The 251,620-nt window shown below is 40.9% G+C and overlaps 2 protein-coding genes and 2 non-coding genes across 6 annotated transcripts; 2 read left to right on the top strand and 2 right to left on the bottom strand.

Annotated features, from left to right (window-relative positions):
* Positions 1-21,488: 21,488 nt before the first annotated feature.
* On the top strand, positions 21,489-156,503 carry LOC124621542. Of its 3 annotated transcripts, none has more exons than XM_047147148.1 (17): positions 21,489-21,612; positions 44,187-44,338; positions 44,656-44,914; positions 52,605-52,806; positions 57,525-57,773; positions 70,492-70,623; positions 85,508-85,707; positions 99,962-100,043; positions 101,307-101,413; positions 114,988-115,139; positions 123,681-123,836; positions 125,598-125,832; positions 128,086-128,611; positions 135,913-136,047; positions 146,472-146,668; positions 150,456-150,597; positions 153,639-156,503. In XM_047147148.1, the coding sequence occupies exons 1-17, from the start codon at positions 21,584-21,586 to the stop codon at positions 153,765-153,767; spliced, it is 3,084 nt and encodes a 1,027-aa protein (XP_047003104.1). In that variant the 5' UTR covers positions 21,489-21,583; the 3' UTR covers positions 153,768-156,503. The 3 variants fall into 3 exon arrangements, with proteins under 3 accessions (XP_047003104.1, XP_047003107.1, XP_047003106.1); XM_047147151.1 differs by lacking the exon at positions 21,489-21,612 and adding an exon at positions 42,439-42,574; XM_047147150.1 differs by lacking the exon at positions 21,489-21,612 and adding an exon at positions 42,498-42,598.
* Positions 24,302-24,375, top strand: Trnak-uuu. The gene has a single exon. It is a non-coding gene; the product is annotated as a tRNA-Lys (tRNA).
* A 17,377-nt stretch (positions 156,504-173,880) lies between the features above and the next one.
* On the bottom strand, positions 173,881-173,987 carry LOC124554832. The gene has a single exon (XR_006968466.1). It is a non-coding gene; the product is annotated as a U6 spliceosomal RNA (small nuclear RNA).
* A 24,257-nt stretch (positions 173,988-198,244) lies between these two features.
* LOC124620147 lies at positions 198,245-229,116 on the bottom strand. Its single transcript, XM_047146852.1, is given in 4 exon segments — positions 198,245-199,108; positions 199,111-199,209; positions 219,417-219,640; positions 229,062-229,116. Coding segments are annotated over 4 exon segments (582 nt in total). The 3' UTR covers positions 198,245-198,904.
* Between the last annotated feature and the right edge of the window lie 22,504 nt (positions 229,117-251,620).

Here is a 251,620-nt window from a genome sequence, read left to right as displayed (position 1 = left end):
GAAGTGTACTACTTTTCGACCTCATGCTTGAGAAACTGGAGCATATAAATGAAATGTGAAACTATTTCCTAACATGGTAGTACGCCTAATAGGCATTTGATATTGGTATTTCGTAAACTATGTTCTGACGTGTTATTTATGTAAATGAGATACATAAAAATGACCATCTGTACCAAACAGTTTGGCTATGGCGTGTGTTACAAGTGCTGCAATACTAGCAAGGCCTGCTTCATTTTATCTAACAGACAGTGACAAAATAGACGTAATCAAATCGAGAAATCACACCAGTCTTGAGTACTATTCGTATCAACAGCTTCAGTTTCATTCGGCTGGATGAAAAAATAGTGTTTACAAAAGAACTGGGAGACAGTAGCAGCGAACTGAATTACCTTGATCTTACATTACGAGTACACGACGACAAAATAGACTTCAGTATTTTCCGTAAGGAAACTTTGTCTGATAATATCGTTCTGACTCAGCACACACCCAAGCCCATAAACTGCCCTTCTTACATTCTAGTATCCACCGAGCATTGATAACTCCGTTAAAACCTGAGAGTTTGCGAGATGAGATTATATTAATTAAAACTATAGCAACCAATAACGGCTATAATCCCTCAGTAGTTGACAGCATTTAGGGTGAGGAATCCTCGATAAAATGTTCCACATTAGGTGATAGTAAACGGGAAGGTGTAGATGGGAGAAGATGTTTCACTTACATACCGTTTCTAGCTAATATTTCGTATAAAATTAGAGTTCCTTCTAAGAAATGCAGTTGCAATGTGTATTTTCAAACTGATAACAACTTGAGAGGAAAGTGAATACACTACTTAGAACGTAAAGAAGATACATTTTCAAAATGGTTTTTATGTAGATCAGACGGGGAGCCCAATTAAACCTAAGTACAAGGAACATTTACTGCTAAATGCAGTATTAATATTTATGGCTCCACAAATGCTGAACATCTCGTTCAAAGCGGACATTCCCCTAGTAATTTGAAAATGGAAATGGAAATGAAGTCCCGTGCTTCTTGACAGAGCGTAGAGGAACGATGCGGGAGACCCGCACCCTCTACTGTTATTTTGCGTAGAGAGGAGAAGGGATATAGGTTGGATATTTTGCAAGAACTTAGTATTATTAAACTTAATTTCAACAGTAACGATTTAATTTTGAATTACCAACGGCAACTGAAAAATAAATTTTTTTTAGATGGTTTACGTCTTGTGTTCGAATTAACATAATCATCACATTGGGCTACTACATTGTTTTCTGAATGCCAAACTCATCATAAACGTTCCCAATAAAATGTTGTAACTATGTGTATAATCACGTCATTTCTCATGTAATTTTTGTAAACCTAGTGGCCTTATTGTAACAATTGTTGATGCTTTCTGTCTCTCACTGTCTTCAGAATTTCTGTTGTAAAAATATTTTGGTTTCGGCATGTGGTACAGTTACATCAGCTGTTTGCTGTGGCTACAGACCACAGGGTGTATCAGCGCCATCTAGGCGCAGTTTTCCCAATTTCTGTTCACCCATGAATGTTATTAAGTCAGTTGTATGTTTATCCGTTACTGGTCACACACGCCAAGTCTAATATGTGTATTATTTTAAGTATGACAAAACCAGACGGCTGTTTTTACGATTGTCAATTTTATTTATGACTAAGCCTACTGGCGGCACATCATGATCAGCATGTATAACGTAAGTTGTGGCTTCTTTTAATAATTAATAACTTTTGGCCTTTTTGAAATGTATCAGTGTCCATGTTAGGCATTTGGCCAGTCGGCCACTCCGCTGTGTTTTGCACGTGGCCATTCAGCTTGCAGCACAAGTGGACGTATTTTTATTGCATATTGTAATAACCTCCACTTTGTATATGTTGTGTTTTCATAAAATCGTAATTTTCTGAACTTTGCGTTTATCTGTACATACTTATCTCTAGGTAATAAGAATTCTGCATAAGGCCCATTTATATAAGTTAAAACCTGTTCAAGAGCTTTTGACTACTATCTTCCTCAACTGCTAGCTGTTTGTATTCCATCTTCTTCTTCTTTGTCTGAGCCTTGTCCCACAGTTAAGTAGGGCCGGCCATGGTTAATCAGATGTGGCATGGTAAGTTTAAGGGGTGGCCGGATGCCCTTCCTGCCGCCACCCCGTACCCCCCGGGAAGGAATTAGTGTACCCCAGCTGTCTGTGTCTAATGTAATCCATGGAATAGTACAAATGTGTTGCAAATGTCTGCGAGTCGTGTAACTGAGGCGGAACGTGGGGACCAGCCTGGTATTCACCTAGGGGGATGTGGAAAACCGCCTAAAACCCACATCCAGGCTGGCCATCACACCGGCCCGTAGGTTAATCCGCCGGGCAGATTCGATCCGGGGCCGGCACGCCTACCCGAGTCCAGGAAGCAGTGCTTTAGTGCTGTCGGCTACCCTGGCGGGTAGCTTTCTTATTCCATACACGAGACGTATTCGGAAAGTAAGGTCCGATTAGGCGTGAAATGGAAACTACTGCGAAAATCAGATGGAACTTTCTACAGATGTGTTGGGCACTTTCTTCAGAGTGCCTGTCGAACGCTTCACGTCGCTCTTTTCAGTTCAGAGCGCAAAGTGATCATGTACAGATGCCTAAAACAACAGTGTCTACCGCCAAGTATGTGCATCCGGTGAGAGATTTCGCCTGAACCTATGCAGCCCCCATAACATAAATTTCATGCGCTTCTTTCTTCAAGACAATTTTCAGCCGCATTCTGCAAGGGCAATGAAGATGCTCTTGTGGGAAGTGTTTGATCACCCACAATACAGCCCTTAATTGGCCCCCTCCGTTGTTCATCTCTGCTCAGATGAACATCTGACAACGAAGACAACATGTTGGCACAAACAACGTAAGGCAGACCAGCGCAGAGAAAGGACAGGCGGCTGTTTTCTGTGACGAGGGTGCTGGAAAGTTTGTGCAACGCCACGACAGATGTCTTAAGTCGGAATGGCGACTATTTAGAGAGGTAGCTGGAAGGTTAACTGTTGCGAATAAAAAAATTTTTATTTTCACTGTGGTTTTCATTTCGCGACCGATCGGACCTTACTTTCCGAACAGCCTTTGTATACCTCCGGAAACCTACCAAAGATTACTGGAATCCATGGCACGTAGAATCGCTGCTGTGCTGCCCAGGTGGTCGTGAAATTTTGGCTCTTAAGTGTATGTCTATGTTTGCAAAAATGCCGCTAACTGCTAATAGCGCAGCCCCCTCTGATATAACTGAAAGAGACCAGTTAGCTCTCCCACGCAGCTGCAGACGAAAACACGGTGTGCTTGCAATTCAGGCGCAGTTCTGCGATCTTGCCATGAACACAGCTAACTGGCCGCTGCGAAGGTCGCATTCCAGAAGCTTTGGAGAGAGTGATTCCCCGGGACCTGCCAACAAACTTCGATGTCAAGGTTACCCGCCTCTGTATCAGACGCCGCGCATGTAGCTTGCTTGTGCGGTGGAGCTGGCACGCTGGTAGCCAATTCCGATCTACATCTCCCGAAGCCATCATAAGGTGCGTGGCGTAAGGTACCTTCTACCATTACGAGTCACTTCCTTTGCTGTTCCACTCGCAAACAGAACGAGGGAAAAGCGACTATCTATATACTTCCGTACGAGCGCTAATTTCGCGAAATGATCGTTGACCCAGTAGAACCGTTCTGCAGTCAGCCTCAAATATCGGTTCCCTAAATCTTATCGATCGCGGTCCTAGAAAAGAACGTCATCTGCCCTCTTTTGATTCCCATTTGAGTTCTTGAAGCATCTCCATAACACTTGCGTGTTGTTCTAACCTACACGTAACAAATCAAGCAGCCTGCGCCTGAACTGATTCGATGTTTTCCTTTAATCCGACCCGGTGATGATCCCAGTCACTCGAACAGCACTCAACAATGGGTCGCACTAGTGTCCTTATACTGTCTCCTTTACAGATGAACCACACTTTCCTAAAAGTAACCCAACAAACCAAAGTCGACCATTCGCCTTCCATGCTACAATCCTTACATGCTCATTTCCTTTCATATTGCACTGCAGAGTTATGCCAGGATATTTAATCGATGTGCCTGTGTAAAGCAGCACAGTACTAATGCCGTACTGGGTTTGTTTTCCCTATTCAGCTGCATCAAGTAACATTTTTATACGTGTAGAGAGCTAGCTGCCATTCATCACACCAACTAAGAATTTTGTGTGAGACATCTTGTATCCTCGTACAGGCACTCAATGACGACACCTTCCCCCATATCACAGCAATATCAGTAAACAGCCACAGACTGCTGCTTATCCTGTCCGCCAGATCATTTATGTACACAGAAAATAACAGCGCTCCTATCACACTTCCATGGGACACTCCGGACAATACCCTTCTCTCTGATGAACACTCGCCGTCAAGGGCAACAACTGGATTTTGTTGCTTAGAAAGTCTTCGAGATACTCGCATATCTGGGAACCTATTCCGTATGCTCGTAGCTTCTTTAACATTCGGCGGTGCGGCATGGTGTCAAATGCTTTACGGAGATCTAGGAATGTGGAATCTGCTTGTTGCCTTCACCCATAATTCTCCGGATATCATGTGACAAAAGAGTAAGCTGAGTTTCGTAAGAGCGATACTTTCTAAAATCGTGCTGATTTCTGGACAGAAGCTCTTTCCTCTCAAGGAAGTTCATTAAATTCGAACAAAGAATACGTTCAAGTACTCTGTACCAAACCGTTGCTAAGGTTATTGATCTGTAATTTTGTGGGTCCGTTCTGTTACTCTTCTTCAATACAGGAGTCACCTGCGCTTTCTCCCAGTCGTTTGGGACTTTTCTCCGGGCAAGAGATTCACGACAAATGCAAGCTAGGTAAGGGGCCAATATTGTAGAGTACTCTTTAAAAACCAAACTGGGATTCCGTCAGGACCTGGCGACTCATTTGCTTTCTGCTGTTTCTCTGCACCAGAGATGCTTTTTACTATGTCCTCTAGACGGGAGTCCGTGCAGTGGTCAATCGACGGTATGTTTTTACGATTCTCCTGTGTGAACGATTTCCTAGATGTGAAATTTAAAACATCGGCTTTCGTTTTGCTACCATCAACTGTCACACCAGATTGGTCTACGAGCGACTGGATGAAGCCTTAGCAATTTTACACAGGACCAGAATTTCCTCGCGTTCTCGGCAAGATGATGGCGGTAGTTGTTGTCTTTTTACAGATGCACGAATTTCTATTAACTTTTGACTGTCGTCATTTGTGCATCCACTCTGGAACCAAGAGTGCAACAGCCTTTGTTTCCTCAGCGTTTTTTAATTTGGTTATTAAACCACGGTGGGTCTTTTCCGTCCTTAATCCACTTACTCAGCCCATACTTCTCCAGAATTTGATGTACAATCCGCTTAAACTTTGCCCATAATTCCTCTACGTCCATCGTACTGGCACTAAATGACGTTAATTCACTGTCGAAGTCTAATGCTACAAACCGTCTATCTGCTCTTTCTAGCATAAATACTCTCCTAGCCTTCTTGATTGTTTTATTAACTTTAGTAACCAAAGTCGCTATGATGAAATCATTGTCACCAATCCCTGTCTCTGTATTGACGCCATCGTTTATATCAGGCCTGTTTGTAGTTACAAGGTCTAAAACATTTCCATTGCGTGTGGGCTGTCGGACTAGCTGCTCAAGACAGTTTTCAGAAAACGTGTTCAAAAGAACTTCGGAAGACTGTCCGTCTATAGCCCCTGCAATGAATCCACTTATGGTCCAGTCTATACTCGGCAGGTTAAAGTCGCCTCCAACTAATATTACATGATCCGGGTATTTCTGCGCTACTGACCGTAGATTTTCTTTCAATGATTCTAAAACAGTCATAGCGGAATCGGCTGACCAGTAAAAACATCCAACAATTAATTTGATTTCAGCTACACCTGTTATACGTGAGCAGATAACTTCACTGTCACACTCAAATTAGACCTCAGTAGAAACAATATTTTCGTCAGCTGCAATGAACACATGCCCTCCTATGATGTCTAATCTGTCTTTTAGACATACGTTCCATGAATCGCAATATATCTCAGAGCTTTCTACTTACAGTTTCAGCCAGCTCTCGTTCCAGAGAATAATCTGAATGCGAGAAGTTTCGTGGAGGGCAACAAATTCGGGAATTTCGTTACGAATACTTCGACTATTTACTGATAAAATATTGACAGCCGAAAAGTCTTTACTCTGAACATGATCTTACGTCGCAGTCTGCTAGTCGTCTGGCGAGTGTTCATCAGAGAACCTTAACCTACCTCCTAGCCTTAAAAAAAACCGTGTGCTCTCCATAAGTACTCTGCTACTCGAGTAGCTGATTCTTTTGTGTAGTGCAACTCACACCTGTCATGGAGAGTCTTACAGTTTCCCACCCGATAACGCAGATCCAGAAATCTGTAGTCGTCAGAGTCGACGAACCCTTTGCTTGAGACCCTGCAAACCAAAGGATCCCGACCGACTCTGAGAACAATGTTGCAAATTGCAAGCTTTGCTTGTATTCCGCACTCAAGTCGAGTAGCCTTCACAACCTCCGCCAGCCTCCTGTATGAAATGGGGACAGCCTCAGAACCCAAGCGACAGACGTCGTTGGTACCGACGTGAGCCACAACATGCAGACGGCTGCACCCTGCACACTCGATAGCTGCAGGCGGGACCCCCCCCCCCCCCCCCCCCCCGCAGACATACTGAAAATACACTCTTGGAAATGGAAAAAAGAACACATTGACACCGGTGTGTCAGACCCACCATACTTGCTCCGGACACTGCGAGAGGGCTGTACAAGCAATGATCACACGCACGGCACAGCGGACACACCAGGAACCGCGGTGTTGGCCGTCGAATGGCGCTAGCTGCGCAGCATTTGTGCACCGCCGCCGTCAGTGTCAGCCAGTTTGCCGTGGCATACGGAGCTCCATCGCAGTCTTTAACACTGGTAGCATGCCGCGACAGCGTGGACGTGAACCGTATGTGCAGTTGACGGACTTTGAGCGAGGGCGTATAGTGGGCATGCGGGAGGCCGGGTGGACGAACCGCCGAATTGCTCAACACGTGGGGCGTGAGGTTTCCACAGTACATCGATGTTGTCGCCAGTGGTCGGCGGAAGGTGCACGTGCCCGTCGACCTGGGACCGGACCGCAGCGACGCACGGATGCACGCCAAGACCGTAGGATCCTACGCAGTGCCGTAGGGGACCGCACCGCCACTTCCCAGCAAATTAGGGACACTGTTGCTCCTGGGGTATCGGCGAGGACCATTCGCAACCGTCTCCATGAAGCTGGGCTACGGTCCCGCACACCGTTAGGCCGTCTTCCGCTCACGCTCCAACATCGTGCAGCCCGCCTCCAGTGGTGTCGCGACAGGCGTGAATGGAGAGACGAATGGAGACGTGTCGTCTTCAGCGATGAGAGTCGCTTCTGCCGTGGTGCCAATGATGGTCGTATGCGTGTTTGGCGCCGTGCAGGCGAGCGCCACAATCAGGACTGCATACGACCGAGGCACACAGGGCCAACACCCGGCATCATGGTGTGGGGAGCGATCTCCTACACTGGCCGTACACCACTGGTGATCGTCGAGGGGACACTGAACAGTGCACGGTACATCCAAACCGTCATCGAACCCATCGTTCTACCATTCCTAGACCGGCAAGGGAACTTGCTGTTCCAACAGGACAATGCACGTCCGCATGTATCCCGTGCCACCCAACGTGCTCTAGAAGGTGTAAGTCAACAACCCTGGCCAGCAAGATCTCCGGATCTGTCCCCCATTGAGCATGTTTGGGACTGGATGAAGCATCGTCTCACGCGGTCTGCACGTCCAGCACGAACGCTGGTCCAACTGAGGCGCCAGGTGGAAATGGCATGGCAAGCCGTTCCACAGGACTACATCCAGCATCTCTACGATCGTCTCCATGGGAGAATAGCAGCCTGCATTGCTGCGAAAGGTGGATATACACTGTACTAGTGCCGACATTGTGCATGCTCTGTTGCCTGTGTCTATGTGCCTGTGGTTCTGTCAGTGTGATCATGTGATGTATCTGACCCCAGGAATGTGTCCATAAAGTTTCCCCTTCCTGGGACAATGAATTCACGGTGATCTTATTTCAATTTCCAGGAGTGTACATTGACTTTCTCTCCAGCCCTGAACACTATCTGCCCAAGGGGCTCCATGATGCGTGTAATGTTGGAGCTCCCAAAAACTCCTCTCCCCCCATGTGCCTGTTCGGACTCTGCTTAAGGAGCGGTCGCTTGACCACTGACAGGGAGAATGGGAGGCTAGACCTCCAGGTACTGTAAGAAATTTTCACCACCAGAATTTGGCCAGCAGAGGGAGGACGTGTACAGTTCCTGATTATCAGAATTTGGTCTAATGTTCTGAGTTCAATACAAAATCTCTCACAGTGTCTCATGGAATGAATACGTGTGGCGCCATTGATGGCTATCCATCCCTCATATCAGGACCAATTCAACGTTACACAGGACCGTTATATCACAGATGAACTGTCACACCCGGCTTTAGCAGTATATAGTCATACACATCCGTTTTAAACATGTTGCTTCATTCTCATACAGGGCGAATTGGACGCAGGCTATCCGGACTCTAGCCCAACCACCTGCACCACAAAAATATGAAATAAAAAAATTAACCCTGGAATTCAATGTTGGGGTACTGTATTCTCCACTCATGTTTTGGGTTCCGAACCTGGCTGACTGTGAAGACACCGTTTTCTCGGGAATGGGTGGACGTAACAAGTTGCAATTTATGTCACATACTAAGGTCTATGGTGAATGGTCTCTTGACGCTAAGAAAACTAAAGCTTCAAAGGCAATGCAATAAAAAGATATGCCATTTATGTCACATATTTCGATATTAGAAACTCATTCATCAAGAACTATAGGGTACATCCTGATGACCTAGAATCATAAAATTTGACAAGAAGCGAGGTTTATTAGTACAAGTAAAGGAATAACCCAAAAACTGAAGCTTCGTGGCAGATTAAAACTGTGTGCCGGACCGAGACTCGAATTTAGGAGCTTTGCCTTTCGCGGGCAAGTGCTCTACCATCTGAGCTACCCAAGCACGACTCACGCCCTGTCCTCACAGCTTTACTTCCGCCAGTACTTTCCAAACTTCACAGAAGCTCTCCTGCGAACCTAGCAGAACTAGCACTCCTGGAAGAAAGGATATTGGGGAGACATGGCTTAGCCGCAGCCTGAGGGATGTTTCCAGAATGAAGTTTGGAAAGTAGTAGTTGGCAAAGGGGGTCACGCATTGTTACAAATGGCCGTGACCTTAAACGTGATTTTCAATGTGATTTGGGGTGCTAAATTTTGTATTTTGCCGTATCCAAGCCTCTATTCCGAGTTAATCCCTATTAAAATCAAAATATATTTGCTTATTTGACCTTCATTGAACCTTGCCAAGACCTTCAACAATGTATCATTTTTCAATATTAAATCAAATATTAGGGTTCCCATTTTTAAAAAATCACTTTAACCTCCAAAGCACCTTGAAAAATCACATTCGTGGTCACGGCCATTAGTAGCACCTACTTATTTTATCTAAAACATTTTGCTGTATCTCATCTCAATACCGAGTTCTTCCCCATTATGGTTTTAATTGTGTCACCTTATATATATATTAAAAAGATATCGCCTATGTCTGTCCGAACGTTCATTAGAGTATCACGTAAAAATTTGCAGTAAATCAGTTAAGAACTTTCCGATATTTTTGCTAACAACATTTCCTCTTTATATATTATGCACACTCGTATATGAATATATTGTATCTATTAAAATATATAGTCTGCGTCCGGCTGAATGCTCTTTAGAGTATCATGCAAAAATTTTAAGTAAACTGGTTAACTACTAGGTCTACAACTTTGCTTCCATCGTTTTTTCCCGAAGTTTGGGGCTTTATTGTGATAAACTTACAAAAAACATGATTCATAATACTGCCCATCGCTTGCCACTACATTCTTTTAACTTTCGGATAGCATACGAATCCCGTGGCCTAAGAACTGGGCGTCTTTTGTGGGGATCCATGAATCGATTCTGTTTTGCACTTTTTCATATGATCGGAAGTGCTGGTCAGCCGGACTATATGCCACTGGTCGAAAAAGGTGGTACTCAGACAGAGTAACGTATGGAGAATACGGCGGGATAGGACTTCTCATTTCAACGTTTCCATGTATATTTTGACGGGTTTTGCGACATTGGGTCGAGCACTGACATACTGCAAAATTACCTTTACGTGTCTATCGCTGTATTGTGACCGACTGTGTTTCAGTGCTGGGCTCGAACGTATCAGTTGCTTTCGATAATGATGTCCTGTGACTGTCTTCGTCTGTTTCAGTAGCTAGGAAAACGTTCTGCCTTCGCCCGCCATGCCGGTCTTCGACATCAAAATCACCGTTCTTAAGGCGTTGAAAACATTCTCTGCACGTTCTTCCACTAATAGTTCTCTCACTATTGGTCCTACCCAGAATTTTAAGAGCCACAGCGGCAGATTTCTTCTTGTTAAAGCAGAAAATTAAAACTTCCCGCAAATGGCGAGAAATGGGTACGTAAGTTGATGTACTTAATCGAGAATAACCTTGTGATGCAATCACAAATCGACTAATATTTTTATGGCATTACTTTTACAGATGCCTAAGCTTATTGTAATACACCTATGACCAACCACCCGAACCCCACTTGCCGCTACTGCCGTCTATTGCAAAACGGCGGAAGCGAAGTTGTAGACCTAATACACTACAGGCCATTAAAATTGCTACACCAAAAAGAAATGCAGATGGTAAACGGCTATTCATTGGACAAATATATTATACTAGAACTGACATGTGATTACATTTTCAAGCAATTTGGGTGCATAGATCCTGAGAAATCAGTACCCAGAACAACCACCTCTGGCCGTAATAACGGCCTTGATACGCCTGGGCATTTTGTCAAACAGAGCTTGGATGGCGTGTACAGGTACAGCTGCCCATGCAGCTTCAACACGACACCACAGTTCATCAAGAGCAGTGACTGGCGTATTGTGACGAGCCAGTTGCTAGGACACCATTGACCAGACGTTTTCAATTGGTGAGAGATCTGGAGAATGTGCAGGTCAGGGCAGCAGTCGAACATTTTCTGTATCCAGAAAGGCTTGTACAGGACCTGCAACATGCGGTCGTGCATTATCCTGCTGAAATGTAGGGTTTCGCAGAGATCGAATGAAGGGTAGAGCCACGGGTCGTAACACATCTGAAATGTAACGTCCACTGTTCAAAGTGTCGTCAATGCGAACAAGACGTGACCGAGACGTGTAACCAGTGGCACCCCATACCATCACGCCGGGTGATACGCCATTATGGCGATGACGAATACACGCTTCCAACGTGCGTTCACCGCGATGTCGACAAACACGGATGCGACCATCATCATGCTGTAAACAGAACCTGAATTCATCCGAAAAAATGACGTTTTGCCATTCGTGCACCCAGGTTCGTCGTTGAGTACACCATCGCAGGCGCTCCTGTCTGTGATGCAGCGTCAAGGGTATCCGAAGCAATGGTCTCCGAGCTGATAGTCCATGCTGCTGCAAACGTCGTCGAACTGTTCGCGCCGGCCGGAGTGACAGAGCAGTTCTAGGCGCTACAGTCTGGAACCGCGCGACCGCTACGGTCGCAGGTTCGAATTCTGCCTAGGGTATGGATGTCAGTGCTGTCCTTAGGTTAGTTAGGTTTAAATAGTTCTAAAGTCTAGGGGACTGATGACCTTAGAAGTTAAGTCCCATAGTGCTCAGAGCCATTTGAACCATTTTTTGAACTGTTCGTGCAGATGGTTGTTGTCTTGCAAAAACGTCCCCATCTGTTGACTCAGGGATCGAGACGTGGCTGCACGATCCGTTACAGCCATGCGGATAAGATGTCTGTCATCTCGACTGCTAGTGATACAAGGCCGTTGGGATCCAGCACGGCTTTCCGTATTACCCTCCTGAACCCACTGATTCCATATTCTGCTAACAGTCATTGGACCTCGACCAACGCGAGCAGCAATGTCGCGATACGATAAACCGCAATCGCGATAGGCTACAATCCGACCTTTATCAAAGTCGGAAACGTGATGGTACGCATTTCTCCTCCTTACACGAGGCATCACAACAACGTTTCACCAGGCAACGCCGGTCAACTGCTGTTTGTGTACGAGAAATCGGTTGGAAACGTTCCTCATGTCAGCACGTTGTAGGTGTCGCCAACGGCGCCAACATTGTGTGAATGCTCTGAAAAGCTAATCATTTGCACACACAGCATCTTCTTCCTGTCGGTTAAATTTCGCGTCTGTAGCGCGTCATCTTCGTGGTGTACCAATTTTAATGGCCAGTAGTGTTGTTTTAAATAACGACAGTGTTTGTAATAAATGTAGTCTTGGATAAGGGTAGCTTTGGGAACGAAAACATCTTTAAAAATTAACTGAACGATGTGAAATAGTAATCATAAATCGATGATACATCCTTGTATATATATTTCTATGCGTATAATTTTGAACAAAATTCTTTACAGAGCATGATAATACCTCAGTGTAAGCGTCATTTGACTTATGACTATAATCTCCATGTATTATTTGTTTTTCATTTTCTTTAAGGGATACAAAAAAGTTAGTTGATTAGTTACCCTTGAAAAGGCTACATTTTATTGTCCATGAGGACGGACGGGATTTTGTAAATATAATCCTGGTCTTTGATGTGTTTGTCCCTGCGTCTTTTTTATAGTGATCACAGATGCAATCTTGCAATGTCTTCCTGGCAATTGAAAATGCGTGCTTCGATCGGACGGTGTTAAGTTTATGCGTGGTATTATAACAGTTTTCCCGGTGTCAATGAGCTGAGCATTAATTGTAAACAAGAGACCCTTGAGAAACTTCCGCGCTTTTATACACTGCCGGAAAAAATTAGTACACCCTTCTAGAGGTTTCCAGTTTACTCAAGATTTATTCTCGCAACAGTGCATATGGAGTGCATGAAGTAATTACATTTAGAGATCAGTAGCACATGCGGTTTTGAGGTTCCAGGTATCGCCTCATGCTGAAATACCTACATTATTTTTTTTATACGAGCATGTGGTAATGTCTGCACGGACGGCAATGTAGGCGCTGACTGGCATCTAGTCGATCGTACAGATGGCGAATGCTGTCCTGGGATACGTTATTTCACGCCTTCTCGACGTTTTCATGTAGTTCTGTAAGAGTTGTTGGTTGACGAATCGCATTAGTCCTTTCTCGCCCTATCGTATCCCGCACGTGCTCGATTGGAGAAAGGCGTCACAAAATTTGTTGTTTCCACTGCTAACGGTACAACAGAACGCGCGCGCTCACCAATGAACCGTCTCCGTTACCAGCACTGGCAGCAGCGATAAGATAATACCTTCTATTAAGTTGTAAACATATTGTCGTTTATCTTTCTCCGCTATCTGCAACAGTTTTTCTTGGATTGAACATTGTTAAGATGTTGTTGTTGTGGTCTTCAGTCCTGAGACTGGTTTGATGCAGCTCTCCATGCCACTCTATCCTGTGCAAGCTTCTTCATCTCCCAGTACATACTGCAGCCTACATCCTTCTGAATCTGCTTAGTGTATTCATCTATTGGTCTCCCTCTACGATTTTTACCCTCCACGCTGCCCTCCAGTACTAAATTGGTGATCCCTTGATGCCTCAGAACATGTCCTACCAACCGATCCCTTCTTATGTTCAAGTTGTGCCACAAACTCCTATTGTTAAGATAACCTGTCATAATAAGGGTCTCCTACAGGCTGTATAAATATTCAATAAGCAATCTCTTTCATTGAACATATTTTAGCTACCAAATGCCACTACCTACATAACTGACTGTCTGTGGAGCGCACATGTGCGTTTTGGCGACTCCCCATCGAACCTAGATAACTACAGCTGTAGGAGCTCCCAAAGTACTAGTGTTAAGACCCCAAGATGGCAACCACAGATGAAAAGAATTGCCAGAGCATTCACAAAAATCATAGAGTCTGAAGCAGTCATGAAAAAAGTGGATTCTTGGCGTAATTCTAAGTGTATATTGAAAGGAGCGACTAATGGAACATTTGAGGAGACTTTAATCATCCACCAATTGATTGGAAAAATTAGTTTTGTAAGTGGTGTGTGCTACAAACATCCTGCTAAACATCACCAAATGCCTTCTGTGAAATCTGCTTAGAAGAGATAGGTCATAAGCTCACTCACTATAGAAATATATTAGATCTAATCGCGATAAATAGACCTGACATCTTCGATGATGTCCATATCGAAACTGACATCAGTCATCAGCGGTAACTAGACACTAAATTACAGAGGTCAGCTGAAAAAAACAGGAAAATTTAGAGGTTCAAACAACTAGATAAAGGAACTCAAAGATTTACCTCTGGGAAGGATTGTACGGAAGAACTGTGGCTCAGTTTTAAAACGAAAGTTGACTATGCCTTGGATCCATATGTATCTAGTGGGACAATTCATGATAGCAGGGATCTCCATGATATACAGTCACTCTAAAGGAACAGTCATTAATGAATAACAGCTCTAACATAAAGTATAGGGCTATAGACAGAGATGCTGAATGAAAGGCTTTTGGTTGTCATGAGGGCAAATCTTAAATGACTACCGTAGCAGAATCTTTTCGCAAGAACTCTCACAGATTCCAAATATATTTTTGTCATGCCTAAAGGCTATCAGAATGTGTACAACAAGAAGTCAGTATCAATTAACGCAAAAATAAGGCACTACAACACTGTGATTAAGCCAGAGTGTCTGTATGCATCTGAATGTTTAGCAATGAACACTAACAAGGAAATGGAAGCTATAGCAAAAAAGGAGCGAAAAATCATTAGAAGAGTACTTGGGCCGAGGTTTGAGAATGGGACTTGGAAGCTTAGAAGTAATAGAGAAGTGTATGACAAAATTGAGAAAGTGGGAGATACTATGAGGAAGAGAAGAGTAAGCTTTTACGCCCATTTGAAAAGAATGAATGATGAAAGGCTGACAAAGAAAATATTCAGGTTTTTTGACAAGAACCCCAGAACCCAAATTACCTGGTTCAAAGAAGTCAAAGCAGACTTAGAGGAGATGGGTATAGGAGAAGATGATATAACCAACAGAGACTTAATGAGAGACAAAATTCAACATTTTGAAGGATTTGAAGTGAAGAAGAGAAGAACTGGAGGAACAGTGTGGACAGAAGACCGAAGGGAGCAGCACAGAGAGAGGATGAAGACATATTGGCAGAAGAGAAAAGAGGAGGAGCGCAATAGGAGAAATGTACATTGAAAAATAGTTGTTTAACGGGGTCCCTAGACGGCCAAAATCGGAAAAAAAGGCTATCAGAGGCACCAGAGTTAGTATCCAGAAACTCATGGATGACACAGGAACTGAAATTGAGGGTAGTAAAGTAAAAGCAGAAATATTGAATTACTACGTAATATACAGAAGTTTTGCCTCAGTTTACTTCTTACACCACTACAAGGAAGGGTGATATAGATGTCGGAATCTGTGGCGTTGAGAAACAGCTAAAATCGCTAAAATTACACGGGACTCCAGGCGCCGGAAGAAACCTATCAGATACTACACATCTGAGGAGACGCTCATTTTAGCCTTAATGTAGGGTGTAACTAAACTCGCTTTACAGGGTTTGACGACATGTTCCTTATACCAAAACAAGAAAAAAAGTCCAGTAAATATGGGATTTAAAATACATACCTTGAGAGGTATGAGCACTTTTTTATTTTCGAGACTGAGAAACATCTCTTGTACAACAAGCTCTTTGCTTTCCATGATTTGGTAAGGGGACGGTATGGGCCAAAACAAGATAAATAGTCTAGTAATCATGGGTTCTAAAACGCGTACTGTCAGAGCTATGAGCACTTGCTCATCTTCTCTACTATGAAACACATCTCTTCTATTGAACAAGTGCTCGTTGCGCTTAAGGTATTAATTTTAGAGCCCATGTTTACCGGAATTTTTTTCTTATTTTGGTCCATACTACCTCCTCCCAAAATATGGAAAGCAAAGAGCTTGCAGTAGACGACATGTGTTTCGCAGCAGTATTGAAGATGAACAAGTGCTCGTAGCTCTTAGGGTATACATGTTAGAGGCCATGTTTACTAGATAAGTTTTTCTTGTTTTATGTAAGAACCTGTTCCAACAGCTTGTAAAGGAAATTTAGTTACATACTGTAAAGCGTAGGTCCCTTGAACAAAAATCTGTTCCCAGGCATTAGAAGAAAGCACGGTCACAGCAGCCTACAACAGAGGCAGCATAAGTGTTCCACAAAACTCTCATCCTATGTCACGACGTCCATCTTTTGAAGAATCCTAGAGCATATCTGAACTCAAAAATAATAAACAAAAAGACCTCCACGATGCCAGCCATCATGGGTACCGAAAACATCGGTAATGAGAAAGGTGCCTTTGATTCGCATTAGAAAGCCACTGATGAAGACAATCACGTAGATGGAGTATTTTTGGACTTCCAAAAAGCATTTGATTCGGTAGCACGCCAATAATTGTTAATAAAAGTCGGATTGTATGGGATACCAAACAAAATTTATGTTTGCACGAGGATTTCTTGGTAGGTAGGAGATTGGCTACGTGCTTTAAATGTTTAAAATTGTACGCTTCATAAAACTCAGGAAAGTAGTATCCAACGAACAGCACATCAATAATCACTATAGCAATCAGCGACTCATTCCTATACCTAGGTGTAACAATATTTGGGGATACGATGTGGGATGATCACATAGGCTCAATTATAGGTAAGACATGTGGCATACTTCGTTCATTGACATGATGCTGGAAAAATGCAGTCATTCTACAAAGGAGGCTGCTAACAAATCACTTGCGTATTCTACAAAGGAGTCTGTTAACAAATCACTTGCGTACTTCATCTTCGACTATTCCTCAAGTTTGTGGGACACATATCAAATATGACTAACAGCGGATATTGAAAGTGTACAAAAAGTGCAGCAAGAATGGTCACGAAGATGCTCAAAAACGTGAACAGGTGGAATCTGAGGGCAGGCGCCAAATGTCCTGCGGAAGCTTACTTACCAGCATTGAGCGAGGTATATAAGAATATAGTGCTAACCTTCTAGCCACCGTTCCCACTGTGCTAGGTGGCGCAGTGGTTATCACACTGGATTCGCATTCGGGAGGACGCCGGTTCAAATCCCCGTCCGCTCATCCAGAGTAAGGTTTCTCGAGATTTCCCTACATCGCACCAGGCAAATGCCAGGACGGTTCCTTTGAAAAGGGCACTGCAAATTTTCTTCACCATCCTTTCGTAATCCAAGGATGTGTTCCGTCTCTAATAGCGTAGCTGTCGAGGGGATGGTAAACTCTTAATTTACCTTCCTTCCTTCCTTGCTTCTAGCGATGTTGTGAAGATCACAAAGAGAAGATTACACCGATTGTGTACGATCGAAGTGGCATTTATGTTAACATTCTTCTCGCACCCCATACGCGAATGGAACTGGTAGAAACCTTAACGTATGGTGCAATGGGAAGTATCGTTCACGATGGTTTGCAGAGTATTTGTATAGATGTAGAATAAGGCTCCCCCGCCGAATAAATAATCCCGACACGAACTCGCTCCTCTCCTTTGACAGCAGTGGTCGAAAGAGGATTTTTGTAAGCGATCTCCTTTCTTAGCATTCCTTGAATTTTTTGTGCGTAGATCTAATTTCCTAAAAGCAAATTTTTATGGAACAAATAATTTCAAACACAAAGTCTAAGGAACAGCACGGATTGATCATCAACAAATGATCTTAAAGCATTCCAAATTGTTTTTGAAAGTACTTAGTGACCAATTTCGATTATGAAACCATTCTCAGACCAAAACATGTACAGCAAGGTGACGGCGTTGGCAGCAGCGATGGGGTAACGCCTTCTATTAGATAATATCATAACAGTAAATTATATAAAGGAAACATTTTGTTGTTTAATTTCATTATTATCTGTGACACGTAGTAAGGGCTTCCTAGAGGTCACACAAATATTTAGTAAACAATCTCTTTCATTGACCGAATGTACACCCCAATTTTTTTAAATCCAGAATGTAACCTACGTGATGGCTTTGCTTCATGTCACGACACCGGGATTCTCCAACCAACCTACACTGAGCCGGCCGTGGAGGCCGAGCGGTTCTAGGCGCTACAGTCTGGAACCGCGCGACCGCTACGGTCGAAGGTTCGAACCCTCCTCGGGCATGGATGTGTGTGATGTCCTTAGGTTAGTTACGTTTAAGTAGTTCTAAGTTCTAGAGGACTGATGACCTTAGAAGTTAAGTCCCGTAGTGCTCAGAGCCATTTGAACAATTTTTTTTATTTACACTGAGGTGACAAAAGTCATTTTGCGATATGCACCTATACAGATCGCGGTAGTATCACGTACACAAGGTATAAAAGGACAGTGCGTTGGCGGAGCTGTTATTTGCACTCGGGTGATTTACTTGAAAAGGTTTCCGACGTGGTTGGGCCGCAGGACGGGAAGTAACAGACTCTGAACGCGCAGTGGTGGTTGGAGCTAGGCTCAAAGGACTTCCCATTTCGTAAATTGTTTGGGAATTCAATATTTAGATATCCACAGCGTCAAGAGTGTGCCGAGAATACCAAATTTCAGGCGTTACCTCTCACCACGCACAACACAGTGGCCGACAGCCTTCAGTTAATGACCGAGAGCATTGGTGATTGCGTAGAGTTGTCAGTGCTGACAGACAAGCAGCACTGCGTGAAATAACCGCAGAAGTCAATGTGGGACGTACGACGAACGTATCCGTTAGGTCAGTGCTGCGAAATGTGGCGATGAAGGGCGATGACAGCAGACGCCACGGGTGCCGTTGCTAACAGCACGACGTCGTTTCCAGTGTCTCCTGGGCTCGTGACAATTTCCGTTGGACTCGAAACGACTGGAAAATCTTGGCCTGGACTGAAGTTGTCAGCAAAGCTCTGTGCAAGCTGGCGGAGGCTTCGTGATGGTATGGCCTGTGTTTACATGGAATGGACTGGGTCCTCTGGACCAATTTACCGATCCTTGACTGGAAATGGTTAGTCATGTATTTCGTGTTCTCATTCGAGATTGATTTCAGGAACATTCTGGACAGTCTGAGCGAATGATTTGGCTACCCAGATCGTCCGACATAAATCCCATCGAACATTTATGGGACATAATCGAGAGATCAGTTCGTGCACAAAGCCCTGCACCTGCAACTCTTTCGCAGTTATGGTCGGCTGTAGAGGCAAGCAATATGACTCAATATTTCGGCAGGGGACTTCCAATGACCTGAGTCCATGCTACGTCCAGCTGCTTCACTACGAGGAATCCCAGAACAGTATATGTTTAGCTTCTAGTTGCGAGCAACTGTGAAACTGCTTGTTACACACACACACACACACACACACACACACACACACACACACACAAGCGCACACACACATGTACGTACACCACTGGCCATTAAAATTGCTACACCACAAAGATGTGCTACAGACGCGAAATTTAACCGACAGGAAGAAGATGCTGTGATATGCAAATTATTAGCTTTTCAGGCCATTCACACAAGGTTGGCGCCGTTGGTGACACCTACAACGTACTGACATGAGGAAAGTTTCCAACCGATTTCTCATACACAAACAGCAGTTGACCGGCGATGCTTGGTGAAACGTTGTGATTCCTCGTGTAAGGAGGTGAAATGCGTACCATCACGTTTCCGACATTGATAAAGGTCGGACTGTAGCCTATCGCGATTGCGGTTTATCGTATCGCGACATTGCTGCTCGCGTTGTTCGAGATCCAACGACTGTTAGCAGAATATGGAATCGATGGGTTCAGAAGGGTAATACGGAACGCCGTGCTGGATCCCAACGGCCACGTATCACTTGCAGTCGAGATGACAGGCATCTTATCCGCACGGCTGTAACGGATCGTGCAGGCACGTCTCGGTCCCTGAGTCAACAGATGGGGACGTTTGCAAGACAACAACCATCTGCTGGAACAGTTCGATGACGTTTGCAGCAGCACGGAACATTAGCTCGGAGACCATGGCTGCGGTTACCCTTGACGCTGCATCACAGGCAGGAGCGCCTGCGATGGTGTACTCAACGACGAACCTGGGTGCACGAATGGCAAAACGTCATTTTTTCGGGTGAATCCAGGTTCTGTTTGCAGCATCATGATGGTCGCATCCGTGTTGGCGACATCGCGGTGAACGCACATTGGAAGCGTGTATTCGTCATCGCCATACTGGCGTATCACCCGGCATGATGGTATGGGGTGCCATTGGTTACACGTCTCGGTCACCTCTCGTTCGCACTGACAGCACTTTGAACAGTGGACGTTACATTTAAGATGTTTTACGACCCGTGGCTCTACCCTTCAGCCGATCCCTGCGAAACCCTACATTTCAGCAGGATAATGTACGACCGCATGTTGCAGGTCCTGTACGGGCCTTTCTGGATACAGAACATGTTCGGCTGCTGCCCTGGCCAGCACATTCTCCAGATCTCTCACGAACTGAAAACGTCTGGTCAATGGTGGCCGAGCAACTGGCTCGTCACAATACGCCAGTCACTACTCTTGATGAACTGTGGTATCGTGTTGAAGCTGCATGGGCAGCTGTACCTGTACACGCCATCCAAGCTCTGTTTGACAAAATGCCTGGGCGTATCAAGGCCGTTATTACCGCCAGAGGTGGTTGTTCTGGGTACTGATTTCTCAGGATCTATGCACCCACATTGCGTGAAAATGTAATCACATGTCAGTTCTAGTATAATATATTTGTCCAATGAATACCCGTTTATTATCTGCATTTCTTCTTGGTGTAGCAATTTAAATGGCTAGTAGTGTACATAACGTGAAGCTGCAGTAAACCAGTCGTGGGAACGAAGGCCACAACAAAATACGAACTGCATGTAAGCAATCTTCACACTTCTTCCTACCTTTCACCTTGGTTTTTCTGTCACACATTACCAGCAGCACAAGAATTTAAAAAAATATATATATATTTTACTTGCATAATGTCTTCGCTATGTCAGTTTGTACAGATATTTTCGTAATTGACTAAAAGGAGTTCTCTTACAGTCTTCTGAACCTAATTTGTTTAAGAAAAATGTCATCTTCCACATAATTGTCTAACTGATAATTTTCACTCCAAATGTTGTTTGTGCCGCTGCGCCACTTAACATAAATAATGAAGTCGGCGTGGTTCTAGTGAGGTCGCACTTTGTGGTCGTTGTTACATCTATCCTTTCAGAGCCGGTTTCGTAACCACCACCACAAAGAGGCGACCTTTTTTTTCTATCTGGAACGAAGAAAGCTTGCTGTAACAGCTACATAGTAGCTTCCAGGAATAAGCACAACTCCACGCGCAGACTGCAAATGCATATATAGAAGCTCCCTGGCGTCTGAACGCCAGTTCAGCTGGATATGGCAATACTAGCAAGTGCCTCAGGCGCGACTGCTTTCCGAGAGAGCACTCACACCACCTAATCGGAAGTACGCAGTTGGCGCACACCACGCCAGCATGGCGGAAATGACCACGCAACACAACATGTATGCATTCAAACAGTTTTATTACTATTTATGAACCTATTCCTCTTGTTGTTATCATTGTCTTCTGTCTGGAAGCTGATTTGCTGCACGTCGCCACCGCAGACTAATCTGTGCAAGCCTGTTCATATCTTCCTAACTGCTAAAACGCACATCCATCTGGTTGGTTGGTTGGTTGGTTTGGGGAAGGAGACCAGACAGCGTGGTCATCGGTCTCATCGGATTAGGGAAGGATGGTGAAGGAAGTCGGCCGCGCCCTTTTAGAGGAACCATCCCGGCATTTGCCTGGAGTGATTTAGGGAAATCACGGAAAACCTAAATCTGGATGGCCGGACGCGGGATTGAACCGTCGTCCTCCCGAATGCGAGTCCACATCCATCTGAATCTGCCTACTGTACACAAAACTTTGTTATTCTTTACAATTTTTACTCCCTCGTCCCAAATACGTTCCTCCATTATGGTTGTCGCTTGATGACTCTGAATTTGTCCTATCAATCGAACCCATATTTTAGCAAAATAGTGGCCCTAAGCTCTTTTCTTCCTAATTCGATTCAGCACCTTTTCACTAGTTGTCTAATCAACCCGTTTAATCACCAGCATTCTTTTGTAACACCACATTTGAAAAGCTTATATTTTCGTCCTGTCTGTATTGTATGTCATTCACGTTTCTCTACCATACCAGGCTACACTCCAGATAAATTATTTCAGAAAAGACTCCTCATCACTTAAATTTATATTAGGTGTTAATGTATTTCCCTTTTTCAGAATTCCTTTTCTTGTCATCGTCAGTCTGCATTTTATATCATTTCTACTTAAACCATCGTCTGTTATTTGGTTGCCCAAACAGCAAAACTGATCTATTACTTTCAGTGTCTTATTCCCTAATCTAGTTCCTCAGCGTCACCAGGTCTGATTCAACTACATACTATAGCTCTGTTTGCTTTCTTTAATGCTCATCTTGCAGCCTATTTTCAAAACACTAACCATTCCTCATATTTTCGCGGCGTATTCACTGATGTATTAAATTTCGGGCGTGCAGACGCATAAACCTTATTTCTTGTCATGATATTTCCGCAGTAAGTTACACTTTTTGTGCATCTGCTGAGTGAGAGGACAAACTGAAACTACGAGGACACGAGCGTCAGTACCGGCAACTTTTAACTTCCACTTTAAGATGAAGTTTTAGCCCTTTGTGTTTTACCTTCATTCTTCTTGCATGGTTTTCGTCCATTCCTTACGTATAGCTGTCACTGCTTGAAACAGACTTGATGGAACCTACTGTTGCTATCTAAGTAACAGTATTTTATATTTTTTTTATTTATGATTGTCGCACCACATTACTTTCGAAGATGGTGTTGCGATCGTAGAGTGAGACGGTACACACCTTTGTTGTCAAGGTTTCTGAAATGTATATTTGCAAAGCTAGCAGTCTGTTGATAGAACTTCCTTGCAGTTTCCCGATACCGTTCTTTCAATTGCGGTGCATCAGCCAGTAGTCCCGAGGCAGATGTAAAGCTAGCCACAGAGTTCTGTTTGAATTCGTTGCAGCCGTCGGGTGTGAGTGTCGGCAGCATTCTACCAAGCAACTGCTGCAACTCTCATATTTTTCTAGGCGTCTGTATCACTGGTAAAAGTAGTTCATTGGCATCTTCGTCTCAGTGAAGTTAAAATTATTAAGATTTATTAAGTCTAAAAGCTAAATCTAGATTATTACCATATGTGAGGTCATGTCTGTGTACATCTTGTCTTTGTGATAATGATTCATCTAACTTTAGTTTGCTTTTGGAATAAGGTATTTTTTTAGCGTACATCGGTAATGTAATTAATGTTGTAAATCACTAAGAACGGTGGCCTATATGATCCAGTCAACTTTTCAATGTCCCTTTGATATCTCTGGTTGTTTTCTTTTGCCGCAGGAATACTGTTAGTGTACAGTACAAATTCCACAGATACTAATACAAAGAAGGAAGTGTATCACCTATTATAAGCGACTGTCTTTCACTGACAGTTGTTCCTAATTTGTGAAGTGTGGAACCACTTTTAATAGGCTGTTGTGTACCTGCTGAGTGTGTGCCTACAACGCCAGTTTGAGATCCCGCTTTACGGCTAACCGTCTAATTGTGCATACCTATTAACTCCGTCACTGCGCTTGTAATGGAAAATGTAAACAGCATCAGCTTCAATGTTATTTAGAACATATATGTCATCTGAAAAAAACAATTAAGAGTACCTATTACGCCTACTTTCTGCCTCACCTTAAATACGGGGTCATATTCTGGGGTAATTTGACAGTAGCTAAGCGAGTTTTCAGATTGCAAAAATATGTCGTTAAAATCATAAAGGATATGAAACCTTGGAACTCCTGCAAATCCCTTTTTAAAAGTTTAGATATGCCACCTCACCGTATATTTTCACGTATATGAAGATGGTGTCTGTTCTTTCGGACATGTCCGAAAAACAGATACCATTTTCATATACATATGTAGTTAAGGCTCGCCGGCCATTTGACCATCTTCTTCTCTGCGGATGCACAAGCAGTGCCCGAACTCTTACGGGAATCGGCAATAAGCCGCGAGTAATGAGTATAATGGGCAGGGGCACTATGAATATGGTGCGAGACAATAAGTTGAGAATATGGGTCTCACGGGAGGCGTGCCAGAGATAAGTCCTTGCAGTCGCACTGTTCTCTGTGACCTCGGTGGCCCAGATGAATAGAGCGTCTGCCTTTTAAGCAGGAGATCCCGGGTTCGAGTCCCGGTCGGGGCACACATTTTCAACTGTCCCCGTTGACTTATATCAACGCCTGTATGCAGCTAGAGGTATTCATTTCTTTGTATATTTACATTGCGGAGACACAACGTGTTCTAAAACTAAGGAAATGGGCATTGATTAGCAGACTATGTAAAGAGTAACAATCATCACCATAATAGTGTTGCTGTCGTTGTCTTGAGTCAGAAGACTGGTTTGTTGCAGATCTCCACGTTACACATTTCTGTGCAAGCCTCATCTACGAATAATGACTGTAACCTACAATCATTTTGAACCTCCTTGTTTTATTCATCTCTTTAATGGCATAAACTGTACAAAAAATAAGTAAATTTCATCAGCAAGTATAAAACAACAAACAAAAAATGAAAAAGAAAGCAAGCGAAATGAGAATAAGCAAGCGACGTGGGAGTAGTCAAGCGCAGCACACTTTAGCCAGGTGTTCTCTGAAGCCGGGTGAGTATGATCACGTCATGTCGATTTCCGGTCCGAAACTGCGCACGAGGCCAAACGAATGTCAGCTATTCAAAAGTTCGTTTGGCGAAGAATTTAATTAACAGAGACAGTGGTCCCAGCCTGGACGTGCACTGGAATCCGGCGCTTGCTTTAATAAACTTTGCACCGACATACCGTGCAGCTCCTAATGACACATTGATGTCCCAACTCCGACCGAATTGGCCACGCGGTTCTAGGTGCTAAAGTCTGGCACCGCGCGACCGCTACGGAAGCAGGTTCGAATTCTGCCTCGGGCATGGATGTGTGTGATGTCCTTAGGTTAGTTAGGTTTAACTAGTTCTAAGTTCTAGGGGACTGATGACCTCAGATCTTAAGTCCCAATGTGCTCACAGCCATTTTTGATGTCCCAACATAGATCGGCCGCGAAGCCAAAGTTTCAATTTATGCACGGTTTTTGGCCGCCGAACAACGTCTCTGGGATTCGTGTAGCTGTGGCCGTATGCGCGTGCTTTTAGTACAGAGCGAGCACTGCAGCTCCTGGGGAGAGGCCACTTTCACCCCGTTCTTACCGGGAAGTTACGGTCAACATGGCGTGGCATATTTGTCCACTAATGTCAAGCTCTAATTTCACTCCCAGCAATTTCAGCTCTACTGTTACGATTCTGCCTGCCCCCACGCTTGAAAATCGCGACGTATTCGGAAATAAAGAGCCAAATATTTGTAACAGGCATGAATATAAATGTAACTGCTACTCGTTTCACTCGCAGCAATTTAAAAAATGGTTCAAATGGCTCTGAGCACTATGGGACTTAACTTCTGAGGTCATCAGTCCCCTAGAACTCAGAACTACTTAAACGTAACAAACTAAAGGACATCACACACATCCATGCCCGAGGCAGGATTCGAACCTGCGACTGTAGTGGTCGTGCGGTTCCAGACTGTAGCGCCTAGAACCGCTCGGCCACCGCGGCCGGCGCAGCAATTTAACCTTTCGTTTTTTATTCAGAGTGAAGTCCCAAAAGCGAACAAATTCACTCTTGAGAGAGAGTGCTCCTATGTGCAAATAATATCGAATATTGCAGAACATACATCTATTACATTAACAAGAAAGTCGCAGAATCCTTTACAAACGCGAAGATGTATAGAACAGTATTGAACAAGGCAGGGCCCGAGCCTTCTTCTTTCAGGTCCGTAACTCCACGTTTCTAACAACTAAACTACAGTGAACACATACAACTTTCAACAACAGTCTATTTCATTTTAGGCTCTCCTGAAGGCTTTTACCGTCGATTTGTAATTACATGATATTTTTATAACAAATCGTACCAAGAACGTGTTTGTGAAAAATATTCAGTGCGCCGTTTCCATGAAACAGTGTTTAATCATAACACACTTTTCTTTACCCGTGACCTCCCCACTGAGAGTGTACATCACATGCCTGCTCTCTGCCAACCTCGGCGATCAAAAGTTATGTGAGCAATAACATTCTATAACCACTGTTTGCCAGCCACTGGTGGCCGAGCGGTTCTGGGAGCTTCAGTCTGGAACCGCGCGACCGCTACGGTCGTAGTTTCGAATCCTGCCTCGGGCATGGATGTGTGAGATGTCCTTAGGTTAGTTAGGTTTAAGTAGTTCTAAGTTCTAGGGGACTGATGACCTGAGATGTTAAGTCCCACAGTGCTCAGAGCCATTTGAACCATTTGAACCACTGTTTGATTGATGTTTTGGTACTGTTTTCGTGTTGTTTGTCCTACAATAAGTGATGAAACTGTTAGAGTGATGAAGCAGTTCATCACGACAGCTATCCAGGAGTCCTCTTCGTATAACAAAGATCATTGTCCCTGGTGAGATAGTTATAATGTGGAACGTGTCAAGTGCACAAGAAATACACATATGAAACAAGAATATATATATATATATATATATATATATATATATATATATATATATATATATATATATATTATTTACTCAATTCCCTAAAGAGGCACAAAATGCATATAGTATATTTATAGATTTATTTATTCCTATTCAAGAATTCATCTATGGTATAGAAGGAGTTGTTCAAATGGCTCTGAGCACTATGGGACTTAACTTCTAAGGTCATCAGTCCTCTAGAACTTAGAACTACTTAAAACCTAACTAACCTAAGGACATCACACACATCCATGCCCGAGGCAGGATTCGAACCTGCGACCGTAGCGGTCGCACGGTTCCAGACTGTAGCGCCTAGAACCGCTCGGCCACACTGGCCGGCGAGGAGTTGTCATGGAGATATGAGTTAAATTTATTTTTGAAGCTATTACTGCTGTCTGTCAGACATTTTATTTCATCTGGTAACTTGTAGAAAATTTTTATAGCACCATATTTTACCCCTTTCTGTGCCAAAGATAGGTTGAGTAAAGGATAGTGTAAGTCCTTTTTTTCTGGTATTATAATTATGAATGTCACTGTTGTTTTAAAACAGGGCCATGTTGTTGAGAACAAATTTCATTAGTGAGTAAATGTACTAAGAGGCTGTTGTAAGAATTCCCAATCTTTTAAAAAGATACCTACAAGATGTGCGACTATTAACCCCACACATTATTCTAACCACTTTTTTTTGAGCAGTGAATACTTTTTGTCTAAATGTTGAGTTACCCCAAAATATTATTCCTTATGACATCAGAGAGTGAAAGTATGCAAAGTATGTTAGCTTACTAATTTCTATAACCTCAAAATTGGCAATTATTCTGACTGCAAAAGTTGCTGAACCTAGACGCTTTAGAAGATCCAAAATATGACTTTTCCAATTAAGATTCTCATCTATATGTACACCCAAAAACAGACTGAAGATGCAACACAAAGAGTAAAGATAATGGCAGCAGTGCGCCTGATTACGGCTTCCTTCCTCTTTTCCCACCCATTGCTAAACAGCAGTCCTGTTCTGAGAAGAAATTGCGTCCTCCCCGTTTATGGCGTTGGCTGTCCCAGCCTAAAAGCGGTACAAAGAAGTTTACAGAACGTACATCTCTTCGTCATTTTAGTGTACAAGTGCTCCCATCTGTGAATCAAATAACGAACATTTCCTTCAGTGAGTACAATAAATTGTTCAGTGTAACTTAAAAATTAAAGACAATTAAATTTACAGAAAAATCGAATTTAACATTCATCAATGACTGCTGCAATTTCTCATCTGCTTTATGTTAGTAGCATTACCTCTAATTTTCCTTGTCAGCTCGTTATTTCTTCATCACAATTTCATAACGGCGAAGATGAACTATTCAGACACAATCATGCTCCAGTAACAGTGACAGATTCTTTGAGTGATTATGTTTGTTTTACTAAATTTTGAATTTCACGCGCTGTCCCAGTAGGACTGGGACGCAAACTCACGGCTGCTCATCCTGACATAGGTTTCCAGTAACTTACCTAAACCACTGCAGATGTATTCCCAGCTGATTTTTACTTTCTTCATGCTTCTCCATCTGAGCTAGTACTTCATCTCTGATGATGTCTCCGCCGTGTGCATATATATATATATATATATATATATATATATATATATATATATATATATATATATATATATAAATTATTAATCGAATTAATTACAGTATTGATATATTTGATTTTTATGAATTTTGCAGCTAATGAATTTTCTTTCACTTTTAATTCACAAATCTCGTAAATTGTAAGTCACTGGTGTAGTGTATTCTCTATGCTGTTGAGATTTACGCAATTTGGTTATATTCTTCTTCTTCCGCCATAATGACTTCTCATTTTTGACCGTGAATACAATGCTGATTTTTATCGGATTTCCTCTTCAGGTGCAGGCAGCTACAGTGACATGACATTAGCATAATGCGCGGAACAAAAGAAAACTTTCGTGGATTTGCACTAAAAAGAACTCTCACATTTCATACTTTCATAAAAAATTATTATTCAGGTAACACAATGTCTACTACACATTTCTCACAAGAATACGTCTTCTCCCTACGAGAACTAAAGACAGAGTCCTCTAAATAATTGACAAAAAACTTGAATGGAGTTTCCATCATTTGTCATTCGCATTCGGGCGTAGCAAAATACGTCTTTTCTGGCGCTTACAGCGGTCGCGCTAGTGATGATTATCATTGGTTTTAAATTTTTGCCGCAGCTTGTTGGGGCTTTTCCTTATGTACCCATACAGTCAACGACTCATTAAACATGAACTTTGAAAGGTGGTTGACGGAACATGTAGCCAAGCGAATGATTGGTACTAATAGGTGCATCAAGGATTCCAAGAGATAAAAAAGACCGAAATGACAACTTGAAATACCAAGCAAGTAGAAGCGGACTCCTTGAACGGTTTATTGTGTATATTCTTTGTTTTATTATAGTGTTTTCATAACATCCTGAACGAATGTTCGGTCGACTTCGGTTCAAGAGTGTTTGCATCTAGCCGCAGCCAACATTGGTGGTCTAACAATAAGTACTTGTGTATACCGTAATGCCTACGAAGTGACTGTCGTGTCAAACCGGTAAGTACACGTGTAGTTCTAGAACTGTATAAGGAAAGCACAGTTTGTTCCTCCCACATCTCCACTCTCCCTATGGCTGTCTATGTGTTGGACTTCAGTAGGTGTAGTTCGCTTCCTCCATTCCTCATACCACCTGAAAATTTGGCCAGTGCGTCGTGAAGAAACTATAAGTTAGTAGGTAAATTTATGTGGTTTTACAAAAGTGATATCTGTTAGGTTGTTGTTGTTGTGGTCTTCAGTCCTGAGACTGGTTTGATGCAGCTCTCCATGCTACTCTATCCTGTGCAAGCTTTTTCATCTCCCAGTACCTACTGCAACCTACATCCTTCTGAATCTGCTTAGTGTATTCATCTCTTGGTCTCCCTCTACGATTTTTACCCTCCACGCTGCCCTCCAATACTAAATTGGTGATCCCTTGATGCCTCAGGACATGTCCTACCAACCGATCCCTTCTTCTGGTCAAGTTGTGCCACAAACTTCTCTTCTCCCCAATCCTATTCAATACTTCCTCATTAGTTATGTGATCTACCCATCTAATCTTCAGCATTCTTCTGTAGCACCACATTTCGAAAGCTTCTATTCTCTTCTTGTCCAAACTATTTATCGTCCATGTTTCACTTCCATACGTGGCTACACTCCATACGAATACTTTCAGAAATGACTTCCTGACACTTAAATCAATACTGGATGTTAACAAATTTCTCTTCTTCAGAAACGCTTTCCTTGCCATTGCCAGCCTACATTTTATATCCTCTCTACTTCGACCATCATCAGTTATTTTGCTCCCCAAATAGCAAAACTCCTTTACTACTTTAAGTGTCTCATTTCCTAATCTAATTCCCTCAGCATCACCCGACTTAATTAGACTACATTCCATTATCCTTGTTTTGCTTTTGTTGATGTTCATCTTATATCCTCCTTTCAAGACACTGTCCATTCCATTCAACTGCTCTTCCAAGTCCTTTGCTGTCTCTGACAGAATTACAATGTCATCGGCGAACCTCAAAGTTTTTATTTCTTCTCCATGAATTTTAATACCTACACCGAATTTTTCTTTTGTTTCCCTTACTGCTTGCTCAATATACAGATTGAACAACATCGGGGAGAGGCTACAACCCTGTCTTACTCCCTTCCCAACAACTGCGTCCCTTTCATGTCCCTCGACTCTTATAACTGCCATCTGGTTTCTGTACAAATTGTAAATAGCCTTTCGCTCCCTGTATTTTACCCCTGCCACCTTTAGAATTTGAAAGAGAGTATTCCAGTCAGCATTGTCAAAAGCTTTCTCTAAGTCTACAAATGCTAGAAACGTAGGTTTGCCTTTCCTTAATCTTTCTTCTAAGATAAGTCGTAAAGTCAGTATTGCCTCACGTGTTCCAGTGTTTCTACGGAATCCAAACTGATCTTCCCCGAGGTTGGCTTCTACTAGTTTTTCCAATCGTCTGTAAAGAATTCGTGTTAGGTTTTTGCAGCTGTGGCTTATTAAACTGATAGTTCGGTAATTTTCACATCTGTCAACACCTGCTTTCTTTGGGATTGGAATTATTATATTCTTCTTGAAGTCTGAGGGTATTTCGCCTGTTTCATACATCTTGCTCACCAGATGGTAGAGTTTTGTCAGGACTGGCTCTCCCACGGCCGTCAGTAGTTCCAATGGAATATTGTCTACTCCGGGGGCCTTGTTTCGACTCAGGTCTTTCAGTGCTCTGTCAAACTCTTCACGCAGTATCGTATCTCCCATTTCATCTTCATCTACATCCTCTTCCATTTCCATAATATTGTCCTCAAGTACATCGCCCTTGTATAGACCCTCTATATACTCCTTCCATCTTTCTGCTTTCCCTTCTTTGCTTAGAACTGGGTTTCCATCTGAGCTCTTGATATTCATACAAGTCGTTCTCTTATCTCCAAAGGTCTCTTTAATTTTCCTGTAGGCGGTATCTATCTTACCCCTAGTGAGATAGGCCTCTACATCCTTACATTTGTCCTCTAGCCATCCCTGCTTAGCCATTTTGCACTTCCTGTCGATCTCATTTTTGAGACGTTTGTATTCCTTTTTGCCTGTTTCACTTACTGCATTTTTATATTTTCTCCTTTCATCAGTTAAATTCAGTATTTCTTCTGTTACCCAAAGATTTCTACTAGCCCTCGTCTTTTTACCTACTTGATCCTCTGCTGCCTTCACTACTTCATCCCTCAAAGCTACCCATTCTTCTTCTACTGTATTTATTTCCCCCATTCCTGTCAATTGCTCCCTTATGTTCTCCCTGAATCTCTATACAACCTCTGGTTCTTTTAGTTTATCCAGGTCCCATCTCCTTAAATTCCCACCTTTTTGCAGTTTGTTCAGTTTTAATCTACAGGTCATAACCAATAAATTGTGGTCAGAGTCCACATCTGCCCCTGGAAATATCTTACAATTTAAAACCTGGTTCCTAAATCTCTGTCTTACCATTATATAATCTATCTGATACCTTTTAGTATCTCCAGGATTCTTCCATGTATACAACCTTCTTTCATGATTCTTAAACCAAGTGTTAGTTATGATTATGTTGTGCTCTGTGCAAAATTCTACAAGGCGGCTTCCTCTTTCATTTCTGTCCCCTAATCCATATTCACCTACTATGTTTCCTTCTCTCCCTTTTCCTACACTCGAATTCCAGTCACCCATGACTATTAAATTTTCGTCTCCCTTCACAATCTGAATAATTTCTTTTATTTCATCATACATTTCTTCAATTTCTTCGTCATCTGCAGAGCTAGTTGGCTTATAAACTTGTACTACTGTAGTAGGTGTGGGCTTCGTATCTATCTTGGCCACAATAATGCGTTCACTATGCTGTTTGTAGTAGCTTACCCGCATTCCTATTTTCCTATTCATTATTAAACCTACTCCTGCATTACCCCTGTTTGATTTTGTGTTAAAACCCTGTAGTCACCTGACCAGAAGTCTTGTTCCTCCTGCCACCGAACTTCACTAATTCCCACTATATCTAACTTCAACCTATCCATTTCCCTTTTTAAATTTTCTAACTTACCTGCCCGATTAAGGGATCTGACATTCCACGCTCCGATCCGTAGAACGCCAGTTTTCTTTCTCCTGATAACGACATCCTCTTGAGTAGTCCCCGCCCGGAGATCCGAATGGGGGACTATTTTACCTCCGGAATATTTTACCCAAGAGGACGCCATCATCATGTAATCATACAGTAAAGCTGCATGCCCTCGGGAAAAATTACGGCTGTAGTTTCCCCTTGCTTTCAGCCGTTCGCAGTACCAGCACAGCAAGGCCGTTTTGGTTATTGTTACAAGGCCAGATCAGTCAATCATCCAGACTGTTGCCCTTGCAACTACTGAAAAGGCTGCTGCCCCTCTTCAGGAACCACACGTTTGTCTGGCCTCTCAACAGATACCCCTCCGTTGTGGTTGCACCTACGGTACGGCTATCTGTATCGCTGAGGCACGCAAGCCTCCCCACCAACGGCAAGGTCCATGGTTCATGGGGGGATCTGTTAGGTAATTAACATTAACGGTTTCTGGAAATTGTAAGATATAGTCATCGCGTAGAACGATATTACTTGGCTTTTTCGAAGAACCAATCTTTGCTATAAACTATTGATATGTATTTCCATTGCTCTCCTCGTTGTAAATGAAAGATTTAACATTATGCCCTTACACATGAAGAGCCCTCTGACAATGCTACCGCTAAGGTAGCGTTTACAATGAGTTTAAAAACCTGTTTCTGTGTGCAGTATTGTTTCACCAAAAGCCTACAATATGATGCAACAATGTTCATTGTTCTTGACCCCGTATACGCTAGCGACTAGAGATGGGTCGAACTCGTTCATTCCCGTGAACTACTTCATTCATTTCACTCTGTGCCGTGAAGCGTTCAAATGATGTAGTTCTTTCATGAAGTACGGAAGCCTGGCGAAGTTGCTCAGTTCGCCGCTCAGCCGCGGCTACGCTGGCATCGCCTCGCTCTTACAATAAAGCTTCGTAATACTTCATAAGTTTACCAACAGATGGCCGAACTATGCAGTAACGTGCACGCAACGTTTTACACATTTACAGCGTCTGAGTTAACTTGAACAGAGCATGGTCGAAGGGGACAAAGGAAAGATAAACAGAGAAGCCTGTCACATATAAAGAAGGTATTACGTTTAATGAAGCTCGACATTTTCTCACGAAGCGCCCAAAAAAGTCTTTATCTGCCAAGTGAAACCTTATTTGTGGTATTCATGGACTGAAAACTACAAAATAGAATGAGTATGTTTACCCCTGTCACAAAGTCTGTATACCTACGTGAAGTAATTATTCAGGAGTTTTCTTGTATATTTTATTTTTGTTGAGAGTAATAACCCTCAAAATTCAAAACGTAAACTGTTACCTGTAGTCATTGGTACCATTCCAGCTAAAATCCCTCTTTATTTTATTCGGAAAGCAGTTTTTGTGTTTATTCACGCTTATACAATGGCTAGCAACTCGCGATCGTGTAAAAGTAGTGAAATTTGGGGTTTCTTCGCCGATTTAGGTGATGGGAAAGCAAAGTGCAACTGTTGTTCTAAGAGTATTTCGCCGCGCGATTCGTCGACAGGCAGTAGAGGGAGGACTGAAGTGAAGGGAGAATGAGTGACGTAGCGCCGATGTAGTGGAGAGGGAGAGGGGAAGAGAGTGAGTGAATTAGAAAAAAGTGTGGAGTGTGCTATCTGTGAAGAGTTTGAAGTACCAGTTCATTGAAATTGAGTGGTTAGTTCACACTTCACTGGAGTGAAGCGTTTATTTGAACGACTCATTCACGAGCTCCCCATCACTTAGCGACAAACATTTCAACTTATGTATTCGTATCATACGTTACGCTGAATTGGCAGCAAATATTTCACATTGTACATTCGCATCGACAGCAATACTAAGTCAAGTGAAGAAGATGAATTCATGACGAGTTGCTGCATTAGTAACACTCGATGCAGTAAGTAGAGGAAGGAAAAGACTTAGCCGTCTTTGATGCACAAAGACATACCATAGACGATGTGGTGGAAATGACATGATGTGCGAGCTGAATTTGGAAGTCGGTTCTGGTTTTCATAACTGCACTAGGATGCCGGTGTCCGATTTTGAAATTCTAATGGATATGATGGAGCCAATTGTTTTAAAGAAAGGCCAAATACCAGAAACGCGTTTCCTGCGAAGCAAAGACTTGCTATTACTCTTAGGTTTTTGGCAACAGGAGATTCCTACCAAAGCCTTGAATACTTATTCCACATTTCAAAGCCAGCCGTATCTTAAATATTGTGAAGCTTTGGTTAAAGGGTTTAATGATTATGTAAAACTAGACTGACTGAGCACGACAGGCGATGGACTGAAAATGAAAGATTCCAGCTTTGCTGAACATGCTCTGAATGAATGTCAGTCATATGATGTGAAATTTCATATTGTCCACAAAGGAATGAAAAGCAGAAAACTAACGTTACTCGAAATTCTGACCTTTAGTAAACACCACTCAAAGAATCCTGACCTGGTTCTAAATGACCAAACAGTTCCATTACTCACCATCACTAAAGTATCAGCAGCCAGTAGATAATAAGCTGTTTCACACTCACATTTCTTAGACTACTTTGTCCCCCCCCCCCCCCTCCACACACTTTTTCGTCCTGTTCATCACATTCACCAGTTTGTCTATATGATATAGTAGCATGAGCCATTACTCACTTGTACAACATATTTGGCTCATACATTCATATGGTTTTAATATTTCAATATACCGTAATATAAGATTTATTTGTTCAGAGCATCTTTGGCTATTACGTTATGCTTGCGTTTTGTATCGATATAGTCATAGATTAGATTAGATTAGATTTACTTTCATTCCAATTGATCCTTAGTGAGGAGGTCCTCCAGGATGCAGTACATGTCATAAAAACAATAATACATGACAAATATTTACAACTGAAACAAATGTGTTAATGTACTTCCACGGGTCCCAAGTGGAATGTTCGTCATTTTTTTAATGCACACTATATGAAAGAATCATGTTACAAACACTCATTTACTAAGATCTGATTAATGCACTGAATTTAAAATTTAAAAAAAATATTTTATTTATTTATGAGGTAATAAACATATAATAGAACCACTACAATACTTATTTACAATGAACACATTACTGCACTGAAATGGTGCAGAAGTTAAAAAATGGTTCAAAAGGCTCTAGGCACTATGGGACTTAACATGTGAGGTCATCAGTCCCCTAGAACTTAGAACTACATAAACCTAACTAACCTAAAGAGATCACACACATCCATGCCCGAGACAGGATTCGAACCTGCGACCGTAGCAGCAGCGCAGTTCCGGAATAAAGCGCCTAGAACCGCTCGGTCACAGCAGGCGGTGGTGCAGAAGTTAGATTATATATCCCACACACAAATCAGTTGGTTCTACTGAGAAATTCATCAATGGAGTAGAAGGATTTGGCCACCAATAAATCCTTAAGGCTTCTCTTAAACTGAATTTCATTGGTTGTTAAGCTTCTTATGGCTGCTGGCAAGTTATTGAAAATGTGTGTTCCTGAATAATGCACACATTTTTGTACAAGAGTAAGTGACTTTAAGCCCCTGTGAAGATTCTTATTTCTAGTATTGATTCCATGAATTGGGCTGTTGATTTCAAAAAGTGATATATTTTTAATAACAATTTTCATTAAGGAATAAATATATTGGGAAGCAGTAGTTAGTATCCTTACTTCCCTAAACAGGCTTCTGCAGGATGTTCTTGAGTTCACTCCACATATAACTCTTATTACACGTTTTTGTACCCGGAAAACTTTAGCTTGTCTTGATGAATTATCCCCAAAAATAATCCCATATGATATTATGGAATGAAAGTAAGCATAGTATGCCAACTTTTTCATTTTCATATTCCCTATGTCTGACACAATTCGCATTGCAAATAGAGATTTGTTAAGACGTTTCAACAGTTCTGTGATGTGCTCCTCCCAGTTGAATTTATTATCAACCTGTAATCCTAATAATTTAACACTGCCTACTTCTTCTATCTACGTGTCCTTATATGTTAGGCATATAGTCTTGGGACACCCCTTACAAGTGCTGAACTGCATGTATTGTGCTTTTTCAAAGTTTAGTGACAAAGAATTGGCTAGGAACCAGCGATTAATGTCCACAAATATTTTTAGCCGATCTTTCTAAGACTGTATTTGATTTGCTATTTATTGCAATATTTGTATCATCAGCTAACAAAACAAACCTGGCATCTGGTAATGTTACTGATGAAAGGTCATTGATATACACAAGAAAAAGTAAGGGCCCTAAGATAGAACCTTGGACCCCACATGTAATTAGTTCCCAGTTGGATGATGCCTGATAGCTTGATACATGTCTCTTTCCTTATAACACCCTTTGCTTCCTGCCAGAGATATAAGATTTGAACCATTTTGCAGCATTTCCTCTTACACCATAATATTCTAATTTACTTAATAGGATATTTTGATTTACACAGTCAAATGTCTTTGACAGACCACAAAATATACCAGTTGCCTATAATTTTTGTCTAATAAATTAAGTACATTTTCACTGTAAGTGTAGATAGCCTTCTCAAAATCAGATACTCTTTAGAAATCCGAACTGCGACATTGACTGTATGTTATTTGTGATAAGATGGTTACAAAGCTGATTGTACATTACCTTTTCTAAAATTTTTGAGAATGATGGCTAAAGTGAAATTGGACGGAAATTTGATGCTATTTCTTTATCTCCCTTCTTAAACAGTGACTTAACTTCAGCGTATTTCAACCATTCAGGAAATATTCCACTGATAAATGACTGGCTACACAGATAGCTTAATATGTTACACTACTCGCCATTAAAATTTCTACACCACGAAGATGACGTGTTACAGACGCGAAGTTTAACCGACAGGAAGAAGATGCTGTGATACGCAAATAATTACCTTTTCAGAGCATTCACACAAGGTTGGCGCCGGTGGCGACACCTACAACGTGCTGACATGAGGAAAGTTTCCGACCGATTTCTCATACACAAACAGCAGTTGACCGGCGTTGCCCGGTGAAACGTTGTTGTGATACCTCGTGTAAGGAGGGGAAATACGTACCATCACGTTTCCGACTTTGATAAAGGTCGGATTGTAGCCTATCACGATTACGGTTCATCGTATCGCGACATTGCTGCTCGCGTTGGTCGAGATCCAATGACTGGTAGCAGAATATGGAATCGCTGGGTTCAGAAGGGTAATACGGAACGCCGTGCTGGATCCCAACGGCCTCGTACCACTAGCAATCGAGATGACAGGCATCTTATCCGCATGGCTGTAACGGATCGTGCAGCCACGTCTCGATCCCTGAGTCAACAGATGGGGACGTTTGCAAGACAACAACCATCTGCACGAACAGTTCGACGACGTTTGCAGCAGCATGGAGCATTAGCTCGGAGACCATGGCTGCGGTTACCCTTGTCGCTGCATCACAGACAGGAGCGCCTGCGATGGTGTACTCAACGACGAACCTGGGTGCACGAATGGCAAAACGTCATTTTTTCGGTTGAATCCAGGTTCTGTTCACAGCATCACGATTGTCGCATCCGTGTTTGGCGACATCGCGGTGAACGCACATTGGAAGCGTGTATTCGTCATCTCCAAACTGGCGTATCATCCGGCGTGATGGTGTGGGGTGCCATTGGTTACACGTCTCGGTCGCCTCTTGTTCGCACTGACGGCACTTTTTTGACAGCACATTCAACAGTGAACGTTACATTTCAGATGTGTTACGACCCGTGGCTCTACCCTTCATTCGATCCCTGCAAAACCCTACATTTTAGCACGATAATGCACGACCGCATGTTGCAGGTCCTGTATGGGCCTTTCTGGATACAGAAAATGTTCCACTGCTGCCCTGGCCAGCACATTCTCCAGATCTCTCACCAGTTGAAAACGTCTGGTCAACGGTGGCCTAGCAACTGGCTCGTCACAATACGCCAGTCACTACTCTTGATGATCTGTGGTATCGTGTTGAAGCCGCATGGGCAGGTGTACCTGTACACGCCATCCAAGCTCTGTTTGACTCAGGCGTATCAAGGCCGTTATCACGGCCAGAGGTGGTTGTTGTGGGTACTGATTTCTCAGGATCTATGTACCCAAATTGCGTGAAAATGTAATCACATGTCAGTTCTAGTATAATATATTTGTCCAATGCATACCCGTGTATCATCTGCATTTCTTCTTGGTGTAGCAATTTTAATGCCCAGCAGTGTACTTAACTCAGAATCACATTCTTTAATTAACTTTGTTGATATATCATCATACCCACCAGATGTTTTTGATTTTAAAGATTTTATGATGGACATTACTTCTGTTTGAGTACTGAGGGTCAAATTCATATTATGGAAGTTACTTGAAATGTCTGGTCTGAGGTATTCCATAGCAGCATCTACAGAACGTCACCTGTCTTTGTACAACAATGTTTGAACAGCTATGAACTCTTGCTGAATCTTTATATGCCATCTGGTACTATTAAGTTATCTGATGATGGTCTAAGATACAGAAAGCCTGTTCATAACAAACTACTAAATAAATATTGTTGCGGAACATCAGTACTGTGTATTTAAGTTTTTAATATGTGTGTGTTCCTCCAAGACCCGACGGAATATTCCGCAAAACGGTAATTTATTTACTGTTAATAACACTAAAACATGTATTTTATTGCTCATAGATTTGTATGCAGATTAAAATTACACCAAATCATCGTCATTTTCAACATATAGAGCCGTGCGGTCTAGGGCGGCTTGTCACGGTTCGCGTGGCTCCGCCCGTCGGAGGTTCGAGCATGTGTGTATGTGTTGTCCTTAGCGTAAGTTAGTTTAAGTTAGATTAAGTAGTGTGTAGGACTAGGGACCGATGACCTCAACAGTTTGGTCCCATAGAAGCTTACCCCAAAGATCCAATTTTTTCAACAAATATAACTTCTTACACTTCAGGGACACTGGCTGTTCCAACGAATGTGACAGTGGAATTTGCAGTTGAAGATCCCCTGCCACATTCACATTCTGTTGACACCTCTCTCTACACAAATTGATCTCTGCCTCAAACAAAATGACATATCCGTTTTTGTTGTAACTTCCTTGCCTCGAAGAAAATGAAATATCTGTTTTTGTTGTAACTTCCCGTAGGCACCGATTGAATTGTGTTCTCGTTGTTTTTGTTGCTGCTGCAGGAAATTCTGCCACATTACTATTCCGTCGTTTAATAGGTTTTCTTCTTCACACCCACTCTTCGCCCATTATTTTGGAGGAGGCGTTTTCGATGATTCATCGGGATCCGAAACATCCGTATCCTCAGCTGGCATCTCTTGTGGAACCTTAAGTCAGATCTAACAGAATTTTCAGCTACTGGTTGTCTAGGGCAAGTATGGTTGTAGAAAATCCATTCAGTGTTATGGTCGAAGTCTTTCATGTTTCCCGAAAACAAATGTTGCAGCCTGAGAAGGTGTGAACTATCACTATGACAGCAGCGTGCCTACTGATGTCTTGAGAAGAATTTCCGAGTCAAGGACCTATTACGGCTCACAAGGAAGCTTCGATTCTTACTGACTACAGACATGTGAAGTGATCCCAGTGGGATGAGGACGAGTTGCTGCTGCATCATTTATCGTTGCATTCCCAAATATACCTGTCACGGAGAAATTTAACACAAAGTAATTTGTGAGAACATATAAGTTACTTTGTACACCCAATTGTAGTTGCACCATGGCAAATATTGCTGAATATTGTTCTACAGTACGGGACAGAAATAAACATAACCATGCGTAACCTTCTTTAGGGTACGACTTTTTCGATTGTCTCTCTTGTATCGTTTGGGTCTTGAATATCACCCAAGAACCGTAAATTATCGAAACCGAATCACTGGGTTATGCGGGGTCCTGCAAAATGAATAGCAGGTTATGAAGAGGACAGAACTTCGTAACATATTGCCAAATTTATTGAAACACACATTGAAAACAAATAAAATATATGCTGATACATATAATATATGCCCTTTATTTGGTTTTCAATACAACACCATACAGCCGCGCGGGGTAGCTACCCGCGAGTTTTAGGGCGCCTTGCCACGGTTCGCGCGGCTTCCCCCTCCTCTGTCGGAGGTTAAGTCCTCCCTCGGGCATGGGTGTGTGTGTTGCCCTTAGCGTTAGTTAGTTTAAGTAAGATTAAGTAGTGTACAAGCCCAAGGACTGATGACCTGAGCAGTTTGGTCCCCTAGGAACTTACCACCTACCCCTACCAACACATACAGTATGTTGTTTAGCATCTGCGGGTGAGCTGCTAAATGTTTCAGTATGCACAAGGCGAAGGTTAGGTGGGCAATTTTATATTGTTCGTTTAGTTTCTGTAGGATTTGCAAGTTTGTTGGGGGGAAAGTGCATGTTATCACGGATGATTCGTCGCAGGGAATCATCTGACGTTGTCAGTACCAAGGCATATGTGGCAGCAAAACGGTGAGCACTTCGGATGAATGCTTGGGGCGCTCTCACCATTCGCTCCTCAGTCCGCTGTGTCCTTCGTCGCGCTGCACATCTCTTCCTTGGACAAGATGCAGTAAGCCTGCATCTACCGTCCAATCGCCCGACGATTCCAGATTATATCGTGTCGCCTGAATTGTGATGAGACACTCGTTTTTTAAATACCTCTCAACGGCGAATGCTCGATGCACAGAACTCCAATACAGCATAATTACAAAAGGCAGTCTTTTTCCAATGCAGAGCGCGCAAACTTCGCGCAGGCGCAACAGTGACGGCGTGCTATGTGACTCAAATCCTGCTTACCATTCTGCAGGGCTCTGTAAAAAAAAATTTCAAAACCACTACCATAAACCTTGCTGTCTCGATTTTTCATTTCTCGCGTCTAAATTGAGCTACGAGAGACCTAACGTTCTTAAACACGTCATTGCTGCTGGTACTAAGCAGCGCGGCAATTTTCTGTAACATCCTACTTTATTTTACTGTTGTTTGTAATTGGCGGTGCGTACGTTCCAGCAGCACTCCTCTGCCTCATGGTGTGTGACAAGTTCGAATATCCAGTTTCTCGTCCATTCCATTCTAGAGAAACGCAACACAACATGCAACAAGGCAGCATTATATTAGCAGGGCAGAACATAAACGAACACTGATACTGTATAGAGGCATTCATTAATAGCAGACCAGAAACAATGTTCCCTTTGATCTATTCCGAAACAGCCACAGAACAGTTTCTGTGTTTGCAACATTTTGCAGGCAGTAGTAGCAGCAAACATTGTTGCAGAAGATGTTTCAAACTCAATGAAAACGCGGCTTTATACAGTACGAAATAATTGGTATGTGTTTATCTATCCCTCCGATCAGTGTAATACAATGTATAAGATAATATTGCACTTGGCTTAAATCTAGTGTTTGTCAAAGAAATAAGCAATGCTATTTTCCGTAAACTGTAGGTATTCCAAAAGTTACTGGTTTCATTGGAAGAAACCTAAACAACAAAATCCCAAGAAAACGCTTCACTTAAACTTCTGCCTTCAGATGTTATCATCATAATAATCGATATATACTTAGAACCTAGAAGTGACAGATATGTACCAACTTTTGTGTGATGATTTCCCGCATTGTATTAAATGCGAAGAGATAAAATGCCTCATCTGGGTATTTTTTTAAGTACTAGGACCGCTTTTAAGCTGATAGATATAATTTTTTGTCAATATATTTCTTTCACAGGCTGAGAGTCTCATAGCAGGCAAAGAAAGGAAAGGCTCCCTCGCATATTTCTTTAAACAGAGAATAGATGCTGAAATGTCAGAAACAAGTATGTTGATAATTATTTAAAGAAAATCAGCTAACCACGGATAGTTGTGAATCTATGCGAGCATAGTTGATTCGCAAATAAATGAAATGCTTTGGAGAAACCAAAGCTTATAAAATTACATGCTGGCCGCAAAATTAAATCTTCGCCGACAAGCAGACGACGTTCACAACATTCTGTTTGGCAACAAAATTACTCAATAAATAAATTTTTCTCCATCCCATTTTCGACAAAATATGCAAATGAGCGTACGTAAAGGAGGCTGCTCTACCAAACTTACTTTCTACCACTTGAAGAAACAGATGTTTGTCTACGTGTGCACGATAGCCGGCAGCAAAATCAGTTTTCCTTCTTCAAAGCAATGGAAAGTTAATGAAACATAAACTGCACATGGTAGAGTACCTATGAACTTGTTAGGTATTAATTTTTATATTTCCTGTTTTTTCTCCGCTTGTAGCAGTACAATAACAATTCCAGACCTTTATTATAACCTCACACGAATTCACCGCGCAGCGAAACTTTGGTGAAGAAATAAACTGTATGGGTTTGTTGGTGCGAAGGAATATGTTGAGCAAATACAATTTGGTGCATTGTTATTTACATAGTATTACTTAAAATGTTATGTTTCTGAACTGGTGAAGCATAGCAAGGAATCCTGCCAGTAGTAATGTGCATACGACCACAATGAAAACAGTCAGTTTTAAAATATAACTATAATGAAAGAACAGATTTTCTGGCATGATAACTCACAAGAGTAACAGGTAACATTTAGTTCATTATGTATGATGTCAGTGCGGTATGGCGAATAAACATTTTTGATGAATAACAGTCTATAGCTTGGTATTTCATTGTTTTAAATGTAGCAATTGAACTTCGCTACAGTTAGTAAGGATAATTCGCTGGTGCTACTCTTGGTCAATTTATTGCCCACCAGGACGGCTACAATCTTGCATTAATAGAGTGCTAATATCCATTTTGTTAAGTCATTCAATTGCTGTTATGCTTTAAATACGATAAATCCTCCCCGAAATTAGCATGAAGTATTGTAGCGGGTGTCGTTTTTGCTATTAGCTGCTATTGTATTGTTAGTATTATATGTGTCACTATTTTGTTTGCCTCAAACACAAACACTCATTACAAGATACTGGGATGTTTAACAGATAAACATTTCGGAAAGAAGCAAAGAACGTAATGTTTGTTTATAATGCCTTTCTGCATGATCGTATGATATGGAGCTCAATGTATAGTGGAACTGAGCTGAATATAAATTGGGAGTCGACAATTTCTTACAATGGGAATTGTAATGTTTATTAAGACATTTAAATCGTTAGCATTTAGCCATTGGGGTTTGAGACAGCGCCCTGTTCCGTAATCAATCTGACCAACATTATCATTGCTTTAGGTCTCACTTTTCATTCCACTTCTATTCATTTTTTACTCATAATAACAAAATCACTTAACTAGGATGCATATTATGGAACCTATGCTTGGAAGAAAGGATAGTGTAGTGTAGGTTATTCCATCTTCCCAACTGCATTGTTTATGAACAAATGGTATTACTCCATTGCTCAGAAACTAAAAAACCAATAGGCAATACATGAAGCCAAGACAAGCCACAAGCACATAACAGATAGCATTTTTAAATTAATATAGGAGTGCCTGAAAAAGTCTGTTTGTGACTTTGACTACCAAAGGTTTTTTTAGAATGAGTTAAATATACAAGAGATGACAGCACAAACATTGAGGCTTTTCTCCAAATCACAGAGAATAATGTAACGCACTATCCATTCGCTTACCCCATGAAAAGCACTCAGTGGCTATAAAAGCAGCTGGAGCTACCTCATATAATCTACATAATTTACCAGGAGTACCGGTATATCTGTTTTGTGATTGTTTCACAAATGGTTACTGCCTTCTGTTACGTAAAGAATTATTATTTTCAAAATGAAATGTATTGCATGTAGTTTTTTATGTAACTTACCTGTTCTTCATTTTGTTGTTGCAGCCCAGAAATGTTTCACACAAAAATACTTATATTAGGTGCAAAAGCGCAAGGAATTGCAGTAGCATCTCACTTTTTGGAACACAACATGGAGGACTTCATTGTAATTAAGTTAGGAGACCAAACTCTTGAATCCTCTTGTGCTTCAAGTTCAAGTAAGTTTAGAAATATATTTTCTGCCTAAATAAAATTAAATCTAGTTTATCAGAATAATCGACACAATGTTCTGGACTAAATAAATGGTTCCCAATTTCATTTTTTACTTTGACTCATGAAAACATTTATTCTTCAATGTAACTTTGTTGTTAATGCATTATTGTATCATATAACTTGAGCAAGCAAAGTGTGTGCCTAGCTTACAGAAATATGATCTGTGAAACATCAATCAATAAATTAAGAACATCTTTTTTACTACATCACTGGATGCAACCATTATTTGACATTCAGGTTGCTATGTTCCTTTTTGTTCCAGATATATGCAGACCTGATGGAGACAACAAATGCTTTCAGAATGGGGATGAAAGTTTCAACCCAGAAAAGAATAGAACAAGCATATTAAACAGAAATGCTATTGTGAAGGATCTAGGATTAATATTCTTTAATTCTTCTGGTCACATTATTGCTCAAGAAGATGTGGCAGAAGCAGCTAACTTAGCAGCACAAATGAAGGAGAATGTTATGTATGATAAAGGGAATTTGTCATCGCTGTTGGCAGATTTACGTTTGGAACAGTAAGTAATCCACTTTGAATGATCCTGTTATAATAGTTTGCATACTCTTCGTTTTATTGTTGTTCTCAATGTTGTTATTATTGTTGTTCTTCTTTAGTTGTTTTTCCCTTAGTGTGTGTATTTTCATAATTGTATCTCCATTCCTGGCACAATTTTTAAAATGTAAGTAAATGAGCTTAATTGTCTTGTTTAATTTGTTTTACTGTTTACTTCACTGTGCCTGATTATCCTGTGCATCATCTGTCACCATCAGTATGTAAATTAAATGACAGAAAATCCAGGATGGATTAACAATATAAATCAGTATTGATTACAATTCACTACATAGTTGAGGCATTGCGTGGCAAACAGGCACATTTAACAGTACATTGTTGTTGGACAAAGTCCTACATCATATTTAGAAAAACACATGTATTCATACAAGCACAACTTTCACGCACATGGTCGTTGTGCCTGTGAGACTTGATTTCAGTGAGCATCGGTCTTGGCTGGGGTGGGTAGTTGTACTACAGAAGAGGCATGGGTGAGAGAGGGGAAGGGTGGTAGGTTACGGGTGGGCAAGATGCTGTAACGCTGTCTGCAGGAGTGTGCAGGAACTTGACTGGGACAGGTGATGGACTGCTAGATGCAGCATTGGAAGGCTGTGTTGGGGGGGGGGGGGGGAGGGGGGATTGGGGAGGAAAGAAACAGAGAAAGAGAAAGGACTAAGCAGATGGACAGAGTGAAGAGAGGCATTTATAAGGGTGAAGCTGGAGCATGGGAGGGCATAGAGGACAGGGCGTGGAAGACACAGACGAACGAAGTTTGCAGTCAGGGGAGTTACACAAGCTATGGTTATTCTACAAGGAGAGTTGCCACCTGCGCAGTTCAGAAAAGATAGTGTTAGTTTGAAGAAACCAGGTGTAATGGGCAATGAAACAGTGTTTGAAGTCAAGCACACTGTGTTGCATGGCATGCTGGGCAAGTGAGTGGTCCAGCTGTCTCTTGGCCACAGCTTGTCAGTTGCTGCTAATGCAGACAGACAGCTTGTTAGTGGTCATACCCATGGAAAATGCCACACAGAGGCTGCAGCTGAGTTAGTAGACCACATGATTGTTTTTACAGATGGTCCTGCCTTTGACAGGCAGGAGAGACCTGTGACAGGACTGGAGTTGGTAATGCTGGCAGGACATGCAGGACAGGTCCTACATCTATGTATTTTAAAGGTATATGAGCAATTGGGCAACAGGTTGGCAGAAATGATGGGATAAGAAAGAACAGAGCATATTACACAGGTTGGCTGGGTGGCAGAATACCACTACGGGAGTGGTGGTCAGGATTTTTCTTATTTCAAGGCACAATGAGAGGTAGTCAAAACCATTGTGGAAAATATGATTCAGTTGCTCCAGTCCTAGGTGATACTGAGTCGGGAAGATGATGGTCCATTGTGGCCATTCATTGGATATGCGAGGGATGGTGGGTGACTGTGGAGACAAGGCATGGGAGATCTGTTACTATACAATGTGTGGAAGATTATTTTGATCTGTGAAGGCCTCAGCAAAACCCTCAGCATATTTGGAGAGGGACTGCTCATCACTGCAAATGAGACTGACAAGAATGGATGGATAGGCTGTGTGAAGAGGCACTAAACTGTTATTTCTTCGTGAATGGTCACTGTCAAACTACAGCCAATAGACAGCTGGACCAATCATTTGCCAAGAATACTGTGCAGTATATTGTGCTTGACTTCAACAACTGCTTCACAGCCCATGCCTTCTGGAATCTTCCCACCAATAAAACATTTTCTGATTTGTGCCTGTGGGAACTATCCCTGCAACATACCCTTCTCTCCCATAAACACTGGCCTCAATCTTTTGTAGTCCATGTCCTGCACCTGCCTCTATCTCCTGTGCTTCCATTCGATCCTCACACATACCATCTTACCCTGCACCCCTCCATCCACAGCACACCTACCTTGTCATTTTCTCTTCTCTGATTGTATTCTCTTCCCCCCCCCCCCTCCCTCCCGACCACTCCACACCCCACCCCACCCCTCTCCTCCCTACTACACATCCCCACAGACAGCACTACATCATCTTCTTCCAACCCAACCTTACTAACCCTCCCCACCCCCACCACATGCCTGCTCTATACTCTGCTACCCACCCTAGCCAAGATCGCTAATCACTACAGTCAAACGTCGACAGTTCCCAGAGACAATAGCAGCCATGTGTGTGTGTGTTTTGCATGTATGAATGATTTGTGTGTGTGTGTGTTTTCTAAGACTAATAAAAACTTTGAGCAATATCATAATTCATATTGTCAGTGTAATTATAAAAGCACTGTGTGGTAATGTAATCAGCTGTACTAATACACTGAATATAAACATCTTCTGTGTCACCAATTCTGTGCTCTACTGAGCAGGGCGCGATTTTGTATGACCCTCTTCCATACGGTTCTGTCCACCTGCAGGTATTGTTCATATATTTCATACCATTTGGCATCTCTCAGCTGTCATGAGGTCATCCTCTTGTTTATTCAGAAGAAGTTTTTGGTTTATGTATTCCTGAGCAGTTGTGTGAATAGCCATTATCCTCATATGATGAGGATACTATAATTGTTTTACTTCAAGAAGCTCCTGTAGGATTTTTTGGAATGGACAGTGTCTTGAAAGGAGGATATAAGATGAACGTCAACAAAAGCAAAACGAGGATAATGGAATGTAGTGGAATTAAGTCGGGTGATGCTGAGGGAATTAGATTAGGAAATGAGACACTTAAAGTAGTGAAGGGGTTTTGCTATTTGGGGAGCAAAATAACTGATGATGGTTGAACTAGAGAGGATATAAAATGTAGACTGTCAATGACAAGGAAAGTGTTTCTGAAGAAGAGAAATTTGTTAACATCGAGTATAGTTTTAAATGTCAGGAAGTCGTTTCTGAAAGTATTTGTATGGAGTGTAGCCATGTATGGAAGTGAAACATGGACGACAAATAGTTTGGACAAGAAGAGAATAGAAGCTTTCGAAATGTGGTGCTACAGATGAATGCTGAAGATTAGATGGGTAGATCACATAACTAATGAGGAGGTATTGAATAGAATTGGGGAGAAGAGGAGTTTGTGGCACAACTTGACCATAAGAAGGGATCGGTTGTTAGGACATGTTCTGAGGCATCAAGGGATCACCAGTTTAGTACTGGAGGGCAGCGTGGAGGGTAAAAATCGTAGAGGGAGACCAAAAGATGAATACACCAAGCAGATTCAGAAGGATGTATGTTGCAGTAAGTACTGGGAGATGAAGAAGCTTGCACAGGATAGAGTAGCATGGAGAGCTGCATCAAACCAGTCTCAGGACTGAAGACCACAACAACAACAGGATAGAATGTTGCAAGATATTTTTTAAAGGATTTGCTCTGGAACTCAGAATGTGCAAATTGTGGAGTGGGTCATGGAGAGACATACAGGTGATTGGCTTGATTGAACTATTTTATTACTCACATATCACATATTCAAATTTGGTTCTAGCTCAGGCTCATCCAGTCCTGCCTACTTCACACTTAGAAGTCTCCCTCATTGTCTTGATCTGCAAACAGGATTGCTAGCATACTTTCACTTCACACTGTCGTGTGGCATAATCTTCTTTGGTAATGCAGCTAACGGCAAATAAATATTTATTCTGCTGAAGAGTATTGTGTAAAGATGAGAACTGACATCTAGCAGAAGTCTCTTCAAAGACATAGGGGTTCTTACAGTTCCTTACAAACATGTCTACTTCCTAAAGGTGCTTGTGGTTGAAAACAAGAGTGAATTTAGAATGTACTGTGCAATTCACAACCATAGTATGAGAAGTAAAAATAATTTCCATGTAGTCAATGTGCCTTTATCTAGTATTCATGGCTGGTTGGTGATGTTGCATATTAAACTGAACATAATTAGATGTTGCAGTTAGAACAGAGCTGGGAGCTTATAGGGATGCCACATCATAACACTCAAGGCATTTAGTTTACAATGCTCAGTAGCATTTGGTTACTGAGTGGGAAATTATTGTGCTAAATTCACTGGAGCATTTCCATTGTTTCTTATAAGGTATGTGCCACTGCCTTTGCTACCCATAAATATATATGAGTAAAGGAGACCACTCACTACTACACACACCTCTGTGCATTGTGTTGGCACTGGCACAATGTAATCTCTCTCTCTCTCTCTCTCTCTCTCTCTCTCTCTCTCTCTCTCTCTGTGTGTGTGTGTGTGTGTGTGTGTGTGTGTGTGTGTGTGTGTGTGGGAGTGCATGCTCATCTGTTCGCTCTAGCTCATCAAAGGATTTTTTCCAAAAGCTAGCAGAGTTCATTTGTATGTGCCTCACAGTGATTTAAAGCCTCTGCTTTTTTTTTGCATTTACACTCTACCAGGACTTTCTGACGTTTCCATATGGCTTCTAATACCTAATACTCCTTGTCTATAATACATACCTTCTTCAAGTCACAATCTGGTCAGACGTCACTTTCAGAGACAAGATAAAACCACAGTGTTATAAATTAAGGAATCCGTCTACAAATGTGGGATTTCTGGATAAGCCTAGAATGTATAACAGTTTCTCAGTTCTTCACCCACTGTCTGTTCATTTCCAGGTATTAATCTTGACTTGTATTTATTTGTTTTATAATGACTATCTGCACACTCCTAACACTGATATGTGTTCTGTTGTTTTGTCATACACATACCTCTTCCCTGCAGTCAAATAAATTCACCATACTTAACTGATTTACAGTTTACCTGATGTATTTCCAGCTCTGCTACAACTATCAGTGATATCTTACGTACTTCCAACTCTCTTACAACGGTCAGTGATACCTTTTTTGCTGTCTCTGTGCCACCTTTCATGTGTAATATCTTTTCAAGTTATTCTCCAATACTCTTGTCTAGTATTTTTTTTATTTTGTTGTGATTGTCAATTTATTTATATTGTTATACAAGCTATTCTGTTGTTTTACCACATGCATATCTCTCCTTCTATTGAGTGTAATTCTTTATACTTACATATATAAACCTGACATTTATATAGACCTTATACTGTTTACAAATTTACATTGAAGTGTACTACAATTTCATTTTGCTCATATTGTCCTCCACCTCTTCCATGCAGACACACACTGTTTTACCAATATTCAGATTTAATGTTTTCTGGTATGTTCACTTCACATTAATTTACAGTTCAGTTTAAATATTTTCAATGATGTTACAGTCACACTGTCAAAGATGAGATTTACTCTGCTTTCGCATGTCACTCTCCATGTGTAATATCTTTTCAAAGTTGTCTACTAGTGCAGAATAAATAATGATGTTAAACAGTGAAAAGCCCAGGGTGGAATAACAACTCCCATTTCCATCTACTCCAGATCTGTCACTGGCATCTCTTACCCCATCAAATGCAGGGCTACCTGTGAAAGTAGCCATGTGACCTACCAACTTAGCTGCAGCCACTGTGACACATTCTGTGTGTGTGTGTGTGACAATTAACAAGCTGTTTGCATGAATGACCACTGTCAAACTGTGACCAAGAGACATTTGGACCACTGAGATGCTGAATATGCCACCTGTCACAATGTGCTTCACATTAATGACCGCTCACAGCTTGTGCTATTAGATTCTTCCCACCAACACCAGATTTTCTGAACTGCACAGTTGAGGTTTCTCCCTATAACACATTCTTCATTCCCACAACCCCCTCTGGCTCCAACCTTCACTAGTCCCTGCGTATCCCCTTCTCTGCTCCCATTCTGGTACTGGACACAGCTTCTAGCCCACCATTGCACCTACGCAGCCCTTTCCTTTTCTCTGTCCACTTCTCTTGTCTTCCTGCCCCCCCCCCCCCACCCTGCCACCACCTACCCCACTGCCCCCTCACTGGTGTGCTGCACCTAGCAGCCATATCCTGTCCCCACCATGTTGCAGCATGCTTCCATAGGTAGCACGAGCATATTCCTCCACCTCTGTCCTGCTGTCTCTCCCCCTCCCTACCCCAGCCCTCTTCCTTACCCCTCACTTCCCATCCAAGCTACATGGATTGTTGCTTATGTTGGACACTGCCACAGTTGGGCATTTGCACCTGGGGACAGTGATCATGTGTTTGTTAGAGTTGCTCTTGTGTGAATGTGTATATCTGCCTCTGAAAAAGTCTGTGTCAAAAAGACTAAATATTTCAACATTAATTTTCTTTGCACCTGTCTGCAACTCAACACCCCCTCTCTTTGATGAGATTATTCATTCATAACCTGATGATTGTCTTGTAGGGCAAAAACTGCTTAATTAAATAAATTAATAGTGTAGAACATCCACATTGTTGTGATTTTTATTTGTAAAACCATATTTGTGTAATAATTCATAATAGAGAACCATTTTTTGACCGAAAACTGAACTGTTTTCAGCTAGGAGTATAAAATGATTGCATGAATTATTTGGATTTAACACAGAGTTATGAAAACTTTTGCCAAAACTACACTGGCATACAGTTGTCAATGTAATTAACATATGATCGTAAGCAGATTAAAACCCTTAAAACAATTGGACCATGAAATGTGCTTTTTGTGGGCAAAACTGGACAATCGAGCCACAAGACCATGCGTCAAGGAATGACTAATAACATTAGTCAGTATCCCTTCCCTACGTCTCCATACTTCACATAGACTTTCCTGAGACAGCCTGTGATGTGTGCTTATGCGACTGGGATGTTAGCATATGAAATCAGAAAATGAGGGTTATGAGTCCTTGTCTGATGCAAAGCTTTAACATATCTGGTGTGCTCATTTCAGTATGCACTTCTTCGAAGAATGGAAGTACCATTCCAAAACGCACACCAGAGCTGTGAGTAAGCCATCATAATCTTGTCCTTTTCCCAAATAACTGAACCCAATCTGGGTATGGAGCAGCTTCTGTAGTGTTTAGAAAACTAGGCTGAGTTACTGATAATTTGTGGTTTTTAATTAGGAAATGAGGCACAATTCGGAATTTCAGATGATTGCTCATGAAAGACCAAAATCTGACTGTGGCTTGTGGGTCAACACCCTTTCATTTTGATACACTTGAGCATGAAGAGTGAAAATTTTATTTTATAATACAATTATAATTTTATTAAGTAATACATGTCATTGATACAGTTGACCTGGAACATAAAATTAAATATGGTTATGACTTTGCTGTATTAGTGATATTCAGTATTATTATAATCTCTGAGTCACACATAATTTTCTCACAGCTAATTTTTACTTTTCTTTTACAATTCAGTGCCTAGCAGTGAACAGGAAACATTACTGAAGCTACCACGTCTTGCTGTCCATAAAATGAAGTATCAATGGTTTGACACGTGGAGTACCAGAATTGCATCCAGATCAGGAATAGAATAAAACAGTTCAATAACTTTGACATAAGTTTCAGATTGAGGCATAGGGTTACACGTTTGTTATTACTTTGCTACGAAAAATGTCTTCATATTTGTTTCAATGAAGATATGTGCTTTGAAAAGCTTCTTATAGAGATTCAAAAGTTTTGAGCGATAAAGCTTATGAGTATAGCATGTAAAACCATAAAATGCAACCAGTTTCATTTAACCATGACTTTCCTACCTTTCTGTACTTTAATTTTTTTCTCATAAATTGTATGAGATGTTTATGTTCTGTTCTGTTTTCTGTTCAATTAATTTACTCTGTCCATTACAGATTACAGAGAGGAGTGAATGAAGATACATTCCTGGGGAGAGATCCTGACACTGTCGAATTACTGTTAGAATGGAAACAGAAAATGGAAGATTTATTGTATGGTTCTTCTTCCAATACATGTAAATGTTATTGCAGCGATGATGAGTCCATCTACGTAAAGCACAAAGAAGAAAGTTATCAAACAGTACTGAATGTTTTATCAGTGAGTACTTGCATAATCTTTCTGCATTTTTGAAATATTTTGGAAAGTATGTACAAATGGGGTCACTAAAGTATGTATTTAAATGTTTACAGAAAAAGTTGTTTGCAAGGAAAAGAAATAATTCAGTTTTATTAATGCTATGCTGGTCAGATCTTGTAGCAAATGCATTTAAGATCTTAAAGGACACCTTTCAGAATATGGGCTTAAATTTTTCATTTCTGGTGATGTCTGAGGGGATTGTGTGCCAATCTGTTCTGCTCCAATATCTTTGCGTATCCCGATAGACTAATTTCTTCTTTTGAATTGTTATGTCTGTGTTTTTAATCTTCTCATGTAGTGCTCTATAGCACCTTAAGTGAAGTACAAATCCTTCCACAAAGTTATTAAGATCTTTCAGGGAAAATATCTTTCCTTTTCCCCAATTCAGGCATTTTTTAGTTTGACCATTCCCTTCAAGGCATAGAAAAGAAAAGAACCACACTTACAGCTGTTTAGTCTTTCACTTGTTCAAAGTATTCCCTTCAACTCATTCCTCTACAAACACTTATGTCAGAAGTGCTTCCACTTAGCCATGAATCCCTTGGTATTTTCTTTTGGATTGTCTTATAGTGCCCCTGATGATTTCTTTGTATGTCATTAATAGTATTGAAACACTGCCCTTTAGAACTAATTTTAATTTTTAAAATGAAAATTTTCTGCAACATCTTTTGCAGAAAATTCTCATGTAACTATTTCAAAGTGCTTGTATCAAAGTCATGACTGACTGTTTGTTCTTGAGGGAAGAAATTCATGATTTTATTTTGAATTTGAGCACCACCAGTTAAACGAAAAGACTGTTACACATTATAGCTTTTGGCCAAAGTCTTCTTCAACAAAGAGTTGGAGCTGCTTGTGGTAGCGATCATGTGTGTGTGTGTGTGTGTGTGTGTGTGTGTGTGTGAGTGCGCGCGCATTTTCTTCAATGAAGAAGGCTTTGTCCAAAAGCTATGATACAGAACAGTCTTTTTGGTGTGCCTGTCTGCAACTTAATAGGTCATCTTTACAGTGAGTAGCAATTTATTCTTTCACCTAATATTGTTACATTTATTTCCTAATTTCAAGCAAAATTTCACTTTGCATTGTTCCTAGCACAAAACAGACACTACAAAACATACATCAAACACATTTCAGTCAAATGACAATAGCTTTAGAAACTAAAGAGGATATCAATGATGTGAAACAATGTGATATTTGGAAATATTGTGAAGGATATGTTGCTGCAAACCAGTTTTTACCATAACTCTTTGTTGCCCCATGAAAAAAAATATTGTTCTTTTCCTGAATACATCTATTGTAATTTGTGCAACAGTATCTCATTATTGCTGAAATGAGATACATTATCTATTAGGGAATATCACATAAGAAGAAGAAAATGTGGTTAATGTTCATTCGTATCTTGACAAAAATCAAGTTGATGTACAGATTGCATCTAATTTTTAACAGAGATAAATACAAGGCTGTGCTGCCCATGAAACTTAAAAGTGTGGTATCTTTTGGTTAATGATTAATGAATCACAACTGGAGTCAGTCTTGTAAGCAAATACCTAGGAGAAACACTCTCTCGAATCATTAAGTGGTTCAACTATAAACTCAGTAGTAGTTGAAACAAATGAGAGGTTTCAGTGTATTTGTAGGATGATGGAAAACTGTAGTTTGTTTATGGAGAGGGTTGCTCTCAAAACACTTGGACATCTTATACTGGAATATCAGTATTTAAATTTTTGGATCCATATTGAACTGGTCAAACAGGAGACACTCACCAATATAAAGATAGTCAGTTACCCTGTACAGTTGGTCACTAGATTCTTTGCTTCAGCAGACGGCGGAGAGGGAGGGAGGGGGGGGGGGGGAGTGGCAGAAATTCTTAAAAATAACACCTACTTGGCAGTGAAAGAATGAATATATGAGGAGTAGTCATAAATTTTTCATTATAATGAGAAAAAGTCAAGCTATGACCCTGAAACTAGTTGATGGTGGAAGTCTTTTGCAGCTACACAAAATGACACAGTGGCTTGGTAATGTGGGAATTACTTATGATTAATTTCTGCATTGGAGTGACCCCTGACACAGATCCAACCATATACACTACTGAAATCTGTACACAGTGAACTCTGAACACTTATTAATGTTATCTTGCCCTATTAGTGAATACGAATTATGCAACTTAAAATAAAAGAATGACTCACATGAAATATCACCCTCTCCCTCCCTCACCCCCCCCCCCTCCCCCCCCAAAAAGGGAAAAAGAAAATAGCTAAATAAACAAGGGCTACTGAAATAAGAAAGGCTATTCATTGACACTGTTGATTTATTGCAATAGAAGCCTGCATGGAATATGATGTGCAATGTAAATAATATAGGAAAACAGATCCAACAAAACACTAAGCACAATTATGTCAAAGGTAATGGTCGGTCAGCAAAGTTGCATGAAGGTATAGAATTCTCTGTGTAACAGCTTCCTGTTTGTGTATCAACAGTAACACTATCTGACTGACTCTATCTTATCTGACAGTGAATGTGAACTACTAAACTGAAGGGTTGTGCAACATGCACTAATTGAACAGCTGCTTCTGCAAGTTGAAAGGACATGCCACTGAGGGTGTCTAGCAATGTGGAAAATTCTATACATGCTGGAGCTGCAAATACACTCACTATAGACAGCTGCCCATCTTGGGTAAACACTATGCTTGGTGCTGCCAAAAATCTGCACAATCTCAACCAGGCTGCCCATGCTTATGCTTGAACATTGGACTTCGCCTCGCTTGCCACCCATGGGCAAACTCTCCTGCTAAGCTTCCCTGAATTTATTTCCTTGCCCCAGCTCAGCTCTATGATGCATACACCACACTGTCCCCAACAAAACTCCAAATATTCTTCCAGGCCCCTCTTCATCCCCCCCCCCCCTCCAAAAAAAAAAAAAAAAAAAAAAAAAAAAAAAAAAAAAAAAAAAAAAAAAAAAAAACTCCACATGGAGCACCTACAAATAGCACACGATGAAATACCCCATGCCAACTCAATAATCAAAAATTGGTGCATAGCCTCTGTCCAGGAGATTGGCAAAAGTCACTCTTCAATAGAATGACTTGCTGCCAAAAGTCACTAACATCTCTGATGTCACAGTCTGCTTCCCAATCATGCTGCTTATTTTTAGCATGTGCAGGAAATCACTTTCCAAAAAAATACACCTGCTGTATTGACAACAAATGCTGAGGCATCCATCAGGGTGAGACTATCTCAGATTCAGAGGAGAAACGTTTTACAGTGCCAGGAGATACAGTTCTCTGACAAAAGGGTATTTGGCCATATTCTGAATGTCACGAAAGACATTGAAAAAGTGATCTATGATTGATTTTCTCTTTTTTCCACTGTCACTTTGATTTGCTAGTCTTTGAGCCCCAGCACCTGTACAATGCTTGTGTTTCCTACTTCTTCACAAAGAGATGGTATGTGACTTTGACCTTTGTTATTCAGGCTTTTTTGACCAAACTGGAAGTGTCTGTGTCACCTGGTCACTGTGTTAAATGATGGTGCATTGTTACACCATGTTCACATGGACTGTTGCATTATTATTCCCTTTCAAATGCAAAAACAAGTTACTGCACAATACTTTATCACTGGGTTGCACTGTTATTATTATTTTGTTCTTCTAGAGGACTGCTGTGGTATTGTGGAAAGGGGATTTCACTGTCAACCAGGATTGCAGACATGTGTTTGCAGACAAGCAAAATATTAATCTCATAACTTCATTTTTTTAAAGTGATAATTAAAACTTTATGACTACCCTCATAATATTTAAGTTAAATCAAGGACCAGTTTCTAATGCAAAATCTGTGCATATTGTTCAGTTGCCTTTGTATCACTGCCCAAATACCATCAAAATGAAAATAGCCCAATAACAACCCAAACACATGCATATAATCATTCATGCAATGCTCCATCTTCAAATGAATTTGTTAACATGTTACAATGAACATATACACACAAAGTTACTTTGTCCTGGCTGAGACAGTGTAGCTGTTTACATCTGTGTGAGTTGGCTCTGCAGGAGGACATCTTTCAAAAGCTCAGCAATATTTTCAGTCTTGTTTATATGCCTGTTGACCACGCAATGCCTCAGCTATAAAGGTAGTCATTCTCTTTATTCCATGATGCACTATATATATTGATTCTATCTTTTTGACACTTTCCTCTAGAAAATCCTGTCCCCTTAAGCTATTCTACTGATTGAACACTTGTTTTGTATCTAGGTTAATAAATACAAATATTGCATATATTTTAGCAGTATGGGCTGCTGAATAATTCATCTGTGAGACTGTTGGTATTGCTCAAGAGCACTTCTGCAACAAGTCTGCAACATTGTAAGTGTGAGTGGGGAACAATTTTCTTATTTCAAAATTACTGCTGTCCTAAGCACAGCAGCTTTATTGTGGTATTGGCAAGTGAATTTTTTTTAAATATTTACATAAAACTGTCTTGCTTATTGTTAATTTTTATTTTTTAGGATTTTGTGAAGGTGATGTTACATCACAAATATTTTACATTGTTCTGACCATTGTTGTATTTTTGTGGTTAGATTACATTTACTGTGGTTTGATTCTGATAATTTTTGCCTTTACCAGTGTTTGTAACAGGCACATTGTCAACACAATCAAGAGTAATGGCTTTTTTTATATTCCTAGGACAACACTTTTAATGAGACTCAAACCTTTCTGTGGACTGGGAAACTTCACTTGCATAACAGAGTGACGAAGATTAATTGGGAATCTCAAATAGAAGATGGAGATGGAAAAGTAGAAGTAGTGTGTGATGATGGCTCAGTGTACATTGCTGATTTACTTATAATTACTGTCCCATTAGCCACGATGAATTCCCAAGGAGATTCCACTTTTGTTCCTGCACTGCCGTGCCATACACCTGATACTATTAATGTAAGTCACACCTGTTATAACTAGCTTTTCAATTAGTTGTTTTATGGCAGTAATTATAAATAGAAATGTTTCATTTGTGGGTCAGAGTTGAAGTGTGATACACTGCTCATTTTTTTCAGTAATGCAGGGAAAATGATGTTTTTGTTTGCTTAAATAAATTTATATATGCTTTAATAATAAAAAAAGTGATCCATGTTCATATCCAGGCAACTAACTTCAAATCATTAGTTGTCTTAAAGGTAAATACTTGAAAACCTGAAACCTTTTGACTGTTTACAACCATATACCAGACTATAGATAGAATATTGACTTCTGTCGTTCATGGGCATTTTTACCAACTGGGTAATTCAGCTACCCCTTACAACCTAACTCAGAATATCGAGCTTTCACCAGTGCTTTCCAATTCCTTAAATTTCACAGATGTTTCCATGTCCTATCTATCTGACTTACACTTCTGCAAAAACAGATAGGGTAGAGAATAGCTTTGACATAATCTATAGATTTTTTACAGAATTAGTTTCTGAGTTTGCAGTAAAGTGAATACTTTTAATGTAACTTCAGTACAGAATGAAAGAGCATGACAGACCAGGAATCAGACTTGGATCTTGGCCTTTAGCAGATAACATTATTATCTATTGAGCAACATAAACATGATTCACAAACTGACACAAAACTGAACTGCCCTCAGCCTGCTGGAATGTGATTTTGAGGTCAATGTAGTATGAAAATAAATAATAGCCTGCAGTTTTTAATTTTACTGCTTCTTACGGTGTCATGGCATGATAAACTATTGCTTGAAATTCGTCTATTGGTGGTAATATCAATATCAGAAGTGTTGTCATAGCTTTTAAACAAAAGATATGCTACAGACCTGCAGCAGGCTTCTCCTTCACCTTTCCTTTCTGTTCGATTATCAGTTATCACAATAAGACACAGTGAAATCGTTATTTGTAACGAGACAAGTTTCATATCAGCACACACTCTGCTACAGAGTAAAAAATTCATTCTGGAGTTATTTGTATCTCGTAATCATATACTTTGGGACTGATGGCACTTGTAATGAAACAGCCTATATACACCCATAATAATTTCTTGTGGCTCAAAGATATGGTTCAAATCTTTCAAGTGGACACCATTCTCTGACTTGCATCTCCCTACCCTACTCCAGTAATCCTGCTGGGTAAGAGGGACCTACAGTTTTATATGGAATCCGAATCACGATTGGTTCCTGGCAGATCTTCACATCATTGAGAAGTGAAGGCCAGGTTAAAGGCAAAATTTCCTTGGTTTGGCTGGGATTTGATCCCAGAACCTCTGTTTCCAGCTAAGCACTTTACCACTAGACCACCAGGCCTGACCTATATACACCCATGACCAACTGAATTAAAGACCGCTGCATCGAAAGGAGATTGCTCCTGTCGTTATTGTGAATGGAATATAAAAAGATAGTAGTGCATTTAATCTTTAATGTTTTAGTCAAGTGAAATATAGTCTTAGCAATATTTTCACTTATATGTCAATAGCTGAAAGAGCTATTCACCCCTTTGTTGAAAAAATTAATTACTTCTGACACAGAATAAAATCACAAAATTGATATAATATCTAATACAGTTTGGTAAGACAAGATGGAAATGAAAAGATAATTTGGAAGATATACATTTTCTGTTGATAGTTTTACTAAACAAGATGACCATTTCTGACTTGTAGGACATAAGTAATTTTGTTGTATTGTTTTATAGCTTAGAAAAAGAACCAGCTTTTGGGGCAATCGCAAGTACTGTTAGGAACATCAGTAAATCTGTGCTTACTCCATGGTAATTGACTACAACTGAAATACCTTTAATTGGTAACTTCACTTCTTGTACAGCAGTAGTATTGATATTTGTACTTTAAATCAAATTCTTACTGCATGAACTATGCTGGGAACAGAGGAGAAATGCCATTAGAAAAATTTATCTGTAACTTAAGCACTTCATTTTTAACATCTTTGTCAAAGACAGTAGATATAAATAGAAATTGTATTGCTCCATAAGTGAGTGTAGCTTCTTCAATTCCTTGAAACCACATATTTAGTTGTGGTGGTGGCAATCTGTTCGTAAAAAGTTGTGACTGGTTCTCTCAGCCTCTCATCCTCACAAAGCTTATCAAAGTGCTGTTTTACTTGTTTTTATGGAATTTTTGCTTGATGCTCCATGATTAACAGTTGCAGAAAGCTTTATCAAGCAGTTTACTTGAACTATCCTAAGGTGCTATCTCTTTCTGACAGCACTGTTCCTAAGAGGTTACATGAAGCTGCAACATCTATATTCTGAGATTGGGATAACAGATGTCTAGGGTTCAATTTTCTTATTAACACCTATTGCTGGACTTCATTCTTTCATTTCTTACTTTTAATAACTATGTTAGGCAGAGTCTTGAGAATGTCAATGATTGTTTCTTTATTGCAGTCCATTGTATTCAGTGGCTTTAGCATTACCTTGAAGGTGCTCATTGTTCAAGTTTTTAAATCCTACCATAGTGACCAAAAAGTTTGTAGATGTTTTGGAAAGAAGAGCTTTCTCTCAGTTAGTCTTTACACCATCTTTAAGGACTAAATTGAAGTTGTTATTTGCAGAAAGGACAAAGTAGGAAGGACATGCTAATTTCTTGATGATTTTTTGTATGTCATGATCTGGGATTTAAGTATTATTAAGTCTACGTCTATGTTTTTTGGGTAATAATGGTGGCCACTACATGGTTGGTGTAAGTAAAATGTGAACTGTTGCAGTGTTAAAGAATGTAAGTAACATACCTAAAGTAGAAAAATTCAGTCATAATGTTTGTGAAATGGGTAAAGAAACAACACGTCACACAGAAGGAACCACCAACAGGAGTAGTGCTCACAAAACAGAAAACAGGTATCCAGTCCCAAATCCCCCCCCCCCCCCCCCCCCCAAAAAAAAAGACATGTTCACATTCACTTCAAACAAAAAAATTCTTTACAAAGGAATCAAGAAATAGAAAAAATAGGGACTTCAGATAGGATATTATGCAGACAACATGGTGACACAGAAAAAACTTAAAATGCATGCATGTCAGCCAAAGACAACTTTATTAGCTAACTAGCAATCTGTCCAGCTTTGCACAGGTCATACTAAGTATCTACAGCCAGAGGACTTGTCTAGTGCAGCAGTCATAAATCATATACGGAAACATAGACCATGAAATATGTATGCATTAGTGAAAACTGTAACAAAATCCCTACATTAGTTCTTAGAATTAGGTTTCAGATAAAGATAGAAAAATGTGATGGGAAACTTTAATTCAGCATAGTTGAGCCAGTCTGCACTTAATACAATGCAATTAATATGTTTACAACCAATGTAAATATTCTGTGTGAATCAAGAGCGTACATGTGTGTATGTGTAATTATATATATCTTTTAATTTGTAGCATATCATGTATCGGAGGCTGCCTGAGTGATCATGTCCGAAAAACACAAACAAAAAATGAAAAAGAAATAGACATGCCTGATCTAGATGTGTAGCCCATGACAGCATTCCTCTTGTAAACTTTAGTATACAGCGATTTATTGTGGAGACTCATTGCTTCAATTAGATCTTAGTGGCAGACATTTTTGTCCTAGATGCAAAGACTTGTTCCCAAATGTTGGTTTGAATGAAGGAAAGCAGCAGACTGGATGCTGAGTTGTCTGCAGTGCTGCTGAAAAAGGAAAACTGTATATAAATGAATGAAATTGCATCCCATGCTGAAGTAGTTTTTTAGAAAACATTTTAGTCTTTGTGTACACAATCAAAAAGCACAGATTTTGACTCTGAATGTTTTTTCACAATGCAGTTGTTCTCAGAGAATTGCTTAGAATACATCAATGTTAAGTAAGTTTATGCCTATTGTTCGAGGAATATACAGTGGATTATGAGTGCAAATTGTGATTGATAATCTGAGTAAAGCAAGAATTGAAATTCTGAAATAGACATCCTTTTTTGAAATACAGCCCCTAACCATTTGTAGAAATCTTTGAAAATCTTCTGTAGTCATCCTCAAGGAATTTCTGAATCTCATTCTATCCTGTACAGTTAAGATGTCAAGAAGATAGTGCCCATATCAAGAAGCTCACAAATCCACCAACATTTATGAACACATGAAAGTCAAGATTCTTCAAGATTCTTTTACCACTCTTATGTAATATTTCAAAATGTCCAAATCATTATTATGTGAATATGTTAAGTTGTTTCCACACTGACCATGCTAATCTGAACAAGTGCTGCATAATTTATCTACACCTACAACTACATCTATTCTCTGCAAACCACCATGAGGTGCATGGTAAAGGGTACATCTCATAGTACCAGTTATTAAGGATTCTTCTTGTTCCATTCACATATAGAGCCTGAGAAGAATGATTGTTTGAATGCCTCGGTGTGCACACTAATTATTCTAATGTTATTCTCATGATCCCTATGTGAGTGAAATGTAGGGGAGTGTAGTAGATTCCTAGAGTCACCATTTAAAGCAGGTTCTTGGAACTTTGTTAATAGACTTTCTCAGTATCTTCAAGAGTCCAGCTCAATTTCTTCTGTATCTCTGGGACACTCCCCTATGGATTAAAAACACCTTGGCAATTTGTGCTGCCCTTCTCTGTATACATTCAATATCCCCCTTTAGTCCTAATATCTCCAGTTAATCCTATTTGGTAAGGGTTCCAGACACTTCAACAATATTCTAGGATGGACCACATGAGTGATTTGTAAGCAGTCCACTTTGTAGACTGTAGAATGTTACACCCCGGTATTTGTATGAATTGGCCAGTTCCAACAGTGACTCTTTGGACACTTTGTAATCATACATAAGACTGGTAAAAGACTCCTTACTTCCATGTGCTCATAAATGTCAGAGGATGTTATGTTTTTTCATTTTGTGAAGTGCACAATTTTACATTTCTGAACATTTAAAGCAAGATGCCAATCTTTGCAGCACCTTGAAATCTTATGAAGATTTGACTGAATATTTATGCAGGTTCTTTCAGACAGTACTTCATTATAGATAACTGCATCATCTGCAAAAAGTCAGGTGGTACTATTAATATCATCTCCAAGGCATTAATGTACAACATGAATAGCAAGAGTCCCAACACACTTCCCTGGGGTACACTGAAAGTTACTTCTACATCTGACAATGATTCTCCATCCAAGAGAGCCTGCTGCATTCTCCCTACCAAAAAAGTCCTCAATCCAGTCACAAATTTCACTTGGTGCTCCATATGATCAAACTTCTGACAATAAGCATAGATGTGGTACCAAGCCAAATGCTTTTTGGAAGCCAAGCAATACTGCATCTACCTGATTGCCTTGATCCAAAGTTTTCAGTATGTCATGTGAGAAAAGTGCAAGTTGGGTTTCACATGATCAATGTTTTCAGAACCCATGCTGGTTGGCATTCAGAAGGTCATTGTGGTCAAGATACCTCATTATATTTGAGCTCAGAATAAGTTCTAAGATTGTACAACAAATTAATGTCAAGGGTAGGGGATGGTAATTTTATGGATCACTTCTACTACCCTTCTTGTAGAGGGGTGTGACGTACTTGTTTCCAAGAACCTGGCACAGCGTTTTGTTCATGGGAACTATAATAGATTATAGTTAGAAGAGGGGCTAACTTAGCCACAAATTCAGTACAGAATCTGACAGGTATTACATCGGACCCTGGAGATTATTTTATTCATCTTTTCAGTGGTATGTGGATTAAATTGGGGAAATCTTTCTTGCTTTTCCTTTGTAAAGGAACATATGAAAACGGAAGCATTTCAGGTTTTGCTTTGCTACCTTCAGCTTGCGTTCATGTCTGGACATTAATTTTGGTACCAATAACAGTTTTTACATATGATCAGAATTTCTTCGGTTTCTTTGAAAGATCATTTGACAGTATTCTGCTATGGTACTCAAATGGTTCAAATGGCTCTGAGCACTATGGGACTTAACATCTGTGGTCATCAGTCCCCTAGAACTCAGAATTATTTAAACCTAACTAACCAAAGGACATCACACACATCCATGCCCGAGGCAGGATTCGAACCTGCGACCATAGCAGTCGCGCGGTTCCGGACTGAGCGCCTAGAACCGCTAGACCACCGCGGCCGGCGCTATGGTAGTCATTGAAGGCATTACACATTGTTCTCTTGACCGCCAAACACATTTCGTTCAGCGTCTCTCTATCTATAGCCCTATGCCATCCTCAAAAAGGTCAGGTGTATTTGTTGCAATTAGATCCATTAGGATTTTAATACCCTGATCTGTGGGGGCATTTCTTTCAAGCTTACACTGATACTTTCAAGTTCCCTACAGACATTGTTATCTGGATTGGATGGAGAGTCACTTAATCTAAAAAACCGTCATGTGTGCCCCACACACAGCCAGCTGCCTGAGTAGCAGCCTCTGATGTGTAGTGCACACTCGACCCACTTAGGGGGCCCCTACAGTTCTCAATGCTATGGCACAAGTCCAGAAAGCCATAGCCTAGCTTGTCACAGAGCCTTCAACTCAGAACCAAAGGGTCAAGTTCAGTTCTGGGGACAATGTTGCAAATTGTGAGCTTCATTGAAACTCCATGCTGAAGGCTGGTCTTCTCTTCCTTCTCTACCAGTAGCTGGAATGATCCAAGTATGAACTCGGAGCGTAGATGACAGGCATCATTTGTTCCAACGTATGCCACAACGTGCAGACAATTGCACCTATTTGCCCCAGTGACTGCTGGAATAGCCTCTTCAACATGTTGAATGAGGCCGCTCGGCACACACAGTGAGTACACTTGGTGTCCTTGCCTGTCCTTTGCTGCCATTTTTCTAAGGGTTACCATCATTCACAATGTGTTTGAACTGCCAATGATTCATAGACCTCTACCCTTTTGTGCTTGTCTCCTCTTAACACTGGACAAAACAGGATTCCATAAAACAGTTGAAGTTAATCCCACTGGCTCTGTTTGAGTTTCAGTGAGAGGGAGCACCTCAAACTTGTTGGTTAGAGGGATCAGTACAACACCCTGAGTCCTCCATGGTCTCTGTCCACCCTGTACAGGCCATCTAGATTTACGATGGACATGCCACTTGCAGTCAAGTGGACAAGTAATGACAGATCCTGTACTTTCTGCAGAGTAGGCAGGATCCACAGATAGGATAATACTGGAGGTGCCTCTGGTACCAGTATGACAGCTACACGACTCTTGTAAGCTCTTCCAACACACTGATTTACAGCAGCTGCCAATCATTTGATGGTAGTCAGAGCAATTTCCAGCTGCTTATGAACATCAACTGATTCACCCTGCGTTCGAGAACAGCATTCAAAATGGAGCTGCATATTGGCAGTGAAAAAATAACTTTAAGTTAAGCCCGCTGATTATCTTTTAATCTGTTCAGCTAAATAGTTGCTGATTCCCCACAAGAATAGAAGCAAATACACAAAATGAGATGTCTATTAAGGCAACACAAAAACCTGTGGTAAAAATTACTAGTTTTGTGAAACATTTTGAGGTTAATTGTAGTTGTTTGTAAACTCGAAAACAGTGTTATTTATTATGGATGCAGACAATATATATGGCTACTCCTCTTTAAGGGAAAACTGGATGTAACACAATATTTTATTTAGAATGTCTGCTACAGTAACTAAATCACAAGTGCTGATTTACTACAGTTTGCTCATAGATTATGCAAAGCACAATGGTAACTTCTGAAAATACGCAAAACACACATTTATGTGCATTGATATACATTGAAATTCAGGAGTGATGTATCCTTGGCAGTACTGTGAAGCAGGAATAATGATTTGCTATGAAATAAATTACATATCCAAAACACTCATTCCAGTAACTTATGAAAGTATAGTTTTGTAAGTGTCTGAAAATTGTCAAAGATAACCTATTTCTCACATAATTGTACAGTGAAATTAGAGAACAATTGTTTTGAATGAGGATAGGCCTACTGTCCCCTAAAATTTCAAGTGAGCACAATGAAGTTTAAGTGTGAAATTGATGATAACAGTACAAGTTTTGCAGCACTCATGAACGTTCGAAATTTCACAGTATACGACAAAACAAATTGGTACTGATTCAGTCAATGAAGGATTATGCATAAGCAACATGAGCAGTAAAATAAGTGAATCTAGAGTTTTAAATCAGCACACAGTCCTTGTACATTTGGTCTCACACATGGGAAAATTCCAAAGTCAGCTTTCGTATATAAATAAATGTTTGTATTGTGAGGATTTCTCACTTAGCTGATTCTGTGCACACTTCTACAGCAGAGTGATGAAGAAAAACACTGCAGCATGAGTTTATTTCGGTGACAGTTGCTATGTCAAAACAAGCGGAGCATTCGCATGCAATTAGTTTGGCCTTGGCTGCATCACACCGTGCAGAGCTTGCTTGTAAGTTCTGCCATTCACCACTAGATGGCATTGTTTTCACAGTGGTGGTGGGCTTTATTCATTGTAGTTCAGTCAGTTCCCACAAAATATTTATAAATTATACACATGGATCTTCCTTGTGAGTCAGTTCATCTATTACTGAAAACTGGATCAAAATTCTTACTGTAGTTCCTGAGATTAGCCTGAATATACAGACAGAAGCAAGGAGGCAACTTCAGTTTATATAGGAGGAGAGAATATCTGAAACTGTTGTTGATTCGTGTAGATCAGACTTTTTGGAACTTTAAAACAAGATATTCTGAGCTTCAGAGCTCTAAAAGCAACAGTTTACATTTCAAACATGCTAATCACTTAATGGTTCACAACAATTAACTAACAAACATAGATACTAAGTTCCAGGGGCTCTTAGGACTGCAACTAGAAGGTGTTGACTTCTTGGGAAAGTGAGGTGGGTGGGGAAAGAGGTGGGAGAAAAAACACACACACACACACACACACAGATACTTGCACACAAAAAAGAATGTGTGTTTGTGTGCATGTGTGTGCGCGCGTACACACACCCACAAATGCAAATGCTAAGCTACTACCCAATGAAAACAAAATAATGTGTCATGAGTCATATAAACTGCTAATTAAGGTAAAAAATATCACAGTACAAATAACAAAAAAGCTTAAATGTAGTTTTTCATCCTCATTTTTATTTCTCAAATATTTATAAATATTTCAGTTTGTACTGATATGGTGAAACATGTCTGGGTGCAGGAATTGAGAAAAATGTATTTGTGAAAAGAGACTCATTGTGAATTGATTATTTACTAACGAAGTATCCAAATATTTGTCTAAACCATAAGATAAACAAAATGTCAGAATATCTGGAGATCACACTGGACCAACAGCTGGCACATTTTAATGGAATTAGTATAAACAGTATATGAACAAACTCCACTTACAATACAATTTCAACAGATTATGATAGTAAATTTTTCATTGTTGAATTAATTTCCATTCCTGAATTGATTCTCTGTTTATGCAATTCTAGTATACTTGTAACAACCTGTAGGGACTGGAAATGAAACTCCTAGTTTGAAAATTGAGTCAACATTAACACACACACACACACACACACACACACACACACACACACTATGAAATGCATATCAGCATATCATATGAATTACAAGGTATGTAAAGCTATAAGCTCAAACAAGGAGTACCAAAAGGAACTCACAGGCAACTTTCATTTTTATCTCAGATTAGTTTAACCCATTAAAATAAAAACCTTGGTAATTAAGGTAGGCCATTGTTATTTTCTTCTCTGTTTGATGTTACCAACATCCATAGTTTGTAGTTGCATAATGTTAAAAATAATCCTTACTTGTGGATGTAATAATGTCCATCTTTGAGTCTTCCTGTTTGTTGACTGGGCCATGTTTATAATGAGTAATAACTTTTCTTTTTATTTCTTTGCATTTTTGCACCATTTCAGTATGCTCTTTTCATATTTTAAAATTTTATGCAGTTAAAATGATGAGCTGTAATACAAGTCAGTAGTTTATCTTGCATTCAAAGTACTAGGTGTGGAAAACAGTTGTTGACCACCAACACAGTATGAACATTTACCAGCATATATTAATGCTTAATGCAGGTTATATTTCCTATTTTTCCATATTTTCTTTCCATTTTATTTTTTCCTTATTTTTTTCTCCTTTCTTTCATTTGGTGGCCAGACCATTGACTGGTTATTTCAGCCTACAGCTTAGTTGCATTCCTAGTGTACTGGTATTAAGAGAAAGTTGCAGTCATATGAACAGGAAATGTTGAAATTATTGCTATTTATGTGTCTGTTTTGCTATTATATTGTAGCAGAACTTCCAAGTAGCATCTTCATGATAAAAAAGTGCAATACTTTTTTAATGTGTTGTCTCTATGGGAATATTATGTTCTCAACACTAAGATATCAATTTTATTGCACTTTAAGTTTCTTTTTAATAAGACAGCCATCAATGAACATCAACTGATTTCATTATGAAGTTGATTTTACTGAGTGATAAGTTCTCACGTTTGACCTTTGATGTCTGTTTAAGGTTTCATGGGAAGCCCAAGAACAGTAATTGAAAAGAATGAATGACTGCCATATATTTTAGGGCTTTAGAATACTGTGTGTGTGTGTGTGTGTGTGTGTGTGTGTGTGTGTGTGTGTGTGCGCGCGTGTGCACGCGTGTGCGTCTGTATGCATGCGTGGAGGGGAGGGGGGGGGGGGGGGGAGAAGGGGGGGCATGCATACATCAAATATTAGAAACATTAAATATTATATGACTGTTTGAAGTTGGTGTCAACTGATGCTACTGTTGTGTGATTATATTTAGTGTTTTAATTGACTCAGATTCATCTTAACCCATTTTCTTTTTTTATTATTATGTTGTTTATTTTACCATATGTAATGCAAGGTATTACACAGATCGTAATGTGCTAATATTGTTACAGGTAAAATCAAATCATCATTATCTCCCGATGTTAGCAGGTACATTGAATTAGTATGTGTTTTTTTATGTTAACTGTAACCTATAGTTGATGTCACTGTTTGTTATGCATACAGTGCAATGTGAAATCATTTGCTTCAAATGTGATACATGTGTTTTAAATAGCCCTACCATATGTAAGGAAAGGTTCATCATAACTGAAGGAATACACAAGTTAATGCTTAATCTCAAGCTTCTGGAACAAAAAATGTCTTTCTCTTTTAAAAAAAAATGAAGAATTAATACTAGAATAGATATAATTCACTCAATTCAAAACAGACACAAATACATAACTGATAACCTATAAATAAATGATTATGTTGCCCAATGGTTAAAATAAAAGGCAGCATTTTTGTCAGCGAGCAGTCATTGTTAACAGAAATGTTGGAGCTTGAAAGTGAATACTGATTTAAATGGGAGTTTCTTAATAAATAATAACAGAAAGCATGAAAAATTTCAGTTGAGAACAACACAAGGAAAATCATTGAAAAAGATTGTCAGACTGTCATGAAGATCACACTGCTTTATGAGTGATATAGCTAGAGCTAAACGAAAGACCCATTTCTCAAAAATAGCATATAATAAAGAGAGAATGAGAGCTAAGGGTGAGAAAGAACAATCCTGGTAGTAGTATAATGATGAGTGCAAAAGTGGGGAAGACTGAGAAAGAGAAATATGGAATAAAGACTTAACTGGCTGGCAGGAGTAATGGTATTGTTGAATAGCAGTTTATTTGCTGCAGAATTCTGAATTTGTAAGGTTTAAGAGAAGATATGGGTGACTGGAAAGTGAAAGAAGCACATAATGTCCTGTGATTTTGTTGTAGAATATCCTTGTATTAGAATATAGTGTGCTATTATACAAGGTACCCATGTGTAAATCACTAAGTGCTACTAGAGAATTTTGTGTCAAATTTCCAAGTTCACCCTGCACTTATCACTGCATGATACAGAATAGAACTAAGCATATTTGTATACATAATATGTATACATATTCAAAATTGTCACTTTATTATTTATATAGAACTTGTTGTGTTATCATTCATAATGCACAAAATAAAACTACATTCAAACAGATATAAGAAAAAAGTCCACTTACCAATAGGCTGCTGATTAACAAACAGAATTGAAAACTAAAGCTCCACTAACTTCCAGACCTGGGCAGTGTTTCCATCACTCAGATCTGTTTTTGAAATCCACTCCAGGTGTGTAAGTTTAACTAGGAGTTCATCTGTTTGAGGTGTAGGATGTGAATGTATGAGGATTTGATTATTAATTTTATCTTGAAATTACCAAATTCCAACTGATTTCCTTACTGTAACTCTTGATGTACTGAAAGTGATAAGAAGATGGTTTAATTATGTCTTGCACATCCCGGTAATTCAGTGTGGACATTATCTATTAGTTATGTTTCTTTCTGTGAGTACACATTTTGATAAATGTCTATGCTTATCTTGTGTCATTGCTTGTAATTTGTGCAACAGTTATGCCTGCACTTTTATGGTAACAGAAGGCCTAACATAAATGGGTCAGCATGTAGCACTCTCCTTTGAAAGCAGATATGTGCACATCTTTAGCAATGAAAATTGTACAGTGAAGAAAATATTGTGATTTATCATAATTGCATGGTACCTAGTTATAAAATCGTATAAAATGTGAGACAGGAAACACATTTTTGTGAATTTTGTTCAGTTAAATTTTGTGTATGGGGACTTGTTTTATGTCAGCTTGTGAATACCTGAAAAATTATTTCATTTGTTATTTAAATTTTCTTTTGACATTACAGGGAATGATATACAGTCCTTTAGATATAATTTCTCTGAAGTTTGATCAGCGATGGTGGCCAGAAGAATGTCATGGTATCGGTCTCTTATGGAAAAGCCTTCCTAATTGTGAAAGCAAAGTCAATGAAAAAAAGGTAAGGGTGGTTTCTCTCTGCTAATAATAATTCTAAATTTGGAAAAAAACAATCACATGCATCTGTGATTCGGGTGAGAAAAGATTATGCACAGATGGGTATATGCCTTGGAATCCTAGACCGCCCCCCCCCCCCCCCTAAAAAAAAAAAAAAAAAAAAACAGCTGACACCTCTGAGAAAATGAAACTTTAGAATGTAATAGACGAGTGCTGAATTGCTAAGAATCTAATATAATGCTGATGCAGAGAGAGCTGTTGAGAATTCAGAAACAAGGAAAACAGTAGAAGGTAGGAGGGTATCACATTGGATGTGAACATACCAAATAATAGGAGAAAATTAGGGAACACCAGAGGAGAAAAGAAAGTGTAATGAAAAGAAATTAAATAATAAAGGTGAAAGTCTATAGGAAGAGGATGGTAAGTCTCCACTGGTGGACACTTCAAGAAATATATAAATATATTGTAAAATTCAACTTCAGCAGTACCACGAACTGATTCTGAGGAAAAAAGTCTATTGATATTCTCCACCTCTCCATGTATTGGTTTATGAATAGATTGTGAACATAAAATTAGAGTAAATGTGCACAAAAAAAAGCATAAACACTTGTACTCCATCTGTGAATTAAACTGGAGGACACTAGTAACAGATCGTATCAGAAAAATTACAATCTCCCATACACTTTTTTATGAATTCACAAAGTTTGAATATAGCTATAGGTGTACTCAATACTTCCTTACTTATTTATACAGTTGTAGTGGAACAGGTGAAGGAAGATCCATGACAGTTGCTATGGACTTGGCATGGCTGCTGTGCATATCTGCACCAACCAGTCACATAATGCAATTTTGTGTATGTCTCTATGACAACACGTCAGTGTTGTTGTAGCTCTGTAGTTGAATATTGTTTTCGCTACAGCGATTTGCACTTCACAGATAAAAGCTGGCAACTGTGCCACCAGCTTTCAGGAATTCTTTTTTACTGATGCTCCTATAGATTTTCCATTTTTGTCCAACTAGATTGTAAGTATATTACATTGTTATTTGACATTGTCAAATCAGGAGACAGGTGATGTGTTATGTTAAAATGTGTGGATAAAAATCCTATGTCAAGACTACAATAATTCCTTTGTTGATTACTAGTTTCAGCTCATTGAGAGCCATCTTTAGATCTAAAATACAGGAAATTGCATGAATGAGGTGAACAATAGCAAAATACATTTGATATTTAAACTTTCTTCTATGATATACACCAATAAAAATTATTACTTAATTCTATCAATATAATAGAAGGAAACATTCCACGTGGGAAAAATTATATATAAAAACAAAGATGAGGTGACTTACCGAACGAAAGCACTGGCAGGTCGATAGACACACAAACAAACACAAACATACACACAAAATTCAAGCTTTCGCAACAAACTGTTGCCTCATCAGGAAAGAGGGAAGGAGAGGGGAAGACGAAAGGAAGTGGGTTTTAAGGGAGAGGGTAAGGAGTCATTCCAATCCCGGGAGCGGAAAGACTTACCGTGGGAGGAAAAAAGGACAGGTATACACTCGCACACACGCACATATCCATCCACACATACAGACACAAGCAGACATATTTAAAGACTGCCAGCGCTTTCGTTCGGTAAGTCACCTCATCTTTGTTTTTATATATAATTATTACTTAATTCAGTATATATCAGCCACAATGCCTTACACATGATCATAATCTGTTGAGCTGAATTGCTCTAGTTGTCATGTAAACATTGAAAAAGTTTATAGATTGTGAAAAAAATAGAGAGATACGAAAGTGCATTTGATGAGCGGTTTAAAGCTGTAAATCTTACCTAAAGTAGGTTGTCATGGTTACATAATTTACAATATTAGCCTTATATAACTCCAGTGCTCACTTTGCCACTCTAGCATTTAAAAGCAAGATGACTGACAGAAGTAGCTATCTTATAGTCCATGTGTGGGTGTAAATACGACATATCACTTGCAACAGTAACTACAGGAACAAGGCAGTAGCTCTCTGACAGTTCTCTGACAGCCGTAACGCAGATACCTTGCATTTAAACACAAGTGTGACAGTATGAGCACTGGATACACGTTGTAAATTGTGTAACCCTGGCAGCCTATTTTAGGTAAGATTATAGCTTTACATCATTATCAAAATGTACTTTTGTATGTCTTTGCTTTCAAAATTTTTAAGTGGCTACATAACAAGAGCAATTCAGCTCAACAGATTATTATGATGTGTAATGCCTGGTGGCTGATACGCACTGAATTAAGTAATAACTTTTATTGGCGTGTATTATAGAATGGAAGTTTAAATATCAAATGTATTTTGCTATTCTTCATCTCCTTTATGCAATTATCTATATTTTAGATGTGAAGATGGCTTGTCAGTGAGCTGAAACTAGTAATCAATAAAGGAATTTTAGCAACCTTGACCTAGGATTTTTATCCACACATTATAAGTAGATTGATTTTGTGAGTCATCAGGTTGTGTTATTTATGAGTCAACAAAATATGACATGTAGCACCCCATACATTGCTGGATGCTTATGAGAAAGCAGAATTTTATTATGTTATAGCTTTGATTAGATAAGCTGTACTTTTCATTACAGTAGATCCATAGTGAGGAGATCCTCCAGAGCATAGAACATGTCTGAAAAAGAGAATAAACAATAAATATTTACAAATATCTTCCACACGGACCAAGTTAAGTGGTTCTCATGGATGTGGAATAACTAAAGAAAATGTGCATATGATGACCACCAATAAATCGTTGAAATTTATTAGTAAACTTTTTATGACTGCTGGCAAGTTATTGAAAATGTATGTTCTTGGATAATGGACAACTTTCTGGACCAAATTAAGTGACTTTAAATCATTGTGAAAGTTATCCTTATTTCAGGTACTGATTTCATGAATTGCCTGGCTCATTTGAAAAAGAGATATATTTTTAATGATGAAAATTCATTTAGGAATAAAGACATTGGGAAGCAGCGGTTAGTATCCTTAGTTCCCGCTGAGCAAGCCTCTGCAGGATGTTCTTGACTCCATATCACAAATAATCCATATTACATATTTTTGGACAGAGAAAAGATTTATCTTGGTTTGATGAATTACCCTAAAAAGTAATCCCATATGGCATTATGGAATGGAAGAAAGCGAAGTATAGTAACTTTTTTCATTGTACATAATCTACACCTGACAACATTTGCAATGCAAATAGAGATTTGTTTAGGCGCTTCAGCAGTTCTATGGTATGCATCTCCCAGTTGGATTTATTATCAAGCTTTTGGGAAGGCAAGGTATCGGCCATTCAAACAAGCTAATTTTGCATGTTGCAATGTTCAGCCAGGCTGGCACATGAAATATAATTTTATGTAACACACCACAGAAGGAAAGTATCTTGTTAGGAAAAGCAGCTTAAGAGAAGGTTTACATGTAGTTAGATCCATCCCTTTAGGAGAATAATGTGTAACTGTGTACTCTATTGACATCCAGGAAGGTTACACTTTAAAGTGCTGAAACACAGTGCCTCTGGTGGCTGGTGTGAAAATACTTTGAAAGCCATGATAAAGATACTCATAAACACACAACACAAACACAGTGGACAGCAATCTTGATTGCTACATCAGGTCCCTCAGGGGGAGCAAAGCATGGTCTAAAACACATTCAGGGAAGTGTTCACATCATCTGGATCTTGTTGTGTGTTCTGGAAGTGGATATGTGTGGGTGGTGGTGGTGCTTGCAGATGAGAGTGGTTCCATGGTGCATCAGTTGATAGTAAATCTTGGAACATGTATGCTGGTTTGATGTGGTTGATGAAAAAATGTAGTGAGTTTGCCACTTAGTGTTATGTCCAGTGTTTGTGGTCCTCTTCATAAGACATGGAGCAGACCTGTGTAATAAGGCTGCAGCTAGGATTTAACACTATCAACACAAAGCATTATATGCATGAATGTTTCACAGTTGTAATGCATGTTGCTGGGTGTTGTACCATGCCTTGAATCTTTGCAAGATTGAATACTTGTTATGAGGTCCCTCAACTGATGAATGAAGTCTAGCTGGTCTTGGTCAGAAGGCTGCAGGTGATTCACACCAATAAATGTCAATAAACTGTCCAGGATGCCATAGCACTTCACTGTAGACTAGTTCTGCAGATGAGGAACCTAAGTCTAGCTCGTACGTATTACAGAGGCCAAGTAGGACCATCGGTAGTTTCATGACATGTCAGTGCTGCTTTTAGGGAGCGATGCCAGTGTTCGATCATGCCATTGCTGATTGGGTGATAACTTGCAGTTTTGTAGTGAACAGTACCTCAGAATTTTGTTAAGTTGGGGAAAAACATCAAATTGAAATTGGCAGCTGCAGTCCACTGTGATGTGTAGTGGTTAACCAAAACAAGATATCCTACTTGATACAGAGATGTAGGCTAGAGTTACTGAAATTTGTCAGGTGGTGCTGCTTGTGACCAGTGAGTGAAGCGATCAGTCATTGATAAAAGGTAGCATTGACCATTCAACAGAGGTATTGGGCCTACAGTGTCGATATGTACATGTGCAAACCATGGAGTTGTGTCAAGGTAGTCTTCCACTTGTGCATGAATGCCCTGGGATACCTTGCTGTGTTGGTACTGATACATGCACGAATCCATTTGTGACAGTCTTTTTGTATTCTAGGTGGAACAAATTGTGTCAAGACCAGGCTAGATGATGGTCTGACACCAGAATGGCACAAGTTGTTCAAGTTATCAAAGGGAACTCTGTGGAAAGTAATTGGTAAAAAGGGATTAGGCCTTCAATGAGAGATATCACAGTATAGCTTAACATCTGTACCAGGAATGTCGACTAGCTGCACCTCAAAGGTTGATGATGCATTATTGAGGAGATTTTGGAGCTCTTAGTCTGTATGTTGTGCCTTGACTAGTTGTGTGAAATCAATGGTGCTTGACACACTGTCGATGCAAGAAAGACAATCAGCTACCATATTGTTAATGCCCAAAATATGCTTGATATCAGTACTGAACTGGGTGATAAATTCCACAGTGTTGTATTGATGTGGTGAGCAATTGTTATTGTTTTGTCAAAAGGCATGGGTGAGGGGCATATGATCTGTGAAGATGGTGAACTCTCTGACTCATAATCATGGACAACAGTACTTGATTGCCTTATAGACTGCGAGAAGTTCTTGATCATACACACTCCACATTTATTGCAATAGTGGCAGCTTATACAAATAGTAAGCGAGTGGCTGCCATGCACCATTATTTAATTGTTGCAACACTGACTGACAGCAGTCTGGCTCATGTCTGCAAGCATTGCATCCAGCGTGGGGTGTGCCAGTAGCAGGACATTCATTAGATCGTGTTTTTCCACTTCAAAGGCAGAGCTCATCATCTCTGTCTGCTGAGACTTTCCTTAGATTTTTGTACCAGCAAGTGATGCAGTCAGTGGTTCCTGTAATTCAGCTGAATGTTGCAGTTGGCAACAGTAAAAAATTCAACACGCCCAAGAAGTAGTGTAATTCTGTAACAGTGTTTGGTCCCTGCAAATCTTCAGAATGGCTACTACTTTTCATGGCAATGTTAGTGAGCCTGAAGAGTAAATCTGGTGGCCTAGAAAGTTAATTTGCAACTGGCCCAATGCTCACTTAACAGTATTCAAAACCACTCCATGCTGTTCTCAGCATTTAAAGGCTTTGATTAGGTGTCATTGGTTCTGTTGCACAGTGACCAAAAAGACAAGGATGTCATCCAGTTAGGTGAAAGAGAGTGTTGACTATGCAGTACTGAGTCAATAAGCCTTTGCCATGACTGTGTCATACTACATAGGTCAGTTGTCATAAATAAACCAAATACAATGATCATGGCTATTTAGGGATGCCCTCTTCGACCACCAGAATTTGAGTGAAGGCTGTAGCACATACAAGCTCACTGAACACAGTTGCACCATGTAAAGCATAACTGTAATCCCACAATGGGACTACTGGATACTGGTCTGTCATGTCCAAGCATTAAGTGTGCAACAGTTGCTGCAAGGGTGCCGCACACCACACTTGTTAGGCACAAGATGGAGAGGAGATCACTGTAAACAACTTGACGAATGAATAATGCCTTCCTTAAGTGGGGAATCAAATTCTGCCAGACTATCAGAAGTAAACATCTGGGTCTACATGAGATAGGTGGGTCATTGTTAGTCTTAATATGGTGAACAGTGCAATGACATACCATTTTAGGAGCTTCAGGAGGTCACATCAAGGTTGGAAACTGTTGCAGTAGATCTGCATAGTCACTACTTGGAAAAGCTTGGCACTCTGCACTGCACCAGCCATTCAGACCATTCTGTGTGAAAGAGCTGAGGAAATATGGAGTGAAACTGCCAGGATACTGCATAGAACAAAACCACCAGGTTGCAATCTGAAGAAAGAAGAGTTACAAACTATCAAGCATCTTAATGCTGAGAAGAATGTGTTGGGACTGCCTGCCGATAAGCGTACTGTGACCATTGTAATGAAGACCAAATATTATGAGCAGAAGATCCAGGATCTATAAGATCCAATGCCATACCAAAAACTAAGTGCAGATCCAATGCAGCAGGTCATATGGAGTACGAATTGGTTAATCAAGTTGTCTTCTGTCTGGATGGACATAGAGGGCTGTGCAACATGGAATCCCTACCTCCTTGATTACCAGATATTCACAAGAATTATGTTCCATTAAGACCAACTGTTATTGCTTCTGGCTCATGAATGTATAAACTGGTGAAACACTTGGCCTCTCTGCTCCAGCCACATGTGAGAAAGACTTACACATGCATAAAGGACTCAGAATGTTTCACTGAGAAGATGAAGAAAGTAAAACTTGAACCAAATGACATCCTTCTCAGCTTTGATGTTGTTTCTGTGTTCACCAAAGTGCCACTCAGTTATTCTCTTGAGTGTATTGGTTCCATTTTCCTGTAAGACATCAGCAAGCTGTGTTATACATGTCTCACCATGAGGTATTTCATGTGGAATGGCAACTTCTACAAACAACTGGAAGACGTCACCATGGGTAGCCCACTTAGTCCAGTGGTGGCCACCTTCTTCTGGGACATTTCAAAGGACTGGTACTTTGTAAACCTAAGGTGTTGTACAGATACATCGGCAGTATCTTGGTTGTGTGGAACCATGCTGAGGAACAGCTTGGTGACTTCCGAAGACACCTGAACAGCCTCCATGCAAACATAAAATTTACCATGAAGGTAGAAAAGGACCATCAGTTACCCTTTCTAAGTGTGCTGACATTGAGGGACAGTGAAAATCTGGGACACAGTGTGTATTGAAAACTGACACACATTGACTGATTCCAGTACAAACTGTCAAATCACTGTCTGAACCAGAAAAAGAGGCATGATTAATACTCCTGTAACATGAGCAAAATGAATGTGTGAGCCACAGCACCTCAGATGTGAGATGCAACACCTATAAAAGGTTTCTGAGGAGCAATGGACACTTTACCAGTTACATAAGAAGTGTCACAGAGTCAAACACTCAGTGAAGTAACACACTGGAAAAAGAAATGTTGAGTATGGCCATTCTGCCACCTGTTCCCAGAGTGATGGACAGAATTGGCTGTGTATTGTGCAAACAGAGTGTAAAGACTATTTATTAACTGACACAGAAGATGAAAGAGTGCCTCAGATCATCAAAGAAGAAAAGGTATCCACTTGCAATGCTGAGAATATACCACATACCATATACATGTGGAAATACTGGATCACTGAACATAAGCAGCATTGCAGGTTGGAGCTGGTGGAGAAGCTGACCACAGTGGAGCACACCCCCTGTGAGACTGACCACATAATAAAATTTGCTGACATGGAAGTTCTTGCTCTACAGAAGATCTATCACATCCACTTGTTCAGGGAAGCTTTAGAAAAATACAAGGATGATAATAGTTTCAACAAGAAAGAAGAAAGTCTGAAGGCGAATGGATCCTGGATTCCCATGCTAGAGTAAACGACTGTTACAGGTATCAAGGGGAGAACCAAAGTGGTAATGCCCACAGAAAAGCTCTTGGATGTTGACATGCCAAGTACATATTACCTGTGACTGTGAGTTTGACTCCAGTCCAATACCAGCAATGGAGAGTGAAGCTTTGACAATGCTAGCAAGTGAAATGTCAAAAAGTGATCAAACATATGTCAGCTGAAGAATACAAGACAGAAGCCAATAGGCCATTTGTCAGAGAGTTTGCAGTAGTGACTCATGTTTTTGCTAAAGTTACTAAAAGACAACAATTTGCTGATATGTTTTGTTTACACCTCAACCTTGGCTACAAGAGAATCACATGTGTAACCACTGATGCTGATATGCAGTTACATGGCACTGTCAGTGCGTTGATATTAGTGACTGTCATGGCACCTTGTATTTTGTCAGCCAGGTCTGTGACTGTATTTAAGGGCATCTCAGTCAGTACAATAGCTTTGATTTGCCGCGGGAGGTGGCTCTTCCACAAGGTATGTGGCTGGTTGTCTGATCCTGTGCTGGTATTGTACTGCAGTGTACCGTGAGCAGATTATTTTAGCTAGATTGTGTATTGGGCACTGTCTTTTTAGCCATCACCATTTGTTAAGTGGTGCTCCCCCACCACTTAGTGCTCATTGCCCTCAACCTTTGATGCTGTGCCATTTCTGGACAGAATGCCCTTTTTTAACCACTTATGTTCCAATTTATGCTTACCATCTGAGATATAGCCATTCAAGCGAATGGTGCACTGGCTGTCAACTGCATTTTACTTTTTATCCACCATAGAAATATGGCAAAGTACATTTAATCTCTAGTTCACGACCTCTGTTTCTCTGTGGCATATTTTATGGACCTTCCTCTAAGTGCCTGTTTTTAGCTGTCTTTCCTTCTGTCGATTGTGCCAAACCTGTAGTCACTTTTAACTCCTTTTTAATTAGCTGCAGATGGTACCATTATCATGTCCTCAGCTTCTGCAGCAAAATGGTGGTCCAGTTGGCTGACCATTAAGGTGAACTTCAGCCTATCTGTAGGTATTCCAGGGTAATGAAAGCTTGCCTCAACTTGTGCAAACCATAGTACGAGTTAGTACAGTCAGAAAGGTGGAAATCATGTGGCAAGCCTGGGCACTGAAAGTACTGTGCAGCTTGTGCATATGTCATTTTGAGAAATTGGCCGTATGGAAGTTATTGCGTTTTCTGTGCTCTTTACACTTGCTGATCAAATCAGAGTCACCAATTTTTGGAAGGCTGGGTACAGGCTGCCCAAACAACTTGATTTGCATGTTGTAGTATTCAGGCAGGCTGGTATCCAAAATACAAACAACATGTGCTATGGAAAAGTATTTTTATTTAACACAACACACAAGGAAAATATCTTGTTAGGAAAATCAGCTTAAGTGAAGCTTTACGTGTGAGTAGAACCATCTCTATGAAAGAATAATATGTACCTATGTTCTCTATTGACATCTAAGAAAAACAAACAGATAACACAAATGCAGTGGATGGCAAACTTGAACTGTAGAAAGCTATAATCCCAAGAAGGGGTAATGCTGTCAACTTCTTCTATGTGCTTGTCATCATATTTTGGGCATATACTGTTGGGAAACCTGTTACAAGTTCTGAACTGCTTATACTTTGTTTTTTTAATGGCTGGGTACTATTTATTAGTGGCCATAAAAATTTCATTAACTGATCTTTCCAAGACTATACTTGTTTTGCTATTTATTGCAATGTTTATATCATTGCAAAAAACAAACTTGGCATCAGGCAGTGTTACTGATGAAAGGTCATTGACATACACAGGAAAAAGCAGAGCCCTAATATTGAACCTTGATGGACACCATCTGTAGTTAATTCCCAGTTGGATGATGCACGATAGCTTAATACACATCCCTTTCCTGCTGATGTTCTTTATTTCTAGTCAGAGGTAGGATTTGAACTGTTATGCAGCACTCATTGTTAAATCATAATATTCTGTTTCACTTGTAAAGACATTGTGAGTTACACACTTAAATGCCTTTGACAGATCACAAAATATGCCAGTAGCCTGTAACTTATTCTCTATTAAATTAACTACATTTTTGCTGTATGTGTAGACAGCCTTTTCAATATCAGCACCTTTTAGAAATACAGACTGGGACTTTGACAGTATATTATTTGTTGTTAGATGGTTAAGAAGCCAATTGTGTATTCCCTGATCTAGAATTTTTGAGAATGCTGGCAAAGGTGAAATTGGATGGAATTTCTTTATCCCCTTTCTCAAACAGATGCTTAACTTCGGAAAATTTTACCCATTGAGTAAATGTTCTGCTGATAAATGACTGGTTACACAAATAACTTAATATGTCATTAAACTCAGAAGCATCTCTTTAATAAACTTTATTGATATTTTATTGTAACCATTAGATTTTGTGATTTTAGTGATCTTATGGTGGACATAACTTTTACTGGTCAAGTGAGGATCATATACATACTACTGAAATTATTTGTAATGATGAACCTGAGATATTCCATGGCAGCATATACTCAATCTGAGAACCTTGTTTTCCAGCAACAGTTATGAAATGCTTGTTCAAAAGTTTTGCAACACTACACTATCTATTATAATGTATCATTTACTTTTCATGCTACCTGCTCCTTATCACCTATGGTTCTACCATGTTTCTGCTTTTCTATATCGTATATTGGCTTTTTTTGTTGTCTTTTGTGATGTAATGTGATGTTTTTCTCATAATGTATTTGCTTTGATGTCATGTAACTATCTCTCATATTTTTTTTGCATTATGTCTTCTAATGAACTGTGGCGCCAAGATCAGCACTGTTTCTGACTGACAGATATAGTTTCTTTTTGTCTTACAAGATACCTTTATTGCTTGAGTAAGCCATAGCTTCTTTGTGGATTTCATATAATGAGATAAGGACATTACTAGTAGAAGGGCTGTATTTTTCATTCCTACCATTACCACTGTCTTACATTACTCCATTTCACATCTTTGAGGAGTTTCTTAAAGTAATCAATTTTTAGCTTGCTGACTATCCTCTTGAACGCAGATTTAGTAGATTTTATATCCTGTCTGGTATTACAATTTAACAAAAGGAACTGTATGTCATGTTCTGAGAGGCTGTTTAATATTGATTTTGTAATATCATTTGTTTCATTCAACCTTTCTATAAAAATATTATCTGTGGCTGTGTGTGAGCAATTAGGTGACCTAGTTGGGATGTTTTCAGTAGGAATTATGTTGAATGGTAGAATTACTGACTGTAATAAATTCTTATTGGAAGAGTTTTCAAGAAAATCTATGTTAAAATCACCTATAACTGATTTTTACGGAAGAATCCTGCTAATCCGAACCCCAGTAATCCAGTTAATCTGAACATGAAAAATGTTGGTCTAAGTATGGAAAACTGTGCAGTAAACTGCTGTACATACACACTATTTTAATTTACACAGTACAGTAAACATCTATTAGAAAAATTGGCAAGAAAACATTAGGTTTAAGCAATGCATAACAATGAAAGAAAAGCTGTCAAACTTACTAAAATACAGCAGACATTTTATCCCTACTTTTTAGATGACAAAAACTCAGTCATTGTTTTTTGGCATAATAAAGACAGTCTGTTAAATGACGCATAGTTCCACCATCATATTGTAAACATCAAATCAGCAAGTGTAGCTGTGGGCTGTTGCTCCAAATAACGTAGCACGAGGTCAAGGGCTTCTGCTGTGTCACTGTGTGGCACCAACTCTCCTTTGTTGCTTTCAGGCTCATTGTCACTTCCATCACAGCAGTCCACTTCTTCCTGGTCTTGAGTCACAGCAGCAACCAAATCAGCATCAGTAAGGTTCTCCACACATGCCCCATCCGCTGCCATCCGCTCATCTACGTCTCCTTCACTAGCTTCTTCACATACAGAGATTGTCTGTATCATTTGTAATAGATTTTCCTCTTCATTTTCAACTAGGTTGTCCTGAAATTCAAGAGATGTCCACAGTTTTCTCCATGATTTTCTCAGAGTATTTTCTGAAATATTCTGCTATGCCTCAGTGGCCCAATAAACAACATCCTTCACATTGGTCTTTTTCATTTTGTCCACTAAGGGAATGCTATCATCTTGGATCACCATTCTTAAAAATTGTTTTCTGTAAAGCAGTTTTAATGTTTGCAGTACGCCCAGGTCCATCAGTTGTAGAAGGGGTGTAACATTTGGTGGCAAAAACTTCACCATAATTTCTCCATCACATAATTACTCAATGCTGGGGGTGAGATGCTGCATTATCAATCAATAGGATTGCATGGGGAGACAAATGATTTTCCTTAGAAAACCACCAAACAAAGGGAACAAACTGGCCGTGAAACCATTCTTTGAACAGTTTACCATCCATCCATGCTTTTCTCTGGTTGCGATAATATACGGACAGGGACTTCATGTTGCAGTTTTTAAAAGCTCTGGACCTATCAAATTTGCCAGTCAGCATTAAAGGCAGCTTATGATTACCAGCAGCATTGCTGCACACTAATAAAGTCACATGATCTTTGCACATTTTAAAACTGGGAGCATGGTCTTCTGCTTTTGATGCCAGGTTTTTTGTTGGCAATGCCCTAAAATTAAGGCCAGTCTTGTCAGCATTATAAATTTATTGGGGTGAATACTTTCTCCCTTTTATCATTTTTTCAAACTCACCCAAGTATTCCTTCGCTGCATCATGGCCCGAAGAAAGCTTCTCTCCAGTACTTGTTAGCTGACAGTTTCCATGATGTTTTTTGAATCTGTCCAACCAACCTGTACTTGCACTAAAGGACTCATCTCCATTCATTAACTTGTTCAGGTAAATAGCCTTCTCCTGAACCATTGCTTCACTCAAAGGAATAACCCTTCCTCTTCCCTGCATTAACCAAAGAAAAAGAGCTTCATCAACTTTATCGTACTGGGACTGTTTCAAAGTCTGCCAAATTTCGAGTGTTTTTCCTGAAGAAGTTGCACAGTACTGTTCAAGCTTCACTCGGTTCTTCTTCCAATCACAAATGGTTGCTTTACTACACCCAATTCTGATGCCAGTTTAGATACATTCTCACCATTGTCTATCCACTATGAAGCATTCAGTTTTTCTATGAGAGTTAACGGTGTATGTTTCCATTTACTCATGACGAAAATATTTACATTGCTACACCTGAACAAATACAATACAACTATTACGTGTGCCAGCGATCGTTAACTAACATAACCAAGCGCTTTGCATGCCAACTGGCAGTGCATTGATCTCGGACACTACAAAGGTCTCAACAGTGCACAGCAACAAGGGCAGAGAGTGAGATTGAGCCATTGTTCCCATACTTGTTCCGACTTGTTACCATGGTGTACCTACTTATCTGCTTGGTATACTTCATTCTAGAAACTCGTCACCGTAATTCCGGCTAATCCGAACAAATTGATAATCCAAATAAGGTCCGGTCCCAATTAGTTTGGATTAACGGGACTCTGCTGTAATTTGTTTTTCTTTTTCTTTTCTTTTCTTTTCTTCTTCTTCTTCTTTTTTTTTTTTTTTTTTTTTTTTTTTTTTTTTTTTTTTTTTTTTTTAAGGCCAATAGAGCTAGAGCTTCAAGGTGATTTATGAACAGATTAAAATTATGTGCAAGTGCTTAGTATATATGCACTATTATGAAGGATTTATTATGAAATTCTACTTTTGTCGCATGTGCTTCCATGTGCTGCTCCAGTCAAAATTTATGAATGTGTCTGTTCTTAAATCCATGACAATTCCTGATGAATGTAGCAACTCCTCCTTTCTCTATTTTTGCTGTATGAAAGTGACATGCTAACCAAAATCCTGTGACAATTATCACATCTATACCAGTGGTCACATGATGTTCCAAGAGGTAGGTTATGTCAGCTGGGTTTGATGACTCTAATTCACCAGTGTAGATGAGTAGTTTATTAATTTTACTTCCTAGTCCTCAAATATTTTCATGCAGTAAAGACAGCTGCCATTTGACACAGAGATAAAACTGTGTGGAAATAAAATTTCTGCTGATTGCTGAACACTTTTTAATCAGCAGCTCTTTGTGTTGGTGCAATACACGAGAATTATGTTGTTTGGTTTCTTTCTCAAACTAAAGGTTTGTTTCAATCCTAACCTTTTTTAAAACTTTATTTCATTCTGCCCTTTCTGCTCTAAAAAAAAGGTGCTGAGCTGACACCTGTAACCATTGGTATTTTACCACCCATTACAGTGCCTCCCCACTCCCCTTTAAGTTTTCTCCTGTTAGTCCCTTGATATCAATAGCAGATGGATAGATAGATGTTGAATACTTGTCAAATTGCCATCAAAGAGAAGGTCTCAAATAAATCTAAACATTTGAGCAGTGGTAAGAAATAATTGCAAAGAATACCATAAGTGACCTTCTTTGCATATGGTCTTAATTTCCCAAGAGCTTTCATTCCCATTTATGCAATTTAATGGAAAAGATAACTGTGGAAGTACTGAGTTTAGGTGAGATGCAATGGTAAAAAAGCAGTAAGGTGTTGCTTAGTGAGAAGGCCATGAAAGATGATGACAAAGATTATACAATGAAGTAATCATTTACCTAAAATTTGTGACAGAGAAAATATGTATCACATGATTGTCTGATTTCATATGTGGGGTGTGAAAATGCAATTTTAAAAATATTCCAGACAGTACTGGGCAGCAGAATTGATGCTTTTAAGTGAATTAATTGCTATTGTGTCATGATCCTACTATGTATTATCATTTATGGCAAAATTTCTCAAAAAGGAGCACTATAAAGGAAATAAAATCTACTGATGTTTTCACGAATGCGACACTGCCCTGAATAATTATGAACTGAAAGACAGAACTGTACTTTATTGTTTCAGAATGAAGAATGGCTTCAAGAAATACGCTGTTTTTTTGAGGCACAAGATAATCCCAATTGTCTTTGCTGCCTAATATCTGAGAAATTGGCAGAGAAAATACAACAACTGTCTGATGATGAAATTCATAGAAACATTATGAACTTGCTGAATTTGTTTACGGGCAAAACTTTTGATGTACCACACAATGTTGCTGTCAAAAGGTAAATTACAAAAGCAATTAATGACTTTTGCTATTACAGTCATTACTAAAAGCTGTGTCCTACATTTTCAGTAAGAAGAAAAGATTTGTGACAAATACAGGAACAGCATAATTCACAACAACATCTACAGAAAATGTTTTTAGATCATGTTATTTATGTTGCTGATTAACTCAAAGATAAAATGTTATGCTAGCATAAAAAATACAGCCACTGATATGCCATAATTCTCATTCAGCTCCAGTCATAATGCAAATGGAACAGCAAATGGAACAATTTCTATTTTATTTATTTTTAATTTGTGGACTTTGCTTTTTTTTAAACTCTGGCAAAAAAAAAAAAAAAAAAAAAAAAAAAGGGCATTTCACTGAGGGATAGAATGTTCCATCATGACACACCACACCCTCACAATAGCTGTACATTTATAAATTATGCACCAATTATTCTGTTTAATTGATCGAAGACAAAAGAATCTGTGGACATAATTCCTCTCAAATTATTTGATATGTAACAGAGCAAATAATTGACTTTGGTTGCATCCCAGTTACAGAAAAGTGATGTTGACGTTGACCTTTGATGTATGTTACATATGGGTTATCTTACTATGAATGAATATGGCTTCATCAGTGATTAATACTGACAAGAGTGATAGGTGATGACAAAAAGTTCATTGACAGGATTCCAGTAATATCAGTTTCATAGTGACGTTAGTTTTACCACCGATGAAACTGCTGCGAGGCATGCCAATTTGTCAGCTGCTGGATTTATTATCTGAGAGATAAATTCAGATTAGGAAATGGTCACTGGAGAGTTACAGATCATTTCCTGCTTAGCAGTGGCTTAGGGTCAAGAGCATATCATGAGGGCAGCAGTGATGAAGTGCATGCTTTTCCCCCATCTTCTTCAAAAAACCTATAGCTCCTGATTACGAGGGACACTCTACAACTCTACCCTTCAGACAAGAAGGTATAGAGATTCATAATACATTGCATGAATTGAAGTTTCCAAAAGAGAGTACCAAGTTGAGAGTACTGACCTGTAGACAAAATAAAAACATTGCAACTACCGGTAAAGACAAAAAAATTTATGGGTGTATTGATCATATTGCCTTAGACATGGCAGTGCTTTTTCTTCAAAACACCAATGCATTACAGGGCCTGGCTCCCCACCAATATCTAGTGATTGCTAAAAGGGTCTTTTGGAACTTCAGTTTCACCAATAATAAAGTTCACTGCTGCCCTTTCTCCATTCAGGATCTGAATCTGGCATTGTCTGTGTACATGAGATGGCAAAAATTTGTTGTAGCATGCTGCAATGCCTTACTAAGAATGCAATGAAAATCTTTCTTGAATTTTTTAATGTAATATAAAATATGGACAATTTACCAGTCCACTGAGGGAAGCTGTATTAATTTCTCTTCTAAACTTGGGAAGCACTGAACATGCATGAGTAGCCACTGCAGTGATGCCCTAATAGTGTAGGAAAGGTGTCAGTGTGAATGGTTTCCTGCTGCACAGTTCAGAAACGATAGAGTTGGTGGGAAGGATCCAGATGGCACAGACTGTGAACCAGTCATTGAAAAGAAGGTGCTTGCTCAGCAACAGGGTGATCCAGTGTTCCTTGGCCACAGTTTGTCTGTGGCCATTCATGTGGACAGATAGCTTGTTGGTTGTCATGCCCATATGGAACGCAACACAATGGTTGCAGCTTACTTTGTAGATCACATGACTGGTTCCGCAGGCAGCCCTGCCTTTGGTGGGATAGGTGATGTTTGTGACAGGACTGGAATAGGTGGTGGTGGGAAGATGTATGGGACAGGTCTTGCATCTAGGTCTATTACAGGGATAAGAGCCATGAGGCAAGGGGCTGGGAGTAAGGGCATCCTTCATTTCAGTGATAGCTTCACAGCCTGTACCATCTACATGCTTCCCACCAACACCATCTTTTCTGACTTGCACAGGTGATAACTCTCCCTGCAATATATCCTACATTCCTGTAACCTTCCTGGCTTCCACTTCGTTAGTCATTGTCCTTACCCATCTAGCCCCTTCCATGTTTCCATTCCAACACTATACAAACCTCTATTCCACCAATGCAGCCACTCTTTTTAAATCTATCCTTTTCTGCACCCCCACCCCCATTCCTCTCTTCCCAGCCCTCCATCTAACCTCCTGACTGCACCTAGTTGCCCCACTCTCCATCTTGTCTTTGCATGCTCCCAACGGCATTTTACCATCATTGACCGCCTCCCTGCCATCCCACCTCCTTCCCACCCCAGCCTCGTTCTTACCCTCACAAGGTTGCCTCTGCCATAATGCACTGCTGCTCGCAGTCTGGCTCTAGCTGTCAGAAACTGAGGTCATGTGTGTGTGAGTTGTGTTTGCATTGAGTGTATGCACATGTTATGTTGTCTACATTTGACAAAGGCCTTGTTGGCTGAAAGCTAACTTTTGGACAGTCTTTTTATTGTATTTTTCTGGGTCTCAGCATCTCCTCTATATGGTGAGTAGCAACTATCCTTTTCATAACATTCTTACATTACATCCTAGATTTTCTAATTTTTGATTTTGCCTGATGGCTTTTCTTCTATCCTAACCCAGTATCTTTTCCTTTATTACTATTTCCTGATACATTACTATACTTAGAGTCTTTCCATCTTTCTCTTATTTCCTGTGATTCTCTTGTTGCCTAACAAACTGCATGACATTCTCTACTTACGAGCCGTGTTGTATCAACTGTCTTGGCCACACACAATTGACAGCTATAAGACCACACTGCTTGTTGGTGCAGTATCTTATGTCTCACATAATACCCGCTGATATCATTAATCGTATCTCTTCATGTTGATCATTCTCCCTGTGTCAACCTCATGTACTTTTGCGTGTTATTTCCCGTGCCTTCCTGTCCCACCCCACATGCTGTCCCCTTTCTATTCCAGTTTGCACCTATTAATTCCTCCTAATCTAGTCACTTCTGACATCCCCCTCCTGACACATATCCTCCCACAGACCTGCAACCCACTTTACAGGTATTTTTTTTTCATATTATCTCATGGTGACTTCACACCAATTTCAGTTGGATTCAGTTTTCTGCCCCTCACCATCTGCCCACTCGCTCATATTTCATCTTGTTTCCCCTTATTTCATCTGTTTCTTCCTTTTTGTAAATTTTTGCATGTGTTTGAATGTATTTTTGTAAATTTTTTTGGACATAATTCTATGTTATTTACATATTTTTACATGTTTTTTTCCACTGCCATAGATCCTTGCTCCTTCTGTCTGTGTCAATACAGAAAAGTTTCCTCATCCCTAGCCAGAACCCAGTCCCACATACTCTTCCTGCATTGCTGCTTGGCTAATGGAATCCCCCCAAATGTCCTTACCATCAAATTACCCATCTCTGGCTGCCAGCCTTCCAGCCAATCCTTATTCCTCACCAACATAGTTCTACAAAACCATCTTGCAATACCTTCTCTGCATCTGCAAACTTCTCCTGTTATGCAATCCCAAATTCCTGGATCCTATAACACGCCCTGCCCTCCAGGAACTAGAACAACATGCACACCACCTCAAAAAACTCTCCGAGCTGTTCACTTCCTACCCCCGCCTTCGACTACCACTGTCCACCACCTCTACAACGACCTCTAAACCTCCCCCACATCTGCTCATAGCTGACAAACCCTGTCTTTCAGACCAACTACACTTATCCCACCCTCCAAAACTCCCTCCCACCACCACACAGAATCCAGAACCTAAACAGACCTGAAACACAGTCATGTACCTTTCTTCCAAAAGCCTTAGCGCTGCAGAAATATCAGTCCTTTCCAAAGGCCTCTCCTTTTGCCTCACCCCTAAATTCAATCATGCAAGATTTGTTAAAGACCTTCTCTCCTTCTTCCATTCCCTACACACGTTTTCACCACCAACCCTACCAATCGGCTCAACCAAAAGACCAATGTTGAATCTCGCCTGACTCATTTCATTCCTCTATCCAAACGTGATCCATCCTTGCTGCCCCCAACCCGCTCTCTGTTAACTTTTCAGAATTTCTTATCCTCGAACCTTGCCTCATCATCATTCCCAAAATCACTCAACATAGAAACTAACCTTACATTTGCAGAAAGATACACAATCCACCATCTAAAAACTGACCCTCACCTTGCAATCCTACCTGCTGACAAAGGGTCCACCACTGTTTATTGAACCACAAGGATTACGTGGCAGAAGATATCCACCAGCTGTCAGATTCATCCATCTACGAGTCCTGCCACAGTGACCCCATTCCAGAAATCCAGCAGGATCATCAGTGTCTCCTCAGATCTTTAGTGCCATCCCAGAATCTCTCCCGTGAGTCCATCTCTCCCTTCGGCCCTACCATTTACTGTACTCTTACCTTCTCCATGCTTCCTAAAATCCATGAACCCAACCACCCAGGACGTCCCATTGTGGCTGTTAGTGCACCCCCATTGAGAGAATCTCTCCTCTCGTAGACCAACACCTTCAGCCCATTACCTGTAACCTATCCTCCTACATAAAAGATACCAACCATTCTCTCCACCAACCCTTGACAGTTCCTGCCCTTTACCACATGGTGCTCTGCTTGTCACTATTGATGCCACCTCCCTTTATGCTAACATTCCTAATGCCCACTATTAAATATTACCTTTCCCAACACCTTATGGATTCCAAATCAGTCACCTCCTTCCTAGTCACCATGAACAACTATATCGTCACCCACAGTTACTTCTCCTTTGAAAGCATTATCTATGAACAAATCCAGAGTATGGCAATGGACATCCGCATGGCACCATTCTATGCCAACCCATTCATGGGCCATATAGAGGAATCATTCCTAAACACCCAGGACCCCAAACCCTCACCTGGTTCAGATTGATTGATGACATCTTCATAATCTGGATCGAGGGTGAGGACACCCTATCCACATTCCTCCAGAACTTCAACACTATCTCTTCCATTCACTTCACCTGGTCCTAATCAACCCATCAAGACACCTTTCTCTATGTTGACATCCACCTCAAAAATGGCTATATCAATACCTCCATCCATATCAAACCTACCAACCATAAGCAATACCTCCACTTTGACAGCTGTCACCCATTCCATACCAAGAAGTCCATTCAGCTTAGCCGCCCATGGCCATGACATCTGTTGTGACAATCGGTCCTCTTGAAACATACTGAGGGTCTCACTGAGGCCTTTACAGAACATGATTACCCTCCCAACCTTTTACAAAACAGATCTCCCATGCCTTATCTCTCCAGCCCCACCATCCAGCCACAGAGGGGAATTCCCCTCATGACTCATCACCACCCAGGACTGTAGTAACCAGGGTTTCAACTACCTCTTGTCGTGCCCTGAGATGAGAAATGTCTTACCCACTACCCTTCCCGCTCCTCCCAACAGTGATATTCTGCCAACCACTGGACCTACACAATATCCTCGATCATCCCTACATAACCCCTGCTCCCAGCCCCTTGCCTCATGGCTCATAACCCTGTAATAGGCCTAGATGCAAGACCTGTTCCATACATCCTTTCACCACCGCCTACCCCACTCCTTTCACAAGCATCACCTATCCCATCAAAGGCAGAGCTTTCTGTGAAACCAGCCATTTGATGTACAAGGTAAGCTGGAACCGAAATGCTGCATTCTACGTGGGCATGACAAACAACAAGCTGCCTGTCTGCGTGAATGGCCACAGACAAACTGTGGCAAAGAAACAACTGGTTCACCCTGTTTTTGAGCACACCGCCCAACGCAACATCCTGCATTTCAATCACTGGTTCAGGGAGCAGCCTGTGTCATCTGAATCCTTCACACCAACGCCAGGTTTTCTGAATTGCACAAATTTGAACTCTCCCTGCAATATATCTTATGTTCTCGTAACCATCCTGGCCTCAATCTTCATTAGTCATTGTCCTTACCCATCTAGCCCCTTACCTGTTCCAATCCCAACACTACACAGCCCTGTATTCCGCCAAAGCAAGTCTTTTTACTTCTCTCCTTTTCTGCAACCACTGCCGTTCCTTTCACCTCCATAATCTGTCTGACCTTCCAACTGCACCTAGCTCCTCACCTCATCGCTACATGCACCCAGCAATACTTTACCGTCTCCGACCCCTACCCTGCTATCTCTCCCCTACCCTGCCTCCTCTTTACCCCGATCCAGCTGCCTCTCCCATAATGGCCTGCTGCTCTCAATCTATCTCTAGCTTCCAGACTGTGGCCATGTGTGTGTGAGATGTGTTTGCATTGAGTGTGTGTGTTTGTATGTGTGTATGTTGTCTGCTTTTGACAAAGGCCTTGTTGGCCAAAAGCTAGCTTTCTGACAGTTTTTTTGTTATGCCTTTCTGCAACTTAGCATCTCCACTATATGGTGAGTAGCAACTATCCTTTTCATTATATTGTTACAGTCCTTTTTGGATTTTCCATTCTTTGAAAGGGGGGAACCCATATAAAATGTAGAATTGAAACAATGTATGAAATGGCATGATGTGAGATTACAGGCAAGTGACTGTAGATGACCATATGTACATATGTAAGTGCAGATCTCCATCAGAGGGTACACCCTTTGTATCCTCTGGTTGTGCCGTATGTGTGGAGCTAATGTGAACTGTGTCTACATGCAGATCATAGTGCCTCAGATTCCATATCGATACTGTGGCTTGGTTAGAAATCTGAATCACTCTCATGTACAACAGTTAGTGCTTTAAAGTACATTGCATGTAGGACATGGGAAGCTCAACAGCAGTCTTAGCTTGAGTAACAGTCTGACCGTCAGGGACCCAGTGAAGGTTTTGAATCTTGATTTGCTTAGTTGAGCTTTTTTTGCTCTTGGTCAAGTTAAGCCCTTCCAGCGTGTGAATTGGCAGTTTTCAGTGGTATTCAAAGAGTAGTATTCAATTTCCATGGGCTCCTTTTTGTTCAGTTGTGAGAATTTTCTGCACAAACACTTTTCTCATGTTAAACTGTTACGTAAAATTTTCATTACATATTCTTTGTCAGTTCCTACAGTTTTGGCAATCAATTGAATACTCAACTGAAGGTCAGATTGAATCAAATTACCTACTTTTTTTATATTTTCATCCGTTTTTATTTTTTTATTTTAAAAGATGTCTCGGGCATGAGTAATCTTCAATATCTTCTGAGCAATTTTTGAAATGCTTGAACTACTGGAAAACTCATGTACATAAGTAAGGGTCCTTACCATAATCTTCTGTTAGTAGAAGATCAGATTCAGTAGTAGTTCTTCCAAGTTTCATGTTAAACTTCATGGCAGTTTGTTGCTCTGTTATTCCACTTATCATTTTTCCTGCAAAACAAAGTAACAGCTCTTACGCAATCAAAGGCCATAGCCACACTGATTTGTCTACAGACACCAGAGATGCTGTATTAAATGGAGAAGGTGTCACGCTTCACAGCTATTGGTCATTCATCTTTGGCACGTGCATACTTACTGTGTGACAGCATCAGTCCCATTATTTTGTAGCCACACCTTTAATGTGAAAGTATTGGCTGGAATCTACATGAGAGAATGTGAAAGTATTGGCTGGAATCTACATGAGAGAACGTCTGGCCACAGAAATGTTTAGGACCAGCTCCATTCCCAGCCTCTGCACCAAGACTGTGGACTCATCACTTTATATCAGGCAGAAAATCATCGCAGAGCAACAACCATGTGAAATATACATTGCACCCCAAGCATTTGTATATAGTATTAATGGTGAATATTAATGTCACATCTTTGCTTCTTAAGAGGCCCAGGATTCTTCACACTTCATGAATTTTAGAGGCAGAAGCACTCTATGTGTGATTTTTTTATGTTTGTTTTTAATTTGTACTACAACCTCAACATCATGTCTATAGATGGCTTCAATATAGAGCAACTCACTTGACTGCTCTGTGGGTTGCCCTGGTGGTGTCTTTACGGTTCACCTGTCACAAAGCTTCTCAGTGTGCTGTGTTATATGTGATCTTAAAGGAACTGGAGCATATGAACTATTGCTCAAGGTAGAAGCTTTTCATCTGATTCTCTTAGCACTCTTCAGGCCCTTCAATAAACGAACCCAGCAGACAAGTTGGTTTAGAACATTATACACTCCCTATTCTTCTAAAACATCAGTGGAAGAAGACTACATTCTTTAGGATATTGATGCACATGGGAATGAGGAGAATTGAGCAGAATGATACAGCAGAAAAAGAGGCCTGTAGGGATGATGATAAAGTGAAGAATGTACTGTACTTCTGTGAGTGTTGAGTCAGAAGACCATGCACCAATGGAGGAAATTGTTTAGAAAGTTAATAGAGCATAAGCTATAGATAGTGACATCAGCTATGTGACCACCTTTCTCCTTCTGCTCACAACATGGGCTGAAGTCATATTCATCCATCCCCATACAAGATACACTCCTGGAAATTGAAATAAGAACACCGTGAATTCATTGTCCCAGGAAGGGGAAACTTTATTGACACATTCCTGGGGTCAGATACATCACATGATCACACTGACAGAACCACAGGCACATAGACACAGGCAACAGAGCATGCACAATGTCGGCACAAGTACAGTGTATATCCACCTTTCGCAGCAATGCAGGCTGCTATTCTCCCATGGAGACGATCGTAGAGATGCTGGATGTAGTCCTGTGGAACGGCTTGCCATGCCATTTCCACCTGGCGCCTCAGTTGGACCAGCGTTCGTGCTGGACGTGCAGACCGCGTGAGACGACGCTTCATCCAGTCCCAAACATGCTCAATGGGGGACAGATCCGGAGATCTTGCTGGCCAGGGTAGTTGACTTACACCTTCTAGAGCACGTTGGGTGGCACGGGATACATGCGAACGTGCATTATCCTGTTGGAACAGCAAGTTCCCTTGCCGGTCTAGGAATGGTAGAACGATGGGTTCGATGACGGTTTGGATGTACCGTGCACTATTCAGTGTCCCCTCGACGATCACCAGTGGTGTACCGCCAGTGTAGGAGATCTCTCCCCAAACCATGATGCCTGGTGTTGGCCCTGTGTGCCTCGGTCGTATGCAGTCCTGATTGTGGCGCTCACCTGCACGGCGCCAAACACGCATACGACCATCATTGGCACCAAGGCAGAAGCGACTCTCATCGCTGAAGACGACACGTCTCCATTCGTCCCTCCATTCACGTCTGTCGCGACACCACTGGAGGCGGGCTGCACGATGTTGGGGCGTGAGCGGAAGACGGCCTAACGGTGTGCGGGACCGTAACCCAGCTTCATGGAGACGGTTGCGAATGGTCCTCGCCGATACCCCAGGAGCAACAGTGTCCCTAATTTGCTGGGAAGTGGCGGTGCGGTCCCCTACGGCACTGCGTAGGATCCTACGGTCTTGGCGTGCATCCGTGCGTCGCTGCGGTCCGGTCCCAGGTCGACGGGCACGTGCACCTTCCGCAGACCACTGGCGACAACATCGATGTACTGTGGAGACCTCACGCCCCACGTGTTGAGCAATTCGGCGGTACGTCCACCCGGCCTCCCGCATGCCCACTATACGCCCTCGCTCAAAGTCCGTCAACTGCACATACGGTTCACCTCCACGCTGTCGCGGCATGCTACCAGTGTTAAAGACTGCGATGGAGCTCCGTATGCCACGGCAAACTGGCTGACACTGACGGCGGCGGTGCACAAATGCTGCGCAGCTAGCGCCATTCGACGGCCAACACCGCGGTTCCTGGTGTGTCCGCTGTGCTGTGCGTGTGATCATTGCTTGTACAGCCCTCTCGCAGTGTCCGGAGCAAGTATGGTGGGTCTGACACACCGGTGTCAATGTGTTCTTTTTTCCATTTCCAGGAGTGTATTTTCTGCTTGGTGCAGTCATGCCATTTAAATATCTGTGCGTAATGTTGCAAAGCAATATAAGATATAACGAGTGTCTGAGAACTGTGGTAGGGAAGGTGAATGATCATTGTCGGTTTATTGGGACAATTTTAGGAAAGAGTGGTTTATCTGTAAAGGAGACTGCATATAGGACACTGGTGAAACCTGCTCGAGTATTTGGGATCCATACCATGTCGGATTGGTGGAGGACATCGAAGCAATTCAGAGGCGGGCTGCCAGATTTGTTACCAATAGGTTAGAACAACACTTAAATGTTACAGAGATGCTTGGGAACTCGAATGGGAATCCCTCAAGGGCATGTGACATTCTTTTTGAGAAACACTATTGAGAAAATTTAGGGAAACAGCATTTGAAGCTGATTGCTGAACGATTCTACAGCTGCCAACATACATTGCACATAAGGACTGCGAAGATAAAATACAAAAAATTAGGGCTCTTGCAGAGGCATAGAGACAATTGTTTTTCCCTTGCTCTATTTGCAAGCGGAACAGAAAAGGAAATGATTAGTAATGGTACATGGTACTCTCCACCATGCACTGTATGGTGGCTTGCAAAGTATGTATGTAGATGTAGATGTAGAAACAGAATGGAAAATGTTGTGCTGAAGAATTCAGACAATGTTGAAAAGCTTTAAATTGGAGTAATCACAAAGGGAGTCACACAGGGTTCAATTTTGGATCTACTCCTATTCCTGTGGCAGAAAGACATTCGCAGCAATAGATTAAAAGCAATAGGAGGTTGGGCTAGAATAAAATGTCAAAGAGATTGGGCGAGTGAAACACGTATATACATGCCACTAGCCCAAAAACAAATTTACATTGACAGTGTTCTATAGGGCATGTGTATATATGAAGTTTTTTACTTCAGATGAGTGTTACTGTAATATCCCTGAATGGTGATTATTCCTTCTGAGACATTCTGGAGAGCCTGCCAAGAGATGACAAAATTACTTAGGTACCATAGTGATAAGTTTAGGACATCAAATGTCGGGCATCAAATTGTATCAAAGTTAGGTACCATTTTGTAACATACCCTCAATAAATGTTAGCTCTTATTTCTTATTGTGTTGCCACATATTTGTTATAGTGCCACCCAATCAGACAAGTGTTTGATAATCGTAGGGTGCAATGATCACCATTAAGGAACTGCAGCAAGGAAACATTTTTCTGCTTGTGTTAGTGTTTGGGCTGAATTAAGAGTAGCATTCAGTTACTACATCCACAAAAATATAAACATTAACCTCAGATTACATTGTCATGAACTAGGATCATCTTTGACTGGCAAAGTTTCATTAATCAAGTGAAATTCTGTTGCAGGATGTAGTCTATCAATTGTGTTATTATGTAAATATGTGAAGGTACCTTTTCACAAAAAATTACACTAATGTTTAAGTCATCTTATTATCCATAGTTTTATATGAGTGAAATTTTGTAAACCATTGTTTGACGTGTCTCCGGTACTCTAATCAAGTGATTAGCTTATGTATGTTATGAGACAAATCACAATTAAAAATTCACTTCACTATATAGTGACACTACAAAGGAACAGATTTTGCTTAGCATAAATGCAAATAGAAAAGATTTAAATAATAAATAAGTTATTGTAAACACTCCAACACTGCTGAAGCTCAAAACAATTTTTTTGGTCTGTAAGGTTAGAATGAGGAGAATGCTGGCAACAAAAGTAATGAGCACAGATAATAATTGCTCCCTTAGAAATTATTGAAGACAACTTGTTATTATGTGAAGAAGTTTATAGGTATTTCCTTGGCACTTAGCAGCAAAGTAAGAAAGGGAAATTTGTGCTATATGCAGTGAATAGTCAAGTATAGGGTGATTGACAGCAGCCAATAATGTCTGAATGTCTCTTACAAAAACTGTCTCTAAGTTTGAATAGAAGTAACTACACAATTCATTTTAAATTTTTCACTACCAACCATGTGCTTAAACTACAATGACAACTACACAACCATTGATAAACAGAAATAATAAGCACATTTAAGTCAATTAGCAAAGTCAGGCTTCTTGGCTGATAACCAATTTAAGATGTGCCTTGATAGCTCAGTGGTAGCATGCTAGTCAATAAATGTCAGAGTTGTGGGGTTTGACTCTAGGTCAGACCTAAGCCTTTTTTTTTACCTTTGGCAATATTTTTTATGTGCAAAATGCTGACTTGCATAGTGTTTTTGAGTTCACATTAAATTGTAAGTCCCTATATATCTGGGCGGGTAAATTTTTTCAAAGATCTGAGGAAGCCGAACGTATACCACCTTTAATAGGCACCTGCCCAGTCAGTCCTATGATGATCAAACCAATTTACAGGTTGATTAATCCATAAATAAGCACACAATGGAAGTGTATACCTATGCTATTTCCCTGTCAGATTTTTCTTTAGCATTGAATAACAGTGGCTTTCAAACCTACTAAGTATTGAAACTTTCATCCACAGAGAAATTACCTAACCACATGGTTAATGGTCACAATATGTATGCTCAGCGAACTTCTGATAGCCTAACACAACACCACAGTCATCTACAGTTTGTCTTCACAGTCAAATTGTCCGCACCATCAAATAGTAATGTCAGGTGGCTATGAATTATCAGCTGCTAAATAATGTGTTCTGTATGTCTACAATACTGTTTATAAAGAAGTTATGTCAACTCTATGTTTTGAAGCCACACCACGTGAATACCCTACTTGCTGTTTCCTAGTGATGTGAGCCATTGTGTTGGGCAGCATTCTGTATTCAAGAGCCGTACTCAGATGATTATATTGTTTCATTTTTTTACCATATTGATACCTAACTATTTCAATGTTTTTTGCCTGTGGAATAGTTTTTTGAAGAAATGTAGGAAGTTTGATCCTCTTATTTTCCTCCATCTTAAATAATAAACAATGTTTGTGTAAGGTATACTGTTAATATCAGCAGTCAAAGCGCAACAGTTGTTGATAGCTGATTTAGCTGTCTTGCCATGTATGTATGGGGTTAAATGAGATTAATGCTGAATCTTATTCATTTGAGCAAAGTTTAATGTATGAACTGGATTAATTTTTGCTGTTTTTCTGTAAAGACCTCAATGTTGACACCCTAAAATCTAACATCATTATCTGATTAAAAAGTTTTTTATTAAGTTGCAAAAGTTCACTAATAAGTTAGTGGAGTTATGGTCTCTCCCGATGTCATGCAGAGAATAGAAAAAGCTTTTACAATTTGTGAAATAATCATAAAATAGTATCCAGTGATGCAGGAAAATGTTTACTTTATTATAATTCCTGTCGTGGACCACAATGTTTATTTGTAGCTAGCATTTGTAACCAGGTACAAATAAACATTGTGATCCAAAATGAATTACAATAAAACAAACAATAAAACAAAAATCCTTTATTATTATTGAAATGGAAAAAGCATATTACTGAGCCTCTCAAACAATTAAATTCAGCTACTTTTGCTCTTTGTATAATTGCTAATCAGGAAAACAAATGAGTTAATCTCTCGACAAATTTTACATATACTCAGTAATCTCTTATGGGGGTAACCCTCCACTTACAAAGAAAGTATTGATTGCACAATAGCAAGCAGTAAGAGACCAGTGTGCTAGCCACTGTGCCACCTCGCTCAGTTCTCTTCCATGAAACAACTCCACTGTTATAATATAATGACAAGGCTGAGCATACCACATTCCAGTTCTCTCAAGAAAGAAAACTCCATGGTAGAACCATGATTTGAACCTAGCTCCTTAGCATTGCAGTCAGACATGCTGATCACTCACCTATGGAGGCAGAGAGATAGAGTCACAATAATGGAATTGGTACTATTTGGCACCACAAATTTTGATAAGGATATTACAACTTAGTGAAGAGACATTTACTAATACATAGTTTAGATAATGGTGTAATGTGGCATACATGGTATCATTTTTTTTCTGAACTTTTGGTGTTATTTCAAGGAAATTCACTGTGCCTCTTGAATGTGGATTAGCAAAAGCCAGTTTGGGAAGAACAGGTGAGACTGACCCTTCTGAGTGTGTGTATTTCTATTTGAAGGTATTTATTCAGATGCATACATACTTCAGAAAGAACAATCTGCATATAGCTGGAATATTCTCTTCTTATGCCTGAGGTGTATTTCCCCAAATCTGTGGAATAGCACTAAGACATACTTACACCTGGAAATGTAGTAGGTTTTGCTTCAAAGGACACACTGTATTATGACACAAACATAAATAATCATTGGCATTTTGTACTCCTTACTTTAGTACCACTTGGTAATAAATTTTGTTATATCTCTTTTGAATTAATTTACCTCAGCATATAAATATAACAGCTTTTATTATAGCAATGTAAAACACCCATTTTGTGTTCTTTTTAGGTCACCATACACCACAAAACAGCTCCCGATGGCTGGTACCAGAAGCTTTCTGCATCCAGTGACAAATACGAAGGGAAAGGAGGTGAGTTAAACCAAGCTAACTCAACTGAGTGTTATTTTATTTGGGAAAAAAAAAAGAATGCGAGGTATTGAGAGGTTATGTGACCCTTTACAATGGTTACAAAATTATGCCAAGTAGACCATTGAGTTGACTGTACAAGCTACTGTTGATTCCATGTCATAAGGATATTACATTTCCTTGGGCTTGAATACATGTGCCAATGAGCTGTTGAAGGGAATATCTTCTGCTTCTGAAATAAGCTCTTGCAAATGATGCTAATTGCTTTCAGATTGCCAATAAATGTCTGTTGAATTCGTAGGTGATCTCACTCTTTTTTTTTCCCTTCGTGAGTCAGAGTACCAAAGTAGGTACTGAATAAAGTTGCACAGTAGTAAGACAATTGACTCGTATTCAGGAGGACACTGATTAAAATCCCACTCAGCCATTCAGATTTAGATCCCCCAATCATTTAAGGTGAATGCCAAGATGGTTTGTCAGATTTCACCCATTGCCTACTTTAAAAGGAAATACAATACTGCTTTAACATGTTCCATGTTACAATTTGTCGTATACTTGTACCTCTTAAAGGAAGTATTCCATATGTTGTCCTTACATTTGGATACAGTACTTCACTCATCCATACAGTGAGTTACAAAATCTTCAAACAACCATGGATCACCTCCTAAATCTTGACAAGACTGTATGATTTGCTGTCCCAATTCTTCAACCACAGCAACAGGAATGCCACATATTTTCTTTTGAGTTGACCCCAGACAGATAGTCCAGAGGATTCTCTCTCTCTGTTTTTCCTTTAACTTATTCCATGACTACTCACTTCTCTTCCATAGTTAATTGTTGGTCTTTTTATGAGAACTTGTAGTTTGGTGCCCCAGTGGTAGAGGTTTAAAAACTAGAGCTACAGTTGTGTTTTCTGCCTTCTGCTATCACTTCACTATATCTTCCAGTGTATGAAATTTGATGAGATAATCATTACAGAGTAGATGTAGATGTAGTTATCCAGTTTCTGGAATCATTTATTACATTGAATTATTCCTGTTCTATTTTCCTCCATTCCTGTGTGAGAGAGCTCATGAAAAATTATTTATTATTAAAAATGCACATGAGACATTTTATGTACCACTTTCTTCCTCTTAATTATGTATGTTAACACTCAGTTATGTATAGTAACACTCATAGGTACTTTGAATGATTATATTTTACATGCAGTTATTTTCTTCTCAGGTCTTACATTTCTCTCTCCAAGCTGCTTTATTTTCTTTTCAGGTCTTACTTTTCTCTCACCAACTTGCCAATTTATGTGATCATTCTATTATAAATACTGCCATAGAAACAGGTTGGAAAATAGCAGACTATATCCTTAAATCACGCAGGTAATGTTTCTTTCAATTTCTCCATTAAATTGTTTATTCATTTATGTATATTATTATTAGTATTCTCTTTCACATAGCTCTTAAATTTTCTGCTTGTGGTTATGAGGCATGTGTATTTCTTCCCTCATATGTTCTTGAACAAGTGTGTATGAGTGGGTTGTTATTCTTGTGCATGCATTTTGGATCTATGCTACATATTTTTTAAAATATTGTATATGCTTAAATAACTGAATGTGTGTCACCACAAAACTCATCCACAGAAATGGAAATGGTGATGCAATGTCTCATCCTATTTGATTTATGTCTCGAAACATTTTGATATGGGTTTCCAATGCAGAAATGCAGCAAAGAAATTTAAAATTCCCAATGCAATGTACCCTGCAGAGGTAGGCTGGACATTGGTTGTTAAATACATTTGTAGCCATAAACAGTAAAACAATGAAACTTCCTGGCAGATTAAAACTGTGTGCCGGACCAAGGCTTGAACTCAGGACCTTTGACTTTCGCGGGTAAGTGTTCTACCATCTGAGCTACCCAAGCACGACTCGCGCCCCATCCTCACAGCTTTACTTCTGCCAGTACCTTATCTCCTACCTTCCAAACTTCACAGAAGCTGTTCTGCGAGCCTTGCAGAACTAGCACTCATGGAAGACAAGATAATTCGGAGACATGGCTTAGCCACAGCCTGGGGGATGTTTCCAGGATGAGATTTTCACTCTGCAGCAGAGTGTGCACTGATATGAAACTTCCTGGCAGATTAAAACTGTGTGCTGGACCAAGACTTGAACCAGGAACCTTTGCCTTTCACAAAGGTCCATTGGATATGGTTTCAGGTCATCGCTTGTAGTGATTGAGGGAATTCTGACAGCACAATGGTATGTCAAGGAAATCTAGCATCCTCACGTGTTACCTCCCATGTGACAGCATTGTGGAGCCATTTTTCAACACACTGCACATGTCTCTCTGAATTTTCTGTGTGATATTGAAGTACTCTTGTGGCGAGCAAGATCTCCAGATCTGTGCACAATATAACATGTGTGAGACCAGCTTGTTCGTCGATTCTGTCCCAGTGCCAGGATATAGGATATCAAGGACTAGGTACAACAGTAGACAGTTGATGGTCAACTTGCCTTGGGAGAGGATACAACAGTTTTAAGACACCCTTTCCAATCAAATCAGTATATGCATCAAGACCAAATTGGGTGCAACACCATATTAAGTGGGCTCATACTGCCAACCTATGAAGCTTCATATCATTTTCTCCTAGTCTTCTGCATCTTGGAGTAGCTGGCCCAATGTTTGGTTTGTCTGCACTGCAGGCTAATTCAGAATGCTCTTTCTTGGAAGCAAAACATTGAGCTTGCTTCCCATTGCCTTCTCCTGTATTCTGGAAAAATAAAGAAAGATATAAAGGACTAAGTACATGTGGTTGTGATCGGCAGTAAGGTCTTGGTTTCTCCTTCGTAAGCAGATAGGACAAACCAAGAGCTGAAGTAGGCAGGGTTGTTAAATATAGGCAGAGTTGCTAAATACCTGAAATATGACTATCCTTCAGTGGTTTTCTGAAAGAGTTTCTATCTGCTACCTTACTTTTTTTGTCAGGCAGTATATATCTTGGGAGAAGACCATGAAGGTAAAATTAAACAAATTTGAGCTCAAAAACTGTTGATCCTGCACAACACTCATGACAGGAACAGGAAAGCAAGGAAGTGACAGTAGTGAATAAAATGTTCTCACTTTCCCAACCGCGTCAATTCGAATAAAATCCTCGAGCTTTCGATGGCCATCTCCGCCATCGTCGTCAGTTCACTGACTGACAGTAGTATATGAAGTACTCTAGATGTAAATGTACTAACTCACACCCAAGTGCTCTGTAGGCACTGCCCTTATGAAATGACAAGTTTACATACCACTAATGAACTGCCTTCACAGTTTTCACTCTACTAGTAACACATATCATATTTGAAGTTTTTATGACTCTTCATGTATTGTGCCGGGTATTTCAGTTGGGTAGAACATTTCCACAAGGGACAAGGGTCCAGATTCAAATCCTGATCCTGCACACATTTTTAATCTCTAGGAATTTTCACAATATTGTTGCAGTGATGTGGTGTCATTCGAGAATTAATGTGGTATATGATAGAATCATATTTGTATTAAAGCTTTTATGCATGTATCACTGGTCCATAAAAACTGTAAGTTGAGTGGATAAATGAAAACTCGACTTTTTGAGAGGCAGTCTATCATAATTGTGTCATTACATGTATGACTGAAAGCCATGAATAATATGGTTTACACATTTGATTTACTTTTGTTGTGTGGTTTGGCACATTCAGGGAAACTGAAATGATTAGGAAGTTCATTTACAGCCAAGGTTTTTTAGGATGTATAGTCTGATAACACTGATAGTGTATTTTCAAAGAATTTTGATGCATAAGGATTGTTTTAAAAGTAATTATTTCCATTACTTCTTGATTTATAAGTCATTTTGAGCACTTGAAATTGTATGTTCTCCCTAGTGTGGACTGAGTGTCAGATCATTTCGACTGAAGACAGAGGTATAGCTGTCTGCAATAGTGGCATCATTTACAAGGCTCTGTTACAACTGGCAACCTTTAATTAAAATTTTGGGCAATGAAAATGAAATTCTGATACCATTCATTTACATCCACATGTAATGGATGGAAATCTTGATCTGATAAGTTAATTGTTGGGTATTTTACATAAAATTCATGTTGAAGAAAACAATTGTTGAACTACTGTAAATGAGTGGGTGATGAGATATTGATGATGAGTTTGTACTTTTGTACAACATTGTCATAAAATCACGTAGGCCAAAAAGCTTGTAACATAAAATCAGCATACATGTGAAACATTCTTTTACATTACATCACAGTTTCTATGACTGCTTTCAAACTGGGTAAAATGAATAGTGTTTAGTATGGGTACTCAGTGTTAAGTAACATCTTCCCATAACAGCCTAAACTTATGAATAAACTTGGATAGATAAACTTACATAATAATAGAATTTCTATTCATATAATTTCATCCCATCAGAAGAAAAGAAATAAACTGATCTGGCAGTTCCTGATGATGGTGATAAAAACTGCTGGCTTTAGTAATAAGAAAAAAACAATTTTATAAATAAATATGTTGTGATAGAGGGAAGACTTACCATACAGTGTAACCTTTTAAACTTATTGTCCTAAGACTGGCTTGATGCAACTTTCCATGCCATTGTACCATGTGAAAGTCTCTTCTTCTCTTCATAACTACCTCAGTCTGCATGCAGTTGAATCTGCTTAAAGCCTTGGTCTCCTCTACACGTTTTACACCCCACACTTCCTTCCATTATCATATTGACAGTTCCTTGACGCCCCAGGATGTGTCCTATCAACCAATCCCTTCTTTTAGTAAAGTTGTGACATAAATTTCATTTTTCCTCAGTTCAATTCAGAATGTCCTCATTTGTTATTCAGTCATTCATCTAATCTTCAGCATTCTTCTGTAGCACCACATTTTAAAAGCTTACATTCTGTTTTTATCTGAACTATATATTCTCCTCTTTTTCAGAAATATTTTGCTTGCTATTACCAGGCTGATTTTTATGTCCTTTCTATGTCAGCTGTCATTTGTTATTTTGCTCCACATATAGCAAAACTCATCTACTAGTTTTAGTGCCATATTCCAAAATCTAATTTTCTCAGTGTAGCCTAATTTAATTGTACTACCATTACCCCTGTTTTACTTTTGTTGATGTTCATTTTATAATCTCTTTTCAAGGTATTGCCCATTCTTCAAAGTCCTTTCCCATCTCTGACAGAATTACAATGTCATTGGCAAACCTCAAAGTTTTTATTTCTTTTCCCAGAACTTCAATTCCCTTTCCAAAATTCTCATTGGTTTCCTTCATAGCTTGCTCAGTGTACAGATTGATTAACATTTGGGATAGCTTACAACCTTGCCACACTCAGTTCTCAGGTGCAGCTTCCCTGTCATGTCCTTCAACTTTATGATTGCTGTTTGTTTTCTGTGCAAGTTGTAATTAATCATTTGCTTCCTCTATTTTACCCATGCTACCTTCAAAACTTCAAAGAGTGTAGTCCAGTCATCATCATCATAATCATAATCATTATCATTATCATCCCATCATTGTTCTATCTTATTCACTGGGTGAGGTGGTGCAGTGGTGCAGTGGTTAGCACACTGGACTCACATTCGGGAGGATGGTGGTTCAAACCCACGTACAGCCATCCAGATTTAGGTTTTTTATGATTTCCCTAAATTGTTCCAGGCAAATTCTGGGATGGTCCCCTTGAAAGGTCACAGCTGATTTTCTTTCCCATCCTTGACACAAACTGAGCTTGTGCTCCAACTATGGTGACCTCAATGTTGATGGGACATTAAACCCAATCTTCCTTCCTTCCTTCTTTCCTTCCATCTTATTCAACAGGATAGCAAATGAGGCTTCTCCATTAATTATTGTCCTTAAACTTCTCTCCCACATCAGTAGTGTGCCAGGCATGTCCTTTCTGCTCAGTGTCAGGTTTCTCCATATCTTTTTACTGAGTTTTGATCTTCCTCTTGGTTTTTTATCTCTGAATTTCAGATTGTACAATGATCTTGGTAGCCTGTTAGCATCTATGTGCTGCGGCGAGTTTATTTTGTCTTACAACTTGAGCCTGTTTTTGTTTTCCCTCAGTTTGAATTCTCTCTCTATGTCCATCTGACCAAGGTACAAACAAACCTCATCTCAGCTGTGTAAATTCTTCTTATGGTCCACGTTTACAACCATATGTCATAATTGGCATGTAATAAGTAAAATTTGGTACTTTCTTGTTCTGTATTAGGTGTTTAACTATTTCATAGAAGTTACTACCTGCTGGAAATCTGTGAGCAATTTCTTTGTCTATGGAGCCAGTATTAGAGACAACATTGCCCAGATATATGCAATGATGGATCGTCCGTAGCTGTTTCCCCTCCATTTTGACATGTCTGATTGGTTGCACTTTTCTTTTCATGACCATTACCTCATTTTTCTCCTGGGTGGAGAAGAGATCATATACTTTAGCAGCTTTTGCCCTGGTGTTTATTTGATCTTGAAGTTCTTCCTTGTAATTGCACCACAAACATATGCCATCAGCAAAAAAACATGGATTTTGCTTTTTCACCTCTGATGGATTGGTGTACTTTTACCTGGATCTCATTCATTTCAGCAATGAAAAGGAGAGGAGACAGAACTCCACCTTTCCTTTATCCATATTTCATGCAAAAGGTTTCAGCCATTCCTATGGGTGTTTTAATTGTATTGAAGCTATCTTCATACAAATCCTTGACCCTATGTAACTTGTCATCCTGTATTCCAGTTTTCTTCGGAGTTTCCCACACCTTTTCCCTGTCTATGGCATCAAACACTGTCTTTGTATGCAGAAAGGTTAATACAAATATTATGTTCATTTCATAAGGTAGCCAAACTGGAGAATTACTGACTGTTATGTCCTACATATTTGTAGTGGTTACTGATGAAATTAGCATATATTCTCTGGGTATCTGCCTGTTTTTATTCAACAGACTCTTGGAATAAGTATGAAGAATACCTGCTTCATTAAAGGTTTCATATTTTCAATTTAGTCCTTGAGGAGTTATTGTGTTAAATATTACATCATAATTCTCAAACCAATTAAGTTGTACAATTAAGGTTGAAATAAAGCTTCCATTAAAAGCATACACTGCAATTTTTTATTATTATTATTATTATTATTATTATTTTACTCCCATGGTATCCAGTGGGAGGAGGGGAGGATGAGAGGGATGGGGACAAGGGTAAGTAACCAGTGGTTACCCAGGCAGGTGTTTAGGATTGTTTCAGTACAGCGGTATATATTTTTATCTACTGGGACTTGAATATACTGTTGCTGTTCCTATCATATATTTCCTAAGAAACCTGTAGCACAAGTGTTTCCAGAATTTAATTGTATATATTAAACTGAAATGCTTGCAATCTGTTTTCTTACGAGACTGCATGTTAATGCTTTCGTACTGATAGTACATCCCTCTTTTCATTAGTCTGACCAGTACGGTAACGTGCATTTACTTAAGCTTCACTGATGTTGAGGCATTCAGGGTTTATTAAAATCACAGCACAAGACTTCATCCATATTTGGTCTCTGGTGCATGATACCAATAGTAACTGCAGTTTGCATGACACTATATGCATGCTTAACATACTGTTGTTTGCAAGTTAATGTTTGTTCTTTCTCTGGCTTTTGAATTCCCAGAGTTTTGAATTCCCAGAGTTGTCTGTGAATGGATCTTAAATATGCTCTCAATAAGGAGGATATAAGATGAACATCAATAAAAGCAAAACAAGGATAATGGAAAGTAGTCTAATTAAGTCGGGTGATGCTGAGGGAATTAGATTAGGAAATGAGGCACTTAAAGTAGTAAAGGAGTTTTGCTATTTGGGGAGCAAAATAACTGATGATGGTCGAAGTAGAGAGGATATAAAATGTAGGCTGACAATGGCAAGGAAAGCGTTTCTGAAGAAGAGAAATTTGTTAACATCCAGTATTGATTTAAGTGTCAGGAAGTCATTTCTGAAAGTATTCGTATGGAGTGTAGCCATGTATGGAAGTGAAACATGGACGATAAATAGTTTGGACAAGAAGAGAATAGAAGCTTTCGAAATGTGGTGCTACAGAAGAATGCTGAAGATTAGATGGGTAGATCACATAACTAATGAGGAAGTATTGAATAGGATTGGGGAGAAGAGAAGTTTGTGGCACAACTTGACCAGAAGAAGGGATCGGTTGGTAGGACATGTTCTGAGGCATCAAGGGATCACCAATTTAGTATTGGAGGGCAGCGTGGAGGGTAAAAATCGTAGGGGGAGACCAAGAGATGAATACACTAAGCAGATTCAGAAGGATGTAGGTTTCAGTAGGTACTGGGAGATGAAAAAGCTTGCACAGGATAGAGTAGCATGGAGAGCTGCATCAAACCAGTCTCAGGACTGAAGACCACAACAACAACAACATTTTGTTACCTCATATTGTGCAAACAATAACCTATGACTTTTTATGACATTTACTTTTTATGAGGCAGCTGCTTACTAAACCAGTGGCAGAATTAATTTACTGCTGGATTATGTTTTCTAAACTGCAATGCACAAAATTATTTCTCCTTATTTGTTGCTAAAAGTTCAGCATGAGGGTGTAATGAAAAGTAATGCCTCTGAATTTTTAATGTCAAAACACTTAAAGCTTTTTATATAGAACAAACATTGTTCACATTCTACAACTTTATTCTTCGTGTCGACATATTTATTTCCCAACATAGTCACCCTAGCGACGAACATGTTTCTCCCAACAAAAAACCAGTTTGTTGATACCATTACTGTTGAATGTTCAACCTTGTTGTCAGAGCCACAACCTCAACGCTTGCTTGCACTACTTCATCACTATCAAAGTGAAGTTGTCAAATGTATTCTTTAAGCATTAGGAACAGATGAAACTGGGAGGATGTTGAGCCTGTGAGGAGAATGATTGATTACAGTGAACCCGAGGTATTGAACAGTTGGAAATGTTGTGACACTTGTGTGTGGTCTGGCATTTTCATGCTGAAGGAGAGCGTGCTCCATGTGTGAGTGAACTCACCCTAGTGACAAACACATTTCTCCCAATGGTAAATCATTTTGTTGATACCATCATTGTAGAATTTTTGACTTTGTTGGCAGAGCTGCAACCTCACCTCTGCTTGCACCACTTCATCAGTATCAATGTCAAGTTGTCAAATATATTCTTTAGGTTTTGGAAACAGATGAAAATGGGATGAGGCCAAGTTGAGACTGTGAGAAGAATGATCGATCACAGTGAACCCGAGGTGTTGAATGGTTGCAGATGTCACAACACTTGTGTGTGGTCTGGCGCTGTCATGCTGAAGGAGAAGATGCTGCTTGCATGGGTGAACTCTGTGAATTAGAAACTCAGTTACAGCGTGCTGTTTCTCATGCACTGACATGATTACTGCCATGTTACACACTACAATTCAGAACCCTCTAATGACAAAGGACTGCAAATATGTAGACATGAAGAATAAAGATGTAGAATGATGATAACATTTGTTTTATTTTAAAAAAAACTTTAAGAATTTTTACATAAAAAATTCAGAGGAATTACTTTTCACCACATCCCCATATATTAATCATTTTCAAGATGAAAAAAAATGCAGATAAGAATTGGAAATAATAGACAGGGCTGCTATACCAACTTGATAATAGTGGATTATAGTAGTCAGTAGGTCAAAGAAATGAACAAACAGTTGGAAAGAAATTGACATAGAAATGAAGGATAGAGAAAGGCAGAAAATTACTAGAAGAATGAGAGGCTAAGGAAATAGGAAAACTAAACCATAGAAAATAAATAAATGTAGATAAAAAATTAAGAAAATGTGAAAATGTTAAGAGGAGATTACACATATATAGAAAAAGAGGAAAACAGCATGTGAAGGAAGCTGTTGGAGAGATCTTACATGGTAAAAAGACAGAAGAAAATACTATAAGTAGAGACTGTGTGAAGTATGAGATTCATACTTGTAGCAGAAAGTCGGCTTCGTTTTCCAAGACTTAGGATTATTGATGGTGAAGGAGGGAGGTAAATGATACTAATGGAGAAACCAGGTACCTATTGCTATGTACCACAGCATTTTCAAGAGCAAGGTATTCATATTAAAAGAAAACATATTTTGTCTCTTTGCCAGTTTATTGTAGCTGAGAGATGTTTGGTATAGTCATAAAATTTTAGTATACTAAACAAGAATTGCCATAGACAATGTGAGTACTATTTAGTTTGTACTGCTGGTATTGGATGGTGATTCTGCAACAGGTTGTCTCTGAGACAGTGATTTAGTTCTGACATCAAATGTGTCAAATTGTGACAATCCACTTAAATGATTGCCAGTTCTCATGATTGAGAACTTTTCCTTAAGTATTAATTTTTACGGGGGTCATACCATAAAATATGTATGCTGTTGCAACAGTGACCACTGTTTCTGCTTGTAATTGCATTACGCTTTCACTGTTTCATGTACCTGTTCTAACTGTACACCAATAACCCATAGCCACTGCAATTCAGGGAGAGATCCCTTTGTGTCTCAATTAATTCCATTCAGCTGAATGAATGAGTAAATAATACACACACAGCAGATATACCTATATAAAATTAAAATGCAAATTCTAAAATAAAATAGTAACAAAATATTATGTTCCACATACTTATCACATATCAGCATGGCCAAAGGGTAACTGCTCCTTAACCAGTGTATCTAGGGAATCACTCTCACCCTCCCTAAACTGTCCTTCTCATTTAATACACAAAATGCATATATTTTTTGCATTCTTTTGGGTTTTTAAACTTGGATTTAAAATCCCGGTCATGGCTCAAGTGCTTTATAAATTCTGTGAGTAAATTTTTGACTACCACTCATTTATCAGTAAAACGTAATAAATGTAGCTAAGCTGCCTATGTCCAGTCAGTGAGTATTTTCTGGAATGTGACAGCAGAAACCTGCATTCTCCATCTAACACTAGTACTCCCATATTCTAGGGACAGGAACTGGCTTTGGAACATGTATTTGTCTCTTACCATCCATGTGGGTTTTGCTTAATAGAATTTCTTTCCCCTTTCTTCTTAAGCACTCTCTTTCACATCTTTCCTTTCCCTACCATTTCTTTGTTTTGGTTCATGCTTTCTTTCTCTATCTTTATGATCTATTCTCTTTCTTTTCTTAATGATTTTGATGTATTGTATTTGTTTCCTTTTCATTTTCTTATGTATTTCTTTGTTTGCTTTTTCTTTTCTTTTACATTTCTTGGTATAGTATTTTCTGTTACCTTAATGTATCATTCTTTACCTTACAGAAATACTTTAAATTGATTTTCTTAAAAGCACCAAAAGCTTGAGAAATGATGCCCATTTTCCCCAGTTACCTTCCTGTGCATGTCTTCTTTTCCACATTAAGTAGAAATGATGTGCTTAAATATTTTGGAATGTGTGTGTCAGAAAAGTCTCATTACATAAAGATTGCACTGTTAATAATAATGATTAAATTAGTCATCATTCATCCTTCCCCATTCACTGCTATTCGTGCATGATCTTATAATTGTATGATATTTGCTCATAAATATTACTTAACCATTTATCTGAGAGTGTGACTTGGATTCAGGATGATGTGATGTCATCCTGCACCTGTGTGGAATCAACATGAGACGAGTTGATTTGCAGCCTGGGCTTTAAACAACAGCTGCCCCAACCTAATTGTGTCACAGCTTGTGTGATGTCACAAGTGTGAGTCAACATATTATATACTTATAACATAGAATTGTAGATGTATGGTGGCTTCCCAGCAGCTTATTTCTAACAGTGTGTTGAATACTAATATTTTGCTACATTAAAAAATTCAGGATGGAATGTAACAATATTATGAAAAGGATTGTTGCTACTCACCATATAGCAGAGATGCTGAGTCACAGATAGGCACAACAAAAACACTGTCAGGAAGTCAGCTTTCAGCCAACAACCTACACACACACACACACACACACACACACACACACACCCATTCATGCAAACACAACTCACACACACATGACCTCAGTCTGTGGCAGCTGAAGCCAACCTTGTTGTGCTGAAAGCTCACTTTCTGACAGGCTTTTTGTTGTTCCTATCTGTGACTCACCATCTCTGCTATCCTTTTGCTATGTTAAAAAAATATAGAAGTACATTGTTGAGAGAATAATGTAATATATATATATATATATATATCTGTGTGTGTGTGTGTGTGTGTGTGTGTGTGTGTGTGTGTGTGTGCATGTTTCAGTTCAGTACAGACATCGTGTAAAGGTCTTGGGTAGTAATACTGAAATATAATGAGAAGTAGTAATATCTTAATGTGTCCAGAGCTGTGTCAGTTGTAATTTGATATTTGATAAAACAATGGAAATGTCATATTGGCTGTTTTTGATATGTTGACTTGAATCATCAACATTTATGTATCACATGATAGTTTGGACAGCCAAGAGAAACATCATATTGTTGAAATTGTGATCTTCAGTACTCCTTGTTTGATGATAACATATTTTATTGTCATATGATGGTTTTTCTCGTTATGAAAGCAACCATCATTTTACCGAAGTCAGTGGACATGTAGTAAGTAATCATGACCAACAATATCTGACTTTCAACTGTAGAGAGAAGTTGTAATTGCTCAAATGAAATACTAGTTTTGTGTTAACGATTTTCATTGGGTTTTGTGGAGTAAACTGACAATACCATGTTTGTCTTTGTCATGCTAGTGTAGAATGTGTCATAAAACCAGCTAAGCGCAAAATCCATGTGTTTCACTTGTTTATTCACAAATATAAGACCTTATATTGTCTTTCATACAATTATTCCCCTACTCTTTGCATATGTACACGTGATTTAAGGCACAGTTTTGAGAATGAGAATTTTTAGAAACTTGTAAGTGTTGTGTTTAAGATACAAGGGGTAGTCAAATGAAAACCAAACACCCACAACAATGGGACCATAGAATTGTTCCATTCAAAAGTAATCACCACATGCATTAAGAAATTTATTCCACTGGGAAATGAGATGATAAGTTCCTGTTTCGTAGAATGTGGTTGGCTGCTGATGGACCCACAACTGCATCCACTCTTGCACTTCTTCATATGACAAAAACTGTCATCCAGACATGTCTTTCTGCAGGTTGGCGAAGATGTGAAAATCACATGGTGACAGATCCAGGTTGTACAGAGGCTGTTGCAGTATTTCTCAACCAAATCACTAAAGCTTAGCCTTTGCCTGGTTGGCAGAATGGGGATGGGCATTATCACACAACAGGATGATTCTGTTCAACGACCAGACTGATTCTGTCTGGCAGCATTCCAACAACCTGAGGGCAAATGGAAAAGCCAACAGTGAAAACATCCCACATGTCTCCTGCCAAACAAATCCAAAGCTACTCACACAAGTTCCGGGTAGGTCACGATGACCTTCTTCTTCAACTGCAGGGGCCCTCTGCTAGTCAAGTTTCTCAAGTGTGGAACCACAATCACTGTGCAGTGCTATAAAGACACTTTTTCAGAAATTGTGACATAGCATAAAAACAAAACACCCAGGAATGCTGTTGGACGGTCTTCATGTTGTACAACAGTACCCATCCTCACACTACCAGTGGTACAAAGGCTATGCTTAAGTGATTTGGTTGGGAAATGTTGTAACATTCTCCATACAACCCAAATCTTTTACCATGTGATTTTTATGTCTTTAGTGACCTGTCAGTTTCAGTCAGACAAGGAAATGCAAGAGTGGATGTGGCTGTGGATCTGTCAGTGGCCAACTGCATTGTACAAAACAGCAGTTGATCATCTCATCTCCCACTGGGATAAATGTCTTAATGTGTTTGGTGATTAGTTTCCAGTGAAACCATTCCATGGTCTCATTGTGGTGGGTGTTGTTTTCATTTGACTGCCCCTTATATTTTGTAATACATTTTATATCTTACCACTCTGTCAAAGGCTTTAATATAATCTATGAATGATTTCTTAGTTAATTGCTAGTGTCTATACTGTAGTAGTTGAGCTTTCCCAAGACAGCAATACCATATCGGATTGCAGATTTGGAGTAACCATCATAAGACTACTTGCCATATGGTCAGGTCAGGTGCAGTTGGTAGTATATGCACTGCAAATGCAAAGCTGGTTCATTAGGTTTCTATGTTCTCACTATGTTTGTGCTAGTTCAAATCTTCATCTAAATTAGCCTAAGTATCTGACTAAGTCAGTTTCTTCTACATGTTAATGTAGACAATTTTTAATTTTTTGTTTCTGAACTGCATCATGTAGACTTTAGAAATGCTCAAATTCCGCCCATAAGCTGAGTTTCTAAGCTACTGAGAATACTGATTGATTATCAGCTCAGGAATATTTTCTGCATTCTGATTTTCAACTAACCCAGAAATATCATCTTCAAACAAAGCTGATGGGGGCCTGATATTTACTGATAAATCATTCTCATGGGAAAGAAACATGACTAGGCCTAATATAGAGCCTTGTGGAATACCCTGTTATATTATTTTCCAGTCAAGGATTCTTGCATTATTCTCCTAAGTATGAACATTGTATCAGTTCTAGATAATTCACGTAAGAAGAGATTAAAATATTTTACTTTTTAATGACTGGTGTTTAATTAACTCTACATCAGCTATAATTTATGGATTTTATGTTTAACATCCAGTTCAACACCTTGTTTTGTATCTTCATAGCCTGTATTAAAGACTCCTCAGCAAACTCCCATCTTACTTGCGTGACGTCTTTCAATGGCAAATTTGTAGTATTAGCTGTAATCTGTAGGAGCTTTTCAGTGTTTATATAACATCATTTAGCAGAAATTTTCATCTTCCTCAGTTATCCTATTTCTGTTTACTGATATTTTACGTTCCATAATTATATTTAAGTGCAATGACTGAAATACATAATAGAGTTGTTTCTTCAAAATGCATATATTTGCAACTTTCAGATCTGAAGACACTGAAAATCAGCACCTGACACAATTTCCTACAAATGAGTCACACTTTCACAAAGTAGCTATTGTTGGTGCAGGAATTTCTGGTCTTGCAGCTGCAAAAAGTCTGATTGAAGGTGGGATTCAAGATATTGTGATATTGGAGGGTAAGTACCTATGTGTAGCCTCTTAGTCAAAACAAATACCATAGTTTGAAATGAGAAAGAAATAGAACAATGGACTTATCTTGGATAGATGTGGTCAGCACACTTCATACAAGAAAAAACTGCTAGCTGGTAGAATGGATGACCTGTGTTTATCTTTAGGAAATGGAATTCTTAGTACTGACAATGGACACATGTAAAACCTGAAACAAACATTCCAGTTTTCAGAATAGATAGCTCCTTCCTTGGGTAGGAAAGAGGGATAAGTTTAGGAAGATTATAAAGCAAGTAGTGAAATTGTTAGTGCTGCCGATAGACACATATAAAAGTAGAAGCAATTATTCCAGCTTTCGCAACTGATAGTTCCTCACCCAGGGAGGAAGATTTGAAAAGAGGGGCAGATCACCCACACATCAGGTTGAGAGAAACACTTATGTTGTGAGGAGAAAGGGGTGACGAAAGTGAAGGAGGACATCAGAGAGAGTGGAATTTCGAAGATAATGCTATGGTAAGCATTATGCCAGCCTCATTCCAGACATGATGAAAGACAGAGTGGGAGGTAAAAAAGAGTGAGAGGAAGAGAAATCAGAACTTGGGAGTATAATGGAATTAAGAACTTGAAGGAAGGCAAAAAAGGAACTGGAGAAAACCAAAAGTTGTGTGTGTGTGTGTGTGTGTGTGAGAGAGAGAGAGAGAGAGAGAGAGAGAGAGAGAGAGAGAGAGAGAGAGAGAGGTGGGAGGAGGGAGGGTGGGGAAGCAGTGATTGGGGGCCATGAAGGGAAAAAAATAAAAAATAACAAAGTAAAATAAATTTCTGAATAAATAAACCTTCAAGACAGTTATTATGTGGCCATTCATGTGCTCAGCCTGTTTAAAAAAAACTGCTGTGCAGTGACCACATGCCAATTGATAAACAAAATGTGTGATTTCAGATGTTGCCCTGCCTTTCATGTCATGGGATTTGCTAATGATGAGGCTAGAGTAAGTGGTAGTGAATGGGTTCATGGGCCAGGTTTTGCAACAGGATTGACTGCAGAACTAAGAACCTTAAAGTAGGGATTAAGGTCTGGGAGTATAGTTATACAAAAATGTTCTGAAGGTTAGGATGACAATGAAAGCCAACAATGGATGGTGTGTGAAGGTTATCAGAAAGAGTTGATCTCATTTCAGGACATGACCCGAGAAAGTCATGGCCTTAACTGAGTAATGTACTTAGGCATATGAGGGCAGGATCACACTGTGTGACAAGGGTGTTGCTAATAAGTGTTTTGGAAGTGGGAGCTGTATTTGTTGGAGGGTGAAGGAGAAACTACCTGGCAGTTTTTTTGACAGGGTATGTGAGGTAGTTGCAGGATAGGAAAGCCTGGAAGAGCTTGTCAGTATAGGTGTAGAGGATTTGTTGGTGGAACAGATAAGTTTGCCACAGGTGGCTAAGCTATAAGGAGCATTTGATGCGGAATGCATGACAGCTGTCAAAATTGAGTTACTGTTGTTTATGGTTTTGTTTTAAACAGACTGAAGTGTGGATGTGAGTAGTACTGAGATGAAGATCAATGCCAAGGAAGTTGGCTTTGGGTTTTAAATGGAGGAGGGTAATTTGAGTTGGGAGAAGGAATTAAGCTTTTACAGAAGTTGAAGTTCATACCACAAAAATGCCATTGATAAATTTGTGCTAAGTCAGAGGGTCCAGCTCATGGGTCTTGAGAATGCTTCTTTGATGTGGCCCATGAAAGGTTGGCTTAGGATGGGGCCATACTGTTTCGCTTAGTGGTTAATGTACTTCCTGGTTTGTTTGTGGCTTGGCTTCAAATGTAAAGCAGTAACAAAAAGGGATGAAGTTGGCTAGGGTAAATGAGGTTTTAGGTTGTCTTTCAGGTGGCAGAGGTAATGTTCTAAGACTGAGAGGGCATATGTATATGTCATGCTGGTGTAGAACGAGGTCACATCAACAGTGAAAAGGAGGGTTGCAGGTGTGATGAGGGTAGTAATGGATTTGAGTTGTTCCAGGAAGTGATTGGTGTCTTTTATGTAGCATGTGAAGCCACTGCCTGATGCATTGGAAGTGCTGGTCTACCGGATATGGTGGTGTGGTGTCGATATAATCACAAGTTCTTTGGACAAAAAGTATGTGATGATTCAGTCTGTTTATGTGACTTGTTGTATATACACATGTAGATGCTTGTACTTAAATATACATCTGTATCAAAATATAAAGTGGAAGTGTTTGATTTCGGGATGGTAACCAATCACATTCCCACGGTGGCTACGGTAGTTCTTTACTGTATTTTGGGATATCGGCTGTAACTGCTCTAGGCAGGGTTTGATGCTCACTCTTTTAGCATGGTTTGGAATTAGTTGGTGAAGAGGTACTTTCATTTGAGGTCATGGGTATAGGAGGTTTAGTATCGGCACTGACAAAGATACTAAAAGAGGCAAGATCTTTGGCAATGACAATGTGGTTGAATTTTGGTGTTGAAGTGAAGGTTAGGCCTTTGGAAGGAGACAGTGTGATTGATATTTGGTGTTGAAGTGAAGGTTAGGCTTTTGGAAAGAATGGTTGAGAGGTGTAGGAAAGGAGGTATTTGAGTTGATTATGGCTATGTCTGAGCTAGGGTGGGGGATGTTTTGTGACTGGGAGGTTAAATTTGGAGGCCTGGCTAGGCTTGTTGATTAGGAAAGAGAACGGAAGGGGTGTCGCGGGTGACATAGTAGATGATAAATGCAGGAGAGGAAAAGAGGAACACAATGTTACCACTTAAGAGATATTTGCTTAACAGCGTAGATAGCTTGCAGTGGTGGTTTGGGTATTTTGTTCCAGTTTGCAGCTGTCTTCAAGAAGAGTTACACAAAGTGTGCTAGAAGGTCAAAGGACTGAAAGGTGGATGATTTTTAATAGAGCCAGCAGCTGTTGAAATTGGTAGTTGGTGAAGGCAGCTTATAGGTCAAAGACAAGGTGGGCAAGGGTCAAGGGTTGGTCAGTTTGGAGTTTAAAGATGGTTATGTGGACAGGTGAGTTGTAGTGAGGGAAAGGAACTTTTAAAGTGATGCCTGTAGGTGCAATATTTCATACTAGTGCAAAGATCTGTGCAACTTTTACTAATGAAAACTCTATATTTAATTTCCTGTGAGTCAAAATGAAGGAAGTCAGATTTGAAGATGCTTGTATTATTTTTTTTTTGTTCAGTATAAGGCATAATATTTACAAATTTATGAGATCCTTTACAAACAATTCATGCAACTCCAGCAAATTATCTTTCATTCATGGTTGTCAGAGTTTATCACACTCTAGTACATGTAGGTTAACAACAAAGAAATACTTCAACAATTGTTATGTTTTCCCTTCAGCTTCACAAATTAAATTACAACATATGTAATCCTCAAGTTAATACTTCTATGAACTGAAATGAGCACTAACTCATCACTGAATTTCACATATTTTCCAGAAAATTTTCATGGTTATTCTAAACAGATCCTTGCAAGTGTCTTTTACCCTATAGCAGTTGTAGGGGAGTTTTGAAGCTAACTTGACTATTGCCAGCAGAAGCTGTTCAGACAGGTGTGTTGATTTGCACCCTACAGCTCACCAGTCATGCCGCACTCAGTCCAGAGTGGAAACCTTGTCCATAAAAATTGAAACACAGCATTAATAATCAGAATACATGAAATATCAGTCATAAGGAATGATATATTTGCTAGCTTATATCACCCTACTTATGGTAATGGTACATAATAGAGAACACCATTTTCAGCCTTGAAACATTGCTGTTACTTTGCACTAGTGCTCTCACAAACCCATTGAAAGGATAAGAGTAATCTTTGATATCATTTGTGATTCTTATAATACAATGGTGTTTTTTCTGAGTCTGGCTCCTAAAAATGATATCTGAACAGCATATACTATATTTTAATTCTCCAATGAAGGTCCATGAATGTTAAATAATAAAACATTGTGGTAAGTACTCAGAGAAGAATATTCTACCTATCTAGCCACAGTGATAGAAGCACAGGTTGTAAAAAATAGAAAAATTTGTTTTTGCAGGTAAAGGTGTCTTTAACTGACAAAAGAGAGGGCTGGAAAAATAAGACTAATGAGGGGTTACTCCAAAAGTAACACCAGATCAAGTAGACATGTTAGGATGAGCAGTTTATGTACATCCTTTCTGATGGGATAATTCTGTTGAAAAATACAGTTAAAACTGAAAAATAAGGTGAAATGGTGTTAAGAAACTAATGGTCAAATTTCATATATATAAGTATTCACAAAACCTAGTCCTTATTCTGATATGTCAGTATGTATACTCTTTAATGCTGTTTGTGACAAGCAATAAAAATAAATCTTCAGAGATTTACAAAGCCATACATCCTTAACTTAATTTTACAGATAATGAATCATGTCTCCAGGTGTAACTAAGAGGTAATTTATGTGTGAAAATAACTGTTGGGAGAAAGTAACTAGAATAAAAGTAGGAAATACTGCAACCCTATAAGTAAACAGTGAATGGCAGCAATTAACCAAGTATGATTCATTAAATTAATTGATAACTTTAGTCTCCTAGTATGTACAAAAATAAAGAATAACTGTAATTATATAATTATGAACTGTTAAATTCATCATTGTATCAATTACAGATCATTCACTATTCTCTGTTCTAGACCATTGCTTCATTTTGTAATTGGATTGTTGTTGTTGCATCTTTATGACACTCAACATTGTGGTCATCAGCTCTCATTGTACTTGGAGACCCCATGGTTTTCCTCCCTTTGGTTGATACACAAGAGCAAACTTTGGCAAGTCATGATTTTCCATTTGTAAAGTGTGTTGACACCGTCATTATCTATAGTTTTGTTTTATCATTCATGGTGAAGATCTTCAGTTTTCATCAAATTGTCTTGCTTTTCATGCAGTGTAGAATTTTAGCACTGTTAACTTCTTTTAAAAATGTTATTTCAGGTTCCCTGACTATGGGATTTGTCTTCATTTTTTGTATTCATTTTTTGCTACCATATAAATAGCCACAATGTTATAAACTTTGTTATTTTTTATAGAGTGTGAATCCAGAGTTCTTCTAATTATTGCCTACTTTCAACAAAAAGTTGGTTAGTTTCTTCTTGATATCCTTTCTGCAATCATATGTCATTTTGCTTATGAGGATATACAGTGTGCTCCTCCTTCTACTGTTTCTCATCCTTGCCATACAACACAAATCCTTTTTCTTCCTCTGTCATTGTAGTGTACAGTCATTGTTCCAAGTGGGTAACCAGATCTCTGTAGCTCAGTTTTGGAGGATGCTTGTAATGATCATCAGCAAGGAAAAGAATGTTGACTAACGTGTGAGCCTAGCTTCGATGCATAGACTTCAGAATCAAGAATGAATTTCCCTGGTGTATGGCTCTTTCCATACAATGTTCAATTGATAACTACCAAATTAATGTTGGTTTAGGTCACTGATATTACAACAGCTGGCCGCGTAAGTCACAATTAACCAGAAACATACAGTCCAGAGAAAAGAATATGGAAAGTGTAGTAGCCACCAGAAAGATCACGGGAGGCGCACATTGGCACGGCGCGTCATGGACGGTAGTTGCCGCAAGTAGAGTCCCGTCCACCAGAGGGCACGCGAGAATTCGGACGCGACCTCTGCCGGCATGACAACAACAACAACAACAACTCCGGCTGCACGGGCCATGTCCAGTCAGTTAACATCGGGCATGCCTAGGACACAGTCCCGGTCTACGCTAAGTGAAGTGCGACGTAAACGTGAACAGTGTCACTACACAATTGGTGACGAGTAGGGTCGTACTTTCGCGTGTTGCATTGTTGTTCCAGTTTCGCAGCTTCTCCACGGCATGGAGGATTTGGTGCGAGTTTTGGTTGCGCAGCAGACGGAACTCATGGCCACCATGAAACAAGTGCTTCCGGCGTTGCTCTCCATGCCGTCTGCTCCGGTGCCGTTCCCTCCTCTCTTTCCCCCGTATAACAAGACGGCGGAGAATTGGGACGCATATGAACATCGCCTTCGGCAGCATTTCCAGGCATTTCATGTTGCCGATGCTGAGGTATGTTGTGCTCTCTTCTTGTCTTGGATATCTCCCTCACTGTATCAAGTTTTGCGGCAGCTAGCGCCATTGCAGGAACCCTCGTCCTTGTCTTTTGACGCATTGGGTTCATTGCTGTCTTCATATTATCGCCGCCGCACGCATGTTGTGGCGGCTAGGGTCGAGTTCTATCAATGCAAGAAACAGCCCCATCAGTCTTACCGGGCGTGGGCTGCTACCCTGCACGGTCTTAGTCGCAAGTGTCATTTTGTCACGGAGCAGTCGCGAGAGTCGTACGCCCATGTTATGGTACGCGACGTCATTGTTCGTTCGGCCCCTGATAGGGAGGTCTGGCAACGGGCCCTGCAGTTAGAAAACCCTTCCCTCGAGGAAGTCCTGTCCATTGCTCAATCGTATGAAGTCTCTCACGCAGCAGGTCAACAGCTGGAAGCGTGGTGTGACGTCGCGGAGGTTCAGGGCGGCGCGGCCGCGTCCACTGTGTCAGGGGTGGACGACGTGCGAGCGGTACAATCCGGCCATTACGGCCGCTCCCACACGGCGCGTAAACAGAATTCCGGTTGCCGGCCCCTGTTGCCGTCCTGTGCGTCGTGCTATATACATCATGATCAGTCAGAGTGCCCCCAGCGTTGGGCCATTTGTCGCAAATGTAATAGAAAAGGTCACATTGCTAAAGTTGGGCGCTCAGCCTCAAAAGAATCGAAGGAAGCAGGTACAGAGGACATGGACGTTGACATTCAGGAAGTTTCATCGGGCCAGGCTCCCGACGCATCGGCATGCAAACTCTTTATCGAGGTGTCGGTTAGGTCGTGCCGGTTACAACTGCAAGTCGATACGGGCGCGGCAGTTTCGTTGTTGAATGCACAAACTTATTCCGACCTTGGATCGCCCCCGTTGGCGCCAGTTTGCTGGCGTCTACGCGGTTATGGTAAACAGTTCATTCCCCTAATGGGTCAATTCACTACCGACGTGACTTACAATCAGTCACTCGGCCTATTACTTTTATTGTTGTCAGTGATGCGAGCTCAGCTAACCTTTTTGGCCTGGATGCCTTTCAAGCTTTCGGTTTTTCTATCGCTGACACCATACAGTTGGTCTCCGAAGACGTTCCCTATCAATCATTGGAATCTTTGATCCCCGACTTTCCAGATATTTTTGAGGAGGGCCTGGGGCGTGTTTCAGATTTTGAAGCTCACTTAACGTTGAAGGCGTCGGCTCGCTCGCATTTTCTACGCGCGAGGCAGATCCCCTTGGCTCTCCGCCCTCAGGTAAAGGAAGAGCTAGACCAACTGACAGCCCTAGGGGTCATTCTTCCCATTTCTTCCAGTGAGTGGGCTTCGCCCCTCGTTATTGTAAGGAAGCCCTCGGGAAAATTACGTCTTTGTGGCGATTTCAAGGCCACCATTAATTCCCAATTGGTGGTGGACACCTATCCTTTGCCTCGTGCTGATGAATTGTTCTCCTCCGTGGTGGGAGGCCAATATTTTTCGAAAATCGATCTGTCGGAGGCTTATCATCAGATACCACTTGATGAGAACTCCAAACGGTTGGCGGTCGTCAACACCCCGTTTGGCCTTTACCAATACCAGCGGTTGGCCTTTGGAATATCCAGTGCCCCAGCGATATTCCAGCGTTATCTTGAGCTTGTCACGTCGACAATTCCTCATTGTATTAATTACCTGGATGACATAATTGTCACAGGCCACAGCACGAAGGAACACTTGCACAACCTTCGCACCCTCTATCTCAAATTCAGGTCTGTGGGCTTGCGTTGCAACCTGCATAAGTCAACCTTCTTTCAACCATCCATTGAGTATGTGGCCTACACCATCTCTCGGCACGGTATCCAGCCACTAGGAAGTTTGGTCCAAGGTATCGTCAACCTTCCTCGGCCCGCTTCGCTGAAAGAATTACAAGCTTTTTTAGGCAAGATAGCCTATTACCAGCGGTTCATTCCCAGGCCTTCCACTATAGCCCCCTGTACTGCCTTCTGCACAAGGGTGTTCCTTTTGATTGGTCGCCTGCATGCGAGCGAGCGTTCACCTCGTTGAAGGGCCTCCTCACGTCAGCCCCTTGTTTGGCTACTTTTGATCCCCATAAGCCATTGGTCCTGGCTACAGATGCTTCGCAGTATGGGGTGGGGGCGGTCCTGGCCCATCGCAACGCAGATGGTTCCGAGCAACCACTGGCGTTTGCGCTTAAAACGCTTAGTCCCGCGCAGGCCCATTACTCCCAGGTGGAAAAAGAGGGTTTGGCCATTGTCTACGCTGTTACCAAGTTTCATCCTTTCTTGTATGGCACGAAGTTTCAGTTAATCACTGACCATAAGCCGTTAATATCGTTAACAGTGTTACTACAGAAAGGAAAAACTGGGTTTCAGTTTCAGCTTCTGTATGAAATCAAGCTGTATATTCTACTAAAAAAATTAAATTTTCCTGTTACATGTAAAATGTGTTTTATACATTTCTGTTTGGGAACTGTTCTTTACAGCACAAGAGTATGCTGGTGGCAGAATCTGTTCTGTGCCAGTTGGTGACAGTTACCTAGAAGCTGGAGCACAGTGGATCCACGGGGAGAACAATCCAATATATGAGCTTGCTAAAAGTTTCAATTTACTGTCTGATGTTGTTTCTGCAGAAGGTTTAGGTATGATGCAAAATATAGTTCTTGCCTTTAAATCTATGTTTAACTATTTATTGATAACACAAGATTTGATAAAGAAGTTCCAGAAGGCCGTAAACACCATTAGATTACAGTAAAGCAATAATGTTTTCTGCTAATGAAATGTACAGGTAGATTGCTAAAATTTGATCTCACTAGACAGGGAATCCTTTCCTGCTCCCACCCTATTGAGATATCTGTGTGATCAGTCAGTGACTCAAGGCATATTTCCTGATTCCTGGAAAAGCTGTTATGTGCTATAATAAGTACCTTTTTTATCATTGACGCACATTCATTGCTGACACTAGAAAGACCATGTAATTCTTGACGATTTCTTGAAATTAGCTGAAATATTGTTTTAGAAGCTGTTATTTAAAATATCATAGCCATAAAATGTAAATTTTTGAGCATTTCCAGTTGTAAAACTGTTATCATTTTCACACTAAGAATTTACTATTATTTGGTGTGGCTCCAACTTAAGTAGTTAGCATAAAACATTTTAATTTATACACTCAGATACAGTTCACATTTTTAACGAGATCTTATCAGTGTGTCTAATCCATCACTTGAAGATCATGCAGCTTTCTTCCATATGGAACACTGGCTGAAAGTCACTCTTTTACACGTAGAGTAATTTTCTACTGTGTCCTCATCTTTAGGTACTGGAATTAACTTGCAAGTGACAAATGACCTACATTTATTGTGAGATTGAGCCATAAACATATAATGATGTTACAAATATTATATCAGTATTTTTCATTTTCGCAATATTAACAAGGAATAAATGTTGATGTTTATAAATTTTATATTTAGTATGTATGTATTATGTCTGATCTATAAGTTGCACTTATCTATGAGAAGTGAGTTATCCACTGATCAATTGGTGATCCAGTGCTTTGTCTTGTAAACCACTGGAAACTGCGACAAGAGCTTGGTGTCCTACAGTGCAAGAATTCAGAGCTGTGCTCCAGACAGTGTTGAGCTCAGTAATAGTTCGGAGAATTTGATCCTCTATTATCTCTTTTTGGATAACTTCCAGTTCATAATTTTGAAAGAGAATGTTTTATAGTTGAATACCATTGGTGCAATTAAAACAAAAAAAATTCAAACCAGGTTTTGACGTGATAGATAATGCCTCTGCCTTGTAAGTGTTTGCCTCACTGGGTACTATAAGCAAAATTTACAGTCACCTTCATAATCTCAATGGGTATTCTTTTGTGGTAGCCTGCTTGACATGCAATGCTTATGTGGATCCCATTATAACAATTTTCATTCTACAGCTGTTCTGGCCTCTCAGATCTCTGACACTTATACTGATATTGAAAATACAATTCAAGATCTACAGATGTACGTAATACCACCGGTGTGGTATTATTTTTCTCCATGTAGTCAGCGTAAAATAGGAGTAATGCTCAATAAAGAAAGAGATAGTTTTGTGGAAACTTGCAGAGTAAATATGACGTGCATCTTGTGGTGAAGCCATTCAGTGATCATATTTGGTGTAAGCATAATCAAAATTATTCATTTTATCATCAACTTGCTAACTGCAGCAAGGGAACAAGTATCCTGGCTAATGGTAAGTAATGTGTGTTATACATTAAATATTGTGGATTAACTTAGAAAAAACCATGCACATTATAATTTGTTTGTTAGAGTCAAAGGTAGATATTACAAAGGCAAGACAATTCAGGGATCCATCAGGAATGAAATATTTATTTACAGTCCTCAACAATGTGTGTTCTACAGGTCAGTACATAAGGGATGATGGAGTTATACTAGATACAGCTGTGGTGTTTGAAGTTGATCGAGTTGTGTCAGAGATTCTCGAAGAATGTGAAACCTTTGTGTCCAAGTCCGGGAATGTACCAGTGTCAATTGGACATTATTTGCAGCAAAAGTTCTCTGACTACCTGAAGAGATGTCCATCAGACACAGATGAAATACGGCGTATGAAAGAGGAACTTTTTGACTGGCATATCAGGTACTTGTAATGTTTTCATTTATTTAGTAATGGGTTTGTAGGAAGAAAGCCCGTACTTTTATGGCATGTTAAAACTACGCAGTTTTGCGCCTGGATATTAATACGTGGACTAAATCTATTCTATCTCGTTCACAGTTTTTCCTTGTATTCCGTTCATCAGATTTTCCAGGCTTTTTTTGGGAGAAAAATCAAATACCAATATTGATATGTCTACATTGTTTATTTCAACTGTATTTCTGAACCTTGTCATTTTGTGAGATTTTACTTGATAACAGTCTGTGACACTAGTGAAAATAAAGTTTAATTAACACTGAGGTACGTAACTGCAGTATTAGATATAAAGATTTTTCCATGCTGCCTCTAAATTGATATCAAGAATATGAAATAGATTTCTCTATAGGAATAATACTTAAAGTAAGGGAAAGACAAACTTACTTCTAGCTGACTGATGTGTGCCACATAGAAACACTCATCAGGATACAGTAGTTCCACTAGCTTTCAAGCTCTTCGTTTTCTCTCGCAGAAGTACACACATTCACATTCACATGCAACCACACAGGTACCCAAATGACCACACACGTGGCTGCTGGTGAAAGAGCGATATCTCGAAAGCTAGTGTAAACACTGTATTCTTTTGAGTGTATCTGTGTGCCCTCTTCAATCAACTGTAGTGGAGTGTAAATACATCTAATGTGGAAATAAAATTTAAAAATTGTAGGGAAGCTCTCATAGAACGTAAATACTTTTGGATTAGAGGAGACCACTCACTGAAAAGCAGAGCATTGAGAGACACACACACACACACACACACACACACACACACACACACACACAGTTACACTCCTACATTGTTCCAGCTGAACTAACAGTACCAATGCTATATTTCAGCAGGTGGACTGGTTGTGGTGGGACGGGAGGTGGGACATGGATTGGGCGGGTGGGAGGCTAGTGGCTTGTAGGGAGGTGACCAGTTTGCTAGCTGGGAATGCGGGAGGTGGGAGCATGGCTGGTATGTGGGTTGGCAAGATTGTAGGAGCTGGTGGGAAGCAGCACATGCTGAAGGCAACGTGGGGATGTGAAATGGGAGATCTTGACAGGACTGAGGAAGGGAAAACTGTTGGTTGGAGGGTGTAGGGACAGTGTGTTACTTGTGATTGGGGCCACATAACACTACCTCCATCACATCCAGTCCAAATTTTTCTGGTCCCTAATCATTTAATCATTAGGCATTACGATACAACATTTGTGTGTCTTGCTGAATGAGGGTTCTGGTTAACTGCCAGATCATTAGGATGAAACAAATCTCTGAAAAAGAAACTCCCACCACAAGGTGTCCTGTGCACCAATAGAGTGTACTCATATGTCAGTTGAGGTTAAACAGTTATGAGAGGACAACCTCTGGGACATCTGCTGTATGCCAGCTATATAACACCTAAACAGAAAAGGCAAGGATCTTAAAAAGAGTTGATAATAATAATGAAATCAAGATTTTTTCAACTATAACCTCTACTAACAAAGAGAGAAAAAGCTACAGTATCAGACTTTGTAAAAGATAAATAAATGCTAATCAGAACTGATGATGTTTTGTGAAAGAAAGTGAAACACATCTGTTGTAACACACTGTGAAACTACATTAAGCTTAAGACAGAAAAAACAACAAAAACACAAATCCTCATTCATCATCATATCATCAGGGACATTTTCTAGCCATTGGCACAAAGCTTCTTCATTTCTTCCCACCACCTCTTATGTATCTTCCTTAGCATTCTATTGAATGTCATCCTCTGTATCTCTTAAACCTTGCTGATTACTGAGCGAGGTGGTGCAGTGGTTAGCACACTGGACTCGCATTCGGGAGAACGACAGTTCAATCCCATGTCCAGATATCCTGATTTAGGTTTTTCTGTGATTTCCCGAAATTGCTTCAGGCAATTCCTTTGAAAGGGAATGGCGGACTTCCTTCCCCATCCTTCCCTAATCCGATGAGACCGATGACCTTGCTGTTTGGTCTCTTCTGCCAAATCAACCCAGCCCCAGCCCTGATTCCATCTGTTCCTGTAATGGTATTCCCTTTACCATCTTCCTATTCTTTTCATTCAGAAAAAAATTGTATAAAACAGCTGCTGCAGAAGATGACCATCCAAACAAAAATATCAATTGTTATTGCATTTATTCGCAGCTTAATAATATTGCTGACCTTCAGTCTTCCAAGCAGACTGTTGAAATTGTATCTTGCTTCTATTTTGTTTACAGGTTTCAGGTGATTGACAATAGCTGCTTGACTTTGGATACATTATCAGCAAAATTTTGGGGAAAATTCATCTTCTGCGGTGGAGAAGACTACTTAAACTTTAAACAAGGCTATAGCTCATTAATCCAGTGTTTAACACAAGAACTACCAGATGGAATCTTGAAGTTGAAAAGACCAGTTGTAAAAGTAAAATGGAAAGGAGAAACCATAAAGACTTCACTGATATGTTCAAAAGGACATGTCAGTAACATGGGGAGTGAAGGTTCCCAGAGACTGTTACTGGTGAACAATGACTCAGAATTGCCAGATGCAAATGAAATGAAAAAGGAAGAAATTAAAAGACATTTAAATAATCCACATAAATTGGAGGAGACAGATGCAAACAATTGTGAAGATTATGTGAAAATCACTTGTGAAAATGGGTGTGTTTATTGGGCTGAACATGTAATAATAACTAGTTCATTGGGTTATTTAAAGAGGAACTACAAAACATTGTTTGAACCATCATTACCATCAAGAAAAATACAGGTAATTTTCTTCAGATACTGTAATGCATCAAAAAATGTAGTTTTAATTGTAATTCCATGAGTAGAACAAACAAATAATGTGTTCTTTGATATTAACACTAACATGTACTGATATACATATCCTATAACCTCACTCATTCCAGATCATTTTGATAACAGAATCATTTAAATGATCTGTGGAACATGCAACTAACTAACTAACTTTCTACATCTGCATGTACATCTATATGATTACTCTGCAATTCATGCATAGGTATATGGCAGAGAGTTCTTTGAACCACCTTCAGACTATTGCTCTACCATTCCACTCCCTATTAGCACGTGGGAAAAGTAAACACTTAATCCTTTTTATGAGCTCTGATTTTTTGTATTTTATCATGACAAACATTTCTTCCTTTGAAGGTTGGAAAAAATAAAATATGTCCACATTCAGAGGAGAAAGATGGTGATTGAAATTTCATGTAAAGATCATCCCACAGTGAAAAACATCTTTGTTTTAGTGATTGCCACCCATACTTGCTTATCATGTTTGTAACACTTTCTTCCTTATTTCATGATAAAACAAAATTAACTATTTGGACATTTTCAGTCACACTTGGTAAGGACCCCACACCGCATAGCAATACTCTAGCAGAGGACAGACAAACATAATGTAAGCTGTCACTTTAGTAGATGTGCTGCATCTTCTAAGCATTCTGCCAATAAATCGCAGTCTTTGGTTTGGTTCCCCACAACATTATCTGCATGAGTGTTGAAGTTTATGTTGTTCATAAATTTAATTCCTAGGTATTTTGGTGAACTGACAGGCTTTAAATTTGTGTGATTTATCATGTAATCAAAATTTAACAGATCTTTTCATACTCATATCGGTGACCTTGCACTTTTCCTTAGGAAATGCCATATGCCACTTTCATTTTGCTCAATGATTTTCCTTCAGTTACTATGTACTGTGACCTTTCTGACAGGAAATCATGAATCCAGTCACACAGCTGACATGAAACTCCATAGCTATGCAATTTGATTAGAAGTCTCCTGTGAGGAACAAAGTGAAAAGTCTTTTGTATATCTACAAATATGGAATCAGGCTGATTATCCTGTTGATGACATTAATTACTTTGTGTGAATAAAAAGCTAGTTGTGTTTCACAGGAATGATGTTTTTTGAACCTGTGATAATTATGATTACATGCTGAACACAGTATATGTTCCATAATCCTACTGCAAATCAATGTCAGTGATATGGGTCTGTAATTCATCAGATAACTCTTGCATCCTCTCTTGGGTTTTAGTGTTATCTGTGCAACTTTCCTGTGTTTTGGTACAGATATTTCATCGAGCAAGTGATTGTGTATAATCGCTAAGTGTGGGGCTGTTGTATCAGTATACTATGGAAGGAGCCAGTTTGGTATACTATCTGGAACTTGCCTTTTATTAAGTGATTTAAGCTGCTTTGCTACTCATTTTGCAGCTGCTCTTGATCTAAATTCTGGGATATTTATGTCATCTTCTTTGGTGAAAGAATTTTTGAAAACTAAGTTTAACAAGTTTACATATGAGCGGAATCTCTTTGGATTTACTGTCAGATTTTGAGACAGGGTTCTGTTGTGGAAGCTGTTAAAAGCATTTCACATTGAAGTTGGCACGAAATTTTGAGTTTCAGTAAAATATCACTAATCTTGGAGATTTTGTGTTCTTTTAAATTTTGTTGCTTGTCCAACAGTGCTCTGACCTATTTTGTATACCATGCGGCATCAGTACAATCTTTTATTAATTTATTCAATATAAATCTCTCAACTATCATAGCTACTATTTCCTTGAATTTAAGCCACTTCTGGTGTACACTTACATGGTAGACAGTCTCATAGGAAGGCTTCAGGTGAATTTTTATCTGCTTGTGTAGTACCCATCATGATATGCCCTGTTTGCTCAGGATTATTTGTTGCTTAGAGGTCAAGTATATTTTCACAACCATGTACACTTTGAGTGGTATTCTGAATTAATTGCTCAAAATAATTTTTAGAGAGAGCATTTAATACATTTTCTGACAATTTTTTGTACCAACCACCACTGAACATGCATATTGAGGGTCAATTGAAATCACCTCCAACTATAATTGTAAGAGTGGAGCACTTTTTTGAGACAATACTCAATTTTTCTGTGGACTGTTCAGCAACTGAATCATCTGAGTTGAGTGATTGGTAAAAATGAACCAAGTATCAATTTATTCCAGTTGTCAAGCGTAACCTCTAACCATGCTGACAGGGACTATCTACTTCAATTTTGCTTCTAGATAAACTACATCTAACAGTAGCAATCATGCCACCACTACCTGTATTTAACCTATCCTTTCTGTACATCATTATGTCCTTTGAAAAAATTTCAGATGAACTTATCTCCAGCTTTAGCGAGCTTTCGGTACCTATAACAATTTGAGCTTCAGTGCTTTCTATTAGCACTTGGAGCTCTGGTTCTTTCCCAACACAGCTGTGACAATTTACAACTACAGTACTCATTGCTGCTATGTCTACCATGAACCTGTATTAGTTCTAGACCCTTTGAGACTGAAGCTCTTTCTGTACTTTCCCAAGACCCTCTAACATAAAAAATACTGTCCAGTCCATTCCACATGACACTCACTATCCATGTAGCTATGTGGCTGTCTCCTGCGTATATTGTACCCCAACCTATTAAGCGGAACCTGAAACTCAACCATCCTATGGCATAAGTTGAGAAATATGAAACCTACATGGTCACAGAATCATCCAAACCTCTGATTCAGACCATCCACTCGCCTCTGTGCCAAAGGTCTGCAATCAGTTGTATCAACAGTGCTATATACGATGAGTTCTACCTTCATCTTGCAAGCAAAACTGGCAGTCTTTACCACTTCAGGTAGCTGCCTGAAACCAGAGAGAATCTCTTCTCATCCAACACGACACACATTGTTAGTACTGACACATGCCATCAAATGCAGTTGGCTGTACCACGTGCTCTTCATGGCTTACAGAAATTCTCATTTCACATCTGGGATGACTGCTCTCAGTATGCACACAGAGTGCACGCTGGATTTCTTCTTCTCCTTGGCAGCCATATCCCTAAGTATCTTCATTATATGCCTGACATTGGAGCTCCCAATTATCAGTTATTCCACTTTCTATGAATGCCTGGATCTTGTGGGCTGATAGGCTTCCTCTGGAGCAGGGTAAATGATTGCATCTGCCTTAGGGACTTTATCATCTCCAGGTAACACCTGGAACCTGAGCATCAGATGAATTGCAGAAGCCATTCAGTCAGCCCCCAGAAAGTCTTTCACTGACTGTCACACCTTGAAACGACCTCCCACCTGACCACTTGTGAGGGTTTATCCTCAATGTCACAGGTCACAGTAGGGGACCAATTGGGGGTACGAGGAATGGTTTGGATGTACACTGCATTCCCACATCCTGCCCCCAACATCGATGCCCATTAGCAACAGTGTCAAGCTGTGTGACTGAAGCTAGCACTACTCGGAGCTGTGAGCAAAGGGTCACCAACTCAGCTCACCTCTGATGACAGTAATCACATTCCCTATCCATACTAAAGACAGTGGAAGTATACACTACACATTTATAAAACCACGGAATTTTGGCTGCTAGATACAAATACGCAAGAAATGTAAGAATTCAGACTAAGATGCACATAGTAAATAAAAAATAAGTTGCTTCTTGTTATTAAAAGCTCATTACAACTCAGTAACAAAAAGCCATGCTTTGATGTTCTGTTGATGACAGGGGAGCTATTTCCCAACTAACGAGGTCTGAAACTGAAAATGGCTGCTCATACCATAATAAACACCTGTTGCCATACAAAATATACACTATACAGTTATAAAAATGCAGAACTGTGGCTACTAGATGTAAAAATATGGAAGAAATTTAAGAATTCAGATTAAAATGCACACAGTAAATAAAAAAATAAGTCACTTATTTTTATCAAAAGCTCATTACAACTCACAAACAAACAGCTGTGCTCTGATGAGGTGCTGACAACACAGGAACTGCTGCCCGACTTTATTGTATGTCTGCAAGTTACAAAAATAACAGTAAAATATTATGAGCCAAACTGTGTGATATTATAGCTTCTGTTAAAGAATAAATCATTAACAAACAATAGGGTGTTAAATGCAATCTCTAAGCTTCCAGTCAGAGCTCCATTGGGCCATCTGGTAAAGCAATCATATGTAAAACATTTGAATTAAAAACAGTCTTGGTTGCAATTTGTTCTTTTATTAACAGTGCATTTTGCCTTCATGGAGTATCTTCAGATTATGTTAAACTTTTCCTTTTACATCATTTTAAACACAATAAATTGACTCTGTGCTAGACTGAAGCACGCATTGAATCAGATAAATCTGCAAGACCCTAACCCTTTTACAACATTTTAAAAACCATAAAATGGCTCTGTGCTAGAACGAAGCATGCACTGAATCAGATCAAGCTGCAGACCACAGAGACCTTCAATCTTATGATTTTTAAAATGTTGTAAAAGGAAAATTTTAAGATAATCTGATGTGTCCCATGAAGGCAGAACGAGTTGTTAAGTGAAAGAATACATTGCAACTGGGGCTGTTTTCAGTTCAATGTGTAATATATGTGTGAGGGGTAGTATAAAGCTTTAGTTGTCACCTCAAAAAATAAAGTATTTAAATTTTTGTTTGCCTGCAATTCTGAGACACAGAGAAATCCTTGCATCACAGCATGTTGGTGGAGAATCCGAAACAGAATGGTGCAACCTGTTGATAAAATGGAGATGAGCTGCATCATTTTGTTCTGGCATCTGTGCTGCTGTACTGAATCATGAAGATTTCAGTGTGTACCATGATTGCTGTCATCAAAGAAATAAAATATTAATTATGTAATGTAGTTATAAATAAGTCAGCCTCAGGATGCATGGATGGATTTTAATTTTTTTATTGCTTGGTCAGTTTTCAGGACCGAGCGAGGTGGCGCAGTGGTTCGACACTGGACTCGCATTCGGGAGGACGACGGTTCAATCCCGCGTCCGGCCATCCTGATTTAGGTTTTCCGTGATTTCCCTAAATCACCCCAGGCAAATGCCGGGATGGTTCCTCTGAAAGGGCACGGCCGACTTCCTTCCCCATCCTTCCCTAATCCGATGAGACCGATGACCACGCTGTCTGGTCTCCTTCCCCAAAACCAACCAACCAACCAACCAGTTTTCAGGAGACTCATCTTCAGATACACCTTGTAATTTACATGTAATTTATGTCAGGTATTATATTTTCAGGATCATAGCTGGCTGTCATCACTGATCAACAATACTTGCAAGACCAGCATCCACAATGCCTTGTAGAGTATTTCACCTCAGCAGTTGGCAGCATGTATTGGTGATGTTGCAAATGCAGGCCTTGCACATATTGCTGGTTGGTGATGACAGCTACTTGCGTTACCAAAAAGCAATTAGGTAATATTGATTAGATGTGTATTATAAGTTGCAAATGAAGATGGGGCTGGTAATTCTGAAATCAATTATGCAATAAAGAAATTAGAAACCATCCTTGCAACTGGAGACTAATTTATTTATAGAAGGTTCATTCAATAAATAACCAGAAGAGTTGTATAAAAAATACCAAACTTCAACAAAGTGTGTGCTTCTTAGCTATTTTTTCGTGGTGTGCAAGATCTAACGTCAGATGGGGTCGGGATGAATGTCTCACGAATGGGATGCTGGGGATCAGTGAAACAAGGTGGCAGCACCCTCGAAATTTTGCACCATTGTGGAGCAGCAGAGTGTCATTAGATTTCTGTTAGCTCAAGGATTGAAATCAAGTGAAATTTGCTGTCACATGGCACTCCAATATGGTGAAAGTTGTCTGAGTTGAACATAAATGTGGGCAGATAATTTCAAACGGAGTGTTGAAGATTCGTGAAGCCTAGGATGATCTGTCTGTACAGTCATGAAGAAACACATAGCAAGAGTTGATGAGTTATTGGAAAACAGGTGTATTACAGTGAATGATATTTCAGCAGCAATGAAAGAAACACATAGCGAGAGTTGATGAGTTATTGGAAAACAGGTGTATTACAATGAATGATATTTCAGCAGCAATGAACATTAGTGATCAGCCCACCACATTGTTAATGACATACTGACTATCTTGAAAGTTTGTGTGAAGTAGGTTTCAAAACATTTGACATCAGGAATGAAAGAAAGGCACATAGATGTGCACAGGGAGCTTTTGAAACACTACAAGGCTAAAGAAAAGGCATTTATTCACTGTATTATAATGGGAGATGAAAGTGGGGTGCATTTTTACAAGCTTGAATGAAAGCGGACTTCAGTGGAGTGACGACATTCTTCATCTCCAAAACTCAAAAAGGTGTGAACTGAAAGAATTGCTGGTAAGGTCATGTTGACTCTGTTTTGGGACCATAAGGGAGCAAGTCTTGAACGTTACATGCCATGAGGTCAAAAAGTGAACAGTGTGACATATGTAAAACTTATGTGTAAAAATTTAAGACCAGGAATTGTGAGGAAGCATAGTGGACTTGTGTCCAGTAGTCTCCTGTTATTGCATGACAATGCAAGACCACACACTGCTAGAGTCACATGAGAGACCATCAAGACCTGACGTTCATCTTCTTGCTGCATCCCTCATATTCCTCAGATCTGGTACCTTCACATTATCAGATTTTTAACTCCTGGAAAGAAGGTCTTAGTGGATCAAGGTTAACTGATGATGAGGAAGTCCAGTCAGCCATGCATAACTGGTTACATCAAGCTCCCAAGAATTCTCTGCATTTGGAACTGACAAGCTTGTCCAATGCTGGCATAAGTGCATAGAACTTAAGGGGATTATACTGAAAAACTAATGTGTTGTATCCATTCTTGTAAAAGAGTCTGTAAAAAAAATCAATTTTTATTGAACAACCCTTGTAATTATGAATCATCACATGGCTGCATTGTTACTACCCTCTGTAATGGAAAGTCAGAATCAATTATGTAATCTTATTTTTTGAGGTGATAATTAAATCTTTATGACCAACTCTTGTACAGTTATCCAAGCCCTACATGTCCCAACGTCTGTGAATGATGAAAAGGATTTAATTGTTCTGACATTTTGGGCAGTGTTCCCTGTAATATGTGTGAATTCAGCTTACTCTTACTATATGCACAGGGGAAATATTTCCTGCATTACTTTCCTGGCAATAAAAAATTATACCACATTTGTGTAAAAAATAAAATCACTTTTTCAGATTCAAAATCTTACTTTAATAATGCATAAAAATTACTTTACTTACAGGCCATAGAAGAAATGGGCTTTGCTGCAATTAACAAAATTTTTCTGATGTATGATGAACCTTGGTGGTCAGCTGATACAAGGGGATTCCAGCTGATTTGGTCTAAAACAAATGAAATGAAGCCATCAAAAGAACAGGTAGATGAAGTGTTTACTTGTAAACAACAAGGTGTTACAAAATAAAACTCCTTTGTTAAATTACAGAAAAATATTGAAAGTTGTCCAGCTTTTAATACTTGAAGCTTGAGGTGTAAATACAAAAATACAACAGGTTACAGAGATAATCCATTAATGTGCACAATATTACTCTTTGGTTTAATGCCACATGTTGTGTTTATTTAATTCATCTTGCACAAGGCTCTTTAAGGATCTCAGGATTCTCTCACTCATGTACCAGTACATTTTTTCCTCAATGGTATAATAAGAGTGAATACAGGATGAACTTTGAAATTCACAACCACAATAAAGAAGTAAAAATAGTTTTCATGCAAATTTTGTATCCTTCTCTATTGTCCAGAATGAAGTGTTATATTCAGCGAAAAAGTCCTTAAAATGTTACTGGCAGATACCAAGCAAGAAATTGGAAATCCCAAGCTGTGCAGACTGTATAATGTTCATCTTCAGTGCTAAATGAATGTTTAATGTTGATGGAAGGGAAATGCTCCATGTGTATAAATCAGAGTGACATGAAGTTCCCACAAGGTATTTCAGTGTGAATAAGATTCTTCAAAATTGATGTTTTTTGCACCATACTCTACATGTAAGATTATGGGCTGTTCTTATTTGCTGAAATGTGACTGGCATGGCTTACCCTGGTATACTTAACTATGGCTCCATTCTCAACTCTGAAATAAACTAGTTAACTTTGTTTGGCAGCAAGATAGTGCATCGCCTCACTAGCATAACTTTGTATAGGATTAATTAAATGAAATGATCTCTGCTGGATTAGAGTCAGTGGACCATACCCTACATATCTACCTTCTCAAACACTATGCAGTTGATTATCTTGGGTTTATAAAGATCTGTATTTATTTTCCTCCTGTGTTAGCTGGCCTACTTGAATTGAGAAATAAGACTGAAGATTTTCTATCCTGCTCTACATAGGTAAACATAGTTTATGATCACTTGCACTGCAGTAACGCAGAGACCAGTGGAACAAACAGGCAGTTCCTGAAGTCGATGACAACGAAGTTCACACGTGAACAGCTAACCAAAAACAGGTCCAGAGTGTAGCAAAGTTGTCTCAAGCATGTACAACAGTCCAGGGAGTAATCTGAATCAAAAACATAATACAAGCGAGGTAAAAACCCCAATGATCTGTGGCATGTACTTAAGGCCTCAATGAACTAGTAAGAGACCAACTGCCAAGTCAGGGCTGCAGTATTTGCCAGCCCACTCATGTCAGTGGATGGGCCCATATGATATTTCTGTGACTGGTAGTGCCACTCGCAGGAGCAAGCTGTGACCAGAGAATGAAGCCCAAGCATCTCTGACCAATGTTCCGTATTGATACTCAGGCTAGGCAAGGAATCTGAATCACTGTCAGATACTAAATGCCCCCCCCCCCCCCTTTAATTTGCATGCAGGCCCACAAATAACCTGGTCTCTGCTGATTTCATCAGGGAAGGGCAGGGAAGGGAAGAGAGAGGTGATGGAACATCTGTCAAATGCTTGCACAGTAGTTCCCTGGCATGGTCAACTGCCAGCCATGTCTGTGGGGGTCCCGGGTGATCAATGGGTTCTGGAGCCCAGCTTGATCCTGCCATCGGGGGAAAGGGTGCTGGCTGTGGTGGAGATTGGGACAATGGTTTGGCCTCCATGGACACTGCAGTCTGAAAATTCTCACACTCCGTTGATTGTGTGGTGAGCAGATTGCAGATATTAATGGGAGCTGATTGTGGCTTAGGCATTGGATGTGTTTCACTCTTCATTGGCATGTAACAAGAGGACAGAAGTTGTTAACAATAGCAGGAAGGCTTGTCCCAGGTGTCACTGCATAGATCAGTGGCTACAGGAAAGGGGAAGTAGTACATCTCATTGGGGTTGCAGCTAATTGTGATGTGTGACTTGATGCTCCTGGCTGCCCACAATGTCAAACATTTGCCACCTCTACTGCTGACAATGACATCTATGGTGTACCTGGGTCCAGTACGAAAGTGCAAGCCCAAACATGAGAGCCCACACAGTAATACAACTGCGGAGATGGGTGATGGGTCCACTGAATCAGCACAGCAGTTTGAAGAGGGTACCGGGTCTGTGTCTGTACCAAATTTTGGCCAGACTATGTCTGCATGTAGCTGTAGACTGGTAGGTTGCAGAAATGCTAGTGAGTGCTTCCCCAAAGTCAATTGATGTCATTATCTTGTGCACCTGCATTTTTAAGTTCCTGACCATCCACTTGGCTTCTGAACTGGACATAAGACAGAGAGGGACAGTGGTCAGGTGCTCAGTGCTGTTGTGCATACAAAAATCCTGAGATTCTAATGTCATGAACTGAGAGCCATTTTCAGAAACTGGAGTGGGAGGTACGCCTTTATTGTATATACTATGGACAGGGCATGGATATTAACTGCTGTGGTAGTGGCATCAACAACTAAGAAGTCTTTGGATAAAAAGTTCTTGGTAAACTCATTGCATCAAATTAAAATAAAGCATTAACCATAAACAAGGAACCTCTGGGTCCAGCAGTGTTCACTGCAGTGTCATCAACTTGCCCACAAGGAACTTGATCAAGTCACCTCTTTGATGCTGAGTAAAAGTCTGAATTTTGCTCTACCTTCACGGATTCAGAGATTATCAGTGGAGTGGAGCAAGCAGTCCGGCATCTTCCTGAGAAAACAGCAGATGGGATTAGGCTGTCTACTAGCCAGATTTTAGCAGCAGCCAAGCCACCAAAATCTGGTATTAGCAGGGAGGAGGGATAAGAACTTAAACTGTTGGTGAAAAATGAATTAGTTGTCTTACCAGCTGACAAGGGTGTCCTATAATTATCTTCACTTCAATGCAACAGATTATCATAACAAAGTGTGTATATTATTGGAGGATTGCATTTCCTGGATTCTTAAATGAGATCTCAGGTAGGCTCTGAGCAGGACAACAGGGAAGCCATTAAAGAACTGTGGCTTTTCAAACTTCAAGAATCTGAAGCCAAGAGCACCTAGGCCACCCGTGTAATACACAGTCAAAAAAAGTTTTGCATCAGCTCGGTTCTGAGAGTTCCAGAACCTGTACAGAAAATTGGAATAGAGATCAACATAAACATAATTTATGACCTTTTTATTGCTCATGAAAACCACACATTGCATGTTGTACCACCATACAGTGAGACCTTCAGAGGTGGTGGTCCAGATTGCTATACACACCATTACCTCTAATACCCAGTAGCACGTCCTCTTGCATTGATGGATGCCTGTATTTGTCATGTCATACTATCCTCAAGTTCACCAAGGCACTCTTGGTCCAGATTGTCCCACTCCTCAAAGACAATTTGGTGTAGATCTCTCAAACTGGTTGGTGGGTCACGTCATCCATAAACAGCCCTTTTCAATCTATCCCAGGTTTGCTCAACAGGGTTCATGTCTGAAGAACATGCTGGCCACTCTAGTTGAGCGGTGTCATTATGCTGAAGAAAGTCATTCACAAGATGCGCATGATGGGGGTGTGAATTGTCATCCATGAAGACAAATGCCTCACCAATATGCTGCCGATATGGTTGCACTATTGGGCAGAGGATGGCATTCACGTATAGTACAGCTGTTATGGTGCCTTCCATGACCACCATCAACATACATCAGCCCCACATAATGCCACCCCAAACAAGCAGGGGACCTCCACCTTGCTGTACTCCCTGGACAGTGTGGATAAGGCGTTCAGCCTCACTAGGTTGCCTCCAAACACGCCTCTGATGATTGGTTGAAGGCATATGTGACACTCATCAGTGAAGAGAACGTGATGCCAATCCTGAGTGGTCCATTCGGCATGTTGTTGGGCCCATGTGTACTGCACTGCAGGGTGTCATGGTTACAAAGATGGACCTTGCTGTGGAGGCATGTCATTGACAGTTCCTATCTCTCTGTATCTCCTCCACGTCCGAACAACATCACTTTGGTTCACTCCGAGATGCCTGGACACTTCCCTTGTTGAGAGCCCTTCCTGGCACAAAGTAACAATGCAGATGCGATTGAGCTATGGTATTGACTGTCTAAGCATGGTTGAAATACAGACAAAATGAGCTGTGCACCTCGTTCCTGGTGGAATGACTGGAACTGATCGGCTGTCGGACCCCCTCCATCTAATAGACACTGCTCATGCATGGTTGTTTATTTCTTTGAGTGGGTTTAGTGACATCTCTGAACAATCAAAGGGACTGTGTCTGTGATATAATATCCACAGTCAACATCTATCTTCAGGAGTTCTGGGAACCGGGGTGATGCAAAACTTTTTTTGATGTATGTATAATCTGCCTGAAATGCACCAAGATGCATACCACTTAGACTGATCACGAATGCTACATATAAGGTGATGAAGTATTGATCTAAATTACCACCTATTTTATCTAAATTATTGGCACTTATATTCAGCCATTGCAGACTGCAATTAAAAATTCTCAAATGAAATCTTGGTCAGCCTCAATGTAGTCTTCCTGTTTATGAAAGAACCAGGAGAAGAAACAGTAAGACTATTGGTCACTCATTTCTCTCCTGAACTCTTAACATTGATCTGACATACCCTTATGACCATGTGTTTTTTGTACAGTGAAATTATAATTGAATGACTGATGACACAACCATGGTTTGTCACTGTCACTGGCCATAGCTAATTTTTTCATGGTGGGTTTCAGAAAATGAGCTCCCCTCCATCCATCCTGCTTCTTCAAATATGTTTAATTTGGGTGCATGGTGGTGAGGTTCTGCAGTAGTTCATTGACCATATGAACAGTATGCATCCAAACATAAGATTGATGGCAGAGATGGAGATGGGTGGAAAGTTGCCTTTTTTAGACGTGTTGTTGAAATGAAAAGCAGATGGATGACTCTGTCACTCTGCGAATTGATAGCCAATGCATACAGACCTGTATCTCAAGGGGTGAAGCTTTCACCATCCAGCTCAGAAGAGAGTTTATGCTGAACATTTTAATTCGTAGTACCAGGATTGTTTCACTCAAGGAGCACATACAAGAAGCAAGGAGCTCTGAGATGAATCATCTGATGATGGAGTTCAGGAGGCTTGGGTATTTAGTCCATGATATTAAGTCAGTGCTGTTGAGAAAACCAAGATGAGATGCCATTTATCAAAGCCAGGAGGACCAACACCCTCCTATTCTGCAGTGCAATAACTGAAAGATAGGTAGAATCGTAAACAGGCAAGGAATCAAACTTGTGTTTTGGCCGCCAAGGAAAATTAAGGAAATGTTGTGACACGTAAAAGATAATCTCAACCTGAGAGTGCTGGAAATTTATAATATTCCTTGCAAATATGGCTGTAGTTACATCTTCAGTTTATATGGACTGTTGCTGATTGCTATGTTGAACATCAGTGTCACCTGAAGTACAGGAATTTTGAAAAATCGGTGGTGGCTGAGCTTAGCCTGTTAAATACACACAAATGATGTATGAACATATGAGAATTATGCCCCACACTTTGAATTATTGGGTCTTTGTGGCTAGAGAAGCAATTGAAATTAAACTCTGTGATAAAAACTTCAGTGTAGACAGTGGTTATGTACACTACTGGCCATTGAAATTGCTACACCAAGAAGAAATGCAGATGATAAATGGGTATTCATTGGACAAATATATTATACTGGAACTGACATGTGATTACATTTTCTTGCAATTTGGGTGCATAGATCCCAAGAAATCAGTACCCAGAACAACCGCCTCTGGTCGTAATAACAGCCTTGATATGCCTGGGCACTGAGTCAAACAGAGCTTGGATGGAGTGTACAGTTACAGCTGCCCATGCAGCTTCAACACGATACCACAGTTCATCAAGAGTAGTGACTGGTGTATTGTGACGAGCCAGTTGCTCGGCCACCATTGACCAGACGTTTTCCATTGGTGAGAGATCTGGAGAATGTGCTGGCCAGGGCAACAGTTGAACATTTTCTGTATCCAGAAAGGCCCAACAGGACCTTCAACATGCGGTCGTGCATTATCCTGCTGAAATGTAGGGTTTCGCAGAGATCGAATGAAGGGTAGATCCATGGGTCGTAACTCATCTGAAATGTAACATCCACTGTTCAAAGTGCCGTCAATGCAAACAAGAGGTGACCGAGACATGTAACCAATGGCACCCCATACCATCACGCCGGGTGATACGCCAGTATGGCGATGACGAATACACGCTTCCAATGTGCGTTCACTGCGATGTTGCCAAACACAGATGTGACCATCATGATGCTGTAAACAGAACCTGGATTCATCCGAAAAAATGACGTTTTGCCATTCGTGCACCCAGGTTTGTCGTCGAGTACACCATCGCAGGTGCTCCTGTTTGTGATGCAGTGTCAAGGGTTCGTAGCCGTGGTCTCTTAGCTGATAGTCCATGCTGCTGCAAACATCGTCGAACTGTTCATGCAGATGGTTGTTGTCCTGCAAACGTCCCCATCTGTTGATTCAGGAATCGAGACATGGCTGCATGATCCGTTACAACCATGTGGATAAGATGCGTGTCATCTCAACTGCTAGTGATACGAGGCCATTGGGATCCAGCACGGCATTCCGTATTATCCTCCTGAACCCACCAATTCCATATTCTGCTAACAGTCATTGGATCTCGACCAACGCGAGCAGCAATGTCATGATACGATAAACCCCAATCGCGATAGGCTACAATCCAATCTTTATAAAAGTCAGAAACGTGATGGTACGCATTTATCCTCCTTACACGAGGCATCACAACAACGTTTCACCAGGCAACGCTGGTCAACTGCTGTTTGTGTATGAGTAATCGGTTGGAAACTTTCCTCATGTCAGCACGTTGTAGGTGTCACCACCGGCGCCAACCTTGTGTGAATCCTCTGAAAAGCTAATCATTTGCATACTTCACGTCTGTAGCACGTCATCTTCATGGCGTAGCAATTTTAATGGCCAGTAGTGTACTTAGCAATGCATGAAAGCCAGCAGTTGATAAAGAAACAGCACAAAGGAAGACTTTTCTTAGCTTACCGCCTGATGCAAGTGATGGCACTGGAAGTTCGTGCTGGATGGAGTATGCAAAGAGCTTCAATATGCGGATGCATGGGAGGAACTACCAGTGTGCATGGACATATTGGACACCATGTCAGTACCATTTCTGTGATGTCACCATGATGATATCCAGCCAGTTAGATGCTATCCTATGGGCTTAAAAGTGGGGAACCTCTTCAATTTCCCAGCAGTCAGATGAAGCCCATGATGGTGATGGTGGAGGTAGTCATCGGAAGCTTGGGATTTTGTCCAAATTTGACACAGCAAATTTACTGAGAACTTTTTACCCAATAATCACATTGCTCCATGGAAAGCTCCAGTGAAATCAACTTGCCCTATTTGCCAGGTGTGGTCAGGGTATGGTCAGAGGCTGAAATGCTATGCTGGAGGTGATTGATTCTGGGTGCAGGCCTACCAGTTCTGGATGGTGTGCTGTATGGCAGTGTCAACACCAGCCCATTAAAGATGGTACTGTGCTGTTGCCTTTATTCTACACATACCCCAGTCTGCAATGTGGAGAAGCTTCAGTGTGCAGATGCAGAGCATGGAAGGAACAACCACCCTGCTTTCAGAATCATCCCTAGGTAACAAAAAGACACACAGTGACATTAAGCCTGTGCTGTAATGAAAAATACGTGCACCATTCCAGATTGATGTCCTTAGGCAGATGCTCTGGGCAACTTTGCCATACAGCAGATAACACCCTGCAGAGCATTGGATCATGGCCCATTCCTGCTGTTGCTTCATGTGCCATAGTCAGGAGTTTGTTGAGAGTGTGTTGCTGACTTGTGTCCGAGGCAAAACACAACACTTCATGCCTATTAAATTCTGCATCTGGACCACAAGGCAAGCAAGAAAGTGCATCAGCATTTGAGTGCCTTGTGGTGGTCTGCTAATCAATCTTGTAGGTATAATTACTCAGGAAAAATGTCCACCATTACAGCCGCTGCATTTTTCTATCATGAAATTTAGAATGGGGATGGAATAGCAAACCAAGGGGCTGGTGGCCAGTGATCAAGTGGAACTTAGAACCACAGAGATATATGTAAGACTTCCTGACACTTTATTATAATGAATGGCTTTTTCTCTGTTTGTGAACAATTCCACTGTACCACATTTAATGTTGTAGGTGCAAATACAATGGGATGTTCCATGGCATCAACGTATCTGTGGTACACCACGGCACCAATGACACAGTCTGATGCATCAATGGCAAGCATTAAGGGTTTGCCAGCATGGAACATTGCAAAACAACAGACTGACCTAAGGCACTTTCTAAGTTGCAAGGAAGGGTTCTGGTACACCTCTGACTATATTAATTTAACAACATTTTTATGAAATTGATTAACCATCTAAGGGCACCGGGAAGATAGCATGCAGTACACTGATGGCCATTGTTGTTATCACATGTTGGCTGAAGCAGACACTTGCCAGCTGCCCTGGTTTGTGGCAGGCAAAACAGATGATGTCACAGAAAGGGCAGTGACACCATTGATGCAATGGTGAACAACTGGACATGATTTGACAGCACTACCTTTTCTGGGCCACCTTCGAAATGGCGAGGAGGAAGCATTTGATGAGCCTCTGCTTGCAACAGCGAGGGTAAAGGATCAGTGGCAAGGCCAGGGGATCAGTAATTTCTGCATTAACTACTGAATCCCATGTTACTGCTCTACCAGATGAAATAGTACTTTGTAAATTGTGATCATAGAGCACAACTGTGATTACTATTACTACTAACAATGTTGACACCAGAAGTATCATGAACATAGTTTGTGGAGATGCAGTTTATCTGGGAGCTTTAGTAATTTTAAGCTCATAGCTCAGGATTGGATCAGGCAGTTCTAAAGTCTTCACAATAACTTCTCTACCAGAAGAAAGATGTATAATGTCATGGAGTATTGAGTCCACATACAATGCACCACACTGTTTACAGGAGAAATCACACTTACGTGCTAAGTCTCACAAGTCAGCAGCCCATGCTATGTATGTTTGCTTATTGTGCACAACACATTGGTTAAATTTGAGCCTAGGGACAGCTATGTGGGGTTGTGGATGGTAATAGTCTCTCAGCAAACCACAAACAACAGAAAATTTCAAACCAATAGGTTCTGAGAGTAGGTGTAGTTGTTGCACCACTTCATTCAATTTATTACTAGACACAGTAAAAGCGCACTCTGACATTCTGCGTCATTTATCTGACTTGCCTTGAAGTGGAGAACAAAATGACATAAAACAGATATCTCAACTCTCATTTACCTCACCAAAGTAAGCTTACAGCAGAGGGGTAAGCAAGGAAACAGCAGCTGCTGACTGTTACTGGTTTTGCAGTAGTTTTAACAGCAATTTCTGCTGTTGCTGTCGTAATTACCACTGCTGTTTCTGCTGCTACTGTTGCTTCTGCTGGAATTCCCGCTGTTTATCTTGCTGTTGCAGTAGTGTTTGCTGCTGGAATCCCTATTACTTCTTGTGCTGTTGCTGTTGTTGCTGTAACTGCTGCAGCCTAACTTTTGATACAGTGAATCCATGCTGCATGAGAATGACAACATGGTGAGAAAGTTATCATTGCTACTTTTCTGTTCTCCTTGGTGTAGGTAGAACACAGTTTATGATTGCTCACACTGATGGTAATGCAGAGACCAGAGAAACAAACAGGCTGTTCCTGAGGTCAAGGATGGTGGAGTTCACAAAATGAACATCTAACCAGAAAGAAGTCTGAAGCCTATATAATAGTTCAGGGAGCAATGCATATCAAGAAATGTAATACAGGCAAGCTCAAAACTCTACTTATCAATGGCGAGTATGTGAGGCATTAATGAACTAGTGAGAGACTGACTAGTGAGTTGAGGCCATGGTATTTACCAGCACACTTGCATCAGTGGATGAGCCCAGGTGATATGTCAGCTGATGCGGTGGTGCCTCTCGTAGGAGCAAGTTGTGGCTAGAAAGCCCGAGTATCTCTAACTTGTCCTCCATATCGGTACTCAGGCTGGTCATCGCATCTAAATCATAGTTGAATACTAAAGAAGCAATTGCTGCTTTACTTACTTCGGACATACCAGTTATGGTGTCACTTGACAAATTTTGCTGTCACAGGACACTTATAGTTCAGACTGTTTTTTTTTTTTTTTTTTTTTTTTTTTTTAGCAAATCAAAGTTAACAAATACTACAAAGCTTTCAAACCCTGATAGTCTTTCTGAAACAACCAATACAATAAATGCAACTTTATTTTAGTGTAAATATCAAAGGGACAAAATGATTGTATCTGGTCAAAATGTAAAGTGGTGTGATGAAACTAAACCACATTGTAGACTTGTATAAAGTGTGTGAATCAGAACATAACAATAATCATTTTTTTGTAATTTTTTTAGGAATTCTCTTGGACCCGAGATGTAACAGGATTTGATGTTGTTCTTACACAAAGAGCAGTTCTACTTGGATGGGTAGGAGGTAATGGTGCCATACTTGTCGAAGATTTACCAGAGAAATTGGTGGGACAACACTGCACACAACTGTTACAGAAGTTCACCAAAAGGAATGATATTCCATTGCCCCAAGCTATTTACAGGTATTTGAAATAATTAAGTTTCATTTTCTAGCCCTGGAAATAGTTGTATTTACTAGAAAATTGTGGCTTTATTCACTAAAAATATAAACGAAAAGTACAGATGACCATTGCCAAAAATGAAAAATTTTAAGCTTTCAAAATTTTCCATCTAATCATCAACTACAACTAAATATGTACTTTGCAAGCCACCATAGGGTGCATGGCAGAGGGTCCCTTGTTCTACAACATAATGCAGTGGTTTTCTTCAACACTCATGACAGACAGCCCAATGCTGGGGACACTCCCCCAGCATGTTGGGCGTAACAAGACCCACAGAACAGCAACAGGGAGCGGTGGCTACAATGCTGTTTAAGCACTATTCAGAAGGCACCAAACTGATCAGCTTGCACTACCACTATGTCGCCCTTCCTGAATGCAGTAGATACAGCAGGGACACCCTGTTATCGCCACTACGTCACACCAGGCTTCCGGCTGCTGAGCTCATACGAATGGGCACTTGACAAAACCACTTTGAGGGAGGGGTTTGTAATTGGAGGGCCCATTGCTGGAATTCCTTATCTGGGACAGAGCAGATGATAACACCATGAACCTGCCATCTCCACACAATTCTTTTGACATGGCTGTGACAAAATGGCACTTGTGACTAAGGCCGTGGAGGGTCACAGCCTAGACACAATAAGACTGATGGGGCTGCTTCTTGCATTGATAGGATTCAACCATAGCTGCCACAAAATGCATGTGGTAGTGATAGTAGGAAGACAACAATGAACATACATTGTCAAACAACAACAGGGAAGGTTCCTGCAATGGGGCCAACTGCCACAACACCTGATATGAAACAGGAGAAATCTATGACAGAAACATTGCACAACATACCTCTGCATCCATAGCACAGAAAGTATGGAAATTTTGCTGTAGGCAGTGTTTGTATGCTTCCCAATCTTCTGCTGCATCATCAAATTGTGGGAATGGAAGAGGAAAAAGTCAGAGATGAAGGATTAGAGTGCCATGCAGGCAAAGCCTGTTGCATGACCATGATGAGATCCTTCTCCTGCTGCACCAGTGTTTGAAGCAGAGACTCCATGTCACAACCAGATGCAAAAAGCACAACAAAAAGCACACAAAGATATGACTGTGGTGTCACTGCCAGACACCACACTTGCTAGGTGGTAGCCTTTAAATCTGCCGCAGTCCGTTAGTATACGTCGGACCCGCGTGTCGCCACTAGCAATGATTGCAGACCGAGTGCCACCACACAGCAGGCCTACTCTAGAGAGACTCCCTAGCACTCGGCCCAGTTGTACAGCCGACTTTGCTAGCGATGGTTCATTGTCTACATACGCTCTCATTTGCCAAGACGACAGTTTAGCATAGCCTTCAGCTATGTCATTTGCTATGACCTAGCAAGGCGCCATATTCAGTTACTATTTTGAACAGATAATATTGTGAATCATGTACCGTCAAGAGCGACATTCATCATTAATGGATTAAAGTTAAGTATCAAACTAATTACGTCCGCTTTCTGAATTCTCATTCCTTGTCATGTTCCAAACCTCACGTCAGTATAGTCCTTCCCTCCTCACGCCAGCCTGCGTGAGCTAAAACACGTGCATTTCAGCCTCCTCTCGTAACATGGTGTTGGCTCTTCAGCCAACACAGCAATGACCTTACGCATTGCCAATATAAATGGTGTCCCACTCAAATTTCCCTGATTTCAAGGACCCAGGAGAGAAAAACCACAGTAGATACAACAATGAAAAATGCACCACATTGTAGAGCATCTCAAAGAATTTATATTCCCATGTCAGAAGTGCCAAGTATTGTCACCAGAGTGCAGCATGGTTGCACAAAGTGAAAATGACGATTACACAGCAGCACATGCAAGCAGTAGTGTGGTTTGCAGAAACAAAATCACCGATTACTGTGCAAAGAAATTATCGTCGTATTTATGAATGTGATCCACCTGACGTGAAAACAATTAAGGAATTGTATAGGAAGTTTCTGGCCATAGGAAGTGTTCTGAAACATTCTGGCAGTGCACATTACGGAGTTTTAGAAGAGACAGTGAAGGACATCAGACAAACATTTCTCAGAAGCCCATGTCAATTCATCAAACAGCTAGGCCAATTGATGTACGTCAAGCAATATTGCATCATGTGATTCACCAGCGTCTTTGTATGTGTGCTTACAAAGTGCAAATTCTGCAACATCTGATGCTGAACGACAAACTACGCCGACAACAATTTGCTGCGGATATGCTGCAGTATATTCATGTGGATGACGCCTTCCCAGAAAGATGTTTATTCTCAGATGAGGCAACCTTTCATCTATCAGGAAAAGTTAATAGGCATAATGTGTGGATTTGGGGTTCGCAAAATCCATACATTGTCATTGCACATGTTCACGATAGCCCTAAATTGAAAGTCTGGTGCGGGCTAATGCACAACTGGACCGTTCTTCTGTGCTGAACAAACAGTGAATGAGTCAGTGTATCTGGAAATGTTGGAGGAGTTTGTGTACCCTCAAATACGAGACTTGCAACCCAACATCATTTCTCAACAAGATAGAGCTCCGCCACATTGGTCAACAGCTGTTCACAAGTTCCTGGATAGGAAATTTCCCAATTATTGGATCAGATGTGGAGGACCCATTGCCTGCCACCACGTTCATCCAGCATTACGCTGCTTCATTTCTTCATGTAGGTATTTGTGAAGGACCATGTGTATGCGACTAAAGTGGATGATATTCCTACACTGTGACATCACGTCACTAACGCGATTGCAATAGTAACAGAGGAAATGTTACAAAGAGCTTGGCAAGAAATTGAATATATACTCGATACTCTTTGTGCTACAAGTGGTTCACATGTAGAGGTGTATTGATGATAAATAAATAAATTCTTTGAGATGCTCTATAATGTGGTACATTTTTCTTTGTCATATCTACTGTTTTTTTTCCTGGGTCTTTGATATCAGGGAGGTTTGAGTGGGACACCCTGTATTCTAATCACAAGAACATACAGACAATGATGGATACAACACATTATTATATGTAGAAATAACTTTTACAAGAAGACACTTGCCATGGTTATAAGCTGTTGGCCTGCCGGTAAAGTGCATGGAGGAGAGCCTGCACATGCATACATGAGTGGCAGCCTCTGACATTTCTAGCACCTGCCAACTTCTGTGGCATGCCTTAAAACAGCATGCCTGGATCCCAGGTGTGTAATTTATGCGGGTCTCTACAGTATGTTCTCATATGATTTTTTTTCCCTTTTCTTCTTCTTCTTCTTTCTTTTTTTTTAAAAAAAAAAAAAAGCTGTAGAATTTCCAATGTTAAGTTAAGTCTTATTCATGTAATACAGCTAAATAAATTCTATGTATAACATTAATAATGATGTGAGGGAAGTTATTTACACTGAGCAATGGATAGGCACTTTGATATGGGATTGGTAACTGTAATGCAGCTTCCACAATTTGATACTTTGACTGAGCACACATGCTGAGTAAACACACAGACACACACAACAGAGAGAGAAAAAGACTCCTGTTTGTTGTCATTTGTTGTTGCAGCCTACATGTGTAATGTTATCTCATATTTGTTTTGCCTTAAAATAAATGTATATTTTTTTCTTAAATTTGCACCTCACATCCTTAATAATCTAGTGAGTTATTGTCTGCTGTTTATCTGAAAAAATATTGCTTTTGGATAGTTGCTATTAGTTTACAATACTGGTAGAATAATTTGTTGTTGAAGTGATGTTGATGGTCCCTTTTTGTTGTTGCAGGACACGATGGCATAACAACAAATATATTTGTGGTGGATACAGCAATACAACCAGTGCCTGTGACAAGTCCTCTTCTGGGCCTGCTCTTTTGTCAGAACCTGTTTATACTACTGCAGAAAACTGTCATAATTCAAATGTGAAGGTAAGACAGCAATGAAAACAAGCAAGAATTATTTCATTGCACAATTCCTCACCTTCATAATTCAGATAATCTCATGGCCCTACGCAGAGAACAGAATTATCTTTCTAATGTGAGCCCTGCCTTAAAAAGAAATGTCCAAATATGTCACACACAGCAAGCAGTTTATTAACACCACTAGAACATTACCATTTAAACATTACAGGACACAAACAACATGAAATACATGACAGTGTAATACAGAATAATAGTGTAAAGTTCACACTGATAAACGAGAACAAGTACATAAACACAATTAGTAAATATAAGTGCAAGTTCCAATATGATAGCAGAGACCATAGTGTATCTCCATAAGTCCATTTAAATATTTTCTTAATTATTTTTACTGGTGGCCATGCAATTACATGGCTTGTTCCATTGTTACATATAGGAGGATAACCACTACACCTTTCTGTTTCATAGGAAACTCCAGGTAGGAATACTGACAATGTAGGAAGAGACATATCGCTACTTACTGTAAAGAGGACATGTCAAGTTGTAGACAGGCATAATTAAAAGATACTTACATAAAGCTTTCAGCCATAGTCTTCATCAGTAAAAGAGAGACACACACCATTCACACACACAAGGTAGAACAACACACAGACACACACACACACACACACACACACACACACACACACACACACACACACAAACGACCACCAACTCCATTCTAGCCCAAGATGCTGGAGTTGGCAGTCAGAAATTTTATTATTTGTACCACCAGTTTCATCACATGCTCCATACATGTAAGTTTAGCTCAGAGTGCTGCTTGATGTAGACAAGAATGAATCTCATTTGGCAATATTTGTAATTTTTTGCTCTTTCGTAGTCAACTAAATCTTTAAATTCTTTGTGCACATCACTTCATAGCAAATTTGCAGCACCCAACACTTATGCAGCTGCATGATATGTACTGAGAACTCTCATCCCTCTCTTTGTCATTCCCATTCATTTTTAAAGGCTTGTTGCAATGGATCACTAGACTGCCTTCTTTTGTGCAAACAGCCACTGGATCTGTGAATGTCGTTCATACCACGAACAAATAGCAAAGGGTAAACAGCACTGATACCATGGTTCTGCTGAACTCAAGATATTTGGGCCAATGAAAATATGCCACACCACAATACTCAATGAAATGTTGCGCAGTTCCGGGTACTTCTGAGAAATACCAAGCAAAGCTGAGATAGGCGGGGTCTTGGCCCACACGTCTGCACACTCTGCACGCGTGAAGTGTGGCATGCCATGGCCTGCCTTGCAGTGTACTGGTCAGTGTGTTCATTTCCTATTACTGTTGCTGGTCAGCATGAATACAACAGGAAGAAACACGTGTATGTGTTATATCAATATTACTGAATTAGCTAAATGTTAGATTACTAAATATTTTTCAACAAAAGATGAGATGGAACTGACAGATAATGAGCTGTGTCTAGTAGAGCCCACTATGCGGCCATGGCGTACCTGCTTTCAGCCACGAAGGCAGGATGAGGTCCTCCTTACTCATCTTCACATAGGCCACAGTCATCTGATGCATGGCTCTTGCTCCAGTGCAACGACCCTCCAACATGTTGTGCTAATGGCATACAGATCACTGTGCTCCACATTTTACTGGACTGTGTTTTATTTTTGGACCAGAGGGCTGTGGCAGATAAGTAACATTCATATGAATGTGGTGAGACTTTTATGATTTTGTGATTTGTCCAACATGTTGCCAAAAATTTCAGGGCGGTGTTCTTTAGCTCCTCTGTCATTTTCCTTCTGTTTTCTTTCCATGTGTAGTACCTTTCACTATTTCTCCTTTGCTTTATGGCATGTGATATGGAGAGACTGTGTGGATCAGTGTGAGTGAGATAGGAGTGATTGAGTGAGCCAATGTTTTGAGGCCTTTTAACCATATTTATTTCTTCTAACATTTGTGAGGACAATGATAACCTCACTGTTGAACACCCCTACACCTCAAAAACAACAACAAACAAACAAACAAACAGAAAGACGATGTTTCCTTTATGCAATTTAATTGCCATAACAGCAGATTCTTACCATGTTAAGATAAATCCTGCTTCAATCCATCTTACTATTTTAGCTGCAGGCATATTAGATGAAACAACCTGACAGTTTGCATTGTTGAGGGGCATAGGCCACTAAACTCCAAGCATGGTTGTTCTGGTCCCCTTAGAACAACGTTTAATCTCGTTTTCTACAAAGTGAGAGTGATCAGAACTGCAACCACTTCATAAGGGCGGCTTTGGAGCCTGGTGCTCTGTCTCTCCTTCAGGCAATTGCAAATTCCATATTTCGGTATGTCAATGCCCAGCAGTAAGTAATGGGAAATACTCACTATTGAGCCCCTTGTCTCCATGATGCCTCAGGTGTCATCCATTGAACATGTCTGGGGTGACATTGGTCAACAACTTGTTCACCATAGTGCTCCAGCATCTGTTGATGTTGATGCATCATGAAGTTGCATACTGATTGCATGAAGTGAGATTTTTCAGGAACACATGCAAGCCCTCACTGATACCTTGCCACAGCACATTGAGCCTCTGGTTGTAGTGTGTGTAGCTTTGCAGAGCTTTGCACCATACTGAATTCTTGAAGTCTGGTGTCGTGTGTTGCTCTGTAAACTTAATTGTGTGAATTATGTTATGTAAGTAATCCAGTTACAGCTCTCCTCTTGGTGGTGCAATGTTCACAAGCATGCGTGTGTAGCTGGATTATGTCTACATATATCCAGACAAGAAATGTCTTTTTATTTTATTCCATTAGGAGTGTGAAATTTGTGTGGTAGTAACTCTTTTTTGTAACATCATGAAAAACTAAAGTTTTCCCACTAGTTTTTCATATGACCCCAAACCAATTTTTCCCACTGTTTAGTGGAAGTACAGATGAAGTGCCAAGTCCATAACAGCATATCAGCAGTAATAAGTTATGACAACTAATTATGAATTATTCATGAAATTTGTTTTTACACATGTAAATAAATTTATTATTTCCATTTTTAGCATCCAGCTCTGCTATTTGCTGGAGAAGCAACCCATGAGTGTTACTTCTCTACTACACATGGTGCTTTTGAAACAGGAAAACGTCAAGCAGAATTTCTACTGGAATACCGTAGTAAATCAAAGCTGTGAAGCCTTAAATCAGAAAGTGCAATATTTAAGGTAACTTATATATCGCATAACTTGTTGCTGCACAATTAGCAAATCTACTTACTGATACAGAAGACTGCATGTACTACTTAGAAGAATGATAGTATCAATCACTTCTTAAAAGAACTGACACGTGGAGAATATGTTATACAGAAAAGAAACGCTAACTGCACCTTTACAAACATGTTAGCTTTACTCATACAATGAAGGAAATTCTCCAGTGCTGTAAATGACATTTGAGAGGAGTATTGGCATATTCTAAAAATATATATGTTAGTTATGTATTATTCCCTGACATGTCAGTGCTGGGATTTTTTTTCCCCCCCAGTTATAGCACAGAGACCTGTTCTGACAATGTTTCATAGTTTTCGCTGTAGCTTGCGATCAGAAAAGAAAGTACAAGAACATTTATTTACAAGTTTATATCCGTGTTTTTCCAAAATAAAGTGTGAAAAGACAAAATAACTGAGACTAAAATTTGTGAAATGTAACGCAACTGGTTGAAAGTGAATTCTTCCATTTTTGAATTCACTGTGCAATGGAGAACCAGATGTTTGATTGTGAAAATCACAGTTTTTGATAGCTTTAACATTCTGAATGGTAACTATATAAATCAACTTTGTTGAGTAATATCTTAAAGTAATTTCATAGGTCGCCACCTCTATAGACATATGACATTTTAAAATTATTTTGAAGCTATAGCTTCAGCTACATAAAGGCAAGTGGTTGTTTAAGGCTACCAACTACCATAGGAATTGTGTATGTTTCAATGACCACAACAGTGCTGGTGGGGTCTGGCTGATCAATAATTACTATCAAGTAAAACTGTCATTTCTTACATTTTGAACATTTATCTATGCATTAAAACAAGTTCTTACCCTTGGTAAACAGAATAATCTGATCCCCAAGACAATCTTTTCACAGGACAGAAATAAATGTGGGCATTATGGTGCCATATTTTGTACACATTCCATATGGTTACTTCCATTAAATTTACAAGCAAGACTTTTTTTGTAAAATTTTCTACGTAAAAGACATTTGAATTATCACTGCAGCAACAACATTATTGTTTTTAATCATTGTACAATTTTTGAGAAATGTTACATGGATAGTGCCATTGTATATTTTTACTGTGAATGTATTTTATTGTATGGGATTGTTTCATTCCATAGTGATTATTGTTGTTAAATGTTACTTTATGTTTCCTTCAAAGTGCTCTTCTAGCAATTCCATGTAGGATTGTTCCGTATTGTACTTTCCACTAAAAACTGATGTATATTGAATGGAATTCAGGAATGCTAAACAAAAAAATATGAAAAGTTAATAGTTTATGACGGCTTGGCTCTGTCTTCCATAAACTAGACTAGTTCATCTTTAAGTGCCATTGTTTTGTACAGAACTGATAGACAGATTAGGTTTATGTGATTTCAGAGGTTTGTGCCATACTGTATTTCCAGTATTTTTATACACAGAGCTTGTTGTCATTGTGGTCATGAGTTTATGTATTGAATAAGAATTATTTATTGGTCAATGAGCCTTTTTATTGTTGTTTTACCCAAGTGGTTGTTCTGCTTTTAGTATAGATTGTTTAAAGTAATGTAACTATGTTGTTCATAGGGTTGTTGTGTTATTGACAGTGTTGCCACTGTTCTGGATTGAGCAAAACAAGAAGCTTTTGTGATAAGAGTAACTGCCACACACATGCAATTACTGGAGTGTTATAGAACTGTTGCATGTATCATTTATCAGGGTAGTTAGTGTGTTCATACCAAAGATGAAATTTTGTACTGAAAAACTACAACTTTAATTATTGTTCCTTCATAAATTTTTATATTATGACTTAGAAAATAGTCTCTGTGTAACATTAAACATAACTGATCATTTTATTTAAGCTTTTGCAGTCATCAAAGAAAGTCTCATTTGATATATAGTTTTGAGATTTTCAAGCAGACATGCATACTTCAGACTGTGTAACATTTTGTGGGTATCAGTAACCAACTTTTTATCAAAGTTGAACTACCATAACCATTGGCTTTCACAGCATCTGTATATTAACAGAATCAAACAGTTAACATACAAACACTCTCTAGATTTTGTGAATCGTGGGCACACTTTTCAGTGAGTTGTTAGGACATCTAAAATACATATATCAACTTCAAAATCCATAAAATTATCCCATGGATAACAGTTTATTGTGGAAACTGCATACCATCACAAAACTAGATATCTCACATGTCAGACTGTTTTACTTCTGATGCGAACAAGAACAATGTAATACATTATTTTCTAATAAGTTTTTTGCCTTTATGCAGTTATATGTGGAAAGATGTCATGCCACATATTCTAATTATATTAATACAAAATTAATTACATGCATAAAATGAGTTATTAAGCATAGTAGATATTTACAAGTTTCTCAGATTTAATAACGGTAGTATTACAGGGATATGGCTACATTTGTTTCACTGACAATATAGAAAAGACATGTGGCAAAGCTCATTTACTTTGCTGCTGAATTTTCATTGTAGACAACAAGTTAACTTGTATATTAAAATACATGCTTCATACAACACATCTGTCAATTCAGATTTATCTTTTATCTTCCAGAATCTACATTTGTTATTACTTTCCTGGTATGAATAATTGTGAGAGATATTGTCTGTTTGTTACACAGTTCCTTGTCTTCATTTCCTTTTCTGATGCTTCTATGTAATCTATGTAAATAAAGACATAAGCTGTTCATGTTCAATCCTACCATTTTTCTTTGTTCTATGCTTACCTATTCAAAGTGTTTCAAATTTCCTTATTGGCATTAGAAGTATCAATAAAAGGAAATTAGAGAATACATAAAAGAAGTAATCTTTACAATGCTTTAGCAAAATATTTGAGATGTGTAGTTAACATTCACATATGAAGACAGCATATTTGTAGTAGTGGAGATAAGTGAATCTGGAGTCATCATCAATAGACAATCTTTACATAGCAGTAATTTTCAAATGATTTCAAAATGAAGACCTTAATTTACCATAATAAAGTCCATTACCAGGTGTAACGTGTAAAGTTCCTTTCTGCTCAGTGACAGATCAGGTGTTCCTCCTTTTGCACAAATGTAATGAAATCATTCTCATGCGATTTATTTACAAATGAGTCAAGAATATTTAATACCAGGTTTTTAAGGGGATGAAAATCAGCCTTATGTGCATTTGTCATGTTAACATAAAATAAATTAGGAGCTACTAAAACACAATTGTGTTGCAAACATTTGAAAGCTGATGTTATCAGCATTTCCATGCCACACAACATTATTCTGTTTTGTGATGGGACATTCTCAAGACTTGAATGTGGCAATTCCATAATAGGAAATGAAACAAACAATTAATTACAACTGTGACAACCATCACCAAGATTTATTAAAGACGGTCTTTCCACATACTTCCTGAAATGCTTCCTCATTTCATTTCACAATAGTTACTGTCTTCACTGAACACTCATGTGTATAGAGTTTTATTTGAAACATTTTTGCAGATAGTGGTGCAGGTTGCAATGAATTTTAGCTCCTCAGAACTGAAATGTTCATTTTGTATACATTTTGGCCTGACTGAAGTTAATTTTCATACATAAATTATATATTCCACATATAATTTTATTTTTCATATTGAGCCATTTAACAACATCGATCTTGAACCATAGATTTTAGTAATCACAATTGTTATCTTAAATGAGTCAAAAACCACTTTATTATGCTTTAGTTTTCATGTAAACAAAATTCTGGTTTTCATTTTCAATTTTTCTACTTTTATTATTGATAATTCAATTGACAATTGTACAAAGACAGGTAGCTGATACTTTTTGTACTGTCAAAATTTGCAACTTGCATTATTGTTAGGTGCATAAATCTTTATATAAATAATTTTTCCCCAGATAACTTTACCTGAATTATATCTGAAAAGCAATTTCAATTAAGACAGTCATAATAAAAATTTTTTGAACTACATCTTGTTCTAGAAGGATGTGGAAACTGTGTACATAACAACTACAGAAATTTTAGTCGGCAAATGCACTATAATTGTTTCAGTTGTTGTTGAGATTGGTCATTGTAACTATCAAGTTCTTTGTGTTGTGTTTAAATGTTGTACAATGCATTTACTAACATGTGATGTCATAGAAAGTGTCAAGAATTTATGAAGCAATACTGATGATGTCAAAAACCAACAATGTTCCAGCAACTTTTACTGAAACAAAAATCTTGGACCTTTTAACTAGAAAGCATAACAGGAAACAATGCCCTAGACAATGAGGTAGCCATAGCAATGTAAGTAACATTGAAGAATCTCAACATTGATGCACTAATATAATGTGTCTGCCCTTTTGAAATTGTATAAATGTTGACAAATAGTTACTTCACCTTGATATCAAGGTATATGTAACATTGTAAGGTGCTTCACTTACAATAAGCATTGAAGTAAAATGTTTCTGGTAGGAACTGATTTTATCAAATAAAACACTTTCATGCTTTAGCTATGTCTGAAACTTTGAACTCTCTCAAGTGATAACAATAATTGTTTTCAATAAATTATCTGACAAACTATGCAGCACCACATTTAGTCCAAGAATGAAAACAATAGTCTCTGCCACAGGTTGCTTTAAACCATCTTTTTTGGCTGCAAACAGATGTGTTATGGATGACAAAGGGACGCGTCAGTGCCATGCCACCTCTTTGCACATAATTCCATTTGTTAAAACAGGGATGATTCTAAACCGATACATCCCCACCATAACTCCGCCTCATGCCAGCCACTTCTTTGTGCCTTGGGAAGTGGACCAAAGCATGTGAACACACCACCATTTGACAGTGACATTGTCTGCAATTCCATCAGTGTCTAGTGCGAATTTATTATTATTATTATTATTATTGTTATTATTATTACTATCCACTTCAAGCTTACACGAGCTCTGCTTAGTACATGAGGTCTTACAAAAGAACAGTAACTGAAAAATCATTGTATTAAAATTATGTTTTATGAATGTTATTGTTGTATCTCAGACTTGCAGTTCCTGTCTCTAACACTATTATTTGAGAACCTCCATCTGACCATTCAACAGCGACTAGCAGCCCGGGTCCACAGTCATCATCCAAACTTGGCAGGTGAGTGCCTCCAGATCCGCACTGCCATCCCATGACTTGGAGGAAAATCAGACTCACAATATAACAGAATTAATATCACTAACAACTTAACATGGGTTTGGGGAAGAACACATGTTGACTCAGATCTTTTCTTTGACACAAGAAAGACACTAAGGGTTTGTACCTTTACAAGATCCTGACATTGACAGTATTTGGATGTAGACAATTCATAGTGGTCTGTGTAAAGTTATGTATGTAATTTGTTTAAAGGATTGAATCAAAACAGAGTGGAGCAGTGTAGGAGGAGTAGAGGCTCTATTTTTTTTCTTTTCAAAACAGCTGTTTTTCATCTAACAGACATGTATTAAATAATACCAAAGAAATTACCACAATTATCAGTTTGAGTAAATAAGCACTAGTCATAATTTGTCATTCATTTACTTTACAGCAGTAGCCAGCAGTGGCTGCTTGTGCCTGTTAATGTGTAACTTGATCCACATCTCTGACAGTTTGAGATTGCCTGTGGATTAATGGAAACATGTCATGTTGTTGGATGAATTACATTTCTTGTTACTCTAGGTTGATGTTTGTATCCTGATACAGCATTATCCAGGCAAATGGCTACTTCAAACATACACATGTCACAGATACAGGCCAGTGGAGACAGTATTATTTTATGCTGTGGAAGAGATTAACCTTGCATGAGGCTTGTGATAATAATCAAACACACCATGACACCTGCGAATTCCTCCATGCTGTGCATCTTCCTCAATGGTGAAGACATCTTCCCTAGGATAACTGCCTATGTTACAAGGCCCAAATCTTGCTCAAGTGGTTTGAGGAGCATGATGGTGAACTCATATTGATGTCTTGACCACCAAAATTCATCTGATATAAACCTGATGGAACATGTCTGGCATGCTATCAAGTGTCAGCTCAAGATGCACAAACCACTGGCCTATAATTTACAGGAACTGGGTGATGTGATTAGGTCTGAAGCCACATACCTAAGGAAACCAAGACATGCTAAATCCTTGCCACACAGAACTACTGTTATATTGCATTCCAGAACTGAACCAACATGCTACCAAGCAGGTAGCTCACCAATGGATGAAAAGAATTTTGTTTTGCTCTGTGTACATGGGTAACTTATCTCATAACTTAAAAGCTAGTATTTAATAGTGAACAAATGTTGTCAAGTACTTGGGAAAGGAAGTGTCACACTAATTTTAGTTAAGGGCTAATCAACCTTCTTTATTGTTGTTTCCTCTATGGTCCATCAAGTAGTTTGTCAAATGATCCTTTCTGAGTGCACTGTTCCTAAATCATCATATGCAGCTGCTATGCCTATACTTTCAGATTTCAAGGTGTTGATTCTTTCTGGTACTTTACACTGAATAAAAGATCTATAGGATTCAGTTATTCTTTTAAGGGCTATTGCTACACTTTGTTAATTGTAAGAATAATGTCAATGAATATCTGTTTAAGTACATAGATGGCACTGTATCTTTCAGCCTGACGCATCACGTTTAGAGTCGTGTTGCCATGATGGAAGTACTCATGGAATAATTTTTTAAATCCTACCACTGTACTGAAGACAAAAACATTTGCAAGTGTTGCCATTTGCTTTGAAATACAAAACTATTTCTTGATTAACATCTACACTGCTTTTAAGAACTAAATTTAAATTGTGACTTGATTCTTGGTTGCATGCTATAGTGTATGGTCCTCATGATGGACAACTTGTTGTAGCTTTGGCTGAAACGTATTCACATTTCCTACAGATTTAGTTATTGTCAGTTAGGGTACTTGTGTACAATTTTTTCCATTGTTTGAAAATATTGTACACAAAATAAAACACACATCACAACAAACACTGTTACACTTTACATCTACAGCTACTGAGTGCTTGAGAAAGTGAAATACTAATTATGTCCTATTAGAGTGAAATTTCAGTTTCAGTACCGGTATGAAGACCACTGTCATTCAAGTTAAGTTTAGCCCATAAAAAAGTATTTTTCCTATACTGAATGCTCTGGAATGCTTTAGATTGTACCAAAAGGAAATCAGGTGTTAATAAGGAGTAAAAACAGACTGTATTAATTGCATTGTAGGTTTACTGTAAAATTGAGACATTTGCAAGGACTTGATATTGTTCAATTTAAATCATTATTGGCAGAAAATCTCATCACAACCACTGCAATTCAATAATAACAGCAAGCTAAGAACTTGTAGGAACATGAAAAGACAGTTGAACTACAAACTAGAAATCACAGAGGTAATTTTCAGAGGTGTAACACCAGCGAAATGAACAAAAGTACTGGCAGTAAGTGATGCAAAGATACCCTGAATGGTAAATAGTTATCCTGATTGACTGTAACTGATGTTCAGGTCCTGATGCAGATTAATCTTGGACCTGAGTGAAAGAGGTAAACAATTTTCGTATCTTTACCTCTGAAGAATTTCTGGAACCATCTTTGATTGAATGAGCATAGCTGAAGACTTCACTTAACTAATCTGTTTTACTAATTTTTCCACTTGTCATTACCATTTTAGTTTTTCCTTTCTTTTCTTTATTTGTTTTGTCCTCTGGGGTCCCAGGACATTGCCCCAGGTTTCCCAGCCTAGTAATATCCTCCTATTGTGGCTGGAGAGTATCCTTAACTGTGCGGTGATTATTCTCTGAAGGTCAAGGTCATCTTAAGAGTAAACAACAAACTGTAATGTGATGCAATTCTCATCAATAGAAGAGTTCCCACAACAGTCCACACCATTGTTTGGCAACAATTTGAGACTTCCTTTAAATAACCTTGGTTTGACGAGATGAATGATGACTAACATATATATCCCTGTCAAGTGAAGTCCACTGCTCTTAAATGGGTGCCTGTTAGACTGTGCATCAAATATATGGAAGAATAAGTGCCTCTTCTAGAAACAATTTTCATAAGTCTCTTGAGCAAAGTACTGTGTCATGTGATTGGAAAATGTGCAATTTTTTTTTTTTTTTTTTTTGTTATTTATTAATTTATTAGCACATAGACAGTTTCTCTCCCCCATGGACCATGGACCTTGCCATTGGTGGAGTGGTTTGCGTACTTCAGATAGACATACTGTGGGTGCAACCACCAGGCAAATGTGTGGTTCCTTAAGAAGAACAGCAGCCTTATCAATAATTGCAAGGGCAACAATCTGGATGATTGACTGATCTGGCCTTGTAACACCAACCAAAACTGCCTTACTGTGCTGGTACTGCCAATGGATGAAAGCAAGGGGAAACTACAGCTATAAATTTTCCCTGGGGTATGCATCTCTATGTATGACTTAATGATGATGGCATCTTCTTGGGTAAAATATCCTGGAGGTAACTAGTCCCCCATTTGGATCTCAGGAGGAACAAAACTGGTATTCTGTGGATCGGGGCATGGAGTGTTAGATCTCTTAATCAGGAAGGTACACTAGAACATTTAAAAAGGGAAATGGGTAGGTTGAAGATAGATATGGTGGAAATTAGTGAAATTTGATGGCAGGAAGAACAGGACTTCTGGTCAGGTGAATACAGGGTTATAAATATAAAATCAAATAGAGTAATACAGGAGTAGATTTAATAATGAATAAGAAATAGGAACACAGGTAAGCTACTATGAACAGCATAGCAAATGCATTGTCATATCCAAGATGGACACTGAGCCCACACCCACCACAGTAGTACAAGTTTGTAAGTCAACTACCTCCACAGACGGAAAGATTGAAGTAATGTGTGATGAAATAAATGATTCAGACACTTAAGGGAGACCAAAATTTAATTGTGATGAGGAAATGGATTTTCATTTTAGAAACTGGAAGAGAAGGAATAATAGAAGGTTATTATGGATTGGGGGAAAGAAATGAGAGAGGAAGCTGCCTGGCAGAATTTTGCAGGAATCATGATTTAATCATCCCTAACACTTGGTTTAAGAATCATGAAAGACTATTTTATACGTGGAAGAAACCTGCAGACACTGGAAAGTTTCAGACTGATGACAGAGATTACGGAACCACATATTAATAAATTATAAGACATTTCCAGGGGCAGATATGGACTCTGACCACAATTTATTGGTTATAAACCATAGATTACAACTGAATAAAGTGCAAAAAGGTAGGAATTAAGAAGATGGGATCTGAATACATTGAAAGAATGAGAGGTTGTTGGGAATTTTCAGAGGGAGCATTAGGTGATGATTGACTAGAATAGGAGCAAGAAATACACTAGCATACAAATGGTTAGCTTTCAGAGATGAAATAGTTAAGGCAGCTGAGGATCAAACAGGTGAAAAGGCAAGGCCTAGTAGAAATCCTTGGCCATCACAGGAGATATTTAACTGATGAAAGAAGAAAATATAAAAATGCAGCAAATTAAGCAGGCAAAAGGGAATACAAATGTCTAAAAAATGAGATTGACAGGACATGCAAAATGGCTAAGCAGGAGTGGCTAGGGGACACGTAAAGATTTAGAAGCACATTTCACTAGGTGAAAGACAGATTCTGTCTACTGGAAAAGTAAAGAGGCCTTTGGAGGAAAGAGAATCAGTTATATGAATATCAAGAACTCAGATGGATAACTAGAGCTAACCAAACAAAGTGGAAAGATGCCTGGTGTGTATATAGAGTCTATACAAGGGAGATGAACTTTAAGGTAATGTTATAGAAAGGTAACAGGAAGTAAATGAAGATGAGAAAGGAAATATTATACACCAAGAAGCATTTGACACAGCGCTGAAAGAGCCAAGTCGAAGCAAGGCCTCTGTAGTAGGCAACATTCTGTCAGAACTACTGATAGCCCTAGGAGAGCCAGCCATGACCAAAATATTCCATCTAGTGTGCAAGATGTACAAGACAGGTGAAATATGCCTGGACTTCAAGAAGAATGTAATGATTCAAATTCCAAACAAAGCAGGTGCTGACAGGTGTGAATATTTCCGAACTATCAGTTTAATAAGTCATGGTTGTGAAATAATAATATGAATTCATTACAGAAGAATGGAAAATCTGATAGAAACGACCTCAGGGAAGATCAGTTTGGATTTGAGAAATGCAGATATATGTGAGGTAATACTGACCCTACAACTTTTCTCAAAAGACCGGTTAATGAAAGGCAAACCTATGTTTATAGCATCTGCATACTTAGAGAAGGCTTTTGACAATGTTGAGTGGAATACTCTCTTTGGAACTCTGAAGATAATAGGGGTAAAATACAGGGATGGAAAGGCTATTTAGGCCGGCCGAAGTGGCTGTGCGGTTAAAGGCGCTGCAGTCTGGAACCGCCAGACCGCTACGGTCGCAGATTCGAATCCTGCCTCAGGCATGGATGTTTGTGATGTCCTTAGGTTAGTTAGGTTTAACTAGTTCTAAGTTCTAGGGGACTAATGACCTCAGTAGTTGAGTCCCATAGTGCTCAGAGCTATTTTGAAAGGCTATTTACAAGTTGTACCGAAATAAGACTGCAGTTATAAAGTGTCGAGTGGCATGGAAGGGAAGCAGGGGTAAGAAGGGAGTGAGACTGGGTTTGTAGCTTATCCCTGATGTTATCTGAGAGCAAGCAGTGAAGGAAACCAAAGAAAGAGTTGGAGTAAGAATTAAAGTTCAGGGGGAAGAAACAAAAACTTTGAGGTTTTATGACATTGTAATTCTTAGAGAGACAGGAAACGACTAGGAAGAGCCACCGAACAAAATGGACAGAGCCTTAAATCAGGGTTATTAGACGAACATCAACAAAAGCAAAACAAGGATAATGGAATGTAGTCAAATTAAATCAGTGGATGCTAAGGAAATTATAGTAGGAAATGAAACATTAAAGGTAGTAGATGAGTTTTGCAGCAAACCAGTCTTTGGACTGAAGACCTCAACAACAGACAGTTTCCAAGATGCAGAAGGCATCATATACAATTACATTACACAGAGAACCCAATTGGGTGTTCAACCCTGCTGTGTGTGGAACATGAAGTTCAGTCGAGGGGTGGTTCTGTTATGTTTTGGGTGTGTTTTTCATAGCATGACATTGAGCCAGATATTTTACTTCAACATTCTCAGGGACTAAATGCTGTCTCTTGCACTAAATCTTCGTGATAAGTATATTTTGGACACTTCCATCTTCCAAGATGCCAATAACCCTCTTCACAGAGCTGCCTACACACATTCATGCTTTGAGGAACAAACTGGTACCATATCAAATCTCAACTGACTCACTAAATAGTGACCTTAATCTCATGGCTTAGAAAATGTCTGAGACTATTTTTAACAGTGGATGAAACATAATAATCAACATCACCACATTTTGATAGCTCTATGGAATCTAATCATCAATGAAAGCCTTCAGCTGGATGTGCCCAACTTGAATAAACTTGTGGAGTCTCTTGGTTACAGAGTATTAACTTGGTGGCTCATAGGGGTGACCATTTATTTGTCCAGCCTGCTTAATCTCACTTTTCTGGACATTCAAAAAACCTACCAAAAATGAGCCTCGTTCTTTCAAACCAGGTGGAGATGCATAAAAAATAATATATGGAGGTCTATACGTAGGGGGACCTGGTTCGAAAAATTGAGGCTCAATTTAGAAGTAATAGTCATGTTAAATTACGATTTTTGCTGTCAATATTCTTGTAAATCTGCCATGCACAAAGCAGCAGTTCAGTTTTGTGTGGCACTATAGTTGACTGGTTTTCATTTTGTAGACATGTCTGTGAGGAATTTATAAAGTATAGGGGATCATTTGGGGCAGGGGGGCGGGGGCGGGGGGGGGGGGGGGGGGGGGGAAGGGATAAGGGTTACAGTTGACATAGGTGAGTCACATTTTGGAAAGAGAAAATACGAAAGGGGGAATGAGGTGGTTGGGCTTTGGGTTTTTGGAGTAGTAGTTTCTGGAGGGAATTGTGCTGATGTTGTATTTAGAGTCGTACCAAATTGTACAAAGGAAGTGTTGACATCTTCAATAGAAGAAAATTTGGAAGAAGGTTCCATAGTCATGTTGGAGGGGTTCGCTTCCTACAAGAGGTTGTGTGAAAGGGGTTATCATCATTTGGTCGTGAATCACAATATTCGGTTTAAAGATTACAAGATGGGGGCACATACCAATACTATCAACAGGTATTGGGGGGCTGTAAAATCTGTTGTCGGGCAGGGAAAGAGAAGGATTACAGTGTTGCAAGGCCATTTGGATGAATACTGTTGGAGGAAGAGTATTCCTAAAGATTATTGTGAATTTCTAGCGTTTATGAAAATGGTCAGCAAAATGTACAAGCCTCGTTTTGTTAGTTAGGTATTGGTGGATCTGATTTTTTTCTTGTTTTATGTTGGTTTCTTTTCTGTTACTGTGGTCTGTGGGTTGAATACCTTTTGCGATTCTCTGGTGGGAGGTTTATCTATCATTTTAATATTTTTTGAGTACAATGGTGGGGCAAGAGGTTAGGTGCTGTTTCTTGTGCCCACAGGTTTATTTGATTGATGTGTTATATCATTTTTTATATTTTAAAATTTTGCCTCTGGTTGGGAGCGGGTGGTAGAGAAGAATTGATTTTGGTATTGCCTCATTTGTGCCAGGCAGCTTTTGTTGCTTATTAATTTTTTTGATTAGTTATTCTAGTTTTTGATTATTTCGTTATAGTTTGACATCCTAACTTTATTACATTATTATTTCTTGTTCTGTCGCTATTTTGTCCTTATCGTAAAAAAAAAAAAAGGTTCAAATGGATCTGAAAACTATGGGACTGAACATCTGAGATCATCAGCCCCTAGACTTAGAACTACTTAAACTTTACTAACCTATGGACATCACACACATCCATGCCAAAGGCAGGATTTGAACCCGCGACCGTAGCAGCAGTGCGGTTCCAGACTGAAGCGCCTAGAACCGCTCGGCCACAGTGGCCGGCCTCTTCTTGTCAGTCTCGATCGTTCACTCCTTTGGAAATTCATATGTGGTAAGTTTCTTTTTATGTGGGCAATTTTATGTTTTCCTTTTCAATGTTTTTGCTATACTTCTCTTTATTTCACCTTCATCCCTGATGTATCAATTCTATTGATTGTTATTTTCGAGCTACTGTAGCTGGTGTGACTTTCATGTAGTACAGTTATCGGTTCCAAGGTTTTGTCATTTTTGGGGTTTATTTTTTTTTGAGTGCGCAATAACGTTTGTAAAGAATTTCATTTTTGGAAATTCTAGTCGTATTCGATAGTTCACTAACAAGATCATTTTTTAATCAGGTTTGTCAAATATTATAAGAATTCTGCACTTGTAATTGCTCTCTGCCGGCCGCGGTGGCTGAGTGGTTCTAGGCGCTTCAGTCCGGAACTGCACAACTGCTATGGTCGCAGGTTCGAATCCTGCCTCGGGCATGGCTGTGTATGATGTCGTTAGGTTAGTTAGGTTTAAGTAGTTCTAAGCTCTAGGGGACTGATGACCTCAGATGTTAAGTCCCATAGTGCTCAGATCCATTAGAACCATTTTTTCTAATTGTTCTCTGTACTAGGCCTACCGGGAAACAGTAATATTGAAATCGATAACTAGAAGTGACCTCCTATATAGGTTAGTTCTAGTTACCGATTCCAAGTATTGGATGATTCATTAATTAGATCGTTTTTGCATTAGGTGGGAAAAATATAATACAATATCTTCACTCGTAATTGCTCTCTGAACTTATGCCAAAAAGTTAGTAATATTGGAATCAGTAATCGTATATATATATATATATATATATATATATATATATATATATATATATATATGAGGCCAGTTCTAGTCACCAGTTCTAACTATTCGAAGATTCATTTATTGGTTCGAGTTTTGTATTGGAAGGTTCATTAACTGGATTCAGCTGGTGTCTCAACTGTAATAAGATTTTTCCGCTCCTATATAGGTAAATTCTAGTTACCGATTCCACCTATTCGATAGTTTATTATTAGATCTTTTCCAGTTCGTGTGTTAAATATACGAGGGTATTTCGGAAAGTAAAGATACACTGTACGCCAGAGGAACAGAAGAGTTTCGGCGAGCAAGTTGGCAACACTGGTGTTAAACTTGAACCGTTAGCTTTCTCCTCGCGGTCGTTCGGCAGTTGAACGTTGCTTCTGGTTGGAGCAGGTCGTGTTTAAAATGGCTGCGCCGGTTCAGAATCCCGCCAAATGTGAAGTGCGCTCCGTCATACGTTTTCTTCATGCAAAAGGTCAGCGATCAGCGGATATTCACAAAGAAATCTGTTTATGGGAACATTATGAATCGACAAAATGTAACGAAATGGTGTCGTCATTTCTCTGAAGGTAGGACCAATGTTCATGACGAACAAAGAACAGGTCTGCCATCTGTGATCTCTGATGCCCTTCTTCGGAGAACGAAGGAAGCAATTCGTGCGAATAGACGTCTCACATTGAAATAATTGCTTCAGATCATACCGGACGTGTCAATGACAACTCTTTGTGGCGTTGTGACTGTCAAGTTAGGGTACAGGAAACTGTGTGTGCGCTAGGTTTCAAAACTGTTAACGAAAGAACACAAAAAGAGAAGGATGGGCTTTGCACTCGACTTCCTCACACGCTATGCTGAAGCAGGTGATGAGTTCCTTCATCATATTGTGACAGGTGACGAGACGTGGGTTTATCACCATACACCTGAATCCAAGCAACAATCAATGCAATGGCGCCATTCGAATTCACCAAAAGCCAAGAAATGCAAAACGTCGATTTCAGTGAAGAAAATCATGGCTTCTGTTTTTTTGGACAGACAAGGCATTCTTCTGTTGGAATTTATGCCTCCTGGAACGACAATTCATGCTGCTGCATATTGCCAGACTTTGAAACGTCTTCGAAGGGCAATTCAAAACAAACGCAGGGGAATGCTGAGAAGTGGAGTCCGCTTGCTTCATGACAACGCTCGGTCTCACACAGCGCTCTAACCAAAGCACTACTCAAACAATTCAAATGGGACATATTGGACCATCTGCCAAATAGCCCGGACCTTCGCCCACCGACTTCCATGTCTTCCGTTACCTGAAGTCACATCTTGGTGGAAAATCATTCCACGACAATGAAGAGATCAGAGATGAAGTTGAAATGTGGTTCCGACAACAGGTGGTAACCTTCTATGACTGTGGGATGCAAAAGCTTGTGCACTGACTTAACAAATATTTGGGTAATGGGGGTGATTATGTCGAAAAATAACAAATAATAAGATGTAACTGAAGTTTTCTAAATAAATGTTCTATTTAAGGACTGCAAGCCACTGTATCTTTACTTTTCGAAATGCCCTCGTAATATAATTTCTGCACTCGTAAATATTCACTGAACTTTTGCAGTAAAGTTAGTAATATTGGAATCGGTAACTAGAATTGACCTCATAGGTCAGTTCTAATTATAGAGTCCAATATGTGTTAAATTTTATTGGGTTTTCGTTACTTGAGTTCCTGCATTGTTTAGGATTTACAGTGTTCGTTTCTCCTTATTTTATGTTAGTAATTCGTGTTTGTTATCATTCGCTTTATTTTTCCGTTGTTCTGCTATAATTTATTTTCTCTCCGCCAAAACCCTAACTTTCCCTGCGCTTCTGCCGTTTTAATGAATAACTAATATTAAAATTAACGTAATTTTATAATAGTACAATTTCACCATGCGCTATACTGTAATACAGTTTAATGGTTCTCTGTGCCCCGCTACTCGAACAAATTATGATAATAATACTAATTAGACACAAATTTTTTATCCTCCTATTCTTATTTATTTCGGTTATCTTTAACTCGTTTGCACGTAATTCGTGCGTAAATAATAACCGCGTTAAATGTGAGTGTAATTTTATCGCATACTATATTCGTTTGTTTACGAGTATGATCCATTTCTTTCATAGATTGCTTCTATGCAGCATCTTTGACTTAGGTATGACGTCATTGGTCAGAGCCGACGAGTGGAATCGGACACTAGAATTTATCCCATGGAACAATGAAGTAAAGAAGAGGCACTGCATCAAACTGGAGGTAAAGGAGCTGCAGGGTATAACTTAACTGTCAGAAGGAATATGTTGATATGATAAATCATGTGGCTTCAAATTATAGTTAATTTGGTAATGGAGAGAAGAGGAAAGGGGTGAGAGACTGTAGATGGAGTAAGCAGATTTATGTGGATGTAGGATAAAATAGTTAAGAGACATGCACAGGACGGACTAGAGCAGTGAGCTGCATTAAACCAGTCTTGACACTGAAGGTCACATTGGGCTTTGGCAGATGCCCTGGCCAAAAAATTAAGCTATCACAACTGCAAAACGATTTGGTAGAGACCCTTAACAAAATTAACACGCACTGAAGGGCCAAAGAAAATGGTACACGTGCCTAATATCGTGTAGGACACTCGCGCGCACGCAGAAGTGCTGCAACACGACATGCCATGGGCTCGACTAATGTCTGAAGTAGTGCTGGAGGGAACTGACATCAGGATCCTGCAGGGCTGTCCATAAATCCATAAGAGTACGACGGGGTGGAGATCTCTTCTGAACAGCACGTTGCAAGGCATCCCAGATACGCTCAACAATGTTCATGTCTGGGGAGTTTGGTGACCAGCAGAAGTGTTTAAATTCAGCCACTCTGTAGCACTCCTGGACGTGTGGGGTGTCGCCTTGTCCTGATGGAATTGCCCATGTCTGTCGGAATGCACAATGGCCACGAATGGATGCAGATGACCAGATAGGATGCTTATATGCATGGCACCTGTCAGAGTCGTATCTAGACGAATGAAGAGTCCCATATCACTCCAACTGCACACACCCCCCACCATTGCAGAGCCTCCACCAGCTTGAACAGTTCCCTGCTGACATGCAGGGTTCATGAATTCATGTGGTTGTCTCCACACCTGTACACGTCCACCCGATTGATACAATTTGAAACAAGACTTGTCCGACCAGGTAACATGATTCCAGTCATCAACAGTCAAATGTCAGTGTTGACAGGATCAGGCAAGGCGTAAGGCTTTGGGTTGTGCAGTCATCAAGGGTAATCGAGTGGGCCTTTGGTTCCAAAAGCCCATATCGATGATGTTTCATTTAAAGGTTTGCACGCTGACAGTTGTTGATGGCCCAGCATTGAAATCCGTGGCAATTTGTGGAAGGGTTGCGCTTCTGTCACGTTGAACGATTCTCCTCAGTCTTCGTTGGCCCCGTTCTTGCAGGATCTTTTTCCGGCCGCAGCGATGTCGGAGATTTGATGTTTTACCAGCTGAAACCCGTGAAATGGTTGTACGGGAAAATCCCCACTTCATCGCTATCTTGGAGATCCCATCGGTCGTGCGCTGACTATAACACCATGTTCAAACTCACTTAAATCTTGGTAACCTGCCATTGTAGCAGCAGTAACCGATCTAACAACTGCGGGAGAAACATGGCTTATATTGGCGTTGCCGACCGCAGCATCGTATTCTGCCTGTTTACATATCTCTGTATTTGAACACGCATGTCTATACCATTTTCTTTGGCGCTTCAGTGTAAGTACAAAGAAAACAAAAATCATGGCAAAATGTAGATGAAACATAAATGGAACAAAAATACGTAAATGAAATGGGGAAGACTCATATAAATCATGTAACTAAATTCTGTTAGTTGGTTAGAGCAGTAACCAGTGACAACATATGTTTACAACAAATAGCAAAATAAGTCTGAAACTGGCCAAAATGCATAAGAAATAAAATTGTCTTCCGGTAAGAAGCCAAATTAATATACACACAAGAAACCAACTTGTTAAGACATTTGTTGGAGCCTCGCGGGGTAGCCGTGCGGTCTAAGGTGCCTTGCCGCAATTCGCCTTGGGCATGGGTGTGTATGTTGTCCTTAGCGTAAGTTAGTTTAAGTTAGATTAAGTTGTGTGTAAGCCTGGGGACCGATGACCTTAGCAGTTTGGTCCCATATAACTTTCCACAAATTTATTACATTTGCTGGGAACTTTTTAAACTACATGATTCAGTCCAAGGCTTTTGGAATACAGGAAAAAGGAAATTAGGAGAAATTTGAATATGAATGTGGAAAAGAATACCAAAAATTTCCTGAATAGACAAAAAAATACTGGTGAATAATTCTCCACGAAATTGATGAGTAAAATGATATTCATTGCCACGACAGAGAAGAGATAAATCGAACTAATTAGATAATTATTTCAGCATAACGGCCCCGTAAAGAATATCTTTGAATCAAACCCGTATGGGCAAAAAATGAAGAAGACAATCACTATAGGGTTTTATTTTATTTTATTTTATTCGCTTGTGGGTACACCAGTACAGCCATTTCAGGCTTATAGCGTTGCCTTCCCACAAATTGTTAACTAATTTAAAACAGATATTCATCGATATTGACGATAACAGCTACGTAAGTACTGTGACAAGTAGTCTCTGCAACTTAGCTTAAAAAGCTAGCTTCTAAATAAACACAACACACACTCACAAAATCTAACCTAAACTAATCGACTTTACTTCAATGCTAACTGTTAACAATAATTCCTCGAGCAATTAGTAAATTATCTCTTTATTATCGTTATGAGTATCAAAACGTTAGAGGGAAGTTCTCGTTTTATTTTAACCAGCTCCCTAAGTAGCCAGTATAATTCCTTTCTGCATCTAGCGCAACCAAGGTACTTTGTCAACGTCTGGGATTTCCCCACAGTCGCCGTATGGTGATGGCGTAACATGAAGCTATGGAGGAGAGATTAGATTAGGTTAGATTAGTACTTGTTCCATAGATCATTGTAACATCCACGAGATAAATTTTAGCTACAGTACGACGAGAGAAAATTATGCCTCTAACAGTTATAAACATTATCTATTCGACGTATGAAAAAAAAACAGTGAAAACGAATGAAAACGATGATAAATATTAATTATTTATATAATATTCTATGATGTAATTGGACCTATCGATGTGTATCATACAAAGACAATGATTATTTTAAATTCCTTTTATGATCTGCGTTTGTCTTCCTTTTTTTTACCTTTTGTTGGTTGGCTTTTGTAGGTTGCGGACGCATATCAAACTGAGGTCTGTTAAGAAACTGTAATTATTTGTTAGTTATTACTTGAAAATAGAGTTCATTATTATTATAAATATGAGTGAATAATTATTTGCAACTTTAATTCCTCTCTCAGTAAGCATTATCTGTGTTAATTATTTCTTTCCGCTGCAAGCAACGCAGCCGTTGATGACAGCGATTTGTATCGCGTTTATCTCTGTGTTTTCCTTAGAAACAAATCAAATATTTGCTTGATGAAGTCTAAATAGCGCACAATACGAAAGTAGATTTTATAGCGTTTAATAAGCATTTTAAATATTTACTTATTTGCTCTAACAATAAAAAGTCTCTATCAATTGTCTGCCGCCATCTTAACAATTATCTCAGCGGCAAATTCAAATTTAAATTATGCAACTCTGCAGAATAAATGCCGAAGGTAATACAAATGTGTAAAAATAAATGTGCACCGGTGGTCCCGAACTCATTTTAATGAAAATGATTCGAATCAGATTGGTTCTTTAAAAACAGTGCTCATAGCACGATCCTTATAAGAAACTTTTCTAGCTGATGTATGGAGCCGAAATTAATTACGCACGAATTGCGAAGAATATTGTTTCAGGTAACATACGTCAGTGTTGTGCGCGGCTGATATTCGGTGGTTTTAATGATCATTTTGCTGAAGATAACTGCTTCCATCTTAATCAATAGTTGTATTGAATCTGTTGTATGAACTGTGATTTAGTGACACTTATACAACTTACAGACAACACTTTAACACGACGTTAACTTGGAGTTCTTTAGCAACCTGATCAAATCTTTAGCCGGGAGAAAAATTATTTAGTAATTACTCAATGTAATAAAATATGATTATCATTTCCATTTACAAATTAGTTAAATACCAAACCACTGAATAACACAGCAAACGCCACATCATGAATAAGATACTTCGTAATGATGTGGAACGTGTCAGGAAAATGTGGAACGCTTCACGATATTGCGTGTCATCCTTGCGCAGTGGCCATGCTAATCTGCTCTGTGTCGTTTCAATTTTAGTATATGTACCGCCGAAGCGAGTACATATACATATAGGTGTTGCTTTTAGCAGCCATGGTTGAATTTCAGTCTGGAATTGGTCATTACGAACCAACCGCCTCCTTGTTCTTTTTGCAGTGGAGTGACGTTTCATATCCCACATTCCAGCTTACCGTTGTGCTTTTGGTACATGTTGGTGGATTTGTCTGTACCAGGACCCATTGAAAGGATCTTTGGTCTCCTACTCCTTGTTCCATTCGCTTCTGGTGTCGTCTCTGACTGCAATAACTTGATTTCCAGCTGGAATGCAGCCCTCTTTTATTCAATTATTTCCCCCACTCTTTGCCAGTTAGTTGAACTTCTCGTCTCCCACAGGCCCATACAAATGTATTTCTGCCATGTCAACGTTAATTAACATTATACTGAAATGTGTCTGCTGCAGTCAACTGAAAAAGTGCCAATAAAAAAAAAAAAAAAAAAATCGTTACATCAGAAAGACACAGCTTCTACAATATGATGACTCCGTTTTTATCTTGATACTGAGAGTTACACTGTTAAGAGTACCTCCGGCCAAAGTACTGCAGCTTCTGGTATGTAAAAACATCCACCGACTGTTGCCGATGAGTGATATCTGTCCCGAAGAAAGGTCTGTGTGAACTCAAAATCAAATTTTCTTCACGGATAATAAATGCTCGATTCACGGAATGTGTTTCAGTTTGCTAACGAGTTTTCCACGTTCAAAACTACGCTATTCTGTGCGCAGTAACTTTGGAGCGCGAAATCAGCATAATATCGAGCGCTATATCTCCGACAAATTATGTAAATGCGCCAAGTGCGTGCCCCGCATTGGGTAAATTGGACGTTGAACATGCAATCGTTCTCGTTAGGAAACAACTGCGGCAATTTCGAGAGTTTACCTCGGCCGGAGTTTGGGGAGAAAACAGGAGAGATTATGTCGAAACGAGACGTTATTTCGTACTGGGTAAATGAATTTGTGTCGGGGTGGCGGAGACATACGCTGGTGATACGCCAACAGTAACTTGATTGCTTCGCAGGTCGCACGAGAGCAGTGCGTGTCTGCATGCGGACTTTCCTTTCCTGCTACAGAGTTTTACATCTGCACCAGATTGGGAAAGAGCTTTGTTGAAACGAGTAAAGATTTAATCGTCCAGTTTTACGTTCAATTCCGTCGCATTTTCGTTTCGCCCATGACTGCAGCACGTTACACATGACTGCCGTTGTCCTGGCAAATCAGATAATACACCGAAGGTCGATTGCTTTATCATAAATAAATGTGTAAGTGATGCTAAATGATATTATCTTCACTTAAATAAATGTATTATCTTCTCAACAATCTTCAAATCGTGAGCTACACCCTTAATTTCTTCACTACTGGCCATTAAAATTGCTACATCACGAAGATGACGTGCTACAGATGCGAAATTTAACCGACAGGAAGAAGATGCTGTGATATGGAAATGATTAGATTTTCAGAGCATTCGCACAAGGTTGGTGCCGATGGCGACACCTACAACGTGCTGACATGAGGAAAGTTTCCAACCGATTTCTCATACACAAACAGCAGTTGACCAGCGCTGCCTGGTGAAACATTGTTGTGATGCCTCGTGTAAGGAGGAGAAAAGCGTACCATCACGTTTCCGACTTTGATAAAGGTCGGATTGTAGCCTATCGCGATTGCGGTTTATCGCATCGCGACATTGCTGCTCGCGTAGGTCGAGATCCAGTGACTGTTAGCAGAATATGGAATCGGTGGGTTCAGGAGGGTAATACGGAGCGCCGTGATGGATCCCAACGGCCTCGTATCACTAGCAGTCGAGATGACAGGCATCTTATTCGCATGGCTGTAACGGATCATGCAGCCACGTCTCGATCCCTGAGTCAACAGATGGGGACGTTTGCAAGACAGCAACCATCTCCACGAACAGTTCGACGACGTTTGCAGCAGCATGGACTATCAGCAAGGAGACCATGGCTGCGGTTACCCTTGACGCTGCATCACAGACAGGAGCGCCTGCGATGGTGTACTCAACGACGACCTGGGTGCACGAATAGCAAAACGTCATTTTTTCGGATGAATCCAGGTTCTGTTTACAGGATCATGATGATCGCATCCGTGTTTGGCGACATCGCGGTGAACGCACTTTGGAAGCGTGTATTCGTCATCGCCATACTGGCGTATCACCCGGCGTGATGGCATGGGGTGCCACTGGTTACACGTCTCGGTCACCTCTTGTTCGCATTGACGGCACTTTGAACAGTGGACGTTACATTTCAGATGTGTTGGGACCCGTGGCTCTACCCTTCATTCGATCCCTGAGAAACCCTACATTTCAGCAGGATAATGCACGACCACATGTTGCAGGTCCTGTACGGGCCTTTTTGGATACAGAAAATATTCGACTACTGCCCTGGCCAGCACATTCTCCAGATCTCTCACCAATTGAAAACGTCTGGTCAATGGTGAGCGAGCAACTGGTTCGTCACAATACGCCAGTCACAACTCTTGATGAACTGTAGTATCGTGTTGAAGCTGCATGGGCAGCTGTACCTGTACACGCCATCCAAGCTCTGTTTGACTCAATGCCCAGGTGTATCAAGGCCGTTATTACTGGTTGTTCTGGGTACTGATTTCTCAGGATCTATGCACCCAATTTGCGTTAAAATGTAATCACGTGTGAGTTCTAGTATAATATATTTGTCCAATAAATACCAGTTTATCATCTGCATTTCCTCTTGGTGTAGCAATTTTAATGGCCAGTAGTGTATATATGAAATTAGTGAATTTACTCATGACACTTTTGTTGCCTATGCCTGCAATCAACTTCGGAACTCAAATTAATAATCGAATTAATTAATTTAATAAGATTGTATCTTAAATTGCTGGTGTACCGACGTATTACCACAAAAGCAAATAAAAACGGTGAATAGTTGAGGGAGTATAAATGAGAACACTGCTGTATTTAGGTTTACAAAAATGAGTGACAAGTTTTTATTAATCCTTTTGGTCTTACCATGAATTGATAAATCTTACAAAAAATGGCAAACAAATCAGGAAAAGAGATGGTGCTTGACCAGCAAAGCATCTGTTATGGTAGAAACTATATAAATTCTCCCCTGTATTAATCCCTCTTACAGCGCAATCTGACTTTGCTTGCATGAATCCACTGTGATGGCCAATTCTATTCAAATGGAATTGACTACTACCAAGTGCACCGCAGACTATGGTTCATGGAGAATAGGGAGCTGTGAATATCATTTAACAGACCTATGCCGGTGCAGTAATATTTTACCCTTTCACCTTGATTCAGGCGGCAGCAGAAAATGACACGCTTTGATCGAGGAGCGGCGCGCTTCGGCGGATGTTGTGTTCGGACGCGACCACGACAACCTGCAAACTACGCGTACTGACGTTCGATTATTAGAACACCAGAAACTTCCCTATTAGAGCCCTTAAATCCCGGCGGATTTCAGTGTGAAGTGCATCCGTTCGCTAGTCTGGCCAAATGAATTTGACTCAAAGGCACGACGGCGCATGCCGGACTGTCAGATATCAGACAGCCGACTCAGGACGAATAACTCCACCCTCGTGATACATGATATGTCGGAGATGATATGCAGTTCCCCTGTGGGTAGAGTTGGAAACTGTCACTGGTTCTTGGTCCACCACAAGTAGTAGACCACGGGTCTCACACGCTAAGGACAGACCTGAAGTTCTCCACCAGGGAAGGAGTTGAAGACGAAAAAAAAAAAAAACCACAGTCTCTTTCCAAAAAGCCTCGGTACAGGTGCCGAATTAGCAGAAAAACCTCGCCTCCATGTTGTACAAACCAATCGAACTATCCTCACCTCATCAAATCTCCCCTCTTGGCTGTTCCGCTGGCCTGGTAGCCAATCCCCAAGGTAGTGATGTAGGCCCTTTGCTGTTCCTTATCTATATACACGATTTGGGAGACAATCTGAGCAGTCGTCTTCGGGTGCTTGCAGACGACGTTGTCGTTTATCGACTAATAAAGTCATCAGAAGATCAAAACAAACTGCAAAACGATTTAGAAAACTTATCTGAATTGTGCGAAAAGTGGCAGTTGACCCTAGATATCGAAAAGTGTGAGGTCATCCACATGAGCGCTAAAAGGAACTCGTTAAACTTCGGTTATACGATAAATTAGTCTAATCTAAAAGCCGCAAATTCGGCTAAATACCTAGGTATTACAATTACGAACAACTTAAATTGGAAGGAACACATAGAAAATGCTAACCAAAGACTGCGTTTTATTGGCAGGACACTTAGGAAATGTAACAGACCTGCCAAGGAGACTGCCTATACTACGCTTGTTCGTCCTCTTATAAAACACTGCTGCGCGGTGTGAGACCCTTACCAGATAGGACTGACGGAGTACATCGAAAAAGTTCAAAGAAACGGAGCACGTCCTGTATTATCGCGAATATGGGAGAGTGTGTCACAGAAATGATACAGGATTTGGGCTGGAAATCATTAAAAGGAATGCGTTTTTCGTTCCGACCGTATCTTCTCACGAAATTCCAATCACCAAGTTTCTTCTCAGAATGCGAAAATATTTTGTTGACACCGACCTGCATAGGGAGGAGCGATCACCACGATAAAACAAGGGAAATCAGAGCTCGTAAGAAAAGATATAGGTGTTCACTCTTTCCGCGCACTATACGAGATTGGAATAATAGAGAATTGTGAAGGTGGTTCGATGAACCCTCTGCCAGGCACTTAAATGTGATTAGCAGAGTATCCATGTAGATGTAGACGTAGATATAGATGAATCCACACACAGCACCGGAGTTCGCACACTCAGGGAGCAAGCCTCTGCTTTGCATATCCTGAGAGGAGGCAACCAGCTACTCCAAGTCTCTCTTGTTTAAAAAAAGAAGATTTTTAGCGTCGTTCTCACGCTAAGCAAGACCATGTTTTGGCAAAAAGACTACGTAGATGTGACCAGAGTCCCTCATTTACGAAGAGATATAATCTTTGTAGGCCGACCATTTCCAATTTCTGAAAGAAGGCTGTTAAGCTCCCAGACAGCCATGCATGTGAAATATGTGTTTTTGCCGCTCGCTAAAAGAAACTGGTGACTTCCTGGCACGTCCACCAGCCGCTCTGCTCCTATCGTCTCAGCTTCTAATATGGGAAAGTTTGTAGTTTTATGACTGTCCCACTTTTTGTACAAAAGCTCAGATTACAGCAGTCTCTCTCAAATGGCTTCCTCCATCCACCTTCCGCCTACTGGCTGACTTTGAAATGGTCTGTCACCTGGCCAAGGTAAAACGTTTTGCGAGCCGGCACCCTCCTGCCCCGACCCTAAGTGAGAAGAGTTGAGTGTAACTGCCTGATGTCCTTCTGCAGGTACAATTCACAGACCTCTGATTCCCTGAATCACTCACACAGCCAGGTCCTGGACACAGCATTTATGGCCACAATCCATCTTTCCCCCCTGTTCTCCGTCACCTCCACAACGGCCGCTCAAAAATGGTTCAAATGGCTCAGAGCTATGTGACTAAACATCTGAGGTCATCAGTCCCCGAGAGCTTAGAACTACTTTAACCTTACTAACCTAAGGACATCACACACATCCATGCCCGAAGCAGGATTCGAACCTGCGACCGTAGCGGTCGCTCGGTTCCAACGGCCCCTCGGGTACAATTCTCTACAGGCTACTCATGCCGTTATATGAGCGTTCTGCTCTCAATTTCCTCATTTAAAAAAGTCATAAACCACCAAACGTAATTGTTTTGCCACCTTTCAACATTCCACCCACGGTTCTCTAAAAAAATCGTTCTCCCATGTTCAAAACAGCTTGAAACATGGGACTACCGTACACATGAGTTCAACCTTTCAGTATTCGCAACCCATTTTACAATCATGATTTTCGTCGCTGCCCCTCCCTCCTTTTACTCATACAGTAATAAAATAATAATGTATTTAAAGTATTTGACGCTAAAGCTACAAATTTACAAATGTTACAAATGAACAAGAATAAGTAAATTTGTTGTTATGTAGGAATACCGAACCGCTACATTGACAAAACCAGAATCTATGGTCATCTGTTGCGCTCTCTCTTACAGGTAGCGCAGGAAAATACTCCCGAATGTCTCTCAACGCCGAAGAAGAAATCATCTTAGATTTTACGGGAAGTGACGAAATCAAAAGATAATTCAGGGCAGGGGCGGGTGATGAGCTTCCTGCACTGAAAAGAAGATCATTTCGCACACTATTAGCATTTTCACCATCCTACTTTTCCAAAAACGAATTTCCTGTGTTGGATGCTTTGAAGACAAAATGTAGAGCTCAGTTAAACATAAAGAAAGAACTGAGAGTGTCTAATTCTAATATAAAGTCCTCTTTGGAAAACTTTGCTCTGCAAGCCAGATCTATGAGAGTCACTATTAGTTACTAATCTTTCTTTTATTTTAGTATGGAAAGTTAATTATTAACTACATTGTGCAGTAATGATACGGTCCTACTTATAGGTGCATTACGTCAGTGTAAAAGTAAATTTTAATTTTTTAGTATCTCAGAATGTATATTGATTTGCTCTGCCTTCAGTAAATTAACCGATTTCTCAATTCATATTTTTTACTTTTTAATAGCTAGCACCACCCGCTCCCGCCCCCGCTCACTACTCCCCCTCCCCCCCATCTCTCTCTCTCTCTCTCTCTCTCTCTCTCTCTCTCTCTCTCTCTCACACACACACACACACACACACACACACACGCACACACGCGAAACTGGTGTATAATGCCCCATTGAGGGGCGCTCCCCAGATTGACAATCGGTAAGTTAATATGTTAAATATTTGATACTAACCATGTAAAATCTTTGTGGTCGAGGATTCAAAACCATAATTATGTTGGTTTTATTATTTTCGGATTATTCACGCATAAGCTAACAAGCCAGTTTTTCTCCTAGACTATGTGTCACACAATGATATAATGTTGTAGGTATGGTCTGTGGTATATGTGGATACTGTCTGCAAAATGGATAACAAAGAGAGTTCATAGCAAAAAGATAATAAATCAATACCTCATGTTCAATGCTGAAGTTTTACTGCATGAAAAATGAACATTTAGCAAGAAGCCCTCTGTTTTCCTGTCGTTTTGCGGAGCTACTAAGCCAGAAAAAGTTCAGATAAGATTTGAAATGATGTTTCAAGTTAGTGACTTCTAACAAAGTACTGGTGCATTTAAACCCTGTGCTGTAAGTTACGCTGCCTCAAGACATTTACACAGTCTCTAACTTTAATACTTGACTTCCTGTGTTAAAGATTTGACATAAGATAACAACTCTTTAAGAGCACATTAAATTCGGACAATAATAGGCCTACATGAAACACTTAAAATCAAATTTTTGTTCTCCCCGCAAGCTATCACACAGGCAACTTGCAATGGGGAATGTGTGGCCGGGTAACTGTTTTAGCGATTAGTACTATAGACAATACGTCACCTTAGCGCTGTTGTGCAGATGTTAACAAACGCATGCAAATACTGCGCCCTCTCCTTCCTTAGAGAATTACGAGGCCGTGCTGAAAAGTTATGCCTCCAAATTTTTTATGTGTCAACTCTTAAAGCTTTTTAAATAAAGCAAACGTTATTAACGCTCTACATCTTCGTTCTTCATGTCTACAAATTTATTTCTCAACATAGTCACCTTGGCCACTAACACACTTCTTCCAATGAGAGACAAGACATAGTCAACAAGGATTTAGAAAACAGCTCTTTACTTACACGAAGTGTTGAATGCCATCTAGAAAGCATTTCGCATTGATTTCTCATATATAGGTTTCCAGAAGACTTTTGACACCGTGCCTCATAAGCGGTTTGTAATCAAAGTGTGTGCTTAGGCGCTATCGTCTCAGTTATGCGACTGGATTAGCTATTTCCTGTCAGAGAGGTCACAGTTCGTAGTCATAGACGGAAAGTCATCGGTAAAACAGAAATGATTTCTGGCGTTACCCAAGGTAGTTTTATAGGGCCTCTGCTCTTCCTTATTTAGGAGACAATCAGAGCAGTCGTCTTAGGTTGTTTACAGATGATGCTGTCGTTTAGCCGGCCGGTGTGGCCGAGCGGTTCTAGGCGCTTCCGTCTGGAACTGCGCGACGGCTACGGTCGCAGGTTCGAATCCTGCCTCGGGCATGGATGTGTGTGATGTCCTTAGGTTAGTTAGGTTTAAGTAGTTCTAAGTTCTAGGGGACTGATGACCTCAGATGTTAAGTCCCATAGTGCTCAGAGCCATTTGAACCATTTTTGCTGTCGTTAATCGTCTAGTAAAGTCATCAAAGGTCAAAACAAGTTGCAAAAATATTTAGAAAAGATATCGGTATGGCGTGAAAATTGGCAATTGATCCTAATTATGAAAAGTGCGAGATCATCCACATGAGTGCTAAAAAGAATCCGTTAAATTTCCGCTACAGGCTAAAGCAATCAAATCTAAAGGCCGTAAATTCAAATAAATAGCCAGGAATTACAATTACGAATAACTTAAACTGGAAAGAAAATATAGAAAAGGTTGTGGGGAAGGCGAATCAAAGACTGTGTTTTACTGATAGAACACAGAAGATGCAGCAGAACTACTGACGAGACTGCCTGCACTACGCTTGTACGTCCATCTTTGGAGTACTGCTGCGCGATCTGGGATCATTACCAGATAGGATTAACGGAGTACATCAAAAAGTTCAAACAAAAGCAGCACGTTTTGTACTATCGAGAAATAAGGGACATGATTTAGGATTTGGGTGGACATCATTAAAGCAAAGGGTTTCTCGTTGCGGCGGGAACTTCTTACGAAATTTCAATCACCAGTTTTCTCCTCCGAAAGGGAAAATATTTTGTTGACGCCGACCTACATAGGGAGAAACGATCGTCATAATAAAATAAGGGAAATCAGAGCTCGCACGGAAAGATATACAGGGCTGTTACAAATGATTGAAGCGATTTCATAAATTCACTGTAGCTCCATTCATTGACATATGGTCACGACACACTACAGATACGTAGAAAAACTCATAAAGCTTTGTTCGGCTGAAGCCGCACTTCAGGTTTCTGCCGCCAGAGCGCTCGAGAGCGCAGTGAGACAAAATGGCGACAGGAGCCGAGAAAACGTATGTCGTGCTTGAAATGCACTCACATCAGTCAGTCATAACAGTGCAACGACACTTCAGGACGAAGTCCAACAAAGATCCACCAACTGCTAACTCCATTCGACGATGGTATGCGCAGTTTAAAGCTTCTGGATGCCTCTGTAAGGGGAAATCAACGGGTCGGCCTGCAGTGAGCGAAGAAACGGTTGAACGCGTGCGGGCAAGTTTCACGCGTAGCCCGCGGAAGTCGACGAATAAAGCAAGCAGGGAGCTAAACGTACCACAGCCGACGGTTTGGAAAATCTTGCGGAAAAGGCTAAAGCAGAAGCCTTACCGTTTACAATTGCTACAGGCCCTGACACCCGATGACAAAGTCAAACGCTTTGAATTTTCGGCGCGGTTGCAACAGCTCATGGAAGAGGATGCGTTCAGTGCGAAACTTGTTTTAAGTGATGAAGCAACATTTTTTCTTAATGGTGAAGTGAACAGACACAATGTGCGAATCTGGGCGGTAGAGAATCCTCACGCATTCGTGCAGCAAATTCGCAATTCACCAAAAGTTAACGTGTTTTGTGCAATCTCACAGTTTAAAGTTTACGGCCCCTTTTTCTTCTGCAAAAAAAACGTTACAGGACACGTGAATCTGGACATGCTGGAAAATTGGCTCATGCCACAACTGGAGACCAACAGCGCCGACTTCATCTTTCAACAGGATGGTGCTCCACCGCACTTCCATCATGATGTTCGGCATTTCTTAAACAGGAGATGGAAAACCGATGGATCGGTCGTGGTGGAGATCATGATCAGCAATTCATGTCATGGCCTCCACGCTCTCCCGACTTAACCCCATGCGATTTCTTTCTGTGGGGTTATGTGAAAGATTCAGTGTTTAAACCTCCTCTACCAAGAAACGCGCCAGAACTGCGAGCTCGCATCAACGATGCTTACGAACTCATTGATGGGGACATGCTGCGCCAAGTGTGGGAGGAACTTGATTATCGGCTTGATGTCTGCCGAATCACTAAAGGGGCACATATCAAACATTTGTGAATGCCTAAACAAACTTTTTGAGTTTTTGTATGTGTGTGCAAAGCATTGTGAAAATATCTCAAATAATAAAGTTATTGTAGAGCTGTGAAATCGCTTCAATCATTTGTAATAACCCTGTATGTGTTCGTTTTTTCCGGATGCTGTTCGAGAGTGCAATAATAAGAGTATTACTGTGAAGGCGGTTCCATGAACCATGTGATAGGCACTTAAGTGTGATTTGCAGAGTATCCATGTAGTTGTATATGTAGAATTCAATTGATTTGGATTAGGAATTAAAGTTCAGAGGGAATAAATATTTGATCTTCACTGATGCCGCTGTAACTTTGTCATAGACAGGAAAGTACTAGAAAGAGCGGTTGAATGGAATGGACAGCGTCTTGAAACAGCGTTGTAAGATGAACATCAACAAAAGCAAACCAAGGATAACGGAATGAAATCAAATCAGTTGATGCTAGGGGAATTATGTTAGGAACTGGGACACTAAAAGTAGTAGTTGAGGTTCACCATTTGGGCAGCAAAATAACATGATGGCTGATGTAGAGAAAGTATAAACTGTAGACTGGCAACGACAAGAAGTGAAACACGGTCGATAAACAGTTTAGACAAGGAGACAACAGAAACTTTTTAAACGTTGTACTACAGAATAATACTGAAGATTAGGAGGGTAGATCAGGGGTTGATTGATAGGACGCGTTCTGACACATCAAGGGATCACCAATTTACTACTGGAGGAAGTTTGAGGGGGGAGGGGGGAATATAAATCGTGAAGGGAGACCAAGATATGAATATAGTAAGCAGATCCAGAAAGATGTAGAGTGCTGTCGTTATTCGCGGATAAAGAGGCTTACACAAAACAGAGTAGTATGGAAAGCTGCACCAAACCAGTCCTCGGACGGAAGACAGTAACAACAACATTGAATAAATGATGAAAATCTTAACGCCCATATTAAAAACTGATGTGTCTGTCGCTGGCGGGTACCGATACACAGCCCAGGTATTGGGAACAAACAAAAGTTTATTGAACACAGTACCACAAAAATATTCTTTACAACGAAACAAAAGAAAGGATCGCTCTTCAATAAGTGAAACAAAATGGATGCTACTTCTTCAGTAAGTGAAACAAAATAAATGATTGTTTGTAAATAACGGATCCCCTGAGGCTTCCTGAATCACAAATTAAATATACACTCCTGGAAATTGAAATAAGAACACCGTGAATTCATTGTCCCAGGAAGGGGAAACTTTATTGACACATTCCTGGGGTCAGATACATCACATGATCACACTGACAGAACCACAGGCACATAGACACAGGCAACAGAGCATGCACAATGTCGGCACTAGTACAGTGTATATCCACCTTTCGCAGCAATGCAGGCTGCTATTCTCCCATGGAGACGATCGTAGAGATGATGGATGTAGTCCTGTGGAACGGCTTGCCATGCCATTTCCACCTGGCGCCTCAGTTGGACCAGCGTTCGTGCTGGACGTGCAGACCGCGTGAGACGACGCTTCATCCAGTCCCAAACATGCTCAATGGGGGACAGATCCGGAGATCTTGCTGGCCAGAGTAGTTGACTTACACCTTCTAGAGCACGTTGGGTGGCACGGGATACATGCGGACGTGCATTGTCCTGTTGGAACAGCAAGTTCCCTTGCCGGTCTAGGAATGGTAGAACGATGGGTTCGATGACGGTTTGGATGTACCGTGCACTATTCAGTGTCCCCTCGACGATCACCAGTGGTGTACGGCCAGTGTAGGAGATCGCTCCCCACACCATGATGCCGGGTGTTGGCCCTGTGTGCCTCGGTCGTATGCAGTCCTGATTGTGGCGCTCACCTGCACGGCGCCAAACACGCATACGACCATCATTGGCACCAAGGCAGAAGCGACTCTCATCGCTGAAGACGACACGTCTCCATTCGTCCCTCCATTCACGCCTGTCGCGACACCACTGGAGGCGGGCTGCACGATGTTGAGGCGTGAGCGGAAGACGGCCTAACGGTGTGCGGGACCGTAGCCCAGCTTCATGGAGACGGTTGCGAATGGTCCTCGCCGATACCCCAGGAGCAACAGTGTCCCTAATCTGCTGGGAAATGGCGGTGCGGTCCCCTACGGCACTGCGTAGGATCCTACGGTCTTGGCGTGCATCCGTGCGTCGCTGCGGTCCGGTCCCAGGTCGACGGGCACGTGCACCTTCCGCCGACCACTGGCGACAACATCGATGTACTGTGGAGACCTCACGCCCCACGTGTTGAGCAATTCGGCGGTACGTCCACCCGGCCTCCCGCATGCCCACTATACGCCCTCGCTCAAAGTCCGTCAACTGCACATACGGTTCACGTCCACGCTGTCGCGGCATGCTACCAGTGTTAAAGACTGCGAAGGAGCTCCGTATGCCACGGCAAACTGACTGACACTGACGGCGGCGGTGCACAAATGCTGCGCAGCTAGCGCCATTCGACGGCCAACACCGCGGTTCCTGGTGTGTCCGCTGTGCCGTGCGTGTAATCATTGCTTGTACAGCCCTCTCGCAGTGTCCGGAGCAAGTATGGTGGGTCTGACACACCGGTGTCAATGTGTTCTTTTTTCCATTTCCAGGAGTGTATAAATTCCTTGATACTTGAAAGAGTTACACACGCTTCAGTGAACACCGTCCTAAACTCGTAGGAGCTCTACGTTAAAAACAGTGAATTAAGTTTCTGTACTCGCACGCTCTTTAATGAGCAGCGTCTTGAAGTCCGTATAACTTGAGATTAAAACGTAAAAATAAATTTCCCACTTTAGGTATAAAACCAACGACCAAATGCAAGCTTAACAACTCTTCTGGTGAAATACTGAGAGCGAACAGTAATGAAATATCTAAGTTCGACAGAGATAGAAACTTCCAGTATACCTCTATCCAGCTAAAAGAACAGCAGTACAATTATACCAAGTCTCAATGAGCAAGGCCCTGACCACTTACGAGTCCTTGGCGCTACTTAGTGGAGATCTTCAGGCTGCTGGCTGCGACGGAACTGCTCTCCGGATTTTTTTTTTTCTTTGTTGCTATTTCAGCTTCCCACAACTTGGGCGAGCTGGCAGGGAATAAAAATCGCTCTTCAGCCAAAGGTTACATAAACTGTCTTTAAAAATGGTTAAAATACATTAAAGGTGGCAAATACAGACGATTTTCTAAAAAAAAACGTACAGGTGAACGATAATGACGATTTTTACATAAAAACAAGTGACAATGAACGACGATTTGTAAAATACACCTAGATAGAAAATATTCGTAACTTTTAGAACTCCTTTGACGATTTTATTTTATAATTAAAATATAAACACTGATGAAAGTGAATAATGCCATGGTGCAACGGCAATGGTGGGTCACACATGAAAAAATTGTCATGATGAAGGTGCGATGGTGTGCACGACTATGAAACCCTGTAGAAGCGCAGGTAGCGACAGCTAGGTGGGTTAAGAAGGAAGGAGAAAATGGAAGATTTTGTGAGGTGAAGTGTTGTTACTAAGGTGGGAAAGAGCGGTACTCGTACATCTCGGGACGGATTTCATCATTGGGTAGTGGAGTTGGTGAAAATTGTGGCGGGAGAGGATGGATAATGCATGGAGGTGCATGGGAGGTGAAATATGGATGTAGTGGCATGGCAGGGTACTTGCATTGGTCATTAGTGGTTCGGAAACTGAATGCTGCGACTGGGTTTTGAGATTAATGTATCGGATCTGAATGTGCTCTAGGAAGAAAAGGTGTGGGAAGTGGACGATTTGGTACAGGATCTGAGTTGGGGAATGTAGGTGGATGCAGAAGGTGAGGCAGAGGGCGTGTCGTTCCAGGATTACAACGGACTTATAGAATTTAAGCGAGGCAAAGATCCAGGCAACATTGCTGTAGCTTAGGATGGGGTGGATGAGTGATTTATAGGTAAGGATATGGTAGAAGGGTGTAGACCCCAGGTGCAACCTGTTGGTAGTTTTAGTGCCCCAGGGCAGCGTAATAGATCAGCTGCTTTTTACGATTTACATAAACTATCTGGCTGATGGCACTGACTGTTTGCCGATGTTGCACGAAAGTTGTGAACAAATCAATGAGGACTTGCAGAAAATAAATGCAGTTATCTCTCAATATTAATAAGTGTAACCTTCTGCGTATAACAAAGCGAAAATCTCCATTAATGTACGAGTACAAAATAAATGCCCAGTCTTTGGAAGAGGTAACATCCATCAAGTTTCTGGATCTGACTATTCGAAATGATCTCAAATGGAACGATCAGATTACGCAAGTAAAGGGTAAGGCCAACTCGGAGATTGTGATTTATTGGTAGAATCCTGAAGCGATGATGTCCTTCAACAAAGGAAATTGCTTACAATACTTTCGTTCGACCAGTCTTAGAGTATTGCTCGTCTGTATAGGACCCTTAACAGTTGGAGCGGCAAGATTCGTGACTGGTACATTTAGCCATCGCGAGAGCGTTGCAAATCTCATAGAAAGTTTGAAGTGGGACACACTTGCAGATAGATGACGCGCTAAACGGAAGGGGTTGCCCACTAAATGCCAAAATCCAATCTTCGTCGAGGGTGTAGTGCATATATCATTACCACCAACTTTCAAATCGTGCAATGATCACCATTCAAAGATAAGGTTCAAATGGCTCTGAGCACTATGAGACTTAACTGCTGAGGTCATCAGTCCCACAGACCTACTTAAACCTAACTAACCTAAGGACATCACACACATCCATGCCCGAGGCAGGATTCGAACCTGCGACCGTAGCAGTCGCGCGGTTCCAGACTGTAGCGCCTAGAACCGCTCGGGCACCCCGGCCGGCAAAGATAAGGGAAATTAGAGCTCGTACTGAGGCGGTCAGACAGTGGTTTTTCCCTCGCGGGATCGGCGAGTGCAACAGAGGTGGAGAAATATGGCGCGAATAGTGCCCTCCGCCACACACCACTTGGTGGCTAGCGGAGTATATACGTAGATATGTAGATGTAGATATGTAGAAGGAATTGTGCGACATAAACGAAAGTTGCTAGGCGTGTTTCTACATCTGAAAGATGATGTTTATTAAAATTTCGAGCCAACCGCACAAGAGTGGCGCTAGTTGCGCCACTTTAAGGATGCAAATCAGGTTTGCTTTAACTAGATAGTGTTACGGTCGTGAGCGTTAGTTACCTTTGTGATTGGACATGGTGAGTTGATATCCGTCATGGATGCCTTAAAGCGAGAAAGACGCCATTATCAACACCTCACTTTCAGACCGGAACCGCGCTGCTGCTACAGTCACAGGTTCGAATCCTGCCTCGGGCTTGGATGTGTGTGATGTCCTTAGTTTAGTTAATTTTAAGTAGTTCTAAGTCTAGGGGACTGATGACCTCAGCAGTTAAGTCCCATAATGCTCAGAGCCATTTGAACAAAAAAAAAACTGTCTAGGGAACTGATGACCTCAGATATTAAGTCCCATAGTGCTTAGAGACATCTTTGAACAACTTGAAAGGGTACAGTATCGCCCGACATTGAAAATAGGTAATAACAACTCAATTTCACTTAACACCCCGAAGCCGGATACCAGTGTAGAAAAGAAGGACAATTTATTTATTTAATTGATCACATGTGCACTCCCACAAAATAAATCCCTATATCCAATTTGGTGAGATCTGCAAAATGAATGAATGTATGGTCGTCTTCTAACCGCAGATAGTGTATGGGCAATATATGATCATCTTTGAGACGATCCTTTGGTCACCTTTGGTGGAACCAAAGAGATGAAATTTATCTGAGCTTTGAGCGCCTGAAATATGGCTGACCAATACGATAACATGGTGCGCCCCCACCTCGACGGAGGTGCGAGCTGACCTGAAGAACGGCCATGTTTCAGCACTCTGGCGCTGGATCTTTCGTTGGTAAGACCTGTCTTAGGTGTGCTCCGTGAAGACAAAAGAGTGGAGACATGGTATGCTTGTGAAATACTTAAAGAGTAGTTTGGAATAATTATTTCTTTGTTTCAGGAGCTTTTGGGGGGGAGAATTAAATGACAGGCAGGTAATATTCGGAAGTGACCAACGGTCACAATGAAACCACGTGTAGAAATAAGTTGAAATAGTTCCGAGCGCTGAAGTTAAGCTGAATTACTGACGTGTGTACTATAAGTTGGAAATATTTAAGAAACGGCGTGTGCAGGACTTGAAATTAGAGACGAGTATTTCCACGTGCTGAGTACTGCGTATGAGACAAAGGTTAAAGAGAAGTACTCGTCCATGGTATCAGTTGAGGACTCGCGTGTGTGACGAATATGTTCTTAACATTACTTTGCGTGTTATGTTTCCGTCTGACGCTTGATTCAAACTATAATACTCTGAGAGTGAAGCAAGGTAAGTCAGCCGTCTATCCAGCAACGCCACTTGGCTTGCACTGCACAGGAAGACGTGCATATATCCTCCAGAGTTCATAGTAGGAAAGAAAAGTTACGAAGTGGGGCAGTGTCGTGTGAAACTGGGATGAATAGTAATTGAAGTGGGAAAGCTGAAAGTGATGTGATTATAACGATGTGACTATTCCTTGTGCTGTATTCCATGTTGCCAGTGCGGTGTATTTCATGTAATTTAAGTACGTGTGGTTTGCATGGGAGAGTAGCAAGATAGGTTCAGAGGCAGTGGGTTATGCATGTTCCTTTTTGTACCGCTCGGTCTGGATGAAATTTTCGTGATGATGGGTGTGAGAGTCGAAGTGTGAGATATAGCAAAAGATCCACCATCGTATCCAGAAAGTGCACTGTAGTGTTAGACAATTATGAGACCACAGGATAGAGAATCACCAATGTAAAGCCATGCCCACTGGGCGGAGTTTCTCATGAGTAATTGTTGTAGAAAATGTAATGGTGTGTTTAGGTTATAGAATTTATCGGAATAAAAAAAATAGTGAAAAGAAAAAGATTGGTGGCCTTTTCCTTCGAATAGTATGTTGTCATGATCCAGAATTTATGATGTGTGCGCCATTCATATTCAGTGTGATGGCCACGTGTTGATCAAAGTCGTTGAGTAAGAAAGAAAATGTGGTATTGCCAGTGAGTAGTGAACAGTCAGAGTTGTGTAAATTACTAATAGTCAGATGTGCGTTATCCGTTTCCGTTGCCTAATATTCAAACAGGAGAATAATTTGTAACTTAATTGTGAGTACTAGAGCTCATGTTACTTGACAAATAAGAATGAATCCACTCGCTCGGCAGACTACTCATCTTGCAGGCCTGACTGCTTGATGCCACAGTATGACCAAGGCATGTGGGTGCCTCTCAAACTCACTGAGTATGAACGAGGTTGTATAACAGGGCTACGAGAAGCTGGACATCCTTCTGCGATACTGCAGGAAGACTTGGTAGGAATGTAGCCATTGTACATGACTCTGGCAACAGTAGTCACTGGAATGTACTGTCGCAAGATGACCGGACTCCGGACGGCCACGTGGCACTACCGGGAGGGAAGAGCACCGTGTTGCGCGTATGGTTCTGGGTCATCACACTGCATCTGCAACACCAGTTGGTAACACAGCGAACTCTTAAAAATCGGTTATTTCAAGGACAGCTTCGATCCAGACGCCCTGTAGCGTGCATTCCGTCGACCCCAAGCGACCGCCATTTGCGTCTTCAGTGGTGGAAATCAAATGAACGTACGGCATTGTGGGTTGGGAGTCCCCCATTCGGGGAAGTTCGGCCGCCGAAGGCAAGTACTTATTGCATTCGACGCCATATTGGGCGACTTGCGAGTCGGAGATGGGGATGAAATGATGATGAGGACAACGCAACACCCAGTCCCTGAGCGGAGAAAATCTCCTGACCCAGCCGGGATTCGAACCAAGGCTTCTAGGCGTGGCATTCCGCCGCGCTGACCACTCAGCCAACGGGGACGGACGTCTTCAGTGGTGACAAGGGAGAGCTCATTGGAGGGCAAGTTGGAGGTCTGTTGTGTTTTCTGATGAAAGCTGGTCCTGACTCTGTTCCAGTGATGGGCGTTTGTTCGTTAGGAGGCCAGTTGAAAGCCTGCACGCTACGTCGCAGGTTCGAATCCTGCCTCGGGCATGGCTGTGTGTGATGTCCTTAGGTTAGTTAGGTTTAAGTGCTTCTAACAAGGGAACCTCCCCATCGCACCCCCCTCAGATTTAGTTATAAGTTGACACAGTGGATAGGCCTAGTGAAACTAAACACAGATCAATCGAGAAAACAGGAAGAAGTTGTGTGGAAATATGAAAAAATATGCAAAATATACAAACTGAGTAGTCCATGCGCAAGATATGCAACAACAAGGAAAGAGCAAGCCCAAGAGTGCTGTGGTCCTGTGGTTAGCGTCAGCAGCTGCGGACAGAGAGGTCCTAGGTTCAAGCCTTCCCTTGGGTGAAAAATTTAACTTTTTTTGAGTTTATGTGGCAAACGCTTATGTTTTCATCTCTTTTTTGGGAGTGATTATCATATCCACAAGAAAACCTAAAGCGGGCAAGGTAGAAGAATCTTTTTACCCATTCGCCAAGTGTACAAGTTAGGTGGGTTGACAACATATTCCTGTCATGTGACGCACATGCCGTCGCCAGTGTTGTATAGAATATATCAGACGTGTTTTCCTGTGGAGGAATCGGTTGACCTATGGCCTTGCGATCAAATGTTTTCGGTTCCCATTGGAGAGGCACGTCCTTTCGTCTACTAATCGCACAGTTTTGCGGTGCGGTCGCAAAACACAGACACTAAACTTATTACAGTGAACAGAGACGTCAATGAACGAACGGACAGATCATAACTTTGCAAAAATAAAGAAGATAAACTTTTCACCCGAGAGCAGAACTGAACCAAAGACCTCTCATTCCGCAGCTGCTCACGCTAACCACGGGACCACGGCGCTCCTGAGTTCAGATTTTCCTTGATGTTGTATATCTTGCACATGGACTACTCAGTTTGTATATTTTGCTTATTTTTTCATAGTTACAAACAACTTCTTCCTGTTTTCTCGATTGATCTGTGTTTAGTTTCTCAAGTGCCATCCACTGTGCCAACTTATAACTAAATCTGAGGGGGGTGCGATGGGGAGGTTCCCTTGTAAGTTCTAGGGGACTGATGACCTAAGATGTTAAGTCCCATAGTGCTCAGAGCCATTTGAACCATTTTTTTGAAAGCCTGCAACCAAGCTGTCTAAGTGCTAGACACACTGGACCTAACCTGGAGTCATGGTCTAGGGTGCGATTTCGTATGACAGCAAGAGCACGACCGTGGTTATCCAACCGTCCCTGACTGGGAACTTATACTTCAATCTGGTAATTCGACCTGTTCTGCTGCCATTCATGAACGGCATTCCAGTGGGTGTTTTCCAACGGGCGTAACGCTCGCCATGCTCTACAGAGTGTCGACATGTTGCTTTGGCCTGCACAATCACCAGATCTGTCTCCAATCCAGCACATGTGGGACATCATCGGACGAAAACTTCAGCGTCTTCCACAAACAATATTAACCGTCCCTGTATTGACCGACCAAGTGCAACAGGCACAGAATTCCACCCCACAAACTGGCATCTAAGCACCTGTACAATAAAATGCATTCGCATTTGCTTGCCTGTATTCAACATTCTGGTTGTTACATCGGTTATTAATGTACCAGGATTTCATATTTGCATTGGCTTATCTCACGCTTACGTTAACCTGTGATCTTGGAATGTTAATCACTCAAATATACCGCGTGGTCAAAAAGTCAGTATAAATTTGAAAACTGAATAAATCACGGAATAATGTAGATAGAGAGGTACAAATTGGTACACATGGAATGACATGGGGTTTTATTAGAACCAAAAAATAAAAACGTTCAAAAAATGTCCGACAGGTGGCGCTTCATCTGATCAGAATAGCAATAATTAGCATAACAAAGTAAGACAAAGCAAAGATGTTGTTCTTTACAGGAAATGCTCAATATGTCCACCATCATTCCTCAACAATAGCTGTAGTCGAGGAATAATGTTGTGAAAAGCACTGTAAAGCATGTCCGGAGTTATGATGAGGCATTGGCGTCAGATGTTGTCTTTCAGCATCCGTAGAGATGTCGGTCGATCACGATACACTTGCGACTTCAGGTAACCCTAAAGCCAATAATCGCACGGACTGAGGTCTGGGGACCTGGTAGGCCAAGCATGACGAAAGTGGCGGCTGAGCACACGATCATCACCAAACGACGAGCGCAAGAGATCTTTCACGCGTATAGCAATATGGGGTGATTTTTTTTTTCTAATAAAACCCCATGTCATTCCAAGCATGTGTGTCAATTTTTGCCTCTCAATCTACATTATTCCGCGGTTTATTAAGTTTCGAGATTTATACTGACTTTTTGATCACCCGGTATTACCAAAACAAATGTATTCCTTAAATCTCATTACTCTACATTAAATATTTTTTGGTGCTGCGACTTTTTTCCACGTGTGCAGTCTTCCGTCTACCCTGAATCAAGTGGCGGAAGTCCAATTATAACCACCCTGTATTTTGTTGACTCCCATCTAAACATGGTAACATGATCATGTTGTTTTCCCCCAAATGCTATTCGAGAGCAGAATGATACAGAAATTGTGTGGAAGTGGATCTATGGATTCTCTGCAGACACATGAATTAGAGATCAGTCATGTAGATATACACTCCTGGAAATGGAAAAAAGAACACATTGACACCGGTGTGTCAGACCCACCATACTTGCTCCGGACACTGCGAGAGGGCTGTACAAGCAATGATCACACGCACGGCACAGCGGACACACCAGGAACCGCGGTGTTGGCCGTCGACTGGCGCTAGCTGCGCAGCATTTGTGCACCGCCGCCGTCAGTGTCAGCCAGTTTGCCGTGGCATACGGAGCTCCATCGCAGTCTTTAACACTGGTAGCATGCCACGACAGCGTGGACGTGAACCGTATGTGCAGTTGACAGACTTTGAGCGAGGGCGTATAGTGGGCATGCGGGATGCCGAGTGGACGTACCGCCGAATTGCTCAACACGTGGGGCGTGAGGTCTCCACAGTACATCGATGTTGTCGCCAGTGGTCGGCGGAAGGTGCACGTGCCCGTCGAACTGGGACCGGACCGCAGCGACGCACGGATGCACGCCAAGACCGTAGGATCCTACGCAGTGCCGTAGGGGACCGCACCGCCACTTCCCAGCAAATTAGGGACACTGTTGCTCCTGGGGTATCGGCGAGGACCATTCGCAACCGTCTCCATGAAGCTGGGCTACGGTCCCGCACACCGTTAGGCCGTCTTCCGCTCACGCCCCAACATCGTGCAGCCCGCCTCCAGTGGTGTCGCGACAGGCGTGAATGGAGGGACGAATGGAGACGTGTCGTCTTCAGCGATGAGAGTCGCTTCTGCCTTGGTGCCAATGATGGTCGTATGCGTGTTTGGCGCCGTGCAGGTGAGCGCCACAATCAGGACTGCATACGACCGAGGCACACAGGGCCAACACCCGGCATCATGGTGTGGGGAGCGATCTCCTACACTGGCCGTACACCACTGGTGATCGTCGAGGGGACACTGAATAGTGCACGGTACATCCAAACCGTCATCGAACCCATCGTTCTACCATTCCTAGACCGGCAAGGGAACTTGCTGTTCCAACAGGACAATGCACGTCCGCATGTATCCCGTGCCACCCAACGTGCTCTAGAAGGTGTAAGTCAACTACCCTGGCCAGCAAGATCTCCGGATCTGTCCCCCATTGAGCATGTTTGGGACTGGATGAAGCGTCGTCTCACGCGGTCTGCACGTCCAGCACGAACGCTGGTCCAACTGAGGCGCCAGGTGGAAATGGCATGGCAAGCCGTTCCACAGGACTACATCCAGCATCTCTACGATCGTCTCCATGGGAGAATAGCAGCCTGCATTGCTGCGAAAGGTGGATATACACTGTACTAGTGCCGACATTGTGCATGCTCTGTTGCCTGTGTCTATGTGCCTGTGGTTCTGTCAGTGTGATCATGTGATGTATCTGACCCCAGGAATGTGTCAATAAAGTTTCCCCTTCCTGGGACAATGAATTCACGGTGTTCTTATTTCAATTTCCAGGAGTGTATATGGTTTCTATTGACCTAGCAGGCAAGTGACAGCAGAAGTATTCTATTCATCATAGAAACAGAAGCACTCTATATGAAAAATATGTTTTGCTCTGCATCATCTGATGCTGGGTTTCCGATAAGTTCGCAGAGCTCACACATTCAGTATAGCCGGAAGGCATTTCTCTGCCCTTCCTTCATGGCGACGATGATGATGACTACAGACAGTATTTTCAATTTCACCATTACTGAAGAAATTCCTGTTTTCCGATAACCGTGCCATTTATGATACATAACTGGTTAAGCTGAAATGCTATTTAACTGGGACAGCAAGCTATGGAAGCATCGGAGCAGGAAGAGATGTTGGCACACAGCCAAGACACAGATAATGTGCTGTTATCAAAATTGTTAGCACGTATATAGGGCACCTAGGGGTATAACTGCAGATATTTCTATTGGTGACTGAGGATGGTGTACTGAACAACGCGTGTAATTCATTTGAGACTAATAATTGTAGCGATTTGGAGTAGTGTGTTTTTAAGTCGATTAGCACCTCCAAGTGCACGTGGCACGACCAGCCCATTAATGCCCATTTTCCTCTCGGCAGCTGGTCAGGCGTCGAAGACGCGTGGACGCAAAACGCTAAGCCTATACAAGCAGGTGTAGTCCACTTAGTGGTGTAGTTATGACCGAGCAGAAAACATCAGGTGGTAAATTACATGACATGTTTGTGGGAAGATAGTTCGACACAGAAAAAAACTACCATACACTGATGTGTGTACATATTAAGGGCCGCGCGGGATTAGCCGCACGGTCTAGGACGCTGCAGTCATGGACTGTGAGGCTGGTCCCGGCGGACGTTCGAGTCCTCCCTCGGGCATGGGTGTGTGTGTTTGTCCTTAGGATAATTTAGGTTAAGTAGTGCGTAAGCTTAGGGACTGATGACCTTAGCAGTTAAGTCCCTTAAGATTTCACACACATTTGAACATTTTAGCCGCGAGGGATTAGCCAAGAGGTCTCAGGCGCTGCAGTCATGGGCTGTGCGGCTGGTCCCGGCGGAGGTTCGAGTCCTCCCTCGGGCATGAGTGTGTGTGTTTGTCCGTAGGATAATTTAGGTTAAGTAGTGAGTAAGCTTAGGGACTGATGACCTTAGCAGTTAAGTCCCTTAAGATTTCACACACATTTGAACATTTTAGCCGCGCGGGATTAGCCAAGAGGTCTCAGGCGCTGCAGTCATGGACTGTGCCGCTGGTCCCGGCGGAGGTTCGAGTCCTCCCTCGGGCATGAGTGTGTGTGTTTGTCCGTAGGATAATTTAGGTTAAGTAGTGAGTAAGCTTAGGGACTGATGACCTTAGCAGTTAGGTCCCATAAGATTTCATACACACATAAAAACATCTGCATTTACACCCATTACATCCTGTGTATTAGGATCATGTCGTGAGATAAATGAAAATAAACATATGTTCGTCATATGTAATTTATTTTACGATAATACTGTAGAAAACAATTGTAAGGTTTTTAGAAAGAACGTAGTATCCATATATACATGTCACAGTACAAAATATTCAGTACTTCAACAATAATATAGCTAACAAGAAAACAGAATGTGAAACATGCGATAGTATGATCTGCTGTGCGTTTAATTTTTTTTTTTTTTTTTTGCTTGAACTGGAAAGTAATTATCAAAAAAGAAAGTGCTACTGTCTGTGTAGGAAATTATAATACATGTTGCTTTAATCTGTTGTTTGTATACCCACACTTGCAGATACAGTTAAGAACTGGCGTCTTATGGATCATCTACATAAAAGTCACATCTAAGAACGTCAGACGTATATTACTTATGATGTAGAAGGAAGTCTATAACGTCCATAAATATCCACCATGTCCAATGATGTTATTTGAGTGGATGTAAGCGTATACTTCATAAAAATAGCACAAGTAAATATTCAATATGCTAACTATTATGTATAATAAAGAATTTACCTAAATGTAAAACAGATAAAATAGCGAATAAAATACGATTTGAAACTTAATCTTTTCACTAGCGCAGAACTAGCCCTGATCACTCGACTGCCATCTTGCCAAGTTTATGATAGATAATAAATATAACTCCTGGCATTTAACGGTGAATGTATGGCATGTGCCAACAGATACATCCATTTTATTTCCATATTTCTGTAGCACACTCATACTGTATTCCATCACAGAATCACTATTACGCGTTACTGAAAACACTGGAATACCAGACCAAAAATCTATATCTGTCTCGACCATCATGCTATCATAACTTGCAACTCTTAACAGTGTAAAATATCGTTTTTTAGTGTGAAGTTCTAATGCATCGTAAATTGTGCTAAGAGGTTACGAAATCATTCAAATTGTGGGCGTGGCAAGATAAATGAAACACCAGATCTCTTCTCAATTGCCAGCGAGCTTTGTTCCAAAGAGCAGTTCTGTTTTTACATCAAGACAAGAGAGCTTATAGTATGCTCGAGCGTATAATGAACTGACAAAGTGTAACTTGTAATCTCGTCAAAAATGCTACTACAGAGTCCAAAGACTAGATGTGTGTGTCGCAATCACAGATAAAAGAGAGGCAACGACAAAAATTATTCGTAGGAATGAGGATTGTCAGTAATAACGCTGTTCTTGGCAATGTTCGGCTGTCAGTTGTGCGCCGTACGCTAAACGCCAGACACTTTCGGGACTTACAGCCGCAAGGCGAACAAGGACAACACCGGGGTCACAGATTGCAGGTACTGTAGTGATCCACTGCTTTCCGCTGCAGTGCGGGTAGAGGGCAACGAGCAGCCAGACGCGAGGTAGATTTCGCTGCGCTGCCCGTCAAATGTTCCCTCGGCGTCAAAGCCGTGACGATGTGCAGGAGCTGCCGCTTGCGCAGGGACGGACGAGCGCGGCTCAGGATTCCGGGAGCGCTCGCTGCTGCAGCAACAGGTGTCGCAAACTGTGCGCCTCTTCCCGCAGGGTCACCAACTGCGCACGAAGCACCGCGTTCTCGTGTTCCAGCATCGCCGCCCTCAGAGCTATCTGCAACCAAACACAATCTCCACTACAATCAGCTATAACACTGCATGTACAGGGTGTTACAAAGTCTTTGCACCAAACGTCTACGATGGTAGATCACATCATAGGAACAACTTCTCTTAGAGACAAAACATTTGCTGACGCTTACCAATATATAGAGGGTCTATACAAGGGCGATGTACTTGAGGACAATATTGTGGAAATGGAAGACGATGTAGATGAAGATGAAATGGGAGATATGATACTGCGTGATGAGTTTGACGGAGCACTGAAAGATCTGAGTCGAAACAAGGCCCAGGGAGTAGACAACATTCCATTAGAACTACTGACGGCCTTGGGAGAGCCAGTCCTGACAAAACTCTACCATCTGGTGAGCAAGATGTATGAGACAGGCGAAATACCCTCAGACTTCAAGAACAATATAATAATTCCAATCCCAAAGAAAGCACGTGTTGACAGATGTGAAAATTACCGAACAATGCGTTTAATAAGCCACAGCTGCAAAATACTAACGGGAATTCTTTACAGACGAATGGAAAAACTAGTAGAAGCCGACCTCGGGGAAGATCAGTTTGGATTCCGTAGAAATATTGGAATACGAGATGCAATACTGACCCAACGACTTATCTTAGAAGCTATATTAAGGAAAGGCAAACCTACGTTTCTAGCATTTGTAGACTTAGAGAAAGCTTTTGACAATGTTGACTGGAATACTCTCTTTCAAATTCTAAAGGTGGCAGGGGTAAAATACAGGGAGCGAAAGGCTATTTACAATTTGTACAGATACAAGATGGCAGTTATAAGAGTCGAGGGACATGAAAGGGAAGCAGTGGCTGGGAAGGGAGTGAGACAGGGTTGTAGCCCTTCCCCGATGTTATTCAATCTTTATATTGAGCAAGCAGTGAAGGAAACAAAAGAAAAATTCGGAGTAGGTATTAAAATCCATGGAGAAGAAATAAAAACTTTGAGGTTTGCTGAAAGCAGTAAAGGAGTTTTGCTATTTGGGGAGCAAAATAACTGATGATAGTCGAAGTAGAGAGGATATAAAATGTAGACTGGCAATGGCAAGGAAAGCGTTTCTGAAGAAGAAAAATTTGTTAACATCGAATATAGATTTAAGTGTCAGGAAGTCATTTCTGAAAGTATTGTATGGAGTGTAGCCATGTATGGAAGTGAAATATGGACGATAAATAGTTTGGACAAGAAGAGAATAGAAGGTTTCGAAATGTGGTGCTACAGAAGAATGCTGAAGATTAGATGGGTAGATGACATAACTAATGAAGAGGTATTGAACAGGATTGAGGAGAGGTTTGTGGCACAACTTGACTAGAAGAAGGGATCAGTTGGTAGGGCATGTTCTGAGGCATCAAGGGATCACCAATTTAGTACTGGAGGGCAGCGTGGAGGGTAACAGTCGTAGAGGGAGACCAAGAGATGAATACACTAAGCAGATTCAAAAGGATGTAGGTTGCAGTAGGTACTGGGAGATGAAGAAGCTTGCACAGGATAGAGTAGCATGGAGAGCTGCATGAAACCAGTCTCAGGAGTGAGGACCACAACAACAACAACCAATGACACTACTTTCTTGTGCTTTCTTCTTTTGCTACTGCCTATATCCCGCATTGTGTGCAGGGTCGGCATGGTTAAGTACGGGTTTGGCACGGTTAATTTTTTGGGGTGGCTGGATGCCCTTCCTGCCGCCACCTCCCCCACCTGGGACCGAATGAGTGGACCCCAGCTGTCGGCGTCTAGTGGTCTAGTGTAAATCGTGAAATAGTTTGAATGTGCTTCAAATGTCTGCGAGTCGTGTAACTGAGGCGGGACGTGGAGACCAGTCCGGTATTCACCTAGTAGAATGTGGAAAACCGCCTAAAAATCACATCCAGGCTGACCGCCACACCGGCCGTCGTCGTTAATCCGCCAGGCGGATTCGATCCGAGGCCAGCGCGCCTACCCGAGTCCAGGAAGCAGCGCGTTGGCGCTCTCGGCTACCCTGTCGGGTTTACCAACGACACTACGAATCCTTACGTATTCGCAGGCCGTGGGACGACGATATTTCACTACACTAATACGCTCTATTAACTAGGTGTACTGCGTACTACCCACCGCAGTAAACTGATGGAGTGATTTTCAGCAAGAAAATCATAAGAATGAGTATCTCTAAGTGGAAAAAGATACACTGCTCAAAAGTATTAGAGAACTTGACTTTGGGCGTCTGCTGTACTCCACTTAGCAATAATTGAGGACTGGGTATGTTATCAAATTATACCTTTACCCGTTGTTGTTGTTGTGGTCCAGTCCAGAGACTGGTTTGATGCAGTTCTCCATGCTACTCTACCTCCTCATTAGTTATGTGATCTACCCATCTAATATTCAGCATTCTTCTGTAGCACCACATTTCGAAACCTTCTATTCTCTTCTTGTCCAAACTATTTATCGTCCATATTTCACTTCCATACATGGCTACACTCCATACAAATACTTCAGAAACGACTTCCTGACACTTAAATCTACACTCGATGTTAACAAATTTCTCGTCTTCAGAAACGCCTTCCTTGCCATTGCCAGCTTACATTTTGCTCCCCAAATAGCAAAACTCATTTACTACTTTAAGCGTCTCATTTCCCCATCTAATACCCTCAGCATCACCCGATTTCATTCGAATACATTCCATTACCCTCGTTTTGCTTTTGTTGATGTTCATCTTATATCCTCCTTTCAAGACACTGTTCTTTCCGTTCAGCTGTTCTTCCACGTCCTTTGGTGTTTGTGACAGAATTACACTGTCATCGGCGAACCTCAAAGTTTTTATTTCTTCTCCATGGATTTTAATTCCTACTCCAAACTTTTCTTTTGTTTTCTTTATTGCTTGCTCAATATACAGATTGAATAACATCGGGGAGAGGCTACAGCCCTGTCTCACTCCCTCTCAATATACAGATTGAATAACATCGGGGAGAGGCTACAGCCCTGTCTCACTCCCTTCCCAGCCACTGCTTCCCTTTGGTGCCCCTCGACTCTTATAACTGCCATCTGGTTTCTGTACAAATTGTAAATAGCCTTTCGCTCCCTGTATTTTACCCCTACCACCTTCAGAATTTGAAAGAGAGTATTCCAGTCAACATTGTCGAAAGCTTTCTCTACGTCTACAAATGCTATAAACGTGGGTGTGCCTTTCCTTAATCTATTTTCTAAGATAAGTCGTAGCGTCAGTATTGCTTTACGTGTTCCAACATTTCTACGGAATCCAAACTGATCTTCCCCGAGGTCGGCATCTACCAGTTTTTCCATTCGTCTATAAAGAACCTTTACCTATGACAAATTAATTACAGAAAAAATCGTTACATCCTCTTATTGTTCAGATAAAAACCTGAAATGTAGGAAAGGCGTCGAAAACAAAGTTGGGTGCTTTTCATTGCACTGTGAGAGCTTCAATAACGTGTATACCCTCCGTGAGCGTTTATCACTGCTATGTGGCGTGCTCCTTATAAGTCTATGGACTGAGGTATCTGTTCCCATTCTTCAATGAGAGTCCATGAGAGTTCTTGGACAGTATGTAGTGGAAGACAATGACCACGAAAACGACTTTTAAGCATGTCTCACATACGCACGATGGGATTTAGGTTGAAACTCAGCGCCAGCCATTCCAGTACTTCAACCTCCAGGGTTCGCCAGACATCCCTGCTGACGTCACCACATAGGACCTGGCATTAGAACGAATTCACAGCTACCACTGTATGCAAGAGCCACCATATAGTCCAACAGGATCTGTTCGCTGTACTGCCTGGGTGTAAGGCGACTACGGACAACGGCAAGCTCTGTATGGCTGTCAAAACTGAAGCCTCCCCACAGCGTCATATGAACCTTGGAAATCTGTCGATTTCCTGGACAACATTTGACGGCTAGCGCTCACCACGAGTCTCCACAACTGAACACGGGCATCACCCTCCTTTAGAGGATATGTGGACTCGTCTGTGAAAAATCCTTCTTTCCAGTGACGAAGTTGCCAGGTGACTTGGGAATGGCAGAACTGAAGGCGAACTGCAAGATGTGTCAAGTGGGGTATTCTAATGGGACATCTGGGTCGCACAGTCCTTTCTCGTAGCCTGTTCATTACACAGGGTACAGCGGCCCCAATGCCACTTCTGAGGTCGCCCTGCAGTGCTCTGGTGGTCATGATGATGATGATGATGATGTTTGGTTTGTGGGGCGCTTAACTGCGTGGTTATCAGCGCCCTTACAAATTCTCAACCTTTGGTCAGTCCAAACTCGCCACTTTCATGAATGATGATGAAATGATGAGGGCAACATAAACACCTACTCATCTCGAGGCAGGTGAAAATCCCTGATCCCGCCGGGAATCGAACCCGGGATACCGTGCTCGGGAAGCGAGAACGCAACTGCGAGACCACGACCTGCGGACTGCTCTCGTGGTATCACTACGATGCCTCAACCCAGAGATGGTCAGATTTCGGCCTTTACCTGGCGTGGGGTGGCAATGCGCCGGCAACCTTGTTCAACTCGCCTTATGTACCGACCTATCTCCCTGTAGCGTGTCCACAACCTGTGGATCACACATGGAGAGGGATTGGCATCTGCAGCACCACGACCAAAAGTCCATCTTTTTTGGATCAAGCAGACCGTTCTTGCAAACTGCACTGCATTAACGCGATGGATTAGCCGAGCGGTCTAGGGCGCTGCAGTCATGGACTGTGCGGTTGATCCCGGCGGAGGTTCGAGTCCTCCCTGGGGCATGCGTGTGAGTGTTTGTCCTTAAGATAATTTAGGTTAAGTAGTGTGTAAGCTTAGGAACTGATGACCTTTCACACACATTTGAACATTTTTGAACACTGCATTAAGATGTCGCATTACATGTGCTTGGTTGAATACAATGTCCACAAAAGACAACTGACATCTATGTACGTCACTAGAAAATTCTGGGACCCCAGTACTTCCTTCCTTCTCAGGGATCAGCTGACTCGGTAATGCATAACACACTTAATAAATGGTGTTGCCTACACTGAAAGCGAAGACCCCGAGAGATAATATAAGGCCACAGGTAACGACTGTCTCATAACAGATTTGACGTACCACAGGTTAGTAAACGTGTTTCGCTAATTCTTTTGTACGATGTATTTTAGTACGTAGTCAAGAACTCTAATTTTTGCTGGACCTATCCCCTTTCACAAGGAGCAGATGGCTGGATTATAGGCAACACACAACGATGCAAAGTGCCTATGCCATGCCACTTCTCAGGGGCCAGATATCGCCTATCGCCACAGAGAAGAGTCACTGAACATTTTGTCCCTGACAAAAGTTTTTTCCCGTGCTATGATCTATCACCCAGAGACATTTGATGCAAAGACTTTGAAACGCTATGTATATAAGGGTGAGTCAAATGAAAACGTGAAATATTTCTAACAAAAATACATTAATTATAAAATTAATTGTAGAGCACAGGTGGCTAAAAGACGTAAAACTTCTCGACATTTCATTCTCCAGTATAACTCAGGAACAGACAGATTGTTGATACACAGGTCACTAATGGTGTTGATGTTCACACGTCACATGCGAGCGATTTACACCGAATGGCCAAAGAAACTGGTATAGGGATGTGTATTCCAATACAGAGATATGTAAACACCCACAATACGGCACTGCGGTCGGCAACGCCTATACAAGGCTGCAAGTGTCTGGTGCAGTTGTTAGATCGGTTACTGCTGCTACAATGGCATGTTACCAAGATTTAAGTGAGTTTGAACGAGGTGTTATAGCAGGTGCACGAGCTATGGGACACAGCATCTCCGATGAAGTGGAGATTTTCCCGTACGACCATTTCACGAGTGTATCGTGAATACCAGGAATCCGGTAAAACAAATCTCCGACATCGCTGCGGCCAGAAAAAGATCCTGCAAGAATGGGACCAACGACGACTGAAGAGAATCGTTCAACATGACAGAAGTGCAATCCTTCCACAAACTGCTGCAGATTTCAATGCTAAGCCATCAACAAGTGTCAGCGTGCAAACCATTCAAAGAAACATAATCGATATGGGCTTTCGGAGCCGAAGGCCCATTCGTGTACCCTTGATGACAGCACGACACAAAGCTTTACACGTCGCCTGGGCCCGTCAACACCAACACGACTGTTGATGGCTGTAAACATGTTGCCAGGTCGGACAAGTCTCGTTTCAAATTGTATTGAGAGGATGGACTTCTACGGGTATGGAGACAATCTCATGAATCCATGGACGGTGCATTTCAGCAGGGGACTATTCAAGCTGGTGGAGGCTCAGTAAAGGTGAGGGGCGTGTGCAGTTGGAGTGACATAGGACCACTGATACGTCTAGATATGACTCTGACAGGTGCCAAGCACTTAAGCACTCTGATCACCCGCATCCATTCATTGTGCATTCCGACGGACTTGGGCAATTCCAGCAGGATAACGCGACACCCAAGACGTCCAGAATTGCTATAGAGTGTCTCCAGGAACACTGTTCTGAGTTTAAACACTTCCACTGGCCACTAAACGCCCCAGACATGAACATTGTTGGGCATATCTGCGACGCCTTGCAATGTGCTGTTTAGTAGAGACCTCCACCCCCTCGTACTCGTACGGATTTATGGACACCCGTGCAGTATTCATGGTATAAACTCCCTCTAGCATTACTTCAGACGTTAGCCGAGTCCATGCCACGTCGTGTTGCGGTACTTCTACGTGCTCGTGGGGGCCCTTACACGATATTGGGCAGATGTACCAGTTTCTTTGGATCTTCAGTGTATATGAGTGTGACTGTAACTTACAATGCTGGCCATTACAACGGAAATACTAGAAAGGATAACAAATAACGGAAATGTACACTCCTGGAAATGGAAAAAAGAACACATTGACACCGGTGTGTCAGACCCACCATACTTGCTCCGGACACTGCGAGAGGGCTGTACAAGCAATGATCACACGCACGGCACAACGGACACACCAGGAACCGCGGTGTTGGCCGTCGACTGGCGCTAGCTGCGCAGCATTTGTGCACCGCCGCCGTCAGTGTCAGCCAGTTTGCCGTGGCATACGGAGCTCCATCGCAGTCTTTAACACTGGTAGCATGCCACGACAGCGTGGACGTGAACCGTATGTGCAGTTGACAGACTTTGAGCGAGGGCGTATAGTGGGCATGCGGGATGCCGAGTGGACGTACCGCCGAATTGCTCAACACGTGGGGCGTGAGGTCTCCACAGTACATCGATGTTGTCGCCAGTGGTCGGCGGAAGGTGCACGTGCCCGTCGAACTGGGACCGGACCGCAGCGACGCACGGATGCACGCCAAGACCGTAGGATCCTACGCAGTGCCGTAGGGGACCGCACCGCCACTTCCCAGCAAATTAGGGACACTGTTGCTCCTGGGGTATCGGCGAGGACCATTCGCAACCGTCTCCATGAAGCTGGGCTACGGTCCCGCACACCGTTAGGCCGTCTTCCGCTCACGCCCCAACATCGTGCAGCCCGCCTCCAGTGGTGTCGCGACAGGCGTGAATGGAGGGACGAATGGAGACGTGTCGTCTTCAGCGATGAGAGTCGCTTCTGCCTTGGTGCCAATGATGGTCGTATGCGTGTTTGGCGCCGTGCAGGTGAGCGCCACAATCAGGACTGCATACGACCGAGGCACACAGGGCCAACACCCGGCATCATGGTGTGGGGAGCGATCTCCTACACTGGCCGTACACCACTGGTGATCGTCGAGGGGACACTGAATAGTGCACGGTACATCCAAACCGTCATCGAACCCATCGTTCTACCATTCCTAGACCGGCAAGGGAACTTGCTGTTCCAACAGGACAATGCACGTCCGCATGTATCCCGTGCCACCCAACGTGCTCTAGAAGGTGTAAGTCAACTACCCTGGCCAGCAAGATCTCCGGATCTGTCCCCCATTGAGCATGTTTGGGACTGGATGAAGCGTCGTCTCACGCGGTCTGCACGTCCAGCACGAACGCTGGTCCAACTGAGGCGCCAGGTGGAAATGGCATGGCAAGCCGTTCCACAGGGCTACATTCAGCATCTCTAAGATCGTCTCCATGGGAGAATAGCAGCCTGCATTGCTGCGAAAGGTGGATATACACTGTACTAGTGCCGACATTGTGCATGCTCTGTTGCCTGTGTCTATGTTCCTGTGGTTCTGTCAGTGTGATCATGTGATGTATCTGACCCCAGGAATGTGTCAATAAAGTTTCCCCTTCCTGGGACAATGAATTCACGGTGTTCTTATTTCAATTTCCAGGAGTGTATTTATTGTGGGTATAGTCCCATATGAACAACGGACCTTGCAGAGATAGGGAGTATTGCGTGGCTCAACGATAAAAAAGGCCGTACTGTAGGTACAACCAGAATGGAAGACTTCTTGGTTCCTGGAGAGGGGCAGCAGCCTTTTCATAGTTGCAGGGGCAGCACTCCGGATGATCGACGCACCTAGCCTTGAAAAATCAGCTAGCATGGCCTTGCTACGCTGGTACTGCGAACAGCTGAAAGCAAGGGGAAGCTACAGACGTTCCTACGGCCGTGCAGCTCTATCTTCAGCAGGAGGAACAAAACTGGCGTTCTATGGGTCAAGGCGTAGAAAGTTAGATCTCTTAACCGGGCAGGTAGATCAGAAAATTTAAAGAGGGAAATGGGTAGGTTGAAGATAGCTATGGTGGGAGTAAGTGAAATTCGGTGCCAGGAGGAAAAAAATGGTTCAAATGGCTCTGAGCACTATGGGACTTAACATCTATGGTCATCAGTCCCCTAGAACTTAGAACTACTTAAACCTAACTAACCTAAGGACATCACACACATCCATGCCCGAGGCAGGATTCGAACCTGCGACCGTAGCAGTCGCGTGGCTCCGGACTGAGCGCCTAAAACCGCTAGACCACTGCGGCCGGCGGTGCCAGGAGGAACAGGACTTTCAGTAAGATCAGTACAAGGTTATCAACACAAAATAAAATAGGGGTAACGCAGGTCTAGACCTAATAAGAATATAGGAATGCGGGTAAGTTAATAGGAACAGCATAGTTAACATATTACTGTAGAAAAGGTAGACGCGAAGCCAACATCTGCCACATTAGTACAAGTTTACATGTAAACTAGCTCGACAGAGGATGAAGAGATTGACAGAATGTGTGGTGAAATAAAGGAAATTATTCAGATTGTTAAGGAAAATGTAAATTCAATTGGGTGAGTGGAATTCGATAGTAGGAATAGGAAGAGAAGGAAAAGGAGTAGAACATGGACTGGGTAAAAGCAGTGGAAGAGGAAGCACAAATTATGGTTTAATCGTCGCTAACACTCGGTTTAAGAATGATGAAAGAAGGTTGTGTACGTGGAAGGGACCTGGCAACGCTGGAAAGTTTCAGACTGATCATATAATGGTCAGGCAGCGAGTTCGAAATCAGATTTTAAAATGTAAGACATTTCCAGGAACAGAGGTGGACTCTGACCATAACTTACTGGATTTAAATGCAGATTATCACTGAAGAAATTGCGGAAAGGCGGAAAATTAAGGAGATAATATCTGGTTAAACTGAAGGCACCAGAGGTTATGGATACAAAGGGAATCAAACAGCCAAGCAGTTGCACGTGAGAAGTTTATTCAAATCCTTATCTAAATTTCGACAGATATAAATCTGTCTTCCTCAGTAAAAGAGATAACACCTACGAATACACAGTACAACGAGTACGTGGAAGTCATATATTACTCGGTATCCATATAACTACAGTTGCTGACTGCTGCCATGTTCAAGATTTTGATCTAGAGGTTGAGATAGAGCAACTTATGTTGGACCGAAATGAGAAGAAGATGAGTGGATTGCTTTGAGACATGAAAGAGTGAAGGAAGCAGAGGATCAAATGGGTAAAAAGACAAGGCCTAAAAGAAATCCTTGGATAGCACGAGAGATATTTAATTTAACTGATGAAAGGAGAAAATATAAAAATCCAGTAAATGAAGCAGGCGGAAGGGAATCTAAAAACTCAGACTGACAGGAAGTGCAAAATGTCTAAGCAGAAATGGCTAGGGGACAAATGTAAAGATATAGAAGCATATTTCCTTAGGGAATGATAGATACCGCTTTCAGGAAAATTAAAGAGGTCTTTGGAGAAAAGAGAAACAGATGTATGAATATGAGGAGCTCAGATGAAAAACCAGTACTAAGAAAGAAGGGAGATCTGAAGGTCTATACAATGGAGATGAGCTTAAAGGTAATATTATTGAAACTGAAAAGGGCGTAGATAAGGATCAGATGGGAGATGTGATGCTGCGAGAAGAATTTGGCAGTGCACTGGAATACATAAGCCGAAACATATCCCCCTGAGTAAACGACATCCCGTCTGAACTACTGATAACATTGGGAGAGCCAGCCACGACAAAACTCTTCCATCTGGTGTGCGAGATGTACAAGACTTGAAGAACGAAATAATTCCAATTCCAAAGAAAGCAGGTGCTGAGAGGTGCGAATATTTTCGAACTATCAGTGTAATAAGTCATGGTTTACGAAATACTAACACAAATTATTTACAAAAGACTGAAAAAAATGGTAGGAGACGGCCTCGGGGAAGATCAGTTTGGGTTCCGGAGAAATGTAGAAACACACGAGGCAATACTAACCCCATATTTTTTCTTAGAAGATAGGTTAAAGAAAGGCAAACCTACATTTACGGTGTTTGTGGACCTAGAGAAAGCTTATGAAAATGTTGAGTGGACGACGCTCTCCGATATTTTGAAGATAAAGGGACGAAATACAAGGAGCGCAATGTTACTTACAACTTGTAGAGAAAGGAGACTGCAGTTGCAGGCGGTGTGGGACACGACAAGGAAGCAGTGATTGAGAAGAGAGTGAGACGGAGCTGTAGCCTATCCCCGACGTTATTCAATGAGTAAGTACTTTGAGCAAGCAGTAATGGAAACCTAGGAAATATTTTGAAATGAAATTTAAGTTCAGGAAGAAAAAAAAAGGAGTTGCAGGTTGTTATGACGTCGTAATTCTGTGAGAGAAAGGAAACAACTTGGAAGAGCAACTGAACGGAATGGATAGAGAGACCAACTGAACGGAATGAATAGAGAGATGATAGTTAAAAAAATGTTTGAAATGAAACTATGAAATCCTTCAAATTCTATATTATCTAATAAATTTTGCATAACCAATGCATAGCCAAATGGGGAATGTAATAAATGGGATACGTGTACAACTGGACCTTATTTTTCAACACAGTAATAAGAATCTGATCCCTTGGATGCTGCTAGTCCCCCCCGAACGTTCCTCGAACAGAAAATAAGAGATTTCCTTTTTAGAAGTTTTTCAAACATACTAGACAATAGACGGTAAATTCTGCTTCCATCTGCTGTTTAACGATATAAATTATGAGGACTGGAACTCAGTGCCCAATCCATCACACATATTAATTATTAAATGAATATGCTGAATATTCTGATAAAAGTATGTTTATGTGAGAAAGATAGCCCGCATCTCGTGGTCGTGCGGTAGCGTTCTCGCTTCCCACGCCCGGGTTCCCGGGTTCCCGGGTTCGATTCCCGGCGGGGTCAGGGATTTTCTCTGCCTCGTGATGGCTGGGTGTTGTGTGCTGTCCTTAGTTTAGTTAGGTTTAAGTAGTTCTAAGTTCTAGGGGACTTATGACCACAGCAGTTGAGTCCCATAGTGCTCAGAGCCATTTGAACCATTTGAGAAAGATAGAAAGATGTAAACGCCTCATGTTGTCTGCATTTTTGATTCACAGCCTAAGTTGGTGATGGTCTGACTAACAGTGGACTCTGTTTATATACTTGTGTGGTATTCAGTAATATAAATGCTTATATACTGGGTGTAAATTATAAGCTCAGAAATCAGAATAACTCGAAAAATAAGCTTCACACGGAAAAATGTATAGAATCCAAAGTTGATTATTTTCGATGGGGACATCTGCTGGTGCTAAAATTAGCCCGCCATCCCACCCCCTAGGCAACTTTAAAATTTCAAATTGGAACCCCCATTTTTCATTTCAGAATCAGATTATACGTAAAATACTACGTACATTTTGTCTTAAACATTTGTTTTGATTCTTGGTAGTTGGCTGTTTTGTAAATCAAGAAAATCCATGTTCTCATTTTTGCGTGGAAAATGGTTACGGATAAACAAAAAACTCTACTTCCACCCTATGGGGAGAGAGAGAAAGAGAGAGAGTTCTAGTTTTAGCGAATCAAAATTTACGAAGTAAAGAAGTATTTCTTATTTATCTGTAACCAAATTTTAAAGTTGCCTCCCGCCCCACCTCCAGGCTGGGCTGGGGTGCCGGCTAATTTTAGCACGAGCAGATGTCCCCCTCGAAAATAATCAACTTTGAATCCTACAAATTTTTTAGTGTGAAGCTTATTTTTCGAGTTATTCTGGTTTCAAAAATGGTTCAAATGGCTCTGAGCACTATGGGACTTAACTGCTGAGGTCATCAGTCCCCTAGAACTTAGAACTACTGAAACCTAACTAACCTAAGGACATCACACACATCCATGCCCGAGGCAAGATTAGAACCTGCGACCGTAGCGGTCGCGCGGTTCCGGACTGTAGTGCCTAGAACCACTCGGCCACCCCAGCCGGCTATTCTGGTTCGTCAACTTAAAAAATTTACACCCTGTATACTGATAGAAGAAATCGTAACAAAAGTATTATTAATATAGAGTAATGAAATTTCGGTTATACATTTGTCTGCGTAACACATTTAAGTGGTTAACACTGAAAGACCACACGTTAACGTAAGCGCGAGATAAGGCATTGTGAATTGCCGGCACCTTAATAACCGATGTTAACTGCCAGGTTGATGAATGCAAGCATATAAAGTGCGTGCAATATGTTATACGAGTGCCAGATGTCAGTTTGCGTGAGTGAGTACTTGGACGGTCAAGACAGGGACGTTAATGCTGATTGTGGATGAAGCTAGAGTTGTTGTCCAATGATGTCCCATATTTGCTCGATTGCAGACAGATCTGGTGATCGAGTAGGCCAAAGCAACACGCTGACACACTGTGCAGCACGTTTGGTTGCAACAGCGTTATATGGACAAGCGTTATTCTGTTGGAAAACACCCCATGGAATGCTGTTCATAAATAGCAGCTCAACAGGCCGAATCACAGATCGACGTATAAATTTGCAGTCAATCGAATAACCACGAGAGTGCTCATGCTGTTATAGGAAATCGCACCCCAGACCATAACTCCACGTGTCCAGATCAGTTGCAGGCTCTCACCTGGGATCCTAACCAACATAAGGCCATCACTGGCACCGTGGCAGAACAAGCTTTCATCAGAAAACACAACAGACGTCCACCCTGTCCTCCCATGAGATAAGTGGCAAGTGGCGGTAGTTTGGGGTCAGTGGAATGCACGCTACAGAGCGTCTGGCTAAAATTGCTGCAGCAGATGCAGTACGATGCGCCAGAGCCACACGCCAAACACGGTGGTTTTCCCTGTTGGTAGTGCCACGTGGCCGTCCGCACATTCCTCTGAACACCGCTGCCAGCAATTGTGTACCGTGGCTACATTCCTGCCAAGTCTTCCTGCAGTATCGCGTAAGGAACATGCAGCTTCTCGTAGCCTCGTTCAAACTCAGTGAGGTACTGACAATGGCGTCTTCGTCGCCTTAAAGGTATTGTTGACTAGCATCAACTCACCACGTCCGGTCTCAAAGGTAACTGACGCTTACGGCATTACAGCGTGTATGTAAAGCAAACCTGACCTGCACCCTCATAGTGCGCTACTAAAGTGCGCGTCATATATCTTGGCGGCCGAGTTTAGGTTCGATCTGCGCATCTGACGTCACAAAACACAGTCGGCCAATGAACAGAGAACGACGTAGCCAAATCTCGACTGCAGTGCAGAGCACAGACGAGTGTCTTCAGTTTTAGAAACGTTCAGTCATAAATAAAGTAATAGAACAAAAGCAATGTCTTGATAGCAGACTTTCTTTTATAGAAAGTTTGGAAAAAGCATTCTTTATACCAATTGCTTCATATTCTATTAATTAATTAAACCAAACAAGCAATAAGACTCCTAATTCAGGCGATAGCAAGGAAAGGCGTTTGTTTCAATCTCACGAACCGCTTTTTCGCAATACAGAACAGCGGTAATTGTTTATTTCCTACTGTACTTCGACGAGGCTTGAGTAATTCATAGTCATACCAACAGTGTTTATAAGTAGTTGCGTGAGTGTTAGAGTCGTTATGGAGCTACACTGTTCGATGAGCTGAGGTAGCGGAACGGTTAAGGTGTTGGGCTGCCAAGTGAGAGATTAAGAGTTCATAAACCTTGTATGGTGCTTAATATTTTCTTTATTTAAAAACATTGTTGGAGTGCCTTACTTCACGAATTTTATTCGTTTGAATGAAATTTCTAGTGCTTTGCCTCTTCATTAACTTTTTCGCTGCTGCAGACACGTGCTCGCCGCATTCCGCGCTGTGCGCGATTTTGTCATCACTGCACTTGTAGCCTGTGCAGACACATGGTGTTCCCACTGCTTTGACACACTTATCATTCGATTTCACAAAAACTATTTGGCCAAAAAATTTGATTTTTACACGTCTTCTTGACTGATACCTTCCCCCCACAAATGACTTAATTTTGTTTTGATGTGCAGCATTAAATGTAGTAAACCAGTGCACGAAATTTTGAAGAGTTTGCAGAGGTAAAAGTCCATAGCGTATACTTTCCGTATGGTCGATTTTAGTTGCCACAATGTTGAGAATGAAATGTGGACAAGATACCTAAATTTCATATAATATTTACTGTATAACAATATCTCATTTAATTTAAGTACCACATAGGTGTCGTATGTAATATTGAGAAATATTCCGTCTTTCGCGACTGTAATAAAAGTTTTATTTACACAGGGCGCGTTTGGCTTTATTTTAAAGCACTTCCATCGGTGAAAGGTATGGCACATACACAATGGTATTCATGTTCTATTTCTTGTTTTTGTTCCACAGTCGCAGTTTTACCAATGGTATTGAAATATATCCCTCTTCTGCAACTGTAATAAGCGACTTATTTAGACCAGACGCGTTTCTCTCTTTTGAAGCATCATAAGAGGACTGTATTTTGTGTCCTCCATTGCCAAGTCACCTTTCGTAGTTTTGTGCTGCGGTAGCACAATATTCAACATTTGTGTTGGCTCATCAGTGTTTTAGCAAATAAATGCTGTTTGTGTGTGCCACAAACAAAATTATATTTGACATAGCTCTGAGCACTTCACTGACAGGCGGTATATTCAAGTCTTAATGTTTTTGTAAGTCCACAGTTTTGTTAATGTATTTTGTCTACTTCCATTTGATTGATTGAAGTGCTTTAAAATAAAGCCAAACGTGCCCAGTGTAAGTAAAACTTTTGTTACAGTCGCGAAAGGTGGAATATTTCTCAATATTACATACGACACTTATGTGGTACTTAAATTAAATTAAATATATAGGTATATTGTCCACATTATATTCTCGACATTGTGGCAACTAAAATCGACCATCCGGAAAGTATATATATTCTATGGACTTTACCTCTGCAAACTCTTCAAAATTTCGTGCAATGGTTTACTATATTTAAGCTGCATAATAACTGCGTTGAACATCGAAACAAAATTAAGTCATTTATGGGGGGAAGGTATCAGTCAAGAAGATCGGTAAAAATCTAATTTTTGAGCCAAATAGTTTTTGTGGAATCGAATGATAAAGAGTGTCAAAGCAGTCGGAACACAATGTGTCTGCACAGGCAAGCAGTGCAGTGACAAAATCGCCCACAGCGCGGAATGCAGGGAGCACGTCTTTGTAGCAGCGAAAGGGTTAATGCGGCCGTGGTGGCTTTACTTCATGAACTGCGCGCTCCCCCCCTAAACGTAAGTTTGCGAACTATGCTATACTATGGCGCTGCTTCTCTTGGCGCGTGCGTCGTGTGCAACTGGCAACGCAGCAATCTCCCGCGTCTAGGCGGGCATGCGCGAGCCGCCAAGATAAAAGAATTGAACTATAGCATCACTTTATGCGACTGGCGTGAAATCTAAATAGACATCATCTTTCAGATGTAGAAACACGCCGACCAACTTTCGTCTATGTCGCACAGCTCCTTCTCGGTGTTGCAATTTTTTTCCGTCAGTGCACAACGACCAGTAGTGTGTTTTTGTTGTGATATTTTGTAAGTAGCTCTGTAATCGTTTACGTTACACGACTAGAGTAACACATTATGGTAACAAGTGATATCTAATTAGCAGTGAAACGAAGCGTAAGAAAGATAACTAGCTATGGAGGGTGTAAACCTAATAATAGTGACACGGAGACAATTGTTTTAATTTGCCTTTTATATTATTTGTAGTCGTAAATTCAGTATGACCGAAATATGGATAAACATGTATTTAATACAGGTGAACAGCAGTGGAAAGTTAAGCTAGAAAGGAATTCGTTTCGGACACTGCGCAATCGCTCGTACGCAGTGTGTCGCAAGTTTTCATCAGAACGAAATTCCTTTTCGACCACTTATGAGTAGTCCGTTCAACAGAAATCGCCAGGGGAAAGGATGGTACGATGACAACTTTTATGCCACCTACGTTACACACGGCGAGGCATCGCCCGTCATTAAAGCATCACATCCATAAATTCCCACATTATCATCTTTGGTTGCAGTTATATCAGATTGCCTTGAATCATTGGTTTCAAGTATTTTATTGCAACATGACACACGATCTGCGCAACAGTTGCAACATCTCTGTCGCTGCCTGTGTTTGGAACACTTTTGATCTGTCTGATAAGGAATGCCGCTGTTCTTCACTCGCTGTATTCGTTAATGGTTTGCGGGAATGGAACTAAGTTGGTGACTGGATTGAGAATTTCTCGTAAGGAGGACGCAGCATGTTATCTTGGATGGAGAGTCGTCGACAGAGATAGAAATAATTTTAGATGTGCTCCACGGAAATCTGTTGAGACCCTTGCTGTTCATGATGCGTCACTAATGACCTGAAAAACAATATTAATAACGGCTTCAGACTTTTCGCAGACGGCGCAGTTATCTATAATGAAGTGCTGTCTGAAAAATCTGTGCAAATATTCAGTCAGATTTTAATAAGATTTCAAACTGATGCAGAGATCGGCAACATGCTTTAAATGTTCAGAAATACAAAATTTTGCGCTTCGCAAATGATGTAATCTTATACACTGTATGTTCTTACGTAAATTCACATCTAGATACTTTAATTAACTATTTTCTAGAAGTTTTTAATATTGCAGGAATAATGAAATTCGAACAAAAAGTGTTTTGAAAGATACGTTTTTTGGGTTAAATGTAACCTAGGATTCGACAAGATGAATGAGGGAAATCACCCAAACTGAACCTGAAATTGCCAGGTAGAATCGACTTTCAGTAACTTATCTTTGAATCAAAGTTATCCTCGTCTGCCCAGTTTCATACATTATCATGCAGCCATGTCATCTGAACTGCAGGATTCGTAGCTCCATGACCGCATGTTGCATCTCTGTTTTAAAAGTTGTGAACTGAAGTTGGTGAGGAAATGTGAGTTTTACACAGCTTAAATTTCGTTTAGGATCTCGTTTTTCCAGTTTTGGCCACGGCTGAATATTTGCATTTCTTCCGAGACATCCATTTTTAACTCTTCTCTAAAGTGTGCAGTGCTTTAAAATGATTATCTATTGCGTCAGGGTGTCTTGTCTATGTGATTCGCTGTAGCTGATCTCTGCTGGCTTTATCTAGTCTGAAACAGGCAATGTAATCCTTAAAACGGGATTTTCAAATTTCTGCCCATTTGGCCACTGTAGTAGTTGTTACAACGACAGCATGTCTCTTTGTTAATTGTTGACTTATTGCTCGGTTTCTCGTCTGGTTGTGAGATGAGATGCACCAGTTTCGTTCTTTTCGTTAGTGGCGGCAAAATTGAGTCTGATATTGGTGTTTTTCAACAGCTTGGCTGTTTTGTCTAAATGACCCATAAATAAGGTGTTGTTACACAATAAGGATTTGTATGTTGCTGTGCGCGCTGGCCAGGTCAGTTTGTTTGCTTTTTTTCCTAAGTGTTGTGAAAGTGCATCTGACTCATATTCATGGTAGTCATTCTTACGTGTCTGATTATGTTCATGTCTTTCTCATAGTTGCAGCACTAAGTGGGAATTTATGTGCTCTGCCCTCTGCAGAAGGAAGCTCTGAATGCAGCTTGTTTATGTGAGTTTGGGTGTGTGGAGGATCAACAATGACAATGTCTATGTAGACTGTTCAGAGTCTGGTTTATGTCAGTTATTGTTATAAGTAAAATTTTGTTTTGTTTTCTTTCTGGTGTTGTGCAGGGCGTTCAGTTTATTTGAAGGTATTGAAATATCTCGGAAACTACACATCGGATTCAAACAATTTATAATTAAAATTTGTTTGTCTCGGAGGGGGATCTCCAGTGATACCAAACACGACCCCATAGACCATCTCGTGTTTGTTTGTGTGGGGGAGGGGGACGGGGAAACTCTGAGATCTTAAATGAAGACGCCCATTTTAATTGCACATTCCAATTCTACGGAAAAAATACACAAGTTTTGTCAAATAAAAATGGGTACAAAATCGCATTTCAAAAGGCTTTCCAATGACACTTGAATTAACCCTCCCCCCCCCCCCCACCACCACCACCACCCTGCGAGGGTAGGACAGGTAATTATTTCATAAGTTTTGATGAGGAAACCCATTCTCAATGTTGTATTCCTCCGACAAAACGAAAAGGGGATTGCCCGACGCACCACTGTGACCGTGTAGCAAACTACGACTTCTCATAAAAGGCAGTGCAGTGCGATCAGAAAAAAAACTCATTGACTCGTTTAAGACTAAGTCAGAAATTACTTTCAGCGCTACTCGTGAACAACAACGTAGGCGTTTTAGTTTTCTGTTCACAATGGGTGCTTTATTAATGTGAGTCCCTTTGCCTCTCACGTATCGGAATGTTTTGTCGCAGTTATAGTAAGTGTTCAAATGTTTGACTTTCAACTTCAATACGCATGTTGATCCATTCTTCAAATACAACGTTGAGAAAAGGATTTCCCGTTAAAAGTTATCAAACAATTACCTGTCCTACCTTCGTAGCGTGGAGGTGACGTTTGGTAGCAATTTGAAACATACGATTTTCAACCCATTTTGATTTTTCGCCGGCCGCTGCGACCGAGCTGTTCTAGGCGCTTCAGTCCGGAACCGCGCTGCTGCTACGGTCGCAGGTTCGAATCCTGCCTCGGGCATGGATATCTGTGATGTCTTTAGGTTAGTTAGGTTTAAGTAGTTCTAAGTCTAGGGGACTGATGGCCTCAGATGTTAAGTCCCATAGTGCTTAGAGCCATTTGAACCATTTTTTGATTTTTCAGATTACAGCACCATCTGTCGTGAAATATATCAGACGAAATTGACGTGTTTTTCATGTAGACTCAGAATCTGCAATAAAAAATAGATGTTCCCATTGAAAATTTTAAAATTTCAAGGTTGCCCCCCCCCCCCCCCCCTCCGGCCGGCCGCGGTGGTCTAGCGGTTCCAGGCGCTCAGTCCGGAACCGCGGGACTGCTACGGTCGCAGGTTCGAATCCTGCCTCGGGCATGGATGTGTGTGATGTCCTTAGGTTAGTTAGGTTTAATTAGTTCTAAGTTCTAGGCGACTGATGACCTCAGAAGTTAAGTCGCATAGTGCTCAGAGCCATTTTCGAACCCCCCCCCCCCCCACCTCCCCAACACGCAAAGGTTGGGGGGAGGGGGGATGGAGCTCGAGTTTGGTGTTACTGTATATCCCCCTTCGAGACAAACAGATTTTAGTTATAAATTGTTTGGTACCGATGTGTTCTTTTCGAGATATTTCAATGAACACCCCAAGTGGTGAAGTGGACAGTGGCTATGTCTTTAAAGCCAAATTACACAGAGGTTGCTAAAGCCATTGTATTTACCGTCTCGCTCAGCATGCCTAAGTCTGCAGTTTAGTGGAATCCCAGGTAATCGTCGGTAGAAATGCATAGGAATTTTGTAATGCATAAACCGTGCATATTTTGTGATCCCTCATACCGCCACCATCCCCTCCCGGACACTTACGTTTGCAGAAGGAGGGGAGAGATAGATAGAGAAGAGAGAAGCAGAGAGAGGGAGGGAGAGAGAGAGAGAGAGAGAGAGAGAGAGCGAGAGAGAGAGAGGCCGTGGCGTACCTGGTCCTCGCGGACCTTGCGCGCGTCACGCGACTTCTTGGCGGCCTGGTTGTTCCTCTTGCGGCGCTCGAAGTATTTCTCGTCCTTCTGGTCGTCCGGGATGGGCCGCTTCTCGCTGCGGGGCCTGCGGGGTGTGCCGCCCACCCCCACCGCCACCCCGACGCCCACGCCGCCAACCGCGGGGCCCAGCGAGCGCGGCAGCAGCGCCGGCCACGGCTTGTCGCCTGCAACACAGCGACACGCTCCGTCAGTCCGTGCGTCGCGTGCAAGCTGGCCAGTCCCAGCAGCCACTGCTCTGCCATGCTGGGATTCGGAGAAATAGCTGTTGAGAGTATCCACATTCTCAGGTCAGACGAAAGGTGGATTTATTATTGTTATTCAAATAACTTACGGGTCTGCTGCCGGGTGACGTCGTCGAACACCTCCGATATTTCGACAGGAGCACACCCTGCCATTCTCAAGGCACAAATGCAAGGAAGAGAAAATGTGCAAGCAAATTTAATACCTCGGTTCATAGAGGAGAAACAAGGAAGACACCACACACACAACAGGTGTCAACACAACCAAAGATAACCAACATCAGGAATATCGATGGTTACTATTAATCAACACGTAAGGTAGCACTAATTCTGTCCGTCTGTTTTTTGATGAGAGACAGAGCAGGATTCCAAGCAGCATTTAAACAAAATACACCATCTCTGTTAATAAGGTTGCTTGATAGTCTGATTTCAACAGCTTCCTTAATAACACTATCCCAATAGCTTGACGTGCAAGCCAGAATCTCCGTGTTGTTGTATTCCATAGGATGACCGGTGTCAAGGCAATGTTCTGCAATAGCGGATTTGCTCGGCTGTTGTAAGCGTGTGTGGTGCTTATGTTCAATACACCGGTCTTCCACAGTCCTGATAGTCTGACGAATATATGACATGCCACAACTGCAAGAAATACGATAGACCCCAGCTTACGCAAACCAAGATCATCTTTTACGGACGCCAACAGGGCCTTAATCTTAGAAGGTGGTCGAAAAACACATTTCACATCATATTTCCGCAAAAAAAAGTAGGATTCGAGTGAGGCGCAGACCCCACGAAGGCATAGACCCCAGTTGTCAACAAGCTGGTGATAGCTCCATAATGGTGTGTACTGTGTTCACATGGAATGAACTGGGTCCTATACATGTTCGACTACTTGGAGACCATTTGCTACAATTCAAGACCTATGTAGGGCGGTGGCAACAAAATATTTTCGCATCCGGAGGAGAAAATTGGTGATTGGAATTTCGTGAGAAGATTCCGTGGCAACGAAAAACGCCTTTCTTTTAATGATGCCCACCCCAAATCCTGTATCATTCCAGTGACTCTCTTTCCCATATTTCGCAATGATACAAAACGTGCTGCCCTTCTTTGAACTTTTTCGATGTACTCCGTCAGTCCTAGATGGTAAGGATCCCACACTGCGCAGCAGTGTTCTAACAGAGGACGGACAAGCGTAGTGTAGGCAGTCTCCTTAGTAGATCTGTTACATTTTCTACGTGTCCTGCCAATAAAATGCAGTATTTGCTTAGCCTTCCCCCACAACATTTTCTATGTTTTCCTTCCAATTTAAGTTGTTCGTAACTGTAATACCTAGCTATTTAGTTGAATTTACGGCCTTTAGATTTGACTGATTTATCGTGTAACCGAAGATAACGAATTCCCTTTAAGCACTCATGTGGATGACTTCACACTTTTCGTTATTTAGTGTCAACTACCAATTTTCACACCATTCAGATAACTTTTCTAAATCGTTTTTCAATTTCATTTGATCTTCTGACCACTTTTTTCGTCGATAAACGACAGTGTCATCTGCAAACAACTTAACAGGGCTGCTCAGATTGTCTCCCAAATCGTTTACAAGGGCTATTCCGAAAGTAAGGAGCGGTAGGTCGCGAAGTGAAAACCACAGTGGCAATCAAAACTGTTTTATTTGCAACAGTTAGCTACAACTTCCAGCTACTTATCTCCATAGTCGCCGATACGACTTAGACGTTTGTGGTAGCGTTGTACCAACTTTCCAATACCCTCGTTATAGAAGGCAGCCGCCAGTGCTTTCCGCCAATTCTCTACGCTGCCCTACAGGTCGTTGTCTGTGCCAAAATCTTGTCTTCATAGCCAGTGGTTCATGTGGGCAGAGATGAAACTCAGAAGGAGACAATTACGGGCTGTATTGTGGGTAATCTGCCGCTGAGAATTATCTTTAAGAAGAAAACGCACGGCAGTTATGTAATGTTGGCTGCATAGCTTCAGGCGAAATTTCTCACCAGGCCCTCGTACTTGGTGGGAGGTAAGTTTATGTGCTCCCTAAGTCCTCAGAACTAAAAAGAACGACGTAACGCGATCGACAGGCATACTAGAGAGACTGCCCAACACACCTGTGCAAAACTTCATCGGATTTTCACTGTGGTATCCTATTTCGCGACCGATCGTTCCTTACTTTGCGAATAACTCTCGTATATAGATAAGGAACAGCAAAGGGTTTATAACACTACCTTGGGGAACGCCAGAAATCACTTCCGTTTTACTCGATGACTTTCCATCAGTTACTACGAACTATGAACTCTCTGACAGGAAATCACAAATCCAGTCCCATAACTGAGACGACATACCATAAGTACGCAATTTCTCTACAAGTCGCTTGTGTGGTAAAGTGTCAAAATCCTTCCGGAAATCCAGGAGCACGGAGTCGATCTGAAATCCCTTGTCAATAGCACTCAAAACCTCATGCAAATAGAGAGCTAGTTGTGTTTCATAAGAACGATGTTTGACTGTGTGTCATAGACAGTTTTCTTCGAGGTAGTTCATAATGTTCGAACACAATATATGTTAAATCCTGCTACATATCGACGTTAACGATATGGGCCTGTTATTAAGTGGAATACTCCTACTACCTTTCTTGAATATTGGTGTGACCTGTGCTACTTTCCAGCATACTCTGAAAGGAACCTGATTAGTATACAGTCTGGACCAGAAGACTTGCTTTTATTAAGTGATTTAAGTTGCTCCATTACTCCGAGCATATTTACTTCTATGTTACTCATGTTGGCAGCTGTTCTTTATTCAAATTCTGGAATATTTACTTCGTCCTCTTTTATGAAGGCATTTCGAAAGGCTGTGTTTAGTAACTCTGCTTTGGCAGCACTGTCTTCGATAGTATCTCCATTGCTATCGCACAGAGAAGGCATTGATTGTTTCTTTCCGCTAACATACTTCACATACGACCAGAATCTCTTTGGATTTTCTGCCTGGTTTCGAAACAAAGTTTCGCTGTGGAAACTGTTATAAGCATCTCGCATTGAAGTCCGCTCTAAATTTCGAGCCTCTGTAAACGATCGCTAATCTTGGGGATTTTGCGTCTGTTTAAATTTGGCATGTTTGTTTCGTTGTTTCTGCAACAGTGTTCTCACCCGTTTTGGGTACCAGAGAGGATCAGCTCCGTCGTTTGTTAATTTATTTGGTATAAATCTCTCAATCGCTGCCGATACTATTTCTCCGAATTCGAGCCACATCTGGTCTACACTTATATTATTAATTTGGAAGGAGTGGAGATCATCTCTCAGGAAATGTCAAGTGAATTTTCATCTGATTTTTAGAATAGGTATATTTTTCGTTTATTTTTGGAGGATTTGGGGGTTACAATATTCAATCTCGCAACGACAACCCTGTGTTCACTAATCCCTGTATCCGTTTTGATGCTCGTTATTAGCTCAGGATTATTTGTTGCTAAGAGGTCAAGTGTATTTTCACAACCATTTACTATTCGCGTGGGCTCATGAACTAACCGCTGGAAATAATTTCCAAACATCTCTTAGAAAAGAGGCTAAGCAAAGGCAAACCTACGTTTATAACGTTTGTAGACTGAAGGTAGCAGGGGTAAAATTCGGGGAATGAAAAGTTGGCTTCTACCAGATGGCAGTCGAGGGCATGAAAAGAAAGCAATGATTGAGAAAGGAGTGAGACAGGGTTGTAGCCTATCCCCAATGTTTTTTACCCTGTGCATTGAGCAAGCTGTAAGGGAAACCACAGAAAAATTTGGAGAAGGAATAAACTTTGACGTTTGCCGCTGACATTGTAATTTTGTCAGAGACAGCAAAGGACTTGGAAGGGTAGTTGAACGGAATGGACAGCGCCTTGAAAGGTTGATACAAGATGAAGAAAATCAAAACAAGGGATAGTGGAATGTAGTCGAATTAAATCAGGTGAAGCTGAGGGAATTAGTTTAGGAAAGGAGACTCTGAAAGTAGTGGATGAATTTTGCTATTTGGGAAGCAAAATAACTGATGATGGTCGAAGTAGGGAGGATATACAATGCAGACTGGTAATGGCAAGATAGGCGACTCTAAAGAAGAGATATTTTTGAGTGTCGAGTAAAGGTTGAAATGTTAGGAAGTCTTTCCTGAAAGTATTTGTACTGAGCGTAGCCATGTATGGAAGTGAAACATGGACGATAAACAGTTTAGATAAGAAAAGAACAGAAGCTTTTGAAATGTGATGCTACAGAAGAATGCTGAAGACTAGGCGGGTAGACCACATAACTAATGAGGAGGTACTTGATAGAACTGGGGAGAAAAGAAATCTGTGGCACAACCTGACTAGAAGAAGGGATCGGTTGATAAGGCACATTCTGAGACGCTAAGGGATTACCAACGTACTGTTGGACGGAAGTGTGGGGGTAAAAATCAAAGAGAGAAACCAAGAGGTGAATACAGTAAACGGGTTCAGAAGGATGTACGTTGCAATAGTTATTCGGAGATGAAGAGTCTTGCACTGGATAGAGACACACGGAGAGCTGTATCAAACAAGTCTTCGGCCTGACGAACATACGTACGTCCATTTCATATAGGATAATGCTGATAAGTCTGTCATGATATTACGATGGTTTTTTTATTGATAGGAACCATCCAATTTTTGGATAAACCTCTCTGCGATGCACAGACTCCAATACTGACGTTGTGCAACAATACCTGAATTGTTCCGTCTACGCACTACAGCTACTCTGTAAGGTTTCAGCATGAGTTTGTGCACAGTGCTATGAGCAAAAACGATACGCCACATGCCAAAGGGCGAAGAACGCGACACAGCATGTGTGTCGATCAAAACCTGCCTCCCCAGTTTTGATTTTGCTGTTCAGCGCCGAACATGCGCATACATAGGGGCAGAAATCCATTCCAGTACGATTATGCCATAGGTGGTAAATCATTGGAAGCGGTAACGACTGTAAAATACTTAGGAGTTACTATCCGGAGCGATCTGAAGTGGAATGATCACATAAAACAAATAGTGGGAAAAGCAGGCGCCAGGTTGAGATTCATAGGAAGAATTCTAAGAAAATGTGACTCATCGACGAAAGAAGTAGCTTACAAAACGCTTGTTCGTCCGATTCTTGAGTATTGCTCATCAGTATGGGACCCTTACCAGGTTGGATTAATAGAAGAGATAGACATGATCCAGCGAAAAGCAGCGCGATTCGTCATGGGGACATTTAGTCAGCGCGAGAGCGTTACGGAGATGCTGAACAAGCTCCAGTGGCGGACACTTCAAGAAAGGCGTTACGCAATACGGAGAGGTTTATTATCGAAATTACGAGAGAGCACATTCCGGGAAGAGATGGGCAACATATTACTACCGCCCACATATATCTCGCGTAATGATCACAACGAAAAGATCCGAGAAATTAGAGCAAATACGGAGACTTACAAGCAGTCGTTCTTCCCACGCACAATTCGTGAATGGAACAGGGAAGGGGGGATCAGATAGTGGTACAATAAGTACCCTCCGCCACACACCGTAAGGTGGCTCGCGGAGTATAGATGTAGATGTAGAGCACAGCTCTGTTGTCGTACGTTAAACGTCATTTGTGCATATCTCCCACATTGTAGTGCATATTTTATGGAATTTTATAACATATTTTTGTTGGTTTTAATGCATAAATGCATCCATTTTTTGAGTCGTCTTTAGTCTTCCGTACCGCCCGTCTACTTTTAGCCGCGACATAGTGGTGCTTTGGCGAGTGACGTCAGAGCTTAAACATTATTTTGGTTGTCATAGAAAGCGAAATAAACAGTAATTACAATTTCCGTGAACTCAGAATTTTATTATGAATACATCTTCCTCTCGACACTTTTTTTTTCTCAAGTAAGAGCGAATCTGCAACGCAATGAAATTAAAACGATTCAGTAAATAATAACATTAATATCACTGAAATAAGTAAAGCTGGTAGTTCGATGACTACGAAATTAATACTGATAATGGGAAGTAATGTACCGAGACGTACCAGAATTAGTTGAGTTGGGAGAGGTCAACACAGTTCAGAGTGGTACAATAAACAATATTTGCCGGCCAGTGTGGCCGAGCGGTTCTAGGTGCTGCAGTCTGGATCCGCACGACCGCTACGGTCGCAGGTTCGAATCCTACCTCGGGCATGGATGTGTGTGATGTCCTTAGGTTAGTTAGGTTTAAGTAGTTCTAAGACTAGGGGACTGATGACCTCAGATGTTAAGTCCTATAGTGCTCAGAGCCATTTTGAAACAATATTTTCGATACCGAACCGCAGTTACTGCTTGGTGCCTTTTTCGGCTTTCTGTGTTGGTATCGGCCTTTTCAATTTACTTATATCTGACGTTTTCGATATCGTGTTTTGTTAATTTCTGCGATTTTGGCTATCTATATTGATATAGCTTTTTGTAGTTCTATTGCCTTTTGGTTAGCTGTATTAGCATCGGCCTTTTCATTTGACGTAGATTGATCAAGTGCTGTTTTAGATACCAGCTGTAATTGGTACGCGCAAATTTTGTGTTTTTTTATTGCGTGATTGAAAACGACCGTTGAATCGCGTTTCTCAGGTTGTTTCGATGTATGCATTTTTTCGTGATTTTGTGTCTGTTATTTCAGATTTTTAGCTTGCCCCAGCACAAAATACCTAATTTTCCATCGTTGCCCCAGTAGCTCCAATATTTATTATTGAGAATTTACATATTCTGATGTATATGTTGAGCGCCTTGGGAACGGATGATGTCACTGGTCACCATTTTGAAATAATGTTTTTTTTTTATTTATTAATGAATTTTGACAGTACCGATACAGCCAGCCTAAGAATGATTTCCTGAGATTAAGTGTATTAAGAGGGTGAAATTGTTAAAAGGAAACATGCAATACATCTGCTATTAAAGAAAAATTATCAGTTACATCATTTAACTTGAAATTAAGTCAATGACCTAAGGAAATTGAACCACATTCATTCATATAAAGGGGGGGGGGGGGGACGATAACACAAAGCATTATTACTCATCTACTAGACTGTAATGCAAACAAAAAATAAAAGAATTAAAAAAGTAGCTTTTCCTATAAATCTAATATGACCTTCTGCTATAAAAACATATAGGAGTTTACACAGTTTTAGGTCGTCTGTCGCTAAAAGAGTCTGAATGACCGTTGGTAATGCACTGCCAGAGGACATCACAGGCTGCATTAGTATCGCGGCTCTTTGATATCTTCTGCCGCTGCTGAAGAAAATGTGATTATCTTCCCCAGCGCTGCATTCACATGAAGAAGAACAACTATGTTGAGGTGGTACAATGTTGCCGTAATCTCCAGTGATTAGATCGAAGGCATGACATTGTCACTGTACAATTTGTACGGTATTTTCAATTTTGATACCAAGAACCTGCTGGCAGATTACGCACAACTGCAGCATAGCGTCTCCCTTTAATTTCCTATGACCGGTGCACGCTTTCGTTTTAGTGTGGTCTGATTGTAGTGCTTATACACTCAAGCACCAAAGAAACTGGTATAGGGATGCGTATTCAAATACAGAAATACGTAAACAGACAGAATACGGCGGTGCGGCAGGTAACGCCTATATAAGACAAGAAATGTGTGGCACAGTTGTTAGATCCGTTACTGCTGCTACAATGGCAGCTTATCAAGATTTAAATGAATTTGAACGTGGTGTTACAGATGGCGCACGAGTGATGGGACACGGCATTTCCGAGGTAGCCGACCCGTACAACCATCTCACGAGTGTACCGCGAATATCAGGAATCCGGTAAAACATCAAATCTCCGACATTGCTCCTGCAGGCGAAAGATCCTGCAAGAACGAGACCAATGACGGCTGAAGAGAATCGTTTAACGTGGCAGAAGTGCAACCCTTCTACAAACTGCTGCAGATTTCAGTGCTGAGCCATCAATAAGTGTCAGCATGCGAACCATTCAACGAAACATCAACGATATGGGCTTTCGGAGCCGAAGCCCCGCTCGTGTACCCTTGATGACTGCACGACACAAAACTTTACGCCTCGGCTAGGCCCTTCAGCACCGACAGTGGAATGTTGATGGCAGAAAACATGTTGCCTGGTCGGACGAGTCTCGTTTCAAATTGTATCGAACGGATGGACCTGTACGGGTATGGAGACAACCTCATGAATCCGTGGACCCTGCATGTCAGCAGGAGACTGTTCAAGCTCGTGGGGGCTCTGTAATGGTGTGGGGCGTTTGCAGTTGGAGTGATATCGGACCCCTTATGCGTCTAGACATGACTATGACAGGTTACACGTATGCAAGCATCCTATCTGATCACTTGCCTCCGTTCATGTCCATTATGCATTCAGCCGGACTTGGGCAATTCCAGTAGGACAATGGGACGCCCCACACGTCCAGAATTACTACAGAGTGGTTCCAGGCACACTCTACAGAGTTTAAACTCCTCCGCTGGTCACCAAACTCCCCAGACATGAACATTAGTGAGCATATCAGAGATGTCTTGCAACGTGCTGTTCAGAAGAGATCTCCACCCAGTCGTACTCTTACTGGATTATGGACAGTCCTGAAGAATTCATGGTGTCAGTTCCCTCCAAAACTACTTAAGACTTTAGTCGAGTTGATGCCACGTCGTGTTGTGGCACTTTTGCGTTCTCAAGGGGGCCCTACACGATATTAGGCAGGCGTACAAGTTTCTTTTGGCTCTTCAGTGTAGTATTCAGGAAACGTCAAGTAGCATTTTATCTTATCTCATCTACATCTACATTGATACTCCGCAAGCCACCCAACGGTGTGTGGCGGAGGGCACTTTACGTGCCACTGTCATTACCTCCCTTTCCTGTTCCAGTAGCGTATGGTTCGCGGGAAGAACGACTGTCTGAAAGCCTCCGTGCGCGCTCTAATCTCTCTAATTTTACATTCGTGATCTCCTCGGGAGGTATAAGTAGGGGGAAGCAATATATTCGATACCTCATCCAGAAACGCACCCTCTCGAAACCTGGCGAGCAAGCTACACCGCGATGCAGAGCGCCTCTCTTGCAGAGTCTGCCACTTGAGTTTATGAAACATCTCCGTAACGCTATCACGGTTACCAAATAACCCTGTGACGAAACGCGCCGCTCTTCTTTGGATCTTCTCTATCTCCTCCGTCAGACCGATCTGCTACGGATCCCACACTGATGAGCAATACTCAAGTATAGGTCGAACGAGTGTTTTGTAAGCCACCTCCTTTGTTGATGGACTACATTTTCTAAGCACTCTCCCAATGAATCTCAACCTGGTACCCGCCTTACCAACAATTAATTTTATATGATCATATGATCTCACTAAACGAGTGTACGCTGCTTACTTACCCAACGTATCTACTTCGTTTCCCTTTACTCTGCTGCGAGCTTTCACACAGTGCATAACGTTAGCCTTATTTAGGGGAGAAAGTTTCTGAACTGGTTCTATAAAGTGATATACGAGATAATTTTTCATGTTGCATTTCGCAGATTGTAACGATGTTATTGGCTAAAGTCGACTGATGATATCGACGGTTCAGTTCATCCCAAACTTGGGTTACTTTTAGTGCATATCAATTCACCTTCTTTTTGTAACGTGAGGCATCCATGACATGGAACTGGAAAAAGAAGTTGCAGTCAAAGCTGTTCATAGCAAAGCACTGACTGATTTGTGCGACCAGTGAGAGTAGCTCTGGCCAGACAAGCTACGAGGCTACCATACGCTACGTCTAATTCGTAAGCTCCTCAGCGTGCAAGAATTCCAGCACCTGCCATCAGAGATTAAACAACTGTCGTACCATCATAATCGAAACGCAAGGTCTTACTTACGTAGTAGTCTATGGACATATTCGGAGGGCAACAGATGAAGTCAACCAGAAACAAGGAGTTACAGGTGGAATTAAAGTCCGTGATAATGAAATAGATATGTCGAGATTTGCAGATGATACCACAGTGTTAAGTGAAGATGTGGAGTAATTAGAAGCGATGCTGGCCTAGATGGAAAGCACCATCAGCTCTTCCTATAACATCAAGATCAATAAAGCTAAAACAAAAGCCTTAGTGATGAGTAGACAAAACTCTGTTGCTCCATGCTCACTTGACTATGGGCCCCGGAGACCGTCGAATCTTTCACCTACCTAGGAAGTAAAATTACGTCAGAAAGAAGATCAATGAAGGCTGTTGTAAGCCGAGTCTACCAGGCAAAAGTTAATAGTAACAAGAGAAGAAACCTTTTCACCTCCAGCTGCACAGACAAACATCTCTAGAAAAAAAGATGCATAAGGTGTTCGCTGCGTCCAGCTACTCTCAAATCGTAACACGCAGCTTGCCTAGTCGCGAGATCTTTGTGGTGTAATTTGTGGGACACGTGATTGTGGTATACACTTTTCTTTAGTCTAAAGTGTTAAACTTTCTAATCGATTATTTTAGCACGTCTAACTTGTTGTTTAAATGATTACAGAACGCCTCCCTGCGCGTGATTCATCGATAGCGTTTCCAGTTCTTTGGAACTTATTGGCAGTTATGTCACAATATGTTTGCTCTTGTTGATGCTGCCTCTTGAAATTTCCAGGTAAGAACCTATTGCGCCTCCAGATAAGAAAAATCTCGCAGTCGCACACTAACAACAGCCAGACATCCTTATTTCATAAGCATTCTTATTTGTTATCCTGAAAAAATAATAGGCTCACTTTATCACAGAAATGGATCGACGCTTTATGACCACTCTATAGTATTACGAAAAGAAGTCACAAACTGCTTCACTGCCGCAGGTGTCCGTCTCCGGAAGAAGCCACCCTGCACTCAGCCCACAATTAAATGTCCTGTTCCAAAGCTGAAGCACTTCCTTCGGATACCCTCATAAAGTTTGCTCAAAAATTAGCGTTTATGGCCAATTTTCCCTTTATCAAATTGTAAAAGCAATGCTCCCATCTTCTCCCCTGTTACGCTTCTCTATTTTGGTCTCTATGTGAGTAACTCCAATTTCTTCGATCTTCAGTAATTGTGTGTTATCACGTTGCAGTTTCTCTCCTTCTTCCTCTTCTCTCCCTCATGACCTTTGTTGCTAGCGCTAATAATTAACACTATTTCCCCGCGATTTCTGTTTATTGTTGCACATATTATGAACGAATATTAACTGTGTATGTGTGTTTTTAACTTGTACTACTGTGCTTTTTAATTTCTAAATGTAGTATAACATGCTTGTCGTAATATATGTAATGTAAAATATGTAGAATGCTCTGGTGAGATTAGGAGAGGGTTTGATGGCCCCTATGTTGCCATGTTAAATAAATCAACAAATAAAAACTAAATAACTGAATAAAACTAATGGCGTAGAGAAAAAGTATTGTAACGTGAACACGGGCGATTAGGGACAAACCTGTGGCAGGCGCGTGGTCTCGCAGCAGGGGCAGCGGGAGAGGCAGCAGAGGGAAGGCCGCCCCCAGCGGGGGTGGGAGAAGGGCGGCGGCGGCGGCTGCAGCGGCGGCGGAGGCGGTCGGGGGCAGCAGAGCGCCGGGGAAAGACGCCTGCGACGCCACGTCCCCTGCAAAGATACATCTCCTATAGGCGCTATTCCAGCTTCCGCATTCTAGGACCCGTTCATGTTGGACTTAATAGTTTATATAGACTGTGCATAACGTCTCTATCAACTGAATAGTGGCGACATCCATTAGCAGGCGACTTCCAGAATCCTGTTCAGTTTATTTTCATTGTGGTACTTTCGGTAAACTGTTCTTTATTACAATGGCGTCGCCGGAGGTTCGATTCCTTCCTCGGGCATGGGTGTGTGTATGTGTTGTTCTTAGCATAAGTTACTTTAAGTTAGTTTGAGTAGTGTGTAAGCCTAGGGACCGATGACCTCAGCAGGTTGGTCCCTTAGAAATTCACACACATTTGAACATAACAATGGCGTAATCTTGTGCAGCATTGGTTGCTTTAAAAGATACAGTATGTGAAAGCAAGTAATTTTTCGTTCCACGACGGAAAGTCATCGAGTAAAACAGAAGTAATATCCGGCTTTACCCAAGGAAGTGTTAAAGGCCTCCTATTGTTCCTGATCTATATTAACGACATAGGAGACAATCTGAGTAGCCGTCTTAGATTGTTTGCAGATGATGCTGTCATTTACCGTCTTGTAAAGTCATCAGATGACCAAAACGAATTGGAAAATGATTTAGATAAGATATCTGTATGGTACGAAAAGTGGCAGTTGACTCTGAATAAAGAAAAGTGCGAAGTTATTCACATGAGTACTAAACGAAATCCGCAAAGTTTCGATTACGCGATAAGTCACACAAATCTGAAGGCTTTAAATTCAACTAAATACTTAGGGATTACAACTGCAAATAACCTAAACTGGAACGATCACATAGATAATGTTGTGGGTAGAACAAACCAAAGACTGCGATCCATTGGCAGAACCCTTAGAGGGTGTAACAGATTTACTGAAGAGATTGCTTACACTACACTTGACAACCCCCCGCCCCCTATTCTGGAGTACTGCTTTGCGGTGTGGGATCCGCATCAGGTGGGACTGACGGATGACATCGAAAGAGTACAAAGAAGGACAGCTCGTTTTGTATTATCGCGCAATACGGGAGATAGTGCCACAGACATGATACGTGAATTGGAGTGGCAATCATTAAAACAAAGGCGTTTTTTGTTGCGGTGGGATCTTCTCATGAAATTTCAATCACCAGTTTTCTCCTCCGATTGCGAAAACATTCTGCTGGCACCCACCTACATGGGGAGAAATGACTATCACGATAAAATTAGAGAAATCAGAGCTCGCACAGAAAAAATTAAGTGTTCGTTTTTCCCGCGCGCCGTTCGAGAGTGGAACGGTAGAGAGACAGCTTGAAGGTGGTTCGTTGAATCCTCCGTCAGGCATTTTATTCTGAACAGCAGAGTAATCACGTAGATGTAGACTTGCAAAGTGGTTTCAAAATCACAAATGAAAATTGCGAACGCGTTATTCCTGATTAAGGCAAGGAATTTACAGGCAGAAGCTGAGAATTGGTATCATTACCTAGCAGCTGCAGACGGTCTTCTATTTGAGAGGATTTAGTTGTATCTAATCATTGTGATATGAATAATGAGGGTAATTATATACCCACCTCGTAAAAATACTTTGATCCTAAGATCTAAAGCTAGATAAGTGCACCTTCCTTTCACAGAACTCTTCTAAGAAATGTAATTCTTCGATTCGCCTTCTATGATATTGATTTCACATGATCGACCCATTACATATTGTTTCTTAGTACTTCCCCTAAATACTTACACTATGGGACGTGCTCAAGATGTGCACCACTAATCTTGTAATCAGACACTACACCATTCTTTCGCTGTGTTATAAGCACTAACCTACTACCGTACCCAGGTTATCGCCTGTGACGCGAGCAACCAACATTACATCAATGCTTCGAAGATGCCTAACGCGCAGGGGACAGTTTTCTGGGGAACAGACGGTCATGCTCTGATCCCCCACCAGGAGGCTAACCAAGTGTCACAAGAGATTGCGAGACAAAGTGACCTTTTTCTCTTCCGCAAGACATGTGATGGTGATCAAAAACAGCGCCGGCTGCATCCTGCCGCCAAGTGGTATTTTGAGCAGTGGATGGAACACACAAGACCAGTTCTCCCTGAGTGAGTTTTTCTGGGCCTGGCCAAAATTCCACAAGGATTCAGTCACTCAAGATTCTCACCCAAGAGCTGCCTCCATGATGCCGCTGCCGTTCACGTCTCATTTCCCGAGTCCGGAAGCTGCCAGTAATGGATTTACAGCTGACCACCTCGCCGAAGAAGACGGGAACTTGTGAGTTAACGAGCATTGCGCTCTCATTTAAATATATGGCCGAAAGAGTCAGCCTATAGGAACTGTGAAACGAACCATGTCGTCCAGGATTGCATGCCACAAGAGGTACAGATTCACCACGAGATGGGGAAACTCACAGGCGCCTATTGTCTATTGAGGCCTAAGCACTGTAGTGTGCGAGTGAGACAGACGAGAACCTACATGATAGGGAAACCAAGTAGAAGTCGTTTGTGGCCAAGGAGACGTAGCAGTGTTACATGTGGCGGACCTAAGATCGGCCATAAAGGGAAACGTTTATGAAAACTATTTAATTCCGTAGCAATTCAGGGAATGAAGCCACAGTAAATTTAATCTGCCATCCTACATAAATTTTCATGGTGATCCCAATAAAACTTGTATATTGATCATACCTATAATAGTTTAGGATTTACTGTTAAAGTGAAATTAACATGTTTTGTAACAAAGGCCTGAATGCTAAAATCTGAACGCTTTGGTCGATCTTAACGATCGACATTTCACATAGAAGCGCATCATTAAAATAACAAACGTTGTAAATATCAACTCTGTAACTTTAAGTGTTTAAAAGATATAGTAAATTTAAATTGTCAGTATTTTCAGTTAAACATCAGATCATCATTTCTTTCACACAAAACACATTGAACGATGACAGCATGACGCCTTATTGAATCATTAAGTAATAGAATACTTTTTTTAAGTTTGGTGCATAATAATTACTCTTGTTCTTTATTTATTTATCAGAAAGCACATTGGTGCAAGGCTACTGGCCGTGGCATTCAAAGCTAAGAAGGAAATTGTATTGGTTTTATGTAAAAGAATTTAACGTTTATTATGTAATGGATATTATTGTTACCTTATTTACAACTGAAAGTGGTCAAGCTTTGATTACTTAAATATGTTAAAACGTAAAATAATGTAGAATACACTGTAGCCAATCAGATGGACTGCTTCAGGAAAGGGAATTACCCTAGTCAGTTGACCGAGGATATTCGGGGCGTGGGAAACGCGGCCGGGGACAAGCAGAGGGACAGTACTGGTGCAGACGCGAAAGTGGACAGTTCAATTCTGGCCTAGACACCAAAGGGTACAGTGCTGGTGAAGACGAGAAAGCGGACGGTCGGTCCTTAGGTAGCTAAAAAGTGAAACGACTTAGAAAATTTCGCGTTGTGTGGTATCGCGGGACTTAGTCTCTGAACGGCGAGCAGTCGCGCGCCTGGTGTGAACTTTTCGCGAAGATAACGAGGCGAAGTATTGGACTAGAGTTTCGCGATGAGATTGTGAATGATCGAACTGTACCAAATGGATATGTGCTCGAGTGTAACATTAACTGTAAATACGACCACTTTCGCTATTAGTTTGCCTTCTGAATAAAAATTATTCCAATCAAATCGCAACTGTGTTGCCTACATCATTTATGTGTCGTTAATTTAGTTCCCGATATTATTATTACTGTTATTATATGTTATATTAACATTGTATTTCACAAACTTGCAATCAACCAGACAATTTAACCAAAGGCTCACAAGTGTCTAATTTAGGGCGAGTAATGCGACACGTACAGTTCTACCCCTAGACGAGTTTGAGCCAACACATTTCGACGAAGAGGAACCGCATGTGAGCCCGAACTCCTTTGGGATGTTAGCTCGCAAATTCTGCCGTCATAGTGCACTTATGAACGTGTAAATTGGATCCTTTTTAACTTTTAAATGAGTACACCCCGTACTTAGACAACTTTGCTCCCCACGAGCCTTTGAATTTTATAAAATGTGCGTTTAATGAACTTAGTGGCAATCTAACCGACCTGCAGCCACCGAAGTATTATTGTCCTGTTCCAATATGTGTCTTATATTAAGTTTTGTTTCAATCGACGTCGGAGTAGAATTGTTATTAATATTTGACAAATAAACTTCTTCAATCATTTCTACCTGGATATTTTTGGTGCCGCCATTGGCAGACAGATCACTTACATTTATCCATATTTAAGTAGAGCTGATGTTCACTACACAAAGTGTAAATATTGCCCAAGTCTTTCTGCAGTTACTTCCGATCGTCAAACGAGGATACTTTCCTGCAGAGTGGATAATCTGTGAACAATCTTACAGTGCTCCTTATCCTATATGACCAATTATTTATATACATTTAAACCATTCGATTTCCCATTACGCTTCATTGGGGCACATCTTATGTTATTTTCGTTTCTGTGGAGGATTCTCTGCTAGTATAACATATCTGGTTCTGTTAATGAAATATTTCTCTGGTTACCAAAGGGATGCGCCCAGACTTCGTTCATCAAGCATTTGAGAATAAGAGTATTTAGTAACTGCCGGCCGCGGTGGCCGAGCGGTTCTAGGTGCTTCAGTCCGGAAACGCACGACTGCTACGGTCGCAGGTTCGAATCCTGCCTGGGGCACGGATGTGTGTGATGTCCTTAGGTTAGTTAGGTTTAAGTAGTTCTAAGTTCTAGGGGACTGATGGCCTCAGATGTTAAGACCCATAGTGCTCAGAGTCATTTTAACCATTTGAACCATTTAGCAGCTTGTAGCAAACTTTACACATAATTTCAAACTTTTATGAAACTTTTTCTCGCTGACAAACCCCACAAAATGAAGAAAGGGAAAAGTTTATAGCTTGCTACATTTTCTTTGTTCATGCAGTAAAACAGCCGCATCAGCCATGGAACTTTTACTTACTGCTGACTGTATTCGGGAGAAATTTTCGCAGACGGTATCGACATACAACAATAGATGTACTACAAAAATTGTATCATTGTACGACACATACTTCAGGAGGTATGACATCATGAAAACTGAGGTGCGAGCAAAACTGCCGCATCGTCTTTCACGTTTAAAATTCTTAATTGTTGCTGCTACCTCTTTTCGCAACACATTTTATATATATACAGTAACCATACACGCTTCTGAAAGTACCTACATGTTCATATCACTGTATGATAGAGAGTTCAGGAGATATGAAATCATAAACATTGAAATGCGTGAAAGCAAAACTGCAGGGTGAAATTCGCTAAAGATATGGATGAAATATGTGTACAAATACGTATGAAATATATTAAAATATGTCAAATATATGTGAAATGTACGTATGCAGGCAACGTCGGAGCAACAACGCTCCTCCTAGACCCCTGAATCGATTTCAACCAAACTTGGTACACATGTACTTACTATCTGGAAAGAAATACTGCGAGGTTAAGAACCAGCAACCTCCTATAGTGGAGCGGGTGATAACGTAGACAGAGAAGGGGGATAAAGAGATGGGCAGACAACTAGGGGAAAAGAGGACATGGATACAGATATGATGGAGGAGGAGATGGATAGACAGAGGAGACAGTGGAGATGATCTGAGAGAGGGAGGAGGAGGAAAGAGGAGGAGTTAGACAGAAGGACGGACGAGGAGGAGAAAAAGGGAGTGAAGCAGAGGTAGAGGAGGCAGGAGGAGATGGAGGATGGTGAGTAGATGAACAGAGGGGGAAGAAACTAATGAACAGAGGGTAGAGCAGCAGATGGACAAAGAGAGTGGGGAGGAGCAATGGTTAGATGAAGGAAAGAGAAGGAGATGGATAGAGAGAGAGGGAAGAGGAGGTGGGCTAATGGTATTGGAATAAATGTATACCTGGGCAAAGCTGGGTACTCAACTTGTTGGTCTGTAATTCTGCACATCGATCTTTACACTTCTTGCGGGCAGGATTTACTTGGACTCCTTTGCAGTCATACTGGACTATTCCCTGTGCAAGAGCCGCTAGATAACTATGAGCTACGATAGGAGCGTGTTCAATATAAAATCTAACTGGAATTCCGTCAGAGGTTGTTGCTTTGTCCGCTTTAACTAGTCTTAATTATTTTTTAATCGCGAGAGTGCTAATATCGATAACGCTCATTTGTGAGTCTACGCGGAGGTCAAACATGGGGAATATAGTATTCTCTTGCGTAAGTGAGAAATTTAAAATTTCTGCTTTCTGTCTGCTGCCTTCAGTTTCCACACCAGGCTGGTCCACGAGGGACTGAATGGAAGGTTTGGATCCGTTCACTGACTTTACGCATTACCAGGACTTCTCGAGATTTTCTTATGAATCTGTCTGCTCTATTTGTTAAGCAGCTAGATTCGCCGACGATGAACACATCTTTCGCTTCATATTGTTAAAGTACTGAAGGTAATGTAGACTGCGACCAATCTCTAATCAACCACTGTATCCTTCGTTCGATCTAACGAAAAAAAAAAGACCAGCGAATCTGGGTGACTTCGTGACTACAGAAAATATCTATATTTGTTCATCCGAGAAGCTCAATCTTTACGTGTTAAAACGATTTTCCGTGTTAGGATAAAAGTGTATGATAACAAAATTTCTTTGATGTTCCAACATCTCAATGTACAATTTCATCAACTTAGGTCACAGAGTTAAAATATAGTCATCAACACAAAAACTGGACTGAATTGCAAAGTGCTTCTACAGTCACAATCTTATTGTTGTGGTGTGCCTTCGGCTTACTCTAATCTGCGAGTCGATTTGCACAGCCAGTTATTAAACAGCTTAACGTGGAATATGAACCACGATGCAAGTTTTCTTTTCTCTCTCTATTTTTTATGCAAGTTTTCTTTTCTCTCTCTCTCTCTGTAATTTTTTTTTTTTTTTTTTTTTTTTTTTTTTTTTTTTTTTTTTTTTTTTTTTTTTTTTTTGTACAAACGTCAAGCGTTACCAGATAGAGACTCCAAGCTAAATGACGGTCGCTGACTGAACCGCGAACGTGTCGTTTTGGCAGTCTCACACTTACCAGCGAAATAACTAAGGCACTCTTTCAGTTTATGTCATTCAAATGAATCAGGCACTGGAGTAACAGTTTTTCAAGACAGGTGAAACTGAAGAACAACAGAACGTGTCTCTCTTGACGGAGCGTGTGTGTGTGTGTGTCACCTTAGTAGGTCAAGGCCTGTATAATTACTGGAAGGTTGTGGAAAAGGTTGAAAATTGGTGTACGAGGTCTTTTCAAAAAATTCTGGAACATACGTAATTCCCGCCAATGGCGAGTTGGAGCGAAATACAGCTGGCATCCCTACACACACCTGTGTTTAATGTGTAACTGCCGGAAGTTTCATTGTTGTATGTCTGTTAGTTATTGTTCAGTGCTGTATTGACCAGGACGTGGTGTTGCACAGTTTGCGAATTCCGAGATGGTAGAGTCAGAAGAGCAAAGCGTCTGGCATTAAATTTTGCGTGAAACCCAAGAAAACCCTTACAGAGACACATCCAATGATGCAGAAGCCTCCGGTGATGAGTGCTTAAGTCGTACTCTGTGTTACAAATGGTTCACACGGTTTAAAAATGGTCGGACGGAAGTTATAAGATGACCCTAGTGTAGGACGCCCGTCGACGCTCGTCGCTCATGTTAGGAACGTCAACGAAGAGTGACTGTCCGAGAGATTGCAGAAGAATGTGACATTTCAGTTGGATCATGTCATGAAACCCTGACAGCATCTTGGAATGCATCGTGTTGCCTCCAAGTTCGTTCTGTAGTCCATGAGTCAAGACCAGAAAGACTTACCCCTCATAATCTGTGAAGAGCTTTTTGATCGCGCAAATGAGAACGACTTGTTACAACACAATCATATCTGAAGATGAGGCGTGGGTCTACGCTTATTATGTTGAGACCAAGGTTCAATTTTCACGATGGGTCCGGAAAGGTTCTCCAAGACCAAGAAAAAGCTCGTCAGATCAGGTCAAATGTCCAAGCCACGCTGATAGTTTTTTCGACTTACGGTAATGAAGTCGCACATTCATCCATGTTGGTGCGTGAGTATCGCACAAAAAACCAGATCACTGTGCTGCCTCGTCCCCCGTACACTCCAGACCTGACCCCTGCGAACTTTTGATTTCCAAAGTTGGAAACGTTGTTGAAAGGACGAAGATTTGCAACGACAGACGAGGTAAAAGAAAATTCGCAGACGGCGCTTCGCATAATACAGCAAGAGGCTTATCAAGACTGCTACCGGAAGTGGAAACGGCGTTGGGAGAGGTGTATCAACTGTGGACGTTCGAAGGAGATCACGCACAATAAGCAAAAGGTAAGCGGAGAAAAATTTTGTCGACGAAGTTCCGAAATTTTTTGAACAATCCTCGTATATATATTCCTGAATTTATGCTACTCTTGTAAGAAAGCTAAAATTAAGCTGTTATAATATCTTATACCCATTATGTGACGAACATTAAGACTGCAAAAATAGAAATACGGAAAAGGAATTCGTGATTTCAGTCCCCACAAAAATTCTCGAAACTGTAATTAATTTAAATGTATTTTTCCATTTTAACATTGCTGAACCCTTTCACTACTCCGTGAATGAACAATGTTTTCAGGTTATTCTCTGTCTTCACAGACGAATTTGGCTGAGTAGATACCGAAGCAAGCATTTCATGCAAGGAATCAATTTTTCTTTGCTTTCGTGATCTCACCTGGAAAAAGTAAAATAATCTTTATGTACAGAAAAGAGAACGAATATTTTGTAAAAGTTCCAAATTTTGTGTCGTGGACGGAAATAGTAACCGCAATGGAGACCCAGTTACGAACCGCATCATATTTATTATAATGGCCGCTACGTTAAAATACTTCAAGCATTAGACTTTAGCGATTACATGCCAGAAACTATGGCACATGGCGGAAATACAGCCCATTATTTGAACACAGTGCTCACACTAGGAACAGCAAGCTGTAATTTTGACTTCTGCACTACCTTAACTCAGCGCAAAAAATTAATTCAAATGGTTCAAATGGCTCTGAGCACTATGGGTCTTAACATCTGAGGTCATCGGTCCCCTAGAACTTAGAACTACTTAAACCTAACTAACCGAAGGACATCACACATATCCATGCCCGAGGCAGGATTCGAACCTGCGACCGTAGCGGTCACGCGGTTCCAGACTGAAGAGCCTAGAACCGCACAGCCACACCGGTCGGCAAAAGTAATTCCCTCGTGCACAGTAACTAAACCTGCTGCACACACAATCTCAACAAAACAATGTAAACAGGTCTCGAATGCGCGCGCGCAGCTAAACATCTGCCACACCAACTGTGAAAACCGAAAATTCCTAGGAGAACGAAATTAGGAGCAGGCAGTGACTTACAGCATCTGTCATTGCTGTGTTGAATTTTATCAAGAGATCAAAATGACTGTCAACCGGACCGATCCTTGAAACTGGACCTTTGTTTTTAGCAGGGCTGTAAAAATTAGAGATTCAGTTTCCTGTCGGTAATTTCTGTTGTATAGTATAACCTTACTTCTGCAATGAATTTTATAGTGTCGAACAATCGGTTCTGCTGCACGTGTAAAATGGCAGTGCATAATTGACATTTAAGGTACCCGTTTAAACAACAAGCCAGAAGCTTTTCGTGGGAAACTATCCTCTTGACTAGCTGACTCATAATTTATTCTACAGCACCATTCTGACTGGTATGAACTGGGAAGGATCCTGACTTGTTTGAAGTTTATTGTCTTTAGTCAAACTTGTCTGCAAGTACGAAAGGGGTACTGGATAATTGAAACTTTGAGATTGGTCATTTGGCGTGTCTGGAGAGTGAAGTTAATAAAAAAGTTACCAGCGAAAAACAATGTTCAGTGTTCAGGACGTGGTGCGGCTCACTTTTTTAGTCTTTCAGAAGTAAAGAATCTCCCTAAACATTTATGGTATATGCTTTTAAATTAATAAGACACTATTTAATTATTTCAGGTTGCTATGCGCGAGGAAAGGCAACTTCAAATAAATCAGACTGTAGCGAAGTGACTTTTCGTGGTGATTGTAAGATATCACTTACTAACTTGATCAATATACGTCGTATGTATTTGTGCCTTGCTATTGTTGAGAAATAACTGTCTGGATTTCAGTGGATAAAAATTATGTACTCTACGACTTTATAGAAAAACAGCGTCTGATAGTAATTGTACGTAACAGAGGTAGAAGCATAATTCCAAAGCAAAAAGTGCCTTAAAATGAAGATATTAACTTAAAATGTAACAGCCTACATATCATTAAAATGCTTCTGAAAGGATATGTGTGAAGTGTGGTATCGTACCGTTGTTATACTTGGACTCCGTTTAGTGAGGAAAGGAAACGACTGAATTCTTTCGAGCTGTGGCGCTGCAAGCATATTCTGGAAATCAAGTAGTCTAATAAGATCACGTAAGACGAAGTCCTTAGAAGAGTGGGGGAGAAGAGGAGTTTGTGGAACACTACTTTGTAGGGAAAAGATCGGGCTATTGTTCATTCACTGACAGTACTGACACGTGAGGGGCTCCTGATAAGACAATGGAAGGAAAACTTAAGGAAGAGCACGTTTGAAGTGCGTGGACAAAATGTCTCCATCTACATCTATATGGATACTCTGCAAATCGCACTTAAGTGCCTGGAAGAGGGTTCACTGAACTGCCTTCGCAATAATTCATTATTATTCCAATCTCCAATAGCGAGCGAAAAACACGAACACCTATATCTTTCCGTGCGAGCTCTGATTTCCCTTATTTAAATATGATGATCGTTTCTCCCTATATAGGTCGGCGTCAACAAAATATTTTCGCCTTCGAAGGAGAGAGATGGTGATTGAAAGTTCGTGAGAAGATTTCGCCGCAACGAAAAACACCTTTTTTTATTACGTCCACCCCCCAATCCTGTATCATGTCCGTGACACTCTTTCCCCGGTTTCTCGATTATACGAAACGTGCGCACCGGCCGTTGTGGCCGAGCGGTTCTAGGCGCTTCAGTCTGGGACCGCACGACCGCTACGGTCGCAGGTTCGAATCCTGCCTCGGGCATGGTTTTGTGTGATGTCCTTAGGCTGGTTAGGTTTAACTAATTCTAAGTTCTAGGGGACTGATGACCTCAGATGTTAAGTCCCATAGTGCTCAGAGCCATTTGAACCATTTTGAACGAAACGTGCTTTCCTTCCTTGAACTTTCTCGATCTACTCCGTTAACCCTACCTTGTAAGGCTGTTACACCGCGCAGCAGCACTCCAAAAGAGAACGGACAAGCGTAGTTTAGGTAGTCTCTTTAGTAGATCTGTTGCATCTTCTAAGTGTTCTGCCAATAAAACGCATTCTTTGGTTCACTACCCCACAACATTTTCTATGTGTTTCCTCTAATTCAGGTTGTTCGTAAATGTAATTCTTAGGTACACTTTGTGGTAAAAGGTATCCGGACACCCTCGAAAACATACGTTTCTCATATTAGGTTCATTTTGCTGCCACGTACTGCCAGGTACAGCTCAAAAGCGTACCGGCCGACCTCCTCTGTTGAGTGACAGGGACCGCCGACATTTGAAGAGGATCGTAATGTGTAACAGGCAGACATCTATGTTCAAATGTTCAAATGTGTGTGAAATCTTATGGGACTTAACTGCTAAGGTAATCAGTCCCTAAGCTTACACACTACTTAACCTAAATTATCCTAAGGACAAAAACACACACCCATGCCCGAGCAGAGATCTATCCAGACCATCACACAGGAATTTCAAACTGCATCAGCATCCACTGCAAATACTATGACAGTTAGACGGGAGGAGAGAAAACTTGGATTTCATGGTCAAGCGGCTGCTCATAAGCCACACATCACGCCGGTAGATGCCAAACGACGCCCCGCTTCGTGTAAGGAATGTAAACATTTTACGATTGAACGGTGGAAAAACGTTGCGTGGAGTGATGAACCACGGCACACAATGTGGCGATCCGATGGCAGGGTGTGGGTATGGCGAATGCCCGGTGAACGTCATCTGGGAGCGTGTGTAGTGCCGACAGTAAAATTCGGGGGCGATGGTGTTATGATGTGGTCGTGTTTTTCATGGAGGGGACTTGCACCCCTTATTGTTTTGCACAGGCCTACACTGATGTTTTAAGCACCTTCTCGCTTCCCACTCTTGAAGAGCAATTCGGGGATGGCGACTGCATCTTTCAAACACGATCGAGCACCTGTTCATAATGCACGGCCTGTAGCGGAGTGGTTACACGACAATAACAGCACTGTACTGAACTGGCCTGCACAGAGCCCTGACCTGAATCCTATAGAGCTCCTTTGGGATGCTTTGGAATGCCGTCTTCGTGACAGGCTTCACCGACCGACAACGATACCTCTCCTGAGTGCAGCACTCCGTGAAGAATGAGCTGCCGCTTCCCAAGAAACCTTCCAGTACCTGATTGAACGTATGCCTGCGAGAGTGGAAGCTCTCATCGAGACCAAGTGTGAGCCAGCATTACCGATGGAGGGCGCCACAAAATTGTAATTCATTTTCAGCCAGGTGTCCGGATACTTTTGACCACATAGTGCATTTCGTAGAATTTACGGCCTTTAGATTTGACTGATTTATCGTGTAACCGAAATTTAACTGATTCCTTTCAGCACTTATTTGGATGACTTCACGCTTTTCATTATTTAGCGTCAACTACCAAAGTTCGCACCATACAGATATCTTTTCTAAATAGTTTTGAAATTTGTTCGATCTTTTGATGACATTACTACACCATAAACGACAGCATCATCTGCAAACAACCTAAGATGGCTGCTTAGATTGTCTCATAAATCATTTATATAGACAAGGAACAGCAGAAGACCTATAACACTACCTGGGGGAACGCCAGAAATCATTTCTGTTTTATTCGATGTCTTTCCGTCAATTACTACGAGCTGTGACTTCTCTGACAGGAAATCAGTCGCATAACAACGCCATTTCACTACAAGCCGCTTATGTGGTACAGTGTCAGAAGCTTTCTGGGAATCTATAAAAACGGAATCACTTGAAATCCCTTGCCAAAGCAATCAACACTTCGTGTGAGTAAAGAGCTAGTTGTGTTACACAAGAACGATGTTTTTTAAATCCTTGATGACCGTGTGTCAACAGACCGTTCTCTTCGAGATGATTCATAAAGCTCGAAAGCAATATATGTTCCAAAATCCTGCTGCGAATCGACGTTAATGATATGGGCTTGTAATTTAGTGGTTTACTTCCGCTATCTTTCTTGAATGTTCAGTGTGGATACCTCGTATATTGCATTAGCATGCTCTGAAAGAACCTAACTGGACCAGAAGACTTGCATTTATTAAGTGATTTAAGTTGCTTCACTACTCTGAGTATATCTACTTCCAAGCAGCTGTTCTTGATTCGAATTCTGAAATATTTACTTCGTCTTCTTTGCTGAAGGAATTTGGGAAGGCTGTGTTTAGTAACTCTACTTTGGCAGCACTAGTATTTCCATTGCTATCGCGCAGAGAAGGCATTGATTGTGTCTTGCCACTAGCGTACTTTACAGGTTACCAGAATCTCTTTAGATACCGAAATTACGAAATTTATTCTCTGGTTGCGAATTCTTTGACATCAGCTGTTTCCGGCATAGATATACACTACTGGCCATTAAAATTGCTACACCAAGAAGAAATGCAGATGATAAACGGGTATTCATTGGACAAATATACTAGAACTGACATTTGATTACATTTTCAGGCAATTTGGGTGCATAGATCCCGAGAAATCAGTGCACAAAACAACCACCTCTGGCCGTAATAACGGCCTTGATACGCCTGGGCATTGAGTCAAACAGAGCTTGGATGGCGTGTACAGGTACAGCTGCCTATCCAGCTTCAACACGATACCACAGTTCATCAAGAGTAGTGACTGGCGTATTGTGACGAGCCAGTTGCTCGGCCACCATTGACCAGACGATTTCAGTTGGTGAGAGATCTGGAGAATGTGCTGGCCAGGGCACCAGTCGAACATTTTCTGTATCCAGAAAGACCCGTACAGGACCTACAACATGCGGTCGTGCATTATCCTGCTGAAATGTAGAGTTTCGCAGAAATCGAATGAAGGGTAGAGCCACGGGTCGTAACACATCTGAAATGTAACGTCCATTGTTCAAAGTGCCGTCAATGCGATCAAGAGGTGACGGAGACGTGTAACCAATGGCACCCCATACCATCACGCCGGGTGATACGCCAGTATGGCGATGACGAATACACGCTTCCAAAGTGCGTTCACCGCGATGTCGCCAAACACGGATGCGATCATCATGATCCTGTAAACAGAACCTGGATTCATCCGAAAAAATGATGTTTTGCTATTCGTGCACCCAGGTCGTCGTTGAGTACACCATCGCAGGCGCTCCTGTCTGTGATGCAGCGACAAGGGTAACGGCAGCTATGGTCTCCGAGCTGATAGTCCATGCTGCTGCAAACGTCGTCGTCGAACTGTTCGTGCAGATGGTTGTTGTCTTGCAAACGTGCCCATCTGTTGACTCAGTGATCGAGACGTGGCTGCACGATCCGTTACAGCCATGCGGATAACATGCCTGTCATCTCGACTGCTAGTGATACGAGGCCGTTGGGATCCAGCACGGCGTTCCGTATTACCCTTCTGAACCCACCGATTCAATATTCTTCTAACAGTAACTGGATCTCGACCAACGCGAGCAGCAATGTCGCGATACGACAAATCGCAATCGCGATAGGCTACAATCCGACCTTTATCAAAGTCGGATACGTGATGGTACGCATTTCTCGTCCTTACACGAGGCATCACAACGACGTTTCGCCAGGCAACGCCAGTCAACTGCTGTTTGTGTATGAGAAATCGGTTGGAATCTTTCTTCATGTCAGCACGTTGGTGTCGCCACCGGTGCCAACCTTGTGTGAATGCTCTGAAAAGCTAATCATTTGCATATCACAGCATCTTCTTCCCGTCTGTTAAATTACTCGTGTGTAGCAATTCATCTTCATCGTATAGCAATTTTAATGGCCAGTAGTGTATTACCTATCAGTGATACATGAAAATCTGTGCCGCACCGTGACCCGAACCCGGATTTCCTGCTTATGGCGAGCGGTTACCTTAACTACTTCGGCTACTCGTGCACGCTCTTGGGGCCAACCCAAACTTCCACATACAACACTGTATACATTCCCTACGCTCGCACGAATGAGATTACGTGTTCAACGTTATTATCGTTACTTTTCCCGTCTATGACTGTAAAATAAGAAAATAAAAAAAAAATAAAAGACACGAGCTACAACTCGCATGCAGATACGAAGAGGAAAGCAGTGAAGACCCGCAATTTGGCGGCGACCAGTCCTCAGATTCAGCGCTGAAGGAGGACGTGTACTGGCGAAAATAATTTTTATTCAAGACCAATTAACTGTTTATAACTCCGGCATGAAATTCCTCGTCATAAATTCCAAAATAAATAAATTTCACAGTACTAGAAATAAGCTTCCAACCAATTGACAAAAAAATTCTTGTTCTCAGTGGTTTGAGCACCATATTTTCGACGAACGTTTTCTTCACCTTTTTCGTTCACGTTCCCCTCCTCAATTCCTGCCCAGCTGAGCTAGTGCTTCTCTCTCAACGATCTCGATGTTCATGTGATGATGCAGCCATATGTCCTCCCCTATAGGCTCAAAAATGAAACATGTGACATGCATAATCAAATATACTGATTTCAGTAGGTGTACAGGAACAAAGATACGCGAAAAATACTATGATCACTCCACGCAATCCGAGGAATCCACGATGAAAGCAAAGATATTCACACAATTTTTTTTCTTTTGTACGTTCGATAGCTTCACTTTTATACTGGGTGGTAACAATTAAACTTTCGGTACGTGCCGGCCGCAGTGACCGAGCGGTTCTAGGCACTTCAGTCCGAAGCGCTGCTGCTACGGTCACAGGTTCGAATCCTGCCTCGGGCATGGATGTGTGTGATGTCCTTAGATTAGTTAGGTTTAAGTAGTTCTCAGTCTAGGGGACTGATGACCTCAGATGTTACGTCCCATAGTGCTTAGAGCCGTTTTTTTTCGCTACTTGAGACGGCCCCCATGAAAAACGAGTGATCACAGGGCAATGAAACTTTGAAGAAAGATTTGTAAGAACATGAGGAAGGTATAAACCATTGAAAGAAAAACATTTTAATTTTCACACGAGAGGGTAACATTTGTTAACTGCGTACCACGTTTACATTCCAGGTTACAACCGTATCTGAATGCGACGACTATCTGTATACGCGACGGCCTGGAACCGCACTATGGATTGCTCTACTGCTGCCCAAACATGTCAGGTGGGATGTGGGCTGCGTCCCTCGCTACGCTCATCTTAAACCTCCAAAGTGTGTTCGTGACCCGTGTCTCACCCTTGGCGACAGTAACTTCAACAATTTGTGGCGTAACTGGCCGTCGGTCTCTCCCAGGAGCAATTCTCAAATCGCCAGTTAATTTGAACTTCTGAATCATTTTTTCAACACCCGCGCGGAAAGTGACTTTCTCCGTATTCCTTTGATCAGTTGAGGCAAGCAAAGAGCGGCAGCGTTAATGCTGTTGTTTTGATAAAACAGTCTTACGAGCTAAGTCCTGCTCACTTTGTCCAGACCCACGTTGACTGTCTTCGATAGTAATGCACACTGGTGCTTGTATTTCAATACTTCGTCGCCGTACAAGTACCGGCTCCTAACGGCCAGTGATGACACTAACATTGCTAACAACGCAAATCCTCCAGCGCACAATCTGAACATCATTTCTATAAAATTGGCTTCCCATACCATAAATAATTTTCCGTCTACACTGGCTCAAGTAGTGAAAGTCTAGTTATAACCAATCAGTGTATGGGTAGTTCCGCTGAATAGGTCAGGAGACCATTAGACCCAGGAGGCGGCTACACGGGTAGCAGGTGCTGTGTGGCGTGGACTGGGCGGTTTTCTAGGTTAGAGGGTCTTGGGAAAACACAAAAAGGGCTTCAGTCACAAACGGTGCAGAGCGAACAGAGGAAGAACGTAGATTCAGGAACCATCGGTATAACAACTGTAAAGAGTCGTACCTGTGTTGGCTCTAATAGAAATCGTTATAGGCACTGAAAGCTGGCTAAAGCCGGAGATTTTTGTGAAGAACCTAACGGTGTTCCGAAAGGATAGGCTAAACACGGTTGGTGGTGGCGTGTTTGTTGCTGTTAGAAGTAGTTTATCTTGTCGCAAAATTGAAATAGATAGTTCCTGTGAGTTAAAATGGGCCGAGGAATAAATAATTGGATCCTTTTACCGACCTCCCAATTCAGATGATACAATTGCTGAAAGGTTCAAAGAAACTGAGTTCGATTTCAAACACGTACCAGTCTATACGGCTATAGTTGGTAGTGACTTTAATTTACCCTCTATATGTATGCATGAAATATCACCCGAAATTGTGCTAAACGCATTCTCTGAAAATTATTTCGAGCAGTTAGTTCATGACCCACCGCGAATAGTAAACGGTTGTTGACCTCTTAGCAACAAATAATCCTGAGCTAATAACGAGCATCAAAACGGATACAGGGATTAGTGCCCACAGGGTTATCGTAGCGAGACTGAATGTTGTAACCCCCAAATCCTCCAAACCTAAACGAAAACTATACCTTTTCAAAAAAGCAGATAAAAATTCACTTGACGCCTTCCTGAGAGACAATCTCCACTCCTTGCAAATTAACAATATAACTGTGCACCAGGCGTGGCTTGAATTCAAAGAAATAGTATCGGCAGCAGTTGAAAGATTTATACCATATAAATTAACAAGCGACGGAGAGTATCCTTCTTGGTACACAAAACGGGTCAGAACACTGTTGGAGAAACAACGAAACAAACATGCCTAATTTAAACAAACGCAAAATCCCCAAGATTAGTGATTTTTTACAGAAGCTCGAAATTTAGAGCGCACTTCAATGCGAGATGTTTATAACAGTTTCCACAACGAAGCTTGATCTCGAAATCTGGCAGAAAATCCAAAGAGATTCTGGTCGTACGTGAAGTATGTTAGCGGCAAGAAACAATCAATCCCTTCTCTGCGCGATAGCAATGGAGATACTATCGAAGACAGTGCTGCCAAAGCAGAGTTACTAAACACAGCCTTCCAAAGTGCCTTTACAAAAGAAGACGAAGTAAATATTATAGAATTCGAATCAGGAACAGCTGCCAACATGAGTAACGTAGAAGTAAATATCCTAGGAGTAGTGAAGCAACTTAAATCACTTAATAAAAGCAAGTCTTCTGGTCCAGACTGTATACTAATTAGGTTCCTTACCGAATATGCTGATGTATTAGCTCCATACTTAACAGTCATATACAAACGTTCGCTCGCCGAAAGATCCGTACCCAAAGACTGGAAAATTGCACAGGTCACACCATTATTCAAGAAAGGTAATAGGAGTATTCCACTTAATTACAGCCTCATATCATTAACATCTATATGCAGCAGGTTTTTAGTATATTGTGTTCCTACACTATGAATTACCTCGAAGAAAACGGTCTATTGACACACAGTCAACATGGATTATAAAATATCGTTCTTGTGAAACACAACTAGCTCTTTATTCGCATGAAGTGTTGAGTGCTATAGACAACGGCTTTCAGATCAATTCCGTATTTCTGGATTTCCGGAAGGCTTTTGACACTGTACCACACAAACGGCTTGTAGTGAAATTGCATGCTTATGGAATACCGTCTCAGTTATGTGACTGAATTTGTGATTTCCTGTCAGAAAGGTCACAGTTCGTAGTAATAGACGGAAAGTCATCGAGTAAAACAGAGGATTTCCTGGCGCACCCCAAGGTAGTGTTATAGGCCCTCTGAGCAGTCCTCTTAGGTTGTTTGCAGATGACACTGTCGTTTGTCAACTAATGAAGTCATCAGAAGATCAAAAGAAATTGCAAAACGATTTAGAAAAGCTATCTGTATGGTGAGAAAATTGGCAATTGACCCTAAATAACGAAAAGTGTGAAGTCATCCACATGAGTGCTAAAAGGAATCCGTTAAACTTCGATTACACGATAAATCATCCAAATCTAAAGGCCGTAAATACCTAGAAATAACAATTCCGAACAAGTTAAATTGGAAGGAACATACAAAAAATGTTGTGGGGAAGGCTAACCAAAGACTGTATTTTATTGGCAGGACACTGAGAAAATGTAACAGACCTACTAAGGAGACTGCCTACACTACGCCTGTCCGCCCTCTCTGCGCGGTGTGGGATCCTTACCAGCTAGGACTTACGGAGTACATCGTAAAAGTTCAAAGAAGTGCAGCACATTTTGTATCATTGCGAAATAGGGGGGGGGGGGGGAGTGTCACTAAAATGATACAGGATTAGGGGTGGACACCATTAAAACAAAGGCTTTTTTATCGTTGCGGCGGAATCTTCTCACAAAACTCCCATCAGCAACTTTCTCCTCCAAATGCGGAAATATTTTGGTTCAAATGGCTCTGAGTACTATGGGACTTGACTTCTGAGGTCATCAGTCCCCTAGAACCCAGAACTACTTAAACCTAACTAACCTAAGGACATCACACACATCCATGTCCGAGGCAGGATTCGAACCTGCGACCGTAGAGGTCGCGCGGTTCCAGACTGTAGAGCCTAGAACCGCTCGGCCACTCTAGGAAATATTTTGTTGACACCGAACTACACAGGGAGAAACAACCACCATGATAAAATAAGGGAAATCTGAGATCTTGAGGAAAGATATAGGTGTTCGTTCTTTCCCCGCGCTATACGAGTTTCTAACAATAGAGAATTGTGAAGGTGGTTCGATGAACCCTTTGCCGGGTACTTAAATGTGATTTGCAGAGTATCCATGTATATGTAGATTTTGTTGTGTCTAGTAAAAATAGCTGCGGAAATGGGTGGTCAATAAAATAGTTTATCACAATCACGGATTAAAATTTTTTCTAGATTTATATTAGTCATAAACGTGGTACGGAGCCCACTTGGATAGGTGCGTGCGTTAACACGACGCTTTCGGGATTCTGGGAGGTGCCGGCCCCGGATCCAATTCACCCGGCGGATTGACGAGGACTGCGTGTGTGCCGGCCAGACTGTATTTGGTTTAGTCGGTTTCCCACATCCGGATAGGTGAATACTGGCCTGGTATACTCGTCCCGCCTCAGTAACACTATCTGGGAACATTTCAAAATATTCTCACACTTTCACATGGCATAACACTAGACGCGGTTAGGTAAACTTCGCAAATTGCCTCCTGGGAGGGGAGGGGAATGGCTATAAGAAGGGCATTCGGCCATCCTCTACGACT

This window comes from Schistocerca americana, chromosome 1 (assembly GCF_021461395.2).
Source record: "Schistocerca americana isolate TAMUIC-IGC-003095 chromosome 1, iqSchAmer2.1, whole genome shotgun sequence".
NCBI classification, from domain to species: Eukaryota; Metazoa; Arthropoda; class Insecta; order Orthoptera; family Acrididae; genus Schistocerca; species Schistocerca americana.
This window is presented reverse-complemented; position numbering and strand designations above follow the sequence as displayed.

Bases quoted from the DNA above. Each gene is read 5' to 3' on its own strand.
- LOC124621542 (XM_047147148.1), top strand. From the start codon at position 21,584: ATGGCGGAAATGACCACGCAACACAACAT. The intron at 125,833-128,085 runs GTACTTGTAATG...TTTTGTTTACAG, and splicing joins CTTTTTGACTGGCATATCAG to GTTTCAGGTGATTGACAATA. The intron at 128,612-135,912 runs GTAATTTTCTTC...CTTTACTTACAG, and splicing joins TACCATCAAGAAAAATACAG to GCCATAGAAGAAATGGGCTT.